Here is a 288,358-nt window from a genome sequence, read left to right as displayed (position 1 = left end):
TGTCAGTTCTAGTATAATCTGTTTGTCCAATGAATACCCGTTTATCATCTGCATTTCTTCTCGGTGTAGCAATTTTAATGGCCAGTAGTGTGTTAAGTTACATTTATCAGCACCGCTGTAGTTAATGAGTATGCCATGAACAGAAGACATAATGATCGATTGTACACTGATAGACGCGATTAAATTCTAAGATATACTAATATTGTCAGAAAACAACGATGCGTCATTGTATATTATTTCCCTCTGAATGATTTAAAGGAATTTAATACCTCTTTTTTCATGGAGTCACAATGTCTAAGAACTACATAAATCTCTGTCAACGAGATGTTTTCGTTTGATGGTGCACATTCGTGCACGGAATAGCAACAGCTTCCACAGTGCTGAGGCCGAAAAGCTGAAGGAGCTGAAGCGTCGAAGTGGCTCTCCCTGTCTCATCGGAGGACAGGATAGCATATTCCGAGGTAGGTACCGAGTAGGTGGCGGAATCCGTCGGGCGGGTCTTTCGGCCTGCAGGAGAACTCGGAGCAGTGCCTTGACGAGGCAGCAGATTGTTATTCATGACGGCGGCCCCGAGTACTTCGATCCGATAGGAAAGACAAACGAAGGCTGTGGAAGAGCCGATTGGCATTCAGGGACGGAGCTGTCGTCCGCCGGTCTGCAAACGGTGGCTCCCCGGCCCGGCGCGGCGCGGCCCGGCCCTCCGGGAGATTGGCCTGTGTTAGCTCGCCGAGCACCCAATCCCCGCACAGGGCGGCACGCGCGCCGGTTCCAGCCCATCGCCCGGCCTGCAGTCGCCGCCAAACGGAGATTTGCGTTTCGCACACACCGCTCTCTTGCCAGACGGTGAGGGAATATTTCTGCCTACATTGTACAGACGAAATACACTGCTGGCCATCAAAATTGTAACGCAACGGAGACCGCATGCAAGCTTGGGTATGCAAATGATTAACATTACAGTGCAACGGCACAAATAATTTAGGACTATTGCCGTCTACATTCTGTATACAAGTTGCATAAATAAGTGGAGCCTGGAAACGAGCGCTTGATGCCGAAAGCCTACATACAAGTGAACTAAGTTGTCTACCATTTAACCAAATCACCATCGCTACCTCCAACACACACATCTACTTAATCTTTGGTAGTATATGAAACTTCCATGACTTCGTACATTCCGCATGATATATCTCGACCTGTTAAATAAAGTACCATATGTCCTGCAGGTAACTCCTGAAGATGTTGGCAGACGGTCATAGAAGGCCTGTCACTACACACAAATCTGACAAGACAAGAAATCCGTGAAACACTTACCCACTTTCAGTGAATTACGAGGCGTGTTTTTTTAAGTAAGGACCGTTTTGAAATTAAAAAAGAAGACTTGCTAAGATATCTCAATAATTTTATTTTTACATGAAAGCCTGTACCTTAATCTACTTTCCTACGTAATTTCCATCAATATTGAGGCACTTGTCATAACGTTGTACCAGTTTTTGAATACCCTCCTCATAGAAGTCTGCCGCCTGACTTGTTAACCACTGCATCACCACTGTTTTGACTTCGTCATCGTCTAGAAGACGCTGACCGCCCAGGTGTTTCTTCAAGTGCAGGAACAGATGGTAGTCACTGGGCGCAATATCGGGGCTGTACGGAGGATGATCTAGAGTTTCCCACCGAAAAGATGTGATGAGATCTTTGGTCTGATTCGCCACACGCGGACGGACATCGTCTTGCAGCAAAACGATGCCCTTGCTCAACTTCCATGGACTGTTGCATTAATTCTGGTGTGACGTAGGCCACCCATGTTTCATCGCCAGTAACAGTTTGGCTTAAGAAATCATCGACGTCGTTGTGGTACCGCTCAAAGAAAGTCAATGCACTGTCCGAACGCTTGGTTTCGTGCACATCCGTCAACATTTTCGGTACCTAACGTGCGCACAATTTTCGGTAATTCAAGTTCTCGGTCACAATGCCATACAAAACACTACGAGAAACAGGAAAGTCATCCCGCAAGGAGGATGTCGTAAAGCGTCTGTTTTCTCTCACCTTATTGTCCACTTCCTGTCCCAAAATTTCATTCACGATCGAAGGACGCCCACTCCGTTCTTCATCATGCACATTTATGCGGCCATCTTTAAATGCTCTCACCCACTTTCTTAATATTCCATCACTCATAATGTTTTCTCCGTAAACTGCACAGATCTTACGATGAATATCGATCGCTTTTAGGCCTTTAGCACTAAGAAATCTTATAACAGCCCGTACTTCACAGTCGGCATGACTCACGATTATCGGAGGCATCTTAAACACTCATTACACAACGTAAACCTGGAAGAATCAGACTGTAATGGCGTCAGTGCGTAGATTAAGGTGCAGGCTTTCACGTAAACCCCCCCATGAACCATGGACCTTGCCGTTGGTGGGGAGGCTTGCGTGCCTCAGCGATACAGATAGCCGTACCGTAGGTACAACCACAACGGAGGGGTATCTGTTGAGAGGTCAGACAAACGTGTGGTTCCTGAAGAGGGGCAGCAGCCTTTTCAGTAGTTGCAAGGGCAACAGTCTGGATGATTGACTGATCTGGCCTTGTAACAATAACCAAAACGGCCTTGCTGTGCTGGTACTGCGAACGGCTGAAAGCAAGGGGAAACTACGGCCGTAATTTTTCCCGAGGGCATGCAGCTTTACTGATTAAATGATGCTGGCGTCCTTTTGGGTAAAATATTCCGGAGGTAAAATAGTCCCCCATTCGGATCTCCGGGCGGGGACTACTCAAGAGGATGTCGTTATCAGGAGAAAGAAAACTGGCGTTCTACGGATCGGAGCGTGGAATGTCAGATCCCTTAATCGGGCAGGTAGGTTAGAAAATTTAAAAAGGGAAATGGATAGGTTAAAGTTAGATATACTGGGAATTAGTGAAGTTCGGTGGCACAAGACTTCTGGTCAGGTGACTACAGGGTTATAAACACAAAGTCAAATAGGGGTAATGCAGGAGTAGGTTTAATAATGAATAGGAAAATAAGAATACGGGTAAGCTACTACAAACATCATAGTGAACGCATTATTGTGGCCAAGATAGATACGAAGCCCACACCTACTACAGTAGTACAAGTTTACATGCCAACTAGCTCTGCAGATGACGAAGAAATTGAAGAAATGTATGATGAAATAAAACAAATTATTCAGATAGTGAAGGGAGACGAAAATTTAATAGTCATGGGTGACTGGAATTCGAGTGTAGGAAAATGGAGAGAAGGAAACGTAGTAGGTGAATATTGATTGGGGCTAAGAAATGAAAGAGGAAGCCGCCTGGTAGAATTTTGCACAGAGCACAACTTAATCATAGCTAACAATTGGTTCAAGAATCATAGAAGAAGGCTGTATACATGGAAGAAGCCTGGAGATACTGACAGGTTTCAGATAGATTCTCTAATGGTAAGACAAAGATTTAGGAACCAGGTTTTAAATTGTAAGATATTTCCAGGGGCAGATGTGTACTCTGACCACAATCTATTGGTTATGAGCTGTAGATTAAAACTGAAGAAACTGCAAAAAGGTGGGAATTTAAGGAGATGGGACCTGGATAAACTGAAAGAACCAGAGGTTGTACAGAGTTTCAGGGAGAGCATAAGGGAACAATTGACAGGAATGGGGGAAAGAAATACAGGAGAAGAAGAATGGGTATCTTTGAGGGATGAAGTAGTGAAGGCAGCAGAGGATCAAATAGGTAAAAAGACGAGGGCTAGTAGAAATCCTTGGGTAACAGAAGAAATATTGAATTTAATTGATGAAAGGAGAAAATATAGAAATGCAGTAAATGAAGCAGGCAAAAAGGAATACAAACGTCTCAAAAAAGAGAACGACAGGAAGTGCAAAATGGCTAAGCGGGGATGGCTAGAGGACAAATGTAAGGATGTAGAGGCTTATCTCACTAGGGGTAAGATGGATACTGTCTACAGGAAAATTAAAGAGACCTTTGGAGATAAGAGAACCACTTGTATGAACATCAAGAGCTCAGATGGAAACCCAGTTCTAAGCAAAGAAGGGAAAGCAGAAAGGTGGAAGGAGTATATAGAGGGTCCATACAAGGGCGATGCACTTGAGGACAATATTATAGAAATGGAAGAGGATGTAGATGAAGATGAAATGGGAGATACGATACTGCGTGAAAAATTACCGAACAATCAGTTTAATAAGCCACAGCTGCAAAATACTAACACGAATTCTTTACAGACGAATGGAAAACCTAGTAGAAGCCGACCTCGGGGAAGATCAGTTTGGATTCCGTAGAAATACTGGAACACGTGAGGCAATACTGACCTTACGACTTATCTTGGAAAAAAGATTAAGGAAAGGCAAACCTACGTTTCTAGCATTTGTAGACTTAGAGAAAGCTTTTGACAATGTTGACTGGAATACTCTCTTTCAAATTCTAAAGGTGGCAGGGGTAAAATACAGGGAGCGAAAGGCTATTTACAATTTGTACAGAAACCAGATGGCAGTTATAAGAGTCGAGGGACATGAAAGGGAAGCAGTGGTTGGGAAGGGAGTAAGACAGGGTTGTAGCCTCTCCCCGATGTTATTCAATCTGTATATTGAGCAAGCAGTAAAGGAAACAAAAGAAAAATTCGGAGTAGGTATTAAAATCCATGGAGAAAAAATAAAAACGTTGAGGTTCGCCGCTGACATTGTAATTCTGTCAGAGACAGCAAAGGACTTGGAAGAGCAGATGAACGGAATGGATGGTGTCTTGAAGGGAGGATATAAGATGAACATCAACAAAAGCAAAACGAGGATAATGGAATGTAGTCGAATTAAGTCAGGTGATGCTGAGGGAATTAGGTTAGGAAATGAGACACTTAAAGTAGTAAATTAGTTTTGCTATTTGGGGAGCAAAATATCTGATGATGGTCGAAGTAGAGAGGATATAAAATGTAGACTGGCAATGGCAAGGAAAGCGTTTCTGAAGAAAAGAAATTTGTTAACATCGAGTATAGATTTAAGTGTCAGGAAGTCATTTCTGAAAGTATTTGTATGGAGTGTAGCCATGTATGGAAGTGAAACATGGACGGTAAATAGTTTGGACAAGAAGAGAGTAGAAGCTTTCGAAATGTGGTGCTACAGAAGAATGCTGAAGATTAGATGGGTAGATCACATAACTAATGAGGAAGTATTGAATAGGATTGGGGAGAAAAGAAGTTTGTGGCACAACTTGACCAGAAGAAGGGATCGGTTGGTAGGACATGTTCTGAGGCATCAAGGGATCACCAATTTAGTATTGGAGGGCAGCGTGGAGGGTAAAAATCGTAGGAGGAGACCAAGAGATGAATACACTAAGCAGATTCAGAAGGATGTAGGTTGCAGTAGGTACTGAAAGATGAAGAAGCTTGCACAGGATAAAGTAGCATGGAGAGCTGCATCAAACCAGTCTCAGGACTGAGGACCACAACAACAACAAACATCTTTCACGTAAAAATAAAATTATTGAGATATCTTAGCACGCATTTTTTAAAATTTCAAAACGGTACTTACTTAAAAAACACGCCTCGTATCATTCGCTACAGCTGTCATATATCTCGACAGAACCAGTAACTGTATGGAAATTTAAAATAATTCTGATTTAATTTTCAGCCTCATATGCACATTTTTCAATGCATGAGATGTTTCTGATCACTCTGGTTCGTCATTAGATCTAAGTAGTTCGTTCAGCAACCCGTCTTATCAATTAAGAACCTCATATCAAAGCTGATATGAGGTTCTGAATAGACAACACGGGTTTCTGGCGCAGCTTCTTCAGTCTAAGATGATCTGACCGAAACTTGTCATAGAATTAAAAATGTGTAAGTGAGACTGAGCAATAAATAAGAACTATTTTAGATTATCATTCAGATAAATACTAGGTGGGACAGCTAAGACTGGGAAATACACTCAAAATGAATAGATACATTGAGGTGCGGTTTTCGCACAGTATGACGAATTTCCTGACTTTCACAAGGTTTTTTATTGTTTATAGTCGCCGGGTTACGACAACGACTTTGTTTTCTCTAATTTTTCTGTGGTATTTGGAAGAAGCTTCGAAGAGAACTTCAACGGCGTAGCATTATGGGACATGATCAAACAAAGTATCAAGATAACAACGCTGCAAACCACTATCCCGCCGTCAGAAGTTCCACAAACGTCTGCCTTATTACACCAAATACAGACAAGCACGTCTCAGGTGCGCTTCGGGTTTTTATGATCAAGTTTGTCATACCAAGTGCTCAAAAACATCCCCTTGAGAATTGCTAAACGCTATAGTGTTACTCTGGAGAAACAATAGTACACTGTGAATTTCTTCTGGAGATAACAGCAGCACAGGCATTAGGAAGTCGCCACTGTTTCCTAACAGATCTTCTGTTTTAATTTTCGCCCCAGATAAAAGTACAGAAGTGTGTAGCTTGGGGGAGTGGCGGGGGAGACACTGCTGATCATTTTCCGTTTTCTGAACGATCGCCCCAACGCTCTCCAAATGTTCTTTTAAGAAGGTCTGTCAGTAGATGTGTGAGGAGCGGGAGGGACATCCGTCATGTCCAGTGGGATATCTGCCAGTAACTGCGGTAGCAGCATTTCTAGGAACTCGAGATATGTGAATGTATTTAGATACCTGTCACTAACACAGGCACCAACGATGCAGATTCTGAAAACGACGCAACAACGGTGATCGACCAAGAGTGTTGTTTTTGTCCACTTCTTTAAGCCAGCGTGGATTTTCAACTGACGATTAATGCATACTGCAAAGCTGGCTTGTCCTTGGTTTGTAACGATAGTTCTTCCTTAAACAAAATTCTTAATGGATATTCCGCATCACTTTGCACTTTTCGCAGATAACATTAGGAGAACTGTAACCAATTTTGGAAGTCCGAGCCAAGAAGCTGTACATGCAGCGAAATGTGAAGAGAATGAAATGCAATGGAATGTAGTGTTCGTAGAACACATGTTTGGATGATCCCTCTCGTACTTTCGAGCTGCCTTTTAGTGACATTTGCAATGTGTGTACTACTGCTAAAATGTTAGTTCCACATTTTTCAGGGGTTGTTCTTCTTTTTCCTTGGCATGTTTTACTCCCCAAACTTTCACTTTCTACAACTTCATTTTTGTAATATTTGAGAAGACACGTCGTGAGTGCATGGAAGGATATGAATAGCTTACTCTTCAGCACACTACCGCACCGATGCTCTAATTGTTTGGCGACATTCGCCATATACGATATTCACTTTTTCGAGTGTCGTATACATTGTGAATGTCTCTGTAGCTTTACGAGCAAGTTTTGTGGTTGCTACAACAGCAGATCACATAGTGATGGGCTTTAAGCGCGTAGGTAAATACAAGACATATACGTGATTTATGTGCGTGCTTCTATTTGGTATATTAGGGCAGACGTCTCTGAAGCCTCTCCTCCTTCTGTGGGACAGTTATTTGCGGCACTGTTATCTTGATACTGTTTGACCATTTCCTATACAAGTTATGTCGTTGAAGTTCTCTTAAAAGCTTATATCAAATGTCTCAGAAAAAAGTATATATTTCCGCTAGAAAAATCAAAGTGGGTATCGAAATTCGCCGACTTTAAACGATAAAAGTTACTTGCGAACGTCAGGAAATTCGCCATATATTCCGCTGTAATTTGGCGAAAACCGCAACTCTATATACAGGATGTCCTGAAATTCCCGTTACAAACTCGTAGGACTTGTTGAGGGGGAGGGGGGGGGAGATGCGTACATAATATTTCGAGTAGAAATGCATGTCCAGAAATGGAACAACTGTTTGAAAACAAGTTTGCTAGGTAGTTTGGAAAAGGGTAGCTTACGCTTGATTGGCTGATGACGTGTGACGTCTTTCCTACCTCTCTGACCTGGTTCGAGCCTCATTCAAGTGTTTGTGAGTGTTATAGGTGGTATGGAGCGCTCGAGGTGGAATGGATGTAGTTGTTTGTCATCCACAACATAACAGACGGTGCTGGGAGCAATATCTATTGCACGCGCAATGGCTCACGTACTCGTTTTCGGGATCTCTTCAATATGATGCAATACAACCTCTTCCAGTTCGGGTGTTCGGCGTCTCCTTGGTGCACCACAGTTACAACCGCTGACATTGAAGGTATGCCCTTCTCGAAGCCGGTGCGTAATTGTGACAAAAATGGTGTGTGATGGAGTCGGACGCTGTGTTAACCATCTTGGTAAAGGCGACGAGCAGTTCTTCCACTACCGTGAGCTCCGCAGGTTCTTATGTTCTGCAAAACTGTGCTCAGCCATGTTTCTTTAACACTTACAGACACGCAAATGAGGGTCGAACCAGGTAAGAGAGGTAGAATAGACGTCAAATGACATCAGGAAATCCGACTTTAAGCAACCCCCACTACGACTACCCTGTTGCATACCTACCTAGCAAACGACATGGGTCTCTTTCCAAAATATTATTGTTCGATGATTCGATGAGATTTCGGGATTGCAGCCGGATCATGTTGACTTCTTGCCACGATATTTCGGCTGGCAATCGTCCAGCCATCTTCAGGTGAGTGTCCGTCACTGGAGACTGCAAGTTCCCGGAGTCAACTTTATAGCAAAAAAATAAGTGGCCAAAAGACTAAGACCTCATAGTTCTGTGCCACCCACGTTATACGGTCTTCCGAAGATCCATAAAAAAGAGGTTGCGGTACGGCCGATCGTCAGTAATATTGACGCCCCCACGTATGATTTGGCGATACATCTCGCCTCTCTTCTGAGACCTTTTGTGGGGAAGTGCGTGCATCATGTTCGCAACTCGGCTGACTTTATCAATAGACTGAAGTCACTTCAACTCAGTGAAACTTACTTACTAGTCAGCTTTGTTGTCATCTCACTTTTCACTAAGGTTCCTCTTATGGATTCTTTGTCGCTCAGCAGCAATAAGTTCACGGCCGACATAACAGTGCTTTTCCATCACATCCTTTCCTCAACCTACTTTTTATTTAACAACGAATATTTTGAGCAGACTGACGGTGTTGCCATGGGCAGTCCTCTCTCGCCTTTGGTAGTAAACTTTTTTATGGAAGACTTTGAGGAAAGGGCACTAGACTCTGCAGAACTTAAACCGAAAGTTTTCTGGTGATATGTAGAAGACACTTTTGTAGTGTGGCCCATGGTGAAGAAGAACTGTCAAGGTTCTTGCATCATCTGAATGCAATCCACAAGCAGTTTACGATGGAAATAGAGAAGGATGGTTGCTTGCCGTTTTTGGACGTCTTGGTTACTAAGAGAGTGGATGGGTCATTAGGCCATTCTGTCTACCTTAAGCCAACACATACGGACCTTTACCTGCAAGCGTCGAGTTGTCATCATCCTGCGCAAATTACCGGCTTCCTTAGAACGTTGGTGAACCGGGCTCATGTTGTTTCTGATGGAGACAGCCTTACAAAGGAGCTGGAACATTTAGAGTCGGTGTTCAGAGGTAATGGTTACTCTCCACATCAGAGTAGAGCAGCGCTAAGAAGGAAGAAACGTGACCACCTACAAAATTAAGAAGATAAGGAGCTATTCAAGTCCAGGGCGTTCCTTCCATACGTCGGCAACGTTTTATCTAAAATAGGCAGGATTATAAGGAAACATCAAGTTAAAGTAATCTTCCGGCCACCGCCGAAGATTAGCGCCCTTCTCGGTTCAGTAAAGGACGATCTGGCTCTGTGGAAGGCCGGGATCTGTAAAATTCCTGGCCAGTGTGGCAAAGCTTACATCGGCCAGACGACACGCACAGTACATGAAACATGTGTTGAACGCCACACTCGCCTTCCGCAGCCCAGTAAGTCGGCCGTAGCTGAGCACTGTATTACCACAGGACACGCTATGTATTTTTCTGCCACGAACATCTTGGCCCCAGCGAAAACTTTCTGGGATTCAGTAATTAAAGAATCTGTGGAGATACGCCTAGCGCAAAATCTTATAAATCGTGATGGCGGTTTTCATCTATACAAGGCTTGGGACCCGGTGATCTCTCTCATTTGCTCTGAGAGAAGACATTTTATTCATAATGACACGTCTGGCGACATCTGACGTCTGTTTTTAGCGACGCGGGCGCGCATTCCGACAGAGGGCGGACATGTAATTTTCACCTTTACGCATGCGCCTGCGCGCCACAGATAGAACAGTAGCTCCAGAGGGCGCGGATTTCGATAGAGGACGCTCCTGTGACGGAGGCCCATGCGCATGCGTTTTCGCGCCAATTTTTTGCTGTAAAGTTGACTCCGGGAACTTGCAGTCTCCAGTGACAGACACTCACCTAAAGATGGCTGGACTATTGCCGGCCGAAATATCGTGACAAGAAGTCAACATGATCCGATTGCAATCCCGAAATCTCATCTAACATTCAATACGCCGGGAAAACTTCAAGAATCAAAATATTATTGTCAGTCCCCTATAAGAGTCCTAGAAGTTCGTAACGGCAATTTTCGAACTACCTGCCGCGCGATCTCAGGCGCCTTGTCACGGTCCATGCGGCTCCCCGCCGTCGAAGGTTCGAGTCCTCCCTCGTGCATGGTATGTGTGTTGTCCATAACGTAAGTTAGTTTAGGTTAGGATAAGTAGTGAGTAGGTTTAGGGACCGATGACCTCAGCAGTTTGGTCCCATAAGACCTTACCACAAATTTCCAAAATGTTTTTCGAGCAACCTATATTTATTCAAACTTGTTATATTTGGGGTGACTTGTATTAGCTGCCTATTCCTGTATGCTCTCTAATGAACAGAACTCTCGCAACATAATCGTATAGCGAAATGCGCAGCGCGGTAGCTCCGGGACAGGGAAGTGAACCAGACCCGGCGGCACAAATACGCGCGGCGACGTAACGACCGTGGCTGGTTCAAGGGCCGGCCCATATGTGGTTTTTGATTGATTTTTCACGCTCGTTTAGGCAAATTTTGGGCTCATCCCCATTTTCCGCCTCAGAAAACAAGACACTCAAACAGTTAAAATATGATTACACACAGATCAGTTCACATACAGGTAGCGCACACGACTTCCCTCCGTTGAGTGACTGAAGATTCATCAACAGGGGGACATCCGGCCATACATTTAAAAAACAAAGTAAATTGCTGACGCCTGAGTGCAGTGGAGCCCGTAAGACATACACTAACGCAGAGAAGACTTGTACAGAGTTGTTATGACCTAGAAAACCTTTGGCACTATACTTTGAACAACCTCTCGTAACCCATGTAACAGTAATAGATACTTGATAGCAAGCTTTAGGACTCATCAGTATTTATAGTAGTCCGTCTCAATATCTAAGTGATCAGTGTGTCTGTCTTTTACGTGAAAAAAATATGCAGGTGACCTTGTTTTAATTCCAACTACACCAGGAAATGGGGTACACACGGCCTCGTGATGCCAACTGAAGAGCTACTTGAATAAGAGGTTTGCGATAGTGAAACAACCAGTGGAGCAGTGGGATGACCCCGTGTCGTAACAAACGACTCCATTGGCAGAGGCTTTCACTGTGATCGGTCGGTGCTGAATGGCCCGTCAGAGCCAGTATACGGAGTCGCGAAAACGAAAGGATCTCTGAAAGTTAGCTACACATTATAATGGCAAGCTAAGTAACTATTATCAAATGCTGCACTGCACTTCAATGCGGCAAAATAAAAAACACTGTTTTTTTTTAGTTTAGTCACCAAGCCTCTGCAAACAACAGTCGGAACTTCCAACCACTCGTTCAGTTCCCCGGCGGTAGAAATGTGCTCCTTGATGACTGTACCATTCTACAAACGCTGTGTGAACGTCCCCATCGTTGGCAAGTCTCTTCCGTTTCAAATGGTTTTTTTTTCAGTTTGACAACAAGATGAAAATCGCATGACGCAAGAACTGAACTTCTCAGTCAGGACTGCCCTCATCTCTGCAGCCCTGGTCCCATTGTTTGACCATTTCTGTACGTTTCGACACGACATTGCATTTGGTCCACATACCGTCAGAATTTCACTGTGAATCTGTGTACAGTTAGTAAGTTTTACCCACAAGAATTGTACTGCCATGCATACTTCAGCTTCAGAGTACATTTCCTTTTGTCATTCAGTCTCACACTGTGATGCACCTATTACCTGTATCCCAGTAGAACTGCCCTGGCACGAAACAAGCTTTATGTACTCTCTTCTGACAATGTGCCATTCTTGTTCCGAAATGATATTAGCGTGGGACGACATGTGCAACTTACTGCTTGACGTCACTACGTATCTAATACAGTTACACTCTGTAATCAAAAGTATCAAGACACCTGACTGAATATCACTTAAAAGCAAGTGGCGCCCTCCATCGGTAATGCTGGAATTCAATATGGTGATGGCGCACCCTAAGCCTTGATTACAGCTTCCACTCTCGCAAGCATACGTTCAATCAGGTGCTGGAAGGTTTCTTGGGGAATGGAAGTATATTCTTCACACAATGCTGCAGTGAGGAGAGGTATCGATTGTCAGTCGGTGAGGCCTGGCACGAAGTCGGCGTTCCAAAACATCCCAAAGGTTTTCTATACGACTGAGGTCACGACCGTGCAGGCCAGTCCATTATAGGGATGTTATTGTCGTGTAATCAGTCCGCCATAGGCCGTGCATTATGAACAGGTGTTCGACCGTGTTGAAAGATATAGTCGCCATCCCCGAATTGTTCATCAGGAGTGGGAAGCGAGAAGGTGCCTAAAAAATCAATGTAGGCCTCTGCTGTGATAGGGGCACTCAAAACACAAGCCCCCTCCGTAAAAAAAACACAACCACATCATAACACCACCGCCTCCGAATTTTACTGTTGGCACGCTGGCAGATGACGTTCACCATGCATTCGGCATACCCACACCCTGCTATCGGATCGCCACATTGTGTACCGTGATTCGTCACTCCACACAACGTTTTTTCAATGTTCAGTCGTCCAATGTTTACGCTCCTTACACCAAGCGAGGCGTCGTTTGGCGTTTACCGGCGTGATGTGTGGCTTATGAGCAGCCGCTCGACCATGAAATCCAAGTTTTCTCACCTCCCGCCTAACTGTCGTAGTACTTGCAGTGGATCCTGATGCAGTTTGGAATTCCTATGTGATGGTCTAGATAGACGTCTGCCTGTTACTCATTACGACCCTTTGCAACTGTCGGCTGTCTCTGTCTGTCAACAGACGAAGTCGGCCTGTACGCCTTTGTGCTGTACGCGTCCCTTCACGTTTCCATTTCACAATCACATCGGAAACAGTGGACCTAGGGATGATAGAAGTGTGGAAATCTCGCGTACAGACGTATGACACAAGTTACACCCAATCACCTGACCACTTTCAAAGTCCGTGAGTTCCCCAGAACGCCCCATTCTGCTCTCTCACGATGTCTAATGACTACTGAGGTCGCTGATATAGAGTACCTGGACCTGTCAGTAGGTGGCAGCACAATGCACCTAATATGAAAAACGTATATTTCTGGAGGTGTCCGGATACTTTTGATCACATAGCGTGTATCGGATATTCTTTCCAATGGACATTGTTGACATTTATTACAATGTGTCACATCGGGACAAAGGAAGAGCCCTGTAAAAATGTATTTTCTTCAACATACAGTTTTAACTTGGAAAAAAACTTTCTTAGCTCCTTTATAGTTATCAGTTGTTGAGAGTATAAATAGCTGACTGTTTGTGCTGACTACGTACTAAATGACTGCTTATCTCCAAAAATGGTTCAAATGGCTCTGAGCACTATGGGACTTAACATCTCAGGTCATCAGTCCCCTAGAACTTAGAACTACTTAAACCTAACTAACCTAAGGACATCACACACATCCACGTCCGAGGCAGGATTCGAACCTGCGACCGTAGCGGTCGCGCAGTTCCAGACTGAAGCGCCTAGAACCACTCGGCCAAACGGCCAGCGCTTATCTCCATTTTGTTCTTTATTTTCTTTTTAATTCCGCTGTTTCTGTCCTTGGTCTTAAGGGTCCTTGTTTTCATTTCTCAAGTACTAGTGTTTCAGTGTAAAAGAGCGCCTTCATATCCATTAGTCAGAGGTAGAAATATCTTGCAGCGTAGCTTGTCTAGTGGCGGATCGGCCTTCCCGTTCTGTACTATCGTCAGCCGAATATCGGATGCTGCCCAAAACTCTGGGTAGCTGTTTTCGAAATGAAATTAAAAGTCGCCTGTTAATCAATAACACCATAGCAGTGCTGGCAAAGGTGTGTAACATATAATAATTCCCTTGATCATCTAATCTGTTGTAGCTGCTTTCATCTATTACATGACAGCAAATGTCTTTGGAAATGGCGACCGATTTACCTCTAATTCATTGAATCTGACCATCGTAGTTCAGGAGAGATCACACACGTCCAACAAACAAGCAGGGACGTGAACACTACGGTTCGTTACAAAAACACTTAGCAAGCACAGTTCTCCTAAAATTTGTCACAATGGTTTTCATATATTTTATAAGCAGAAGAATGTATTGAAGTACGTCATTAAAACTATTTGCTGTTAGGTTATGATTTTTTTCAACTGACTGAAATTCATATATCACTCATATACAGGACAGCTTAGTCTTTTGAAGCTGCAGTAATTGCACTACTCAACTATCTGCCGATCTTATCAGTTGCTAAAATTATAATAGATAAAAATTATCCTGATTTGTTTCGGAACAAACCCTTGGTGAAAATAATAATTATTGAAATATCGTTGTTAATATCGAATTAACTTCAAATTACATTCAGCTAATTACAGGACCTTTCTATAAGAGAAATCAAAGATCGCCTCTATCACCAATAGGTTTTCTATGGGACAACTCGTGGATAGCAATACGGCAACGATGCGTATCACATTCCTTTCACGGAACATGCTGGTATGACGTATGAAGTCCATTTTGGAGTTCATTTGGCGATAAATCGTTTTTAAGATACATTGAGAGGGCACAACAATGTGCAAATAAATTCATTTTGCTTGTGGAGTATGCTACGTCACGGATCGTAAATTTTATGTACGAATAAATGAATTTAATGCAACGCTGTTCGGTGCTAAAGACATAAAACGCTTCGGTTTTCATAAAGGGCAGTTGTTACAGGCTTAACGTCTCATAAAAACGAATAAACGATCGTCAGTAGTACAACGTAATTTACGATCAACATTCATTGTGATGGTCCATTATTTTTTTATAGCCGAAACCATTTATTTTCACGGAAGGGTGGAATTTAAATTTTGTAATCACTAAGTTCAGCTTCGAAGTGCAGAAAAAATATTTCTCGATAATGTCATAGCAACGTAGCTGCAAAAAATGAGCTCCAACCAGGCATTCCCTAGATGGCGGCGTCATAATTTCCTCATAAAAAGTACCTTTTGCGTTACGGCAGTAGTCCGGTCTACGTGAAATTCTTCATCTTACGTTTTCGAAATGGTTTCAGAACTTTGTTGGTATCTATAAATTGTAACTGGAAAGCTATACAAATAAATCTAATGATAACAACTGCAACAATAACACTTTCATTCATCGATGGATTTATCTTAATATCAATACGTTTCAAAAATGTTTCAAATGGCTCTAAGCACTAAGGGACTTAACATCTGAGGTCATCAGTCCCCTAGACTTAGAACTACTTAAATCTAACTAACCTAATGACATCACACACATCCATGCCCGAGGCTGATACCGTAGCAGCAGCGCAGTTCCGGACTGAAGCGCCTAGAACCGCTCGACCACAGCGCCCGGCCAATACGTTTCCTGCAGCAATTCCCCATAAATCTAGATTTTCGCTATTAGGTGGTCGTCATTTTATACTGAAATGTTACCATGATTCCTAGAGGGATTCAACCAGTGTAGAGTTTTCGAGGCGCTTCTTTCTGAAAGCATTTTCGTAGTTCTATGGGTTAGCCAAAGATGCAAAAATCTCTGGAAGTTGATGGAGTAGTACTAAACATGCGACTTAAATTTAACATTTGTTTCAATATACACTTATTATTAGTGAAAATGTCTGTTACTCCGTATTGCTTGTATTCGGTAATGCCAAACACGTTCATAACTTGCCTATATAGCAAGTACAGTTTCAGTGAGAGTCGCACTATATGATCAAAAGTCGATTAGTCGATATTAATACGTGGTGTGTCCACCTGCGGCTTCATGCCAGCTAGAACTCAGGTGAATACACTTTCAATGACGTGCCTGAATGTCTGTGGAGGAAAGGCATTCCATTCTTTCTCAAGATAAGAAATGAGAGTAGGTAGTGATGGACGCTGGGGTGTGGAGCGAATTGGACGTTCTAACTCACACAAACGCTTGTGCGGAGTGAATTGGACGTCCTAACTCACACAAACGCTTTCCACTGGGTTTAGATCGGGACTCGGGGCAGTTCGGTCCATTTCAAGAATGAAACTGTCCACCAACTATTACCTCACAGATGCTGCTTTATGAAAGAGATCATTGTCATACTGATGCAAATAATTATCATCTTAGAAATGTTCGTTTACTGTAGTTCTCTAAAATATGTTCATATCCTTCCGAATTAAGCGTTTTCTTAAGTGCAATAATGGAACCACACCCTAACCATGGAAAACACGTCCATACCGTCACACCGCCTTCTCCATACTCCACTGATAGCGTTGATATATGAGTCCAGGTAAAGTTCTCCACGCATTCGCCAAATCCGAAGTCTTCCACTGAATTCCCACAGGGTACAGCGTGGTTCATCACTTGCTCCCAGTCGCTCACTGGCCAGTGGCGTCGCTCTTTACGGCACTAGAAGCCTCGCTTAACGCTGACTGTAGAAATGTGTGTATACTGAGGAGCTGTTCGACCGTTGTACCTTATTCTTTTTATCTCCCTAAGCACAGTGATTGTGGTAACTCGACACTGATAGCAGTTTGGATTACACGATCGGTTCCTTCGTATGATTTTTGCGGTTTTTTGCAGCCATCCTCAGCAACACACTGTTTCTGTTCGTCAGTACATGAGCTGTGCGTGGTTTATCTGTTCCTGCTTCACAGTTACAGCGCCAAGAGTTGATCGGGGCAGCTTTAGAAAAGTTGAAGTGACCCTGATAGATTTGTTATTCAGGTGACTAGTCCACATTATAAGCTACTGAGTTCTCATTATCAAGCTGCTCTACTTTACTGCCGGCTGCTGTGGCGGAGCGCTTCTAGGCGCTTCAGTCCGGAACCGCGCGCCTGCTACCGTCGCAGGTTCGAATCCTGCCTGGGGCACGGATATGTGTGATGTCCTTAGGTTAGTTAGGTTTAAGTAGTCTAGGAAACTGATGACCTCAGATGTCAAGTCCCATAGTGCTTAGAGCCATTTGAACCATTTTGAACCATTTTTTCCTTTACAGCTTTTGAACTGAAATGAAATGTCGTGTGACGAGGGCCTCCCGTCGGGTAGACCGCTCGCCTGGTGCAAGTCTTTCGATCTGACGCCACTTCGGCGACTTGCGCGTCGATGGGGATGAAATGATGATGATTAGGACAACACAACACCCAGTCCCTGAGCCGAGAAAATCTCCGACCCAGCCAGGAATCGAACCCGGGCCCTTTGGATTGACAGTCCGTCGCGCTGACCACTCAGCTACCGGGGGCGGACAGCTTTTGAACTGACAACACAAGACTCCCCGCCTCCTTATAATGGCGGGTCCAGCTCTCTTGACATCTCGTCGACAAAGCCCCATTACATAAGGGCGACCGAATACTTTTGATCAGATAGTGTAGTTAGTCGATGAACTTGTTGTTGCTTGGATTGTCGGTGTAATATTTTTTTTTTCACCCTCTCGCAAATTAAAGTGAATTATCACTATCAGAATCGAATCAACTATTAGGTTGGCGCATATGTTCGTAGTGTTTTTTCCATAAGTTTAATTAACACAGCAGATACACCTACCAAAGATTTTAGTCAGCAGTGGCATAGTCTCCTTCACTGTTTTGCAACAGTTTTCCAACGCTGCGGTAACTTTTCGATTCCGCGGCTGTAGGAATGACGTGGTCTTGAGATGAAGAACTTGCCGAACCATGTTCGGAGCATATTTTCATCCGGAATGGGAGTTCTATGAAGGCTGTTCGATAGAGGGTGGAGAAGGTGAAAAATCTGAGGGCGAAAGATCAAGAGAATAAGGCGAGCACGGAATGACTTTCCAACACAACTTTTGTGTAGGTTTTTATTTTCAGTCTAGTACAATGTGGGTAGTCCTGCTGATCGTTGTTCTTGGACTGCGTCTGCAAGACGTCTCAGTTGTTGACAATAAATGTCAGCAGCTATGGTTACACGTCGGGGAATCAATTTGTAGTAAACCACACCATCGCTGTTCCACCAGATGCATGACATTACCTTCTGTCGATTCTTACTGGTCGGACGTGCCTCGTTTCAAATTGTATCGAGCAAATGGACGTGTACGGGTATGGAGACAACCTCATGGACCTATGAACCCTGCATGTCTGCAGGGGACTGATCAAGCTGGTGGAGGTATTGTAATGGTGTGGGGCGTGTGCAATTGGAGTGATACGGGACTTCTGAAACGTCTAGGTACGACTCTGACAGGTGTCACGTACATAAGCATCCTGTCTGATCACCTGCATCCATTCATGTCCATTGTGCATCCCGATGGACTTGGGCAATGCCAGCAGGACAGTGCGACACCCCACACACCCAGAATTCCTACAGAGTGGCTCCAGGAACACTCTTCTGAGTGGACACCAAAGTCTCCAGACATGACTTTACTGAGCATATATGGGATGCCTTGCAACCTGGTGTTCGGAAGAGACCTCCACCCCTCATGCTCTTACTGATTTATGGAGAGTCCTGCAGGATTCGTGGTGTCAATTCGCTCCAGCACTACTTCAAACATTAGTGGAGTCCATGGTATGTGTGTTGCGGCACTTCCGCGTGCTCGCGGGGGCCCTACACGATATTAGGCAGCTGTACCAGTTTGTTTGGCTCTTCAGTATAGATGCAGGAAGATAAATGGCTACAGACAACTTGCAAGGGAATGAAATGCAGTAGAAATCGAGGAAGACGAAAAGCAAGTCCTGTTAGTTATACTGCTGATTGTGACACTTGCTGAAAAATTTAGATCATTTTTCTTTTATTGCATTTAAGTCGTATTCAACAAAGTATAGTAGTGTCAACGACAGATAACTTAAGAAGTGTTACTGGAAGGAATTTCTCCACCCACTAGCTCTTTGCCTATTTCCTCGCAGGATAAGGAAGATGGTTTCTTCTGTTGTTGTCAACAAGTCAGATTTTCGCAGAAGTACTTTTGGTTTCGTTATGACAAAGCGGACTAACCACTTAAGAACTGTACTGTTCTCGCGTGACTTGCAAATTAGTCTGTCAGTGCGAGAGGAAGATAACACGGATATCACCTCTGTTGGCAGAGGTTGTCAGTTGTGACAGTTCATTTCGAAGCGTTATTTTAGCTGACAGTTTGGTGGCCTTCAGTGCAGAAGATACGTGGAACAGCGCAAAATGAAACGCGTCACGAATCCTTTTGATCTCTCGTTAACGCATGCAGACATGGGTCCGACGATGCCGTAATCTCTTTACAGATTGAAAATATTATTGCAACTACTCCATTAAGTAAAATCTGATACTTCTAGAGGACCGTAAGCTGCACTTCGCATTTTTAACAACTTAAAACTCGCCGCGCAGGATTAGCCGAGCGGTCTAAGGCGCTGCAGTCATGGACTGTGCAGCTGGTCCCAGCGGAGGTTCGAGTCCTCCCTCGGGCATGGGTGTGTGTGTTTGCCCTTAGGATAATTTAGGTTAAGTAGTGTGTAAGCTTAGGGACTGATGACCTTAGCAGTTAAGTCCCATAAGATTTCACACACATTCCCATCAACTTTCGTTGTTTGGATTCGAATTCTGGTCAGGAAACAGTTACCTTTATGTTCTATATGGCAAAAATAGAATGAATCTTCCGTGTACACAGCATAGAGCACACGGATGTATTCAGGCTGAACCATTGTGGAACTAAGACACCTCCACAATAGGGTAACTGTAGTCCACACAGAAAGAAATAAAAAAAAACTTTGTCTGTTAGAAAAAAATTTTGCTAAACAAAAAAACCAATTCTGGAAACATGTTGAATAAACAAACTGAATCGTCAGTCACAATTTCTCGGAAATTTTAAAAGTTTTTAGTCCTAAAGAAGACACAATTGAAAGGTTACAACTATTTTAAATCATACAGTCATATCTCAGATCTGCATAAATAATTACGTTTTGCAAATAGTATCGGGGTATAGATAAACACGTAACATCTTGATATCAGCCGGCCGCTGTGGACGAGCGATTCTAGGAGCTTCAGTCCTGAACCACGCGGCTGCTACGGTCGCACATTTGAATCCTGCCTCGGGCGTGGATGTGTGTGATGTCTTTAGGTTAGTTAGGTTTAAGTAGTTCTAAGTCTAGGGGACTGGTGACCTCAGATGTTAAGTCTCATAGTGCTTAGAGCCATTTGAACCAATTTGTCTTGCTATCATCTTCGAATAGTCTGGTCCCTTCAATCCCACGAACCAACCAACCATCTTCGAATTAGCAATATCTGTGTTTGTATAAAAACGTAGTATCTTTACTTCAGATACTCTTTGAATTGAAACTTCCTGGCAGATTAAGACTGTGTGCCGGACCGAGACTCGAACTCGGGACCTTTGCCTTTCGCGGGCAAGTGCTCTACTAACTGAGCTACCCAAGCACGACTCACGCCCCGTCCTCACAGCTGTACTTCCGCCAGTACCTCGTCTCCTACCTTCCAAACTTTACAGAAGCTCTCCAGCGAAACCTTTCACAGGAGAGCTTCTGTAAAGTTTGGAAGGTAGGAGACGAGGTACTGGCGGAAGTACAGCTGTGAGGACGGGGCATGAGTCGTGCTTGGGTAGCTCAGAAGGTAGAGCACTTTCCCGCGAGTCTCGGTCCAGCACACAGTTTTAATCTGCCAGATAGTTTCATATCAGCGCACACTCCGCTGCAGAGAATTGTCTAAATTTTGTACCATGAAACTAGGTGTGTTTTTATGCATGTACATATTTTTGCGTGTTTTCTATTAAAGATCATGTAACCCCTACTGGAAATATGAGCTAATTATCTTTTTTGTCCTAGTTTTCTGAAAAACTGCAGCGTTATTACAACGCTTTAGGCCTATATAACCTTTCAATATGCCTGTGTATATTTAACAGGAACAATGATAACCTGTTTCAAATTATGATGTAAAAGTAATGTTTAGTATCTTAAGATGAGACCCAAGCACCCGAAATGCGTTTTGCATTGTTGTAAAATCACGACTAGTGACTGAAGCCGATTTATTTCCTTACTATTGCAGCGAAAGAAATACATTGGTAGCGACAACTCTGTTAACAACCGATGAAATACAGCTTTTAAAAATTTTTCCCTTACGACCTTGTCAGCACGGAAAGTAAAATACGTATAATAATTAAGACATTTGTCATCATTATTCCTGCAGGTTGTAAGATGTTTGATTCAGCGCCGGGTTTATGACAAATTTAACAGATACCCAAAACGGTGAAAATGTTCTCTTAGTGTAATCATTTAGGATGAAAACTGAATTCCATAACACAGCATTACAAAACGATTCTACATCTGCTTCTGCCTGTACATGCAAGCATCGAAAGCCTATTTTACGGTGTGTGGCTGGCTGTCGCTTTCCCCTTTTCCTGTTCAAGTCGCGAATGGTTCCTGAGAAGAACGAATGCTGATAGCCGCAAGTGTGAGCTCGAATCTCTCTGATTTATATTTGTTATTACAGACTACTGTTGATTTTCTCCTTTACCCTAGCATAACTGGATACTTAAATCCACATAAGTAAACCTGGTGTCAACGTATCGTCAAACCATACTCTACCATCCTTTTCAAACTTCCTGGCAGATAAAAACTGTTCGCCAGTCCGAAACTCGAAACTGTGACATTTTCCTTTCTCGTGTATGTCCTCTCGCCTGCGCTGAGTTAGTAAACGTATTAATAAAGGATTATAGAGTCATTTTCTGGAAACTGCAGTAATTTGCTGCTTCTCTCTAATTGTGAGTGAAGCCAACAACTCAGAGATGACGTGTAATTTCACAGCCATACATTACAAGTGGCTCAGCAAAACACAGCAGTACAACCTTCATAGCTGCGGGTCCTTAAGAAAAACGTATCTCTTTAAATCGTCGATTACGAGCTATAGGTAATCTGTCATGATCGAAGGTGCTGGCACAAGTCATAGTTGTTGCAGTATTCCCGATCTTCTTTGACTCTTCTCCTTTATTTCTCTGTATACCTCTGCGGGCTTTCAAATAATAAATGAAATGATGTGATGTGGTTTGATGGGCCGCCAACTACATACCCTCCGACTCAGAGTTGAAATATTAAAATTTTTGGCTCGTTTCGTTGTCTTGGGGCTGAGATACGTAGTTGCCGCATTACAAGCCACATACTGTGAGTCTACAGGATATGAAAGATTGCAATTAAGTAAAATCTGCAGGTTCTGTCTTAACGACTTTAAATGATGAGTACAATAGTAAAAGTACTTTTGGGTTCCAAATGGCTCTGAGCGCTAAAGGACTTAACATCTGAGGTCATCAGTCCCCTAGAACTTAGAACTACTTAAACCTAACTAACCTAAGGACATCACGCAAATCCATGCCCGAGGCAGAATTCGAACCCGCGACCGTAGCGGTCGCGCGGTTCCAGACTGAAGCCCCTAGAACCGCTCGGCCACGCCCGCTGGCAGTACTTTTGGGAATGTGGTATATTTCTGCTAAACACTTACTGATGTCGATGGTCCAGCAAATAAATAAATTATAAGTTGAATAACAGAGAAACAATAGATTCCTACTGCACGTAATTAGTTATGAACGACAAAACAGCTCGCGAGATTTGAACTTCTAAACGCATACTAGATCTTCGATGCGGAAGCCACGGAAATCTCACAAGTTCAGAAGTCGGCACTACGAAATATTTTTATCTCCCACGCCGACGCGCAAACTGCTCCTCTGTCCAAGTCTTTCCGCGACTGTGCGTTCGTCGCACCGTACTGTCCAAGACTCTCCGTGTCCTGTCCCGTACTCTCCGCGTCCTGTGCCGTCCTGCTCCGAACTCTCAGCCCGCTTCCATCCAGTCTCCCATTCACGAGCGCTGTAATTGGCTAGAACGCTCGCGCCATGTCTTCAATCCAACGCATCCACACACACATAATGAAACACTTTCGAAATACTGGATTTATATTTAAATAACTTGAAATTAAATAAATATTCCTACGGCTGGACCATAAACACGCTCTAACACACGTTATTAGATACATAAACAAATTAAATAAGCATATGTCAAAGGAAAAGAACAATGTCTCTGTGCTTTTTAAAACACAGTAAATATTTAACCAATTACTTCATGAATGGTATATATCGGATATAAACAAAGATATAGATGAATAAATATATTTATAAGCATGCTGCTACCGTTTTTTCGTGTAACTGTGGAGTACATGTAGCCGGACGTGATCGATAGTAATCGGCCACTTTGACCTCCAATAACTCATGTACTATTCAAGTTACATGCTTGTAATTTATACCAATTTAGGTTTACACTAATAGCTTACTAAAGACACATCGATCGACGAAATCGGATGAATTTTGGAAATTCGTTGCTGGGTGATACTTGTATAATTTACCGTCAGGTACTAAACTTTAAACTATTAAAGGTATTGAAAATCTGATTCCACCATCAGAATCGTCGTGCAAATAATGGTAATGTACATGTTTCTTTTTGAGGTATCATGATTCATCTGGCTACCATTAATTTATAAACGAACCGTGAAATGTCTGCCATTAAGGGTTCACAAAGTCAGCCATCTTTGGCACTCCTAGCATGTCTCCTTCACTGACACAGCGTCACCATGGAATTCCCAGCCACACGGCTCAGGCTGGCCAACGTCCGACACGACGTGGTCGGCCTGCTGAACGGCCCGCGCCCGCCGAGCGTACCGTGCGGCCACCCCAACTCCGAAATTAGAATACACTACTGACCATTAAAATTGCTACACCACGAAGATGACGTGCTACAGATGCGAAATTTAACCGACAGGAAGAAGATGCTGTGATATGCAAATGATTAGCTTTTCAGAGCATTCACACAAGCTTGGCGCCGGTGGCGAAACCTACAACGTGCTGACATGAGGAATGTTTCCAACCGATTTCTCATACACAAACAGCAGTTGACCGGCGTTGCCCGGTGAAACGTTGTTATGATGCCTCGTGTAAGGAGGAGAAATGCTTTCCGTCACGTTTCCGACTTTGATAAAGGTCGGATTGTAGCCTTTGGTGGCGAAACCTACAACGTGCTGACATGAGGAATGTTTCCAACCGATTTCTCATACACAAACAGCAGTTGACCGGCGTTGCCCGGTGAAACGTTGTTATGATGCCTCGTGTAAGGAGGAGAAATGCTTTCCGTCACGTTTCCGACTTTGATAAAGGTCGGATTGTAGCCTATGCCGATTGCGGTTTATCGTATCGCAACATTGCTGCTCGCGTTGGTCGAGATCCAATGACTTAGCGGAATATGGAATCGGTGGGTTCGGGAGGGTAATACGGAACGCCGTGCTGGATCCCAACGACCTCGTATCACTAGCAGTCGACATGACAGGCATCTTATCCGCATGGCTGTAACGGATCGTGCAACAACGTCTCGATCCCTGAGTCAACAGATGGGGACCATCTGCATGAACAGTTCGATGACGTTTGCAGCAGCATGGACTATCAGCTCGGAGACCAAGGCTGCGGTTACCCTTGACGCTGCATCACAGACAGGAGCACCTGCAATGGTGTACTCAACGACGAACCTGGGTGCACGAATGGCAAAACGTCATTTTTTCGGATGAATCAGGGTTTTTTTTTACAGCATCATGATGGTAGCAACCGTGTTGTCGACATCGCAGCCAACGCACATTGGAAGCGTGTATTCGTCATCAGCATACTGGTGTATCACCCGGCATGATGGTATGGGGTGCCATTGGTTCCACGTCTCGGTCATCTCTTGTTCGCATTGACGGCACTTTGAACAGTGGACGTTACATTTCATTCGATCACTGCGAAACCCTACATTTCAGCAGAATAATGCACGACAGCATGTTGCAGGTCCTGTACGGGCCTTTCTGGATACAGATAATGTTCGACTGCTGCCCTATCCAGCACATTCTTCAGATCTCTCACCAATTGAAAAAGTCTGGTCAATGGTGGCCGAGCAACTGGCTCGTCGCCATACGCCACTCACTACTCTTGATGAACTGTGGTATCGTGTTGAAGCTGCATGGGCAGCTGTACCTGTACACGTCATTCAATCTTTGTTTGACTCAATGCCCAGGCGTATCAAGGCCGTTATTATGGCCAGAGATGGTTGTTCTGGGTACTGATTTCTCAGGATCTATGCACCCAAATTGCGTGAAAATTTAATCAAATGTCAGTTCTAGTATAATATATTTGTCCAGTGAATACCCGTTTATCTCTGCATTTCTTCTTGGTGTAGCAATTTTAATGGACAGTAGGGTATATTCAGGGCGCTACAATTCGTCTGTTATCTCACACCTCGTCCAGTTATAACCCCCCTACCCCCAAGAGCAGAATTGCGAGACCGCTACGGTCGCAGGTTCGAATCCTGACTCGGGCATGGATATGTGTGATGTCCTTAGGTTAGTTAGGTTTAACTAGTTCTAAGTTCTAGGGGACTAATGACCTCAGAAGTTGAGTACCATAGTGCTCAGAACCATTTGAACCCAAGAGCAGAAAGAAACACAAACTACCGTTTGTGAAAATTACAACTTTAAATGAAGTAACATCACACGTTACATAAGCACACTGGAGAAAAAAGAAGTACTCAGCCCCCCCAAAAAGCACACTGTGCTTAGATGGTACAAAACTGGTGTCAGAGCGGTATCTGACCCTCCACTGCTGACATATGTCATAGCAGTGAAAGGATGTGTATGTGCCAGTCGCATGTATAGAATCAGTGTAATAAGTTTGATCGACGTGTAAACGAGAAGAAATGATACATATGAATCGCAAAATGACCTCGACAAGAAAATCTGAAAAATTAGAGGGCGTGTATGGCGATTTTTCGACAGTCGTTCTCACCACGCACCGTTTGCTTATAGAACAGGGCAGGATGGGTGAAGATAGTGGCACCAGAAATAATCTTCGGGTAGCATGCCCTTGCAGAGTGTACCCATAGATGTAACCAAGAGTATGTAAAAAGTAAACATGCCCCTGATGTTCAGCAACTGTTATTTACTTTAATCACAAGCTGATTTTTTACTAATTAGGCCATCTTATGTGACAACAAGAAGATGGGGTGTTGTTGTTGTTGTGACCTACAGTCCGAAGATTGTTTTTCTGCAGCTTTCCCGCTAGTCTGTCCTGTGCAAACCTCTTCGTCTCAGCATAGCCACTGCAAGTTACTTCCACTTGAACCTGCTTACTGTATTCATTCCTTGGCCTCGCTCTAACATTTCTACCCACCACACTTCCCTCCAGTGCTAATCTGGTGATCCCTTGATGTCTTAGAACTTTCCAGTCAACCGACTCCTTGTTTTAGTCAAGTTATGCCACAAAATTCTTTTCACCCCAATTCTATTCAGTAACTCCTCGTTGATTACATGATCTACCCATCTAATCTTCAGAATTCTTCTGTAGCAACACTTTTCAAATGTTTCTCTTGTCTTGTCTGAACTGCATATTTCCACCTTACCCTTGCGTATGGGGCGACAATCCACACAAGTACTTTCAGAAAGGAATTTATAATATTTAAATTTATATTAGGTGTTTACAAATTCCTCTTTATGGGAAAAGTTTTCCTTGCTATAGTAGGTTTGCATTTTATATTCTCTCTACTTCGGCCATCACCAGCTATGTTGCTGCCAAGGTAGAGAAATCGACCTACTACTTCTAGTGTCTTATTTCCTAATCTGATTCCCTCCACATCTCTTGACTTAATATGGCTACATTCCATTACCCTTGTTTTATCATCTTACACTCTGTTTTCAAGACGCTATCCATTCTGTTCAGTGTCCGAAGAAATTGATAACATGTTTCCGATTAAATAAGTAATCTACCTCGTATTTCACTGCACGAACCATTACCACTCAACAGAAACGTGTAGGCGCGCTCAATGGCCGCGTGTTCTAGGGCGCCATGTCACGGACTGCGCGGCCCCTCCAGCGGGAGGTTCGAATTATCCCTCGGGTATGGATGTGTGTGTATTGTTCTTAGCAAAAGATAGTTTAAGTGGTGTATAAATCTATGGACCGATGACCTAATCAGTTTGGTCACTTAGGAATCCACACACATATGAACATTTGAAGAGAAACGTGTAAACAGAAGTTCCCCGAGAGACATTTGTTGCCATCGACAGGAACTTTCCCGTTGGCGAATAATGGAATCGGTCGAAAAATGGCCACTGTGGCGAACGGCGAACCATTTTTACGTTACAGCTAGATGATACGGTCTTGGATCGTACAGAAGAATCAACGTAATAATCACAAACCACTCGCCTCGTGTAGCAACCGCTTCGAATACAAGTGTACTACACGTATTAAGTAACTTTAAAGTATTCCGTTACGGGTGTAAACGTCATTTAAAAATTGTGCTGCATTTACACACTGCAGTCACGTTCTGTATCGCGTTCATGATTCCATTGGTCTTGAGTTATATGTTCACGACCTATGATTTGTTACCCCAAAGTATTCCTTTCAGTTCTGTTTTTCGATTGACACGTTTTGGTCACGCAGTTGAAGTACACATTTATCTTCACAGATAAGCCAACCATTGCCACCACAAAAAATCTATACGTTTTGTAAGATTGGTACCAATGTTCGTTTCTACCCAAGAATGTTTCTAAATACAGCAGGAACCGATTAGTACTAGTATGGGGATGTTTTCAGACTACAGTTTCTCCTACCGTGGCCACGAAGGGCGTGATAGTTCAGAGGAACAGTTTAGTGAGGGCGCTTGATGCTTTAGTGATCAAAACATGTATGTCAGTGGTGGAAATGAATACTTGCATCGAAAATAATGTATTATCGCCTGCTATCGCATTAGGCGCCGTGACCTCGTTGTTGAGAAGAAAAGTAATGTTTCAGTGAGAGAATAATTAGTTACAAACATCAAACAACAATATGCGGTTGGTTAATCAAAGTCTCTGTAATGCAGGATATTTCTAATGTTGCACAATTGGAAGTGCCTTTAACATGACATTATCTTCTTACAAATGACCACGCCTGTTTGTAGAGATAGACGTTTACCAGATTCGGTTCATCACACTTTGATTGCGTTTTGTATTCAGAATTGAGCTTTTATTTTGAATAGTCAATGTTCTACCCTCTAATTTGGATGAGAGACATCAAAACTCTTAAAGGTTTCATGTACTATCATGATTTCCTGTCCAACCTTTTAGGTAAGATATCTAATGTTTCTCAGGGTGATTGATTCAGACCTGATAGTAAAATTTGTGTATGCTTTGGGGGGAAACAAAGACGACACCGAAAACTTCTAACAACAATAATTGTAATTATTACAACAGCAGATTCATAAAATTAATAAAACTGAGTAAGTGATCTTAATGTTAGAGTAGGTAAGGCAGAGGAACAGTCATTGAGGGAAGATTATTACAGCATTCGAGGTAATGGCATTAAACAGATATCAGTTAAAATCAAGACATACGTTGAGCGTCATCCTAATGAAATGGTTCGCACGTAATACAAATGCAAAGGTAGTTGTCTTTAACCATGGTCACCAAGTTAAAGTCTCACAGAGCTCTAGAAAAAACCGAATCGATGTCTAGACACGAGAAATAACACCAGCAGCAAGAGCCAAAATAACACCAAGAATCGGTCCTCGTGGATATTAAATAAATCAGGTAAGTCTCCACATCACCTTATCGTAACAGTAGGTCATACACAGCTGAGGTCTGCTGCTCTTATTGTTGATCCTTTTTACGGCAGGAAGGATCATGGCATTTCTTCACTCATGATATGTGACACATTTATGGTACTGAGGTGGAAATGGAGGGCACGCATTCGCAAACTACAGCAGAAGATGAACGCAGCTGCCCTTAGAACTTATATATCATTCACAGTCACCACAGCCTCTGTGTGACATCACGCGGAACTGGTCAGTGTTGAAAAGGCGCTGTGCTGATAGTATTGAGGTGCACACATTGTAATCTTTCTCGAGCTATTTTAAAGAATCTATGCGGTAAAGAAAAAAGATTTCTACTGCTTAGAGGTTTTTATCTTAGCTTCATGGTGAAGTTTTCATAACTCGCATTTAAGTAAGACACTGCTCGAAATGTGGAAAGTTTTCAGTGAAAAAAAGGGATCGCTACGATTCTGCATTTGGTGTATATTACACAATATGTTGCACGTAAAAAATTTAGCTAACATACGAAATTTTGCTTTAGAATTAAGAAGACGTCTCCATCTGCATCCAGTCTCGAGAAAATGCATTTTATGTAGCGCGTTCGCTTCCTATCGCACGCGCACAAGAATGAAATGTCCATAACATCCCTCATATCTCATAAGCCATTCGAGATATCAAAGCGAGAGTTTGAAAGATGATAGCTCGCAAAGAGAAGAGTACTTTGTCAAATGGTTAATATATAGAAATTCATTATCTATGGCAATACAGCAGAAGATATACTTTTTATTTAATTTTTTCCAAACCATTACTGTAATTTCTTAAGAGTCATCGACAGTTACTAAAAAGAGAATCTCCTACCATAAAATACACGAAATTTCCTCTCTTATGTTACTGTAATCCGACACAATGAGGTTTTCTGTAAGTTATTGGCCTCTCTGGTTGTTAATTGTTTGTGTAATAAGATTTTCTGTCTCAGGACTCTATCAGAATAGCTCGCGCAATGTGAGACTGTGCAAATAGTACTGTGCTTTGCCAAAAGAATCAAAAATAAACATGTCAAAAACAGAGATGTAGTCATTACTCACAACTGATGATGCCTCTTCAAATGAGAAAAGTAAACATTTCAGACAAAAATAAATCGCTAGTTCTGTTGCAGTTCTGGTACAATCCCACAATCTACCGTACTTTTAATAATGAACAGCTGGGACTGAAACTTACCAAACTCTGTAGCTGTGAACACACTGTCGACTTGCAAAACCTAGCCACCTATTTGTTAAAGCTAGTATAAAGGATGAATTATGAGATATTTATATTAAGAAGATTCACTGCCTCACTCTATACAGGGATCAGAATGTAAAGATGTTATGCTATATGCTACAATTTTTCACATGTCAAACACAACTGAAGTGTAGAAAAAAATATCCTTTGGTGACTTCCCGTCCCAGCTGTCCACTATTAAAAACAGAATAGATTATGGTGTTCCTCCAAAACTGCAACAGAGTTTTAAATTTGTTTTTGTTTGAAATGTTAACCTTCTCTCATTTCAAGACGCATCAACAGTTACAAGTAATTAATACAATTTTGTTGTTGCAGGTTTAATTTTGATTCTTTTGCCAAATCATTGTATTGCTCCACAGGTAAGAAACTTTCATGTGTTAACCATATGTCAAGATACTCTTCTCTTTCTTGCAACCATTTATGAAAATCTCGTTTAGATATCTCGAACGGTTTACGAGATATGATGGATGTCATGAATATTTCATTACCTGTGGAAGTGAACGTGCTGCAAATAATCAATTATGCTGAGTTTATACACGCATTGAGAGCACCTCCCAAGTCTAAAGAATAACTCAGTATGTTACTTTAATTTTATATGCAGCAATGAACCAAACACAAAATCATAGCTACCCCTATTTTCCATTGCAAACTTTTCAAATTTTGTGCAGTGTATTACTTAAATGCGAATATCACAATAAGTATGACACTTAAGTTAGATGAGACCCACTTCAGCATGAAGCTAACTTATAAAAGTACAAGTAATGTAGAAATTAATTGTTTTTACCAAATAGATTTTGTAAAATCGTTTGAGAAAGACTGTAGGGCGTGCACCTCGATTCTGCCAGAACAGCACTCTGTGTGATGTGACACGAGTTTGCTTGGCCTTATCTTTATGTGGTGTTGACATAGCACCATTGAAAGGCTAAAATTTGTTTACTTTGCATACTTTCATTACTTGATGCTTTTTATAGTAATGTTGGTTCACTCAGACAATATTTTTAACTCGACAGTGATCCAGCACGACCATATATGGTGCTAACCACAAAGCTGATGTGGGTCAGTTCTTACAACGACATCATGGTACACATACTCGCTTATGAGATGCATGATTCACAGCAGATGGGCCATAGTAAGAACAACAAAGAAATATTCTCTTTACATGTTACATGTTGCGACAAGTACTAAGTTTTAATCTCTGTAATTTTCAATCCAACTTATAAGATAGTTCTCTTATACAAGGATAGGTTTACTAGCTCATACATTAAGTCGTGTTTTTGGTTGACACTAGTCTCACATTGAGATACAATCTTTGACATTATGATGAAACAAAATGAATCTTTAGGACAATCGTATTATCTCATGGTAGATACTGGAGATTCTCTGTACGTCACTCAGTACCTCCTGGCTAAATCAAGTTGTTATAATGCTATGTATGAGGTAACTGCACTTTAGACGACTCGAAATGAGATGAAGACACGAGCACAATGGAAGAGAATTTTACTGAAACTCTTACATACATCTTCTAATCAAAGCTGGTAACTCCTAAGTAATACGGAATTGATCGCTAGATGTCACGAGAGGTGGTTACGCCAGTATAGAGGGAGGCAGGCAGTATTTTGCTGTCAGCACAAAAGCTGTAACAGCAGAATGGGTCAGCCCAGAGAACTCACTGACTTCAAACGTGAACTTGTCATTTGATATCATCTGTGTAACCAATTCATCAGGAACATTTCAACTCTACCAAAGCTGTCCAAGTCGACTGTCGGTGACGTACTAGTGAAGTGGAAACACGAAGGAACAACCACAGTCAAACCAGGACCACGCAGTCCTCATTTACATATGCATAGAAACCATCGAGCATTCTGGAGGGTAGTTGTAAAAAAATCGATTTAAATCACCAGTCTGGATAGCAAAATGACTGTGCCTATGGGGGCAAAGAGAATGGGGTGCAACAACCGAGCAGCTCTTCATAAGTTTCACATTTCTGTAGTCAGTGCTAAATGATGCTTGGGGTATTGCAAAGAGTGGCACCTCTGAACAGTGGATGACTAGAAACGGGTGATTTGAAGTGAGGAATAGCTAAACTTTGTGCCAATCCGATGGAAGGGTTTGTATTTGGCGAATGCCTAGATAACGTTACCTGATGTCATGTATAGTACCAACAGTGAAGTACAGAAGAGGTGGTGTTATGGTACGGGAATTTTTCCGTGGTTAGACAGTGGTCTCCTTATTCCACTAAAGAGTGTGCTTCATGAGGAAGGATATTAAAACATTTTGCAGCTTTGTGTATTGCATACAATAGAGGAACAGTTTGGAGACGATGACTGTTGGTGTCAGCATGACAGTGCGCCATGTTATAAAGCAACACCACTAGGCAATAACTGTATACAATAACATTCTCCAATGGACGGGCCTGCCCAGTCCTGAAACCAATTTACCACCTTTGGGATGAAGTAGAACGTCCTTTATCACATAGTGTACTTCTTATTTGTTAGCTTATCTTATGGGTCTAAAAGGAAGCAATTTTTTCCTTGTGTATTCTGGGAGGAGCTTTTTATCAAGATTCAAATTCGTTGACATCTGAAAATTACTTTTTTTTAACACCCTACATATTCAGTGAATGGCCAGTGACCTTGCCGCAGTGGTAACACTGGTTCCTGTTAGATCCCCATCCGATCTGCTGAGTGCTGTTGGCAAATGGGATGCACTCAGTCCTTGTGAGGTAAACTGAGGAGCTGCTTGATTCAGAAGTAGCTGCTCTGGTTTCGTAAACTGACTTACGGCTGGGAGAGTGGTGTGCTGGCCACATGCCCCTCCATATCCGCATCCAGTGACGCCTGTGGTCTGAGGACGACACGGCGGCCGGTCGGTACCGTTGGGCCTTTCAAGGCCTGTTCGGACGGAGAGAGTTATTCAGCGAATACCATGCACGATGTTTTAAATTTCAGAACACAGATTTTAAATGCAAAATGTGAGAAAATTAATCTTTAACCACAATAAATACGCTATCTTTTACTCCATCAAACCACAACACAAACATGCGTTATTGAACCTTTGCATCATGGTGTTGTTATCTGTTTACTCAAGAGAACGAGCGAACAAATGCACTAGTTTCCTTTGTTTTCATTTAGGAGTTCCACTAAAATAGTCAGTACATATCTCTTGTGCCTGTCAGTGGTTTTCATCTAAAATAAAATACTCTGGATTATCAGGTACTACTGGTACGATTTGTGACGCTTTTTATCCACACATACTCAGAAATTATAATAAATTATATCATAAAAGAAATTCTACTGTTTGAAGTTGAAGATGGCAGTGCGGAAACAACAAACTGCTTTCTCTACACGTTGCAGTTCGTTTTCTTACTGTGTTTTATGCTTTCCACTTGCTGCTGAGCACTGCTTCGTTAGTTCTTCTCATCAGTTACGATCGAGGGGTTACAAATTCTACGCCCTACAACAGATCCGTCGTCCAGAATCTCATCAATACTAAACTAGTTTAAAATCATGTTAAATTCCTCTAGAACTCGTTTTGGACTCCTTATCTTAGATTTCGTAAAAGGAGATAAATTAGACAAACAGAAGAATACCACAAGTCGTGCAGTTTACAATCACCGCTGTGTATGACGTCTTTATCATCAAACTACTTCCACTCGTGAAATTATCACAACATCGGCAGCATGTAAAAAACCAACGTGGTAACCATTGTTACAACTGACGTAGTTAGAACTGAAGGAATCTGCTTCGCCATAAATTTTCGAAATTTGTTCTCATAAACAGTAGCAATGGATATGCTTTGTTGTTTCTTTTTAGTTATTTTATTGGTTTACTCACATTTTTTACTAGCGATTCATCATTTCTCTTTCGTAATTTTTTTGTTTATGACGCTGTGTTGATAATTTACTGCATAACCAAACGTTCCTTTCTTCTCTACACGTCACATGTTAAGACATTCCTGTAGAAGATGTTATGATATCTTTTCCACTGCTGTTGTATTAACTGCTGAAGTGTAAACAATAAGTTTTCCAAGTGAAATTATCTCTGGAAAACAGTGTTCTTAAATATCTATCATCTCTTTCTGGGAACGAACATGAGGTAGAAGAGGAGGAGGGTGATGAGGGGACAGCAGACGAGCTTTTAGCCTTATAAGTGACAAACGGGGCGTCCATTGAGATTGATGATTCCCGTAGTGATATAAGTACATGTAGCCTAAGAAACTAAAAAGTGAGCCTAACCTCAGCAGCATAAGAAGGCATTCAAAATGCTTGGAGGCTTGGTGTCATTTACACTGAGAATATAGTCAGAAAGAAGGGTACTATACTAGAAAGCAACTCGAGAGTAAGTGGGCGTTTTACAATACTTTACAAAATAATCTAAACTTAGCATGAAAGTCTGCAATGAAATATCGTTGATATTTTCTGCTCGTTAACGATTAGCATAAATATTAATTTTCTAGAAGAGAAAGTAAATTTTCAGAATGACTTTTCTGGAATACAGACCAGTTGAGTTTCAGTTAGACAAATTTTTCTCTCTCACTGTTTTCCAACAATTAAAATGCTGGGTAAGCTATTGAATACAAGTCTCCCAGGAATACTCTTCGGGCCAAAATACAGAGGAGTAGTTCTCAAAAACAGAGTAAACGAAGAATGCCGTGAAATAATTAAGGATGCCGTAGAAGAAGAAAACGTTACAGAAGTGCTGACTCTGAAGAACTGTGCAAAAAGGTGCAATAAAATCATAGTTGACCGTGTCTTGCGTTTATTTCGTGTTTTCTGTGCATGATAACCCATATGCAACCAGTCAAGCATCAAAAATATTTAAAGGCAGGTACCTAAAATTCAAAGGTCTAGTGATTGCTTAACTGTAGCCAAAGCAAGCTTGGCACTCACAAGTTTTCTCATCGTCATGCCAATTTGTCTCTTCTTGTTCTTCTGGCTTTCCTAAGAAATGAAGTTGTGTTTTTGATAAACACATCTCCTCAAGATAAATAGGTGGAACGCAGTACTTCAGCTTGGCCGACATTCGTGTCGTACCTCATGAGATGTACTTTCATTTGTTTGCCAGAGATACAACGTAAATATTAACAGTGCTCGTCTAAATGGTTACTATATCACGTTACTACATTGTTCATGACGCTGAGTTTCAGGATCCTCTTCACTGAGAATGTACATTTCATTGTACCCGTCTTGTACGAGACGGGTGCAGCAAGTTTACCAAATCCTGCTGTCAGTGTCGAGCAGGAAGGGATCGTGTGATCGTGAAGATAAATTCCAGTCGAGAGAAGTTGTCAAGTGGTTAAGACAGCGGACGTGTGCTAGAGAGAAGCAGAATGATACAACGTTTCACATTTCCTGATTACAGTTTTCTGTGGCTTAAGTAACTCGCGAAAAATGCCGTGCCGTTCTTCATTGCAGCGAGATAGCGGATTTCTTTCTACACCCCATTGCTTCTTATTCGTATGCTTAGTTCTTTGTCTCCTGTAAGCACGAAGTTATCGTCCACAAAAAGTAAAGGCAGGTCTGTGCCAGCTGTGACGCCAGGCGGCCTAACGTGCAGGCGCTGCGCTGCTGTAGTGTACACCAGTCGGCGCTCAGGCGCAGGCGCCGGTCACATTACGGCCAGCTCCGCCCAGACGCCGTAACACGCGCCGCTCTCTCACGAACTGACCGGCCCGGCCCCCCTGAATAATTCATGCCGGCAGGTACTCATTTTCTTTTACGCGCTGCTTTTGTTGCTGGCGTTCTGATGGCAGCGCTACTGAACGACTGCAACATGAACCAGTGAGAACTTTCGAACCGTTTCCCAATGATCGAGCAGTACTCCAAGAGGCGTGATTTTGTTAGTGGAGAGGTTGTTCTGTGTCAGTCACGCACTACATGAGTCACGAGATCACGTCTGGTGACCTAGTGAGTTGCTGCAGTCCTTAAGACATGAGTTACACGTTTAACCATTCTATTTCAGCTTTTTTCTCCGTTTCCCTAAACGGCATCACACCAATGCTGGATCGTATCTTTGAAAAAGTAGCGTTGAGATACTCGTATATTTGACAACCAAAAATAAGGGAAGTGGGTTGTAATCGAACATACAAGTAGAAAGCTAGATTACATTGACAATTTTCATTGGTAACTTTTCAAATTTATTTCAGTGAAAGACAAACAAGCCATGAACAACCTATATGAACTATGAGGACTTATTTTTGAGGTTTAAATTATACATGATATAACTCAGCACTCTGCAATACATGATTATACCCCACAGCCTAAAGTAAATTTAGGTACTCTGTGGGGCACAAAACGGGGAAGTATATATTTTCCGTCTCAGGCATTGGACACACCGAAACAGATGCAAGTCATCTTCAGTACACCCTGTAAAATCCTCATGAGACCACATCTCATACATCGCACACTTTACTTAACCGTCTGATTTCTTTGTTGACGAGTAGGTCTCTTTGCAAAGAAGATGAGGCGTTTCATTCTCATTTTTATAATATTTGCCTCCAATGTCTTCAAACTTTTCTGACTCTTTTTAATGTCTACACTCGGAGCCCTCTGACAATTTCTTTATACTGCCGGGAAGGTGCTTTTGTTGCATTGAATTGTATCTAGTGATGAAAATGTCTCTTCGCCAAATGAATTTGGATTAAGCGAAAAAGCACCCATGAACAACTGAGATATTTCGTCAAATCTTCCCAGTTGGCTATTAAGCCGTATCTTAATTTCCTGATCGTATAAAGGGCTTAATGGTCCCATCTCAAATGAAAAGATAACCTTTCAAAAAGGGATAATTAATCAGATTATTAGTGACATATATAGTGTAAAATTTGGCACTAAAGTATTGTAAATTCTGTAAGTAATTATTAAATATAATTACTAAAACGTGTACGCACAAATGGCGTACCGTTAAAAGCATATGCTTCTTAAGTCATACATATAACACACATTTAATGAAGCTATTGGGTAATATTAGGCAGTTTTACCCCATTTCTTCTTCCCTGTTTTACCCTAACTACAGCTTATCTGTAAAATTTCTTCCTCATAGGGAAGAAGGCAAAGAATCGCTTACGATGGAATACTTTCATAAAATCTGTTGAAAGTATTATTCATTGTATTAATACTTTCAGTTTGTAATACGATGGTACCAATTCCTTATTGAACACAAAATATCACACGGTAAGATACGAAACCACAAAAATATAGCAAATTATTTTCGTTCGACAACAACACATCTCACACTATCGAGCCATATGGCGGTACTAAAGTTGCTGGCTGTCTTCATGATCTAACGGCCAAAAAAAAAAAAAAGTTACCAACTCGTAAAGACAAATATGAAGGTTCCCTTTTTCACTCCAATACCCGATTGTACTCCAACTTCCCATGCTCTCTAACCTTGGTAACACCAAGTTCCTCGTTACGATATACATGTACGGTGGCAAAGTGTGTAGCACTCTGTAGTGTACTACCCTTGTAGAGAAGGAGCAGTAATGTAACATCCGATAAAACGTATGTGCTAGGCTCGTTAGTATCAATATCTGAGAAGTCATAATTATTAAATACGGAGGTGCATTTCATGTACCACTATCTTCGTATAATGTCATGCCTTAGCGATCAATGTTAACTCAATTACTCTTCAGTATATATGCAGCAGAACTCCATTATACATGTGACTATGTTCACAGAATAAAGAACGCCGATTGTTACGATATAAGTTACGTCAAAGAACGCTCGACATTGAACTTACCCTTAAGAATATATAGACATTTTGAAATGCTTTGAGTTTATAGATACACAATAAACAAAGGAATCAGGCACATAAAAGAGATGCTAGGAATGAAATAAAGGGTGTAAATATTCTCCTTACTGTGTCCGATTTTAAATGGGGAGTAGTCTGTGAAAACATTGATTATGACGTACTCGTACAAATAACTGGACAACACTATCCCTACGAGTGTGTTTATTACAACAGTCGTGAAAATCTTACTTCCGCAGGTTAATAAAGTAGCCTATACCGTGCTAAAAGTAAGTGATGAAGTCAAAGTCAGCTAAAGCACTACTGGTGATAGTGTTACACCGGTCATTGTATTTATTTCTTAAATCTGTCAGGTTGGGGCCCTGAGGCCCTCTCTTAGACTGGACTGTATGTCTTTTTAAGTAAATTATTGCTCATACATGACCACTTGACTAAAACATTCGACTGTTTCCATTGAGCAGTCATCTGTTAGTTGTCAAATTTGGTATTTCGTTAACGTTCGCAACATAATGTTTGGTCGAATTAGAGAACGGTATCCACATCCAACTTTCATGATTCAGGTATAACCGGTTTAACATCTTATGAAAAATAACAATGATTTCATCTGGGTCCATTCCTGATTAAATAGTTGCTGATTAATATTTATCACTTGCATGGTAAAGTTTTGATATCTTATGGTTTCCGCCACAGTGTCACCCCAATATTATGTAGGAAATGAGCTGTGGTAATAGGTGTAGGAATCCCACATTGTTGACCTCGGCAATCTGCAAGAGGTGGTAGTTACCATTGACTTCTCCCTACATGTTACAAATTTTCAATTATGTATCTGTATTATATGAATGACCTCGGAAATGTTGTATTGGTGTCTGTTTCTGTAGATGAAAGGAAGGTTTTTCATCTCGAACAGCACGCAGGGAGCCACTGAGGATAATATGCCTCACCATCTCACACATTCTCACTCCATGACGCTGGGTAAGTGGTTTGGAATGTAAGGTACTAATACACTTGCGTAAAAATTTGGTGATCAAGAGCTTTACACCACTTCCTCTCCTAGCCTATTCGGCCTAATACTAGCAATGAAATTTATTCTGCTACCAGCATTCGAATCGATTACTTCTGTGTCAAGCACCACTGCACTAGATTGCGGTAACTACCTCGCTGTGGAGGTAAGTTTTGTTCATATCGCTTACCAAACAATGGAATCATTCAACAGTCCTATAGAGATAACCAAATGAAAAACTTACAGCAACAGTAGTCTGTACTGATCAATCGTGTTTGACAGGTTGAGATAAAAACTCATTCTGAATCTGTAAGGTGGAGATGATTTGTAATTTTTTGCTTTTAATCATGTGACTTATGGGGCTCTGGTTGCCAGCTGTTGCATGCTATACAGCGGAAGCCAAATCACCAACTGTCTGAAAAGGAAACTAAATATATATAAGGAAATGTTAATGTTATCAGTACTCTCCATCAGAACAGGCGTCGGAAGGCCCAACAGTACCGACAGACCGCCGTGTCTTACTCAGCCAATAGGCGTCCCTGGATGCAGATATGGAGGGGCAAGTGGTCAGCACACTGATCTCCCGGTCGTTGTCAGTTTTCTTGAACAGAGCAGCCAAGTCTCAATCAAGTTGCTCCTGAATAGGCCTCTGAAGGATTGAGTGCATCCCGCTTGCCGACAGCGCTAGGTAGACCCGGACGTTGAGCCGTCCAAGAGCTAGCGAAGCCCGACAGTACTTCGGTGATCAAGGCCGTTAGCAGTGCAATCAATGCTTTCCTAAAATTCAGCTGCAAGTTTATTGAATGTATCATGTACAGATATTTCTAATAAACGGTGGCTGTAATGAGCGCTAATCCTCCCTCCTAGGTAGTCTATGTAGAAACATTAATACATCGTAGAATTTTAATTGATGCACAGATGAGTTTAACTGCCGGCCAGGGTGGCAGAGCGGTTCTAGGTGCTACAGTCTGGAACCGCGCGACCACTACGGTCTGAGGTTCGAATCCTGCCTCGGGCATATATGTGTGTGATGTCCTTAGGTTAGTTAGGTTTAAGTAGTTCCAAGTTCTAGGGGACTGATGACCTCAGAAGTTAAGTCCCATAGTGCTCAGAGCCATTTGAACCATTTTTGAGTTTAACTGTTTGTACTTGCAATTAATATGTAACAGCATTGCTTAGTTTTGTTAATAATGCAATTATTTTGGAATAAGGGCTTCCGATACAGCTACTCCTACTCTGATTACTCTGCTTCACCCAAGCGATAAAAGTCAAAAAAATTTTCTCCTTACTAGGGTCGCGACCATAGTTCGGCAACAGGCCTTGTCTCTGTTATGGTATTGTGCCAGATTAAATAACATAAAACTTTCAGGCTCATAATTAAAACATGGTTGAGGAACAGAAAGCGCATTCTCCACAATCAGCAAGCGCTTTCGAATTCCTGCCCGAGGTCACAAAGTTGTCGTCCACACAAAAATCTCTCAGCCCCTGGCCACAAATGGTCTGCAGCCCTCTTCACTTTCATTTCCTCCAGGATGCGGGGCCGCCCCACCTCTCGCTTTTCGCTGTGACGTATAACACTGACTTGGCGAAAGGTAAAACTGTAGTATTCATTTCGCGACTCCTTGTTAACATGAGCGCTCTCGACAACAACCAACAACACTGAAGGACGACTCTCAATGTCGTGAAATTACTCAAGTGGAACTGAGATAACAAAATATAGGAATCATTAACCATTTAATTTAGAAACTACTAATTATTCCAGGAAAAACTGGAAAACTGCAAATAGGACTCGCGCTTTGAAATATTCGTAAAAACTTAATTATTTGTATGGAAACTTCATCTACAAGTTCTGATGAGCGAGTCTGTGAATATCAAAAAACGCTCTAAGATAAAGAAAGGAATCATCCGAATTGGATGGATATTGGTGGACGTGGTATATTTGTACTGACAAACAAATGATTACAATTTCAGAAAAATCGGATAATTTATTCAAGAGGGAGAGCTTCAAAAATTGAGCAGGTCAGTAACACGTTGGTCCACCTCTGGCCCTTATGCAAACAATTTTCGGCTTGACATTGATCAACAGAACTGTTAGGTGTCCTCCTGAGGGACACAGTGCCGAATTCTGTCCAACTGGTGAGTTAGATCGTCAAAATACGGAGATGGTTGCAGGACCCTGCCAATAATGCTCCAAATCTTCGTAATTGGGGACAGATCTGGCGACCTCCTTGGCCAAGGTAGGGTTGACAAGCACGAAGACAAGCAATAGAAACTCTTGACATGTGTAGGCGACCATTATCCTGCTGAAATGTAAGCCCATGATGGTTTGCCCTGAAGAACAACAAAACAGGGAGTAAAATATGTCGATGTAGCGCTTGTTGTCACGGTGCCTCAGATGACAACCAAAGAGATCCTACTGTGAAAAGAAATGGCACACCAGATCATAACTCCTGATTTCGGGCCGTATGGCGTGGGAGAGTCAGATTGATACCCCAATACTGTCCAGGCATCTCCAGAGATTTCGTCGTTGGTCATTGGGGCTCAGTTCGAAACAGAACTCATCACTGAAGACAACCCTACGCCCAGAAATGAGATTCAGGTCGAAGACAGATCTCGAGACGCCCCAGCAATGGTGGGATACCAGCCTGACTGTCGCCTGATATACGGCCCGAAAACCGACGTGTGGGGTTCCATTTCTTTTCATAGTAGGACACCTAAGGTTGTCATCTGCGCCACCCTTACAACACAACGGTGCGCCGACGATATTCTACGGCCCGCTTTTTGCGCTCCATGGCAAGTCATTCTGAGCTTACTTTTCAGGAATATAATGCCCGCCCGCACATGACGAGGGTTTCTACTGCTTGTTTTCGTTCTTGCCAAACCCTGCCCTGGCCAGAAAGGTCACCCAATACCTCCGCAACTGAGAACGTTTGCAGCGTTATGGAGAGGGCCCTGCAACCACCTCAGCATTTTGACGATCTAACATACTAATTGGACAGAATTTCGCTCGACATCCCTCAGAAGGACACCCAACAACTCTTAGACCATTTCCAAGTGGAATAACTGCTTGCATAAGGGCTAGAGGTGGACCAGTGCATTATTGACTTGCTCACTTTGGGAAGCTCTATCTCTTGAATAAATAATTTGTTCCTCTGTACATGTACGTCACATCTACCGATATCCGTCCCATACAAATAATCCTTTCGTGGTGCGACGTTTTTTTCTGTGTATGTATGACATAAATTTTTCACATCACCAAGGGACCTTATGCCTTAGTGTTTGACATGAATTTCATCTTGAGACCTCTGCAACTTCCTGAGAAAAAGAGACTGTAACCTCCCCCTCACTTATCGACCTTAGTGAAAAATTAAACCGCATGTACCTAATGGAAATTTGGGAAAAGCAATCGTCACCGAAGTTAATCTGTCGGTAAAGAGGGAGGAAAGGGTTACATCTAAATGAAAGGAAAAATGCAAATGAAATTGGTGGAAATTAATTTTTGAGAAAAGGGTAAAATTAATAAAGAAAGTAAATGTGCGGCCGTTACGATAACAATTAATTGGCGATAATTAGATATTTGAGATTTGGGGAAAATTATGGTCGCCAGTCCTATGGACAACTACTATACTAACTGAAAATGAAAGATTAATGCACATATATTTAGCACTAAAAGCATGGCAACTGAAGGTTGACACGTGTTGTGTGAAAACTGAATGTTTGTCAGAAGTAATAAATTTCGCTACACTCTGACTTAATTTAGCAAAAGAATTAATAAAACCGGAAAATTGAATGTTAATTTAGTGACTGAAATTAATAGTGAACTTTGTTTCTGAAGCACTACGAAATTCAATAAAATGGGGTTAGTCTTGGGCTGCCTCAACAATCATCTAAAAGGCTACTTGAATCTACGAAATTTAGAAATAAGAGATTTAACTTTGAACCTGAATTAAATGATTCTGAACAATTAACAGTAGTAAAATATAGTACATATCAAGCTGCAAGCCACAGGTAAGCTAAAATATGGTAACAAAACTCGCACTCTTAATTTGTGCTTGTGTAATCTAAATATTGTAGCCAGCTATGAATACATTAACTGAACTTTGAAATTAAAGCAGTGAAATGGAATGATATTACTTTAACGCTGGCGTTTGAATTTCAACGACACTCCGGTTCATTCCGGAAAAGGAAGGGACCTTGCTTGGTAATGCAATTGGGACAATGAGCAACAAATGTTCATGCTAAGTTGCTGTAATTTTAGTTATGAAAATGGAACAGTTTGAAAAGCTGAGGTCTGCCATACAGTTCTAAAATCTTCCTTGTTGGTTGATTGAAGGTTTGAAGTCGTCGGTCGAGGAGGTGGCGACAGTCACTCATTGTCGACTGTCGCTGTTGCAGAAGCTGGATGTTGGCGCACCTTCTTCTCGACACTGTCACCAGGCCAAACGGGCTCTTGATGTGCGTCAGCTAATGCTTCCCGTCCGCAACACCGTGTCAGAAACTATCATGGCATGTCGAGCGCAATTACGTGCTGCCAAACCTCGAAAGCGCGGCAACTCGCGGGAGCGTCACACAACACATCTGCTCCACCGCCCTACTCCCGCCAGACTCCACTGCCCGCGCTCCATGTGGCAGAGTTAACACTACCAAAGATCCTAAACACTTTGGTTCTCCACACGACCTAGCAATGTAATCGTTCGATAGCATAGTTTTCCCTAAGCCAGACCCAGTGTAAAACACCAACAATATTTACAAAACAAACCAATTATACATCGACATAAATGCATATATATATATATATATATATATATATATATATATATATATATATATATACACTCCTGGAAATTGAAATAAGAACACCGTGAATTCATTGTCCCAGGAAGGGGAAACTTTATTGACACATTCCTGGGGTCAGATACATCACATGATCACACTGACAGAACCACAGGCACATAGACACAGGCAACAGAGCATGCACAATGTTGGCACTAGTACAGTGTATATCCACCTTTCGCAGCAATGCAGGCTGCTATTCTCCCATGGAGATGATCGTAGAGATGCTGGATGTAGTCCAGTGGAACGGCTTGCCACGCCATTTCCACCTAGCGCCTCAGTTGGACCAGCGTTCGTGCTGGACGTGCAGACCGCGTGAGACGACGCTTCATCCAGTCCCAAACATGCTCAATGGGGGACAGATCCGGAGATCTTGCTGGCCAGGGTAGTTGACTTACACCTTCTAGAGCACGTTGGGTGGCACGGGATACATGCGGACGTACATTGTCCTGTTGGAACAGCAAGTTCCCTTGCCGGTCTAGGAATGGTAGAACGATGGGTTCGATGACGGTTTGGATGTACCGTGCACTATTCAGTGTCCCCTCGACGATCACCAGTGGTGTACGGCCAGTGTAGGAGATCGCTCCCCACACCATGATGCCGGGTGTTGGCCCTTTGTGCCTCGGTCGTATGCAGTCCTGATTGTGGCGCTCACCTGCACGGCGCCAAACACGCATACGACCATCATTGGCACCAAGGCAGAAGCGACTCTCATCGCTGAAGACGACACGTCTCCATTCGTCCCTCCATTCACGCCTGTCGCGACACCACTGGAGGCAGGCTGCACGATGTTGGGGCGTGAGCGGAAGACGGCGTAACGGTGTGCGGGGCCGTAACCCAGCTTCATGGAGACGGTTGCGAATGGTCCTCGCCGATACCCCAGGAGCAACAGTGTCCCTAATTTGCTGGGAAGTGGCGGTGCGGTCCCCTACGGCACTGCGTAGGATCCTACGGTCTTGGCGTGCATCCGTGCGTCGCTGCGGTCCGGTCCCAGGTCGACGGGCACGTGCACCTTCCGCCGACCACTGGCGACAACATCGATGTACTGTGGAGACCTCACGCCCCACGTGTTGAGCAATTCGGCGGTACGTCCACCCGGCCTCCCGCATGCCCACTATACGCCCTCGCTCAAAGTCCGTCAACTGCACATACGGTTCACGTCCACGCTGTCGCGGCATGCTACCAGTGTTGAAGACTGCGATGGAGCTCCGTATGCCACGGCAAACTGGCTGACACTGACGGCGGCGGTGCACAAATGCTGCGCAGCTAGCGCCATTCGACGGCCAACACCGCGGTTCCTGGTGTGTCCGCTGTGCCGTGCGTGTGATCATTGCTTGTACAGCCTTCTCGCAGTGTCCGGAGCAAGTATGGTGGGTCTGACACACCGGTGTCAATGTGTTCTTTTTTCCATTTCCAGGAGTGTATATGCACAAATAGTAAAACAATTACAATATATAACGACACAGAAATATCATATTTTCAGGTAACATAATAAGGGAAAAAAACTAATAGTACAATAGATGGAAATAGTAGGATATGCATTTCCGGCGTTACAAGGCCTTGACTCACGTACAGGCAGACAGACTACAAAGTGGTCCTACAAGGATTCCGTTTCTACCGACCGAGGTACGGAACCCTGAAAAGTGATGCAAATTATTGCCGGTAATCCAGCAGTACTTTGTATGGTTAAAGTGGCAGTGTTAGTCAAGCAAAAAGTAAATAGGGAAGTCAGTACTGGAGCGTTCAGTTCTTTCTCAGTCTCTGCTGGTCAGAGTTCTGTATCAGTTTTCATATCCACTTATTCACCGACGTCTCCTTAGCGCAGTGTTCAGAGCCTCACTCCAGCAGCCTCCCTGCCTGCCGAGTAATTGCTCCGAGTCAAGCGTTCAGAAAGAAGTTCGTAAAGGAGCGGAATCTATGAAGTTTTCCACGTGGCACTTGGGAATATTCCCTTAATTAAACCTTCTACGTACTACATGACAGTTTATTTTATTCATCATTCATAAAGTGGAACGATGCTGCAAAGCCACGAATAGATAGAAAGATTCTCCTGGAATGCCTTCGAGTTTTTCTAGATGGCGTGGAACATCTCCTATACAAACTGTAGCAAATGCAGTTCTCTTCATCCGCGAGATTTATACTGGTTTAGTTAATTTTAACCCTAGGTGCTACACACTGGAATAATTCACTGTTTCTGTTGAAGTTTCGTAGACGGCTGCCTGAACTGCTATTGTCTGCCTACAATTCCCTCGGCTGCTCGGTTGTGGCCCACTCCTACTGAAGTAGCGTATTCGGTGTCCTGGCGATAGCTTCCTTACTTTTGCGCCTTGTTCACTCATTTTCACCACCTTATGCCTTGTGACAAACACTAATTAATCACACCTCTACACTCCCCCCAAGAATCTTACTGATTGGTGCCTTTTTACATTACCTTTTGCCTTTAATAAACTAATCAACTGTGTGGTTCGTGTTCTTAATAAATTTTGTGTTACTTGTGTACCAAAGTAATATAATAATGTAAGGCTTTCAGACAATAAGTAATGCAGGGTAGTTTAAATTTTCCTTCTCAGTTTTCCCACGAATGGCATGTTTCTGTATTGTTTGAGTGAAGCTCGCCCCACTATTCCTCCATGTGTTGTTCAATGGTTCAAATGGCTCTAAGCACTATCGGACTTAACATCTGAGCTCATCAGTCTCCTATAACTTAGAACTGCTTAAACCTAACTAACCTAAGAACATCACACACATCCATGCCCGAGCCAGGTTTCGATCCGACGACCGTAGCAGTCGCGCGGTTCCGGACTGAAGCGTCTAGAACCGCTCGGTCACATCGGCCGGCACCTCCGTGTGTTCTCAAACCCCCAACCACATCCATCTTGGTATCCCTTAGCAATGTTGTACAATACTGAGGAGCAAAGACTTTTTAAAATACATATTTTGTATCCCATCATATCACAACTATTAGACACACTTGATAAATTTCACTAAGAGCAAAAAATACTCATCTTCGTTTCAACAGTGAAACCATGATATTTATTAATAATATTATGGGCTGTTATCCCTTTGATGACAGAATACAAAACTACTGAATTTCATGTCGAAACTGATTAAACTACATCAAATACAAAATAAGGTATTGAAAATAAACTTTATTAATTTTTTGATACATTTGCAGACACGTTGGGGGTGGCTTCATTTGAAACCACTGTGGCAGATTTTAGTGACATGCACAACACACATAAAAGACACAAAATACCCTGAACAGACTCAAAATAATGGAAAGGAAGGAAACATTTCATCTCAAATGACAAGCATAAGCCCACATCACGTGTTATAACTTCAGCTGCAGGTGTGAGGGTTTGTTTTTCGTACTACAATATACACAAAGTTTTGTAGGGCCATGCTGTGGCACGTCTTTTGCTTCCATATTTCTCTTTTCCATGGACATCTATGGTATACTACACGATGGACCTGGTAAACCTGTCACATTTCTAGTACCTGCTAAACCAGTTACAATATTCCTTCTAAACTCTTTGGGTCGTAGAATTTTACCATTGTTGCACAGAGCGTACAAAATAAATGAGTTTATTACTGATATATCAACAAAGTACCACAACAATCTTAGCCATTATCTTTTTGCGTTTCTATCAATTGTATAAAATGATCGTAACATGTAAGCTTTGTGAAAGCATCCCACATTCGCATAATGTCTTAGAAACGTTAGGACAGCCTCCTTTCTGTTTACAGCGGAAACGTCATTTGGAGAACTGATAGTAGATACAAATATAACTGCGTTTGTCCTTGCATTTTATACAAGTTATTCCATCATTCCTTACTGACCAATCAGATTCCCCTCTACTGAGTTTTTTTATCATGCTCCCCTTGTGGCAGACCTTTGCGATCACACTGACACTATCATAACCAGACATCCCACGTTGTTTTAGCTTTTCTAATAATGGCAAACTTGTGAAGCATTTATCAAAAAATGAATGATGATCTTTCCCTTCTAGTCCCTCACACAAATCACGTACAATTCGTTGTCCCAAATTAACCTCAGCCGTATCTTTTTTCTCAGTGTACACTTGAAAATCATAAACAAACCCTAATTTATCAGATCGAAGCCATATCTTATATCCTCTTTTGATGGGTTTCTTGGACATGTGTTATTTACAACTAACACTATCTTTGAATTTCACCAAGCATTCATCAACTGCTTGATTTTTGGTGGGGGCATAATGCCCTTTGAAAGTTTTACTCAATATGCCAAGCACAGATCCTGTATTGTAAAGCTTGTCATAATTTGGAGAAGTCTTTCTTGGCATCATGTTGCTATCATTCGAATGAACGTATGATAGTAGCCACTCAGATCTATTTAGAGACACGAGTGAACTTACATAATTGTCCCTCAGCTCCTCATGGCAAGACCAATAGTCGTGGTAACTACGAGGTCGTTTCATTCCCATGTGAATATTTATTTCTAGAAAAACTAACACTTCACCTTTGTTTGCAGGTTTACATGGTTTCGCTTTCTGAGTAGCATATAAGTTAGTTTGAAACACTAAATGTTCAATCAAATCATCACACAAAATAACTAAAAAGGAATCTTGTTGTGTCATATTGTTACTTCCCTTTTCAATTTGCCCTTTACGCTAACATACTCATTGATGTCAGGACACTTGAGACTTCCACAATAAACTTTACTCCACCTATTAGTGGCAAGAGAAGATAAAGACACGTCGTCATCACAGCAAAAACTATCGTAATCATTATCGTAGTCACTTTCACTCTCTGAAATTTTCAGACCTCCCGGGATTTTGAGTGTTGGCTTCTCGATATCGCTTCCTTCAGCAATAACGTCCAGAAGAGGATCAGGACAGGCATCAAGGTCACTTTCATCACTTTCTGATTCGGGTTCAAATGTAACTTTGTCAAGAATTTATAATATTTCTTTTTGTGGCGGGGTTCGTAGCGACAAACAATTCGCGGTAGAAACGGCTTACGAAGTCACCGCCACACTTTTAATAGCGGGCCGACCGGTCCGCTGGAATAGTGAACAGAAAGATGAAAACCCAAACACTCTGATTAAATAAAAGTCGGTACTTATCTTTATTGACGAAGATACAGAAACACAATAGTGAACTCCGTGTCTACAGAAATCTGTCTAGTTCGAGTCGGAGCGGCTAGGTCAGCGTCGGCTGACGACGAACAACAACTCTGCTGCGATGAACACACAACTGACTAGCAAGTACACAATTCGGTGGCGAGTATACAACTGAGCGGCGAATACAGAACTGTCCTAGCGCTCGCGACTCCAGCGCTTAAGAAGCCAGAAGCCAGCGGTGGCGCGCGCAGACTTGCGGCGATTTGCTGTCTCGCTGGCGCTGCTTATGCGGACAGCGTCCGGACTTTGATGCTGCCAACCTTTTGGCAGCGGGCTCGGGTGGCATTACTGGATAGGATATAACACTCCTCCCCCCCAAATCGCCGCACCGTCGTTGAATAATGACGTGGCGAGCGTCGACGGCGGGGGAGGGGTCTGGCCGCAGGCGTAGCAGAAGAGACCGGGGCGGAGACTGTTGTCGGTGGCAGTCCCCGGTCCGCACCCCAGCATTGGCTGCGCGGGGCCTCGGGAAACACCGACTGAAAACCGAGGTCAGGGTGCACGCCTGTGACCACGGGCGCAGCTTCTGGTACTGGACGCGACGGGGCGTCGGGACCCACGAAGAGAGGCAGCGTCTCCTGACGCTGCGTCGACGGCTGCTGAGTGGGCGCCGGACAAGGGGGTGCCCAAGGAAAGCGGCTGCAGGACAGGCTGCACAGCCACCGCTTGGGGTCGACGTCCATCAGCTCCGAAGGCGGTGGCGACTGAAGAGGGACCGCAGGCGCCGGAGCGACCACCTGGGGCGCTCCCGGATGAAGCTGCGCGGGAGGCATCAACGGGACGGCCTGTCGGCGTGGTAGCGGCGACGGCTGCTGCTGCTGCCCTGGGGGCGGCAGCGAAGTCGGAAGGCGCGGCTGGAACCCGCCGCGGACCAAATCTGTGGACAAAGAACGAGCGGCAGAATCCGGGCGACCAGCGCGGCGCAACTGGTTCTGATGCCTCCTGTGCACCCCAGTAGCACCTTGAGCAGTATAAAGACCGCGACCCTGGACACTTATCACGGTACCACGATCCCAACGACGGCGACCGTGATAAACTCTGAAAAAAAACGGCGTCGTTGCGCTGAAAACGCGTGCGATGTTCATAAGCGGCGGGTCGATCCGGGGGGTGCAACAACCGTAGTAGGGTGCGATGACGACGGCCGTGGAGAAACTCCGCAGGCGAAGGGCCGTCGCGTGGCGTGGTCCGGTACGACGACAGGAACGTGATGAGGGCCTGCTGACGAGAGTGCGTAGCACGAAGGCGGTCCATATGATCCTTGAATGTGCGTACAAAACGTTCCGCTGCACCATTCGATTGAGGGTGGAACGGCGGAGTAAGAACATGGCGAATGCCATTGGCAGAACCAAAACTTTCAAATTCAGCAGAGGTAAATTGTGGACCATTGTCAGACACTAAAACTTCTGGAAGACCCTCAATACAAAAAATTTAAGTCAACGCCTGTATAGTTTGTGCAGACGTTGTAGACTGCATGGGCACAACAAACGGAAAATTACTAAATGCATCTATCACGATGAGCCAACGAGAATTCCAATATGGACCAGCGAAATCAATATGTACTCGCTGCCAGGGACCGGCAGGGCGTGCCCACTCAAAATAGCGTTGAGGCGGAGCAGCTTGGTGTTCGGCACACGTCGAACAATCTGTAGACATCTGCGTAATCTGCTTATCAATGCCGATCCATGTACAATGACGGCGGGCAAGCTGCTTGGTGCGGACCACTCCCCAATGACCTTGATGCAACAAGTCGAGGACCTTGGATTGGAGCACTTGGGGAACCACTACACGAAGCTGGTCATTCTCGGTGCGTAACAGCAAAACTCCGTGCGAAACAGACAACAGATGACGTTGCGGATAATAGCGACGAACCACAGGATCCGATATGTCCTTTGCCTTGGACGGCCACCCACGTTGACAAAACGTAATACTAAACTCACATGAGGATCCGCAGCTTTCTCACGTGCCACCTGACGATAATCAATCGGAAAATCCCGGAGGGATTGATGCTCATCGGCGTCAGTCTGATGGCAAGAGTCGTCAGAGGAATCGAAGACATCATCCGCAGCAATCGGCAATCTAGATAGCGCGTCAGCGTTTGCATGCTGAGCTGTAGGGCGATACAGTATCTCATACTGGTATTGTGATAACAAAAGAGCCCAACGTTGTAGTCTCTGAGCTGTCCGCTGAGGAACTGCTTTAGACGGATGAAACAGTGACGTCAGGGGCTTGTGATCTGTTACTAAATAGAATGGTCTACCATAGAGGTAGTGATGGAATTTTGTGACACCGAACACAATAGCCAACGCTTCCTTGTCCAATTGGCTATAATTACTCTGAGCTTTGTTTAGCAATTTAGATGCGAACGCAATAGGACGTTCGGTGTTACCGACTCGGTGAGACAACACAGCACCGAGGCCGAAAGAAGAGGCATCACAAGCTAACACCAGAGGCTTGTTAGGGTCGTAATGGACCAGACAACGATCATTCAATAAAGCCTCTTTAAGCTGCTGAAAGGCTGATTGGCAATCAGCTGACCACACAAACGGAACATTCTTACGGCGGAGACGATGCAACGGTGCAGCAATCTGTGATGCATTAGGTATAAACCTAATATAATACTTCAATTTGCCAAGAACTGCTTGCAATTCATGCAGATTGCGAGGGGCGGGCAAATCACGAATAGCTGCTAAATGTGACTGGGAGGGATGAATGCCTTGAGCATTAATAACATGTCCCAGATACTCCATCTCCGTAAGGAAAAATGAACATTTATCGATGTTGCAACGTATTCCTGCCTGAGACAACACTTTAAACAAACACTCCAAATTACGGAAATGTTCAGCAGGCGTCCGACCGGACACAACAATATCGTCTAAATAGTTGCAACACGATGGCACATTAGCCAGAAGTTGTGACAAAGAACGCTGAAAAACAGCTGAAGCTGACGCACAACCAAAAGGCAAACGCAGAAAACGGAACCCCAACGACGTGTTTATGACAAAATACTGTTGTGATTGCTCGTCGAGGGGCAATTGCAAATATGCTTCACGGAGATCAATTTTGGAAAAGAAACGAGCTTCCCCTAACTTATCCATCAGCTCGTCCGGTCGAGGCAAAGGAAAAGAATCAATGACAGTCTGAGGATTAACTGTCGACTTAAAATCAGCACACAAACGTAACTTGCCAGACGGTTTCTTTATAATAACTAAGGGAGAAGCCCACTGGCTCGCTGAAACGGGTTGAATAACACCGTTGTTTTGCCAACGACGAAGTTCATCTTCTACAGGTGCCCGGAGGGCGTGAGGCACTGGACGAGCACGACAAAATCGAGGCTGAGCATTATCTTTTAACGTAATATGAGCGGCAAAGTTCGCAGCACAACCTAGTTCGTCTTTAAATACAGGGTGTTTCAAAAATGACCGGTATATTTGAAACGGCAATAAAAACTAAACGAGCAGCGATAGAAATACACCGTTTGTTGCAATATGCTTGGGATAACAGTACATTTTCAGGCGGACAAACTTTCGAAATTACAGTAGTTACAATTTTCAACAACAGATGGCGCTGCGGTCTGGGAAACTCTATAGTACGATATTTTCCACATATCCACCATGCGTAGCAATAATATGGCGTAGTCTCTGAATGAAATTACCCGAAACCTTTGACAACGTGTCTGGCGGAATGGCTTCACATGCAGATGAGATGTACTGCTTCAGCTGTTCAATTGTTTCTGGATTCTGGCGGTACACCTGGTCTTTCAAGTGTCCCCACAGAAAGAAGTCACAGGGGTTCATGTCTGGCGAATATGGAGGCCAATCCACGCCGCCTCCTGTATGTTTCGGATAGCCCAAAGCAATCACACGATCATCGAAATATTCATTCGGGAAATTAAAGACGTCGGCCGTGCGATGTGGCCGGGCACCATCTTGCATAAACCACGAGGTGTTCGCAGTGTCGTCTAAGGCAGTTTGTACCGCCACAAATTCACGAAGAATGTCCAGTAGCGTGATGCAGTAATCGTTTCGGATCTGAAAAATGGGCCAATGATTCCTTTGGAAGAAATGGCGGCCCAGACCAGTACTTTTTGAGGATGCAGGGACGATGGGACTGCAACATGGGGCTTTTCGGTTCCGCATATGCGCCAGTTCTGTTTGTTGACGAAGCCGTCCAGGTAAAAATAAGCTTCGTCAGTAAACCAAATGCTGCCCACATGCATTACGCCGTCATCAATCCTGTGCACTATATCGTTAGCGAATGTCTCTCGTGCAGCAATGGTAGCGGCGCTGAGGGGTTGCCGCGTTTGAATTTTATATGGATAGAGGTGTAAACTCTGGCGCGTGAGACGATACGTGGACGTTGGCGTCATTTGGACCGCAGCTGCAACACGGCGAACGGAAACCCGAGGCCGCTGTCGGATCACCTGCTGCACTAGCTGCGCGTTGCCCTCTGTGGTTGCCGTACGCGGTCGCCCTACCTTTCCAGCACGTTCGTCCGTCACGTTCCCAGTCCGTTGAAATTTTTCAAACAGATCCTTTATTGTATCGATTTTCGGTCCTTTGGTTACATTAAACCTCCGTTGAAAACTTCGTCTTGTTGCAACAACACTGTGTTCTAGGCGGTGGAATTCCAACACCAGAAAAATCCTCTGTTCTAAGAAATAAACCATGTTGTCTGCAGCACACTTGCACGTTGTGAACAGCACACGCTTACAGCAGAAAGACGACGTACAGAATGGCGCACCCACAGACTGCATTGTCTTCTATATCTTTCACATCACTTGCAGCGCCATCTGTTGTTGAAAATTGTAACTACTGTAATTCCGAAAGTTTGTCCGCCTGAAAATGTACTGTTGTCCCAAGCATATTGCAACAAACGGTGTATTTCTATCGCTCCTCGTTTAGTTTTTATTGCCGTTTCAAATATTGATGACGGCAATATGCATGTGGGCAGCATTTGGTTTACTGACGAAGCTTATTTTTACCTGGACGGCTTCATCAATAAACAGAACTGGCGCATATGGGGAACCGAAAAGCCCCATGTTGCAGTCCCATCGTCCCTGCATCCTCAAAAAGTACTGGTCTGGGCCGTCATTTCTTCCAAAGGAATCATTGGACCATTTTTCAGATCCGAAACGATTACTGCATCACGCTATCTGGACATTCTTCGTGAATTTGTGGCGGTACAAACTGCCTTAGACGACACTGCGAACACCTCGTGGTTTATGCAAGATGGTGCCCGGCCACATCGCACGGCCGACGTCTTTAATTTCCTGAATGAATATTTCGATGATCGTGTGATTGCTTTGGGCTATCCGAAACATACAGGAGGCGGCGTGGATTGGCCTCCCTATTCGCCAGACATGAACCCCTGTGACTTCTTTCTGTGGGGACACTTGAAAGACCAGGTGTACCGCCAGAATCCAGAAACAATTGAACAGCTGAAGCAGTACATCTCATCTGCATGTGAAGCCATTCCGCCAGACACGTTGTCAAAGGTTTTGGGTAATTTCATTCAGAGACTACGCCATATTATTGCTACGCGTAGTGGATATGTGGAAAATATCGTACTATAGAGTTTCCCAGACCGCAGCGCCATCTGTTGTTGAAAATTGTAACTACTGTAATTTCGAAAGTTTGTCCGCCTGAAAATGTACTGTTGTCCCAAGCATATTGCAACAAACGGTGTATTTCTATCGCTGCTCGTTTAGTTTTTATTGCCGTTTCAAATATACCGGTCATTTTTGAAACACCCTGTATGTCACTGTATCGTTTACACAACTCGGTTATGCTGTCTTGAGGAACAACAACAGAATTAATTTGCAACACATTGTCTTGGATAGACAGGCCAAACAAGTCAAAACAGTCTAATCCGAAAATGTTTACACTGTCTGTAGCGCGGAACACTGTGAATGAAACTGTTTTTGTATTGCCACGGAATGTGGCTGGCACGGTACATACACCTAACACAGGAATTTGTTCTCCACTATAAGTAGCCGAAGAATGTTTTGCCGCTAAAAAGTTTAGGGCGGCCGATAGCCGCATACGTAGCACTATTTATGAGAGTCACAGACGCACCAGTGTCTAATTGAAAATTGAAGGTCTTATCCTGGATGCGTAGCTTCACAAATAGTTTATTACACTGTCTCTGGATCGGTACAGTGGAGGCGGAAGGCACAAAATCAGCGCGTTTAGCGCGCGTTCGCTGCTTACGACGACTCGTGGGTTGGGCGGGTGGAACAACAACTCCCGCTTCACTTGCAGTCTGTACATTACTTTTTACAGCGTTTGAAGTACGCTTGGGTCGCATAGCAGAGGGCTGGGTGGGTGGCTTATTGCGAACAAGTTTATTACCCACACGAACCGTGGAAGAGTCTTTAAACGCGACCTTCTGGGCGGGCTGGCTTTGAAGAACATGAATATCCATGGGCTGGGCAGCACTAGAATTGTTCGTGCGTTTACGCAAACAAACAGTCTGGATGTGTCCTTTCCTTTGACAAAAGTGACAAACCGCGTTTCTTAACGGGCAACGTTCACGAGGATGAGCAAGAACACACTTAGGGCAAGACTTAACTCTATCATTTTGCACACGCGGCTGACGAATGTGTTTAACATGACGCGGCCGGCTAGTGTTTACAGTCTGACTCTGCCGGTGGGGCCGCGGGCGTGACAGAACTTGCTTAGCACAGGCAATTTGAGAAATACATGGCTGATCTAACTCACACTCAGCATAGTCAAAAGTATCTTGGGCTTCAATGATGTTCATCACAGTCTCTAATGACGGGTCAGGCAACTTTAAGATAGCAGCACGAATACGAGAATCTGCAATGTTTTGAGTAATAGCGTCTCGTAACATGACATCACTGTAGGAAGCTCCAAGCACACAATTAAATCGGCCCTGACGGGTGAGGCCCCGTAAATCTGTTAACCACTGTTTATTAGATTGATGTGGCAGTTTCTTTAATCTGAAGAACTTGAATCTGGCTGCTGCCACATGAACTCGCGACTCGAAATACTCAGCAAGCTTGTTAACAACAACGTCATAGTCTAAAGCTTCTGGCTTGGATTCCGGGAACAACTTACAAAGTAGTCGATAGACTTCCACGCCTGCAGTGGAAATGAAATAAAGCTGCCGCTCAGCACCTGTGATTTTGTAGACTGTCATGTGCGCCTGCAACTGCGTGAAATATTCTCGCCATTCTTCTCTTGATGCATCAAAAGCACGGAAAGGTGGTGCTGCCTGTGCTTGTTCCTTTTGTGTTGGAGGATTAGCCGCTTGTTTGGTGATTGCTTCCACCAGACGTTGTATTTGCTGACTCTGTAACAAGATCAACTGTTGTAATTCGGCAGACATAGTGAACACAAATTAAACCAGCCCCCAAAATTTTATCGCTATAATTAGTATAACCAGAAACAAGTTGAACCAGCCCTGCACACGAGTTCGGAAGTCCTCGTCGCCAGTTTTGTGGCGGGGTTCGTAGCGACAAACAATTCGCGGTAGAAACGGCTTACGAAGTCACCGCCACACTTTTAATAGCGGGCCGACCGGTCCGCTGGAACAGTGAACAGAAAGATGAAAACCCAAACACTCTGATTAAATAAAAGTCGGTACTTATCTTTATTGACGAAGATACAGAAACACAATAGTGAACTCCGTGTCTACAGAAATCTGTCTAGTTCGAGTCGGAGCGGCTAGGTCAGCGTCGGCTGACGACAAACAACAACTCTGCTGCGATGAACACACAACTGACTAGCAAGTACACAATTCGGTGGCGAGTATACAACTGAGCGGCGAATACAGAACTGTCCTAGCGCTCGCGACTCCAGCGCTTAAGAAGCCAGAAGCCAGCGGTGGCGCGCGCAGACTTGCGGCGATTTGCTGTCTCGCTGGCGCTGCTTATGCGGACGGCGTCCGGACTTTGATGCTGCCAACCTTTTGGCAGCGGGCTCGGGTGGCATCACTGGCTAGGATATAACATTCCTAATATTTCTTTCTTGGACAGCGTTTTCCTAGACATAGTGTCATGGGGGGAAGAAAATATAGGTTGGGTTCGGACAGACGTGGTCAAGCACATTGGCCCCATATGAAGTGACCACATGCATATTGTGCTAACTATGTTAACTATAAATTTTGTTTCGTATATTAACATATTACACATTATATCTACAACATTTTCGAACATAAATACCTAGGAACATATCTTACATAAGCGCAAGAAATGTTTGTCTGAGTAAACTGAACTGGAGCCACCATAACTGAAGTGAACACCTGTATTAGAAACTTTCTTATGACAACGAAACAGACTCTGTATAAAAATTCACGCAGATTGCAGCGCCATGTAGGCCTGATAGCAGGTGGATTCAGTCAGCTGAGAAAAAAATAAAAGGCCATGTGGACTGAAACAGAGTCACTATGCCTCAAAGTGTTATTCCACGGTCGGATAAATCTCTTATTGAAACCTAACGTTTCGTTCCCATCTGCAGAGGACTTATTCAACGGGGGCTGTAGCTTTTCTGAAGGTCCGATTTCCTAACTGCTGTTACTAACTGGCGCAAAATTCCGTTTCCGCGGGCACCGCCGCAGTTGCTTGACGTCACGTGTTTTGAAAACTTGATTGCAATTGGTCATTGTCAAATGCTATTGTCCACTGTTGCTATCACCCAATGGGGGAAGACTGGTATACATATTCTTCAGTACCAGAATCCAGATACCATTCAGTTTCACACATTCCTTCTTCCGATTAAAATTATTGTGGTGTTTAGTGATCTCTATATCCTCTGCGTATAGCCTTCCGTAGTCGGCTTGTGGCTGGTAGTACCTGAGGCTTATCAAACCGGAACCGGTGGTGTCCAGGCTGCAAACCATGTGTCTCAACAATTGATCTACGTGATTCTCTCCTTCTGCAGCTGACCTTATGCACTTCTAGTCGTTTTTCGACCCTTCTGTTAGAAGAGCCCACATATATGTCTCTACAAATACAGAAAATCTCGTAAATTCCTGCAGTTTCTAGTGTTTTTGAGCATTCTTGGCCTACTTTAGGCATCTTGTAACTTTCGGGTAGGTTTATAGATTTTAGCAATACTCCGTTCGTCAAGATATTTGCTATGCTGTCAGTAATGTTTCTAATGAAATCCAGGAAAATCTTGGATTCAGCAGACACCCATACTTCACTACGATCTTTTCATGGCTGTCTTAATTCTGTTTTAATTTCAGCGGATGATTATCTGTTCTGCAGCAACACATTTGTGAGATATTCCACTTCCACGTCGAGTAGCTCTGGTTCACAATTTTCCTCACTTTATTTCCTAATGTTTTTAGCACACCTTGCTCTTGTCGTGGGTGGTGATTTCAGTCTTGGCGTAGGTAATGGTCGGTGTGTGAGGATTTTTGGTATGCCGTGTGGGCTACGCTACCATCATTTTTCTTCAAGTCTAGCACATACAGGATGTGTAACCTGTTTCTACCTCCTCCTCCACAGTGAACTGAATTTCGGAATAATCTCACTGAGATGTTCATGAAAACGACACAGTTCCTCTCTGACATGTGTGCACAACACAGAAGTATCATGCACGTAACTAACTATTCGGTTTTTTATTGGCTGTCCCTAATGACTGTTCTTCGAATTTTTCCATGAAGAAATCAGCTATCACCGGGCTTAAGGGGTTTCTAATAGCCTTGGTATCCATCTGATCATATTATTTAAAAAGTTCTGCAATATTGGTAGGAAAAATCCGATTCAGCTTCTGCATCACCCCATTAAGCGGATTCATGGTACACAGCAGTACCATATCAACAATGACTAACATGTGCCCAGGTGGTCAACCCAGCCATTTCATTTAGCGATAAAATTTCCTGAATTCTTGATGTAATAGCCTGATCGGCCAGCATGTAGTCGTGATACAGTTGTCAAGAACTTGGCAATCGAACTGTTGGGCAGACCAAAAGCATTTGCTATGTGTCTCTTTATGAATTTTTGGCAACCCATAAAATCGTGGTGGTGCAACTGAACTTGTCTTTCTGAACGATCTGATCGATTGACGAGTATTTTTACCAATCATGTAACAGTTCTAAGAAGATTGTCAGTTGGTTCCTTCCTCAGGTTACTATAAGTCTACAGATCTAATAAGTCTAATGTTACCGTTATAACTAGTCACAATCATAACTACTGCTGCATTGCCCTAGTCAGCAGGGAGGATAATAATATATTCCATAAAGAGAGAGTTGTGAAGGAAAGCATTTGTTGTGTTGATTCTCCCACAGATACTAGTCCCACAGCTTCGCTATAAAAGTTCTTTGGAACTCTGAAGGAATGGAAGGGAGTGAGTGGTACATTGAAATTGTTGGCTCGTGGATGAGGTGTGTTCGGTGAGATCAGTCGCTACACTTAGTGTACATAAAACAGTTGACCAATCAGAAATACCGCTTGTGATTTGGAACGCCGATCATAATCGGGTAAATCATTAAATTTACCGCCTGGTGAGACAGACGGATCCGCAGAAACTTGTCTCACAGCTCAAGGCATCTGCTTTTACTAGCATTTTGTCTGCAGGTGGTACCGGGGCCGCGGCGGGCAAAGCGTTGCCGTGGCGACGGACGAGCGCGTGATTCAGGTGGGCGGCAGCCTGTACCTGCGCAGCGCCCAGCTGGAGGACTCTGGCCGCTACACCTGCGTCGTCAACAACAGCGTGGGCAGCGAGCGCGCCTCCACCTCGCTGCTCGTCACCAGTGAGTACGCCGTGCGCGCAACGCACAACCACTGCCTCCCGCCACCACATTCGGTTTCCTGTTCTACGCATATAATCCCTTGTCCCTTTGAAAGTAAGCCATAAGCACAATTGACAAAAAAATAGTCATCAGAAGCCATCATGCTAATACCGATGAATACCGCCTTTACCCTTGGTAATGACCTCAGTTCGGGGAAGAAGGGTATCCACAATTTGATTCAGATATGCCGTATGCAGCTGCATACATTCATTGAAGATTAGATTCACTGTAGCTAAGTTTCACCCGCTGCTCAAATTTGTTTCTATGGATTAAGATCGGATACGGTGCAAAGGACGCCTTGAGTGTTTGTGAACACAGAAATGAAAGCGTACAGCTCTGTAAACACAGCATTTGTCGTCTTGGATAAAGAGAGTTTCGGCAGTATAGACCTACTCATTATCAAGACGCAGACATTATGATGAACATCCTGGTTCATGAGACTTCCTGGCAGATTAAAACTGTGTGCCGGACCGAGACTCGAACTCGGGACTTTTGCCTTTCGCGGGCAAGTGCTCTTCCAACTGAGCTACCCAAGCACGACACACGACCCGTCCTCACAACCTTATTTCTGCCAGTACCTCGTCTCCTACCTTCCAAACTTTTACAGAAGCTCTCCTGCGAAACTTGCAGAACTAGCACTTCTGAAAGTCTCGGTCCGGCACACGGTTTTACTCTGCCAGAAAGTTTCATATCAGCGCACACTCCGCTGCAGAGTGAAAATCTGATTCTGGAAACATCCCCCAGGCTGTGGCTAAGCCATGTCTCCACAATATCCTGTCTTTCAGGAGTGCTAGTTCTGCAAGTTTCGCAGGAGAGCTTCTGTAAAAGTTTGGAAGGTAGGAGACGAGGTACTGGCAGAAGTAAGGCTGTGAGGACGGGTCGTGAGTCGTGCTTGCGTAGCTCAGTTGGTAGAGCACTTGCCCGCGAAAGGCAAAGGTCCCGAGTTCGAGTCTCGGTCCGGCACACAGTTTTAATCTGTCAGGAAGTTTCATATCAGTGCACATTCCGCTGCAGAGAGAAAATCTCATTCTGGATCCTGGTTCATGTTCACGGTAGCTTGAATGAGCTGGATGAAGTCATGGTACGAAAACACAACAAAAACATCTCACAACCCCCTGTCGTCTGATCTAAACCCTCTACACATTGCTGGTTAAATGCTTCGTTGGCACCTTGGTGCACTCAGTGGCTACCACCATTTGAGAAGAGTCAAAATCGCGACTCATGGGGTGACACTAAAGCCCCTAGTCAGCTGTGTCCAGTTTCTATACGACTTTGCCTGGCCCGCTGAATACGAGCAACTTTATATGCCGCTGTGAACAGTCCCCGTTTTCGATGTACCCGAGTCCAAGTATCCATTGCCTGTAACGCAGTTCCCTTAACAGTGATCGATCAGAAGATGACTGTGGTGGACCTGCATTCACAGACAGAAGCAGTTCCTCTCGTGTATAAAAAAAAATTGTCACTGATAAGACGTGACACTCGTCTCCGATCCTTGTCGCTTGGGATGTCGTGCGACCATCGTTCTTGCGCCATGTTAGATGGCTGCGGGTTGTACACCATTCTTAGTAGACGCGACAGACAGCCCGCGTTAATATACTAACCAACCGTGGAACTCCATATGGTCATGTACTATACAAATCCCTCAACTATTTTATGTGGCCTGATGGTGATCGTTTCGAACGATACTAGGAGAAAGTAAAGAGCTGTCTAAACAGCTTCTGCAGGTGCTATATAAATATTTCCTTTAAATATTTGCGAGCTGTGGATATCCGCCAGAACAAAATGTATACTGGTGTGCAAACTTAAGAATATTTCCTTTAAATATTTACGAGTTGCGTAGATCCGCCAGAACAAAATGTATACTGGTGTGCAAACTTAAGCACGAAAGTAACTTTCGAAGAAAGTGTCACTGCCAAGTAACATACCTCGAGAAAACTTGGACGATACCTAGAAAGAAGTGTTACAGTACAGTACACCAAGTAACTGAAAAAAATACGCAATGAGATGAAAAGAAATGACACGTTTATTCCAAGACTTATACTTACGTCACCGCGTTTCATAGTGGTCCCCTGGACATTAAAAAAGGCTGGATATGGTTCTTAATTGGATGTATGATCACTGCAGACGGCATTGCATGCTGTGCAACGTGCCCCCATGCTGGCCACAAGGTTAGTAAGGTGTTACAGTAGTACGGCGTTCCTCTCTTCCACCAGTGTGGTTGATAAGTGCTGTATGGTCGTTGGTGCATGTGGACATGCTGCAGTATGTCTCCCGAACGCAACCTACACGTGCTCGATGGGGCTTATGACAGGGGGACGTGCAGGCCAGTCAATTCTCCGAATATTATCTTATTCCAAGAGCTCCTCCACCTTGCGCTGTTCGGTTCGGTCGGTCTTTTTCAGCCGCAGAAGTGAAGTTAATTGCAAAGCGGCCGTGAAAAGACGCACGTAGGGAAGGAGTACAGTGTCGCAATAACGTTGACCGGTAAGTGTATCGTATTCAAAGATTTAGAGTCAGTATGTCAAACAACATTAAAGTTACTTTCGTCCTTCGGTTTTGCATACAAGTCTACTTACCCCTTTTCTTGCCAACATCAGTCTCATCCTAATATTGACTTGACTACGGAGTGATCATGCGAATGACATGAAAGGTGATGTGTACACTCATGGGGCCTAAATGCCATGTATCATGTGGGTAAGGCTTTCAGTATCTGCCTCCAAGAAGAAAGCAAACAACATACAGAACTTTCATAAAGCTTGGCGAGGAATATCCCAAACACGAAATCAAGACTACTATTGTTATCAAAAGTTGGGCATACACCTTATTAATCATCATGTGGGAACAATCGCAATTATTTTCCTCTAATAATACTGCTCCGTGTGCAATTTCATGTTTTGTGTTGTGAGACATGGTGGGGAGTTCTGTCGTATCCCGTAAATAAATTCTGCTTCCTTTCTGGATGTTTTAGTGCCCTTACCTACTAGACTCCGAATTAACAAAAATTTCAGTGTAGTATATAATTCTTCCTAATCAGCTAGTCTAAAATTGCGGATTTTATGCATGCAGGAAGGCATCAGTTGTGAAATATGCAGTGTAACGTATCCATTAGCAACAAGATTTTCCTAATCATTTCCTTATTTTATAGCTACTTTAAATGATTACTCACATGTTCGTTCCTGTAATCATTGTATACTATTGGGATTTCTTGGATGCAGGAATCCGTAAACGTTGAATCTCATACAACACCAGCTAAAATCATTTAACACCGTTTGTTTATTACATATATTTATGAGCTTCCAACAGGAGCGACTTATTTACAGATACCTATGTAGTTACTAAATTAATTTTGTAATTTCTTGGGTGTTCAAGTGCTTACTAGGCAGAAGCTTTTATTTTAATAAAAGTGTAGGGTACCATACTGCCATTCCTATCGACCCTTGTAACAACCCTCATATTGTACAGGCTTTTGTTTGTTATGGTTAGTGTAGCTCAGTGTCGTTTAGACCGTTTGTGACAGGGCACTTCGAATTCCTGCTGCTAATAAGCCAAGTACACCATTCGTTTGTTACATATTTTTACGAGCTCAAACAGGAGCGACTGCAGTAATGGATAACAACTGTGATCGCTGTGTACAGATGCGAGCTGAGTTGCTCCAGGCAGCATTGGCTTCCGTCACACAGCTTGAGGCTGCTGCCAAGGCGCATCACTTTGGTGGCGGGGGGGGGGGGGGGGGGGGGGGGGGGGCTTCGGACGCGGGGAAGCAAACGACGTCGAGCATGTCCTCCAATCGGTCCACTGACCCTGGGAACTGCCTGCACTGAGGTTGACCCCTCACACATGGTCGAGTAGTAGGAGATAATTCCGAAATCTGGCAGGCAGGGAAAAACTTTCCAAGGGGCCTATCGTAGGGCCTCCCCGGTTCGGTTGGCGAACAGGTTTCGGGCGTTACCTGTGGCTGACAATGTCTCTAAGCCGGATGCAGTTGTCCACCATGTTACAGAGGAAGCTTCTCGGCCCGCAAGGTGTGGGAGTTCACAGAGAGTGGGTTTGCTGGTAGTTGGGAGCTCCAACGTTCGGCGTGTAATGGGGCCTCTTACGAACATGGCTGCCAAGGAGGGGAAGGAAACTATTGTGCACTCCGTGTGCATTCCGGTGGAAGTCATTCCAGATGTGGAAAGGGTGCTTCCAGACGCCATGAAGAGTGCAGTGTGTAATGGTACTTTTGACTTCCGCGCCTCCGCCAATACAAAGATATAGTTTACGATCGCGCACGCAGAAGAGCGCTGCGCCAGCGACCGATTTTTATAAATAATTTTGTTCGTCTTTTTACTTTTCCGTAGGTTTTTGTTTTTAACAACTAATTGATTACACTCTCTCTCTTGTCTTCATACGAAAGACGTGTATTTTTCGGCGATGTGTTGAATGTGCTTTTGGGTGGAAATTAAAATTACATTACAAAGCGAGGTTGTTTCAATAGCTAATGAGGAGAAGATAATAAAAGGAAACACTACAATTGGCGTCCTGGTGACAGGACTTGCAATCTTCGGATTTGATACAAGTGCAGTTTGGATTTGATACAAGTGCAGTATGGATTTGATACAAGTGCAGTTTGGATTTGATACAAGTGCAGTTATTATAAATTTTGAACATTTTATCTAATTTTAACTACTTAATAGCATCAGAAAATGAATTTGGACTCTCATTCATTTCAATTGTAATGTTACGTGCATGAAATTTACAACAATATTGTTTTCCCTGTTATTAATTCGTGTTAATTTTCATTTTCATGTTGAGGAAATTAATTTGGTAAAAAAAAGGGAAAAGGATAACGTTCCATAAAAATTTGCACGGACGCAAAAGAAAAATGTTGGATTGAAAACTGTATATTTGACGCTACATTTGCAACATAAGACTGAAAAAAAATGATGAGTACAGAAATTTACATTTTTTCCAGTTTCAAGCAGCCATCTGTACTTCCTTTGTTCCGATCCATTTATTTCGAAATTATTTTTTTAAATTGTAGTTAAAATTGATTTACTACTATTATTGCAAATGATAAGTGAAGAGCATATTCACAGTCATTTATTTGTGAGACCAGTTTAATAATTCAATTTCTAATTAGAAATCATATAGAAATATCCATTTCCATAAGAAAAATTTCAGATTGCAACATATCATATTTAAAAAAATTTTTTTGCCATTGGAAAATTTTATTTGCAATTACGAAAACCGCAAGATGGACGCTAGACGCATAGAAATTGTTTCTGCGGATGAGCTTAGTGAAAGTGACACATTGCAAATCATGTCCGACAGTCAAATGAATATTGAACTTAATAGTGAGGATGTTCAAGACATAATTTTACCAGATCGATTAAGACAACAACCCCTATATTTAAACAGATATACAGGCGAATGGAGAGTGAGTACTACGCGACAAAACGTGACATTGACAACGTCAACTTCAGAACCCAGAGGTCTACATCCACACAGACATTTGAAAAAATACATACAGTAAAATGTTAGCTAATGAGGGGAAGATAATTAATACGATATACAGTTATGACGTGCCTACATTTAAGTTATACAGATACTTACAATCTAATGGATGCAGGCAAGTCTAGAAAGCAATGTGAACCATCCAATAGCTAATAAGATATTTGGTTATAAGAGGAGTTGCTATTCAGGCATATACACATTAGAGGAGGCAGAGAACTGAACAGAATTACTTTCTTTAGGAGGCATGTGATAATAGCAATGTTGATATGAGTGATGTGAGTGACTGAATGAGATCAGTGAATGTAAGTTTAGTTTAATAAGAGGACAAATAGTAATACAGAGAGAGGTAAATGGAATATAAGATGAGAAAAGGGTATTATTATTATTATTATTATTATTATTATTGTTGAAGTAAAAAGTAAGTGGTGATGAATAAGAGGAATATATATAATGGATAGGTGAGAATGTTATGAGTAATTGAGAATATGTTGAGAGGAGAGAAATTAGATTTGAACGCTATATCACATGTACTCATGGAATACAGAATGAAAGTAGTGGAAAGAATATTATTTATCGAAAGATTGGTATGCCTGAGATAACAACTTATGTGGTGTCTTATATATTCTTATAACTAAAGGTGAAAGTATAGATTTATGTGGAAAGAATTATTTACAGCAGCCACTGTTGGAAATATACCAGAAGTTTTAAATCTATAACACTTTAACACTAATCTAATGGGAACTTGAAATGAAATTTTTGGAGTTATGTAGGCTTGACACTTCAGATTGGAAGAATTATTTAAGAGAACATATTTAGCAGTCACCTAATGACATAATTAAAGCTCATCTACTGAAATGAACTAATGCACCATTAAATAGAAAGGAGAATAAGGAGAAAACAAAACGTCAGTCCTCTGTTGCGGCTCATACTCTCATCCCTTTCTTAGAAAAATTTATACATGTTGATGAAATATTTGACATTATATAATTCGTGATTATCTGACAGTATGGAGAGACATAACCAAATATTTATTTATGAATAGAATTTTACAGGTACCACAAGGTAAATACAGAATGGATATACAGCATGGAATGCAGCAGCAATTATCTAGGAAGATTTATTTATTTATTAAGTAAAACATTTATTTATATTGCTTGATACTCATGAAAGGAAGGAGATGAACTATACAAACTTTATAGGAACATGATTGACTTGAACTATATATATATTTACCACACTGATGTACATACTTGTAGGATCCTAAGATATTTAGAGGGGCACCGCTCTTAGAAACGGTAATAGAGGGGTACCACTCTTAGAAACAGTAATAGTGGGGACACCACACTTAGAAACGGTATTAGGTATAGGAACTTTTACATTATATTAAGTTAACATGTATTTTATTTATCATATTTTATTTTGTGTAGTCCACTGTAGCGGATGACTTTACTAGTATTTATGAAGTAGTTAGCAACCATCCCATGAACCTATCCTCCTACAGAGGGCTGTCTTGAAGCTTGAAATATGTGTAAATTTTATTCCAGGAGGCAAGATGAATTTTAAGTTGAATATTCTAGCGAGTTGCCACAATTATCTTCAAATGTTGCAAGTGTAACAAAAGGGAAAGGAAAAAAAAAAAAAGAGCTAACAAATAAAATGTATATTTCAATCTGAATGTAATGTAATTCACATGTCAGCACAATGATATTGAATGTAACGTAAAAATTTACTATATTTTTTCATTTAATTCTGTATATGTGTGCTATATGACAACAATGTAACTATCTCATGTAATGACTAATTGTAAATATTTGCATATTTATGTGCTTACTATATCAAGAAATGTATTTTAAGTAGATGTTAATGAGCTGCAAAGGACTTGTGCATGTAGCACATGATTCTTATAAATGGAACTGAAAATGCAAAGAGGAAACCAACGTAATGCAACACTGGTAAGCAATATTTACGTAGTGTCTATATGCTTTGAAGTGTATGGTGTTGTGGAAGCCGGCAGGTCTTCAGGTTGGTGTAAAAGACAAGCTCATCACCTGTCGTAGGCAGTGAGGTGTTTCCTGTGCCCTCATTGACCATTTATACCCCGGTAGACGCCACCAAAATTCGACTGCTGGAGATCACAATTTCGTGTTGACACATTGAACAAACTTTGGATTTTCTTCAAGTCACATGCAAGAGATCCAGGCAGTACACACACACTCAGAATCCGATACTACGTTTGAAGACATTGGAGCAATATAATAGAAACATTTATTGTTCGAATTAGTTCCATTGTAAACAGGAATCATGTGAACTAAATTCAAACGCTGTGATAAGCAACGATAATACGCTGCAATTCAAAGATATTAATGTTACGACTCCTAAAGAAGATACACACCAAAAAGACTGTATACAAAGACTGATATGCAAAGAGCATTGTGCTCAGAAATATTTTTTATAATATGTAAATTTCTTATTTTCTCATATATATATATCTATGTAAATTTTCTATACTGCCACGCTCGCTTGCGGAGCGTGTCAGTAGAGAAGGCATTGTAATGGTACTTTTGACTTCCGCGCCTCCACCAACACTAAGATATAATTTACGATAGCGCACGCAGAGGAGCGCTGCGCCAGCGACCGATTTTTATAAATAATTTTGTTCGTCTTTTTACTTTTGCGTAGGTTTTTGTTTTTAACAACTAATTGATCACACTCTCTCTCTTGTCTTCATACGAAAGACGTGTATTTTTCGGTGATGTGTTGAATGTGCTTTTGGGTGGAAATTATAATTACATTACAAAGCGAGCTTGTTTCAATAGGTAATGAGGAGATGATAATAAAGGATAACACTACAAGTGTCCAGCCAACTGCAGGTAGTGGCTCATGTTGGTACCAATGACCAATGACATATGTCGCTTTGGATCAGAGGAGATTCTCTCTGGTTTCAGGCTGCTAGCGGAAATGCTTGCTTGCAAGATTAAGGCGGAGCTCACCATCTGCAGCATCGTCGATAGAACCGACTGCGGTCCTTTGGTGCAGAGCCGACTGGAGGGTCTGAATCAGAGGCTCAGGCGGTTCTGTGACCGTGTAGGCTGCAGATTCCTTGACTTGCGCCTCGGGTGGTGGTTTCTGGGTTCCGCTTAATAGGTCAGGAGTTCACTACACACAGGAAGCAGCTACACGGCTAGCGGGGGCTGTGTGAAGTGGCTGGGTGGTTTTTTAGGTTAGAGGGCCTCAGGGAACCACAGAAAGGGCGTCCATTGTAGCATCGATCGGTATTGTAGTTGTAAATTGTCGTAGCTGTGTTGGGAAAGAACCAGAACTCCAAACCATAATACACTCCTGGAAATGGAAAAAAGAACACATTGACACCGGTGTGTCAGACCCACCATACTTGCTCCGGACACTGCGAGAGGGCTGTACAAGCAATGATCACACGCACGGTACAGCGGACACACCAGAAACCGCGGTGTTGGCCGTCGAATGGCGCTAGCTGCGCAGCATTTGTGCACCGCCGCCGTCAGTGTCAGCCAGTTTGCCGTGGCATACGGAGCTCCATCGCAGTCTTTAACACTGGTAGCATGCCGCGACAGCGTGGACGTGAACCGTATGTGCAGTTGACGGACTTTGAGCGAGGGCGTATAGTGGGCATGCGGGAGGCCGGGTGGACGTACCGCCGAATTGCTCAACACGTGGGGCGTGAGGTCTCCACAGTACATCGATGTTGTCGCCAGTGGTCGGCGGAAGGTGCACGTGCCCGTCGACCTGGGACCGGACCGCAGCGACGCACGGATGCACGCCAAGACCGTAGGATCCTACGCAGTGCCGTAGGGGACCGCACCGCCACTTCCCAGCAAATTAGGGACACTGTTGCTCCTGGGGTATCGGCGAGGACCATTCGCAACCGTCTCCATGAAGCTGGGCTACGGTCCCGCACACCGTTAGGCCGTCTTCCGCTCACGCCCCAACATCGTGCAGCCCGCCTCCAGTGGTGTCGCGACAGGCGTGAATGGAGGGACGAATGGAGACGTGTCGTCTTCAGCGATGAGAGTCGCTTCTGCCTTGGTGCCAATGATGGTCGTATGCGTGTTTGGCGCCGTGCAGGTGAGCGCCACAATCAGGACTGCATACGACCGAGGCACACAGGGCCAACACCCGGCATCATGGTGTGGGGAGCGATCTCCTACACTGGCCGTACACCACTGGTGATCGTCGAGGGGACACTGAATAGTGCACGGTACATCCAAACCGTCATCGAACCCATCGTTCTACCATTCCTAGACCGGCAAGGGAACTTGCTGTTCCAACAGGACAATGCACGTCCGCATGTACCCCGTGCCACCCAACGTGCTCTAGAAGGTGTAAGTCAACTACCCTGGCCAGCAAGATCTCCGGATCTGTCCCCCATTGAGCATGTTTGGGACTGGATGAAGCGTCGTCTCACGCGGTCTGCACGTCCAGCACGAACGCTGGTCCAACTGAGGCGCCAGGTGGAAATGGCATGGCAAGCCGTTCCACAGGACTACATCCAGCATCTCTACGATCGTCTCCATGGGAGAATAGCAGCCTGCATTGCTGCGAATGGTGGATATACACTGTCCTAGTGCCGACATTGTACATGCTCTGTTGCCTGTGTCTATGTGCCTGTGGTTCTGTCATGTGATCATGTGATGTATCTGACCCCAGGAATGTGTCAATAAAGTTTCCCCTTCCTGGGACAATGAATTCACGTTGTTCTTATTTCAATTTCCTGGAGTGTATAAACTACTGAAGCCCAAATAGTTATAGGTACAGAAAGCTGGCTAAAGCCGGAAATAAGTTCAGCAGAAATTTTTTCAAACGGTGTTACAGTATTTAGAAAGGACAGAATCAATACAATTGTTGGTGAAGTATTTACTGCTGTCAGACGTAGTTTGCTTGTAATGAAATTGAAGTAGACAGTTCCTGCGAAATAGTATCGGTAGAAGTTGTACTTCACAATTGGACTGAACTATTAATTGGATCGTTTTAGCGACCCGCCGACTCAGAAGATATAGTTGCTGAACAGTTGAAAGAAAACCTGAGTCTCATTTCAAATAGGTACCACACTCATACAATTATAGTCGGTGGTGACTTTAATCTATCCTTGATGTGCTGGAAAAATTATACGTTTAAAGTCGGCGGCAGGCATAAAACGTCATCCGAAATTGTACTGAATGCTTTCTCAAAAAATTATTTTGAACAATTAGTGATGAGCCCACTCGAAGAGTAAATGGTTGCAAAAGCATACTTGACCTCTTAGCAACAAATAATCCTGGACAGATATTGAGTATCGTGACGAATACAGGGATTAGCAACCACAAGGCAGTAGTTGTTAGACTGAATAGCGTAACCCCAACAACCATCAAAAAGAAACGCAAAGTATATCTATTTTTAAAAAAGCTGATAAAAATGCTCTCAACACCGTTTTAAGAGACAGTCTGCACTCCTTCCGGTCTGATCATTTAAGAGACAGTCTGCACTCCTTCCGGTCTGATCATGTAAGCGCAGAAAAGTTGTGGAATGATTTCAAAGAGATAGTATCGACAGCAATTGAGAGATAGTATACCACATAAATTAATAAGTGATGGTACTGATCCCCCATGGTACACAAAACGAGTCAGATCGCTGTTGCAGAAGCAGCGAAAAAAGCATGACAAATTTAAAAGAACGCAAAATCCCCAAGACTGGCAAAGTTTTGCAAAAGTTCGAAATACAGCGCGTACTTCAGTGAGAGATGCTTTCAATAATTTCCATAACGAAACTCTGTCTCGAAATCTGACAGAAAACCCAAAGAGATTCTGGTCATACATAAAGCACACCAGCGGAAAGACGCAGTGAATACCTTCACTGCGCGATTACGACGGTGAAGTCACTGATGACAGTGCCACTAAACACGTTTTCCGAAACTCCTTCACCAAAGAAGACGAAGTAAATATTCCTGAATTCCAATCAATAACAACTGCCAATATGAGAAACATAGAAATAGATATCATCGGTGTCGCAAAGCAACTTAAATCACTTAATAAAGGCAAGGCTTCCGGGTCCAGATTGAACACCAGTCAGGTTCCTCTCAGAGTACGCTGATACAATAGCTGCACTTTTAGCAATTATATACAACCGCTCGCTCACAGAAAGATCCGTACCTAACGACTGGAAAATTGCTCAAGTCACACCAATACCCAAAAAGGGAAGTAGGAGTAATCCGTTGAATTACAGGCCCATATCACTAACTTCTATATGCAGTAGGATTTTGCAACATATACTGTATTAGAACATTATGAAGTACCTCAAAGAAAACGATTTATTGACACATAGTCAGCACGGATTCAGAAAATATCGTTCTTGTGAAACACAACTAGCTCTTTATACTCATGAAGTAATGAGTGTTATCTACAGTGGACGTCAAATTGATTCCATACTTTTAGATTTCCAGAAGGCTTTCGACACCGTTCCTCATAAGCGTTTTCTAACCAAACTGCGTAGCTATGGAATATCGCCTCAGTTGTGCGATTGGATTCGTGATTTCCTGTCAGGAAGGTCACAGTTCGTAGTAACAGACGGGAAGTCATCGAATAAAACAGAAGTAATATCCGGCGTTCCCAAGGAAGTGTTATAGGCCCTCTATTGTTCCTGATCTATACTAATGACATAGGAGAAGATCTCAGTAGCCGTCTTAGATTGTTTGCAGATGATGATGTCATTTACTATCTTGTAAAGTCATTCGATGACCAAAAAGAATTGCAAAATGATTTAGATACGATATCTGTATGGTACGAAAAGTGGCAATTGACTCTGAATAAAGAAAAGTCTGAAGTTATTCACATGAGTACTAAAAGAAATCCGCTAAATTTCAGTTACGCGATATGTCACATTAATCTGAAGGCTGTAAATTCAACTAAATACTTAGGGATTACAATTACAAGTACACTAAATTGGAACGATCACATATATAATGTTGTGGGTAGAACAAACCAAAGAGTGCAATTCACTGGCAGAACACTTAAAAGGTGCAACCGGTCTACTAAAGAGACTGCTTACACCACGACTGTCCGCCCTAATCTGGAGTATTGCTGTGCGCATCAGATGGGACTGACGGATGACATCGGAAAAGCACAAAGAAGGGCAACTCGTTTTGTATTATCGCGAAGTAGGGGGGATAGTGCCACAGACATGATACGTGAATTGGAGTGGCAAACATTAAAACAAAGGCGTTTTTCGTTGCGACGGGATCTTCTTACGAAATTTCAATCACCAGTTTTCTCCTCTGATTGCGAAAACATTCTGATGGCACCAACCTACATAGAGAGAAATGATCATCACGATAAAATAAGAGAAATCGGCGCTCGAGCAGAAAAATTTAAGTGCTCGTTTTTCCCGCGCGCCGTTCGAGAGTGGAACGGTAGAGAGACAGCTTGATGGTGGTTCATTGAAACCTCTGCCAGGCACTTTATTGTGAATAGCAGAGTATTCACGTAAATGTAGATGTAGATGTAAACAGTAATAAAACATGGACTTGCAGAAACCTTATCTTAAAAGAATACACCTCATGCGTATAACTAATCGGAAAGTGACCTTTGCGTTTTCCAGGCATTGCTTCCACTGAATGTGCTATCAAAGCAAAGCTGATGACCTGTCTCCACTGCTCCACTTCTAGCGGTATCTTCGTTCTACATTCCAAACTTCACACAAGTTTTCCTGCATATTACACTAAACATTTTTACGAATTCCTCAGTTCTATACAACATGATCCTACCGATGGTGGGGTATCAATAATATGTTTTATGGTTCCGATTTCACTAGCTGTGCGTTTCTGCATTGAAAAGGCAGCTACTCTCTCAAACTTCTCATATATGCTGCCTGAATCGAAGAGAGTTACACTGTGAACAACTTACGCAACGCAACCAAACTAATACCCCTGTGTTAAAGAGGGACGTTCGATAAGTAGCGCAAAACACTTTTTTCTCTGTCAATTTCGGTTGAAAAAATGAGCAATTTGTTGTGGGACATCGTGGAATATTCCCGCTTCAGCTCCTAGTTTCTCGCAGTTGCTCCTAGATATCTCTCTGAGCACTATGGGACTTAACTTTTGAGGTCATCAGTCCCCTAGAACTTAGAACTACTTAAACCTAACTAACCTAAGAACATCACACACACCCATGCCCGAGGCAGGATTCGAACCTGGGACGGTAGCGGTCTCGCGGTTCCATACTGTAGGGCCTAACGATAGGTGCTATACGTAGCCTTCAAAATGGCTCCAGTAATGGAACAGCGTTCCAAGAAGAGAGCTGTTACTGAGTTTCTTTCGGCGGAAAACCAGAGTATCCCAGATATTCACAGGCTCTTGCAGAATGTATATGGAGAAGCCACAAAACTGCAAACGAACTTCTCATTTTCCATGACAACGTAAGGATGCGCATCCGAGAGAATCTCACAAAAATTCATTGGGCAGTTACTCCTCTTCTACCTTACAGCACTGATCTCGCACCTTCCGACTTTCATCTGTTAGGCCCAATGAAGGATTCACTCCGCAGAGAGCGCTACATAGATGAGAAGGGGGGGTTATTGATTCAAGAAGACGTTGCCTCCGACATGGACTAGTAGAGTGGTACCATTCGAGCATACAGACCCTCTCAATAAGGTGGTGTAAGGCGTTCGCATTAAACGGGGATTACTTTGAAAAATAGCGTGCTGCAGCCAGAAGAGTGGGGAATAGTGTGGCGCATTGGACTCCTAAATAAAACCAAACAAATTTCAGAAAAAAATGTGTTGTATTACTAGCTGAAGGCCCCTCCTACATGCCTGTACAATATCTTGGTTAAAGAATCGTTCTAATCCGTGCTTATTTTCAGCATAGGAAGAAAAACCATTTCTGCACCTCAAGATTGGCGAAGAGCATATGTTGACTAATGGCTGTGTCTACCGTTACTGTAACTTTTCAGCTGGAGATCACAACATATTTTTCCCAGGCTACGTTCACGTACAGTTTATTGCCATTTTGAAAGCTTTGAGAAAGGTCGAATCATCGGCAAGAGAGGCATGGGAGAATCATACCGACAAATCCCACAAATAGTTGGGTATAGTACAACGACTGCATGATGAGAGGAGACGAAATGAACTCAAGAAAATACTGCGACAAGGAAAGTAAGCAATGGTCCTTGCTGAAGAACTACACAACGGGAATATCGTAGCCTTGTTTTATTGGCTCTGGCGAATAAACGGGCGACAACAATTGAAATCTAAGTGGGGCTACAGGCAGAGCGTCACCTCTCACAGTGGGGAAGAGATTACTGGAAGCTGGGTTAAGATCTCGAATATCAATACGTCATTTACTGGTGACACCATACCACGTACAACAGAAACTTCCATAGCGTGGAGCCAGATTCAAATGTGACCCTGAGTGCCATCCTGTGGTGTTCATTGTTGAGCCTCGCTTCTTTCGTGGCGGTCAGATCGACGCCAACGTTCACAGGAAGCAGCAATTTTTGGAATTGCTGGAAACATGATGGAGTGAAGTGATGGATATGGTAACTAGACTGATTTGGTAATTGACGAAGGGACGACGTATGCTTGCCAGTATACGGCAAGAACTGTGTACCCTTTTGCTATATCCTTCATGGTCAGGGTACCAAACAGCATACTCCAGTAGCATAATGCGAGGTTCCATATTGCAGTACATCATAAACGCCACAAATATTTACAGTCCTGCCCAGTCTCCTGATTGGTCACCCACAGATCATGTCTAGTATGCCATGAGGAAACATAAATTTTCATATTAGCCTTCAACATGCGTTAACTGACACGTCATGAATTTCAGGCCCAGCAGAAATTCCTCGAGATGACATTATAGTACAGGTTGCTTCCATACAACAATGCTTGCAAGGTAGTATACATGCACATGGGAGTCACACCCAACACTTGTTGATGGCGAACATCAGTTCCGGATGGAAATAAATTTTAATCATTCAATTCACATTACGCAGTAAACATCTCCACAAAGTTAACAAACATTGGACTGGGGCTTCATGTTGTAACATTTTCCATTTCAGGTAGTGATTTACTTGTGTGGTGCTGACAATAACAAAGTTCGCAATTCTAAAAGTACTCTATGACCTGTGTAGGAAATGTTGTAAGAACTCAGAGAGAAAAACGTTTTTGCTGATTAGTATTTTTCTTAAAGCTACACAATACACTGTCACGAAGCAGAGCTAACCATGAAGCGTGTGGTTCAGGATCTTGGTGTGCTTGTTGGCAGAGCAGCTGTCGGCCTACATGAGCCCGCAGGTGCAGGTGGTGGACGTGGGAAAGACGGCGCTGTTCAACTGCACGACGGACGGCCACCCCAAGCAGTCGGTTGTCTGGCTCAAGGACGCACAGCTGCTCACCCCCTCCAGCAGGGTGCGCCTGCTAGCCTCAGAGGTAGGCAGCCTAATTATCCGTCAAAAACAGAAATGGTCTCTCCACACAGCTACAGATCAGGCTGACGGCTTCTATAAATGAATCTCAGTGCTTGTATTACCAACATTTCCACGACTGCAAATCATACGTATTCATACGTCCCACTTCAGGAATTAGTGCTCCTATAATTAAGTTTGCCATGAAACACATGTACTGAGCCATATTAATCCTACTTAATTTTCTCTAATATTGTAATAGTAAATTTTCTTTCATTTTAACAGTTTTGATGTGGCAATAGCGTCATCGAAAAACAGTGAAAATGGTATATTGTTTGTTCGTTTGTTTGTTTATGACCCACATCCTATAGCGAATTTTGGCTTCATAAATTGTAAACTTAGCCCTCTACTCTACATAGCTCTCTGCTCAACAAGAGTGGTACTTTTTTTTTTTGTTTCTAATGTGAGTTACTGGTCACTGGCATTATGGAGTAATACACATCCATTTCCAAGTACAGCACCACATAAATGAAATATTGTTAAAAGCACTCAACAGCCTAAATCGCATAAAATATTTCTTTATTTAAGACAACCGCTTTCGACAGACTTTGCTCTCAAAACCGGTTGTCTTGAATAAAGAAATATTTTATACGATCTAGGCTGTTGAGTGTTTTTACTTTGTAAATCAGATTGCTCCGTCAGTATTCTCAAAATGAGACAATTCAACTAACCGAAATATGTTTGTGCTGCAGAAATTTCTGAACAATAATTTTTTTGACTGGTTGCAGACACTGAAGATAGCGCACGTAGAAAGATCAGATAGGGGAATGTACCAATGTGTGGTGTCCAATGCAGAAGAAACGGCACAAGGAACAGCTCAATTGAAGCTTGGCGGTAAGTACAGTTTTAACTAAGTCACTAATTTCTCTCTCTACAACCTGTTAACGTTTTCTCACCAAGCGTAGATAAAAATAAAAATTAAAATTAAAATGACTGGCTTTGTTACAAAAGACTTCCAACTAATCAAGACAGGGCAGTGATAAATCGGTGGACTTATTTTGAGGGGAATAGTATCTTTAACTTTGTTAATATAACACATACGTTATGTAGCTACTACGCAGACATCACACATTTGTTACATTGCCGAAATAGTCGTAAGCCACAGTGACTTGGATCAATGAGGAACTAGTTTCACACAACAGTCCGTTCATTCTGATTTAGGTTTCCCGTGTATTCCACACACAGGGAAGGAGGTTTACAGGATAATTTCTTCAACAAATTTATAGACACGTCCTTCCACGGTCCTCAAGCAGCTAAACTACTAGACTGTCCCTTCTGCTCAAAGTATCAGCGGCATAAAAAAAATGTGTGGTGTAAGATATTCTAAATGATCGTCATCTAACTTATCCTCAATATTGTTTTCCATTCTTCTGTATATCATCCTTGTAATCAACTTGGGTGCATGAGGCGTTAAGTTGATTGTGCGATAATTCTCGCACTTGTCAGCTCTTCAAGTCTTTGCGATTGTATGGGTGACTTTTTTCGAATGTCAGATTGTATGTCGCCAGATTCGTACATTCTATACACCAACGTGAATAGTCGTTTTGTTGCCACTTCTTTCAACGATTTTAGAAATCCAGGTGGAATTTTGTCTATCCCTTCTGCATTATTCTATCTTAAGTCCTCCATAGCTCTCTTAAATTCTGATTCTACCTCTTCTAAATCGACTCCTGTTCTTCTATCACATCAGACAAATCTTCCCCCTCATAGAGGCCTTCAGTGTACTCTTTCCATCCATCCGCTCTCTCCTCTGCATTTAATAGTGGAATTCCCACTGAACTCTTAATGTTACCACCCTTGCTTTTAATTTCACCAAAGGTTGTTTTGACTTTATTATATGCTTAGTCAGTTCTTCCGACAATCATTTCCTTTTCGATTTCTTCACATTTTTCATGCAGTCATTTCGTCTTACCTTCCCTGCGCTTCCTGTTGATTTCATTCCTCAGCGAGTTGTATTACTGTATTCCTGAATTTCCCTGAACATTTTTGTAGTGGCTTCTTTCATCGACCAACTGAAGTATTTCTTCTTTTACCCATGGTTTCTTCACAGATACCTTCATTGTTACCTTTTCCTTTGCAACTTCTGTGATTGCCCTTTTTAGAAATATCCATTCCTCTTCAATTGAACTGCCAACTGAACTATTCCTTATCGCAGTATCTGTAGACTTAGTGAACTTCAAGCGTATCTCTTCATTCCTTAGTATTTACGTACCCCAGTTCTTTGCGTATTGATTCTTTCTGACTAATTTCTTAAACTTCAACCTACTTGTCATCGCTACTACAGGGTTATCTGAGTCTATATCTGCTCCTGGGCACGCCTTACAATCAGAATCTAATTTCGGAATATCTGTCTGACCATGATGTAATCTAACTAAAACCTTCCCTTATCACCCCGCGTTTTCCAAGTGTACCTCCTCCTCTTGTGATTCTTGAACAGGGTATTCGCAATTACTAGCTGAAATTTATTACAGAACTCAATTAGTCTTTCTCCTCTCTCATTTCTGGTCGCAACCCTAATTCTCCTTTAACGTTTTCTTCTACAACTTCATTCTAAACCCCCCAGCCCCCCATGACTATTAGATTACGTGCTGCATTACCCTTTCAATATCCTCATGTACTTTCTCTGTATCTTCAGCTTTGGCTTGCGACGTCGGCATGTATATCTGTAGTTGTCAATGTTGGTTTGCTGTAGATTCTGATAAGAACGACCCTATCACTGAACTAGTCACAGTAATATACTCTCTGCTCTACCTTCCTATTCATAATGAATACTACCCCCTTTATACCATTTTGTGCTGCTGTTTATATTACCCGGTACTCATCTGACCAGAAGTCCTTGTCTTCTTTCCATTTCACTTCACTGACCCCTACTATATCTAGATTGAGTCTCTGTATTTCCCTTTTCCGACTTTCTAGCATGTTCAAGCTTCTGACATTCTACATCCCGACGCGTTGGTTGTGGAATATATTTCTCATGGTCACATCCCCCTTGGCAGTCCCATCCCGGAGATGCGAATATGGGACTATTCTGGAATCTTTTGCCAATGAAGAGATCATCATGAGACTTTTTCAATTACACGCCACATGTCATGCGGATACACATTATGTCTTTAATGCAAATGTTTCCATTGCTTTCTGCGTCCTCATTCAGATTTTTCCGCCTTTAGGGCCAGTTTTCCATCCCAAGGACGAGAGAGTGACCTACACCTCTGTTCACTTCCCCGCCCTCTTCGACAAGGCCGTTGACAAAATTAGAATGACTTCTTATGCCGGATGTTTTTGGCCGCCAATGCTGAAAATTAATGAAAATGTAAATTGTCACTGGTTTCGAACTTGGGACCGAGGACGTTTCGGTTAGTACCCGTAGATCACGGGTACTTGTTTATTGAAAGTAGTAATGCCCAAAAAGTATTGAGAACAGAAAGGTGGTTGAAACTGGAAGTGATAACAATTAAATTCAAAAATGAGATTGAAATACTTTTCTTAAGGATAGGTTAGACGCCAAAGGCGGTGGAGTATTGACTGCAGTAAGAAATTCGATAATATTTAGGTAATTTATTACAGATTCCAAATACCAAATAGTGTACTTGAAGTTAACAATCACAAGTGAGTCAAAAATGGCAATCAGATACTTTTATATTTCGTCTTCGTTAGGATCTTTAGCGGTAGAGCGCTTCAGAGAGAATTTGCAGAGTTCCGTGAATAAGTCTCCTGATCACAGTATTATAATAGGGGAAGGCTTCAACTTCCCAAGTATAGAATGGAAGATCCATGCGATCAAAGGTGGTGCCAAAGACAGGGAATCGTATGACATTATTCTGAATGTCTTGTCAGAAAATTACCTCGAGATCATAGTTAGAGGACCAACTGGTGATGTTAACGTCTTAGACCTCCTCGCAAGACACAGACCATTAACTTTTCGGATTAGGTAATGTAGATGAAAGAGTCAGTGATCACTAGGCTGTGATAGCATTAATAACTGTGGAAGCTATAAGGACTTTTACGAAAGCTAAGAAAATCTTTTTGCTTAGAAAGAATGAGGAATACTAAATTCTCAGTATTTGAGTAGTCAATATCAAATACTCAAAGTTGAGGACGAACACATGGAGCACATACAGATATAATTCAAATTTTTCATACAATAACCCTTAGACAAGTATGTTCCGACCAGTGTATTAAGGGATGGGAAAGAGTCGCCGTGGTTTAACAGCCGTGTTATAAAATTGCTAGGTAAACTAAGAGAGTTTCATCACAGATTTAAGAGAAGTCAAAATCTAGCTGACAAACAAAAGCTGAAAGAAGCAAAAGTGAGGGGAGCAAGGAGAGAAGCAAGTAAATTTTGCTGTCTCAACACCATCAACATTTGTCTTCAAATAACAGCCACGGTATCCAACCTTGTCATCATATGACAAAATTGCATGATAAAAATCTTTGCCAACCGAACTGCCTAACAAACCCTAGAAGCTACTGATTTACGTAAAATCAGTGAGCTGTTCGAAATCATCATTTCGGTCGCTCAGTGACCATACTGGCACCAAAACGGAAGACGAAAGAGAGAAAGCCCAATTACGGAATTCGTTCTTTCGAAACAGTTTAACGATGGAAGATCGAATATGGTCCCTCCTTTCAATCATCGCATGACCGACGAAATGGCAAATATTGAGACAACTGATCACGGAATAGAAACGCAGCGACAAGCGCTTAGTAGTGGAAAGGCGTCTGGACCAGATGAGGTACCTGTAAGATTCTGCATTGGCTACGCGAAAGAACTTGGTCCCCTTCTAGAAGCAGTTTACTGTAGGTCTTTGGAATACCTAGCGGCTGGAGAAAAGCGCAGGTCAGTCCCGTTTCCAGGGAGGTTCGTGGGACAGTGCACATAATTATAGGCCTATATCGGTGACATCAATCTGCTGTAGAATCATGGGACGTGTTTATGTTCACGTATTATGACCTTCTCCATACACTCAACATGGATTCCGCAGACAGAGACCTTGCGAAACTCAGCTCGCTCTGTTTTTCCGTGAGAACCACAGTTCAGTAGATATTGGCGCCCAGGCTGATGATCTAGTCAAAAGCGTCGGAAGCTCTTTAAGCTCGTTCGCAGATGATGTGATTGTCTGTAAGAAAGTAGCAACGCCAGGAGACAATACGGATTTGCAAAATGACCTACGAAGTATTATACATGGTGTAGTATCTGGCAGGTTACAATGGACGTAAATGTATCTAAAAGATCTCACATACATAGAAGGAGAAATCCACTAACGTGCAATTATGCTATTGATGACACATTGCTGGAAACGTTAACTAATGTAGAATATCTAGTATTAACCATCCGGAGTGACCTTAAGTGGAATGCCCACAATGGTAGGAAAATGACCACAATGGTAGAGAAAGCAGCTGTCAGACAGATTCACAGGAAGAATCTTAAGGATCCGTAATTCATCCACTGAAATAGTGGCTTACAAGTCGCTTTTTCGACCGATTCTTGAGTGTTGTTCATCAATCAGGGACCGTACCAGATAGGACTGAAAGAAGAGATAGAGAAGATCCAACGGAGAGCGGCGCATTTCGTCACGGGATCGTTTAGTCGTTGCAAGAGCGTTACTTAGATAGTCAACAAACTACAATCGCAGCCGTTATAAGAGAGGCGTTGTGCATCACGGAAAGATTTGCTATTGAAATTCCGAGAGAACACTTTCTGCGAAGAGTCGGACAACGCACTAGTTCCTCCCTCGTTTGTCTCGCGAAATGAACATAACGAGAAAATTCGAGAAATTAAAACTAATACGAAGGACCACCGACAATCATTCTTCTTACTTGTTATTCCCGGGTGGAAGAGGGGATCAGATAGTGGGACCAGAAGCAACTTCCACCACGTGCTGGCAGGTGGCTTGTGGAGTACAGAGGTAGATATACCGCTATCAGGGCAGAGCAACACCCTGTTTCCTTCTTATTCCTGACATGTTTCCTTACTTATTACGAACTTTTGCATAAGACAGCAATCTGTTTGATATTTCAGACATGTAAACCTTAAGTTACTATATCTTAACCTATGCAAAGCTATTTAGCAGATTTCTAATGTTGGGACGCAGTTGAATTCGTCTCTTTGAGCTCTATGATACCAGAGCTACAGCTATCACTATAGTTCCATTTAACCCTGTGGCGCATAGCGTCCACCACAGTGGACAGCTGTTAATGGTCGCTTCTTTGACATTTCCAATCAGTCCTGAGGCTGCAAATGCACACAGTTCACTGCAGTGGGTACTCCCTACTGGTGTTGTGTCCTGCATGCATTTGCAGCCTCATGACTGATTGAAAACGCCAGGGAATTCACCATTAACAGTTGTCCACTGCAGTGAAATTCATGCACCACAGGGTTAAAAAGCGAAGTTGATTTCGATATCACTGTAATTAATATGAGAAGAGGGTATTGTAGTTTCGCGAAGACTTTTAGGTTAAATGAACGTAGAAACAGAATTGCAAAGACTTATGCGATTTTGGAAACATTTGACATTAGCAGCTTAGTTTTTTCATCCTGTTTATCCTCTCAATATAATTACAGCGATGAATGATAATTATTTTATTGTGAAAAGAGCATTCAGACATGTACAGTTAGCAGAAACTGCTTAACCTTTAACTGTCCTCCAGTAAGTAGTAACAGACCTCTAAGAGAACTTATATTGCGTTATTTTGTTCCCAACCGCTTAACAGACGCCAGAAACGTGAATGAGTCGCATTCTCTGCAGTGAAAAATGATGAATTCTTCGACAGACTATTTAGAAACAGGAGCCCATCGCTATAGTTTACACTGGAGTCGTTGTACATATAGTCAATAAAGAAATCCTGGTCCCAATCATTGGTGGACTAGGTCAGGGTCACAACCTCCTAGAACCAAAGCAGATTAGTTAGGAGTATAATTTACTGATTAAGGAAACAAACTACATGGGGCGCTTCAAGAACTGAAAGAAGAAACTGGACATTTGTTAGTGAGTAAACTGCAAGTCCTCCCCTTATTTACAGCTGTCACTTTGCCCAGAGGACAGCATAAAGCAGTAAGTATGACATCATTTCGCCCTCCATATTATCTCATTCTCTCAATAGTAAAATATTGAAATTTGACTGAATCACATAACATTTGTGATAAGATTACAAGGCACGTGACATGTTTCGAGAATAGGCTCTCATGCAAAGGTAATAGATACAAGAATCTTTAAAAGATGGTCTTCATTTTTCTTAAAGATTCTTGTGTATGTTACAGGAAGATGAGAGCCTGTTCTCGAACGTGTCGTGTAACATGTGATCTTATCACTAAGTTTACATGGTTGAGCCAAATTTTAATACATTATTAATATTTCACAAGGACGACCGTACCTCCAACTCAAATATAAAATTCTGTTTTCAAATTACCTAATTTCTGGATGACGACAAAAGTCATTTTTAAATATCGAACAGTCTCTAGACATAAACTCTAATCTGCTGGATCAGCCCATGAGATTTGAGGTGTGACTCATGTTACGACCAGGCGAAACAAAAATCCTTCAATCACAACTGTTGGTTCTTTGATTGCTCTGGGAGATGGTTCATGGTAGCTACAACCTGAGCAATATTAGTTCACTTTACTACATGAATGAATAAAAATACTTATTAACTTGATACAATTCTCTCCCACAGGAGTGCTTGGTAATTTACAACTATCACTGACTATTAAAGCATCGCCGGCCACGGTGGTCTAGCGGTTCTAGGCGCTCAGTCCGGAACCGCGCGACTGCTACGGTCGCAGGTTCGAATCCTGCCTCGGGCATGGATGTTTGTGATGTCCTTAGGTTAGTTAGGTTTAAGTAGAAGTAGTTCTAAGTTCTAGGGGACTGATGACCTTAGAAGTTAAGTCCCATAGTGCTCAGAGCCCCCCCCCCCCCCTTATTAAAGCATCAAAAACAGTTCAAATGGCTCTGAGCATTATGCGACTTAACTTCTGAGGTCATCAGTCGCCTAGAACTTAGAACTAATTAAACCTAACTAACCTAAGGACATCACACACATCCATGCCCGAGGCACGATTCGAGCCTGCGACCGTAGCGGTCGCTCGGTTCCAAACGGTAGCGCCTAGGACCACACGGCCACTCCAGCCGGCATTAAAGCATCACTTGATAGATATAATCACAATTCTTCTCTTGAACTACAATGTTCAACATTTACAAAAATACATTTACATCCGGGATTTGAATAACTCTTCAGCACTACTGCGTGACGTTGACTGATGCAGCTGACATCACGAACTGCGGCAGAGCACTTCCCTACTCGGATCTATATTCATTTCCGTGCTGACACAGAGAGTGCATCTTCTTTAGCCTGTCCTATTTCTCGTTACGGATTACAGGAAAACATCGCTAATGTCTGTGATAACGATGCACATTGCTGACTGCGGCGTGGCGCTGCCATCTTTGGACGATGCCATAATTGCCAAAATTAATCAGTTCCTTTCATAGTATGCTGATACAGCAGCTCCATACTTAAAAATCACATAGAACCATTCGCACGACGAAGGATCCGTACTCAAAAACTGGAAAGTTGCACAGGTCACAACAATATTCAAGAAAGTAGTAAGAGTAATCCACTGAATTGCAGGTCCATATCATTGACGTCGATATGCAGCAGGATTGTGAAACATATATTGTGTTCGAACGGTATGAATTGCCTCGAAGAGAACGATCTATTGACACAGAGTCAACACGGATTTAGAAAATATCGTTCTTGTGAAACGCAACTAGCTCTTTACTCGCACGAAGTAGTGAGTCATATCGACAAGAGATTTCAAATTGATTCCGTGTTTCTAGATTTCCAGAAGGCTTTTGATACTGTATCACACATGTGGGCTGTAGCGAAATTGCATTCTTATAGAATACCATCTCAGTTATGTGACTGGATTCGTGATTTCCTGTCACAGAGATCACAGTTCGTCGTAACAGACGGCAAGTTTTCGAGTAAAGCAGAAGTGATTTCTGGGGTTCTCCAAGATAGTGTTGTAGACCCTTTGCTGTTCTTTGTCTGTATAAACGATTTCGGAGACAATCTGAGCAGCCGTCTTAGGTTGTTTGCAGATGACGCTGTCGTTTATCGACTAGTGACGTCATCAGAAGATCAAAACAAATTGCAAAACGATTTAGAAAAGATATCTGTATGGTGCGAAAATTGGCAGTTGACCCTAAATAGCGAAAAGTGTGAGGTCACACACATGAGTGCTAAAAGGAATCCGTTAAACTTCGGTTACACGATCAATCAGTCAAATCTAAAGGCCGTAAATTCAAGTAAATACCTAGTGATTACGATTAAAAACAACTTTAATTGGAAGGAACGCATAGAAAATGTTGTGGGAAAGGCTAACCAAAGACCGTTTTATTGTCAGTACACTTAGAAAATGTAACAGATCTACTAAAGAGACTGCCTATACTACACTTGTCCATCCTCTTTCAGAATACTGCTGCGCGGTGTGGGATCCTTGCCAGACAGGATTGACGGAGTACTTTGAGAAAGTTCAAAGAAGGGCAGCACGTTTTGTATTATCGCCGAATAGGGGAGAGAGTGCCACTGACGTGGTACAGTATTCGGGGTGGACGTCATTAAAACAATGGCGTTTTTCGTTACGGCGGAATCTTCTCACGAATTTTCAGTCACCTACTTTCTCCTCAGAATGCGAAAATATTTTGTTGACGCCAAACTACTTATGGAGAAACGATCACCATAGTAAAATAAGGGAATTCAGAGCTTGTGCCGAAAGATATAGGTGTTCGTTTTTTTTTTTTTCGAGCGATGTACGAGATTGGAACAATAGAGAATTATTGTGTAGGCGGTTCGATGAACTCTCTGCCAGGAACTTAAATGTGATTAGCAGAGTATCTATGTAGATGTATGTTGTAACTGCGACGCGGGGCAGCAATGACGGAAGCGCGGCGGGACCCGCGGAGAGGCCCACGAACAACAACACAACGGGAGAGGACGGACACCATCAACGAAGGACAGAACGAATACAACAAGATCGAACAACGGAGTCACAAGGAAACAAACACGTCCACTTGTACACAGAATAAGGAAGTAGCTGTCTAGCGCGAAGCGAGGTGTAAACCGACGTATGCGGGATTAGACTCGCTGGTTGAGCGCGAGCCGGCGCTTAAGTGCGCTATCGGAGGCGCCGCTATTGGCCGCTGGGACCACGTGTTCCACTGTGGCTCCCCCACACTAAAAGCGGGCCAGGAGGCGCGCGTCGCCACAGCTCACGGCGCAATGGTGCAGAGTCCTCTATGGGTCTTCCACGTCCATGACGTCTGGCGTGGATTCAAATTCCGCGGCGCGCGGTACCAGAATGTAGATGTAGATGATGACAGAAAGGTGTGTTCGCCAATTGTCCCTTTGTAGAGAACCATAGCCTTTTCCCAGATGCTACCTGCCATTCCTTGTGAATTATATGATGTACGTAACCAGCAATAGCGTAAGCTTTAGCCCAGCTGCTGATGTGCTTCTCAAACTCGGCTCCGGCGGTCGCAGACGCAACGCCGGTGCTGCTGCGCACGTTCCCGAACGCGACGCTGGCGCCCGGCTCTGCGTGGTCGGCGCAGTGCGAGGCGTCGGGCTCCCCGGCGCCCGCCGTCTCCTGGGCGCTGGACGGCGCGCCGCTCGAGTCGTCGCCGGGCGGGGAGCGCGTCGCCGTCAGCAACCGCGTCACCGCCGACGGCGTCCTCAGCTACCTCAACGTGTCCGCCCTGGCGCCAGAGCACGGCGGCCGCTACGCCTGCTCCGCCACCAACGCCGTCGGCTCCGTCACGCACCAGGTACGATGGTCCCACAAAAGCTAATCACTAAAAGTTTGAGAAAGTATATTAACGGCTTAAGGTGACCTACGACAAACATCAGACTGGCATGAGGGTATTACTTAAGAGGACCACTCCAAAAGAAATGCACACTATTTTTTTAAAATGCATCTTTTATTCTACATGTTTGAAAGTTTTACAGTGTGTAGATACATCCTTTAGGAACAATATTTTCGTTTCTCCACATAATTTCCATCCCTGTCAACTGCCTTACGCCATCTTGGAACCAGCGCCAGTATACTCGGGGCCAACCTGTTGGAGCCACTGTTTGGCAGCGTCCACAAGGGAGTCATCATCTTCAAACCTTCTTCCACGAAGAGAGTCTTTCAGTTTCCGAAAGAGATGATAGTCACATGGAGCCAGGTCAGGACTGTAAGGCGGGTGTTTCAGTGTTGTCCATCCGAGTCTTGTGATCGCTTCCATGGTTTTTTGACTGACATGTGGCCGTGCATTGTCGTGCAACAGCAAAACATCCTGATTTTGCCCATGTGGTCGAACAAGACTCAGTCGAGTTTGAAGTTTCTTCAGTGTCGTCATATATGCATCAGAATTTATGGTGGTTCGACTTGGCATGATGTCCACAAGCAAGAGTCCTTCGGAATCGAAAAACACCGTAGCCAAAACTTTTCCAGCAGAAGATGTGGTTTTGAATTTTTTTTTTCTTGGGTGAATTTGCATGATGCCACTCCATTGATGGCCTCTTCGTCTCTGGTCAAAAATGATGGAGCCATGTTTCATCACCTGTCACAATTCTTCCAAGAAATTCATCTCCATCATTCTTATACTGTTCCAAAAGTTCGCTGCATACCGTTTTTCTTGTTTGTTTGTGAGCCACTGTCAGCATCCTGGGAACCCACCTGGCACAAACCTTTTTTAACGCCAACACTTTCAGTATTCTGCAAACACTTCCTTTCCCTATCCCACCGTAGCGTGACAATTTGTTCACTGTAATGCGTCTGTCAGCAGTCACCAATTCGTTAACTCTCTGCACATTGTCTAGAGTGTGCGCAGTACGAGGCTTCCCGCTGCGAGGACAATCCTCAAATTGCAGTGCCCGCTTTCATCACGAACCTGCTTGCCCACCGACTAACTGTACTGCGATCGACAGCAGCATCTCCATACATCTTTTTCAACATATTGTGGATGTTTCCCACTGTCTCGTTTTCACAGCACAGGAATTCTACGACAGCACTTTGCTTCTGACGAACGTCAAGTGTAGCAGCCACCTTGAAGACATGCTGTGATGACGCCACTCACGGGAACAGGTTGAACTAAGTTTGAAAACAAGCGAGAAGGATGTATCTACACACTGTAAAACTTTCACACATGCAGAATGAAAACGGTATTTTTACAAAATTTGTGTGCATTTATTTTGGAGTGACTCTCATACTTCTGTGTGTATGTGGTTATTTCAGCACACCCACACGAAGTAGTTGGGATTAACGCCTTCTATATCCTGAATATGAGACAAAATTATGTAGTAGGTTTCTCATTCAGAAATAGCAACTGAATCATCGTGTTATGCCACATATGGACTCTATGTCGACAGTAGACTGACGTGGGGAAGCCATGTAGAAGATTTGAATACCAAGGTTGGCCTGTCACTGAATGTCTTACTAGCGTTATCCCGCGTATAGTGGGGAACCGATGTTCCAGTCCTACTCACTCTGTACAGTAGCATGTTTTGTTCTATATTGGATAATGGCTGAACTTTATAAGGATATGCTCTACATTTCTACTACGCAAGAGCGCTACTCTGCAGTACCGTCCTATACGAATCTGCCTTGGGGCAATGAATTTCACGCCTGCTAATGAGCTTTTGGTGAAGGCCCTAGAATTGAGGAGGAATTTCTTGACTCAGAGACTCATTCTTACCAGAGCAGCACATACAGTTAACCCTCTCCTTCGTAAACTGAACTGCTTCATTTAGGGCATTGGGTACGACGATAACATTCGAGGGAGGATGGCGTCTCCACTAGTTCAAGTTAACAGGCAGACTGCATACCTTCGTACTGAAAGACTCTCAGTTTCCTGTATTTGACTTGACTTACGAAGTACTGAACTACCAGCCTCAAATCTTCTACCAACCCGGGGGGTTGGATTCATCATTCACTTTTCCAATTGGTAACTTCCATCTGATTGCACCAGTGTGGCCGTCATCGGTCACAGTATTCACAGACGGCTCCAAAACAGGAGAGGACACCCTTTTTACTTACTGCTGCAGCGGTCCCCTATCTTAAGCTGTGTTTAATTTTCAACAGAAGCCAGCATCTTCAGTGGCGAAGTTCTTGCAATTAAGGAGGCCCTTGGATATGGGCAAATCAATTCGACGACATACATCTTGTCACGGATTCCAGGAGTTCTCTGGAAAACCTAGAAAAACAGCAATAGAATTATAACACTAACCGCCGTGTGTTTGATGTAATTAAGTTAACCTACCAGTTTGGAAGCCAACATAAATGAATTCACTTATTATAGGTCAAGGGCCAGTCTGGTATCTCATGTAAGACTTGTTGGACCATCTGGCGAAACAAAATGTGATTGGTGGCCATCCTTACAACGTTTGTCTTCCACATCCGGTTTTCGTTGCCAGTATAAATAAGCAAATCTTTCGAGAATGGTCACAGATGTAGCAGGTCTCACAGCAGTCCAAAGGAGAACATTAAGCTGCAACACCGCCGAGCATTCCGCAAAACACCTGGTCCCGCAAGTAAAGATAATTAGACGCCATATCAGTAATAAAACGTGCATCCCCTGGGTCACAGCTGTTATCCCTCACATCTTTATAGGACGAAACCTTAGCTATCTCTGTGCTATGAAGTACATCCAGCTGAGATTCCAGACCTCAGCCATATGATACTTTGGTGTCCGCGTTACGACAGAAAAAGATGCAATTTTCTCAGGGCCTTGATCAGAGTAGAAATTCCCCAACCGCTTGAAACAAGGTGAAAGGGTACAGTATTGCTGCCTTTGGATAGGATTGTTAAGGGGGGTAGGACGTCAAACGGGCCGACTTGGAGCAGGAGAGGCACCACAGGACATTTTAATTTCCACTGTCTATACTTTTACAAATAAATTCATAACACTTTAACAGCATGACCAGGAATGATTCGGGATTCATACTCATAGCATTGGAACCTCAAAAACGTAACAAAACACATTTTTTTTACATTTGAAATTTCATCATTTTTTCACTTACTACTGGCTGAATTTGTTGCTATAGGTACACTTTTCTTCCTAAGTGAGAGAGATTCTTCGATGACTTTTGCACAGCATACAAACCATAGTTACAGGTGTATGAAACTTTATAAGCTATTTAATTTATGAAAAAATGAATGAACTGTTACATTTTAAACTTCATGTTTAGAAAAAAACTCAAGTTTTATAGTTAACTATCTCAATTTTTTCCACAGTTATTTGATAGATTTGGAAAATTCTAGAGTTTCATACACCTGTAACTACTGTTTGTATGCTATGAAAAATTCATCGAAGAATCTCTCTTACTTAGGAAGAAAGTGTACCTATAGCAACAAATGCAGTCAGTAATAAGTGAAAAAATTATGAAATTTCAAATGTAAGAACAGGTATTTTGCTACGTTTTTGAACTTCCACTGCGATGAGTGTGAGTCCTCAATCCTTCCTGGTCATGATGACAAAGTTTTATGAATTTATTTCTAGAAGTATAGACAGTAGAAATTAAAATGTCCTGTGGTGACTCTCCTGCTCCAAGTCGGTCCGTTTGACGTCCTACCCCCCTTAAATGATATTCACAGCTCCCTGTCCTCAGATGAAGCATACTCTGAGGTATACTTTGTCGTAGTTGATTCCATTTGAATTGAGTTGGGCCTCGCAGTGGATTCATGTAAACGTAGTCAGATTGCGTTGCAAAAGGGATTAGTTCAGGGGAGTATTTGTACAGCATCCACCCCAATGTAAGCTTTGCCAATCAAACACCATTCCCTTTCTGATTTGTCTTTGTTATATTTGTGTAAGATTTATCAGCTAGTTAATGAAACTTGTCATTACTTTGCAAACTTAAATCCACCGCTATTCTCAACACACTCCCTCAACAATTCATTGTTTATATTTTATTGTGGTGGCACATGGGTGCACCAGAAATGTGAGGTTCAACCTTATTAAATTGTTGTTGTTAGTTGTTTTGGGGAAGGAGACCAGACAGCGAGGTCATCGGTCTCATCGTATTGGGGAAGGACGGGGAAGGAAGTCGGCCGTACCCTTTGAAAGGAACAATCCCGGCATTTGCCTGGAGTGATTTAGGGAAATCACGGAAAACCTAAATCAGGATGTCCGGACGCGGGATTGAACCGTCGTCCTCCCGAATGCGAGTCCAGTGTCTAAATTATTAAATTAAATAATATGATTATTAATTTGAGTTCTGAAACTTACAATAGGCAACAAAAGTGCCATGAGTAGGTTATTGAGAAGACAATACTTTTCTTTATGTACAAATAATAACATTTAGCGTCACACAGACACATATTTATGATTCAAGCAAGCGACAGCCTCCATTGTTCTCACTGACATAGATCTGTTCCAGTACGAGAGAACATGGTCTAAGATCAAACATAGTGAGCTATCTTAAACGGAAAACCTCCACCATACCAATCAGAATTGATTCCGAAAACATATTTTTGCGAAACCCAACTCGCTCATTTTCCAAATGGCATTATGAAAGTTATAAATCAAGGCAGTCAGGTATATGCAGCATTCCTTGACTTACGAAAACTATTTGGCACAGTACCACATCAACACCTACTAACTTAAGTATTGTTGTATGGGGTATCAATTCAGATTTGTGACTAGCCTAAAGATTTAGTAAGAAGGATGTAGCATTTTATCTTGGATGGAGAGTGGTTGACAGACGTAGAAGTTACTTCAATTGTAGCACAGGCAAGTTTGCTCTGACGCTTTCTATCAGTGACATGGCAGACAACATTAATAGGACCATCAGACTATCCGTAGATGATGCTGTTATCTATAATGAACGCTGTTTTAAAAATACTTTCAGCCATTTCTTGATAGGAGTTCAAAGTCTCGCAAAGATTAGCAACTTGCTCTAAATCGTCACAATTTCAAAATAGTGCACTTCACAAAACACAGAAAAGTAGGGTTCTGTGACTCCAGATGAATGAGACAAATGTAATAACTCAGTTCATACAAATACCTGGATGTAACAATTGATGGGAGTACGAAATGGAATGGGCACATAGGTTCAATCGTAGGTACAGCAGCTGTCAGACATCCATTCATTGGCAGGATACTGGGAAAATAGGGGACCCTCACTAAATAGGACTAACTGTGGGTACAAATAACGATATCGCGATTGGTCACAGTTGTGGTCCGTAGGAGAGTGTTGCTGACATGCTGAAAGAACCTGAACTTAAAGGTAGACGCCAGTTATCCCACGAAAGACTACCTTAGAATTGCCAAGAAACAGTATTAGGTAAGGAACATGGAATATCCAAAATATACAGGAAGCGAAGGCAAAATGAGATTAATCCCAGCGCTGTGAGGCAATCATAATCATTTTTCCTGCGAACCATACGCGAATGGAACAAGAAAAGCCTAATTGCGTGATATGATGGACAATGACCTCTTCCACATACATCATGTTTTATTTTCGAGACAATCATTCTTTTCATATCTGAAGGTTTCGAAATAGGACAAAATATTTATAAATTATAAAATTTGTAAATTTTTCTGATGTATAGAAAAATGGACAGCATTTAATGTATATAGGTAATAGGGTCACTATAATACTAGCCGAAAATACTGAAATACAAAACTAACAGGTGCGCTAGTGAAACGGGCGATTTTGAAACCTCCACCAGCGATACAAATTTATTCACAGCAACAAATACAACACAAATTTACAATGCTTGCTGTTTAAGATACCCATCACTTGCAAATAATATCACATAGATGGCCGCCATTTTCCTTAACAAACATTTCAAGTCTTTTACGTATGTTAGACATCACATCTTGCAGGTCTGGCACTGGAATTCGATTAACTTCTTCTCGAATTTGTTTTATCAGTTAGTTGATTGTGTCTGGTGGTTCACAAAGGAAGATCTGAGTTTTCAAATGACTCCACGGGAAGAAATCACACTCTGAAAGCTCAAGGGACCTTTGAGGTCAAGAAATGTCCCCTTTCTTGGAGATGAGATGACCAGGAAAGATATTTTGTTGCGCTTTAATGGAATGCAGCCACGTATGGTATGTGGTCCCGTCTTGTCGGAAGAATGTCTACAGCTACAGGAAGATTGGCGAAATGTCGCACTAGGAAATGACAACACGCGAACCTAATGTTCTGTGATTACAGCAACAGCTTTAACGCGGTCGTCTTCAAAATAATAAGGACCTATGATTCCAAACGATGATACGCCGCACCACATTACCACTTTCTGACTGTGAAGTGGCGTTTCATGAAGCATTTCTGAATTTTCACGTGACCAGTGTCTACAGTTTTGTTTATTAACAAAGCCCGACACATAAAATCTGACCTCATCGCTCATGACCAGCCTGTCGCACAGGCCTGGGTTATCGTTCATGAGTTCCATTCCCGGGAAAAGCGTAGTCTCTTTGGGAAGTCGTCCGCATTCAGTTTTAGCACTACCTAAAAAATGTATAAGTAGTACTGCAGTTCCTTGTGCAATATTAGCCGTAAACTGCGAACTGATATGTTAAGTTGCAGCGCATGCTTGATAACGCCTGGGACTTCGATGGAAGGCTCCTACCACTCTTGCAACTTTCTCTGGTGGCGCACATGTTTTGCACTTCTAACCCTCTTTCGCACAGTATCACCCGTTTCTTCCAAGTTCTGTACCCACTCTCTGATGGCACGTGCCGTCGGGACTGGGAGATGACGTGCAAGATTGTAATGAGCACGATATATACGCAACACGGCCCCGTAGTTGCAGCTGTTTTTGTGAAACGCCTTCACGGCAACAGTGCGTCATTCACCGGTCCACGACGACATTTCGACTGAAATGATAAAGGTTCGTTGGCCAGATGGCATCACACCCGTTTTTTCATTCCCAACGTAAAGTGCTGTTTCCAGTGCTGCCAAATAAGTCGTTTGACTGAAGCGTCTGTTTTTTATATATACTGAGAAAATGTTAATGAATAAAGCTAGTATAACAACATTTTTGATGCACTTAACACTTATTTTCTGTTATCATCACTACTAATTGCTATGGATTAAAATTAATCTTTTCGTATGTATATGAAGAAATATTTTTTCATTATATGTCTTTGATTCTTACGAAATAGGCGTACCTGCATGTGCTTGGCCCACCGTATATCAAACCAATGCAGGACAAGAGAGTGGTTGCCGGAACGACTGTCACCTTCAACTGCTATGTCACGGGTTACCCCATCAGCAGCATTTACTGGGAGAAAGATGGTGAGTTGTTGCGACTGAACGGTTGTTGATTGTCGTATTATCACCATAGAGCCTAGCAATATATTACTGTGCACCGTGTGCGATGCACTTTTCTCGACTCTTCGGCGGCTCTAGGCTGCTGCTAGGAATGTTTGCGTTTGTGCTGTGACACATGAAGATATTGCGTATCGGTATACATTAAAGGAGGTTTTGTTTGCCTGACTGGGATACTGGACACAGAGAGAGCTCAGAATCTGCTGACCACAGAGGTAAGCACTTAGGGTTTGTCACTGCCGGACCGCCCTTCAGCGCTTGCAGCTGGGAATGGGCGATCACGAAAGCTACGGGGGCACTTCCCCAAGTGGACGTCTGAGATTTGTTGAACCTTCAAAGAAAGGCATTCAAATCAAAGATAAGGTCATCTGAAACTCTCTGGTGGAGATTGAGTGTAAGGGGTAGTCATCGGTTTTGTTCCTGGTATAACAAAAAATTTTGTGTTTTGAAATTGATCCCAATGGCTTAGAAAACTTGCAACTAGGGTATTAGAGCACATGGGTCGAGAGCCAGGATTATGACTGTTTCTAGGCATGACTGTTATGACCTGATGAAATTACAATCATGTGGTCATAACATAGATCTTTGACTGGGAGATGGTTGATAGGAACTACAACGTATGAAATATTAGTTCACTTTATTACATGGATGATAAAAAGGTTTACTTAACTTTATTCAGTCATTGCCACATTATATGAAATAATTTGAATGTACGGTCAAACAGATGCTAATCGTCGATGTGGCGGACGTCGTAAGTGATAAAGACTTACCCGATTTGGTCATGGATTATTGAGATATGTGATAAATTTACAACATATGAATGTAGTGGTGTATTTTCGGACACCAGTAAGTATTGAGCTTCGTAGACGGTACCTGTGCGGTGCAGATCATTCGTTCAGCGCCAGCATCAACCACCATATTCTGCTTATCGAGTTTATTAGTTGCAGAAGAAAGTGGAAAAGCTCTTATGTGTCCCAAAACGTAAAGTAGTGATTCCAATTGAACCAAATTATTACAAGATTCGGCAATACCAGACAATTTCTTCTAATAGGACAACATAGTACGTTCAGTAAGGAAGGGTTACTTATAATGTTAAATTTAATTTGTCGCACCAAATACCCAGTTTATCACAGCTCAAACATTTAAGTTTATCGGCTCAGACATTTAATTTTAGCACTACTATTTTTTAATATTTCATTAATTGCCTTGCTCCTTATGGGGAAGAGTTGGCTCGTAAAGATACAGCGCGCCGCTCTTTACCCACAGATTTTAAATTAGTACAAATAGTCTTTCATCAACACTGACCTTCAGATAGCTAAATAATGTACACGTATCTGTCACAAACATCATTTTGTCAAGGAAAAATTTCTTCCTATAACTGTAGTCATCTCCTATTACATATATACTATGCCTCTCTCGGAAGTCAGTTGTTTTCTCATTTAAAGTATTTGTTTCAGGAAGACCTCTTATTGATACTCACCGCCAAACGGTGTTTTCAAATGGAACGCTTCTGATCAGAGACATCCGTAAAGTGGACGATGAGGGCGGGTATGTCTGCGTGGCCAGCAACCCAGATGGAGACACCGCCAGAAGGAAGATGAATGTTCAAGTTATGGGTAAGCTGACTACATGGTATATCAAACATGACGGCACCAAATTAGCGTGTATGCAAATATGATTGACCAACTTTGTGTAACTGAATCTCACGCTGTACAACACGAATCTGTAATATAGATGTAATCGTAACGACCATTCTCTTTCAGAGGCGCCGGAGATAGATCCCATATTGGTCAAGTCTAACCTTCAGCGAGGAATGAGAATCCATCTGACATGTATTATCAGTAAAGGAGATTTCCCAGTGTCCATTCGTTGGCTGAAAGATGGAAAGGCAATTCCTCATGGGCAAGGAATCACAGAAAAGACAATAGACGATTACTCGAGCACACTGAGCTTCAACGGCCTCGCTGTGAATCATTCTGGAAATTATACTTGTCAGGCGTCGAATGCGGCAGCCATCACGAACTACACGGTACCGATCATAGTAAACGGTAAGCACATCACTGTAAAGAGTATTTTAACTTATAACTGATTAATGCCCTCCAGCACAATATTAGCCTTGTACTTGAGATAGTATACGGATAAGATATTTCACATTTGACGCAATAATCAGTCTACTTCCAGAGGATACTTCGTTTGAAGTTTTGTTCCTAAGATAAATACTTAGAATTCTAGGAAGAATTGTAAGTATTTATCTTCGGTACAAAATTATTTGTTCAATTTACTTCATGATTATGAAAAGCAAGAAAAGTGGAGAAGTGGTTAATGTCCCTTGAAAGTTGATTGTACTTACCAGACCAACTAACTGAACAGCAAAGTTTATTTCCCCACCAACTCCTCGTCAAGATTTAGACTATCCGTGCCTTCCGTAAGCCACATCAGGCGAATAGGTTAATAAGGTGACGATCGATTTACTCGCCTCACTTTGTCGAACCGATCTGGCGCCAACACCAGTTGCTTTTGTATCTGCGGGACGTTAAAACCTAACTTACATGCCTTTGTTTGTAACAAATGGCATACACTATCTTAAACAGTCGCTATTGCGAAATATTTTCCATAAAAATTATATCAATAGTTGGCAGTCTGTTGATATCGCTAGAATACTCCTAGGAAGAATGTTCATCAACTGCACTGTACATAGCAATGAAGAAACCATTCCAAAATTTATTTTTCACGGTTTTACTATGTTTGTACCCGCAGCCAGATTTTTCAGCTAACCCAGTAAGCGTACCTTTTTCTTAGGTTGAAATTTAAGAGACATTAAAATTTTTCACTTTTAATCCCTCTCTATCATGAAAGACTGTTTCAATGGATTACATGAATTCATCTTATTTTCATACAAATTGAGCGTAAATACATTAACTTGGCAATATCTTAAAGATATTAGTTTGAAATTTTTATACCAGCCTCTGACGGACATGGTGAGACCCCATGTATAATACTAAAGACTTTTTCTGTCATAATATTTATTTAGCATTCAGAATTTTCACATACATAACGGGAAACAACGGAAAACACACTCATTTTATAAATACAGTATTATGAAAAAGATAGGTTGCTACTCACCATACAGCAGAGATGTTAGTCGCAGATAGGCAGAACAAAAAGACAGTCAAACAAGTAAGATAAGTGAAACGTAGGAAAGAAGGATGAACATTGGGTAACTTGTTTGACAGTCTTTTTGTTGCGCCTATCTGCGACACAGCATCTCCGCTGTATGGTGATTAGCAATCTATTCTTTTCATATTATCATTATTCCAGCCTGGATATTCACGTGTTTCATTTTATAAATAATTATACACTCTATAACACATTCATATTTAGTCTTCAATACAGAAATCAGTAAGATATTGTCCACTGAGTTATTTCTTAGGTGTGCTTTTGTATGATTCACGTTTCAGTTCATTTTTGGCAGTAGTAATAATAATTCTGTAAACGAGTAAATCAGTTTTACAAGGATGCTGGAACTGTCTTGGAAACGCAATTTAAGAACAACAAAAAAAACGTCATTCATACATACAGGCATTTACATACCAAAAGTCTAGTTTGACAAGGATGGAAAAGGTAGTCTGTGGTCTTATAGTGCGAACCATCCTAGCATTTGCCTCAAGTAATTTATGAAATTTAAGAAAACTTAAATCAGGATAGTCAAACGGAGACTGGAGCCTCCACTCTCGCAAATACAAGATCACTCTGTTCAAAACCGTGCTCCCTCATTCGATTTTTCCCCAGTGTACAATACTGTTTCACAAAGGCGTTATGTAATATTGTAAAAATCTAGTGCAACACTGTTCATACACTGCTCACTTCCAGTCACTGCACAAACTACATACACAATGCATACATTATTTCATAATGCAACACTACATAAAATACCAATTGACGTCACCGCCATAGTGACTAAGTGCAGTTAGCCTTGGTGTGTGCCGCAACATCCCATTTTCTGGTTTTGAAAACTCAGTGGCGCTGTAGCCAGGATCAGTATGGAGATGAAATCTAAATCCATCATCAGTTTTCATGGTCACAGCTTGACACTTTTACAGGTGATATTTAAAACATTGACTAACTCTCGCATGTAATAGTGATTATCCTCGGTAGATATCTTAATGCTCTCTGGAAATCCAGCCATTGAAATATTCTCCTGACCTTCTTTCTTCAACTGTTTGAAAGTTAACTGAAAAAACCAATCTAACGCAAAGTGAAATGTTGTGAAAAGTCTGAGTAATTAAATTCTTAGGGCTGAAAATAGCAGCTAATCAGTGGGGGAGTGACATTTTCTTCAGTTACAGCACACGTGAAAAAAAGTTATTGTGTTCTTTCGTGTATTTCTGTTCCTCGAAATGACAATAGCAATTATATAACGAGCAATCAAAAAGTTTCCGTTTGAGGGTGTTACTGCCGGCCATTTGCAACGTAACATGACTCCGATGCGGGTATATAAGCAGCGATATGTACGTAAGTGTTTGGTGGGGCATTCGTGTCTTTCCAACGTGCGTGTTGTAAATTCTGAAACGTGAACTATGATGACGCTATTATAAATGCGTCTAAACAGTACCAACTTGTTGCTATTCTTTTCTCGGCTGCCGAAGGACAAACGCCGGCAGACATCCATCGGAGAATGAAGAGTGTCTTTGGGGCAACATGCCTGTAGTAAACCACCGTTGTGGAAATGTGCACCAAATTCCGTCCTGCTACTTCATGATAACGCTCGATCTCAAGCCGTATATGTTGTAACGCAGAAGTTACGTCAACTCAAGTGCGAGATACTCGAGCGCCCACCCCATAATCCTGATCTTTCGCCATGCGATTGTTACGCTTCGATACCTTAAGAACAGCCTTGAAGTTCGACGATTCCTGTCGGAAGAGGATATGCAGTAGGTAGCTACGGATTTCTTCATGCAGCGGGACACAGTTTTTCACCGAGCGGGCATCTTCAACGTGGTGCTTCGGCGGAAAGATTGCCTCTATTCTCAGGGCGGTTTTGCATGATTAGCATACCGATTCTGGACTGTACGACCTTCGAACGGACACTTTTCAATCGCCCCTTATACTTCAAGCTTTCTCGAATTACTAAAGAAGTCTCGCAGTATTTTCGGCGTTCTTTTCGCAATTGCGATCAGAAATTGGAAACTCTCCAAATGCGTTAATCGCTATTTAAAGGCCGCCCACATTCCGTTCGTGTGCTACTGCAGCATATTCGATGGAAAGTGGTTGGCAGTCGTCTTATTGTCGTAGGTAAAGAAAATTTCGTAAAGATAAAAATATTTTCCAAAAGAATTATAACCGTGAGTGCAGGTTCCAACTATACATCCATTCTTCATCGATTCTCACGCTCTATGAATCACCGAAGTATCTAAGAATTATAAGGCTTTGGCTTACGCGATCAGAGCGCCAGCTTATCTTTTGAATAGTGAACAAATTATATTCCTGAATAAGCAGTAACTTTTCCCTATGCGTTCGATGAAATTTCTCTGATAATTAACTCACAGCTGTTAGACCAAGTCACCATGCAATGAAAATTCCTTAATGGCGACTGTTGGCAATGCTTAGACTACGCAAATGAATCTAGTCGTAACCAAAGAGGTATGTAATCAACACGGAGAAGCTGTTTATGCGTTACTGCGCTCTGGGCGCCAGCAGCAAGCAACATTGGCCGCCATGTTTTTAAGCGTCACGCCTACCGAACGTTTCTACTGGACAGATGCAACAGATGCTGGATAATCATATCTTTCTGGGATCTAAATATAAATTAAAAGTATTTTATTGCTACTAAAACATGGTCAGTGCAAGTGCAGTGTACAGTTGTATTAATCGTAGTAATGATACAGTCGGAATTTCGGACTTTAGCTAGGCACCAGAATGTTTTCACATACATTTCATATATGTAACTGTCAGGTCTGACAAATTTCTACATCGTAGTTTCTGGATCTTCGTCGTCATTTGCAGTGTGAAGCAGCTGATTTTAATAAGATACTCTTCCTTACTGCATTTAGTGAGTCATAGTGTATCGACAATACAATCCGTCTGTTTGTCCAGAGTAAAATTAGGTGTTAAACAATAACTACAATTGGCATATAGCATATGCAGGTATATAAACTCTAAACTAGTACTTACTTCTTGTACAGAATTACTTTGAAAAACAACGATCTAACACACCAATGGATAACCAACATAGGGTGGCAACAAGTGGCGGTCTAATCAGCGTAGTTATATACGCTCTCCTCATCCTAGGGCTTCTGGTAAATGCTCTTTTCTGAGAAACAAAAATCCTAACGTAATGTTTGTTTTTGTGTGTGTGTGTGTGTGTGTGTGTGTGTGTGTGTGTGTGTGTGTGTGTATTTGAGAGAGAAAGAGAGAGAGAGAGAGAGAGAGAGAGGAAACATGACAGACCTATATTCCATTAGAACTACTGAAAGTTCCTCAAAAAACATGACGCCAGAACAAAAATATCTGACCCACATACATGGAGTTTCCACAACAGCAGCAATAATTAATAAGCGATAAGTACCAACGAGGTATATAAATATATATCTTTCATAAACGGTAAGGCAGAACTTCCTAGAGCGAAACACACTAATCGTCATTCAAGTCAGAAGTGTAATAACTGTAAGTAACAGTTGTACAGAAATTCGCCAGTGTCTGTAGAGTAAGATACATCATTAATTACAGATATGCGCATGTTTATATTAAAGTCAGCAGAATAATGCAGCAGCTCGCACATCGCAAGCATAACGCTTGAGATGATAGTACACGAAAAATGCACTTTATATTTGGGAATGATTTTCCAAAAAGCGTAGTGGGGCCTATAAAAAATCGGTACTGGCACTAACAAATGTAATTGTATGACAAACAAAACCATATGATTATGTGGTAGCAGACTAGTATATCACTTAACGTGACGTTTCAAAATATGACGGCTAAGTTGTACTCGTACCGGATACAGATGTATTCCAATTACAGTTTCATCTTGGTAAATTTCCACCTCAATGAGTAAACGCCCCAAGGCAAAGAGCGCTGAGCTCTCATAAATGCGAATTGACAATGTTTATTTTCTATGTTATGTGCATAATTATCGTGACATAATAATATTACGATCAGTTTGGATTCCGTAGAAACACTGGAACACGGGAGGCAATACTGACCTTACGGCTTATCTTAGAAGAAAGATTAAGGAAAGGCAAACCTACGTTTCTAGCATTTGTAGACTTAGAGAAAGCTTTTGACAATGTTGACTGGAATACTCTCTTTCAAATTCTAAAGGTGGCAGGGGTAAAATACAGGGAGCGAAAGGCTATTTACAATCTGTACAGAAACCAGATGGCAGTTATAAGAGTCGAGGGACATGAAAGGGAAGCAGTGGTTGGGAAAGGAGTAAGACAGGGTTGTAGCCTCTCCCCGATGTTGTTCAATCTGTATATTGAGCAAGCAGTAAAGGAAACAAAAGAAAAATTCGGAGTAGGTATTAAAATTCATGGAGAAGAAATAAAAACTTTGAGGTTCGCCGATGACATTGTAATTCTGTCAGAGACAGCAAAGGACTTGGAAGAGCAGTTGAATGGAATGGACAGTGTCTTGAAAGGAGGATATAAGATGAACATCAACAAAAGCAAAACAAGGATAATGGAATGTAGTCTAATTAAGTCGGGTGATGCTGAGGGAATTAGATTAGGAAATGAGGCACTTAAAGTAGTAAAGGAGTTTTGCTATTTGGGGAGCAAAATAACTGATGATGGTCGAAGTAGAGAGGATATAAAATGTAGGCTGGCAATGGCAAGGAAAGCGTTTCTGAAGAAGAGGCATTTGTTAACATCCAGTATTGATTTAAATGTCAGGAAGTCATTTCTGAAAGTATTCGTATGGAGTGTAGCCATGTATGGAAGTGAAACATGGACGATAAATAGTTTGGACAAGAAGAGAATAGAAGCTTTCGAAATGTGGTGCTACAGAAGAATGCTAAAGATTAGATGGGTAGACCACATAACTAATGAGGAAGTATTGAATAGGATTGGGGAGAAGAGAAGCTTGTGGCACAACTTGACCAGAAGAAGGGATCGGTTGGTAGGACATGTTCTGAGGCATCAAGGAATCACCAATTTAGTATTGGAGGGCAACGTGGAGGGTAAAAATTGTAGAGGGAGACCAAGAGATGAATACACTAAGCAGATTCAGAAGGATGTAGGTTGCAGTAGGTACTGGGAGATGAAACAGCTTGCACAGGATAGAGTAGCATGGAGAGCTGCATCAAACCAGTCTCAGGACTGAAGACCACAACAACAACAACAACAATAATATTACTGTTAAAGATCCCCGCATGGGGCTAAATAACACGTAATACATAAAAATCGATCATAATACATGATACATTACACCACTTTACCTAATCAGTAGGTAACATTTTGAGTGCGAACTATTGTTTGTAAGGGATCCGCAGAGGAATACCTTCATTAGCACCTTCTTCCTGATTTGGGTTGGTAAATACAACAATTGGCTACTCTCTGCATTGATATCTGCATGTTCCCTAACGAACACTGTCGGCTGTATCACGACTAGCATCTGATTTCGCAGCATTTCCTTGTCCTTAATAATAGATGCATTCCCTGTCGCGAATTTGTCTGTACCACTTTCAGAGAGAGTCAAAGTCCACGTCGAGCCACCAACACTGGCTCCTCGCACGTGTTAAAGCTTTCATGAACTACGATCGGTGAAAGTTAATACCTACATCCAAACTTCGAATTTATTTTCATAACATGATGGTAAGCATATGGATATCTTCTCAATGGTCGTGAAAATACAACTTTGTTAAATCTTCCAGTGAATTGTAATTATGTTATTTATTTAACTAATTCCCATTTAACTACCGAGTGCAGTCAACAAATCTGCGTACATTTCTCCTGTATTCTCGAAAGATATTTCGTCATTAATGTGTCGAAGGTGGAGGAACTTAAGGGCGCTCAACGCCGGGGTTGTCAGATCATTAATGTGTCTCGTTCTTCCTTTATCATACTAACAGCTATCGGGCGTGTTGTCACCTAGATGTTATACTAACAATGCAGTTCTACTTTTGATTTTAGTCAGTACCTTGAAAAATGCATAATTCAAAGTAAAAAAAATTCACACTCTGTTCGAAACTACCAAAATCTCTTACTGCAAGCAGTGTCGTAGGAAAGAGTGTCAGAGCATTATTTTTCACCAACAATATGTAAATATTGTCTGCTACCTGTAGTAAGTACACCGTTCTTTTCTAAACCACTCTGCGTCACTTTCACAGTACCTCCGTCGTGGCAAACAGAGCCCAACGACACAGAGGTAGTGCTTGGTAGCAGTCTTATGGTGGACTGCGCAGCTGATGGTTCTCCCACGCCACGCATTCAGTGGAAAAAGGAATCACCAATTCCTGTGTCTCCGTTCCAAGATATACACAGAACAGAAAATTTCAAGTAAGTGAAAAAAATAAACAAGCAAAGAAATGTTTTTTTTCTAGTTGAATACAAGTATATAGTAGTAGCTTTGTCAGTATTATGTTTCTCGTTAACCATAGTTCGTCTAATCACAGATAAGGATATAAAAGGCTTCCAACAAACATGTGGCTCATAGTACTGCAGTAGTATAGCATTCACTTCTTGTATATTTGAATATTTTGGAATAACTGTGAATCATAAGAAAGATTATAGCAAAAATAATATTATAATGCTTGAGAGGGAGGTCTAAGATCTTTTTGCATCCTTATGAGTCAGCATTTATCTAATATAATCGGCTTAAGATGCTAAAGTCGTTTATTTGAAGACAAAACGTGAAAGTAAATACATAAAACTGAAACCAGTCACTTTTTTGAATAGTTATTTATTATTCCATAAACCGGTTTTCTAACCTTTTTCTGGTTCATCTTCTGATGGTTTTCCGGAAGTAATACTGGATAACTCTCGAAATGAGAATATGCGATGGGAGAACTACTGTGAGTGAGTAGGAAGGAAACCAGTTAAAATAAGATCACAGTGTGCCATAATGGCAAACCGTGTAACGAATAAAATCGCCGATAACAGGGTCCAGTCCAGAAAGTGAGAATAAATTTTACGAAATGTCCACCAGCGCAGAAGACAGAAGCATTTAAATGTCGAATGCTCTGGAGAACTTACTCTGGTTTCGAACTACAACTATGCCAGTTGAAAGGCCTGAAAATGTCAAAGAGCAATAAGGTGCGTCTCATATCATACTCATGTGTAAAACGAAGCATGGGGACAATATTAACACCAAACGCAGATGTTTCGCGGATGATTCAGTTATTTATAATGAAGTACTGAGTCGCACAAATGTCTGAACTTACATTGATAATGTTTCACCGTGGTGCAAAAGATTGACAGTTTGCTTCAAATGTACAAAAATGTAAAAATGTGCATTTCACAAAGCACAGAAAATTACTATGCTGCGGCTACAGCATCAGTAAGTCACAAATTAAATCAGTCAACAAGTACAAGGAATAGGAGTAACAATTTGTGGGGACATAAGGTGGTAAGTGCATTCATTGGTAGCATATTTGGAAAATGCTAGCAGCCTGCAAGGAAGATAGCTTATTAAACACATGTGCGACCCTCCTAGAATTTTGCTCAAGTGTGTGAAACCAGTATCAAATAAATCAGAGGACACTGAAAGCATTCGAAGAAATCCAGTATGAATGGTGAGAGATTTATTTGATCCAAGCGAAAGTGTCACGAAAATGTTGTAAATCCTAAACTGGCAGACACCTGAAGACAGACCCAAATTATCTTGCAAATGCAAGCTTACCAACTTGTAAGAAACAGTATTAAGTGAAAAACCTAGGATCAAAAGTCATCCTCCTACTATCACTTCCTGGTCTTGCTGCCCTTGCACTGGTAGGCCTACAAGGAAATCAGTTTATACACTTTGAAGGTATTTCTGATCTACCTAATTTTGTTGTGAGGCATTGCCATAACAGAATAACAGGCACTTAAAAGACACGTTGGTCATGGGTATCCCAACTGCAGCTTCAATAAACTTTGCGGAAATTTCTTCTGAGAAACTGACAAGATTTTCACGCGCATTAAGACAAGATAGGTTTCTTGTAGAGTAACAAAACTTTAAAATACGAACTTTGCCGTCAACGTCTTTGGTTTTGAGGAATGTCATTTTCAAATACACACAGAATTTATTGACAATATTTAGTAATTAGTAACACGTTCTATACACATAACAACAAAGTCTTACAGTTACTCTAGACTTGTATTTTGCAACTAATGTACAGTATATCATTTTCTTCATCTGCTGCTGTTATAGAGTTCTTGAGAATGGCAGTCTGTGGATACAAGACGTGCTTCTAGAAGATAAAGGCTATTACGTCTGCGAAGCCAATAGCGGTATCGGAGTTACTCTCAATAAGGGAATCTACATCACCGTACATGGTCAGTACTTACATGTGTAAGTTTCTTAATTTTTCGCCGTTGACATTTAATCATTGTAACTTGAACACACATCATCGAGATCAGACACTGTGATTCTCAAATTTAAAAAAAAAAATCTGTTTCCGTTTCAGTGCCAGCAAGGTTTTCCACAGCATTTCACAATGTTACTGCGAGAAAAGGCAGCACTGCAATACTGGACTGCGTAGCTGACGGAGATAAACCACTAGAAATAAAATGGCACCATGCAAACCGCTTGCTTAAACCGGATCACGTAAAAATGGACGTGAAGGAAGAAAAGCTGGATTTTGGGCTTCGCTCAAAACTGACGATAAAGCATGTTCATCGAGACGATTCGGCTTTATTCGGATGCTTAGCCAGCAATAAATATGGCAGTGACCGCATGGAATTCCATCTGATTGTTCAAGAAAACCCAGAACCACCATTTAACGTTCGTTTGATTAATTTTTCGAGCAGAACAGCCAATATTAGCTGGGAGATGCCTTATGATGGAAACAGCCCGATACACACTTTCATTATACAGATCAAAAATGTTTCAGGTATGAAACAAGTCATGTTATTTATGTATGTTGTCAGTAATAGTTTATTATTACAGTATTATGTCATTGGTTATGACTGCCTTATTGGCAAAATATGTTTTGTGCATAGATTATTATTATAGCATTTTGTCTGCCTTATTGGCAAAATATTATGTTTATGTATCTTTCTTCGTTCACTTATTTAGGTGACATCAACGTATCTTCAAAAATCTATCAGCTACTGTAGTACTCTTGCAAGACTGTTTCTAAAGACCTACTTTAAATGAGAGCACCTATTATTATTCATATTTCTAATGGGACGCTTTTGTTTCATGTAATATTTACATTTTCAAAGACTTTCTTGCAGTGAAAAACGATTTTGCATTTGCAAAGCCTATTCTCTTGGTGACATAGAATGCCTGTCGTTAAAATTGTAAAAGCAGCTATTCATGAGTTCAGTATGGGCCTGAGTCTTAAAATATTTTACTGTATATTATATTATATTACATTACATTATATGACGTCTGTTTTCACAGGCAAGGTGGTAATGGGACCTGTACTCACCAAAGTAATAAGAGCTGATATGGCTAATAATTCCGCAGACATCATAAAAATTATTTAAAACGCTAAGGGGGACATATTTAATTGTTGTAGAGGACTATAATTCGAGAGGAGGAAGGGAAGAGAAGGAAAATAGTAAGAAAATTCACTCTGGGGCAAAGAAATAAAAGAAAAACCACCCTGGTTGAATTTTGTACATACGACAGTTTAATGACTACTAACGCTTGAGCTAAAACCCACAAAAGGAATTTGCATAAATGGAAGAGATCCATAGCCACTGGAATATTTCAGATGGATTTTATAATGGCAAAACAGTGATTTCAATTCCAGATAACTGTATATCATCTCTAGGGGTAAATGTGGACTCTGATCATACTTTATTGCTTATGAACTGCACATTAAAACTGAAGAAATTGCAGGAAGACAAGAAGTTAAAAAGATGCAACCTGAAAAAGTTGAACGGACCAGAGGCTGTTGAGAGTTTCAAAGAAAGTATTAGGCAACCCTTTCTGAAACAGGGGAAATGTAAACCACCATGTTATTCAGTTTGTACACTGAGCGAGATGTGAAGAAAACCAAGGGGAAATCCGGAAAAGAAACTGAAGTGCAGGGAGAGGAAATAAGAACTGATGACATTGTAATTCTACTTGGGACCTCCAAGAACTTGTAAAACTTACTGAACATAATTGATAGTGTATTAAAAGAAGATATGAAATGAATATCAACAAAACTAAAACGATAGTAATGGAATGTGTATTCATTAAATTAGGCGATGCTGGGAGAATTAGAATAGGAATTAGAATAGAAAACGTAAAGCAGAAGTAATAGCAAGTAGGTTAAATAAAGCTGGGGATTCTGAGAGTACAAAAATAGTAAGTGAGATACTCAGAATGGTAGATGAGTCTTACTATTCGGGAAGCACGATAACTGACGATGACGGAAGTAGTGAGGGTATAAAATGTGGGCGGACAGTAGCAAGGAAAAAGTTTATGAAAAAAATGTTTAGCATCTGAAAGATGAACATAAATTTAAGTGTCAGAGAGTCTTTTCGGGAGATATTTGTCTGGACTGTACTCTGGTGCGCAGGTAAAACGTAAACGATGTAAAGTTCAGACAAGAAAAGAATAGAAACTTTTGAAGTGTGGTGCTAGAATAGAATGCTGAAGATTAGATGGCTAGATCAGGTAACTAATGAGAGGATAATGAATCGAACCAGGGAAAAAAGAAATAATTTAAGAAAAACCTTCTCTAAAAGAAGGAATCTGTTGATAGCATACATCCCGAGGCATGAAGGAATCGTGAACTTTATAATGGAAGGAAGTATGCGGGGCAAAATTTATTGAGGCAGAACAAGATTTGACTTCAGTAAGCAGTGTGAAATGAATGAAGGTTGCTGTAGTTATGTCGATATGAAGAGGCTCACATAGGACATACTAGCGTAGAGAACCGCATCGAACCAGTATTTAGACTGAAAGTCAACTACTGCCCTGTATCGTATCATATCACTGTGTTCAGGCATCTCATTTGGCGTTAATCATTTTTAAAAAATGTAGCACATACCGATACATATTCATTGTTATTAAATACTGCCGCTTGCTTTGACTCTAGCTTAGAGGTGTAATAGGTATACGAAGAGGAGTCCGTCGTAGATTAAAAGTCTACCCATTACTAACCCTGATTCTCCTTCATAAAAAATTTGTTATATGTTGGTATGCACTTTCTGTCATATGCCATAGACTTTGTGAACCTACTGTGCTTCTTGTTAAGAGTAAACAATGCTTCTCTGTATCCCAATTCCATTGTGTACAATGGCCTGTGAGGTTGTTAAAAGAATTGACTTATTTTTGACCCAATAAATTCTTCGAAAAACGTAATATAAACTAATACTGCTTCTTCAGCACGACGGTCCAGAGAATTATTTTCATTTGCTATTCATTTCTCAAGGAGCGGTATTTCTATTAGTGATCACAGAAGATAGATGGAAATAGTGAAATGTGCATGGTGGGTGCGGGATGGGGGACAAAAATACCATGACATAATCATCTATTATAAGCTTTCTTTCACCTACCTTCTCATCGTAAACCAAAAACAGAACAAACTTACTGATTTGATTCTATAAGGGGCGGGGGGGGGGGGGGGGGATGATTTTTAATAAACGTTCTACCGTCAGCAAGGTATCTTTAAGTAGAGACGATAGGAGCTGGATGCTCTTCGGAATGGAATAAACTCAGACACTTGCTAAATTCAAACATTTATACTAACAAAAAGCTGCGGGAGGAGGGTATATATGGTTCTCATACAAGGTAGCAATGTCATTACTCACGTGTCAGAAGAAACCCAGCAACAAGGTTTACAATGATGGCCAGATTTCCAATAACTCAACAAATTCCTGGTTATCAATAGCCTCCCTGGCTCATCATGATCAGGAAATTGAGTAGAGTACAATTATACGGTCCTGTTATGGGTAGACGACAGCTTCAAGGCCATTCCCCCAAAATAATAGTAATATCGATTAAAATCTGCTTACGCAAGTCCACATATAGATCCTGGTATTCGTCTGACACTGTGAAAATAGCATTAATTTGGTATTAGGATGATACTCGCCGTCTGCAAGCAAGAAACAAAAGATGTAACAAAGAAAGTGTTGGGACTCTAACAAACATATTTTGCACCACAATACCGTGAGGAATCATTTTAAGGTCCCTCACTGAACCGGTCACATTCGTTTATCTGCAAACCTCTGTAGTCGCCAATTAGAGGCCGCTGTATAATCCTGTCGCTACGCCAGTCGAGACCAAGAGGGAAGGTGCAGTGTGAATTTGAAGTGGTATTTTGTGGAGTTATTTGTGTAGTGCAGAGTCAGATGGATCGGCGATTGATAATCAACTTTTCTATTGTATTGCGACTGGCTAAGATGAAGTTACAATAAAGTCTTCTTCGTGAGTATGGTATTGTTTTAGAAGATGAAATTCATCTTAACGCAAAAATATTATCACCAGATTTGAAACGGATGATGTTGTAACACTAATTCATAGTTATGATGTTGATAATGACGAACATCTCACTGTGAAAAGGATAGAGATAGGCACGTTCGAGAAGAGGCAGTGAAAGTGAATTCCAACCGTCTGCTAATAAGAAGTTTAAAGTTGAAAGTATGATCACGGTGTTCGATGGCAACACACTAGAGAACTTCTTTCTTCAGAGGTTTCAGCAAATATGACAAGCTCCTGAAAATATACCTTAAACTGAAGATTAAAAGCAATATTAAAAACGTACTGGGCGGTGTAACAAAGAAAAGAGAAGGAACTACAGTTTGCAAAGAAAATCGTACGCTGCAATTCAGTGTCATCAAGTACCGTGTAATGTCGAAGTTTGATGAAGTGTGAGAATGCTGTTCTTCCGTTCATTATTGAAATTTACAACGTTGGGCATTGGATGTAGTCAGAAATCTCGGGCGTATAAACTTTACAGCGTCACTGGCATTTATTACTAGTTTTAAAAAGGAGTTTAGGATAATAGCACGCCGTATAACTATGCTCCAAGCACGAAAACATAAAGACGACGAAGAACAGCTGATAAAAATTGCTGATTCAAATGGTTCTGAGCACTATGGAACTTAACATCAGTCCCTAGAACTTAGAACTACTTAAACCTAACTAACCTAAGGACATCACACACACCCATGCCCGAGGCAGGATTCGAACCTGCGATCGTAGCGGTCGTGCGGCTCCAGACTGAAGCGCCTAGAACCGCAAGCATTTGCTGCTGAAGTCAATAAGCACATCACGACAGAAAACACGCAAATGGGTTCAAATGGTTCAAATGGCTCTGAGCACTATGGGTCTTAACATCTGTGGTCATCAATCCCCTAGAACTTAGAACTACTTAAACCTAATTAACCTACGGACATCACACACATCCATGCCCGAGGCAGGATTCGAACCTGCGACTGTAGCGGTCACGCGGTTCCAGACTGAAGCGCCTAGAATCGCACGGCCACACCGGCCGGCCAAATGGGTTCTGTATGGGACTGTGATCAGAGTCAGTTCAAATATGAACTTTCTTTCGAAAGAACGCTGCCCATTGAAGCAGAGAGAAACACAGTGTTGGCGTAGCATTCAGTTAGCAGGGCAACCTACACCCACACAATTGATATTGCTTTATCAATGGACAGACGACGGGCATATGAACACCATGTATGCTTCCAAGAACGAAACAGAAAGCTTGGACTCCGTATGTTAAGAGAAATAGAAAATCGGTGCCCTCCAAATGTCTTCGTAGATGCAAGTGTGAACGGGAAGATGACGAAAGAACGTCAGAAAACGATTTTCTCTGTCAGTTTTGAATCCACATTTGTCGACAAAGCTACTCGTACTTTGTCACTCCTGGTCCGGATGTAAGGATGGACAAATTGTACTGCAAGCTTCTGGAGGCAAGGATGTAGTTTTAAAAACTATTGTACCTCAAACCACAAAATGTGCACAACATCTGGACCTGTATTTCTTCAAGCAATATACAACGTATACCAAGAGAATAACAAGTTTTCTTAAACTACGTTCCACGAGCATGCAGCCAAAACTGCAGGCCGGCCGGAGTGGCCGAGCGGTTCAGGCGCTACAGTCTGGAACCGCGCGACCGCTACGGTCGCAAGTTCGAATCCTGCCTCGGGCATGGATGTGTGTGATGTCCTTAGGTTAGTTAGGTTTAAGTAGTTCTAAGTTCTAGGGGACTGATGACCTCAGAAGTTAAGTCCTATAGTGCTCAGAGCCATTTGAACCATTTGAACCGAAACTGCATGACAGATTTTTTATTACGAGAATGCATTCTGTCATTTACAATCAATTATTTGCGGGAGTATACAGGCCAATGCTTCGTTACGCGTGGCAGAACGCTGGCTATGAGTCTGGTGAACCTGTGGACAACTTTAAAAGTATCATTGATGTGGCGTTCAATACTGATATTATAGTACGTAGTACGTATGGTTACTACCTGTTCAACATCCTTTTCGTCATTATGCGTTTTGTAGTCATTCATACTGTCTTGAACATTTTATTGAAAGTCTTCACACGCATCTATAGTTATGACATATGCATTGCATTTGGTTGGCTTCTACAATGACATCTGCAGTGACAAGGCAACGTCGGTCAACTGCTGTTTGGGTATGAGAAATCGGTTGGAAACTTTCCTCATGTCAGCACTCTAGAGCAGGTTTGCAGAGCCTTGCAGAGAAACGACACTCATCAGCACAATGAGAGGTACGTAATGATCCTGTAACCAAAATTTCATGCAGTTATGTTCGTTGGAATGCAAATAGTTTCCTTGTAAGTAAATATTCATGTCACACGATGCCGAAGAGCAGTTAATCCTGTTGATTGTTGTATTTAAGTTACTTAACGATCACTTACATTGAAAAATGAAATGACTAACGGATTCCATTCAAAAATGAACTTGTACTAGGCACACTCGTATGAGTAAGTCTCACCCACCACTCTCCTGAGGAGAATTTTAGAAGCCCTCCCTAGACACCGTTGTCCGGTGCGGCATTTCAGGCCGCGGACAGTGGACGCCCAGTCGCCAAGAAATGCCAGCGAGGCGCCACGCGCTAAGACGAACAGTTAGATGATAAAGACCTGGGAAATCGTCGTTCTCGACTCACGCCAATTTACCGGACAAGTTTTTGAGCAGAGTTGCACGTCGGTTTGCTTGACCAATCGTAAGGCGTACATTTAAAAAGAGAGAGACATCTGTTGTCCCCGACCCCGCCAGACGACAAACCAAGTTAAAAACACGGGTTAATGGAAAGTTCCCGGTCTCGTATACTGACATACGATAGGGAGAGCGGTGTGCTGACCATATGCCCCTCCATCTCCGCATCCAATGACGCTTATGGGCTAAGGATGACACGGCGGCCGGTCAGTACCATTGCGCCTTCATGGCCTGTTTAGACGGAGTTTAGTTTTTGACTGAAAGTTCCTAAGCCCCTACAAGGATAAATAAGAACAATTCCCTGACATCTACTTGATCATGTGCACATCCAATTACGTACACATCCATACATTGCAAAGTTTATTCATTGTGGGGCTTATAGAAAAGGGATAACGCATGTTGCTGATTGGAGACACAGAAATAAAAATCAATAAATCCTACTCCCAGATATTAAATATATAAAACAAATAGCAGTAGAGCCACATGTTAGACTAACTGAAAATAAGATAAGTATCAAATGTGATGATCACATGCCCGCATCTCGTGGTCGTGCGGTAGCGTTCTCGCTTCCCACGCCCGGGTTCCCGGGTTCGATTCCCGGCGGGGTCAGGGATTTTCTCTGCCTCGTGATGGCTGGGTGTTGTGTGCTGTCCTTAGGTTAGTTAGGTTCAAGTAGTTCTAAGTTCTAGGGGACTGATGACCATCGATGTTAAGTCCCATAGTGCTCAGAGCCATTTGAACCATTTTTTTGATGATCACATGAAAGGGGATTGAAACAGGCTTCTTTCAGTACAAAAGAATCGACAGCGTCCATAAAAGATTCGTGATGATGTCACAGGTCCTTCGCGTGTCAAAATCTTGTATAGTGACGATCGGGTGAATAGAAAGTGATTTAGTTTAGCTTCTATCCCCTTGACGAGTAATAAACACGCTATTTGTAAAGTTCGGTTGCAGGAGGAACAAGACTTTTTGTCAGGTGAATACAGGGTTACAAATACAAAATCAAATAGGGGTAATGCAGGAGTAGGTTTAATAATGAATAAAAAAAATAGGAGTTCGGGTAAGCTACCACAAACAGCATAGTGAACGCATTATTGCGGCCAAGATAGACACGAAGCCGATGCCTTCTACAGTAGTATAAGTTTATATGCCAACTAGCTCTGCAGATGACGAAGAAATTGATGAAATGTATGATAAAATAAAAGAAATTATTCAGGTAGTGAAGGGAGACGAAAATTTAATAGTCATGGGTGGCTGGAATTCGATAGTAGGAAAAGGAAGAGAAGGAAACGTAGTAGGTGAATATGGATTGGGGCTACGAAATGAAAGAGGAAGCCGCCTGGTGGAATTTTTCACAGAGCACAACTTAATCATAGCTAACACTTCGTTCAAGAATAATAAAAGAAGGTTGTATACATGGAAGAAGCCTGGAGATACTGACAGGTTGCAAGTAGATTATATAGCGGTAAGACAGAGATTTAGGAACCAGGTTTTAAATTGTAAGACATTTCCAGGGGAAGATGTGGACTCTGACCACAATCTATTGGTTATGAACTGTAGATTAAAACTGAAGAAACTGCAAAAGGTGGGAATTGAAGGAGGTGGAACTCGGATAAACTGACTAAACCAGAGGTTGTGCAGAGTTTCAGGGAGAGCATAAGGGAACAATTGACAGGAAGAGGAAGAATGAGTAGCTCTGAGGGATGAAGTAGTGAAGGCAGCAGAGGATCAAGTAGGTAAAAAGACGAGGCCTAGTAGAAATCCTTGGGTAACAGAAGAAATATTGAATTTAATTGGTGAAAGGAGAAAATATAAAAATGCAGTAAATGAAGCAGGCAAAAAAGAATACAAATGTTTCAAAAATGAGATCGACAGGAAGTGCAAAGTGACTAAGCAGAGATGGCTAGAGGACAAATGTAAGGATGTAGAGGCTTATCTCACTAGGGGTAAGATAGATACTGCCTACAGGAAAATTAAAGAGACCTTTGGAAAAAAGAAAGCCACTTGTATGAATATCAAGAGCTCAGATGGAATCGCAGTTCTAAGTAAAGAAGGGAAAGCAGAAAGATGGAAGGAGTATATAGAGGGTCTATACAAGGGCGATGTACTTGAGAACAATATTATGGAAATGGAAGAGGATGAAGATGAAATGGGAGATACGATACTGCATGAAGAGTTTGACAGAGCACTGAAAGACCTGAGTCGAAACAAGGCCCCGGGAGTAGACAACATTCCATTAGAACTATTGCATTGGGAGAGCCAGTCCTGACAAAACTCTACCATCTGGTGAGCAATATGTATGAGACAGGCGAAATACCCTAAGACTTCAAGAAGAATATAATAATTCCAATCCCCAAGAAAGCAGGTGTTGACAGATGTAAAATTACCGAACTATCAGTTTAATAAGTCACAGCTGCAAAATACTAACGCGAATTCTTTACAGACGAATGGAAAAACTGGTAGAAGCCGACCTCGGGGAAGATCAGTTTGGATTCCGTAGACATGTTGGAACACGTGAGGCAATACTGACCTTACGACTTATCTTAGAAGAAAGATTGAGGAAAGGCAAACCTACGTTTCTAGCATTTGTAGACTTAGAGAAAGCTTTTGACAATGTGGACTGTAATACTCTCTTTCAAATTCTAAAGGTGCCAGGGGTAAAATACAGGGAGCGAAATGCTATTTACAATTTGTGCAGAAACCAGATGGCAGTTATAAGAGTCGAGGGGCACGAAAAGGAAGCGGTGGGTGGGAAGGGAGTGAGACAGGGTTGTAGTCTCTCCCCGATGTTATTCAATCTGTATATTGAGCAAGCCGTAAAGGAAACAAAAGAAAAATTAGGAGTAGGTATCAAAATTCATGGAGAAGAAATAAAAACTTTGAGGTTCGCCGATGACATTGTGGTTCTGTCAGAGACAGCAAAGGACTTGGAAGAGCAGTTGAACGGAATGGACAGTGTCTTGAAAGGAGGATATAAAATGAACATCAACAAAAGCAAAACCAGGATAATGGAATGTAGTCGAATTAAATCGGGTGATGCTGACGGAATTATGTTAGGAAATGAGACACTTAAAGTAGTAAAGGAGTTTTGCTATTTGGGGAGCAAAGTAACTGATGATGGTCGAAGTAGAGAGGATATAAAATGTAGACTGACAATGACAAGAAAAGCGTTTCTGAAGAAGAGAAATTTGTTAACGTCGGGTATAGATTTAAGTGTCAGGAAGTCGTTTCTGAAAGTATTTGTATGGAGTGTAGCCATGTATGGAAGTGAAACATGGACGATAAATAGTTTGGACAAGAAGAGAATAGAAGCTTTCGAAATATGGTGCTACAGAAGAATGCTGAAGATTAGATGGGTAGATGAGGAGGTACTGAACAGAATTGGGGAGAAGAGGAGTTTGTGGTACAACTTGACAAGAAGAAGGGATCGGTTGGTAGGACATATTCTGAGGCATCAAGGGATCACAAATTTAGCATTGGAGGACAACGTGGAGGGTAAAAATTGTAGAGGGAGACCAAGAGATGAATACACTAAGCAGATTCAGGAGGATGTAGGTTGCAGTAAGTACTGGGAGATGAAGAAGCATGGCGAGCTGCATCAAACCAGTCTCAGGACTGAAGACCACAACAACATCTTTTATGGAAACTAACATAAACACAAATATTCTTCGAATAAGGCATCAACTTCTAAGTGCTCGTCGCCTGGCAATGGAAATTTAAATACTGATAAGATTAACAAGAAATGCTCAGATTAATCTGGTGCTTACCAGCTGAGTGATCTGATGCCCACCTTATACAGCCAACAGTTTAAAACTTGGTCTGTATCTAAACCACCGTTAAATTCTTGAGCTAATGAATTTTGACTGTTTGTCCACTTTTAAAAAAATCGTTTTCAGTTACAGATGGTACAATACCAGTGATCCCAACCAATAATGGATGTCGACCATTAGGTGTCATAGTATGCCTGACACAGATCGGTGTATATCGTTTCTTGCCTAACTGCGGCATGGGGGCCACCAGGCGCCACTACAACACAAAACAAAACACCTGCTAGTTCTATGCCCACATGAATCTACTGCATCCCGTGTTTTAGATTTCTGTTCTGCCCTATTATTTCAAAACTGTGATGTGATCCAGAAATTGACAGGCTGAACGTAACATTTATTCTGTTTTATTTTCACTACTGCTTTACTCATTCATTCCAATATCATGCAAGACAGTGCTTTTAAATGCTGTTGAAATCGATAAATTATTTACCATATTATCCAAATCTTGAAGTATAGGTACTTCGTAGAGTCAAGTGAGGCCCCTAGTACAAAATTGACAACGTTTACTCAGACATGCCACTACTGATGATAAAAATTACAAATGAGCTACGCAGATACCCATTAAGTATAAAATGAATTCCTTGTACTTAGTGAATTCAATTACTCTTTAATTATAAACTGAAAGTGAATTGCCTACCAGCATGCGCGTTGTCACTCGTGGTCATATAGACGAGCGTAGGAAATATGACAATGTATTCCTCTCTCCGGCACATTAAATATCGAGTTTTCGGGACTATTATCCGTACTTTTGAAATGCTGCAAGACTGCCGTCTAGTTATTTTCTTCAATAGATGCTTGTATAAGGTGACCGATAACGTATTTCGAAATATTGTTGTAAATGTTTACAATTTTACTGCAGGATGTGCGTAGTACAGAAATTAATGTCTTGAAATATTTCTGGAGCACTTAATATTCTGTTACCATTTTCAGGAACAAAACCACAAGAGAGGTTGCTTTTACAGAGTGATCCCTCCTTAACTCAACCGCGCCGGCCGCGGTGGCCTAGCGGTTCTAGGCGCTCAGTCCGGAACCGCGCGACTGCTACGGTCGCAGGTTCGAATCCTGCCTCGGGCATGGATGTGTGTGATGTCCTTAGGTTAGTTAGGTTTAAGTAGTTCTAAGTTCTAGGGGGCTGATGACCACAGATGTTAAGTCCCATAGTGCTCAGAGCCATTTTTTAACCCAACCGCATGGTGGGTATGTTTTTTTGCCCGCTGGCGGTGCTCCCGGGAAGTAATTTCCCTTCCGCTGCGAGGCCTTTGTATAGCGTTGTGTAGGTACCACGTGTTTTTTAGGCGGCGCAATAGTGTATTGAGTGGACGTGTTTCAAGTGAAATGGCGAACTACAGCACGTGTCGTAAGGAGATTTTTTCGAAAGGAATTTCCTGAAGTCCAGATTTTTAATCAGAGTACAATACATCGACTGATAAACAAACTTCGTGAAACGGGGAGTGTTCTTGACTGGAAATATAAACGCCATGTACAGTACTCCAGAAGAATCTCCCGATAACAATGGGCATGCTCTGGAAAGGTCTCCTAGAAAATCAGTTCGACGTCTTTCTTAGCAAATAGAAATTTGCTATGGCTCTGTTCAAATGGCTACAAAGTTACAGAAGTTACAGCACTATAAAATAAATGCAGTGCCAGAACTTAAACCAAATGACCCTGAAAAAAGGTTGCGATTTTGTGAATGGATTTTGAATAGGGTACATAATGGAAAAATTGACCCTCAGCTAAATTTCCTTTCGGATGAATCAAGGTTCCATCTGATTGGATACGTTAATTCACAAAATAACCATTGCTGGAGTTCTGAATAGCCTAACATAATACACGAGGCACCCCTGCATGATAGCAAAAACATGAATGTTGTGCGCTATTAGTGCTGAGAGAATAATAGACCCCATTTTTTAAGGAAAACTTTAACAGCCGTAGATAAGTAAGAAAAATGTTTTGGCGAGTTAACTGAGAGAGAACATGCTTTCACGGCCTTTCTGCAGGACTCTGCGATGGCACATACAGTCAGCTTCCCATTACAGGAAATTCACGTCGTGTTTCGAGGTACAGTTATCACTAACAACATTGGGCCTCCTCGTTCCTCCCCGATTTAGGCCCCTGCAATTTTTATCTCTGGAGTGTGGAGCATTTAAAGATGAAGCGTACAAATGAAATCTACACACTTTAGATTAACTTAAAAGTAACATTCGTCAATAAATTGCTGCCATTGTCAGAGGGAATTGCTGAGTGTCATGATCAATTTCGTAAGCAGGTGTTAGAAATGCTTGACAACGAAATGAGGCTGTTCCAGCATCCCCCTGATTAATAAAAGTGAGTAATATTCTTTTCTTCTTAAGTGTTTATGTTTTGTATGGCAGAAATAACTTATGCGACAAACCATGTTATACTCTCTGCGGACCTCCTTGTAAGCAGGTGATGTATCTTAGGTGTTGTCTCAAGCCCAGGGTGGTAAACAGGCATTCCACATAGCTATAAATTTTGGCCTTGACTCAAAATTAATTAAAATGCCACTGTGACATTACAAGAATACTCAAATTAATATAAATGACAAGTTTGGGATTTATCCTAAAATGATAACACAACCTCTCCCTTTCTCATTCTACATTTTTATTTATCAAAGCTTTCAAGGTTCAAGTCATAAACAACAAGCGGGTTTAATTACTTTCAACTCTCAACAAATTAATTAACATTTAGACGATGAATAGATAATTATTAAAACTTCATCTCTATGTATGAAAGAATTATGACAAATGAAACAATTAAACCTTTATCATTGATGTTTACGTCTACGTTCTCGTAGCTGAGCAATGGGCTAATTTGGGGAGAATGAACTTTATCTTTTGAACTAATCAAAACTCTCATGTATTCAATGGAGGGTATGTTAGTAATTAACTCTTGAATTTCTATATTCAAAGCGTACGCAAGTTGGAGTGAACAAATCTCCACTCAACATTTAATCTCGCCTAATGCGCGTTGGTATATTACCAATCGGGAACTGCTGTGGCGTTGTCTCTGTGCTGTATCTAAAACGCTAATTCCCTACTCTGGCCTTGACTGAATTCATTAAGTCTTAACTTTCCTGCGTTCCGTAGAACGTTAAATTTTCCCTGGTCGAAATTAATGGCAAATGTCTACTCGCTATTGGATGGAGCGACGTGCACAAATCTCATCCCACAAAAATTCCCGCAGAAAGATGAACTACCGCTTTACGTTTGTCGCCATGATATGTGAAGTGTACCGTCCTGACTTCGCAAACATAAAGTTTGAGACTCAACGTCTTCGCTAATTTTACCACGTGCATGTGTGGCCCACAGCGAGACAAGAGTTCTCTGTGAATTTATTTCTCAAAATGCTTTTATATGACGTTACCCTCCCCACTGCGATTCTACTACGTCACACAGTACGACTTCAACCAACTGCTGCTTCATTATAGGTGAATTATTATTTTTCTTGCCCGGGTCGCTGTTAGCCTCGTTAATGTAGTATCGCAATTTACCCATGGTTTCTGCTGTGTTTATTCTAAAAGGTAATATATTGTATTCGCCTTATTTCTTTCTGTGCTGCAGCTGGGCTTTCTTTTGTTAATGTTAATTGGGGTTTCTCAATGCCATTAGCCACGTGCGATGGTCTCCAAGCTGTGTTCACTTTATCTCATTTACGCATTGCCCTGTCGCTATAACGATAGATATTGTTTTCTTATTCGGTACATGAGATTGCCGTAATTACTTCCTGTTGACAATATAGAGTTATTTTCTGGGGATTTTGTTCTGTATCATACGTATGAAGCTTATGTAAGGTCCGAAAAATGCGGGAACCTTACATCCTGTCACACATGCCACAGGCACAGCAGCCGGCCTCGCCCGCAGGCCGCATGCCGCTCAAGTGGTAGCATTAGGGATTGATCACTCTGTATGAAGTAGGGAGTTATTGTGGTTGTGTTGGTGCCGCCTAATAAAGTATTGCAATTTGTGCCGGGCTGACAGTTTCTTGTTTCAGACACTACCACAGTAGATGACGTAAGGCGTATAACCAGGAATAAGTAAGGAATCATCAATCACATACAGATCAATAGAAACCTTTTGCATAACCAAAACATGGCGGACAGCAACAATCTGCAGATACACTTAAGTTCTGTGCTCAGAGGACAGGGTACGTCATCCACATAGCACAGATCACTGGTCGTGGCGTAACGGCTTAACTCAATCACGCTTCAAAGAAAGTATATTGTTTATATGACATAACGAGCGAACTTTCTTCTCTTGCCTATCTGTTTCTCACATTTCTGACGTTAATACAAATATTTCCGTAATTTCAATAGAAACCTAGGTAAAGCTATCGTCAGTCCGAAGGTCGATTTGAATGCCACATTCTTTACTACATATGGTCCTATTTGAGGAGCTATTCGCTTGCGTCCCCACGACCTTTCAAGTGACTCGCCCAGTCAACAGTTAAAGGGTGACCTACAGTTTGAGGTGTGATCGAGCCACGAAGAGTCTCAGCACTTTACACACCAAAAAATTTCCGAAGGTGAATGACATGACAAGTTACAGATAAAAATACCGGGTCTGAGCGTGGATTGAACCCCAGACCGTTGCTGTCCTAAGCTGGCACGTACCCACTTTTTTTTCTACTTGCGCTCTCCGTTTACGCTTTCACACGCCAACTCTTCCGCTATATGTTCTGTAGGAAGGTCCCACTCTGTGCTGTCACTACTTTTCCCTTTCAGTCATCCGTTTTCCTTTAAGAACGGTATTATTAATTAAATGGAATACTTCTTCGTGAAGTAAATCAAGTGCGACACGCCTTGATAACATTAAAATAGTACAAGTAATTTTAAAACTTAAAACTTTGTCTTAAAATGCAATACTTTTTCCTTTCTCCAGAGCTAATATATTAAAATGTTATTCTTTTCCATTAAAACAAATAACATCTTCTTAAGCAGAAACTTTAGCTGGAAGGAAAACCTAAGGTAAATGTCCTTTTGGCGAGTCGGCTTTCGTAATTGCATATTTGTTAGAAAATTCAGTTTAGAAATCTGATGAAAGAAGGTTTCCTTAGTATGTTAGGATAACCACTGATGTTGTTCTTGGTTCTGTATGACTGGGTATATGTATGGTTTGTATTTTCTTCCTGTTTCGTATTTGTTAATATTTTCCACCTTTCCTTCATTAGATGGTCCTGGAAACCTTATTACATACGATATGTAAATTTAAAATTAACCACGTTAATGTTCTCCCTTGCGTGCACGAAAAAGCTTCTTGTTGAAGAGCACATGTAGCATATTTGCGCAGTGGTACTTTGCCAATTTCCAAACGTAAATGGTGTTCGACCACTCAGTAATTCTGTGTATAGCGATCGTTCATGTGGAAGCATGCGCTCTGTTACATGTGGATTCTGTACGGTGCTCTGGGGTAGGTAAAACATTGTTAAACAGGATGCATGCGTCAGAACTTACGTCCGAAGTTTGCTATCGCGTCCAGCGAGCATTCTAGACGCTCAATGACATTGGAGACTGGAGAAGGTCTGTCCAGTCAGCTAACGTGGAGAAGGCTAATTGGTAATCTGAGAGAATTATGAAACCCGCTTGGGAAATAATCGAATAAAGCAAGACTTAAATAACTAAAATCTTTAACTGCTGGTACGAGCAAGAATTGGATAATGGCTTGAATGAAAGCAAACTACGGGTGATTGCAAATTCACATGGAGGGAGGTATGCAGCTAAGTAAGGGCGCGAGCAGAGCCAGAGCGTATACAAGTCCAGGCCCTCGGCCTGACCCACACCGACGTCCCTCCTCGTCAGGTGTCTGTTCCGGAGTCTCTCACAGGCTACGCCGCCTCCGCCTTTATACTGTGCGGCAGGCCATGCCGCCCCTTGCACGTTGACGCTTCCGGACACCGCCCTGTGAGGCCTCGAGTACGGCCACATACGATCACCGCCAACGCACTGCCGCACCTCGCGGCTCGACACGTGAGCGCACGTCATTCCTCGCGAGTCTACGTAACATTTCCGGCCAACGCCCGAAGCAACGCCCTTCCTGTGGCGTGTCTCCTTTGCACTCTGAGTACTTTCTAGAAAAATTATTCGTTATGGCTGCTGTTCTGTTGCATTTGAGACGTTGAATTTCTTAAATATGTGACAACTACCCGCTGTCCTCAGCGACCACAAATTTTATACAAGTTTTTCAAATTTTTATTCCTTTAATCGGAAAACATACACATTTGCTTTACAGTTATTTTCAAAAGACACACATGATGGCCTTACAACTGCCCACGACAGAAATAATTATAAATCAGTTTTGCATCTCACACTTAATATCATTGTTACATATTCTAATACCTGGAATAGGATACTTTTTTTTTACATTATGAGACATTTCATATTATCCTAGCAATTCACTTTTCTGGTAGGCTGGATATATAAACTATTTCACAATCGACTTTATAATGAATTACACTCGATACATTGCTGTACATTGCATAGCATAATTACCATTTCAATAAGTGAAAGAGAAAACACTTCACACTAGTTTCTTTTCACACTTTCTATCAGTTTTATCATTCTTCAGCGTTTGTCCGTTCTTGTCTTAACACTTTGATAAACATCAATTCTAACTTCACTTTTAACGTGTCTAGCAGACACTAGAGATCCGTCAAAAATTGTCGCTCAACTACCTCTAGATGTGCCACTCTCTGGTCATTGATTTATGATAGAGTTTGTAATGCATATTTTTCTACAACAATCGTTACCCATTCTTTTGCACACAAAGTTAAAATAGTCTAGACAACATGTACAACATCTGCCTAAACAGTATAACACTACTATAATTACTACACCAGAGCCCATGAAACCACAGAAAGAGATATGACTGACTTAACGAGAAGTTGTCTCTCATGCTAGTCAATCTCATTTTGTAGGTCATCCAACTTACATTCTGCAGCTGTTAGGTCATGTAACTGTCTAATTGTAGGTTGTACTCGCAGTTCCAGCTTAAGTGCACTTATATTCTTCTTCTCATTATTCACAATGCAGCAGTCTATTTCCATGCTTGAGTTAGGCACGACAGCACTACAGGGAACACTTGTTCGTATTCTATGTTCAGACTGTGTCACTGTCTGAACTATATACCTACGACATTTACCTAAAAACTTTATCTTCCCTGTGCCTCGGAGTATGACCAGTGGAATTTCCACATGACAAATGGCGGTAATGTCTTCGTCTACCGAGGCAAGAAACAGTCATTCATTATTACTTAATGGTGCCCACAGACTTTTTTTAAGACTGCTTCTGCACGCAATCCTTCGAAACTTCTCGTACTGCTTGCAGCATCTTAGCCTCACACTTCTTGTGATGATACGTGAACAAAAGTATAAATACCTGCTTGCGTATTCTCAGTCTTACACTCTAACTGCTCGTTATTTAACTTCACATATTGGAATTTCGAGTCATCACTTAGCAGTAGCCACTTGTCTGGGACAATAAACGTAAATAAATATCTCGCTATGTCCACTTCTGACGGTTGTAGAGATTACACACGTTTTTGTCTGCTATCGGGACATTTAACATACAAAATTTTCCAAACAATGAAAACATACAGATCAACGATTCTGATTAATTGGTATCCTCTGTCCACTATAAGGATGACAGGGAACCGCTTGTCTTTGATTTCGTCTTTTCACAGTTCTAGATACTTTATGATCTGAATTGGAGTGATCAGGTGCGGCTCCAGAATACCTTTCTGAGCATTGACAATCGCTGATATTAACGCACCGTATTCCCGTTCTAGTTCACTGAAAATACCCGTCAATAGTATCAGCTGTTCGTTAACGGTGATCAGAATTACAGCTCGCTGTAACCGTTTGTCAGTGTTGATCTCAAATTCTACTAGATGCCGGCTTAGTTGCTTCATTCCATACGTGATAATTTCTTCATTTTCGCTATGGAGCTTACCGTTTGATTAAAATTAGTCAAGGTTGCTTTAAATATTGTCATTGCTCCTTCGAAAGTGTGAGTAGCTGTTTCTGTTCTCCTTCTATGACATCTGTCTTCACCTTGAAGTACGTGGCATCATCTTCGTCTAGGGTTCTGAACAGAATCTTACTGACCTTTCCCACGAAGTTTAAGATTCCTCATTTCTTTATGCGGGATTTATGCCATACAAATTACCCGATCAGACCCAGTTTCTTTTCTGTTTTTCGTATGTGCCATTTTAACGCCAAGTTCTACACTGTTACACTGTGTTGCACTGGTATTCAATAACGCAAATCCGTCTTTACAATATCCGATTGCTCGCCACACAAGAACCTCAGTGCACTCAAATCTCTCTCTCAGTTCCATTAAATTAAAATAACTCACAATTTCCACGTTACACTAAATTTTTACTCGACCCATACTGTCATACTACTCTTCAGGTGAAGACTGGAACTTCGTCACGTGCGTGTACGGTTCTTGTCTGGTGTGCTCATCCCGAATGAGCACCAGGAGAACACCGCAAAGCAGTATGACGTCGACATCTGGAATTAGAGAAATTCCTTCTGTCTGTTTGCATGAACCGTGAGACATTTACTTCGTTTCAGACAGATGACAACAGGTCCCTTGGTTCGTACCTACGTGTACGGACCTCGCCACTGTGTATCTAACTTACGTAATCTGCCTCGTCGTACGCTCTCATCAAACAACGTAACCTTATCCCCATAACGGAATTCCTTTGGATTATGAGTCCTTTCATAATATTCCTTATTTTTTATCCAACATTGCACACTCTGTGTTCTTGCACATTGGCGTATTTCTTCCATGCGCTCTTTTAGCTCTGCCGCACAATCATCAGAACTATACTCCACATTATACCTCACTCCAGCAGGATCTTTCTGTAGTGTTCTTCGAATACTACATGTTCTTCCAAAGAACAATTCATGTGGCGTATAACCTGTCACACTATGCGGTGTTTTATTATACACAAAAACCGCGAATGGAACCCAGCTGTCCCAATTTGTCTGTGCTCTATTTACATAGTGTCGTAACATCACCGTTAATGTTCGATGCGACCTCTCTAACGCCTCATTTGTTTGAGGGTGATAACTTGTTGTCTGTATCTCCTCGATACGCAGTAATTTACATACTCTTTTCATAGTCTCACTCATAAAATTACTTCCCATATCACTTAACAATACTGACGGTATTCTATACCTCAGTATAATGTTCTCATCTAGCATCCTCACTACCGTGTCGGCATCTTGCCTTTCAGTGGTTCAGCTACCATAAACTTCACCAGCGCATCCTGAAATGTAAGGATGTAATTAATCTGTCTGTCTGTCTGGTTTAATGGGCCTACTGCGTCAATGTCACACCTTTCGAAAACGTGCTCAGGCGTCTTCGCGATCTTTAGAGGCATCTTTATGTGTTTCCTAGTGATCTTACTCTTTTGCTAACTTTCAGGTTACTGAATATATTTTTCTATATCTTTCTTTATACCGGTTCATACTCAGAACTTCCTTATTCGCTTATAGTTTCTTGCTATGCCCTGGTGTCCTCGAGTGGGAGAAGTCGTGAAACTGTTTTAATACTGTGGCTTTTTCAGTCGCACTTATTCCTTCCGTCTTTCCCGACTTAGCTGTCTCTTATTTTCGGACATACTTTTCCATATCCTTGATGCAGTTTCCGCATTCCTGAATAATATTTTTCACTGTTGACAGATCACCTGTTTTGTGTCCTGTTTCCTTGTCGGCCATGCCTGCCACCTTCTCGCGTGCGCCAACAGCCCTGCTGTCGTCACCTGACGATTTGTCCTTAAACCGGGCCATGCTTTCCGTTTCTGCCGTGACTTGACCGAGGCTACTGTCACCTTTCGGTCGTGCGCCAGCTGCCCTAACCTCTCTCAATCGCGAGAGTGCGTCGACGACTTGATTTCGTTTACCACTCTTGTATAGGATCTATAAGTCATATTCCTCCAGCTTTAACCTAAATTTTACCAATCTGGATGACAGATCTGATATACTACCTACCCTTGTTAGGTGTTTATGGTCAGTACATACCAGGAACTTTCTTCCAAATACATACGATCTGAAATATTTCACTACCCTATAAATGGTCAACATCTCCCTCTTAATTGTACTGTACCGTCTTTCTGCCTTGTCCAAGTACTCGAGGTGTATGTGAAAGGTAAGTCATTTCCAATTTCTCCCTGACTAAAGCCGCTCCAATATGACTAGATAGCGTCTGTCGTAATTATGAAGTCCTTTTCAAAGTCCAGATACTGTAGTATAGATGGACTGATCAGCTTCTTTTTTAAATTCTGAAAAGCGTGTTTACTTATTCGTCACCCCAGATGTAAGGCACTTCTTTCTTTAATAATTCATGTAGTGGCTTCGCGATTGTGCTGAAGTTGTTTATAAAACGCCGGTAGTATCCCACGAGGTCTAAATTGCTTCATTGTTTCGAGCTGTGGATAATCCTTCATCAGCTTGACCCCCTGTGGATCTGGCCTCTAGCCCCGGGCCGATACAATATGACTCAAATGGCATACTTCCTTTTTCAAAAACTTGCACTTGTCCACTTGTAGTTTTAAATTGTGGAGTCTAAGACTTTGTAACACCTCTGTCAGCTGCACATTATGTTCCTCTAAGGAGGAGCCAAATATTACCAAGTCATCCAAATAGGTGAACAATTTGTCACCTTGTAGCCCTGTCAAAACGTACTGCAATGTAGTAGGAGCTGTATTAAGACCTGTGAGCATTCGTTTGCACTCGTAATGCCCATAAGGCGTACTGAAAGCCGTCTTTTCTCGATCCTGTTCGTCGAATAAGACTGGACAAAAGCCCTTCGCTAAGTCGAGCGTTGACACGTACTTTGCGTTTCCTAAACTGTCAAAGATTTCGTCTGTTCTAGGCAGTGGGTTCACTGACTTTGGGGATCTCTCATTAAGTCACCTATAGTCCGTTACTATTCTTCACTATTTCTTTCCATTGGTCTCAATCTTTTTCAGGATTAAAATCAAGGAAAAATTCCAATCACTTTTCCTCAGTGCTATAATGTCATCCTCTAACATCTTTCAAATTTGCTGCCAGAGGTTCTCCTTTAGTGCTTCCAGTATTCTGTAGTGTCGCAAACATATCACCCTACCTTCTGCTTCCAGTAGCAGTATAATTTAGAGCCTAATACTACCCGTGTAAAGTAATACATCTCCCGGCAAATGGAAAACTTCTCTGTACAAGGTGCATAACTCTATGATTGCTACCTTCTCTTCCGCATTCATATAACTAGTGCGGATGTTCTCCTTTAGCGCACTTATTCTTGATTTCAGCTGTGGCTGGGTTTTACTGACTCGATTCACACTGAACGTCCGCTCCAGAACTGCTTCTGTTACCACCCATGGGCATAGTACTGACACACTCGCATCTTTAGTGTTCAGCACACTCGTTAGGAATTCTCCTGCTCCTATTTTTAATGACGCCTCAAGTAAATACACACTCTGGGTGATTTCCTGTTTCGGGGTGATAGCCTCTCTCATTCTATTCGCCTCTGTGTTAATTAGACACACCCGTTCCGCCGCCGGCCGCAGTGGCCGAGCGGATCTAGGTACTTGAGTTCGGAACCGCGTGATTGCTACGGTCGCAGGTTCGAATCCTGCCTCTGGCATGGATGTGTGTGATGTTCTTAGGTTAGTTAGGTTTAAGTAGTTCTAAGTTCTAGGGGACTGATGACCTCCGATGTTAAGACCCATCGTGCTCAGAGCCATTTGAGCCATTTTTGAACCCGTTCCTCCTGGGATTCTATTATTAATACTGAAACAATTTGTTTGCGCTCTTTTTGCTTCTCTCCGGCATTACCTGTTGCCTGCCTCAGCTGCGTTCCGACAGTTAATGAGTTTCTGTCACTATTCGCACCCGCCTTTCCCAGTGTTTCCCGCTTTGCGCCAAAGTGTCTCTCACAAGACCATTTTACTTTCTTTGAATGTGCTACGCAGAACTCACCCTGTGACTCCGTCTTCCTTACGCTTTTCGCTCCACGTCAGAGGCTTCTCTGAAAAAGCCTTCCATTTCTTGTACCTGCACAAGCGTATTAGCAAGTTTCCGACTCCTAATACCAATCTGCACCGGATGGCGCTCACACTCTTGCTCCGTCTTCATTCTGATTCATTCCCAGCGGATCCACAGGCATTCAGTGACATAACCGATTACGACTCCATGTTCTCTGGAAAAGTCTCGGCCCAACAGCCCATCATACGGTAGGTCCACATCTTTTCCAATTACTTGGAAATGATGCCTCACTTGCATTTCGTTTCACAGTCGCTCCTTGCAACCATAATAGCGATTCCCCAAATCGTAAAAAGTTCGGCTGGATTATACTCTCCGCCGTTTCTCAAACTACTTCTCGTAACTAGGCTTATCTGCTCATCTCTGTCTATGAGAAATCTCAGTTAGTTAGTAATACCATCCTGACACTCCAGTTGTATAAATTCATTTTTACTTTCGCAGGCGACTGTTAATAACTTACCAGGTAAGGCGTAAGACGACTGCTTTCTTACGCTTTTACTTAGTTTCCCTTGCTTTTTCTTTTGCTGTGTGTATTCTGTGCATGGCAAACGCTTTCTGCACAGTCTCTTGCAAAATGACCGTTTCGTTAGAATATGAAACACGTTAAAAATCTTAGATGCACACATGGACTTGGCAAATTACATTGTGAGCACCTCATTAGTAGTGACTGGACCGTTTCCTTGCCTTTTCTTGCTACAACCAGCCCCACCTTTCTTACTGTTTTATCTGCACGACACTCTACATTTACATCTACATCTACACTCCTGGAAATTGAAATAAGAACACCGTGAATTCATTGTCCCAGGAAGGGGAAACTTTATTGACACATTCCTGGGGTCAGATACATCACATGATCACACTGACAGAACCACAAGCACATAGACACAGGCAACAGAGCATGCACAATGTCGGCACTAGTACAGTGTATATCCACCGTTCGCAGCAATGCAGGCTGCTATTCTCCCATGGAGACGATCGTAGAGATGCTGGATGTAGTCCTGTGGAACGGCTTGCCATGCCATTTCCACCTGGCGCCTCAGTTGGACCAGCGTTCGTGCTGGACGTGCAGACCGCGTGAGACGACGCTTCATCCAGTCCCAAACATGCTCAATGGGGGACAGATCCGGAGATCTTGTTGGCCAGGGTAGTTGACTTACACCTTCTAGAGCACGTTGGGTGGCACGGGATACATGCGGACGTGCATTGTCCTGTTGGAACAGCAAGTTCCCTTGCCGGTCTAGGAATGGTAGAACGATGGGTTCGATGACGGTTTGGATGTACCGTGCACTATTCAGTGTCCCCTCGACAATCACCAGTGGTGTACGGCCAGTGTAGGAGATCGCTCCCCACACCATGATGCCGGGTGTTGGCCCTGTGTGCCTCGGTCGTATGCAGTCCTGATTGTGGCGCTCACCTGCACGGCGCCAAACACGCATACGACCATCATTGGCACCAAGGCAGAAGCGACTCTCATCGCTGAAGACGACACGTCTCCATTCGTCCCTCCATTCACGCCTGTCGCGACACCACTGGAGGCAGGCTGCACGATGTTGGGGCGTGAGCGGAAGACGGCGTAACGGTGTGCGGGGCCGTAACCCAGCTTCATGGAGACGGTTGCGAATGGTCCTCGCCGATACCCCAGGAGCAACAGTGTCCCTAATTTGCTGGGAAGTGGCGGTGCGGTCCCCTACGGCACTGCGTAGGATCCTACGGTCTTGGCGTGCATCCGTGCGTCGCTGCAGTCCGGTCCCTGGTCGACGGGCACGTGCACCTTCCGCCGACCACTGGCGACAACATCGATGTACTGTGGAGACCTCACGCCCCACGTGTTGAGCAATTCGGCGGTACGTCCACCCGGCCTCCCGCATGCCCACTATACGCCCTCGCTCAAAGTCCGTCAATTGCACATACGGTTCACGTCCACGCTGTCGCGGCATGCTACCAGTGTTAAAGACTGCGATGGAGCTCCGTATGCCACGGCAAACTGGCTGACACTGACGGCGGCGGTGCACAAATGCTGCGCAGCTAGCGCCATTCGACGGCCAACACCGCGGTTCCTGGTGTGTCCGCTGTGCCGTGCGTGTGACCATTGCTTGTACAGCCTCTCGCAGTGTCCGGAGCAAGTATGGTGGGTCTGACACACCGGTGTCAATGTGTTCTTTTTTACATTTCCAGGAGTGTACATACATATTCCGCAATCCACCATACGGTGAGTGGCGGAGGGTACCTCGTACCACAACTAGCATCTTCTCTCCCTGTTCCATTCCCAGACAGAACGAGGGAAAAATGGCTGCCTATATGCCTCTGAACGAGCCCTAATCTCTCTTATCTTATATTTGTGGTCTTTCCGCGAAATGTTGGTTGGCGGCAGTAAAATTGTACTGCAGTCAGCCTCAAATGCTGGTTCTCTAAATTTCCTCAGTAGCGATTCACGAAAAGAACTCTCGCGTCTTATGGCCTAGTTTCCCATACGTGAAACACTTTGTGGTTTTCTTCTCGGTCCGTGGCACCGCACCGCCACCTCGGGAAATCATCTTTTCTCGGGCTCAGGCTACCACGCTCTCCTCTGTCAAAGCTATCTCTACTGTCTCTTCTAAGATTAACTGCTCACCTCACTCACACACTGTTGTCTTTATCCTGTCATCGTAAATTCCTTGGATAAACACTGCTCCGCTTAATTTCCAAATGAGAGCAAGGCCGCCTTCTGGCTACGATTCTCGCATGGTATCTCCGACTGCTTCCTCGAAATGGTGCTGCGTGGTACCCCACTTCCGGTCCCTTTGAGATATACGTTGCCCATGTTCTTGCCGACTTGCAAACATCTGGCATGCAAAGAAGTCGTGTGTCCTTTTACTACCATAATTTTCTACTAATGTGGCAATGCACATCTCGCCAACTGGCGCTTAATCTCTGACTAATACCCTGCTATGTGCTGAGCCCGCCATTTTAGTTTTAACAAATTTCGTAAGTGTATCACGCTACTCTGTGCCTATAAGTTTAGACGCAAGATCACAATTAGAGTGGTCTTAGCGCCGTCAAACGATTGTGGTATTAATTTTTGCATAGCTGAAAAACTAACAAATTGTCTATTTTGGGACTGAGGTACATCAGAGCCCGCGCCGGAAACATTATCTCCGTCTCGTGACATGGCTGCTAGCCTAAAAGACTGGAATTACTTCTGGAATTACTGCTGCCGTTGCTTTCGTGTGCCGTCTGCTGCGAAGCGTTGCCCTTGCGCCACTATCCGCCGCCGCCGCCGCTGCTGCTACTGCCTGCCTTCCGCTGTCTCACGCCGCCATCTGCAGGCTCGGGCGTCTGTCTGCGCTGCGGCCGCTGTTTGTCGTCGCCGATATTGATGTACCGCCTCTCGTCGTCTGCAAGCGCGTGCTGCCCGCAGAGACTGCCGCTACTGCTGGCTGCCTCTCGCCCCGTGGTCTGGGACCTCGCGCTGCTGTCCTCTACACCTGTGCTGATGCACCGCCTCTGCGCGCCGTCTGCGACCCCGCTCTGGCTACCGTGGCCGCAGGCTCCTCGCGCCGTCGACGCCCGTCGCCGCTTACCGAGATGTCCTCCTAAACTTCAGGCGCCGTGTGACTGCTGCTACCGAGGCTGCATCGTCCCTGGACGCCTTCCGCGATGTCTTCCTTGTCCCCAGGCGCCGTCTCTTGCGTGTTCTGCTTCTCAAGAACTGTTTCACTCTGCTGGCTCCTGGCTCTGCCGCTGGCCTGCATACGGTTATTCAAGTAACGCAAAAGGGGTTCTCAAAGCCGTTCCGTCGTTTTGCCTGAAGTCGGGCTGAACAGGTTCGATATTCCAAAGAGAGTTGACCTATTCCTATAACTCGCGGCGTGAAAACTCCTCGCTAATCCACTACCAACACCATATATCTGGCACCAGAATATAGAGTCCCTACGTCGCTTCCAGCAAGCAGTCTAGGCAGTCAGTGACATTGGAGACTGGAGAAGATCCGTCCAGTAGCTGACATGGAAATGCCTAATTGGAAGTTTGAAAGAATTATGGAGCTCGATCGGAAAATAACCGAACAAAGGCAAGGCTTGAATAACTAAAATCTTTAACTGCTCGTACGAGCAAAAATTGTATAATGGCTTGAATGAAAGCATACTACTCGTGATTTGCAAAATCACTTGGAGGGAGATATGTCGATAAGTAAGGGCGCGAGCAGAGCCAGAGCGAATAATACAAGTCCTGGCCCTGGACCTGACCTACACCGACGTCCCTCCTCGGCAAGTGTCTGTTCCGAAGTCTCTCACAGGCTACGCCGCCTCCGCCTCTACACTGTGCGACAGGCCATGCCGCCCCTTGCACGTTGACGCTTCCGGACACCGCCCTATGGGACCTCGAGTACGGCCACATATGATCACCGCCAACGCACTGCCGCACCTCGCGGTTCGACACGTGAGCGCACGTGATTCCTCGCGAGTCTACGTAACATTTCCGGCCAACACCCAAAGCAACGCCCTTCCTGTGGCGTGTCTCCTTTGTACTCAAAAAAAAGTCTGCGACCAGACACCAGTTAGTGAGATTTTCCTACGTAGTTTTCCAGCACACAAGCAATATTTTAAACTGAGTAAGAGCTGTCACTCGTTTATCTGATGATAAAATTCCTGTGATTCCTTTCTGTTTATATTTTCTCTACAACCTGCTGAACGTACGTAACAGAGGACAAAATATTTTTTTGGTTTTGGCCGGTGTGATTCACTTTTTCCATGGATGTCGCATGCTTCCTTGAAGAGTTTTTCTCTATCCACAGTGAGTGCATAAAGTATACTTTTTCACAGGGAGTGCTCTTGATTTGTATTCGAAGTTTAACGGTCTAGTACCCCTCTCCCCTTTCTTAAAAAAAATTGTTCAAATGGCTCTGAGCACTATGGGACTCAACTTCTGAGGTAATCAGTCCCCTAGAACTTAGAACTACATAAACCTAACTAACCTAAGGACATCACACACACCCATGCCCGAGGCAGGATTCGAACCTGCGACCGTAGCGGTCGCGTGGTTTCAGACTAGCGCCTAGAACCGCTCGGTCACTCCGGTCAGCCCCCTTTCTTCGTTTGGAGCGTTAACTGTTCTCTAGCCAGGCGGAAGAGCATCCCTCTGTTTATGAACCAACCTAAACAGTTTACATAACGACAATAATTTCAATTTTCAGGGAATTATCTGTGATATGTGCCCTGCCTTGGACAGTGCGCAAGTGTTATCGCATTCGACACATAAGCGTATCAAAGTTCCTGCTATCTTCTGCACAACTCTCTTGCGTTCTCATCCAAGAACTTATTGAATCATTTCGAAACAGAATGCCTCATATTTTTATTTCGTCACATTCGTCGAAGGGATCAGTGGCTGGGAAAGTATGATTGCCAGTAGTAATACATTTTCTTCATTCCAACCAGTAAGTTTCCAAAATTTGGTTCGTTTGTATCACTACAGCGTTATTTTTCACTATTTAGGTTAAGTCATCTGCGTATGCAATGACTGTAAAGTTGATGTTCCTAATCTTTTTACCTTCAATGGGGCCATGAAGTGTACTTATTAATTGTTTTAAGGATATTACAAATAAAACCATAGAAAATGGACAGCTTTGTATAATACGTCTTTACACTGGAGGTCCTTGTGTTAGGTAATCGTCACTTGGATCCTCGAAATTATTTCTGCATTTACCGGTTAGTTGTGTTATTGATTCGGTGAAACTGAAGTCACAAATCCTTCTCTCAATAGTTCGCGGCTCACTGTCAAACGCACTGTCCTTTAAAACAATTCTGTAGAGACCGAAGCCTTTTTGTTGATTTCCGTCGGCGATTACACCGCAATCTCGAAGTGCCCTAATCCATTTAAGATTTATTTGCTACAACGGAACAGTACCTTTGTATTCTCAGTGCGAGAATTTTTTCTGTTATCATTATTATTTCTTTTTTACTATTATCTTGTATTCGAAGTGTAAAGTAACGTTATAATAATCGTTTATTGTGCTCGCTGATGGGTGTTTCGTCTGCAGATCCTGTATAGCTTCCTGTTTTTGATCTTATGTTTCGTGGTTTCGGAAAAATCATCACCTCTATGCTAAGATTAATGAGTGAACCGGTCAATGCCTGAACTTCTATTCCTTGGCAAGTTTTGACCATGGATTCCAATGCATCTTCTTTCACAGATTCTGTGAACGAATTTCTGCTTTCGTTGATTAATTTGTTTACAACTGTTTAAGAATGCATTTATTTTCGTATTTTATACTTGTCAGTGACTGCAGAGGTCCTTGAAATAGATTATTACCGGGAAGTCTGGCGTGTTGCCTGTTGTTGCATGATTGCTGATTGTTATGTTCCAACAATTATTATCTTCATCATTTTTTGTTCTCTCTCTAAAAGACTGAGATTTCACTTTTTGAAAATCTTACAATACGTGGTTTATCTACCTTCTTCGTCCATTAAATGAGATTTCTATAAAATCGTTTCTTTCTTTTCTAGTTAGAGAATTCAATTCTAAAGTTCTCTTCAACACGTTCGTCGTCGAGGCCGCTGGTATTTAATTTCCAGTAGCTCTTCCCTTACGGGATTTGTCTTCAGAATCCTTCGACTATAATTAGAGCTGCAGTATAACGGTATATTGCGTAGTGTCATTTCATAGTCGTCTAGGTCCATATTTTTCGAAACATAAAATCTGTCCAGTCTTGACGCTGCGTATGAGCTTATGTAGGCGTTATGATTCATCTGAATGTTAAGCTACTGGACTACGTCTTGTACACTGACAGCAGTTGTTACATCTCTCAGGGGCTACAGGTTGGAGTGTTACCCTTGGTATTCATGGCTCACAGCACACATTTAAAGCCACACGCGCGTAACAGTACTTTGTGTTAGTTCCTTAAATAATGGGTGAGATTTTTCTGAAAGAAAGTTTGTCTAACCACTTTCTTGTTCAATCCGGCTGGGGCATATTCGTTTACGAGAGTAACTTCATTTACTACTCCTTTCGTCACCCGGCCGTCTGATCGAAATTAAAGTTGACTTATTTCCAGACCTCTCTTTGTTAGGATTACACAACCGCGTCCGTTTTCTCCTGCATTCTTGTAAATGTTACATACGATTGTAAGGAAAATGTCTTGACGTTCTACTTCCAACAGCAACGCTACGTGGACATCGTTAGTTTTTAATAATGTATCTAAAACTTACAATTTAAACGATGTGATAGCACTCGAGATACTGAGTTAGTATCGTGGAAACTCTTATCGACGTACATATAAGAAGTGATTGCTGAGTTAGGGTCTAAATTTGAAGTTCCAGTGGCCGTTTATATCAAGAACACTCCAGGGCTTCTTTCTGTTACTTGTTTTTCTACGTCGTTTGTATTATTCTGTGTCAGATCATTATTAATTAAACATTAGGTGCGGCCGATGAATCATCTGCCCAGGATACAATTTTTAGCTTCCAGCTGTTTTTTGCAGATCATGGAATTCTCTGTCTTGCAATACAGAGACTAGCATTATTTCATGGTATTTCTTTTCCATATCATATTTTTTACATCCGGGACAGGAACTGATGTTTCGCTGTTGTTTCGTTTCTCAGCTTCTTCGCTGTTTGCCTTGCCTGTTTCCAACAAGGTACTCTTGTTGTCCTGTGCTTGCACAACTAAGATTTTGAAGACTGTAGCTTGGTAGAAGAGGTTTTGCTATTGCGCCAGTTTTCCTCTGGTTTTCCCAGCATGGTGCCTTTGTCAGTTCGAAATCTGTCATCGTATTTGATTGCTACATTTTTAGAATAGTTATTTTCATCGCTTCGCATTTGTGTTTTACTTTCACAAACGCTGGCGGCCATCTCTACATCCTCTTCTACTTTCATAGGCGCATCCTGATGTTTCTCAACCTGTGTCTTGCTAGCCACACCGAGAACATCCTCATCGACTGATTTACTTTTATTGCCTATCTTATCGCTCTGCATTCCGTTCCCTTGCTGTTCGGTAATAGTTTCACTAACGCTAGCTGCAATCTCGACTTGCTCTTCCACTTCCATAGGCGCATTACGATGTTCCTCGTCATGTGTGTTATTAGAGACGCTGACTGCATGCTCGTCGATTTATATACGTTAATTATCAGCTTTCCCGCTCGCCATGCCACTCCCTTTCTCTTCGGTGATAGCAGAACATTTGCATATGTCATTATCCCTGTCTGAATTTTTTCCAATAGACAATTGTACGGGATGTCTACAGACGCGATTTTCCCTCAACTTTTCAGCTGAACTGGGGTTTCGTTTTCATACACAATGTACGTACTATGACCGCATATAGGCACTTAAGATGGTATTTGCTCTTGTAATTCTACTTCAGCTATATGACTACCACTGAACTCGCCACGCCAAAAGTTTTCAGACCACATTTCTTTTCTGATACCGTAAACTGTCCTATACAGACTAAAAGATCTCTGTTCTTTTCGAGTGGAACTTTGAACGGTAAATTAGACTCTAAAAGATCGCAATCCAATACTGCTGACAAATCAGTCATTGTTTGAGTTTTATGGTACGGTTAGTGATCTTGACTATTTTTCACAAACGTCGTTATCTGCACACTTAACATAAACACAGTTTATCTGAATGCGTATCACTCCCTAGACAATCAACTTCAAATTCTTAATCAGCCATTTCCGAACAGCGGAAGCGTTGTCTTTTCGATATTCCTTTCAGAACTAAACTTCAAGGTTTCTCTCCTAGCAGAAGACATGTTACTTACAGTTCAGTTGACACTTCATTTGAGGACAAACGACATTCCACAGTAAACGAACGCTCCGTTGCAGACAGCCGCAGCGTACTTCCGCACGCCATAGCTTCCAAACACATACTACTGAGCCATATAGCCACAAAATGAAATACAAGCTCAAAAACAGGTATGAATATTAAGGCTCACAACAGCATGAGAATGAATACAGCAAATGTCTGAGAATTACCGTGTACTAAAGATATCAATATTGTTGTTACACACCGCAAGCATTCGGAACAAAAGGGTGCAAAATTCTTTAGGAAACAAGAAAGATGTGTCATCCAAGCTGATAAGTAATAATATAACCCTTTTTATTCAAACAAAGCCATAATTACACATAGCACTGCCAGTAACACCATTCGAAATAAAATTTATAGTATGCTGGCCTTGTGCTATGAGCGAAGACAAAATTCATATTGCAAGTATCGATTGTCTAGCTACCGCAAAGCGATCTCTCTTAAAGATAAAGATAGTTTCCACACTATTATTCGTTCAATAGAACTTAAGTAACAAGAATGTTGGCTGTACTTTACATCTGTCCACTTAAGACGATATTTGCATAACAGATTACTGTAACATTGAGTTAGTACTGATCTTCCTGATTGGCTACAAGTCAGTTAACATTTGCTTTGGACCTCATAATCAGTGGAAGAGTGGCTGACATGTCAGATAGCCATGTGTGGTTGAGAACCGTAAAAAACATTTGCTTCGGTTTAAATGCTGAGGGATGATAAGTTTTTGAAGTAAAAGAGGTGTTATTTGACTGAATCAACCACGACAACAGCTTAAACCTTAAAACGCAGTGACGTTATTAGTCTCTATCAGCAAATAATTTTGATACAACTCACGTTGCATATCGATCAATGTTAGCCTTTAACAGCGCGATGCTTGTTTGTGATGCAACAAAAAGTTATTTATATTCGGTATCGCCTATTAGCAGTCGGTACTGATTTCCGTCGCTTCCGGTCTTGAAAATACTGTCTTCATCAGTGTGTATCTTAATTCTTAAGATCTCTATCTCTCGTCAGGTTCTTGGGAGAATAGTCGACGTGCAGCAGTGAGCGGCACTCAGAAGAAAGCTTCCGTCATTGGGCTTCATCCTGCTCATAGCTACCAGCTGCGTGTACTTGCAGAAAATTCTGTTGGTGTATCTAACGCAAGTGACGTCGTGTCTGTTACGACAACAGAAGAAGTACCCGGTGGGCCACCTCGTGATATACAAATCAAAGTGAGAAATTCGGAGGCCCTGCTTATCACTTGGAAGGTATGCTCATATTTTCACACTGAATTTCTGTTGCTGTAAACTTTATCATAAAAATCATGAGGTTGACTTTGGCTGAGACATCCACATTAGATAGCATTTCACGACTAGCGTAAACCAAAAAGAAAAATAACAAAACTGTTACTCCCATCGTCGCAATTTGCCTCACCAACGCAATGAAAGTGCAGTTCGTCACTATTTGTTCTGTCATCACTATTAACTTGTTTACCTACTCTAGAACAATTACGGTGCTAATACAAATACTACACATATTCTCGTTTCTGCGACTGAACAATCGTGTTCATTAGAATGGTTTATTTACGATTTGATGAAAAAACAAAAATAACCATGTGGACATGACATTTTTCGTATCAGAAATCTCTGTTAACGAACTCAGAGTACTATGTGCATAAATTTTCAAACCTGTTACCACAAAATTACTAAGAAAGAAGGAATCGCTCTTTTACTATTATTATTATTATTATTATTATTATTATTACAAGCAACTACAAAAGACCCGGCACGCATTGCTGGGCTGAGATAGGTACAATGTTCTTTTAGTGAAGCGGCGACGCTACAGGTGGAATCATTTAGCGCTCTGTTGTGAAACCATCAAACTATAAGACATGTCTGAAAGGTCTTTAAATTGCTACACGTACTTACAAACACAGATACACGCGACAGGTCTTCATATTTTTATATGGAACAGCGCCGTGATGGGCTGAGTGATGAGGTGCTGAAAATAGTGGATATTGTTTATTGGTTTCCTGTGCACAGCGAGACCTAATATGTCATCTTTCTTCCTGCATGCTCAGTTGTAGAGGAATGGAAATCTCCTGTCCTTCTACATCTATATTTCCATGTTCCGCAAGTCACCGTACTGCACATAGTGGAAAGTACCTTGTTCCACTATTAGTCATTCCTTTTCCTGTTCCACTTACAAATGTCTCCATACAAGCCCAGATAGTCTTGCCTTTGCGGTTCTCTAATGAGTAGAATCGTTCTGCAGTCAGCTGCGGATGCCAGCTCTCTAAACTTCCTAGACAAATAAAAGTGTATTAATTTGATAAAAAGTTTCCGATCAACGGATAACTCTATTGCATAACTCATTCTGAACTTCTCATTTTTCTACCCCATTGAACATAAATTATTCCTAACATAGATAATGAACCCTTCAAAATGATAGATCATTGCGGAGACTCAGGAATTAATAAACAATGACGATTAGTTTGTGATTTTAACGGGCTTGCGCATCGTGAATCCGGACACGCAACAGACTGAAATGCCACCCCAATATGTGAATCTCCGGCCTGATTGCAAGCCACCGGAACTGAAAAAGAGCTGTCAAAGGCAGTTCTGTCGACTGGCGTACAAAATACCATAATTTATTAACACCGAACAGAAATTTTTTGTGATAGCGAAGAAATCGATAGCATATAATGATACTATTTCATGCTTTTTCAAAAGATGTCTGAAATCTTCCCTAAGAGTTGAATCTGGCTGCTGTGAACATGGAGAGTTGCTAGCTTGCTTCAGAATAATTGCTTCAATTTACTATCACCAATCTGTTTAAAACTTATACTCAGTTACAAGTATTCTGTTTCAACTTTTACTTATTTCTAGAAGCATTTGCTATTGATTAATGAAAATGTAACTAGGTATGAAAACACAAGAACGGATGACATTTGGACGCCTGTTTTTAAGGTACACTGCGCAACAGAATTAAAGGATCACTTTTTCGAAAACCCGTAATCGTCTCCCATTGCGACACAGAAGTTTGAAATTTTGCTCAAAGGTGCCTGCAACTTTCCTCTGTAATGGTGCAAATGCATGGCGCTCTGCGACGTCACCCTCGGGCACGAGGACGCGTCGTCGGTGCTTCAGACAGCTGTGTGTCGACACATGCGAAAAAAAGGCCGCAGCTCAGAAGCTTATGTGACGCGTAAGTTGGGTTAATTGGCACCAAATTTCACCACAATTCCACCCAACGCCACCGTGGAGATATCATTCGATGAGAAGGTCGTCACAGGCCCTCTTAACCCCCATTTAACGCCTGTTTTTGACTTCTGTGTGTTGGAGTTCAGAACTGCACACCCAGCGTTGAAATCACGCGGTTGTCTCACAGGTGGCCGATGAAAACATTTCACGAACTCCACCCTTCAGTATCGACACGAAAAGGCCTCAAGAGGTGACATAAATAGCGTCAATGAAGCCACTCCTGTCCTTGGGGTGTAGATTCGCTCACATTTCCCTATTGAAAGCGATATTTTTGCAATGTGATGAGCAACAGGACGACATTTCTGGAAACTTTTGACTCTGGTGACCCCCCCCCCCCCCTTCGGACGTTTCAACCTTTCTGTTACGACACTGTGGGCTTGCGTCCCCATCAAGGGTAATCGCATACCTTTGGGGCGCAGCGGGACTGCAATTTTTGTCCTTGTGTACAGGACCGATAAAAACCATTTGAGGCAATTTTAACGCGATCGGAAGCAGCAAAGGGTGTTTATGCTTTTCGGCCCTCCTATTTCGTGTCTTCCAGTAGCGTGATCACGGGGGAGAGACCGTGGGGGGCATGCGGCATTGACACATGCGCTGTAAGACTCCCCACCTCTCCCCCTTTGTCCGGCAAAACCACATGTGGCAACCACCCAACTTCATTGAGAATGTTAAAAATGAACCTGTACAGAGAGAACCGGTGAACTTGTCCTAGGCGTCTACAGGTAGACAACTGGAATGGTAGGCATGTCAAGGGGTTGTGTACTGCTTCAGGCAAAAAAAAAAAAAAAAAAAATGGCTCTGAGCACTATGGGACTTAACATCTGAGACCATCAGTCCCCTAGAATTTAGAACTACTTAAACCTAACTTAACCTAAGGACATCACACACATCCATGTCCGAGGCAGGATTCGAATCTGCGACCGTAGCGGTCGCGCGGTTCCACACTGAAGCACCTAGAACCGCTCGGCCACTTCGGCCGACCTGCTGCAGGCACCTAGGTTGTCTCCGTATAAGTTCATTTTTGAAATTTTCAATAATGGTGGAGGTTTTGCCGAACAAGGGTGTTTTATATTAGAAGGTTCTTTCCCATTTCATCAATGTTGCTCACCCCTCCCCCCACCCTCCCCACCTTGAACATGCCACATGAAGACGCGAAACAGGAGAGCCGAAAAAACATAAACACCCTTTGCTGCTTCCGATCAGGTTCAGATTTCCTCAAATGGTTTTTAACGGTCCCTAATGTTTCTATCCTGTTCACGACAGCAAAAATTGCGGTCGCGCTGCACTCCAAAAGCGAACGATTACGTGCAGTGGGTACACAGCAGCACAATGTCGTTACAGAATGGTTGAAACGTCCGGGGTCAAAGGTTTTCATGAACGTCAACCTATTTCTCATCGCACTACGAACTGTCGTTTTCGATCGCGAGATGTGAGGGAATCAACGTCCCAAGGAAACTGGTAGTTTCATTGACTCACTTTACACCACCCCGTGAGGCCTTTCCGTGTCGATTCTGAGCAGCGGTGTGTCTAAAATGTTTTCGTCTGCCAGTCGTAAGAAAAGAGTTTGATTTCAATTCTGGGCGCCGCAGTTCTGACCTCCATCGCAGAGCCATCAAAAGAAAGTGTGAAATCTGAGTAAGACGATCTTTCCATTGTGTGACAGGTCCACGGTGGCGGTGGGTAGCACTGTGGTGAAATTTGGCGCCAATCTGGCATTATTAACCCAACCTTTCACGTCACATGATCGTAGGAGCTCTCGCCTTTTATCACAAGTGTCTACATTTTCTGCCTGAAGCGCAGAGCTCCACGCCTTTGTACCATTACAGAGGAAAGTTGCAGACACCTTTGAGCAAAATTTCAAACTTAAGCGTCGCAACGGGAGACGATTACGGGCTTTCGAAAAAGTGAGCCTTCAATTCCGTTGCGCAGTGTATATGTTCTGTTAAGCGTACATAATAACTATAGTCTAAATTAAATGTACAGAAAATGTTGCAAAATTAGATGTCTTCATGTGAATTCAAGCTTATTATTTCAGCCGCCAGAAATTCATCTGCAACATGGTGAAATCACGGGGTACCATGTCGGTTATCGAGTGAGAAATTCAACAGGCCCTTTCCATTTTAAGACCTACGAAGTAATTCCAGGTACAGATCTGCAAATAACCTTGTCAAATTTGCGCAAGTTCACCGAATACAATATCGTCGTGCAAGCTTATAACAGGGCTGGTGCAGGACCACGGAGTGAGGAATACATTGCTTCAACTGACGAGGACGGTAAGTAGACAATATGTTCTAGTATTCGTTAATTTAATGAGAAGTTTTATTACTATCTGTAATGGTAATTAAAGACACCTACGCAGTTTTATTAAAATAGTACCGTACATTGTGTGGCTAAAAGTAGTGGTTGTAACAAATCTCTCATCACAAAATCAAAAAGTTATTATTAAATCTTGCATGAAGGCAACTGTTCCGAAGTTCTTAGGACATCTAAATGGTGGAGCGATATTACCAACATTCTTTACGTTTTTGATTCCCATCTCGTGAGTACAAGGCGTGCTGCTGTAGAAGTTATTTCTTTTCAGATAAATGTCTCAGCAGGCTGCGAGTGCGGCTCACAGAATCCCAATTGGGAATTTTTGGGAGCAGATTGTCATTTCTGGCATTCACCTAATGACCAACGGAAACTTATCGAAAAACTTTGTCGGACTGGGTAACTGGAAATGTTCTAGTTTATTTCTGAGACAATGTTATCCGTTATCCTGGAAAAAAATTAAAATTTTGTATATATATATATATATATATATATATATATATATATATATATATATATATTTGTGTGTGTGTGTGTGTGTGTGTGTGTGTTGAGTGTTGCGTTTGTGTGAATAACTGATGACTCTCCTACTGACGCCTCGAGTGACAGATTATTGAAACACGCCAGCGAGTTCTAGTCTGAAAATAGACCATCGGTTTTTGTTAAAGGGGCTACTGAAACCTGCTCTGCCACTTCTCACCTTTGCAAAGTCGTTAGGCACATTGATTGCCCCTTACAACGTGGATAGCCGGCCGAGGTGACCGAGCGGTTCTAGGCGCTACAGTCTGGAATCGCGCGACCGCTACGGTCGCAGGTTCGAATCGTGCCTCGGGCATGGATGTTTGTGATGTCCTTAGGTTAGTTAGGTTTAAGTAGTTCTAAGTTCTATGGGACTGATTACCTCATAAGTTAAGTCCCATAGTGCTCAGAGCCATTTGAACCATTTTTGAACAACGTGGATATTTGAACAAACGCCTCTTATTCCCCCACAGCTCCTAAAGAAAAACTATTTTGTTAAAACCGTGCTCACTATCTAAACGTCTTTTCAGAAGATCCGCTTGCACAGGATGATTAACTACATGTACTTTAATATTGCTAAGGAAAGAGCATAGTAACACAGCTATTAGTTTAATGAATTTTGTTGTGTGATGGGTTTGTCAAGCTGCAAACTACAGTGGGGAACAACTATTCACTTTTCACGTTCTCTTCAATCGCTTGACTACTAATGAAGAACAACAGGTACAAGTCATTTACTTTTTTAAAATATTTTCATTTCCTTCCTCTAAAGATAGAACGTGCTGTTCGAGTAATGACCTATTAAAGTGTCAAGGGCTTTTCAGCCAAATACTATGTGAAATGGTAGTGGGATAGAGGGACTCAAAATCGGCAACATTTTGCAGGGGAATTCGTTCCAGCATTCATTCACCATACAACCGAGGGCTACCTCCCGAAAACCTTGGTCAAAACCGGGAAGATGGGAATTATTTTTAATTTGATTCTGTAACGATATGTCCCAGAAAAAAGTTTGTGCTTGTCAATTCGTTCATGTGTAGGCTTGCCAGATGTCCGGAGTTTTACGATCGCGTGCAGCCTATATGCAAGCCCCCTTCGTCCCGCTTTTGTCAGACTTGTTAGTGATTGGGTAGAGAACGCACAACTAAGGCGCGTTCCAAGCTAATGACGTATGCACGAGACATTAGTGTAAGAAGGAGTAAGGAGATATACTCAGGGTATAAAGGTATACAACCCAATGCTGTTTCTTACATCTGTGTCCTGTATCTTTGGTCGTAGGCAGAACGAGCCTAACGCACAATGCCACAACAACGCTACGCGCAGAGAGAGCGAGACAAGGTAGAATGTGCCCATTAGCAAATTCCAACCCGTTCCCACCCCAGCACACTCGCACATGTCTTCTAACAGCGTTGAGACAAAAAAAATTGTTCAAATGGCTCTGAGCACTATGGGACTTAACTTCTGAGGTCATCAGTCCCCTAGAACTTAAAACTACTTAAACCTAACTAACCTAAGGACATCACACACATCCATGGCCGAGGCAGGATTCGAACATGCCCAGTCAAGCCTTTTTAAGGGTAATATGTCTGTTGGTGATGCCATGCAGTGCCAAGAATGTTGACTGAGATGCCTGAACATCCTGTGTTTTTCCGTCTCTATTAATAAGCACCTTATGGTTTAATCTATTCCTTTCTATAAATGGTTTTTCTGCACTGAATGTTACTATCAGGAATAGTAACTTTTCTTGGCTCGGAAATCACGTCAAATTTACATTTTCCACGTAGCACTACTTGACACTGAATATTCCCACGTGCACCCAATCGTTAACACGCAAGCTTTCAACATAATTTTTTGAGTGCATCTATTTGAATCTAAACTGAAACTGCAAACCTGTACAAAAGTTCTAGCAACAAATTTAATTAATCATGCCGATTAATCTTCTTACAATGATATTGATTTCGATAATTAAAGTGAAATTACAATATCAGTCCACCATAAATTTGAAACAACAAGCATTAAGCTACCTTTGAACACTACAACAGACTAAATAAGCAGCTCACTGAAACTGTACGTTCACTACCTTTTGAAGTTATTATAAATTGAACTGCAGGTTTAAAGTTTCACATATTTATACATACTGCCCCTTTTTCTGATATGGATAGCCAATCTGTTGGCATGAAGGCTTAGGTAACGTAATCTAACTAATGTAGTGTTTTAGCATCCCCCCCCCCCCCAAGATGTAATTAATTGTGGGTACCATCGTATTTTGTACAGTCTACGATAAGGTGACACACAGTTGTTGCGTCAGCGTGGCAGAAAATATTGTTCCGTTAAAAGACAGAACTGGCAAATGTTGACGTATTTCCTGGACTGAGGCTTCTCGACAGTCCCAACACCGTCATACCACCATTTTGCCTCGCTCAAAGACAACTGTAGTCCGACGCAGCAGGCTGCTCCGCGGAATATTGGACCGCAGTGTACAACAAACAGTTGCGAAGCTTTATAGGCCAAAAAAGTGCGACATTTTGACAGCTGCATTGATGCTAGCACACTAAGTGGCTGCAGTTTAGCAACAGAAGATATCAACTGAGAAATTATTATTTTTAATGCTTTTACTTACATATTTTTCAGTCACCAAACGAAGCAGTGATTCTTCCAGTTCGAAGAGGAAAATATCATTAATTAATATCCCGACTTCTATTAATGTTAACAGATAATAGTAAAATCTGAGTGGAATATAAAGTATAATAATAATATATCTGTTCGCAATAGTCGAGTCTTAATCGTACCACCAAAAATCCTTTAATACTAGACTGAATAGCACCTGACATGTTTAAGTTGAAAAGCAAGTGAGTATATACGCGAGCTTGCCGCTTACTTTCTGAGGTTTATCGTCGCTTGTAGTTAGATTCATGAGTTTCTTTATGGCTTTCAGGCTCATACATTAAAAGTAGGCACGAGTTTTACATTCTTGGATATAAGCAGCTGTTTATTTTTATTGTTTCTGGCGTAGTCCTTGCTTCTATGCCTTGCGTGTACGTGTTTATCCAGGCATTTAAATATATAGAGAGTGTTTTAAAAACACTTTTACAAACTTTGCGGTCGGGTTCCTTACACCGAGGCAAGACAAAAAGTTCATACAGACATATGTCAGGAAATCCTGTTTTCGAGTTAGAGCCCTGGTAGAGCCCAGCAACCTCATTTATAGATGCGCCCATTTGATTCATTGTATCCTAGATGGTATGGGAGCCTTTATATTTTATGAAGTAACAGCTTTTTCATGAGATGAGAAAACATTTTATTTTCCAAGCACAGATCAAAACCCAACAAGAATAAACAACTCGTAACCAAGCCGACTACGGCAAAGATAAATATCTATCAGCTGCAGCTTTCACTCGCTGTTTTTGGAGCAGTGGATAAATGACGTCGCCACATCAGCCCCCCTCCTTTTGAAACCGGGTGCACCAGGTATGTGGGGAAACTTGCACTTGATTTTTCTACCAGCTCTCGGAAAACATCTGGTGCAGGCAATGGCTGCTCCTGTTCTGCACTTGCTGCTTCGTTGTCCTCTTCTGAAACCGAGGGCTCGGCGAGACTATCTGCTGTTTCTTTGGCCTCCACGTTTGAGGGTGATTTTGCAGACCGAGAAAGGAGTGTACCCTCTTCGGTGTAAGCAGGTTTAAGCCGCTCAATTGAGCCTGTCTCTTCTTTACCATCCTTATCGATTTTGAAGCTGTGGCTTCCTCTTGTGATTACCCTGTATGGTCCAGAATAAGGCGAAACAAGCGGCGGGCGCACCGTATCATCCCTAAGCCACACGTGGGACGTTGCTTGCAGGTCTTTATGCACAAACACTCTCCGGTCTCCATGTCTGACAGGGTTAGTGGGTTTGATGTTTCTCATTCTGACGCTGAGTTGTCTCGCGAATTGCGTGCATAGCCCAGGAGCGAACGGCTGTGTAGATGCTGGAACGATAAATTCTCCAGGAACCCTCAGTTGCTCGCCATAAACCAATTCTGCGGAAGAGCATTGTAAGTCCTCCTTCACGGCCGTTCTCAATCCGAGTAGGACCAACGGTAGTGCTTCAGGCCATGAAGTGGAACTACACCTTAATGCAGCTTTGAGCGTGCGGTGTAGTCGTTCCACCATTCCATTACTAGATGGATGATAGCTTGTGGTGCGTAGGTGGTTGCACCCGCACAGTAGTAAAAGTTCATTGAAAAGTTGACTTTCAAACTGCCTTCCGCGATCTGTTGTTATGTTTTGCGGAACGCCAAACCTGGAGAACCATGAATGCAACAGTGCTTTTGCAACCGACTCCGCAGAAATGTCTTGTATTACAACTACTTCTGGCCACCTGGTAAAACGATCAATGATTGTGAGCAAATTGCGTTGTTCTGAAGAGCATGATAGCGGGCCCACAATGTCCACATGTATATGTGAAAATCTTGCAGATGGCATCGGGAAGTCAGCAATAGGTTCAAAGACATGTCTGCTGATTTTATTACGCTGGCATGTTGGGCATGCACGCGCCCATGCACGACAATCTTTTTGTATTCCAGGCCACACTACTTTGGAGGAAACTAACTTGGCTGTAGCTCGTGCTCCTGGATGTGATAGGTTATGTAGTGCACTACAAATCTCGCGACGATATTGTTCTGGTATGTAAGGTCGCTCCTTTCCTTTTTCTACATCACACCAAATTCCGTCTGGAACATTTGGGACAGACACACGTCTGAGCTGCAGCGCAGTTCTCTGTTCCTCTATTAGACGGCGCAAGAAAGGATCTTCTCGTTGTTTAGACGCTAACTCGGTCCAACGAATTGAATTTAAACTGGCACAATTCCTAGACAGGCAATCTGCGACCAGGTGGTCTTTTCCTGAAATGTGACGCACGTCAGTTGTGAACTGTGCAATGTACTCGACTTGCCTGCACTGACGTGGTGAATTGAGCTCTGTGTCTCGCTGAAATATAGCTACTAACGGCTTGTGATCGGTAAAAATTTCAAAGTGCCTCCCTTCGACAGACGTGCGAAAATGCTTTATGGCTAAGTAAATAGCAAGCAACTCAGTTGCGGGTACGAAATCGTGTCACAATATCCCGACGCGGATGACGCGGTAGAGGAGCCGGAAATCTTCGTGCGGAAAGACACGGGCACATCGCACTGCACTTGAACCGACGCGGAAGACGCAGTAGGCAATATCCCTTCTGTGGGAACTGTCACCAAACGACGGTTAACTAGGTCGGGCATAAGTCGGTAGTTCCGTAAAAAGTCCGCTCCAATTACAGGACTCGACACGTCAGCAACCACAAAAGTCCATTTTGGATGGAAGTTGGAATTCAGATGTAATGCCAACTGTTTCTCACCATAGGTAGATATTCTGGAATTGTTTGCCGCAGTCAGCACATGTTGCATTGTTGTCGTGAGTATATCACCTCTCTGACTTCTGAAACTTCAATCAATCAGAAACTTCTCACCTGAAGAGAGGACCAACACGAACAATCGGTGTGATTGGTTGACTGCAGATACCGTGGCGTTTTCACCTCTTTGAATCACGCTATGACTCGGGCGCCTATGTTTTTGTTGACGAACGTTAGCGCTCTTTAACGCGCGCCTTTTAAGTCTGGGTAGCTGCAGGGTTGAATACATTGACGGGCAGTGTTACCGAAGCGTCTGTGGTACCAGCACCATTGATCTGTCAAATCCTGTTGGATAGCATTTCTTCGTCTTTTCCAACTGCGACTTCGTAGCTGCTGGTGGTGTAAAGTTACTTGCACGATGAGTTTTGCCACTTGGGCTGCCAGTTGCTGTATGGTGGGTTCGGTCGATGAGCACAGCTGTTGGGAAGTATTATTGCATGTTCCTGGCTCACTGACGTCAGATTCCATCACACTACATGTTCTTGGGCCTCTATCCTGGCTGTAGTTGAATTCGGAACACGCAGAAACTTCGGTTAAGGTGTTTGCGATGGTGTCTGCCTTTTTTGCTAAGACTTGCAATGGTAAGTCTGTTTCTGCTGCAATGACGCACGGATGTTGGCAGGAAGTTTACGAAGCCATATTAGACGTAAAGACTCTTCAGGTTGGAGTTCCGGGCCAGCTAATGTACGTAAGGCTTCGAGTACTTGTGACGGAGTCTTGTCGCCCAAATCTTGGTATGCGAAAATTTTTTGTAGTCGCAAATCTGGTGACAACGTATAATGCTGCATGAGAGCTTCCTTTAGCACAAAGTAATTTTGTTGCGACAAGGTTTCTTCTACCTGCTCTATCACTTCTAAATTTAGATGTGAAACCACTATATTAAATTTGTCAATGTTGTTAGACACCCCACGCTGCCTAAATATGCATTCAGCCTGCGTAAACCAAAGCTGGAGGCACGTCGGCCAGAACGCGGAAAACTTAACATTTCCGTGTCGCGCGTAGGTACTCCCATCTTTTGCGTTAACATCTGTCGTTCCGTTTTGTGGCGAATCAAAGGGCGTGGACCGCGATCCTTGGTCGAACAGACTGTAGTCTTCAATCTTGATTCCACTGCCCCATGCTTTTGTCTCTGAATTCATTATTCTCCTCGGTATATATATTTTCTTTATGCTTCTGCTACGATCACGTCGGGATCACCACTATGGGAGCCTTTATATTTTATGAAGTAACAGCTTTTTCATTTTATTTTCCAAGCACAGATCAAAAACTAACAAGAATAAACAACTCGTAACCAAGCCGACTACGGCAAAGATAAATATCTATCAGCTGCAGCTTTCACCCGCTGTTTTTGGAGCAGTGGAAAAATGACGTCGCCACAATGGCTTTATGTTGCCAGGGAGACTTGTTTACAGTCTTCATTTGTCTGTCGTTAAGGTTTTAATTATGTTCATTTACTGCAAACTGTCTGGTAAGGCCATACGTTCTCCCTGCACATCTTACAGATATTGTCTACATGAACTTGATTCACAAAACGCTCGAAGACCTACTAATAGATGTGCCCCTGGAAATAAGAAGAAACATGTCGTTTATGCATGATAGAGCTCCTCTACGTTTGAGTCTCGTGTTCGAGATGCGCTGGCTGGAACCCACCATGACTAATTTGTAAGAGGAGAACCAGTTCCATGGCCTGCACGTTCTCCCGACGTCAGACCGTTGGATTGTAATCTCTGGAGGTACCTTCAATAACTAGTGTATGAGCAATCCACTCGGATGCAGAAACTCTTCATCGACCTGTCACGGAAGGCTGCGAAACCATTCGAAACTATCAGGAAGTATTTGAAAGAATGTGACAGTCTATAATTTGACGAGCGTGTGCGCGTTTAAAACAAAGAAGAGAACATTCCCGATCATTTTTTATGAGATTGTATTGATGAGCTCCAGGCACCTAAATTGTAAACTTCCATTAACAACTCGAAAAGGAAGCGTATGTTTATATAATTTTCTTCTTGTTTTGTTGTAAAGAACGTATCACCAGGTTTGTATATCCCTTCTAGATTCTCTTTACCAGCTGCTCATTTAGTTCTCCAGCATATCCTCCTGTAAAGTTTTCTTCTTATCGATGCGCATATCTTAACCTACAGGTAGCACATGTTCCATAGCACTTACGTTAGCACTAAACATAATTCGGGTTTACCTTCTGCTAACACTGCTGCATCATAAGTGAATTTCCTGTTTTTGGAAAAAAAATCCTTTAAATCCCCCATTCTCTCTTCGGTGAACAAATAAATACCAGAGGTGACACTTTTCCTGGTTTTGACTTCCTATACAAATCTCTCAGCACAGATTATTCTAATTGACTTTGAAGAAAGACAGTCTGCGTTTCTAGCTCTCTCTGTTATCGATACCACACTGCCCAAAAAAGGAAAAAACATTTTATTTCATCTCTCCTTATAAAACGCCTTTCTATAACCCGCGCACTAATTTGCAGGAATATGTATGGAATGAGCATTCAGACGCGCAGAACAGAACATCGCTGCAATCGGTCGGTCGCCTCGACCCTCTTCACACACGAACGATTTGCCAAGCAATTTCAACCAGTATTACGAACGCCATGTGTCGAGAAGTTGTGCTATGGAAAATAAACTGATACGTTTAGCAGCAGTCGCTGTTGATCTCCGTATTCCCAAGAACATTTTCAAATAACAAATTAAAAAATGTGAAAATTGTAATTTATTAAACTTGCTTCAAAACGATCTTTTTTCTTCCTTGAGAACTGTAGAGTACTTTACAAAATTTATCATATTTTTCACTGGCGCCAAATGGGTTGTGTACGTCTTTCCACTGTGCTAATACAATTCGTTTTTCGTTTATTAGTCTTCAATTCCTTTTTCATTCCTTAGTCTTGTAGTTTGACTTCCAGTATTTATACAATCTGTTTTGCTATCTCGATGTTTCTATAGAAATTTCAATGGCAGCACTGCTGATTACATAACTCTTCTTATAAATTGTATGAGGGAGTGTGAGATGATACGGAATGACAATGGGCTAGAGTTTAGTTATATTATATATTTGCGCTGGACATTTAAATTAAGATGTCCATTTAATTTAACATTGCGATACGTCGTTCCGTTTGGAAGTTAAAACTTTAATAATGCATGTAACTGGTTCATAAATAACTCAAAATCGTCAGATGGAGCCCAGTGTATAGAGGCTATTACTGTTAACATCTTAAAAATTCCATTTCTATACCACAAGCTCCAAAATGCAAATCATTACAAAATCAGTGGGTTTATTTGCAACTTCAGACTCCACTACTCATAGTAGATTGTGGTCCCTGAATAACTACACAGTCCGTTCACATTAATGTAACCACCGCCCACGTTCGACATCAGCGTTTAAAAACCATTCATAGATGACAGATGGCAGTGCTAGCAATGGAGGGTATATAAAGCGTGTAAGGGAGACGCTGAAAAACAATGCAGTTGTTGTAACGTGGGAACGGAGAGAGTTCTCTGACGTCAAAAACGACATAATCATTGGCGTTAGCACAAAAGTATGGATATAAAATCAAGCTAGCACTGAAGCTGCATAACGCCATTAAAATATGCAAACATAAAATAGCATAAAAAAGAACAGTCCAGATGTACTAACACACAACTGTAACACACAATGCAGTTTGACACCATAAATGTCATCCCACAACACAAACACAAAGTGGCACACCATAATACACCACAATCAGCTCACACACAAAATTAATAGCATCTTCAAAAAATAACGAAGACATATTGCACAGTACAAAAGAAGTTGTGCTTTTTGTTGAATTTCAAATTGTTTCTAGTCCTACGAAGTTGTAAAGGAGTCTTATTGTACGTCTGTGATGGAAATGCTTGATAGGCAGTAATGATATTGTGAATATTTGCGGTTATTCTTCCTCAGTTGCTAATTCGATTAAGAGTACCGGTACACAGGAGCAATGGTTATTCACCCAAGCGGAAATACCATCAGCTAGGTCCCAAAAACCTGAACTAATAAAAAGCCATATCAGCCAGTCAATAGTGTCAGTTATATTTTGTTAGTGTAGAACGTGATACATTACCATCTCCCCCCCCCCCCCAACCCCCCCCCCCCCACCCTAAAATGGTGTTTGGTGAGTCATTATTGAAATAAAATCAGATGTGACAGTTTCTTTATTGCACCCGCGGTTCTCTGAACACTATTTGCAAACTACAGATTATGCCTCCAAATCACATACAACACTAGCATTAGAATTGAGCTCATTTTACTTGGAATTTAGTCACTTAATAGCGTAACACTGTTGGAGGGGGCTATATAGTAAGTAAACAATTGTTTTACATTTTACTCACAAATACGTACGTCTCACTTTCAAATACAGAAAAATATAGTAACTTATTGATTTTTCTGTGCCAATAGCTGGACCTTCAAATCCTTCTTTCCCCAGACTGTTAAAATACGAAACAAAACCGTCGCCTATGAGATTAACACTCATATTTTTAGGTGCATACTGTTCACAAAATCTACATCAAAAACAGAAAATCTAGCATAATAAGCCTGTAACTGCTCGTAGTATAGTATTTCTCCTTTTTATGTCCTCATAATCGAAACACACAAAAGGTGAATAACAACTCGACAGTTACAATTATTCTACTGTAGGACATTATGCATTATTATCGTCTCCCCTAAAATTATGGTTGTTGAAGTGAAACGTCACTTAAAGACTTCTAAAAACGGCAATTAATGAGAGCTCGTTTTTGTACCACCACTGGAACAAGATCCCAACTATGCTTAAAATCTAAACTAATAAAATGATATGTTAGTCAGCCAATAACGTTAGCTATATTTTGCTAATGTAAAACATTAGGCACTATAATCTTCTCCCCTAAAGTCAAAGTGGTGTTTTGTTATGTGAATCATTTCTGAAATAACCGAATAATATACTTTAAGACTAGTCATAGCGTAATATTTCACTTGTTTTTAGCCTCCTAGCGTACAGAAAGCGAACTAACATTGGCGGTGGCACGAGTATTTTCGATGCTATGCACACATTATACAATTGTCAACACTACAGGAGGAGGATGGTGCTATGTCACGCCAAATCTTGCTCTAGGAAGCCTTCTGATTGACCTGCTTCGAAGAAAAAGACGTAGATTAGAAGGACAGGAGAAATGTATTGGGTGAGCTGATATGGCAATAAAATATTGAACTGTGACTGGGCTAAATATGTGAGCTAGCTTAGATGTTCTCTGACTGACCTATTTCCAAGAAAGGTGCAGGAATTTAAAAAGGAGTTGATAAATGTGACTGAACGATAACATGCTGAGCTGTTACTCGATGAGCACGAAATACCACAGAGGGCTTAGAAGAGCTCTAATTAAACTGTTTCTGAGAAATGGGGCAGGGATTTAAGGAGAAGTTGAGAAATGTGATTGGACAGTAAAATACTGAGCTATTATTGGATGACCAGCATATGTGTGTTAGCTTGTAAGCCCTCTGGTAGCACTATTTCTTTTTTAAAAAAAAGAAAAGAGGGACATGGCTTCAGAATGTGATAGGGAGGGAAAGGCGCTGGGCTTAGTAAGGGGAGAGGAGAGGAAGTGGAATGATGGGGGGAGGGGAGAGAAAGAAGGGAAGAAGGGAGTGGAAGTGGAGGTGATGGCTGTGGCTTAGGAAAGGAGAGGGGGGTCATAACGCCATCATGTGTTTGCCCCTCCCCCTGCATGTATGCAACCCAATGGTCAAAGTTAAGATTTGGTCCAAAGAATATTTTGATCTCCTACTTTCGCTCTTTAACCTCTCAAGTGAATTATTCCATGAATAGATTCCACTTCTTCTTATGGGGGCTCTCCAGCTTGCTGCTATTTTTGCTGCTAATTATGGTGATAATAATAGTTCATGTTTTAAGACTTATCAGATCTTATTATTCGGAAATTTCAGATAACGTGCATTTACACTGTCAGAAGTTTCATATTACTTGTGGTACGTTTTCCTTTAAAATTATTTTCCGTCTTTAACATCATACCATACTTCCCCTACCTCCATCATTTTCTTCTGTGGTCCTTAAGTATACTATTTAGTTTCTATGCCACAGTGAGACTAATGTTCCTCCCCAAATCCTCCTATTGCTAAATAATTATTCTTTTAAATGATAGTCAATTCTGTAGATGTTGCTGTTTTAGTATTATTTCACGCACATAGGTAATGTTTATAAATTTCATGTTAGTAGACGTATTCTTACTGCATACTCATTTGGTGAAATTTACCACACAGAAATTTGAACACTGTAGGTTTATTTCAGTTCCCGGAGCTCCTCCAACTGATGTACAGTGCACAGCTTTATCAGCATATAGCATTCTGGTTCTGTGGTCACCACCTCCTGCCAAGGAAATAAATGGCATCCTAGTGGGCTACAGAGTTGTATACCATGCACTTTCCAACTGGGATGGTAAGTTAAATGTTATTCTGCTTTTATCAACTACAGATTTATTCTTAATTTTGATTAGTTTGTTGTTATGTGACAACTATATTGTAAATTCAATAAATATATACTCCTATCCTGATCCATTTTCTTTTTCATAAAAATTTAAATTGTTAAGTAACCAAAAGGATGGCTACTAAAATAAAACTCTAGAAGTGCAGAGCACTTAATGCTACCCAAGAAACAGTATTTCTTTTTTGAAACACTACATTTAAGAAATTAAAACAAGCAATGGCAATATTACAACTTGGTATTCTAGCTCAGTCACAATGTATACAAAGAACATATTTGAAATATTTAGTAACAAAGACAGATGCTTTACATTTCATGTAAGTAAAGCTTAAAGTAATAAGTTAAACATATTTATTATCCAAGACATGTATATCATTCTACAAAGCAAATTCTTTACAATAAATCATCCTAGCAGGAACATTTTCTAACAAAGAAGCAAATTACTGATACTATATTTGTGGAACTACTAGTATTTCAAAAAACAAAAAACTGTATCCTGATATTGATGTCTATGCAAATCGTGAGACACATGTTAAGGAAAAATTTTCACATTTGTTTCTGTCTTTTCAGTGTTAATGCATATACACATCTATTGATTGATGTACAAGTGCACACATTTTCTTTCCCATTTTTTTTCCACAACACTAATTTCATTATGTATGTTAATCACATTCTAAGCTTTTCCACAAACACTAATTTGTATATCAGTTATTTTGGAAAGTATTGTACTTTTATGGACAATGTCTACATTTTTCTTAGTCACTTGTTTGAACAGAAGATATTATCCTGTCCAATGAATAATACTCCATCTTTCATTTTTTATTCGTCATATTACTGGTCTTTCATATAACACTAAAAATATTTTTCTGTGCATTTTCTTTATAAATTACTGTCTTTCATAGAACTTTTTAAAGTGTCTTTTGCTTAACATAAATGGAGATTTTTTACCATTTTCTTCCAAATTGCTTGGTGTTCCCTTACTCATACGTTTTGTACATTATCCATGCAAGTTTTGAAATTTACACAAATGTAAATAAAAATTCAATATTTATATAAGTTTGTTATGACTATTAATTTGTACATTAATACTAATCTAATATTTACAGTGTATTATTTTCCTTAGGATTTGTGAATGAATATTGTCAGGTATGAAGTCATAGAAATACTTACCAACAATTTTTTGTTTACTCCTGTTAAACTTCAAAAAACAATTGGTTTGTCACATATTGTTGTTGTAGTATGTTTAAGTAATGTTTCCACTGAAAGCAACAATGAAAGTCTCTACTTCCTGCATTTAATATGGTTGTTACATTGTACAAATCTTTTTGTGTCATTTGTTCTTAATTCAATATTGCTCAAACATTGGCAAATACTCAACAACGCTGTACAGTGTGTGTGATAAGTTTCCATGCTCCCATGTCAAAGCATCATATTGTACGTAAGAGTACTTACATATGAAGACTATGTATCCAGTGGACCTGTGTATGTGCCATCACACCTCGTGCACAGAGGTCTATGTGTCTCCTTGTTGAGCATGACTTGAGGGGAATCTCAGGAGTTTTGCATCCAAATGCCTTGTCAAACCTTTTACAAAATTCTTTTTAAGTCTTGCACCAAATTTGAGTTGCATCGAAAATGGTTATTTCCCATTATTAATTGTCAGTTGTGGTGAGTTTTGGACTTCATGGTGTCCACTTCATTTGCCCTTGGAGATGTTACTAAACATGTTGGATGTAGCAGCCTCGAACTTGTATGTCAAAGAGCTTATGCAGATGAACAGCAATGTATGCTGAATCTCCACCCTTCTGTAACCACACGTGCTTCCACGTAAAAATTTCCTGGCTGTTTGCATAAAATAATAGCTTGGAAGTTTTAAGTGATGTCAGTACCAGCCATGAAAGCTTACATTGTATGATCACATGAGGTCCGTGATACCCTTGTTTTCACGCTGAGGTGTGAACCACGTTTGCTAAAACTGCAAATAAGAATTTCCATTCGTGTACACTTAAAAAACCATCTGAACAGGCATTGTGATGACATCCCGTAGGAGGAGAAGGAGATTGGTATTTAACATCGCATCGACAATGAGGTCATTAGAGACAGAGTGGAAGCTGGGATTAGGGAAGGATGGGAAGGAAATCTGCCGTGCCGTTTTCAAAGGAACCATCCTGGCATTTGCTGAAGCGATTTTGGGAAATCACAGAAAACCTAAATCAAGATGGCCGAACGCGGGTTTCAACCATCGTTCTCTTGAATGCGAGTCCAGTGTGCAAATCACTGCGCCACCTTGCTCGCTGATGACATCCTGATGATGATGATTATGTTTGTTTTGGGAGGCGCTCAACTGCTCGGTCATCAGCGCCCGCACAAATTCCTAATTTTTAAATAGTCCAATTATATTCTTTTTACACAGTCCAATCCAGCCACAGTCACAAATGATGATGAGGAGTAGGAGGACATGATAAGGACAACACAGACACCCAGTCTCCGGGCAGAGAAAAATCCCCAATACGCACGGGAATCGAACCCGGGACCCCGTGATCCAGATGTAGCAACGCTAGCCACTAGACCACGAGCTGCGGACGGTGACATCCTGCACCATACTGTAACGTGACATGGGCTCTTTTCCATATTTGCACATAGTGGATACTTTTCTTACACCAGAGAACCGCATTCTTCCTGCGTGAATTGCAGTATATTGCACATTCATCAGGAAACAACACTCCTGACTGAGACACGGTATTTGGCAATTGTGATAACAACCCATGTCAGGTTGAAGCACGCTGCTTCATGTAGTTGTTATATAAGTCATTCACAAACGTTAAGTCTAAATCCTTTCGTTTTCATATTCTCAATTGACTGTGGTACTTGAAATTCTATGGGTCTATTTGGAGATCGCACAGTTGACTCAGTGACAAGTGGCACACATTTCCTCTCGCTTTCTTTCGCATCGACTATGAAGTTTTTCTTTGACACTAACTGAAATTAAAGCACATTTCTCTCAAATGATTTAAGAGATGGGGCTTTACCAAAGTCATCTCCAAACACACTTATCTATGGAGGTTAGTGCAACCACACACACGCCACTAATCGCTCCTCAATAGTGTAACTGAGTCCGACCACATCAGTCACGACTTCACAACCGCAATAATGCACTACTGAAACAAAATAACACAATACTGACGACAATGCTTGTTGTCAGTTTCTGTGGAGGATACTGGCAAAACAACTACTCATGTCCCCAAATGCATAAAATCAAAAGGAGTGCAGGAATTTCCCAGACGTGTTTAAGCAGTGTCCTAGCTATATGAGTAACGCAATCACACATTCCTACCTGCTGAACATAACGTTTCTTAAAATGAGACTGATAGATGCCAAAATCATTTTTAATATTCCTTTGCTATAGACAGATGCGTTTTATACACAGTCGTCATCAGAGTCTGTGCTAGAATTAAAATTACCTCAATTTACTTATGATGAATTTTACTATTTCTGATGTCATGATCGAATCCCCCCCCCCCTCCTCTCCTCTCTGCTAAAAGATACAACTAAATTTTTGTTAATATTTTTCATGACAATAAATTTCAGAAGTAAAGAGCTATTACATGCATACAGTAGAGCTCTTTTGCTGCTGCATCCGTAACATGAAAATACGTAGTGTCACCACTAAACAAGTTTCCTTTATTAGAAGGAAATACTTGAGGCATTTATAATATTAACACAAGGCAGGTGTAAAATTGTACTTGTTTCTATAGAAATATCATCTGATATTTATTTAAACTATTTTCAGATATGATTACCATGGATGAACATACAACAATAGAGAACAAGTTAGAACTTTTGGATCTCGTTCCTTTCTGTAATTATAGCATAGAAGTGAAAGCCTTCACACGAAAGGGGGATGGAGTGCCTAGTCGACCTATCTTCTGCCGAACACAGGAAGATGGTAAGTTTGAGAGATCTTTGTGTGATTTTTTTACGCTGTGTACAAACTCTAGGGATTGATTGATGAGAGGATACGGAACAAAAAAGGTCTAATGAAATTACGTCCGGAAATGCATGGTTTCCATGCTAGAGACCAGTTATTCAATCACGATTTGTTACAGAGACTGTAATCTAATAAGCTCTGTACCATGCAGCCACAGTTACAGTATGGATAGTTTCCTATTAGAAGGTTATTATTTCTCATACGCCCTCACCTGCCATAGTAATTCGTAATGTTGTGTCCGATTCACTTCTCTTGCTGACCCATCTTGTAGTGCATGTGATATAGCGTTATACACAGTGGTTCCGTATTCCAGTCGAGAGCTTGCCTACATGGTGTTTTCTTACGGAAAGGCAAATGGCAATGGGCGGCGGGCAAGGTTGTATCAGGAGACCTATACCCTCCGACAACAATCACAGCATTCAATGCTCGCAACAGTGTTCAAAAAAATGGCTCTGAACACTGTGGGACTCAACATCTGAGGTCATCAGTCCCCTAGAACTTAGAACTACTCAAACCTAACTAACCTAAGGACATCAAACACATCCATGCCCGAGGCAGGATTCGAACTGCGACCGTAGTGGACACGCGGTTCCAAACTGAAGCGCCTAGAACCGCACGGCCACACCGGCCGGCAACAGTGTTCCGCCGTTTGTCTGAGGCAGTGTCGTTCCAGGAAGCAGGTAACATCAAGGACATTCCCAAAATGTTCGGACACTACACTTGCAGGAAAATGTGACTAACACTGTGGAAGGCGACTGCCGTGTCAATACCAGACAATTGACCTACTACTTACAGGGCAAACCAGACGACCGCGTGGAACATTCTCCATGACAATTGTTCCTTCCATTATCACTTACAGCGTGTGCAGGGCTTACTAGCGACAGAGACTTTCCATATCGGGAGCATTTTTGTCACCGGTTTCTTCACCAGGCAACCACGATACAAGAATTTGTGTCATCCATCGTACTCACACATGAGTCCACCTTCACGCGGAGTGGTATCTTCAAAAAATGTTCAAATGTGTGTGAAATCTTATGAGACTTAACTGCTAAGGTCATCAGTCCCTAAGCTTACACACTACTTAACCTAAATTATCCTGAGGACAAACACACACACCCATGCCCGAGGGAGGACTCGATCCTTCACCTGGACCAGCCGCACAGTCCATGACTGCAGCGTCTGAAACCGCTCGGCTAATCCCGCGCGGCGTGATATCTTCAGTTTCCATAACAGTGATCTGTCCGATAGTATGCAGAACCCCCACGATATGGTACAGCGAATCATCAGTATCGGTGTAACCGGAATCCGTGGGCCGGGAAAACTGGCGACAGGGTTCCTTCCACGTCGCCTAACAGACTGGAACTGTCGGCGTTTCTTGCGGCTGATTTTGCCTCACCTGCTGGAAGAAGTGCCATTGACGATTCGAAAGGTTATGTGGCTGCTACATCATGATGCTGCAGCCAACTTCGCCGTAAACGTCCGGACGCATCTCAGTCGTGTCTTTCCTGGTCAATGGATAGAATGAGGGCTCCAGTCGCATTGGGGGGCATCTCAAAAATATCGTGTACCCAGACCGCATTCTAGATGTGGAGGCACTGGAGCAGTGTATTCATCCTGCCTTTGACACTGTTCGGACTCAGCCTGGCCGATGTGAACGTGTGAGACAGATCATGTTATGGCGCGTATATGCATTCGTTAAGGCACATGGAAACCATTTTCAACACATACTGGATCTGTAATTGCTTGGTACAGCGTGTATTAGACTGCAGCCTCTATAACAATGTATGACTGAATAAATGGTTTCTAGCATGGAAACCATCCATTTCCAGACATACGTTCATTAGATCTTCTTCGTTCCGTTTCCTTTCATCAATCAATCCCTAGAATTCGTCTACGGTGGAAAAAGTCACCTTACATATACTCATTTTTAATAAAACAGTATTGCTTTGCTTTATGGTAGACCTGTATAATAATACTCTCTCTCTCTCTCTCTCTCTCTCTCTCTCTGTGTGTGTGTGTGTGTGTGTGTGTGTGTGTGTGTGTGTGTGTGTGATAGAGTGAGAGAGAGAGAGAGAGAGAGAGAGAGAGAGAGCATGTGCACATGTGTGTGTAAAGGGGGGGGGGGGGGTACTAGCATGTAGTAACAAATATCGTATTAGGTATTAAAATCTTTTGAGTATCTATTGCCTGTGTTAGCTTAATGATGTCATCAAAACAATGTAACACATTGAGAAATAGCACATAATTGTTTAATTAAGGATTTTCAGAGTTCATATTTTATGTAACACCCATTTTCTTTGATTTTACGAATATATATACAAATAGTTCTACTAAGAAATTCGTCACTGGAGTAGAAGGATCTGGTCACCAATAAATATGTATGCTCCTCTTCATCTGAACCTTATTAGTAGATAAACTTTTTTGCTGTTGGCAAATTCTTGAAAATATGTGTACAAGAATAATAGACATTCAGGAATACAATTTTCGCTCTGTAGCGGAATGTGCGCTGATCTGAAACTTCCTGCGAGATTAAAAGTTCGTGTCAAACTACAACTCGAACCTAGGACGTTTTGTCTTTCACGTTGAAACGCTCTACCGACTGAGCTACCCAAGCACGACTTGCAGACCCACTCTCATTGCTTCATTTCCGCCAGTAACTCTCTCCTAGCTTCCAAACTTCACAGTAGGTCTGCTGCATATCTTGCGGGACTAACACTGTGAAAGAAAGGAGTTCTAAGCCTACAAGGTAAGCAAGAGAACTTCTGTGAAATTTGGAAGACAGATGAGAGGTACAGTCAGTAGAACACTGACCCGCGAAAGGCAGATGTCACAATTTCGAGTCCCAGTCCAGAACACAGTTTAATCTCCCATGTAGTTTCAATGGATGCCTTTCTGGACGGAAGTAAGTGATTCTTATTTGTAGAACTCGTTGAACTTAAACTGAGCTCTTGGTTTGAAAAGTATATTATTTACGATCAAGCCAAGCCTGGCCTGGCTTGGCTTGGCTTGGCTCGATGAGCTGTCCCAAAATACGATTCTGTCTGACATTATGAACGAAAGCAAGCGATTTCGGCAAGATTTTTTATTTTTATATCACCCATGGCTGACTACATCCTTATTGCAAAAGATAATTTGCTAGGTATTTCATCAGTTTTCTGTTACGCTCCTCCCAGTTGAATTTATTGTGGGTTTTAATCCCAAGAATTTAACACCGTCAACCCCTTGTATCTGACTGTCATCATATTTTAGACACATATCAGAAGAATTGCTGCAGACTGAACGCTGAAAGGCATAATCAGTCTTAAATGATGATGATGACCATCATCATCATCATCATAAGGTCAGGACGAGGGAGTGAGCAACCGATAAGAGCAGCTTCAAATGATAATAAGTGAACTGAATAGGCAAAAAGCATAGTTTTTTTTTCAATATACGAGGTACAACGGGGTGTCAAGCGAAGGCGAACATGCCACCTGCTGCTTGGAGAAGCCATCACGAGGCGAGTACATCAACCACTATTCCGTGCAACCGGTCTATTTAACATTCCTTTCTCAAAGATGAAGAGTATCACGCGAAATTCCGATTTTTTTATTGATTTTTTTTCGATTACTCGCAAACGAAGGCTCACCAAGGTAAATGACTACATTGTGTGAAACTTGGGAGGTATAGATAATTTCAAAAAGTCTATCCCCCTGCTGGGGACCTCTCCCTATGAGAGGGGCGCCAGAGGCACCCAACAGTGATTTCTATACAGGACGTATCTCAACCAGTAGCGGCTGCTTGGGGCACTACTAGAGTTCTATACTGTGCATATCACAGTTAGTAGTGAAAATTGACAGGGAATGGAAAGGGGGGGGGGGGGGAGGGGAGAGGTAGATGGAGCCCCAAATGACAAGTCGCTTGTATGGAAAAATCTTTTCGAACCGATCCTGCTAAGTGTATAACTTCTTTACTTTCAATTCACGCTATGCAGTGTTCATATTGAGACACGTCAAATGTTTCACGGGTTTCACATTTTTGTGCTGCCTTTACTTGCGCCATATGAGTATTATTAAAGAAAATGAAGATTTTACTGTACAGTTGACTCCTGGATATAACAGATTAAAATTGTGTGCCCGATCGGGAATCGAGCTTGGACTTCTGCCTTCCGCGGAAACACTCTTACCGTAAATTATTAAATGGGTGTCTTCAAACTTATGATTTGAGGTGACCCTGAGACATGCTTTAACAGCTCAGCTGGTAAGAACGTCCCCAGTAACATTCAAAGTTCTCTGTTAAGTTCCCAGCACCGTACAGTTTTAATTTATATCGATGTTTAAATAATTATGAAGTTTATAGGTGACTCAAATCAAAACTACAACGAAAAGAGTATTCATTTTTGTCATATACTTCAGTTCCAGGAGAACCTGAAGACATTAAGGCACTGGTTATGGATTCAAGAACGATACTATTGTCCTGGAGAGCTCCTAAATATCCGAACGGAAGAATTAAGAAATACAAAGTATACATGCGGTCCATAGATGGGGTTGGATTGGTATGTATCATAGAAGAAAGTTAGACGCCTTCAATAATCACTGCTTTTATGTGTCTGTTCCTTCTTAGACTATGATCGGCCTTTGAAGTTACTTTTTCTGCAGTATAAGCTATTAATATGAAGGACACAATGATGTTAAATATAACCTACTGTAGTATCGGTCTCTTATTAACAGACATATTTCTGATGTGTATTGATATCAATATGATTACCAGGACAGGGATCAGTACGATTTGCCTTCAGAGCAGACCTACTACAGTATATCACATTTGGAAACTCATCACAGATACGAATTTTGGGTAACTGCCTTCACTATCGTCGGAGAAGGCAATCCATCGAGACGAGTGGTACAGGCACCAACCAACCACGTTCCAGCCAGAATTGCTTCATTCAGTGAATCGATGACGGTGGCATGGAAGGAAGAGCTTAGACTGCCATGCTTAACAGTGGGACAACCCGCTCCACTTTTACATTGGACTAAAAAGTAAGTAGATTCCAGTTTCTGACAATAGTCTCTGTGCGACTTTCTTCTTAAGAACGTTTAAATTATTGTAAATATTTTGTCATGAAGCTCTTAGTACAGTAATACATTAAGTGAATTCATTAAATTAATACAAAGTTATTACTTCCCTTCAGTGGAAAAACTGTCCAAGCAAACAGACATGTACAGATCAATTCTGAGGGTACAGTTTATATCAGCTCCGTGCAGAGCACGGATGCAGGAAACTATTCTTGTTCAGCAGAAAACGTTTTCGGGAAGGAAGAAATTGTATATTCCGTATCTGTCCAAGGTAGAGCATCTTAAGAACGTCTTTGTCAAAAGTAAAGTAAAATAGTTTGTGGTAATATCTTACAGTCTATAAAATCATCTTCAAATACATCATTTCATTGAATATAAGTATTTTATGTATGTACACGGTTAATTCCTATTAATTGTTCTTCTCTTTTTTTCTGCAACCTACGAAGAGAGCAGAAGCAAAGGCAGTAAGTAAATTATTCATTTGCAAATTCGCTGTTGTGAAATTGAGAATCCATGTGTACCTATTGTAATGATTTGACCTTGTATACACTGAGGCGACAAAAGCCATGGGATAGCTATATACACATATACAGATGGGGGGGGGGGGGGTAGTATTGTGTATACAAGATACAAAAGGGCAGTGTGTTGGCGGAGCTGTCATTTGTGCTCAGGTGATTCATAACAAAAAGTGCCCGAAGTGATTATGGCCCGCACGATGGGATTTACCAAACTTTGCACGTGGAATGGTAGTTGGAGCTAGACGCATGGGACATTCCATTTCGGAAATCCTTACGTAATCCAATATCCCGATATCCGCAGTGTCAAGAGTGTGCCGAGAATACAAAATTTCAGGCATTACCTCTCACCACGGACAACGAAGTGGCCGATGGCTTACACTTAACAACTGAGAGCAACGGTATTTGCGTAGAGTTATCAGTGCTAACAGGGCAACACTGCGTGAAATACCCGCAGTTATCAGTGGGAGTCGTACGATGACGTTAATGGGCTATGGCAGTAGACGACCAACGCGAGTGCCTTTGCTAACTGTCAAAATCGCCTTCGTCGCCTACGGAGCCTCTCCTGGGCTCGTTACCATATCAGTTGGACTCTAGACGACTGGAAAACAATGGCATGGTCAAATGAGTCCCGATTTCTGTTGGTAAGAGATAATGATCGGGTTCGAGCGTGGCGCAGTCCACACGAAGCCATGAGCCCAAGTTGTCAACAAGGCACTGTGCAAGCTGGTGTTGGCTCCATAATGGTATGGGTTGTGTTTATGTGGAATGGGCTCGGTCCTCTGGTTCAACTGAACTGATCATTGACTGTAAATGGTTATGCTCGGCTGTTTGCAGACCATTTGTTCCCAAGCAATGATGGAATTTTCATGGCTGACAATGCGCCGCGTCACCGGGACTCAACTATTCGCGATTGGTTTAAAGAACGTTCTGGACAGTTCGAAAGAATGATTTGGCAACCCTGATCGTCCAACATTTATGGGACGTAACAGAGAGGTCAGTTCATGCACAAAATCGTGGAGCGGCAACACTTTCGCAATTATGAGCGGCTGTAGAGGCAACATGGCTCAATATTTCTGCAGGGGACTGTCAACGACTTGTGCAGTCCATGCCACGCTGCATTACACAGTGGCAAAAGGAGGTCCAACACAATATCAGGAGGTATCCCACGACTTTTGTCACCTCAGTGTATTAACTGCGTCAGAAGTATCAGACTGCGGTCGGTCCAGCGTATTAACCGATGACAACGTTCTAAAGCACTACTAAATCTATTTTTCGTATTCTAGTCTTTTCCTCTCTATTTAAGTATTCCTAAGTGCCATAGCTATTTCATAACGGCTGTAGTCGCCTGTTCCCTCGGGCTTGCATGCATGCATGTCCGAAGGCCATTGCATCGTTCTTTTTAACAACACAAGTTCTACAATATCATATACACACTCATAGTCATTGATGCTATCACAGTCTTAAGATCATTAGTGCCTCCTCTACATTAACTGACTCGAAAAATTCATGTCTGTCAATACTAGTAAACCGCTAACCCGGTTCATAGTTCACGGCGCACTAACCCAGATGCAGGTTGTCTACCTAAAGCGTTCCAGGGGTAATAAAAATGTTAGTGTCAGTATTTCATATTATAATTGGAGGATTAAAAATTTCAAAATGCTTTCATAATCTACTCATTAAGAGGCACAGTATTATGTTAAAACTTTAACACAGTAAGAGAAGTACTCGTATTACAGTTAGAAACCGCGCATGTATCTTGAAGCAGCGTAACTCAGGGCGCGCAAGTTACACAGACTGTATTCATCTAGTATTTGAGAATGACAGCACTCTGATTACTTCCAACAAACTTTGAAACGTAATTTCAAACATTTTCTAAACTTTTCCTCACTTACGTACTTGACGTCAAATATTTAACACATTAATGCATCTGACGTCTGAAGCTGATTTATTCATGGGAGTTCGATTCTTTAAAGAATCGGGTGTTTACTGGATCATTGCTAGAAGTGTCTAAGACGAAATCTTCACAAGCTCAAAGTAGTTTTCGGATAGACATTGAAAATAATGTCATAGCTATCCCTATTCCTGGCACCAGTTTGATAATATGACTCCCCCATTTTAAAGCTAGCAAGTGGAAATCTCCTCTGATAATCAGGAAACTTACGATATTTTGCAAATTCTCTCTAAAGCGAACTGCCAATCCGTCTCCTGACGCAGGTGGTCCATAAAAGAATTCTATTTCCATGTTTGATCCATCTGTGATGCTGAACTTCACCAAGATTATTGAAAATATGACACGGAAAGGATGTAACAACTATTCAGTGACCTAAATATAAATCTGAAGAATGAAAACCCATTATGAAGAAATACACAAGACTACAGGAAAAGTAAAAATAGTAACATGTTCAGTTAAAAATAAAAAGTCAAATGAAATACAATACGCAAAAGTAATATAGGCCTAAGGGAGGAAGTTCGTCCAAAATAACTATGTTAATTGATTATTTGTAATTGAATTAACAAATTTGTGCCGGCCGGGGTGGCCGAGCGGTTCTAAGCGCTACAGTCTGGAGCCGCGTGGCCGCTACGCTCGTAGGTTCGAATCCTGCCTCGGACATGGATGTGTTTGATGTCCTTAGGTTAGTTAGGTTTAAGTAGTTCTAAGTTCTAGGGGACTCATGACATCAGAAGTTAAGTCCCATTGTGCTCAGAGCCATTTGAACCATTTTGAACAAATTTGTTGTTTCGGTTTCATATTCAGACATTATAGGAAAACTAATTTGGTCATTATTCATCAAGTTTGTACCGCTTCTATATTTGCACACTTAATTTCAGTCTTCTTAGAACTGAAGTGAATTATAAAAGAAACTATCTTTCGTTTTTTGTGGACCGTGGATTCCAGATTCCGAAGTAAAGATCCTGTTCATGATCAGACCAGCATTGAGTGTACTTTTTCCGCTTTCGAATAGGTATTAAATCGGGCTTCATTGTCATGACTATCGACTTAACCGAATACTCTGTCCACAAGCCCCGGAGGACCCCATCGTACCGACCAACCACCGTGTCCTTCTCCGCCAGTGACGTCATTTGATGCGCTATGGAGGGGCGTGGGGTCAACACACTGCTCTTGTGGCCGTTATCAGTTTTCGTGACTTGTAGCCGCTACTGTTCGGTCAAGTATCTCCTTAATTGGCATCACGAGGCTGACAGCATCCCGTTCCAGTCGTCCAACCAAGAGTCGAGCCTGGGTCCTCTTTACAGCAACCAGCAGCGCCGACCACTCACCAACGGAGGCCGACTCAAGACCATCGACAGGAACCGCTTTTTGTAGCAATCAGACTATTATGCTGAAGCAAAAATGGATACGTCCTGTTTACTGAGAACAAGGATTAGAAATCTGCAACATAGCAACTGGCAAGTACATTGTTTCTTCTGAAAATAAAACTCATAAATAGCTTTAAATTCTTTATCCTGGAGCTAAACATATCACTCAAAAAGTAATTATGTAGAATTTCATTACATTTCACGTTGTACGATGGTTAGTCGTAAAGTCTGGATTGTCATTTCGAAAAAGAAGGCTATTTATTTAATTTTTAATTTTTCCCAATGGCATGTAGCTGTACTGTTTGGTTAATTAGTGATGCTGAGGGCGACCACTTGGGTAAAATGTCCCAGAGGTAAAATAGTCCACCATTCGGATCTCCGGGCGGGGACTACCCAGGAAGATGTCATTATCAGGAGAAGGAAAACTGCCATTCTACGGATCGGAGCGTGAAATATCAGATCCCATAATCGAGCACGTAGGTTCGAAAATTTTAAAAGGGAATGGATAGGTTAAAGTTGGATATAGTGGAAAATAGTGAAGTTACAAGATTTCTGGCCGGGAGAATACAGGTTATAAATACAAAATCAAATATGGGTAACGCAGGAATAGGTTTAATATTGAATAAGAAAATAGGAACGCGGATAAGCTACTACAAACAACATAGTGAACCCATTATTGCAGCCAAGATAGGCACGAAGTTCACACTCACCAGAATAGTATAGGTTCATATGGCAACTAGCTCCGCGTATGATGAAGAGATTGGAGAATTGTATGATCAGATAAAAGAAATTATTCAGATAGTTAGAAGAGACCAAAATTTAATAATCAAGAGGACTGGAATTCGACGGTATGAAAATGGAGAGAAGGAAAAATGGTAGGTGAATATTGACTTGGGGAAAGGAACGAAAGAGGAAGCAGCCTGGTAGCACTATTCACCCCAGTACGTGGTTTAAGAATCATGAAAGACGGATGTATACGTGGAAAAGGCCTGGAGACATCGGAAGATTATATAATGGTTAGATAGACCTTTCGGAAACAGATTTTAAATTGTAAGTCATTTCCAGGGGCAGATGTGGACTCTCACCACAATTAATTGGTAATAAATTGTAGATTAAAACCGAAGAGATTTCAAAAAGATAGGAAATTAAGGAGATGGGACGCGGATAAACTGAAAGAACCAGAGGTTTTTGAGACTTTCAGAGGGAGCATTAGGGAAAGGTTAACAAGAACGGGGGAAAGGAATACAGTAGAACACGAATGGATAGCTTCGAGAGATGAAGAAGTAAAGGCAGCACAAGATCAAGTAGACGAGAGCTCGTAGAAATCCTTGGATAACACAAAAAATATTAAATGTAGTTGATAAATTTAGAAAATACAAAAACGCAGTAAATGAAGCAGGCGAAATGGAATAAAATCGTCTAAAAAATGAAATTGATAGGAAGTGCAAAACGGCTAAGCAGGATGGCTAAAGGACAAATGTAGGGACTTAGCAGCAGATATCACTAGAGGGCAGAGAGATACAGCCTACAGGCAAATTAAAGAGACCTTAGGACAAAAGAGAACCATATGTATGAATATCAAGAGCTCAAATGGAAAACCTGTCCTAAGCAAAGAAGGCAAAGCTGGGAAGTAGAGGGTCTGCACCTAGGAGATGTACTTGAGGGTAATACTATAGAAATGGAAGAGAACGTAGATGAAGGTGAGATGGGAGATATGATACTGCGTGATTAATTTGAGCGAGCGCTGAAAGACCTAAGTCGAAACAAGGCCCTGGGAGTAAAATGGTTCAAATGGCTCTGAGCACTATGGGACATAACTTCTGAGGTCATCAGTCCCCTAGAACTTAGAACTACTTAAACCTAACTAACCTAAGGACATCACACACATCCATGCCCGAGGCAGGATTCGAACCTGCGGCCGTAGCGGTCGCGCGGTTCCGGACTGTAGCGCCTAGAACCGCTCGGTCACTCCAGCCGACCGTCTGAACAGTCCTTTCGCCATTGGGGTGAGGCGTGGAACAATATCCTTCAAAATACACATGGCTCGTTCTCCACACTAATGTGAAGCGTGAGACAGTGAATTCCTTACTTCGGTCTCCATTTTGTCGCCAATGCCATATTGTGCAATCGTATAAACTCTCACACGCAGACCGTAGCTTCCCGTCGACTTTCTGATTGTGTCGTCAGCTTGGCTTCCTTCCCCAAACAATTGTAGTGACGTTGTTTGTGTGTCTTCTTTGTTTCATTTGTTTACAATGAGTTTGGCTTAATGCTAATGCTTACAAGTTTTGTTATCTAATTTACAATGAAATTTACAATTGAATATTTACATGAATAATACAAAATGAACGTTTAAAAAGGATTTTCCAGTACTTTACAGAAGAGTTACATCATTTACACATTAAGTTACTTCATTTTACAACGATTCCTTTACTTCTTGAATGAGCATGGATTGATGATGTGTAGTTCAGTTAATTAGTACATCATACAACTACTTTTCTTTTATTATTATTTGTTCTGACCTACTTTCATGATTTAAATGATTAGTATTATTGTACCTATATTTGAATATTTACATGTTTGTAGCTCGTCCTGTCTGCCTCTTGAGATCTGCTGCTACCTGAAACATATCTACATTCCTTCGCTGTATCATCTGTGATCCATTAATTTTTTAACTTCCATGGTTCGTCCTACCCAATGAGTCAGTGGAACAGCATGTCATTCTTCAGCAAATAATGCTTATAATGTCAACAGAGTTCTTGCCTTTCCGCTTATGTTTGACCCTTAACATCCCTGCACCTTTGTTCTGTTCGAATAAGTCATTGTCACTATTGCAACGACTGAATAACGGCTCTGATATCGCAATTAACTCACTCCCACTATCTACTATTGCGTTAACGCCAATAGTCTTGACTGTTACACAAGACATCGGACTTATCTCTCATGTAGTACTCTCGTCTTCGATTTCCTCCATTAGTATGACCTCAATTACTTCGTAGTCTAACCAATGTGTGTGTGTTTGTTCCGTCAGAACTGGATGTTTATGGACATCCATAGTTGCATCATTTTCCTTCAACATTTGATGGTCTTCATCGAGAGTTTGAGGAGAAGTACTCCCCTTTTTTTAAATTGTCCAACTTTAGTTTCGTTGCTGCTAGATTTTAAATCCTCATTTTCACACCTTACTACTTCCCTTAAGTTTTCTCCTCGTCACACATCAGTGTAATCGTGTTTAATTTGGATTTTAGAGCCTGGCAACTATTCTTTAAATGTGACAGTATTTCACACTTAGATTCTGGGGAGTCGTCAGATTCTATGTTAAGTGTGTCTGTACTCACACCCTGAGTCAGCTCGTTATCATATTTGTTATCTGCCACTGAGAGTTGCAGAGTCAAATTTTCAGCCGTGTCGTCATTTATTACGACGCTGTTTTCTGTGTCTGCTGTGATGATTACATAGTCTCGGTAATACTGCCTCACTATGTCCTCCTATGCACCAAAATTGTATACATTTGAATCTGATTTATCAGATGTTAACATACTTTATTATCTGGTTCGTTTTCCGATCCAAATGGCATATTTTCCCTGTCATTTTCCTCTCCCTTATCGACTCGTTCTTCTCGATTTTGTTCGATTCTCGCTATCCACAATGCCTTAGATTCTTTCTGCTTTTCTTCCAAAGTTTTGTGGAAGGATTTTAGTAGGTCTTGTAGCGCATCGAACTTTTGATCATGTGTACTTATCCGTACTTCCTTCCTTTTTCTGTGACCTATATTAGCCGAATTTTGTCGGTTAATACTACCGTCTTGATCAATCGTAGCGTCACAGGTTACAGTAGGATATGTATTATCCCGCTGAAAATCATTTTTTCGTCTGTGCAGAATCAAACATCTGCACCATGTACATTCGTCATAATCAAATGGTTCATTATTAGGTAATGCTGGGAGTTCTTCCTGATCGTCAGTGTCAATCCAACCTATTCGTCCCAACAGCCTATTTTTAATATATGTGCGGATACCTTTGATCTTTCTGTCGTTCCTGTTCCAAATTCCGACTCTTGTACGTCACACCTTACCTATTTATTGCTGCGGGCGCCTTGTCATCCGTTTCTGCAGAAAGTGTGTAATCAGCTTGAACTCCTACAATACCTAAAGTCATTCAGTCCTCACGCTTCCCAGGATTTGGTGGTCGTAATTCAACCTCCATCTGTCGATCGTTTCTCCGGTAATTACCCGAAGTATTTGCCTGTGGCTGCGTTCTCGCACCACCTCCTCATCTGCTTTCTCTCCATGGACCTGGAGATCGCTGATTAAAATCAGTCTGTCGGTTATCCCGAGTTCTCCAGTTTCCATTCCTGTTTTCGTCTATATTCCGCCTGTTCCAAGCACTATTAAAACACAATCCATTGCGTTGTGGTCTACTGTTTCCATTACTACCATTTCCATAATTATTCCCATTTCCTCCAGAATTCAATGCCAACAGTGGCCTTCTGTCGCTACCATTATTGCTATTCTCCTTACTATTATGTGTTTTTTCAAAATTATTCTGTCCTGAATCGCGACGTCTTTGAGCGTCGTTTTCATACATGAATTCTACTCCTCTCAAAACACCTTTGATAGTTTCTACATTATTGTCCCCACGTCCTATCAAGTCTTGTTGACACTTCGTTGGCAGTTTCGTTTAGTATATTTGAATCAATTCTCCGTCACTATATGGATTATCTCAGTATTGGTTCCTTTTAGGCATATTCTCAAAGAATTTGAATGCTGTTTTCTCACGCGAATTTCCGAATGAGACATTTTTTAATAATCCATATTTTACTCTCGTCTAAGCCTCAGGAGACCAATATCTTGCTATAAAGGCAGCTATAAATGAATCATACGAATGCAAATTTCTGCTATCTTCTGCATAGTTTCAGCAACATTTCCCTCCATATGTGTGCAAATGAAATCTATCTTATGTTTCAAAGGCCAATGTGTCGGTATTGCTACTTTAAATTAGTCAATAAATTTGCAGGGATGGAGAATATTTGCATCTTCCTTATAGTGCTGGTATTTCCGCACTCTAAGAAAGTGGTTATCACCAAAATCTTTCGCCTCTCTCTGTAATGTACCTTCTTGGTTTCGAAGACTGGAATTCTGTCCTTGGTTTGGCTTGGTTCAAATGACTCTGAGCACTATGGGACTTAACATCTGTGGTCATCAGTCCTCTAGAACTTAGAACTACTTAAAGCTAACTAACCTAAGGACATCACACACATCCATGCCCGAGGCAGGATTCGAACCTGCGACCGTAGCAGTCGCGCGGTTCTCCTTGGTTTGCGTCAAATCTACGCAAACATGTGTAATTTCGGTCCTTCTGTGACATTTGTGCTGTAGAATCACTTGCAGGTCTCATTCTGCAATATGCGTGCATAACGCCCGCTACCGGTTCTGTATCTTGACATGTAAGCAATTCTCGCTCGTTAGACGCCGTACTGTAACCCGTCGGTATTCGTCCTACAGGTTGTGGCGCTGCGTAACGCGTCTCTACGGTTTGATCAGCGTATGTCACGCTTTGTGCTTGACGTGCTGAGTCTTACTGTAAATCACACTCTTGTACTTCCGATTGACCTGTTTTTCTTTCTTGAACAGGTGGTCGCAATCCAAACTGTTACCTACGGTTACCGTAATGTTCTGGCGTACGCTGGTTTGGACTAATTTCCCATTCGCGGTTTGCGGTTTCGGACTGGCATCCACATGTGCTTTTCCGTCATAGGTCACACGTAATTTCGTGTACCCTTTCTGTCGTATTATCGGCAACTGTTGATTTTGCAGACTTCGCAGTGGTATCTACCGACACTAAAGTGGATTCTGTCGTCGTCTGCGACTCTTCATTAACGCTTTCTACGTCACCACGACTTCCTATCGAACGTAAAACTTCCGATCTCAGCCATTGAAATTGTTGTTCGTATTTCTCTTCCATTTTTAAAATATGAGCATCGAATTTCTTTAATGCTGCATTTGTCGTTCTTTTGTGAGACTTCGTCTCAGGAATATCATGTTTCGCCTTCATAGTCACTTTGATGGCAATAGCTTCTACCTGTTGTTTAACCTTTTTGGCACTATGTTGTGTAATTGCAAGCAACGTAATCATGTCTGTTAGGACAGTGTCAGTGTCTGTTCTCAATTGTTTGTGCCCTGTAACGAGCATTTGAAGCGTAATTTGCGCTTCCTTAGCTTCAGTTCACATTTGATCTAATCGGACATGAATATTATCACGCATTTTTTGTATTTCCTTGTTAGTTTCTTTCAGTCCCAATGTTAATTCTTTTTGTCCTTGTGTTATGTGAACTTTAACGCTTTTCCGATTCCTGAGATCGTTGTAATAAACGCTGCGATTCCTGAGATTGCTGTAATAAACGCTGCAACATTCCGAATACGTTGGCGTTTTCATCTACACCATTTTCGCCAGTTGCCATCTGATGCAACCGTTCTCTATCTAGTTTTTCGTGAACTGTTGCATTCACTTCCGAACATAGTGTGGGAGCACTAACATTCGTTTTTTCATGCAATTGCAAGCCTGCCTGATTCAATATGATTACGGTTGGTTCTATATGCTGTAAATCACTATCTACAGACTCAGTGTCTGATTAATTAACAACGCCGTTCTCATGTCTATTCTTTGTACCATATTGAACACCATGTGTTGCATTTTCGGTCTTATTCGGTATTTCCACGTGTTCTGTCTCGTGTTGGTAACGCTGATATACCTGTTGCATGTCCAACTCGATCCTATCAATATCTTCCACGACTTCTCTTTGTCATAATCGATTATTTTCTGTCATTTTTGAGCGGTCCAGTAAGCGTTGCGGTTTGCGGATTTACCGAACCTTACTACGCGTTAACAACAGATCATAAGACTTGATTCTACCCCAAAATATCATCTGCGGTCCTGTATTCAATATTTGAACCCGTTTCCTCGTCTTTTAAATAGCCTTTTGGTTACTGGAGCTGGGTCAGAACTCAACACAACCCAGTTCAACGATGTGTTGCGCCAGCACATAAGAAATACATGAATACAATTCTATCTACACTTACTACACAGTAGAGTCACATTTACATTTACATTTTTTTTTCTCCAGTTTGCGTCAGCTTATTGTTTGGGAGGATTGCGTGTTTTGTACCAATCAAAAGCAAATCATCAATCTATCAGAATACTGTAATTTAGCACCCTAGTAGGGTAGCCATTTTGTCACTGTCCGTACTTCTGTATCTGCACAGTGAGTGTATTAATATGTGCAGACTTAGCTTACCACTTAGTGCGCAAATGGACAAAACATCTGAACTGTCTTCTCAAACCCAGGGTGTTAAACAGACATTCTAAATAAATATGAACTTGGCCCTGTAAGGCAGCTAATATCAGGCGTGGATAGCAACAAAAATCATTAGAAATGCTGCTGTCTCGCAACTAGAATGCATGAATTAAGAAAGGTGAAAGTTTGGGGTCTATTCTAGAAGGACAAACCAGCTACTTCCTTTTTTATTCTACATATACTTTATCAACTGTGCTTTCAGGGGTCAAGTGATACACAACAATCATGTTCAATTACTTTTGACACTCAGTATCAAGATATTTGACTTTTGGACATATTGAACTGACGATTATTAAAATCGTTATCTCTACAAATAAAAATTTTTCATCACAGGAAAGAATGATTAAAAATCTTCATCGCCTCATTTAAATCTACATTGTCGTAGCTGGTCAGTGCACTGAGTTGGAGAATAAATTCTACTTTTTGGACCAATGAAAAAACTCTCATGTACTCAATGAGAGGATAGGTTAGTATCCATGCTTTTGATATTCAGTGATCAAAGCATACACAAGTTGAAGTGAGCAAAATCTAGACTCAATATTTACTGAGGCCTAATGCGCTATGGTACTTCACCAAGCAGCATCTGCAACGTTGTTCTCTCCGTGCTGGACCTGAAATGCTAATTCCCTGCTCTGGCCTTGACTGAATTCACTCAGTCTCAACTTTCCTGTGTTCCGTAGAACGTTAATCTTTCCCTAGTCGAAATAATGGCAATTGCGCACTCGCAAAGGGTTGGAGCAACGTCCACAATTTCTTTGCCCACATAAATTCCCGCAGGAATAATTATCTACCTCTTTGCTATCTGTCGCCACGATACGTGAAGAATATCATCCTCACTTCGTTGAAAGCAAAGCTCTCAACACCCTGACTTATTTCCACACACTTGTGCGGTCTGCTGCAAGACGAGAGAGATATCTATCCATTTTAGTTCGCAAAATGCTTTTTATATAATGGGGAGCTCCCCACCGTGTCGTGTCTGCGTCACCTAGTATGGTTTCAGCCAATCACCGTCTCGCTAGAGGTGAACTGTATTTTTCTTGATGGGTCGCAGCCTCGCCCTGTTAATGTCATGCAGCCACTTACCCTCAGTCCCGGCCGTATTTATGTTAAACTGAATGATGTATTTTTCTAGCCGTATCCCTTTCTGCACTGAAGCTCGCCGTTCTCTTGTTAAATGGTGTTTTCCAATACCATTAACCACCTGCTCGGTTCATTTCCAAAATGCGTTTCACTTTAACCCTGTGGCGCATAGCGTCCACTGGACAGTGGACAGCTGTTAATGGTCGCTTCTTTGGCATTTCCAATCAGTCCTGAGACTGAAAATGAACACAGTTCACTGCAGTGGGCACTCCCTACTGGTGTTGTGTCCCGCATGCATTTGCAGCCTCATGACTGATTGAAAACGACAGAGAATTGACCATTAACAGTTGTCCACTGCAGTGAAATTCATGCACCACAGGGTTAACTTGTTTATTCATACCCCTGTCCATATTTTGGTAGATATTGTTTTGTTAGTTCTCGGTACATGAGATTAACTGCATTGCCTTTTGTTGATATAATGTAATTATTATTTTCTGAGGGTCTCATACTGTATCTTACTGCTTTTGTGGACGCCTTACAAGTCATCATTTAAAGTCGGTTCTTGAAACTTTCTATATAGGCTTTCTCGGGATAGTTTACACCTGTCTTCAAGAGTCTGCTAGTTCGGCTTCAAAATGCTTCAAATGGCTCTGAGCACTATGGGACTTAACTTCTGAGGTCATCAGTCCCCTAGAACTTAGAACTACTTAAACCTAACTAACCTAAGGACATCACACATTCATGCCCGAGGCAGGATTCGAACCTGCGACTGTAGCGGTCGCGCGGTTCCAGACTGTAGCACCTAGAACCGCTCGGCCACTCCGGCAGGTAGTTCGGTTTCTTCAGCATTTCTATGACGTTATCTAATGAGTGAAACAAACCTGTGGCCATTTGTGCTGCCCTTCTCTGTATACATTGAACGTCCCCTGTTAATACTATTTGGTACAGGTCCCTCACACTTGAACAATATTCCAGAGTGTGTGGTACAGGTGATTTGTAAGCAATCTCCTTTGTAGACTTCTCTATCAAATGTCGTATTTAGTATAAATCTGTGCTTTACAATGAAATCCCAATATAATTGAGCTCAAATTACTATTAACTCCACATGTTTCGTGCTAATACTGAATTCATCCCTGCAGTACATACCTAATTCTTTGAGATACTACCAGATCATCTCTTAAACCCGACAAGACTGCACAGTTGCCGTTCCAGTTCTTCAACTGTATCAGTGGGAGTTTTGTAGGTACAATTCACTTTTTATGAGAACCCATGAGACAAAAATCCACGTGATTGTCAGGTGACTTTAGAGGGTAATGGACAGGCTGTACTCGAGCAGTCCATATTGGGCCATACAGAAGCGTCGAAAGTCGTCTTACATTAGCAGCAAAATGTGCCTTTAACTGTGACCCAATACAAAACCCCAACATTAAGTAGGCCATGGGTGAAATTTCAGCAGGATTAGATGGGGACTTAATCGAAAAGTTTACATTTCAAATACACGTGTAGTAACTAAGACAATATTTCGTACTGAAATTAGTAGTGGCTCGTAAACACATTGTGGAGAGCGGGTACCGGCTGTGTGATGACAGAATTGTGATACAGCATAGGGATATGATTTCCACACAATTTATTATTGAACACATACACATAAAATGACTAAGCATTAAGAGTGTCATAAAATACTAACTCCTGTTGCCTCGTGGGGCAGCGATTTTCCACTTACCGAGTCAGATATGTTACGCCACCACGGAGCCCCACCCCATAGTGTGGAGCATGAGACAAGAACCAGTGGCAGGGTGCCGTAAATAATGTAGGCAGCTGTGTGATGGCTGATGCGATGGAAGATGCGTTATAGTTAGCAGCGTGCACAGGGGACCGCAGATCACACCCAAAGCGCCACATCGGCAGTGCGTCTAATGGGTTGCCGCAGGCAGTGTTAGCAGATAAGGAAGTAGTCTCCTCGGCATCTTTAATCATTGCTGGCTCGGTGGTAGTGTTTGAAGAGGCAGGCATTTTGGCGGAGTTGCGTACACAGGTGGCATTTCAGGGCCAGCGCCAGTGTAAGATGGAATGATGACAGTGAGTGTACCGTCTGCTGAAAAACGGGAGGTGAGCCCTGCCGTGTCAATTTCTGATGCGACAGGAGTGGTGTGCATGTGTGGAGTGTGACAATGCTTGCACCCAACCACCTGTCCGTGTTGGTAGCGGTAATGCCAAGGTCAGTATCGTGTAATGTGACAGATATGCCATCAGACAGAAAATCGTGAAGATTCACACGCACTTGAAAATCGACTAACAGGTGTATAGGAAGCAGTGAGGTGGGGAGTGTCTGTTGTGATAGACCCGCTTATGTCCACGCCGGCTTAAGCCCATTCACAGACATTGTTGTTTGTTTTCCAGCAATTTCGATATCAAAAGTGTTTGTATAGTGGTTCAACACTCGGTATGGTCCTGTCAGTGGCGGTTGTACAGTGGGTTTCACAGTGTTTGTAGATATTGTCACGTGAGAAAATGAGGTATTTATGAATAAAACTTCGTTGTGTCATGAGATGCAAAGGGGAGTGGCACACTGATGTTTTGTATATCTGTGCACACGCTCACGTATAAGTCTGGTAAGGCCTGTTCCGTGGGTACCGTTTCATGCGCTACAAATTCAGTTGGTAGAGTGAGGGGCTCGCCGTGTAGTATTTTGGAGAGCAAAGTGTAAAGATTACCTTTATGTGCCGTGCGAATGCCCAGAAGAACTCTTGGAAGGGCCTCCACCCACAATTCTGAGTGGCACCTGAGAGCAGCTTTCACCGTCCGATGCCACCCTTCCACAAGGACATTGTAGTAGGGGTGGTAGGCGGTTGTGTGGGACCAGTGGTATCCACATAGGTGGCATAAGTCATTGAACAGTTGGAATTCAAACAGCCGACCTTGGTCTGGTGTTAAGGAGGGCGGACAGCCGAATCTGGCAATCCGACTGTTTCCAGAATGAGATTTTCACTCTGCAGTGCAGTGTGCGCTGATATGAAACTTCCTGGCAGATTAAAACTGTGTGCCAGACCGAGACTTGAACTCAGGACCTTTGCCTGTCACGAGCAAGTGCTCTTGCAGGAGAGCTTCTGTAAAGTTTGGAAGGTAGGAGCCGAGGTACTGACAGAAGTAAAGCTGTGAGGACGGGGCGTGAGTCGTGCTTGTGTAGCTCAGTTGGTAGAGCACTTGCCCGCGATAGGCAAAGGTCCTGAGTTCGAGTCTCGGTCCGGCAGGAAGTTTCAATCCGACTGTTGATGAACGTTTTTGCTACTGTTTCCGCTGACATGTTGGAAATTGGAGTGGTCTCCAACCATTATGTCATGCGATCTATCATTGACAGAATGAAATGGTAACCATGTGATTAAGGGAGTGGCCTATGATGTCAGTGTGGACTTGCTGGAGCCGCCCTGTTGGAATCGGGAATTTACCAAAGAGGGGGCTGTGCTTGGAGGCCACTTTTTTCCTGCTGGCATGGAATGGTCCACGTGGCACAAACCTTTTTAATCTTAGGCCAGACAAACCTTGTGTGATGAGGCATAAGAACGGGTGCATGCCCGAACGTGGAAGGTTGTGGAGAAGGTCAAAAATTGTTCTGTGATATGGCTTCGGGACCACTGGTCAGACCCGTTCATTCGAATCGTCGTACCAACCCTGTTTGGTCGCGATGGGTAGCGTTTGTTATTGTAATTGGAGTCCGGTGTTCAGTTTTTTAACCAAGCTGTGGAGATCAGCATCTGTTGCTTGTGCATCTGTGCTACACTTACTCCAACAGGCAGATATATGAGGGCGGCTGACGTTATCACGTACTGTAGCTTATTTACTTACCATCACTCATCATAGTGAAACTTCTAATATGCAAGCTAAGCCATGGCGAATAAGTAATAGGTACACAAAATAACAAATACTGCGTGGATTGGTGCAATTATTTTCCTCTGCTCCTATTTCTGTGAGGATGTGTCACTTTAAATTTGTACTGGTATCAATAGCAAAGTCAAGTTCTTCATGTGAAAAGCTTGAGTACTACTATTCAGCTATGGACGGTATTACTATGTTTATGCCTTGATTAAAAGCCCAAGAAATGGCAACTAATGTCTAAGGGAGGGAGGCAGGAGAGGAGGAGATGGACGCCAAATGATGTGCTGCTTGTGAGGGAAAATGTTCTTGAATTCTTGAACTGGCCCTGATCACACTCATTGTATGGATGAATTAGCCACCAGTGTTGAGAAAACTTGATAAGGGAAAGTCTCAGAGTTGACATTTTATTGCCAGACACTCATCAAGAGCTGTGATGCAAGAGATATTACATGTTAACAATTTTTGTATAGGTAATTAATAAAAATGTCAATGTTATGGAAGAACTGGGTGCTATAGCCCCTTGTAATGGCATGACAAAACCAAACTTAAGCAGGCTTGCCAGCAGTAACATCTTACAGAACTCCTTCATTTGCAGTCTATACCATTTGACATTCAGTTGTGATCATTTGGCAAATAAGGTTCAAAATGGTTCAAATGGCTCTGAGCACTATGGGACTCAACATCTTACGTCATAAGTCCCCTAGAACTTAGAACTACTTAAACCTAACTAACCTAAGGACATCACACACACCCGTGCCCGAGGCAGGATTCGAACCTGCGACCGTAGCAGTCCCGCGGTTCCGGACTGCAGAGCCAGAACCGCACGGCCACCGCGGCCGGCGCAAATAAGGTTAGACACCTGCACTTTAGGGCATATGTTGAACTATCACGAATATTTCGATAGAGAAGGGTGATGCTAAAATGAAATGAAAAACAAAAGCATCCTGACAGTCAGCAGCGAGACAATATTGCACTATAAAGAGCCATACCAAATGCTTTTGTCACAGTAGCATTTCTACAGTATCATTTCATTGAAATACACTCCTGGAAATTGAAATAAGAACACCGTGAATTCATTGTCCCAGGAAGGGGAAACTTTATTGACACATTCCTGGGGTCAGATACATCACATGATCACACTGACAGAACCACAGGCACATAGACACAGGCAACAGAGCATGCACAATGTCGGCACTAGTACAGTGTATATCCACCTTTCACAGCAATGCAGGCTGCTATTCTCCCATGGAGACGATCGTAGAGATGCTGGATGTAGCCCTGTGGAACGGCTTGCCATGCCATTTCCACCTGGCGCCTCAGTTGGACCAGCATTCGTGCTGGACGTGCAGACCTCGTGAGACGACGCTTCATCCAGTCCCAAACATGCTCAACGGGGGACAGATCCGGAGATCTTGCTGGCCAGGGTAGTTGACTTACACCTTCTAGAGCACGTTGGGTGGCACGGGATACATGCGGACGTGCATTGTCCTGTTGGAACAGCAAGTTCCCTTGCCGGTCTAGGAATGGTAGAACGATGGGTTCGATGACGGTTTGGATGTACCGTGCACTATTCAGTGTCCCCTCGACGATCACCAGTGGTGTACGGCCAGTGTAGGAGATCGCTCCCCACACCATGATGCCTGGTGTTGGCCCTGTGTGCCTCGGTCGTATGCAGTCCTGATTGTGGCGCCCACCTGCACGGCGCCAAACACGCATACGACCATCATTGGCACCAAGGCAGAAGCGACTCTCATCGCTGAAGACGACACGTCTCCATTCGTCCCTCCATTCACGCCTGTCGCGACACCACTGGAGGCGGGCTGCACGATGTTGGGGCGTGAGCGGAAGACGGCCTAACGGTGTGCGGGACCGTAGCCCAGCTTCATGGAGACGGTTGCGAATGGTCCTCGCCGATACCCCAGGAGCAACAGTGTCCCTAATTTGCTGGGAAGTGGCGGTGCGGTCCCCTACGGCACTGCGTAGGATCCTACGGTCTTGGCGTGCATCCGTGCGTCGCTGCGGTCCGGTCCCAGGTCGACGGGCACGTGCACCTTCCGCCGACCACTGGCGACAACATCGATGTACTGTGGAGACCACACGCCCCACGTGTTGAGCAATTCGGCGGTACGTCCACCCGGCCTCCCGCATGCCCACTATACGCCCTCGCTCAAAGTCCGTCAACTGCACATACGGTTCACGTCCACGCTGTCGCGGCATGCTACCAGTGTTAAAGACTGCGATGGAGCTCCGTATGCCACGGCAAACTGGCTGACACTGACGGCGGCGGTGCACAAATGCTGCACAGCTAGCGCCATTCGACGGCCAACACCGCGGTTCCTGGTGTGTCCGCTGTGCCGTGCGTGTGATCATTGCTTGTACAGCCGTCTCGCAGTGTCCGGAGCAAGTATGGTGGGTCTGACACACCGGTGTCACTGTGTTCTTTTTTCCATTTCCAGGAGTGTAGCTTCACAAAGAAATGACTATCACGGAAGAGATGTCTACTGCTAATGTGGTTTTTGTTGCAGCAGTGTGTGTAGTTCACACAACTCATACCTACAGAGTTCCCTTGTGTTCAACAATGGAGTTGATGCTACTTCACTCCAGCATTGCTGTATCTCAAAGGCTGGTGAATGAATGCTGAAGCAAATGTGCTATTTTACCAAAGGCTTCCAGTTTTTCCCGTCTGAAGGCTATTATGAATTTCTGAGGAAGAAGTAAAATATGTTCTTATTATATGACGTACTAAAACAAATGTACAGTGGCTACTATAAACAAGAAAATTTGCATCTTGGAGGACACAGCTGGGATGATACAATGGACAAACTGTACACTGTACAGAAAAAAATGCAAGAGGCTCATAGAGTAGGTGTATGGTCAATAAGGCCCATGCCACATGTTAAGTAAAAAGTAAAAGTATAGTTCATTTAATTAATATTTTTCAGTAATGCTTCATTTTTATTAAACCGATTTATGAAATCATAAAACTTAATAAATGTGCAAAAAAAATTCCAAAAAGGTACTTCAGAGGGCAGCTTAGGCAGTTCTGCTAGGAATGCAGGATGATCCCATTGGAGGTCTCACCATACACATACCAGTATAGTGTTGATTTGTTTGATGTGTGTGTGAATGGTTCCAAATTGTTAACAAGAGATTGTGAGTTAGTAGTAGCTAATCCATAGTTACCATGTGCCAAGGTATTTAGAAAGCAAGTGAGAGTGTTCTTTGTGTGAAAGAAGAAAAGTAGGTTGAAGATAAGCATCTCATTGACAACAATTTCCTATGGACATTAGAGCACTTGGGAAAGGAAGCAATCATGAACTGTTCAAGGAGCCACCCCTCCTACACTGAAGCAGAAAAGAAACTTATATAGGTATGTGTATTCAAATACAGAGATATGTAAACAGGGAGAACATGGTGCTGCATTTGGCAATGCAGCAAGTTTCTGGTGCAATTGTTAGATCAGTTACAGCTGCCACAATGGCAGATTATGAAGATTTCAGTGAGTTTGAATGTGGTGTTATAGTCAGCAAATGAGCAATGGGACACAGCATCTCTGAGGTAGCAATGCATTTTCCCATATGACCATTTCATGCATGTACTGTGAATATCAGGAATCCAGTAAAATATCAAATCTCCAACATCACTGTGGCTGGAGAAAGATCCTGAAAGACTGGGACCAATGACAACTGAAGAAAAATGTTCAAGGTGACAGAAATGCAACACATACAAATTGCTGCATATTTCAGAGCTGGGCCATCAACAAGTGTCAGTATGCAAACCATTCAATGAAACATTATCAATATGGGCTTTCAGAGCCAAAAGCTCACTCGTGTACCCTTGATGACTGCATAACACAAAGCTTTATGCCTCATCTGGGCCTGTCAACACTGACATTGGACTGCTGATGACTGGAAACATGTTGCCTGGTTGGACAACTCTTGTTTCAAAATGTATAGATGCATAGACATGTCAGGTATGGAGACAACCTCATGAATCCATGGACCCTGCATGTCAGCAGTGGACTGCTCAAGGTGATGGATGCTTTGTAATGGTGTAGGGTGTGGGCAGTTGGAGTGATATAGGACCACTGATATGTCTAGATATGACTCTGATGGGTGACACATATGTAAACATCCTGTCTAATCACCTGCAACCATTCATGTCCATTGTGCATTCCGGCGGAGTTCAACAGTTCCAGCAGGACAATGTGACACCCCAAACGTCCAGAATTGCTACAGAGTGGCTCCATGAACACTCTTGTGAGCTTAAACACTTCTGCTGGCCACCAGCCTGTGCTGATGCCAGAGAGAAGCCATTTAACACAAGGTGATAACACCTCATGATGCAAAAAAGTAAGGAATAGGCCTACTATTCATCCCACTGTCTCCCACATGCCTTAGGTCCTACTGACAGTTGAGTGACTTTTTATTAGTTGTCTGCAACCAATGATTCCATTGGTGCATGACGATGATGGTCATTAAAAGATGGGTATGGCTCAAATAAAAGCTTTATCATAGCTTCATTTCTTAAGAGTGCCTATATTATTCTAAAAGCTGACAAAATTACAAAAATGCACTTACCTTCAACGTCTTTATTTCATAATTATACAGAGAAGTACCACAGTTTTATTGTAGACACTGGTAGACAAGATTTCCATAGACTGCTTGTTTTCTCCAAGATTTGTCTTTCTAGAGAATTAAACAATACTTGGAGCAAAGCTGCATATTATCCAAAAAGTAAAGAAGCAGATGAGACATCAACACAATAATTTCTTTAGTGCCTTGTTAACAATACATCAAATGTGGTCAACAGAGAAAATTATACACTCTTTTAGTTCTATAACAAGGTAACCTGGAATATATGTTTCATACTGTGTTAGGATGTGGGGAAACAAACAAGCTGCTGTAACAGCTGAAGACACCTGAAGATAACACAAGGAGGCTTTCTCATGTAGGCTTTCCTCTTGCTCTTTAAATAAAGAATCACACAGTTGTGGATGGAATAGTAGCTGGTGGTGAGGGACAATAAGCTACAACTCATGGTGTCAAGTGTCCAACTATGAAGTACCTCATATCAGTCAATTCATTGTCTGGCAGAATTAGCTGATCAGTCAGTAATTGAGAATCTGTGAAATGTGATGAACCAAGACAGAGGGTGCAATTCTAAACATACTCTGGATAGCAGGGCTCAAATCTAACTAGCCTAACATGAGTTAGGATTTCTGTTACTTCATAAAATATTTTCAGGAGATGTGGAATACATCCAGACCGTCTTTATCAAAACAAACTGAATTTTTATCCACCAAAACTGGTACTCAGAATCCTCTCATACTGATGATAAAACAAACTTCCATTTACTAGGAATGGGCTACTTAAGTGCATGCAGCATTGATTACGATTTGTAACAATTACTGGAATCTGCACAAAGTTATTGTGCCATCTGCTTGTGTCTCCTCTTTTATCACTTTGAACATATACCCGCAACAAATTGACAGACACTTTTGATGTAGTGATATTTCAATCGGTTCTTTCTTTTTTCTACATCAAGTTATAGTCATACAGAGGTTCTCCTATAAAATTTCAATCCTATTGTACAAAACTTCTCATGGATTACTGACAAATATTAGATTTTGCATAGCTGTATGTGATTTTATGTAGTAATGACTTGCATTGTTTTCTATGTGATATTTTTTGAATAATCCTTATATTCATTTTTTGTCTCTTAATTGTCACCACTGTTAATTGGCTATGAAATTGTACAATAAAAATAAACAAATTCAGTTCAGCATATCACAGTCATATAATTTGGCCAAGCTATGATCATCAAATTTTTGTTCAGTGACCTCAGTTAACCCCTCATATGTGAACTCTACATCCATTACATATCTCTCATGTTATCTTCTGCATTTGTATACAAATTTAAAAGTTTTTGCCTCAAAAAACATGAACCTTATTTTTAATTGTTTCAGTTCCATCTGCTCCAACAGACTTTCAAGCAGCTTCTCAGTCTACATCCACCATCAGTCTGTCATGGCTGCCACCTCCATCAAGAGGGAGTACTGTAAAAGGTATGGCGAATGCTATTAATTGTAATGAATAAATGTCCTCAAAAAAGAATCTGACCTGGATGTGGAGGGATATGTTGATTTTATTACAAACTAAGTGACTAGGAGAAATGTTTTATAGATCCATTGTCTTATTAAACAAAAGTGTATTCGTCACAAAAGAAAGTACAGCCTCTTAGGGGCTCAAACCATTGTCCTAAAAGTCTATTCTAGTTTCAACATTCTCCCACCTCTTTTCATGCAATAAATAAAGTTATTTGTTTGTATTTGTGCTTTTAATTGCTGATGGTGTAATTCCAGGTTATTATCTACATTTCAAAAGAGAATTTGGTGAGTGGGAGAAGATAAAGATCCCTGCTCATGAATCACATTTCACTTTAAAAAATCTCCAGTGTGGTACCAGACATCAGTTCTATCTTCAAGCATTTAATCAGCTAGGTCAGAGTTCTCCAACCCCTACAATATCACAGCGGACTCAAGGTTCTGGTATGTACTATGAAATTTCAAAGATTATCTCTGTGGTAGTAGTATAGCCACTATCAGGGCAACACATTGAACTCAAAGGCTGCTGTGCAGTGCCTGCTTCATCTGAGAGGTTAACTTATTTATTGTCCATGAGCTTTTGTAGTTGAATAGTCCCCAAATTACCATTTTCTGTGACAATGTAGTGCTTTTATTTATTTCATTCTTATCAAGAAACCTAGCACTGCCCAGGTATTTAGAGCTTTGCATCCACACCCCTACTATGCAGCATCTGGCTCATGCACAACGTTCATGACACTATCTCTCCTGAAATATATGTCATACAGTGGTATAATTTTGTAAGTACATTCAGTGGGATATCTGGACCCTGTCTACAAAATGTGTTGTGAATGGAATTAGTGGCGACAAAGCAGTAAATTTAATGTCATGCACAATGCAGTAGTATTTCATGCATCTCACTGTTTATGACTTCAGATCTCATGAACGATGTGTCATACAATGATAGACCATTGCAGGTAAATTCATATGTGGATACTGTCTGCAAAATTTATTGTGAATAGAGTTAGTAGCAAAGAAGTAATAAATTAAAAACATCATGCATAATGAGACAGTTTTTCATGCATTTCACTGTTAATGATATCATATCTCCTGAACCATGTGTCATGCAATGATATAATTTTGCACTTATATTGAGTGGTATATGTGTTTACTGTCTGTAAAATGTCATGAATACAGTTAGTGGCAAGGGATTAATAAATTATAATGCTATGCCTCATGTGGTACTTTTATTGCATGAACAGCAGAAAAGTAATAAGCAATAAACATTTTTCCTTCAGGCATGGGTGTATGTGTTGTCCTTAGCGTAAGTTAGTTTAATTAGTATGTAAGCCTAGGGGCTGATGACCTCAGCAGCTTGGTTCAATAGCCCTTACCACAAATGTACAATTTTCCTTTCATCATTTTGAAGGAGTTGTCAGCAGGAAGGAATTTTGTAATGGTTTGAAATTTAAAGTCACTAAGTGCTCTCATCCACAAATACTGAGTGGATAAAATCTGGGAAGTCATGCATTGTGGGATAGCTAGTTTTTTCCCCCACCTTCACCCCTGTGATAGGTAGATGAGTCTTACCCCCATAGCAATTGTCAGCTGACAGTAAGGTATATGTGTACCAAGTTTGGTTGAAATCTGTCCAGTGGTTTAGGAGGGGATATGGAAAACATGCTCAGATACCATCTACCTATAAAAGGGGTAGGGATGGGGCTGAAAAAGTATCTAACTTACAATGCATGACTTCTCAGACTTCATCCATCCAGTATTTGTGATTGAGAGCAATTAGCAACTTGCAACAAACTTTACATGTAATTTCAAACCTTTACAAAATTTCTTCTTGCTGACAAGTCTCACATATATATAACATGTTAAGTAGAAGACAGACACATTGAAAAGACACACTGGTGCTGGAGTTGGCGGTCATTTGGTCATATGTGTGTGAGGTGTGCTTGCTCAGTGAATGAATGGTGTGAGTTTCTCTTTCTTGTTCTGATGAAGGCTGCAGCCAAAAGCATATGTGTAACTGTCTTTTAAATGTGCCTGTGTGCAACTTAACATGCCATCTTTATGGTAAATGCCAATCTATCTTTTCCTATTTTAAACATTATAAATTATTAAACACATGTTCAGAGCTTAGCAGTGTGGTTCACCATGTCAGCGGCGTGACCTTCTCCTACTTCTACATACATACATGGAAACACATTTAGCAACAAGAACATACCCAGAATCTGAACTGGATGAAGTGGAGGGGCAAGGTCAGAAGGGAGTAGGAGGAGGGCAGCCCATATTCATTTCCTTGTGAATGATTACACAAGGAAACAATTCTGATATTTCTTAATGAAACAGCTCTAGATCCACCTTTTACTAGACAGTGTCTATTACATGTTCTGGCTTTGTTCATACTGATACAGAATTATTACATATGTCTTTCTGATAGAGGTTGGAAGAGGGAAGGAAGGCAGGAGAGTGTAAGCTACTCTGCCTTGCCTCTTACTGGGTACATCTTTGGGTAGGACCATTAACAACATTTATGGCACATTGTCAGGAAAATCAATGGGACTTTCCATTCAGTTCAGTTTCACTCTACTTCCACTGTTTTATCAGTTTAATTTAATCATTTTATGTATTTTAATAATTCCATACTCTTCAAAAATTGTGTTTAGTAATGACAGATTGCTCAGTTCCGTGCTGGTTGTTTGCAGCTAGAGATGGAAAGCCATTTTTGACAGACAGAAGACATATTGATGGTATCAATAGGTTTCATGTTACTGCTCTGACATGTGACAGCAGATTGACAACTGGGATGATGGCCATGACGTATAGGCTACCTCCAATCTTATGTGTAGTAGCTGATACTGCTGCATCATACACTCTATCTGGATGTGAATGTTGGGCTATATTATAACAGATCACAACATTAACTGAATGTCTGGGAAAGGGAGTATCATCAGAGTGTTGGCAAAATAGTGACACAGCATAGAGATATGATTTCCACACTATTTATTGGTAAGCACAATATACATAATTCATGTAATCATTATGAGAATATGGAAAGTACTGACTACTACTGCCTCACTGGGCGGTGATCCTCCATTTACAGAGTCAGAGGTGTTATGCCACTACAGAGCCCAACCCTTATGGAGCAGAGCATGTGAGAATAGGCTGCAGTGGGGCATTGTCTGTCATAAGTGACGTAGGCAGCTTTGTAATGGTTGATGCGATGGAAGACACATTGTAGTCAGCAAGGTGCACAGGGGGCTGCAGGGCATGCACAAAGTGTGATGTCAGCAGTACAACTAACAGGTTGCCACTGGTGGCATTGGCAGATATGGAAGTAGTCTCTGGGGCATCTTTAATTGTTGCTGACTCAGGAGTGGCAATTGGAGAGGGAGGCATGTTGGTGGAGTTTCCTTGCACTGTTTCATCCACAGGAGATGTTGCAGGGCTGGTAGTATTGTAAGCCAAGGTGGTGATGGGAGTGTACTGTCTGCTGAAAATGGGAGGTGAGTCCCATCACATCAATTTCTGAAGAGCAGTGGATTGTGTGTGACAGCACTTGCAACTGACCACCTGTCCATTAGGTAGCTATAACCACAAGGTTGGTATCATGTAATGTGGCAGATATGTCATCAGACAGAAAATCATGGAGATTTACACACACTTAGAAATTGACTAAGAGGTGCATAGGAGATGGTGGGGGTGGAGAGTGTCTGTTGTGACAGATCTGCTTATGTCCACACTGCTTGTTTTTTTTCAGTAATTTTGATATCAAAAGTGTTTTTATCGCAGTTCAGCTCTTAGTATGGTCCTGTAAATGGCGGTTGCAGGGCGGGATTCATTGTGTCTGTACATTTCATCACATGAGAACAAGTGGCCAGGTCTTTATGAATAAAAATTCATTGTGCCATGAGATGAGGGGTTGGCACACTGATGTTTTGGATGTGTGTGCACACTCGCACCACTACGTCTGATAAGTGGACCATAGCATGCACTATGGATTCAGTGGGTAGAGAGAGGGGCCCACCATATAGTTGTTAAATCCTACCTAGTCATCAAATAGGTGGTGTCTAGGAAACCTGCTTTCTTGGATCACTAGACAACAATTCAAGCGAATTTTATTACAAAAAAATAAAAGACTATACTTAACTTTGAGAATTACATAGATGTGTCACAAGCAAAGGGCAACAGGCAAAATAAACAAGCTTTCTCAGTGTGCACAATTCCTAACACAAGCGAAGTAGTACAGTTCATGCTTCTATTCAGGTTGCTAATCCTGAAGCTTCTCTTTTACTGGGCCTCAACCAATCAGGTACAGTACTTATGTCCTCTTCACATAGAGGCCACTGCCGTTGCATTGTCATCCTAGAGAGTGGTTGGTTAGTGTGCAATTGACTGACATTTTCTCAGAGCCCTCTCTGTTCGATCATTCCCAACTGATATGCCAGTGTTTGACTTTACATCATAACAATATTATTTCAGTGAGTGACACATCAAGGTCATCTTTATGTGTTGTGTGAATGATTACAAGAACCCTTGGAAGGGCCTAGACCAACAATTCTGAGTGGCACATGAGAGCAGCTTTTATCACCTGAACCACCCTTCCATGAGGCCAGTGGACTGGAGGTACTAGGTGGTTGTGTGGAACTGGTGGCATCTGCATAGGTGGCATAAGTCATTGAATAGTTGGCATTCAAAAGTCTGACCCTGCTCCAACATTAAGGAGGCTGTGCAGCCAAATCTGGCAATCTAGCTGTTGATGAAAGTTTTTCATACTGTCTCTATTGATATGTTGGAAATAGGCGTGGCCTCCTCCCATGATGTAACAAGATCTATGATTGACAGAATGTAATGGGAACTATGCGTTTCAGGGAGTGCTCCTGAGATGTCTATGTTGATGAGATGGAACTGCCCTTTTGCAGTCAGCAATTTACCAAAAGGGGACTGTGTGTGAACGTCAGTCCTTGCCTGCTGGCACACATACAAGTCCTGGTCCATGTGGTACAACCCATTTTAATGTTAGGCCAGATGTGGCCTGATGTGGCGTGTGGTAGGGCTCAGATAAGCAAAGTTGTGGAGAAGGTCAAAAATTGTTCTGCAACATTGACCCCATGGGAGGCCAGCTTATCAAGGAGGATAAAAAGGTGTTCATCATGGTCTTGCTCATTCTGCAAAATAATCATAACATCATCCAGATAGGTGTAACAAAAAGGCAAATTGAACAGTAAGCTACCAATAAATCTTGGCATCTCTGTGCCACATTTTTAGTCCATACAGCATAGAGGAACACAAAGAGACTGAATGGCATGATTATCACAGTTTTTGGTACCTCTTCGTCTGCCATCAGAATCTGCAGGTATGCTGTTTTGCAGTCAACGAACGCTGAAATTTTTTGCAAGTTCATAATGGGGTAGCTGTCAGTGATTGTATGGGTGTTAAAGCAGTGGTAGTTGCCACATGAGTGCCAAGTAACATTCTTTTTATGAGCTAGTTTTATTGGAGAGACCCATGCACTGTTTGATGGGTTGGCATAGTCAGCCCATGCTAGTTCGTGAAAGTTCGTCCACCGCAGCTTTAGCCACTTCAAGTTTGTGAGGAGCTAGATGATGGACACAGCAATGGACAGGGAGTCTGGTGTGGTTGTAGTGAAATGGACTGTACCGTCCCCCACAATACATATTGCATGTTGTCTAATGGGGGAGCATGGAGTGTGTCCAGGAGGCAGGGTGTGATGTGATTCACCATAACTGTTAATGTCAGATGACGTTGTCTCAGGAATCCTCTCAAGTGGGAGTTGTTATGCTTCGCTAACTTGAGAAGTGGCTGTAATAGCAGCACTGTGGTAGTGATCAGTGTCAGGATGATGGTCATCAAGCTTCTGTTGAGCTGCATGTAGTGACACGGCGGTGTCACTATTTGTCTCCGTAGTTGTTTGTTGGTGAGGTACATGACCTTATTGTTGTCAGGATGTAATGAACAGTCTCAGCTGTCTTTAAGCTTAGCTGGTTGAAAAGTGTTTCGCTTTGTAGCTTCAGGTTGAGTGATGTATCGAGTGGCAGCAGCGTGATTGAGGGTGCTGCAATGCTGGCAAGTGGTGTATCATTTACCATACCACAGATCAGTTGCTCGTCATTCTGTCATAATAGGAGGATGTGATTTAAATCTGGCATTAGTTGGTAGTGCTGGAGGAAGTTGGCTCCTAGGACTGTTCAACTGTCTCTGCCACTACCAACATCCAAGGTATTTTGCGTATCTGTACCAAGGTTGAGCATGATGTGTGCAGTTCCAGCAACTGTGATCACAGGGTCATTGGCCAGATACAGTTACAGTGGCGACAGCAACAGTGTGGCAGGTGTGAGAGCAGGTAGTAGAGCACTCACATCAGCCCCAGTATCAACAAGGAAATATATGTGCAAGTGCCAGTCATGGATGAACAGATGGGGACAATCTGCCCACCTGGTTTGTTGTGATGTGAAGAGGCATCTTGTTTATGAAGAGCAGTCTGGTGCACGTATGTCACATCTACATACTAGTTTGGGTAGATGCAGGGTTATCTGCAGCACTGTGCATCTTGCCAAATCTGGTGTGAAGCCAGCAGTAGGGTTGTAGTGTGTTGGGCACGGAGCCATGTGATTCGTTTGGTTGGTGCAGCTTTTGTTTATACATCAAGTGGCCAACTGGGAGGTGGGGAGTGACAACCTCGGCCATCATATAAGCAATTGTGGATCACCAGAGCCATGAAAGGTGCTTGGGGTGGTAGAGGCCAGGGACACAGCCCAGTCTGGCTCAGTGTGTTCATCATCAGGCAGTCCACAGCTGCACAGAATGTCAGGGTAACTCAGCCGGGATCGTGCAAAATCAGTTTTGGTGCATGTGTACTGGGCATTGACAGTAGCATAGCACTTTTGGTTGTGTGCTAGCATGGATGTTCTCTGGCAGTTTTAGGAGCCAAACTGCCAATAGCATGTGGTCAGGCAGGAGCGTTTGGTCAATTGGAGCTCACGAGCAGTGCCAGAGTGAAGACAGCATGCAGTTTTTCAAAGTAGTCTCATTGACGATGAGGTTTAGCTGCCGCCCAGATGTGTTTATTAGTCATTGTAGCAACAATGTCGTAGCAGTTCTGTATTTGTGAGATGCTGGAACATCCAGAAGCAAATTGCTAATAAGGTCCAAACTGTATCTGAGGTGGTTAAGAAGAATGGCGAACTTCTCATGATCCCCAGTGTTGCCATTGGCTGACATCAAACATTCACTGAGGGCAAACCACCTCATGGGAGAATCTGTGCAGAACAATCATAGTTTCAGATGATGGTGGATGGTATGATAGCTGTCAGTGGTTTTATTGTGAGGCAACATTGTGAGGTGAGCATGACGATGCAGGAGATGCTGGAGTATCATTGCACGAGATGGTCAGCATCACATCACAATGCGCATAGGACTTGGCTGGGTGTTTGAAGAACAGCTGCACATGTGAGTGAAGTTCCAGGGCCATCACAGTACATACTGCTTTCCCAGTGTCAGAAGTCTGAGGCAGCAGAAATTGTATGTGAGAGTGCGCATGAGGTCCTGGTAATGTAAAGAAGGAAGACATAGTCCATGTATTATCCAATGATACACTCCACATCTCAGGGAATTGTATGGATGTGCAGTCATTTGTGACATGACTGACACAGGTGTGACATCATTTGAACTGGGAGACAGCTATATCTGACCTTGCCAAGGTGTGCTCATGAAGTACCTAGTTGGTTTTGGTGTTGTGTGCAGGTGATTGCAAATGGAAAGCATGATGCTGGACTGGAAGCAAGTCAGTTGTGTTGCCTGGCACAGCAGGGATGTGATTTATGTCATAGTCTGTCTCTCAGAACTCGTATGTAGTCACAACAGTCAGAACAGGATCTGGAAAATCAGAATGCACAGGTACTGAAAGGTGATGTAAACCTTGATCCCACAGTCCATTGTCAGATGGATGATGAAACAGAATGATGGAGTGGTATGGTGTAGGCATTGTTGTTTATCTGTAATGGCAGTGTGGAAGGCATCTGTATGATTCAGGTCATTAATGTGAGTGTCATAAGGCTCATAACACTAGCATTGGATCAGGCAATGTTTTTTCCTTTGTGAAAGTCAAAGGACTTAGATTAATGTTTGTTACAAAGAGGGACAGACACTGTTTATTGTGTTTCTTTACTGCATTTTTGTCTGAAGTACCAGGAATAGATTCACTCAGTGTCAAATCTGGAATGTTTATCTTGAAGTCACTCAGTATATACAATGCTCCTCATGGCACAGTTTGCTGCTTTGCATAGGCAGTGTTGCAAGTTTGGTCGAAAGATGCAGTGAACAATGATGGCATTGTCATTATATCATTCAGCAGTGTAGTGTCATCCAAGCCTTGGTGGATGTTTATTGATTTTGCACATGGAATGTGTGGGAAATTCACAAGCACTTGTCGAGAGATGTTGTCAACATTGCTGAAGAAACAGTGAAGTTGTAGTGGCAGCATTCTCAATGGCATAACTGAGGCAGCAGATTTTTTACTTCACAGCTAAATTGTGGTTCGATGCAGTAATTTGGAGTCACCACTGTGAGAAACTGGGTACCAACAGAATTGTGGTTCGATGCAGAAATTTGGAGTCAACACTGTGGGAAACTGGGTACCAGCAGAATAGTGACACAGCATAGAGATACAATTTCCACACTATTTATTGGTAAGAGTTTTATACATTAACTTATGTAATCATTACAAGCGTACAGAGTATATTAACGCTTACTGCCTCAAGATGCATTGATCCTCCATTTAACAAGTCAGAGATGGTACGCAGACACAAACATAACTAATTTCTGTAACAACTGCATAAATGGTTAGTTAGTCCTCACTCCAAACAGTAAAATTTCTCAGTGAATTATTCATCTGAGCCCCAGATAGAAATTATTCTGAGATCATTTGAGATTAAAGGAAGCAAACTTAGCCAGATAACATGTATTTTGTTATCAAAATTCCATATACACAATAGATGCTGGAAACCACAAGTTGCTAATTCATGCCACTAAACACACACTAAACAGTTGTGATGCATAGTTCACTTGTAGAAGTGAGTCAGATAACAACACACTGAGGCAGAGGTGACACAGTACACCTCAGTGACTCTATGGTTGAGGTCCAGACTACAAACTTACAGGTCCAGTATTCAATCCCACATTGGTCTTAGGATATTTTCCTGTCACTTATTGCTTGCATCACTTCTTACACTGAAAAAGCAGCAAAGTCAAGCTGTACTGTGTTTCGGAGTCCATGTTAAACTATAGGTTCCCCTGCAAATGCCTCATAAGTTGGTTCGGAGTTTTAAGAGGAAGGCAAAGGCACACCACCTCCAATAAACCAATGCAATACAAGTGTTCAAACCGACCTTCAGGTTGAGAAAAGCTTTGCAGCATAACAAATGTAGCTTAAGAATGCCTACTGGGGAAATGGCACTAGAAGTTACACTACCAACACAGCACAATTCAACTGACTCTGTCCTAGCCATTACTTCCTCCCCTTTCTCTCCCTAGCAGCATGCAGAAGTTTTCAGATCAGTGGCTGTTGGCCATACAAGGTGCAGCAAGTTTCAGAATTGTTATTTGTGTCAACAGGAAATATTCTGAGTTGTTAGGTCATATCATATTCCTCTTCAAAACTCTTCACTACTCAAAATTTCAGTCCCCCTGCTGGGATCTCCTTCAGGATTCCCCTTGTGTCCCAGGATGAAAATTCTGTCTGATGTAGAGAGTACCACTAGCTTCAATAACATATTAGAAGCATAGCTCACAATGTGTAGTATTGTTTTCCAGAATCTATAGCTGTTCTCTGGATTGTGGTTTTGAGACTCTTGTAGGTTGTTACATAAACACTTCCATTGGTGTACTACAGGAGGCCTTTATGGATGTACTACAGGTATGGTGTACACATGTGAGTTTTCTGGATTAGAGAAACCCTTCCACATATATGAGGAGCACTTACACATAGAATTATCAGTACAAATTATTCTGAATTAAAAATAACACTTTTCTTAGACAGATTAGCTATATGCCACTGGATGCAAATTATTTACTGTCATTTAAAAAACAGTCAGTCATTTAAAAAATCAGTCATTAAAAATGAAATAAATCTGGATTAAGGATGAAACAACATGTCTGAATCAAAAATAATAATTAGTCAATTACACTACCTGCTGACATAAATATAAAAGTGGCAAAACCTTGCAAAGAAATCATGGGTAATACAATGCAAAAAATTCATTTATCATACAGTAGTAAAGTTCCCCATGAGCCATGTCACTTGCCACAGTGAGGCATCATTGATGAATACAACTGTATCATAGGTGGAACCATGTCAGATGGGTGCCTTTCAGGAGGACATACAAACATATAGTTTCTGAAGATGGGCAGCAGGCTTTTTGATAGTTGCAGGGGCTGCAGTCTGGATCATTGCCTAATCTGGCCTTGTAACATAAGTCAACTTGGCCTCACTGTATTGGTTCTGCAAATAGCTGAAAGCAAGCTACAGTTGTCATATTTTCTGAGGATATGCAGCTGTACTATAGGCTTCCACATGCTAGAACAGCATGGAGAGCTGTGTCAATCCGGCCTTTGGATTGCAGGCCACAACAACTACTATAGTAATGGAGAGAGATTTCAGATTTGTTGTAATAATCTGGAAGACTTCATGTGTATGGCAGAGACAAAAATTTCTATGATATTGCACTAAATATCATTTCCAAAAACTATCTTGAATAGTTGGGCAAGCCATTTGTAATTATAGTGTAGCCAAACAAATTAAAATAAGTAAATGACCACAAAGATAAAACAGAATTCATTGAATCTGAAAAAAGAGCTTTACTTGCTGAATCAGATGACCACTGTGGCTGAGCAGTTCTAGATGTTCAGCCTGGAACCGCGCTGCTGCTGTGGTCGCAGGTTTGAATTCTGCCTCGGGCATGGATGTGTGTGTTGTCCTTAGGTTAGTTACGTTTAAGTAGTTCTAAGTCCCATAGTGCTTAGAGCCATTTGAACCATTTGAACTTATTGAATCACTGATGCAGCTTAAACTGGAAGGGCACACTATTAGAAAACTATTAAAAGATGGAGGGAGACTTAAACATGACAATTCTTTGTATTGAGGTTCTGATTGTTCTTCATCATAAAAGTGTAATGTATGTAAGCGGGAATCAGTCACAACCATCAAATGTCTATGAGTATCCTGTCACAGGAAATTAAGTTATATGATCATCTAGCTGATGGAAAGGAAGACAGCAGATTGAGATTTAATGCAAGAAACATTAAGGATGTAATTCACTTCAAGGCAGCTCCTACACAAAACTCATATCCAGTCTTATTCTTCCTCCCTTAAGGAAACCTACAAAGTTGGGTTAACTGAAAAGATAGCAATGATTCATTTTTGAGGATATTACAAAAAAACTTGTTCTTGAAATTCAAGGAATGCACTTGCAAAGTATGATGTTAGGAATATTACTTCATCCAACGTACATCTTGTGTAATGATGATGACAGTAAAATCAGAGAAATCTGGGCTTATACTCTGACACACTGACAATGTTTCTTCCAAGAGATTACCAGTGAATGTCATAGAAAATAGACTGGTATTTGTGCTGTTGTACTCTGCTTCTTCATCAACACAAATTTTATTAAGCTCATATCATTTACAAATAAATCACAGAAAGTAATTATACCTGACTCTTCTGGAAATACACAAACCAAAAAGCTTCCAGAGGCGGATGCCTCTTGGCCAATACAGTACTCCAGATCTTTTCAGTAACTCACACTTTAGTGAAGGTGAATGCTGATTGTAGTTTCGAATGGGAAGCACTCTAATACAAACCACACTTTCACTACACCCATATGCTGCTAGTTTGCTCACTGAAAGCACAACTGTTGCTGGAATGGTGAATGAAGACAGTGCCACATTAGGCAGATAAGCAAGCTCCATCTGTGACTGAAATGTCAACAGCAGGCAACAGAAAGTCCAACTCACAGTCCAGGAAAAAACCACACAATGCAGGATCATTATCAATAGGTACACCAGAGAACTGGCTGAAAACATCAGCTGGTTGTGATGATTCTATTGCATCCCTTAAATCTGCCAGGGGTGTTTTGCCACATGACCTGGTGCCTGCACATGTATCCTTCTGCATCACAACACGTGTAGTGACCTCACTGAAAATATTCATACTAATATCAATTGCTCGATTGATGTAGCCACCAGGACTGAATTGGCCCATAGGGCCCAGATCCCAATGGCCTGTGTGGAGGAGGAAATCTGTGAGTAGCTTGCTGCAAAGGCTGGGGTGTGGCTTCGGATGCTACTGGTGATGGGGGAGCTGCTTCAAAGTCCAGCATCAGAGAGGCAGGAAGTGATGATGGTTCAGACTCACAGCTTGCTGCTGACTCTGGAGAAGGTATCTGACCTAGCACAGATTTCTTTTTTTTGGGGGGGGGGGGGGGGGGCAGGGGGGGGGGCAGTTGCCAACATATCATCTAGGTCCATATGTCCATATCCAAAGGGGTGATGGATGATGGCCGGAGGACCAAGAATGCCAGGCACCCACAACTTGGGATGTCATCCTGGATGTGAACCCCACATCTACTGTTGATCCTTGCGGCCAGGTGCTCCCACCATTGTGGCAGATCAGACAGCAGAGTTTGCCTCCAAGACCATCTGGTGGACTTGCTGTGAGGCATCACATCCAGCCAGGCATGTGTCCAAATGCGTACATACAGATGGGAATGACAACATTCTTCTACTGATAAAGGCTGCAACAGATCTAACAGGGAACTAAGCAGACATCCATGCAAGAGTTCCCTTGGGCTTCAATCATTGATCAGTATCACCTGATAAAAGGATAAAAAGGAAGAGGTGTAGAATTAATAGGCACAGATGTTAATAGTTCTTGATTTGCATTTTAAATGTTCGTACTAAATTCTTGGTCATGACATTAGAGACAGGTTGAAAGAGAGGTGTGGTAACAAGCGTGATTCAATTCCAGGTGCAAAACAATTGAAAACCAGCTGGTGAAAAGTGTGGTTCATTATCACTGATGAGAAATCATGGAGCTCCTTCACTATAAAATTGTAGCCAGGGCCATAGTAGTGTTTTCCATTGTGGTCTATCACATTTTGATGATGTATGGGCAATGAGAATATGCATCTATCAAAATCAACCAAATGGTCCCTTGGAAAGGACCCACAAAACCCACATGCACCCAGTCTCATGGATGAGTATATGTGGGCCACAGTTGGTAGACTTAGGGCAGTGCTGGTTGCTGCAGCTGGCAAGCTTCACAGTGATGATACACAGGTGCAATGTGCTCATCAAGTCATAGCCAATACACATGTTGATGGCCAGATTCTTCATTCTGGAAGTTCCCCAGTGGAACTAATGCACAAGTAGCAATATATGGGAGTGCAGAACCTCCAAAATCATCACTTGGCACTGACAATTATGTTGATTCATTAATAGCACACCTTAGAAAAGATGAAGGGCATGACTTCATGAAAAGAAACAATGAAGTTGCATAGAGGGTGCCAAAGGAAAGGCCAGCCAATTTGTGCAAACTGGTGAACTGTTTCAAGAGCAAGTCCTTATGTTTGTCTGCTGTGATATCTCTAAAAGTGATGGGAAACTCTACCGGCAACTGTACCAATTGTGACTCAATCTGAAAACAAGCAGTCTCTCATTGACCAAATTTTTCACTAGGATCCATAGAGAACCTGAATAATGCATGTGTGTTCACATGCTGTGCCAACACATTATAATGAATGGAACAGTGGTGATTTAATAAGGAATGAACTCGGCACTGGAAACTCTAAGATGTCTGTTCAGACAACTTTGACTGAGGTTCAAATATGGATGACAATGGCATATGACCTGTGACCAGATGACATTACCATGCAGAAAATTGCAGAACTTTTGGATATCAAAGATAATTTGCCAGTGCCGCCTTTTCTATCTGGGAATACTTTTCGAGTGTTGCGGTGATGATCTTAAAAGCATATGTGATGGGCTGTTCTGAACAATTTGGGTGCTTATGCAACAGAATGGCCCCAACAGTGTGTATGGTGACACAAAAACATGAGAGATAAATGAGGATGATAAAAGGGCAGGCAAGGAGTAATTTGGAAACATTGTTTCCACTGTAGAAATGCTTGGTGGCATTCCACGCACCAATTAACAGTGATCCTTTTTCTCCACAATAGATTAAACAGATGGGCTATCATCACAATTTATGGAACAAATATTGTACAATATGTAATCTTTCCAATAAAAACCTGTAGGTCCTTTATGTACTTTTGGTGTAGGAATATGGGAAATGGTTATTACATTCTCTGCCATTAGTTTAAGGCTATCCCCATTAAGAATACATCCTACATATTTAGTGGAAGACCAAAATAAGGAGTGCACTGACAAATAACACTTTAATGCAACTTGCAAAAGTATGGAAAATACTCCTCAGAGATTTGACATGTGCTCCTCTTGAGTCCATCCAGTGATCAGTATATCATCTAGTAAATTGATAAATTGTGGAACATTGGAAATAACTTGCTAAAAATTATAAAAGTTTGCTGGTGCACTAGCAATGCAAAAGGTAACTTCTTACATCAAAAGAAGCAAAATGAGTATTTAATATCAGAATGGCTTTGGAATCCTCTTCCAAAGGAGTTGAAAATATACTTCCAAAAGACTGTTGTTAGAGAAATACTATCACTTATGAATTTTGAAAGTAACTCATCAGGACACAGTAGGGGTACAAGTTTACAGTTGATTGGCATTTACTGTATTTCTGTAATCCCCACAAAGGTGTAATACCCCACCTGCTTTGCAATTGCTGACTAAGGTAATGCCCTTCTGCTTTAAGCAAACAGATACAGCACTTTTAACTTCTCTAAGCAATTCATTTGTTCTTTAACCTCATTCCACAAGGCTAATAGTATTAGACACTGAAAAATTTGGACTATTGACTTTTTTTAAAGTGATGTGGGCATACAAATTAGAAGCCATTACCAGGACTGAAGATACAAAGGAGCATATTGAAGACACAAAGAATTGGCTTCTACATGTGGAATGGTGTTGGCTGTTCTTAATTGCCTGGATCAAGTGTTGGATGGAAAACACAAAGGCTGTATGTGCATACAGGTCAAAAATATTTTCCACTGAAGGTTCTGCAACTGCAAAATAAGAAAGAAAGAACACATTCCTTGCTTATACATTAATTGCTGAACTACCTGACCTAGTATCACAATTTCATGATGAGTGTAAGTCCACAGCTTAGTTGCTACTGGTGTTAAGGGTGGAAGACCACAATCAGAGATATGTAGGCTGATTAATAAGTTGAGACTAATGCCTCAGTATCAAAAAGAAATAAAATGGAAATACCATAATCTATTGGTGACATCATAAGGTGATGTGGTGCTACCCTTGATTCTGTGATTTTGTTTATTTGTATCAGTGTGCTGAACTCCCAATAGCTTGACTGGCTCTGACAAAAATCTAACAGTATTATGAAAAGGATAGACTGCTACTCACCATATAGCACAAATGTTGAGTTGCAGAAAGGCATGAACAAAAGGACTGCTAAAGAAGCAAGCTTTCAGCTAAAAAGCCTTCATCTGAAATAGATAACACAAACACATAGGCTACATTCATGCAACAGAACTCTTAAAATAGTCTCCTCTGACTGAGGCACCAGGCCCAGGGATGCATGTTGGGTCCCCTGCTTTTAATTATTTTTGTAAATGGTCTTGCAATTTTAACAAACCGAAAATACTGAAAGATCATTTACAAAAATAATTAAAAGCAGGGGATCCAACATGCATCCCTGCACCTGATACCCCAGTCAGAAGAGGTTGGTTTTCTTCCTTCAGTATTTAGATTGATTTTTTTATACAAGTTGAACCAAATCTCTGCTTTTTTCCTCTAAAGCAACAATGCTCTACGTCCTTGTGCACTGTTTTGTTGTTCACACAGTCAAATACTTTACAGAGGTCAGAGAACATTTTCACTGCATACACTTTATTGCTAATCAACTGTAACACTTGATCTGCAAATGGTAATACAGACTGTCCATTTGCAATGCTTCTTCAGAATTAAAATTGACTTTTGTTGAGGATATTGTGGTATTTAAGATGTTCTTCAATTCACCATGAGCTTGTCAAGTAGTCTTGAAAGATTTGTCACTAGTGAAACTACATGGTATAGGTCACACAGGATATGGTGGCCAATGTGCAGTGACTGGTTTTCATGCAAAGAGCTGGGTGATTCATTCATTTGTTCAAAAGAGGAGGACAAGAAGCATTTGATGCTTTTTGGCCAGTTGACGGTTACAGAATTGATGTGCATGCTCTGCAATCTTTCCCAAATGATTTTACAGAAACTACAAGTTAAAAAAATTTCATTTTTGCTGTACTTGTAGCTTTATATGTCAGGTTCATTATGATATGCCTATCATTTCATTAATGGTCATAGTTATTGGATATTTATGTGGAATTAAGACACTGCATGAAATTCAAAAAAGTTTGCAATGAAAAACAGGGGTTGCTATGATTGTGTGTATGGTGGATATTAAATAATATGTCACTGCATATGAATTTTTCTTTACACTTGGCTGGAGGTTTCTATCTGTCACCAATCTTAAGAAAATTAATCTGGCATAATGCACTCATTTACAATTGCACCACACCAGCAATAAAGCCAGAGTGAAATATCCACAACATTCCTCATATTTCATAAACAGTGTGAGATATTGAAATGAGATTTTGACAAAAGATAGCACACAAAGGGGAGAGTATTTTGCTGTATGCTTGTTATGCAAAACTTGACTATATACCTTGTTATTCCACTACCACAGACTTTTCTGATGAAAGAATGTAATTTTTAAGGGTCTTCGATAGCTGGTGAAACAAGAAATGCTATGGGTTTTGGAACAACATGAGTGAAGGTATTACATATTTATTTTGTACCAAGGATGTGCTTTTTCATAAGATGCTGACCTTTCTTTTCCTCAGTTCCTCACTTTATAAACTTAATAAACCACTGTTTGAGAATTCTCTTACAATTACGTCTGCACAAGATGTTGGTGAGGTGAGACTGTGTAAACTCCACTGAGTTTTGGCAAAATAAGCAAATTTTAATGTGGCAACAAGAGAAATGTGTAGGTTTTATTCAAAATTCCCCACTTGTGACTCTTCTCTGAAAGTTAAAAATGGTTAACAAACCAGGTAAAAACAAATCACTCCATTTTCAGTGGGATTCCTTTCAGATACTAACCAAAGAAGAGATGCCAGATCTTTTTGAGTGGTCACCATGCAAGTGTGGGCGTGGAGGAGCCCTGCTTAATATTTACCAAAAATGTGAGTGTAGGATTCAGTTTAGAATAGCACTTCCCCCCTAGCACTCATCATTTTCCCTACAGTGCTGTAAGTGACTCCCCACCACCGCTGCTGTCCCCATGCTCTTCCAGCTGACAGCGTATCTGAAGGTCACAGCAATTTGCATTCACTATAATTGAAGGCCTCTGTCTTGTAATCTTGAAGCTTAGAAGTTATATATTTGAGTCAGATAGCACCTTGAATCAGTGATAAATTACATATGTAACTATGTGTATAACTTATAAATTTTACAGCAGTGTGCAGATATCTGGAAAATATTTTTTTTTTTTTTTTTACTCTAATTACTTTCCCCAAATTATTTGCTGTGATTGAGGGTGTAATGTGGTTGATTGTGTTCAATATGGTTCCTTCCAAAAGATTCATGGCCTCAGCTTCATAACTGTTGCAAAAAATCTGATAAACTGGTGCAAGCATATCATTGTGTAAAATATTAGCAACTGTTACCCCTCCATCTACAATATCTTCTCTGTGGCCTCTGATTTTACAGTTTTAGAGATTAAAATTGCAACACTTATAAAATAGCAAATACCAAGATTTTACTTATTGCACATATGCACTATGAAGAATATATTATTAACTTTTTAGGTAGTTTGAGGGGGTAAATGGTGTAAAATGTACCAATGGGAGCTGCTACATTCAGTAGTACAATGACCCTAATCTCATTGAGCATGGAGTTGAACTAAGATAGAATGACTGCTATTTGTATGTTCCATGCACCATAACTGTGACCTCCTGATGTACAGCAATGTTCTAACATTTACATTATTTCTTGAGATGTCTTCCCCTCTTTTTCCCCATATTTCTCTGCCGCAAATACTTTTTTCCTCAGTGACAAATTAACTCAGAATATGATACTGTAAGGCTTTATTAATAAAAACAGGAAAAGTATGTCAATCTTTTGACATTTTCATCTCCAAAATCTGATATTATCTTTAACACAAAAGTTGCAGAACTTAGATGTTTAACCTCTTAACATACAACTACATATGAGACTTGTCATAAGGTATTCAGGTCAAATGTGACTATCACAAGCCTGGCCCATGGTACATCAGTTGAGTGAAAAGTAAATTTCATGTGCCTGACACACATACATCAGCTGGGCTTAATGTGAACTGCATGGGCCAGGCCTATGGTACATCAGTTGGGTAAAATTTGCATGAAAAATAAAAAAAAGTGTTGTGAAATGACACAGGACTGCAAGAGATGCAAAGTTACATTACACATACCCATCAACATTACTGATTTGTGTTGTTGCTTTCTGTAAGAGTGCCAATTATGTTTATTGTGAGTGAATGCAGGAACTGGAGACAAATGCTATTAGTTTATATTATACTGCATTGATTGATAATACATCTTTTGTGGTATTTCTAAAATAATTAATACATGAGCTTATAATTCCTCATCAAATATTTCACCAAATTAAACCCACTGGATCTTATACATGTACTTACATATCATAAGTCATGCAAAATTGGTACGATGGTGGACTGATTTACCAAACCATGGAATGGCTTGAATATCAGGCAATCATGTTTTCATTTTGGGCCCAGACCATTGAAACTTAAATCATGACTGAAGAGGTTTAGAAGATCACAGCATATTTATAGTCAATAGAGTAGATAATTATGGATGTTAATTATATTAAACTAAAACTATTTTAACAGACATTGTATGTTGTGTTGAGGTGAAAAATAATTTAGAAAAAATACAATGAAGTTTCACTATAAAAGTCATGTAAGTGTTATATTTCCTTTACAGCTCCAGTAGCACCTAACATTTTTGACCTCATACATGTCAATTCAACCTCAATTTCTCTAAATGTTTCATCATGGGGTGATGGTGGCTGCCCCATTACATCATTTGTTGTGGAATATAAATTGAAACATGGAGTGGACTGGACATTGGTGTCAAATAACGTCAAGTTCGACCAAACAGAATTTTTGGTGCTTGACTTGAATCCAGAGACATGGTATACACTTCGAATGACTGCACATAATAGTGCTGGATCAACTATCTACAAATATGATTTTGTAACTCTTACTCATTCAGGAGGTAAGCAAAGCTGTTTTTATAGCTCTGTGTTATTGCTGACACCATTATAATAAAGGTCAATATAAGCAAATATTTTGGCTAAATATTGTGTAAAAGTTAAATAATCATGGAACAACAAATTTGAAGTGAAAGTGTGTAAATTGCATGATTCTGAGTTATTTATGTTCATTTCAGTATAAAATGATACAAAGTCATCTCTTCATAAGTATTTAGCTATAGTTTTTTTTAAGTAATCTACATTTTTGTATAAATAACTCACTAACTAAATAGGCATTCATATTCCAAGATTCAGCATAACAAATTTTAAGTGAATAATTACTTGAATTATGTTATGTGTTATGCATTGATAAATTTCAGTGCCATTCTGGAAGTACAAAAGTAAAATATTAAGAAAAAATGAAGACAATACTACATGAATGAAAATATTTTGTAAGTCTACTTTGTACCAGAACTATGTAAAGCACAAAAGAAGACATATATTTAACTGGTCACAACTGAATATAAAGGATTACAAATGTTAAATGTCCTTATGCACAGTATATACAATTTCATATTTTGTTCAGAGATAAATTCAGAAGATGATCATTTTCGTTTGGCTTGACGCTTATACACACTCGGGAACATTCCTTACGAGAGTATAGCAGTAGTCTACTAAAAGAGTAGGGCTCCACTTTCCAGCACATCTCTTCTCAAATGTGTCAATATCTTGATGAAATTGCTCCCATGTCCATCACTTACTGCACCACAATCTTTGAGGAAGAAGTCAAGATGACTATGTAAGAAATGCATTTTCAGTGACATGCTGAACCAAGTTTGTCATAAGATGACAACATGTTATCTACAGTCTCCTTGTAATTTATTGCTTGTTTGTTCCCTATGAACTGTAAACAGACTGTCTTAAAACATTCCCATGCATGCTTCTCATCACCTTGTATGATTCCATCAAAAGTATGGTCTCCAAAAAGCTCTCAAATGTGTGGGCCTACAAAGATGCCCTCCTTTACTTTGGCATCACTTAAGTGAAGAAATTTTTGCCTTAAGTACTTAAATGCATCACCATCTTTGTTCATTCCCTTAACAAAGTCTTTCATGAGACCCAACTTGATGTGCAAGGGTGGGAGCAGAATCTTTTTAGGGTCTACTAGAGGTTCACTCTTAATGTTCTTTATACCTGGTTGAAGAGATTTTCTGGTGGACCATTTATGTTTACTGTAATGATATGCAAGAGCTCTGCTATTCTATTCATGGAGAAAGCAGAAATATTTAGTATACCCTAACTACATACCTAATAGCAGTGCAACCACTTTCAAGTCAACACAAATCTGCCACTGAGAGTCATTATAATTTATGGTTTCTAGTAAAATTTTCATGTTTTGGTATGACTCTTTCATATGCACACTATGCCCAACTGGAATGGAAGGAAGCTCATTACCAATATGTAAAAGCACTGCTTTTAAGCTCACCTTTGACGAATCAATAAAGAGTCTCCATTCATCAGGGTTGTAATTAATTCTGAGAGCCATCATTAGACCATTTATGTCTACACATGGCACAAGACTATCTTGCTTGTTAAAAAAAGGAGTGAATGGTTGCTCTCTTCTGTGGCAGAATGAACCATTTACATTGCTTTCCAGAAAATTGCACTGCTGCAATCTTGATGCTAAAATCTCAGCCTTAGCTTTAGAGAGCTCCAAATCTCTAATGAGATCACTTGAAACAATTTTTGGGCATCATCAGTTGATGATGTATTTCGAAGAAACTCTGGATCTTGTGATGTACATTCTTCAGGACATTCAGAATCCCCATCAGAAGTAATTGTGTACTCTTACCCTTGGAAACCTTTCAGTTCAGTGAATTTATTTCAGCTGTTTGTAACTAAAACCTTCATGAAGTCTGGGGTAGTTTCAAGCACAAATACATGTAATTGATCAATTTCAGTAAAACACTTTAATAACAGCTACTTAACTTTGGAAAACATCTGTGTCCATATGAGGGATGGTGCACTCTCAGAACACAATGACTAACGACATTAATTTGCTGCTGGGATCTGAAATACAATGAGGCTGATATCAGAGTCAGCTATCAGAATTGACAAGCAATGCTGTGCTCTAACTTAAGTAGACTTCCAGCAACAGCAGCATGTGGAATCTCTTGAGGGCATGTCTTCATCAATATCTCTCGTTTGTGGCTGTGTCTGGCAGTGACTGTCTTTAGCTTGTAGTTCTGTTGTGAGGTACTAACTTTGCCATAAGACCTCTCTCTATGGATGACACTATGTTCTTCCCCTACAAATCTCCGCACCATCATCATGCAGTGCTGAATTGCTTGATGATGGTGGGGGATGGGGAGGGGCAGCCTGAAATTGGATATAGATGAGGAATACAGGTGCTGTGGTCAAAAGGACATAACGCAGAACTCCAGGAGTGTCATGGTGGTTGTCTGGAAGTGGCACCTGAAGGTACGTCAAGTCTGGTTGCAGGACCATTAATGGCAGTGCGATATCAATCTCCTTCTGCACCATTTTGTGTGGTGCTGACTGCAATAGCCAGAGAGTTGGAGATGGTGACTGTTGTAGTCCCCAATGCATTCTGTTCTGTGGGGAAGCATTCTGAAGCAGAATCACTGAAACTAGACTGCTGCACATTATCCTGATTATGCCAATGCAGCCAGAGGAACCTATAACGCTGTAAGACAAATGACCCCATACTTGTATGATCAAACCATGCTCTCAGTGCTGTTTCTTGTCAAAACCTTTCAAGACAACTTTGTCCTGCAGCTTGTCTGGCAGAGTGAACTGTTTCTACAGTGGCCACATAGGGTGTAACAGGGTACAGTGACAATGGCTGTGTAATACTTCTGCTGGAAACTTCCCACAATGTAGCAAAGAGTGGAAGGAGGAAAGAAAAATCTTTTAGGCTTGCTCTCATGTGTGGAGGAATGGAGTTTCTCCATATGACTCTTGTACATTCAAATGAAGCAATTCAGCTTTACTGTTTGACTGAGTGTTAAAAAGAGCAGTAGTTACATGATGCATGCCATGACTCAGCACTGTTGGAAATTGGGCTGATACAGTAGCAGCAGTAGTGGTGGACGTTACAGAGATGACAGATGGAAATTTACTGTTTGTGTCTACCACCATCAACACTTGTGTATTCCAGAATGGATCTGCAAAATCAATGTGCAAGCATTGCAGCAGTCTGTACAGACGTGGCCACTGGAAAAACTGTTGTGGCAGCACAGACTGATGCTCTGCACAAGCTGTGTAACAAGAAGTCTTTTGCTGAATTTGGACATCCATGTCCTGCTATGCCTTGTACATTCAAATGAAGCAATTCAGCTTTACTGTTTGACTGAGTGTTAAAAAGAGCAGTAGTTACATGATGCATGCCATGACTCAGCACTGTTGGAAATTGGGCTGATACAGTAGCAGCAGTAGTGGTGGACGTTACAGAGATGACAGATGGAAATTTACTGTTTGTGTCTACCACCATCAACACTTGTGTATTCCAGAATGGATCTGCAAAATCAATGTGCAAGCATTGCAGCAGTCTGTACAGACGTGGCCACTGGAAAAACTGTTGTGGCAGCACAGACTGATGCTCTGCACAAGCTGTGTAACAAGAAGTCTTTTGCTGAATTTGGACATCCATGTCCTGCTATGCCTTGAGGTTGGTACTTTCCCAGACTTCTTAAAACTGGCAAAGACAGTACCAGAGAATAAAAAAGGTGATTCTAACAGTCCATCCAGCTTCAGAAGAATATGTGTAACAACTATACTAGCAAAAGTAATTGAAACTGTAATGAAGAACCAACTCTTACGTGTTTTCAAGGACAACAGAGAATGAATTTAGAAAAGGGAAATCTACATTTACTGCAAAGCTTGATGTAATAACAGAAATAATGGAATTGTTTGAAGAAAAGCAACTGCATGGCATTAATCCTTGGTGATCTAAGCAAGGCGTTTGATTGCATCTCTCATAAGATATTGCTGGAGAAATTAAAATGTTATGTTATGAAAGGTGTCATTTTTGAGATTCAGTCATCTTACCTTAGAAATTGGCAGCAGAGTGTTTGTGTCCAGGGAGTGATGTCTCGTGAAATGGCACTTGAACAAGGTGTACTGCAGGGCTCTGTACTTGACCCTCTGCTATTCTGAATATTAGTCAATAACTTAGGTTGTGATGGTCATGCTGTGCTCTTTGTAGATGATACAGTGTTAATGATTAAGGGTATAAGTTCAGCTGAGGTACTAAAGGATGCTGAAATTTTGTTTGGAGTAGCTAAAAAGTGGTTCATAGCAAAAAAATGAAATTCCAGAACATATTATGCAGCTTTGGTGACTGTGGGCCCATATAAAATGTTAACTGTGTCAAACTCCTGGGAATTACAACTGACAGTAAGTTGACAAGGACTGAATACACTGCACGTGTGTGTTCTAAGCTCTCAAGTGTAATTTATCTCCTCAGAAAGCTCAAATGTCTGCTAACAGATCACCACTTAATCACAATATAATATGCACTGTTCCACAGCCATATCATGCATGGATTTTTGCTGTGGGGACACTTTACTGGAAGCAAAAATGTATTGCTCCTACAATGGAAGGTGTAAGAATAATATCTTCCAGTAAGAAATATAACCACAGAAGATCCACTTTCAAGCAGTTGGTTAAGTGACAATATTCAGCCAGTATGTTTTCAACTCTTTTGTTTGTATAAAAGAAAGTCAAGGATCCTTCTGCAAGAGACAAAAGATTCACAACTACAACACATGAAATAAGGGCTATTGCCTAAGTCAGACACTGGAAAGTTTTCCCACAGCAGCCCTGAAGATGTTCAACCACCTTCCAATGGAAGTCTAAACAGCACCACAGAGGATGTTTAGAGCTAGACTGATACATGTGCTCAACCAACAGCCTCTATATTCTGTAAATGAATTTTTCTCTACAAATAGGAATGTAGACTGATCAATAAGGTATGATCACACATGAGGCCACAAACTGGAAACATTTAAGAGCTTAAAGTGTTGTTTATAACATCAGTGTTGTGCTGTGCTTCTTGTCTGTTATCTTAGCAGTTTTAATATTTGATTGCTAAGATGTGATGCAGTCTGTCCAGCCATGACTGGTAAATGATGTTGACATTGATACAGTAATTGGAAATAGCAAGTACAGTGGTGCCAGTGAGTTGCTTCATGTGCATTATACCCAGTGACCTTCTTGCAATGAAGACAAAATTTCCTGCTGTAAAGAGTGAGGAATCACAACCTATGCATCATCATTCTCTGTATGTAGCATCAGAACACCTGACCATGCAGATCATGCATTGCAATGGAAAAAGTAGCGATGTGCCATTGGGTGAAGAATTTCTTTCAAACTACATGACCATCCATGGCACACTTATTGCAAAACTACACAAGGAGCTGAGTCCTAAGCTGGTGCTCCAGCAATATGCTGAAAGTTAAGAGAAAATCTTTAAAGAATATCTAAATGATAAAATGATTCCTCAGATGAATCAGACATTGTGTTGGTATTGATTAGTAACTAAAACAACAAGTCAGTGTTCAAATGTTTTACAGTGAGCCTGTACAACAACTCATTTGAAAATTAGACAGTAACAGAGCCAGCATTGCAATTCCTGTGCTGTTTATGGGGCAAGCTTGGAAGGATTTAACAAAGCCACTAAAGGACAATGATCGGTAATCAAATAGAACTTTTGACCATACAAATATTGGTGGAACTTGTTAACATCATAAACAATCATGACCACCTCTTTTCCAAGTTGACTATAATTGCACTGAATACTGTTCAGAGCTTTCAAGGCAAAAGTAGTGGGCCTATCAGACATACTAGTTCTATGGGAAAGCACTGTTCCAGTCCCATAAGAAGATGCATTCACAGCTAACACAGCAGGCCTAGCTGGATGAAAATGATTGAGACAACAATGACATAACAAAGTGTCCTTTAACTTATGAAATGTATACTGACATTCTGAGGGTCACATAAAGGGAACAACTTTCTGGCACAACTGATTCAGCAGAACAACAACATGTGCAGTGTGAGCAATAAACTTAATGTAATGAATTAATTTCCCCATAAGAGCTTCTAGCTCCTTGACATTATGGGGCACCAGCAAATCTTTAATCACAGCCAAGTGTGGATGAGCAGGACAAATACCCTTTGTATTTATGACATATTCTAAATATTCAAGTCCTTCATGGAAGAAGGAGCACTTTTCTTTGTTACACTTCAAGCTAGCCTTGGCAAGAACTTGAAATGAACACTCTACATTTGCCAAACGTTCAGCAGGCATGTGACCTGTAACAATATCACCCAGATAGTTCATACATGAAGGAACTTTAGCTGTTAATTGTTCCAGGAAATGTTGAAGAATAGTAAGAAGAAGCACTTGTGAGAAGTAGTCTTTGAAACTGAAACAATCCCATATGAGCACTGATCACAAAATATTACCTGGACTGCTTTCCATTGGTAACTGTAAATATGTTGCGTATAAATCAGTCTTTGAAAATAATCTGCCCTGTCCTACTCTGTCTATTAATTCCTCCAGTTGCAAAATGGCTCTGAGCACTATGGGACTTAACATCTGAGGTCATCAGTCCCCTAGAACTTAGAACTATTTAAACCTAACTAACCTAAGGACATCACACACATCCATACCCGAGGCAGGATTCGAACCTGCAACCATAGCAGTCGCGCGGTTCCGGACTGACGTGCCTAGAACCACTCGGCCACCGCGGCCAGCTCCTCCAGTTGCAGGAGAAGAAAAGAACCCATGATAGTTTCTGGGTTTACTGTTTCTTTGAAAGCAATGCAAAGATGTAAACCTCCTGTTTGCTGTCCATCTGCTTAACTGAGTGGTAACATGCTTGCCTCCGATGCAGTGGAGCTGGGTTTGATTCCCAGCTGGGTTGGAGATTTTCTCCACTCATGGACTAGGTGTTGTGTTGTCTTCATCATAATTTCATCCTCATCACTGTCACGCAAGTCACCCAATGTAATGTTGACTGAAATAAGACATGCACTCGGCAGCTGAACTTCCCTAGATGGGGCCTCCAGTCAACAATGCCACACAATTATTTCATTTTTTTTTCCCTTATTGCTTTTTAATAATTGCCAGGGGGCACCCACTAGATTACAGAAACAGATTATATCAACCCATCACTGTAGTTCCTATGCAGCCTGCTGACACAGAGCATGGGGGACAGGCCTAGCACAATAAAATTTGGCTTGTGCATTATCTTTAACAGTAATGTGCACCTTGAATTCCTTAGCCCTTCCTAATCCTGCTTCAAAAAGTTCACTATACTTATTGTAAAAGTCAGAAACAAGGATATGAGGCACTGAAACACTGATTTGTAACATGTAATCTTGTATGCACAGGCTGAACAAACCAAACAAGTCCAAGCCACAGTTTCTAGAAAAAAGTATATGGAATGAATCATACTTTGTAAGTCACAAAAATTGCTGGAAAACTGCACACACCTACATTGGTATTTCATGTCCATTATAAGCAGACAAATTAGAAGTAGCTTTTGTGATCATACACTAGGTGTCTTTATTGATTAGGAAAACAGATGCATCTGTGTCTAATTGAAACTAAACTGCTAGCCACTCTTATTTGACAAAAAGTTTGTTCCATTGTCTGTGGACTACAGGAGAAGATTTTTGTGAAGCAGAAAAATGAGACTTCATTTGTACCTGCTGTAGTGGCTCAGTCATGATGACATTAACCTGCTGATAGCCAGATGATGGCTGTGCAGTAGACAGATACTTGAGCTGGTGGTGCTTTAAACAGATGGTCTGGTTATGACTTTGCTTACCACATGTGAAACACTTTGCTTCAAGAGAAGGACATGCTTTCCTATCATGAGTAGAAAATCACTGTGGACAAAACTGCCACAATTTATTCTAAAGCACACATCATGTACAACATGACTGAAATGTTTTACCTTTATCTTTGCCTTTACCTACACTCTGAGCCCTGTTTTTATTCACTGTAACATTAACTGAGGATGGAGCACCTTGTGACTACATACAAGAGAAATAGACAGATCCTAAAAACCAACTTCAGTTATGTTCACAAAAGTTTGAGATACTACAGTTGGCAAAACTGTTTTTAAATCTGGATTTGGCATGTTTTGCACATTTGCATCATATAGTATGACATCACTATAATTTTGTCCACAAGAACTCTTGAACCTGCACTGTCTTGTTAGCCATTTAAATTCACCAGTCCGCTGTTTTAATGACTGTTCAGGCGGCTTGTTAAGACAAAAAATATAAATCTCAACTCTTAATGCTCATCAAGTTTTCTAATGTATCCTTCATAATCAAAATCTTGTGGACAAGAGGTGGAAAACAATTTGAGACACAGACAATAGACACTGGCACCTATAGGACAAAAAGAATGCAATGTACTCTGTACCTCTAATGCTGTAGGCTGAGAAATGTGCTACCAGTTGTGAGCAATATTCTGACCAATCCTCTTCCTTGCAGTTAAATTGGTGAAACCTGGGTGCAACAAATGGCTGTGGTGCTTCTTGTTGTGACAGAGAGATTGTCATCTGTTAAACACTGACCAGCAGTCATTCAATCTGCTGTGCCTGAAACTGAACAAGTTCATTTAACGATAGTTCATTTGGGGGCTCACACTTGGTTAAACACTTCAGATTAGATACAATGACACAGAAAAATAATTGCCACCATGACTGGATGTACACCAAGCACATCCACACAGGCAGGTGAAGGTGGAGTTCTATTTAAAAATTACTCATCACCATTTATATGTCATAGCAAGCCTGGACAACAGTTCTAAGATTTTAACTTCTGGAGGAGATCAAGTAGCTGCTACAACATACAGTTAACATTATATCAGTTTCAGTAATATACTTCAATAATAGGTATTTAACTTTGGAAGATATTCATGTCAATATGAGAGATGACTTTTATTACACAATGCTAATTGTCTTTAAACTGAATAATAATTTTAGAGTGTTGCAACTATTTTAGTTCTTATAGTGAATGATATTTCTATCCAGAAATGTGCTCAGCCTAATATGACAATCAAATATCACTTTACATTTAATTCCGGACTTTGCTACACTATTCTGATCAATGACACTGGCTCTTTACTCGAATCTACAGTGTGGCTGTGATCAAAGTTGGCTGTCAGAATTGGTGAGTGGCACTGTGCTCTGATGTAAATACACGTCAAGCAGTGGAGGCATACAGATCCTCTTGAAATTCCTGCAGTGTATATGTCATCTTTAGCAAACAGGAAACAAAAGGATATTCCATACAAACTCGAAGTTAGTTCTTGAAATGAGAATCTCTATTTCTCTGTCCCTTTGAGTATTCATCCTGAGTCTGAGATTTTGTTATTGGATAGACAAAAAAATCTACTCACCAAGTGGTGGCAGGAGAAAACACATGTAAAAAGTTATGCAAATGCGTAAGCTTTTGGAGCCAGAAGCTTCCTTCTGGCAGAAGGGTTGAAGGGAAAGGAACAGGGATGAAGTAAAAGCACTAGCAAAGTACATTAAATGGGGACAATTACAGAAAACTCATCCAGAGCCCTGGATCAGGGGAGACTTACAGATGGGATGAGAAAGGACTGCATTGGATGAGATTTGACAACCAAAGAGCTTAAATGTGGAAGATAGTGTAATAAGCAAGATAGAGATTACTGAACAGTCTTCATGCAGGAGTTAACAAGAGCAAAAAGCTAAGGACATTATATGTGGTAGAAAGGGGGAGGTAGGAGTAGACAGATCAGAAAAGACATGTCTCTTCCCTCCCCCCTTCCCCATCAGTCTACCATGAATACACATAGCTCTCCACTTTTATTTAGTCTTGCATGATGTTTGATCAGTAATCTGTCTTGCTTATTACACTATCCTACATCTTTAAGCTCTCATGTTTTCAAATCTCATCCAGTACAGTCCCCAACAATTAGTCTTTCCTTGCCATCCTATCTGGTAAGCCTCCCCTGATCTGGGTGTACATGCAACATTTCCAAAACTCCCTCATGTGAGATGACTGCCCCTATTTAAGCCTTTGGCTTACATGAGTCATATGCACATACTTCAGACGTCTGCAACATACTTAAAAACTATAAACTTGATGTTATATACATGTATCATACACCAGATTGCATGTAAATTTCCTCACCTTCCTATTGCTATTATTAGTTTTTCTCTAACTTAATTAGTTTGTTCACAAATAATTATTTTAGCATGTAAACACTACTTCAAGTTGTTATGTTACTAACAAATAAACAAAATTACAACCTTTGTACTTCCCTAACTGTGTCTGCCTTATAATGATGCTGCTACGTTTAGTGATTCATTCATTAGTTATGTAAAAATTAATGTTTTCGTGCATGGTATGTACAGCCCAGCCAGTAATTCGAAAAAGGTAATTTGTGCAGCCTTTCGAACAACTTGTCTCTCTCTGTCATCTGTGGTTCATAATATATCATCGAACAGTTACACAAAATACACATAGTTAATGTATCCAAAATTCTTGAATCTAATACAAGGTGTACAACTTTGCTTCCACTGTTTTTTCCCCAACATTTGAGACTTCAATGAAACAAATTGGTTACACATGTATCATTCAAAGTATTTTCCATTGCTGGCCACTTACTTTCTCCCATCTTTTGGGCAGTGTATGAATCCTGAGTTGAAAAAATTGTTCATCTTTTGAAGCGATCCATGAATTGATCCAATTTGTGACTTCTTCATGAGATCGGAAGTGTTGGTCAGCCAGGCCATGCGCCATTGATCTAAACAGGTGATAGTCAGAGGGAGCAATGTCTGGAGAATATGGCAGGTGGGGTAGGACTTCCCATTTTAACATTTCCAGGTACATATTGACCTTTTTTGCGATGTGGGGTCGAGCGTTGTCATACTGCAAAATCACTTTATCGTGCCTCTTGCTGTATTGCAGCCACTTGTCTTTTAATGCCCTGCTCAGACACTTCAATTGTGTTCGATAATGAGCATCTGTGATTGTTTCACTTGGTTTTAACACCTCATAGTACACAACGCCAAGCTGGTCCCACCAAATGCAGAGCATGATCTTGGAGCGGTGAATACACATTTTGGCCATCGATGTGGAAGCATGGCAAGGATATCCCCATGATTTTTTGCATTTAGTGTTATCGTATTGAACCCATGTTTCATCCCCAGTCACAATGTGATGCAGAAATCCCTTCCGTTTTCGCCTCTGAAGCAACTGCTCACAAACACACAAATGCTGTTCAGCCTCTCTTGGTTTCAGCTCACACGGGACCCAAGATCATTCTTTCTGAATCATGCCCATAGCCTTGAGACATTTTAAAACGGCTTGCTGTGTAACTCCCACTAATCATGCCAGTTCTTCTTGAGTTTGACTCGAGCCTTCACTCAGCAATGTCTCCAATTGGCTGGCTGGCTGGCTCTGAGCACTATGCGACTTAACTTCTGAGGTCATCAGTCGCCTAGAACTTAGAACTAATTAAACCTAACTAACCTAAGGACATCACACACATCCATACCCGAGGCAGGATTCGAACCTGCGACCGTAGCGGTCACGTGGTTCCAGACTGAACCGCATTTAACCGCATGGCCACACCGGCCGGCTTGTCTCCAATTCTGCATCTTCGAAAACATACTCTCTTCCACCACTATGCCAGTCTATGATGTTAAAATCACCATTCTAGAAGTGTTGAAACCACTTTTACAACTATTTCCCTTATTTTTAAATAATATGAGTCAGTATTTTGCAACCATCACTTATTAAACTGATGACCTTGTAAAAATTCACACTGCCAGAAGCTGCCTTCTTTGGAATTATAATTATTACATTCTTCCTAAGACTTGACAGTGTTTTACCTCTCTCATTTATCTTCCATAAGAAGTAGGGTATTTGTGTCAGGGTATGTACTCCAAAGGATCTCAACAGTTCTGAGAGAAAATTGTCTGTTCAGGTGTCTTATTTCTACTTAGGTTTCTCAGTGCTCCATCAGAATGAAGCTCATTTGGAGGCTTACCACTATCATTCTTCCAGTGGAGCATTTGCAACTGGAGCATGAAAGGAAAGAAGTAATAGTGGTATGCAAATCACCCTTCACCTCATACCATAAGACAGAATGGAGAGTATAGATGTGAATGTAGATTACAGGGTGCACATTGAAATTCAAGCAATCATTCTTCCCATGCTCCAAGTATGACTGACTCAAGAAGAAGCCCCAATCAGTGGTACAATGAGAAGTTCCCTCTGCCATACACTTCACAATGATTAGAAGACTGCAGATATAGATGCAGATGTAGATACAATTTGCAGCTTTTTTACTTATTTTATTTGTTCTTATGTGATGTCTCATATCTTAAATCAGAAGCAATATTGTACTTGTAAATGGAAACACCAGTCATGAATTAGGCCCTAGGCCTGTTCTGACTGGCTGGCTGCTGCTCACAAGGCAATGTGAGGAGCAATCTATGATCATGGGACATGCCAACAGATAAATCCTGATGGTGCCACTGCTTCTTTATTCAATCAATTCCTTATTTGGCCTCAAAAGGCTGAGTGAAACCATTACAGACCCCCCCCCCCTTACCATAGAAAAACTCTGAGAGGATACTGGCAATCAAACCCAAATCCTCCTGCACTGAAGACAGTGATGCTAGCTGTTGAGCTACAGAAGTCATCCTGAAACAATGGCTTAAAATTTATTTTAGTTTCCTGTAAACTAATTTCTCTTTACATAACATCTTTCTAAATTTTGTCTCCTTGTTTCAGCTATTGTTGCTCCAGAGCTAATTGTTCACTCTGGTTATGGGCAAGGTAGTTTACTGAATGATTTAGGAATAATAATACCAACAGTGTCTGCCTTAGTAATCATAGTTGTTTCTGGTGCTGGATTTTTCTTGTACATGAGGAAAAAACAGGAAATGTTTCAAGCGAATAAATATGGAGGTAAGAAATAGTTTAATTGTCATCAGAGACAAGTTCCTTAAAGCCCTGCATCAAGAGAGACACAATACGTAGGAACTGGTTAAAAACTAAATAATACAAGGAAAATATTTTATGGAATGACTGGCTTTCAAATCATTTCTTATGTCTTGTGTGTCTTCTGATCCAGTAACTTTTCCTTCTTTCATTGTCTCATTATGTGTCTATTCTGTTCCACATGTTTATTGTAATGAAAGAACTTCAGAAAATTGTGAGAGCTGCAAATTTAAAACTATTAACAATAGTTTTAAATTTGTTTATATTTCAGCCCTGTTACCAATGTTCTTGTTTCAGTCATTGTTACATGCAGATAAATGTAATATAATTTCTTTCATTTGATCACCTAGAAGCACAAGCCACTACAGGAAAGGCGACCATGATTTTGAGAAAGTAAGAAGAGTGGGATTGAGATTTTTAAGTTTTTATCATGTGGTTCATAGAATATATAGTTCCAGGATTTCTGCTTGATCATTCCAGCTTTCTATTCAAGTTGTCTTTGTTAGCCACTGTGAATGATGAGTTAGATGGTCTTGCTCTTTAGATTCAAACTAGGCATCATACCATAACAGAGACAATTTTGCCAGTTGATACAACATCGTGGAAGAGAATGGAATCATCACACCTTCTGAGAACACCAATAAATGTGATTGTATTCATGAATGACCTCTTTGCTTCTTATTTATTTAGAAGTTGTTGATTCCACTTTATGTTGTAATTAACAGTTCCCTAAAGACAGGCTGTTTCCCAGAAATTCTGAAAATTGCTGAGGTTTTTTCTGTGTTCAAAAGAGGAGATGTAAAAGACATCAACAATTATCCACCAGTCTTCTTTCTTTCTAGCATATAGAATATTATAGGAAAAGTAATGTATTGCCACATGATTTCATTACTTGATAAATATTGCATGCTCAAAAAATTTGTATCATTTTCGATGTACAAAAGTGGACTCATATGTGAAAGAAAGTAATGATTTTATAACATGCTGGAACTGTAGTCAGTGCTGCATTAAGAACTCAGATAACTACCATAAAGCAAAAATTTGTGACTGTAGGTGTGAATTATCTGGACTAGTTGGCGATATGGTAAGTGAAATCCAGAGCCTAAAGGCTGAAGTTACTCTCTTAAGTAAGAAGGTGTGTGAATTTGAACAACAGTGCCTGATGAACAACTGCCTAAACTAAAAACCAAGGAAAGCTTTCCTGCCATCATTACTCAAAACAGGTTTCAAATTCTTGATGAAATAGTGAAACAAGAACAAGTTCAGACCGTGCAAACTAGAAGTAATCCTTCAAGCAACAAAAAAAAAAAAAAAAACTGTCAGTGATAAGTTCAGAAAACACCAAGTCCCAAACTCATGTGTAAAACATGAAACTGAACATAAACAAACCGTCCAAGGAAATGGAATATGTAAAAGTACATGCAAGAAATTGTCCCTAGAGAAAAACAGGAGAAACAATGACAATCAGAAACACAAGGAGGGCTGGGTTCTGTTATATGGAGACAGCCATGGATGTGAAACAGTGCAAAATGTTGCAAATACACAAGACAACTTTGCAGCTGTAGACCACATCCAGCCTGGAGTCCCTCTTTCTGCTGTGTTGAAGCTGTGCATGCAGGATTGTGACTCCGTCTCATCTAATGACTGTGTTGTTATTATGGGAGGTTCATATGTTGTAGCAATAAATCAAGCAAACAATGCAATTAGACATATGAAAATGGTACTGGGTAAGTTAAATGACACTAAAACAATTGTTGTCAACATTCCACAGAGGCATGGTCTTATGAAATGGTCTATTGTGAACTGGGAAGTTCATAAAACAAATGATAGGATTAAAGCTCTTTGTAGAAAATTTCAGAACATGTCTCTAGTAAATGTCAGCTATCTAGAAAGGGAGCTGCACACATCTCATGGTCTGCACATGAACAAAAGAGGCAAAAAGATTGTTAGTAGCAAAATTATTGAGGAAGTCAGGTGACATTGTTCACGAAGTGATGAACAGAAGTACACTGCCATGGGGTGGGACAACCTACTTCAGCAAAATCTGCCACAACACCAGCCACTGCTGGCAAGCCAGGGAAACTTGTAAAGGCTGCTGGCCTCATTGCTAGTCCAAAATTATCCTTTAAGGTCCAGCAGGTAAAACTCAGCCTTAAAATCATACACCAGAATCTGGGTAGTCTTACAAATAAGCATAATGATCTAGATGTAATTTCACAGATTGCCAAACCCGATATATTAGTTGTAACTGAACAGTGGTACAATGAAGCTCTGATTAGCATTAGTCAACCACCGTGTATGAAATTCTGCATGGCCTTCAGTAGAAAAGACAAGACTGGGGGAGGTGTAGCAATTTTCACTGTAAATTAGAGTAATTTTAATGTTATTGATGTGAGTGCCTTCTGCTTGGAAGGAGTCCCAGAATTTGCTGAAATAAACCTAAAATGGGGTAGAAATAACATAACAGTTATCGGTGTTTACAGGCCTCCTGCAGCAAATGCAGATACCTTTTTTGTAAATCTTTCTGATTTGCTTGTATATATAGACACAACATTTTCTGGGCCAAATGGTCATGTAAATATTATAGTTACAGGGTATATAGATATAGATTTATTAACAAATGATGTCAGCACCAAAAAGTTACATCACCTGTATGATGAATTTAACCTGACCCCACTCATTCGGGAACCCACTAGAGAAATTGGCAATAGTAAAACATGTCTTGACAACATAATAACAAACATGACCCACCTATCCCACAGTGCATCTGTTTTAAAACTAGCCATCTCAGATCACCATGCAGTACAGCTTAAATTGGAGCTCCATGAGGTCCCCACTGTCACCACAAAGCAACAGTTTGTAACCAAAAGAACGATGTATAATGACAACATAAATAGACTAAACTGCATGCTAGCACATATAAAATGGTTTGAAAATAATAGCTTTTCAAACTATAGCTTTGCTGCTGACTTCTATTAATGCTTTGATACCATATGCCCAGTTGTAATCACAAAAATGAAACAAACAAAAATATAAACAAAAATATTTGGGTAAATAGTAATGTCACTGAAGCTAGGGAAAAATTAAAACTACTCCACTGTGCAATGCTGAATAATAGAGAGATTCCTGAGCTAAAGGAAGCCTTCAAAATATATGAAGCACACTATAAGGACTTACCCACACAAACCTGGAGCAACTATGTTGCAAATAAGCTTCAAAACTCACACAACATAGCTGCTGGTATCTGGGCAGTCATAAACAGTTTTCGAACCTGCAATGACAAATCCTGTATGGACTTTACTATTAACCACAATGGCATGCTCATAAAAGACCAACTAGAAATTGTAAATATTTTTAATGAATATTTTTCTTCCGTAGGGGAAGCCATAAATGACAAACATAGAAACATGCTCTACAGTTTTAAAGGTAATGCATGTGACCATATTATATATCTAGTCCCCACAAACTGTGCAGAAATAATGGGCATCATTAGCTCTCTAAAACCCTATAATGAAAGTAGGCAAAGTATGCAAGCTTTTTCATTTTTATGTCGCCTATGTCTGCTAACACTCGAATTGCAAATACAGATTTGTTAAGGCGTTTCTGCAGTTCTGTGGTGTGCTCCTCCCAATAGAATTTATTATCACATTGTAATCCCAGGAATTTAAGACTGTCAACCTCTTCTATCTGCTCTTCTTCATACTTTATGCATATGCTGGGTGGAAACCTCTTACATGTTCTGAATTGCATATAGTGTGTCTTTTTGAAGTTTAATGTCAGTGAGTTCGCTTTAAACCATTTATTAATATCCATGAAAATATCATTAGCAGATCTTTCTAGAACTACACTCCACATACTATTTATTGCAATACTTGTGTCATCTGAAAACAAAACAAACTCTGCTTCTGGCAGTGTAACTGATGAGAGATCGTTAATGAACACAAGAAAAAGCAATGGCCTTAAGATGGATCCTTGTGGGACACCACATGTAATTTCTTCCCATTCTGATGATGACTGATGACTTAATTCACTAGTCCCTTGCACTGACACCCTTTGTTTCCTGTTAGCGAGGAATGACTTGAACCATTTTGCAGCACTGCCCGTGACACCATAGAATTCTAATTTATTTAAAAGGATGTTGTGGTTCACACAATCGAATGCCTTTGACAAATCACAGAAAATAGCTGGTGCTTGTAACTTGTTATTTAAAGAAATAAGTACATTTTCACTGTAGGTGTAAATAGCCTCCTTGATATCAGAACCCTTCAGAAATCCAAACTGTGTTCTTGATAATATGTTATTTGTGGTCAGATGGTTGAGAAGCTGCCTGTACATTACTTTTTCTAAAATTTTTGAGAATGCTGGCAAAAGTGAAGTCAGTTTGTAATTTGATGGCATCTCTTTATCCCCTTTCTTGAATAGAGGCTTAATATCCGCATATTTTAGCCAGTCAGGAAATGTCCCAGTTGTAACTGACTAGTTACACAAGTAACTTAGAATTGTACTAAACTCACAAGAACATGCCTTAATTAACTTTGTTGATATTTCATCGTAACCACTAGAATGCTTTGTTTGTAAAGATTTTATTATGGAAGTTATTTCTTTTGGTGAATTGAGTGACATATTCACGTACCTGAAGCTATTTGTAAAGGCTGGTTTCAGATATTCAAGGGCATTATTTACTGATCCTGACAATCCCATTCTATCAGTAACGGATATAAAGTACTTGTTAAATAGATTTGCCACACTATGCCCATTGGTTTCTAATGTGTCATCTACCCTTAGTGCTATTTACTCCTGTTCCTTTCTGGTTCTACCAGTCTCCTCTTTCACTATATCCCATATTGTTTTTATTTTGTTCCCTGACATTGTTATCTTCTTCTCGTAGTGCATTTGTTTAGATATCTGAGTTTTTTTTTAATATTTTACAGTATTCCTTGTATTTACCTAAATCATCAACATTGGAGCTATTCTTGGTCGACAGATATATTTTCCTTTTTGTTTTACAGGAAATCTTTATTCCTTGTGTAATCCATGGTTTTATTATAGACTTCTGTTTAATTTGAGTAACTTTTAGAGGAAAACAGTTTCCAAACATGGTACTGCCATTGTTCATGAATGTGTTGTATTGTATTGTATTGTATTTTTATTGATCCAGGCAATCATAGTATTGTACAGCTGTACATATGATATTGGATAGGTCAAGAGAGCTATTTACAGTAATTTTTACAAATTGATGTTTACATTATTTTGTAGCAAGGAAATTATCTTTCTTCAACAAAACAGTTAATACAAATCAAAGAGATGTAAGGTTTTACATACGATATTGGATAGGGCAAGGGAACATATTTGCAGGTAATATTTAATAAATTGTTTTTACATTATTTTGCAATGAGGAAGTTAGCTATCTTTAACAAAACAGTAAATGCAAATGTTTTATGGTAAAATACAAACAGCCAATACAAATGTAATAGTAAAGTAGTCCAGTGTATTTCATAGACATGCACAATATACAATTTTCAGACCTAATTGAACATTTATCATATTTTTTATATTTTTAACCCCTTTCAAAAAAATGATCAACTGCATAAAAGCAATGGTCCAAGAGATATTTTTTTAACTTATGTGTGAAGGCTCTTGGGTTCTTTGTTGCTTTGATTTCATTGGGTAAATTATTATACATTTTTATCCCAACATTTAAAACACTTTTTTGGTAGCAGGTAGTTCTGGACTGAATTATATGTAGGTCAGATTGCTGCCTTGTTGCATAGTTATGAATATCTCCATTGAATTTTTCATTCATGTCATGAGCACTATAAACATCTTTCCAGTTCATATCTTTGAGCAGTTTTCTAAAACGTTCAATTTTTGGTTGATTGACTACTCTCCTGTACTCAGATTTAGCAGTCTTGATAATCTGCTTAGAATTTACATCTAAAACAAGGAGCTGTGTGAATGTTGACATCCTATTAGACAGGCTATGGAACATGGGCATTGGAGGCGCTGCTTATGACCTAATAAATTGTTATATGAGCAATAGAAAACAGTTTGTTCTGCTTAAAATGGAAAGTGTTCTCTACAAATCAGAGATCACTTGCATAAAATATGGCGTGCCCCAGGGCTCAGTGTTGGGCCCCCTTCTGTTCTTGACCCATGTAATTATATTAAATACTGTACCATAAATTCCAAAATTGTTCTGTATGCTGATGACATGTCCATTGTGGGTAAAAAGGAATCATGTAATGAATTGGAGGCCAAATGTAATAATGTGACAAAATAAATTGTTCAGTTTTTTAATGAAAGCCACTTAAATGCAAGCACCAGTAAGACATGTTTGATGGAGTTTAACAAAAGTAGTTTGAATAATGAAATTAAATTATACATTGGCAACGAATTGGTAAAGAAAGAGTCTATTGTATAATTCCTTGGCATAAGAATCCAAAGCAACCTGAAATGGGACACACATATTGACTCCCTAGCAACTAAGTTGTCAAAAAATATATTTGCAATTACAGTATTAGCAAGTTCTGTAAAGACACTGTAGACCTAAAGACTGTGTATCATGCTCTTTTCTCCTCTCACTTGAACTACAGTATTGAAATTTTGGGGTCAACAACCAAAGCTAATCTAGATAAGCTACTCATTCTTCAAAAAAGGGGTATGAGAATAATCTGTGGAGCAAAATATAGGGAATCTTGTCACAACTTGTTTCCAAAAACAGAGGTGTTAACTGTTATAAACACATACATTCTAAAAGCCATATTGCTTGTGAAAAGACTGCACCCAAACACTTATTCAGATTTCCACCAGTACAATATTAGAAATAAAGAAAGATTTTACATTGGCAGCCACAGAACAGCACTTTACAAAAAGGGGCCTCAGTACTCACATATAAAATTAGCTAATGCACTGCCTAGTGCAGTCATGGTTCTTCCCACAATTAAACTGAAACATCAGCTTAAGAAATTTTTAGTGAAACACCCTTTCTACACATTAGAAGAGTACCATACTTATATGAAGAACAACAAATGCTTTGTGAAATTATGTGAATAGAAATCAGTAAACATCTTATTGTAATTATGTTGTAAATTAATGACGTATTCAGAAGAATGTATCTTGTGTATTGTACATATAACTTTAATCATTACTGTTTCTTTGTACATGTGCAGTGTACCATTTGATGTTGAATAAAGCTATTATTATTATTATTATTATTATTAAATATCAGTTTGGTTATTACAACACAGATCTGTAAAGTAGTCTTTATATTCTTCTGCTGCTTGAGTTCTGAGTGGTTTTAATGATAAACATTCTGTCTCTGGTCTTTTTGTGGAGCTGACTGAAGCCTTTGACTTAGCCCTTTACTCTCTGCTACTTGAGAAATGAGTTTTTTGGCATTAGAGACAATTGCAATGTGTGGTTTCAGTCATATCTCACTAACAGGAGGCAGGTGGTGAATTCTCAAATAAATACAGTATTAAAGTTCTGTTCAGTGAACTATGTTAATTTATGGTGTCCCTCAAGATTCAGTTCTAGGGCCCTTACTTTCCTCTTATTTGTCAATTACCTGCCTCTGAATCTCCCTAACACCTTACTAGTATTGTCTGCACGTGACACAAATCTCCTATTCCAAACTCCATCTCTTTAGGTTTTTAAGGATATAATAACATCAGATTCTATCAACAGGTGAATTTTCTGGATACACAAAAACAGTTACTAAAGAAAAGCAAAACTGCCCGTATGTTTTTCAGTGTGTCCGTAAATCAACATACCTATATGGTGGCCATACAGATTGATGATGGAACAAGAGGTCAATGAGATTAAATTTCTTGGGATATGGTTAGAAAATAACTTACAATGGAATATTCACAGAGAAAATATGCTAAAGAAATTGAGCAGTCTGAGCTATGGTTTTTGACTTTCTAGTCAGTCCTGTGATGTCTCAACCCTTTTTCTTTAGTATACTCAATTCTCTCTTATGGGCTCCCATTTTGGTCTTCAGTGTCCAGTCAAATTTTTGTGAAGCAGAAAAGGCTCTTAAAGATAGTGAAGCAGGAGTCTTTGCATATATCCACTAAGCCTATATTCAGAGATTTGAAAATATTCCCAGTTCCCTGCATTTATTGTTAGAAACAGTGACTTTTGTTAGAAGGAATTTGCATTTTTTTGAGACCAGCAAATCTGTTCATGATGTAATCCTTGCTCTAGTGCAGACGTTTGCCTTAATAGCCAAAGATAAACCAAAAGTGTGCTTAGTGTTCGAGGTATGGGCAGTGTGCATTACAATAAATTCATCATTTATCAGTTAAGGAAAATAGAAATACATTTAAAAATAAAGGAAAAAATATCTTACTTACATACTGTTTTTATTCTGTTAATGATTACCTAAAATCCAATTTGTTCTAACAGTTCTTGTGTTTTTAGTGTACAGTGTGACTGTACTGTAGTATGTCTAAATATACAAGTTTAATGGAATATTGTTTAATTGGTTTGAGTTGTGCTATTATGATTTTGTGTTCTGTTTTTAAATTTTAGTGTTTCCAATTAGCAGTTAATTAAGTTTTTAGCTGTAAATCTAGAGTGATGAATTGGGCAGTAACAGTTATTAGCATATTATCTTACATAAGGTCATCAGTTTAGCAGTTATGTATAATTTATAGTTTAACTTTGTATCACATATTGTAAACTGAATTTTGTTCTAAGAATTTAACTATGGCCAATATCCTTGTATATCTTGTATATGTAGGATTTGATGGACCAAATAAAAAAAAAAAAAAAAAAACCAGAATGAAAGATGTGTCTACCATAGCACAAAAAGGCAAAAATGACTTGGGCAGAGTTTGGGATGTAAAAGAGGAGAACTAGCTTTTTGACTTACCTGCCAGCTTCAAATAATTTTAAATCGAAACCTCTTCACATATTCACACTTTTTTACATGTTAATATTAGTACCCATGTCATGTATCATGATGCATCATGTGAAGTAAAGTCACACGATACATGATGTCATGCCATATAACATGACACATGCCATCCAATATGGCATTTGTCATGCCATGCAGTATGACACTATGTGTCATTAAAGTTTAAGATTCATGCATGCCCACTCTGGGATACTTCCTATTATAGATGTATCCTCACTCTCAAATACCTCCTATTGTAGATGCATCTTACTCTCTATAAGCACATAAATTTGTGTCCATTTGTTCCCCCCGTCACCACCACCACACCACCATAAACAGTGTGTTCGTGGAAGAAATGGTCCCCTTGAGGAAAAAATCAACCCTCCCCCCATATCTCCAAAAATTGTTTTACTGCCCCCCCCCCCCCCCTTAGGAACAAATCCCAAATCCATCTCCAGAAATTTCATTCCACCCCTCCCCCTCTAGAAACAGTTCTTTAGCTATTACAAGTACACTCTTGAGTCCTATGAGTCCTATGACATTATATATTGTTTACTGTGTCTGGTGAATCTTCTGTATTTTGGGCACAGGATCAATGACTTTAGCCTGATTGCACGATACAGGTGTGCCAACACCGTGCAGCTAAGAGAGCACACTGCCACTGAGGAAGTAGGGTTAACTCATGAAAAAGCACGAATATGTAAGTTATTCTGATTTAAATGTCTCTGAAGCTGCCAGATAAGTTGAAAAGCTAGTTCCTTTCTTTTACACCCCTAACTCTGCCCTGTAAATTTTTGCCTTTTTGTGCTATGATGGGAGCATTTCATTCTGGTTCCCAATGTTTACTGTACCATAATTTTGACATTAGACTCCTATAGCTTGGTAGCCAATGTAGATTTTTGTTGACTCAGTGAATGACTGATCCTGTATAGTGTGTCCTCAGAACACACATGCCTCATCACCATGTCAAGGTCGCTGCCCATGGGTGGATTTTTGTTTTATTTTTAAAAATTTTTTCTTATATTTTTATTTTGTATTTCCATCCTTGGTCCCAGGTTCAAACCCTGCCACTGTTTAAATTTTGAATAAAAATCACAAGCAATGGCGGGCAAAGACTTCTAGCATAAGAAGTCACCCTGAGTTTACCAACAGTCTTCTCAAAGTGGGCAAAGGGGTGGACAGAGGCCCAGAACTCTCTCTTGCTCTTCTGGTGGGAAACTGTCCCTGAAAGGTGGAATAATGAGCAATTATCATCAGCATGAGGAAGCAGAAGGCAATGGAAGCCACTGCATTAAAGACACATGTGTATCCATTGCCCAAATGGCGTCTGTAATTGAAAAAGTGTCATGATAGGCAAAAGATTCCAGGCTAGGTCCCCATTCAGATCTCCAGGAGGGGACTGCCAAGGGAGAGGTGACCATGAGAAAAAGACTGAACAACCAACAAAAGAATAGCATTCCACAAGTTGGGGTGTGAAATGTCCAAAGTTTCACCATGTTAGGGAAGCTGGAAAATATGAAAAGGGAAATGCACAGGCTCAATCTAGATATAGTGGGGGTCAGTAAAGTGAAATGGAAAAAAAGGAGAATATGAAAGTGAAATGGAAAAAAAGGAGAATATGGACTTGGTAGTAGCAATGGGAGATGAATAAAAATTCTGATGTTCACCTGCTTCATTGTTCTTCATTGATATTCCTTGATGTTGAAGTACTGTATTTTTATACTTGCTGAAAAATGGGGGGGGGGGGGGGGGGGGGGGGGGTTGGAAGTTCAACACTGACTACTGTAAATGATGTAGCTGACAGCTGCGCAGTTGCGTTTCACAGTTCTTTGCTCTCACTGTCCACAACCCCCCTAATATTACAGATATATGGCCAGTTCACTATTGGTAAATTTAGATAAGCCTCACTAATAGCTCGCAGGCAAGCATCAGCATACTGCTACAATAGTTTGCTTTTGAACATCTATGAGCAGTAAAAAACCTAACCACACAGTTCAAGCTTTTTCAGAATAATACAGACACTGTCATAGTTTTAACACATGGCTTATTGGTGTTACACTAGTTCCACAGTTCAGTTGATGCATTGTTGTTGCTCTAAAACTGATACAGACTTCCCGTCTGAAAATCAGCCATGAACTGACTGTCTCAGGACCAAAAATCAGGCCTTTATATATCCTCACAATAATAGGCACTGAAACTATACATTGTTCGATGTTTAATTTACAGGAATTACAATTAAAACATAACTCATTCAATTAACTGAATATATAGAAGAATTCTCTCTTTTTAAGAGTTCCTTCTACCACACAGGCTAGGCTGAATTATTTGTTTAAATAATGAAATTAACAGAGATAGTTAGGCAAACACTGCTTTTGACAAACCTGGTACTTATTTTGGAATTAGTTAAGGGCTAGCTTTGCTAACATGTTTTCAAATGGAGCCAAATAAATATATAAAGAATTCTAGTAATTCTTCTTCCAAATGTTTATAATTAGTGCAGAATTTATATCTGTTTAAAAGTCAACAATAGCATTTAAGTCATGAAACAATTACTGATTTCACCCTATAACAAAAGTATTAACTATGAATGGTCAAAATAAATTACGAAATTAATTACCCACACAAAACTAAGCACATAATTAGACCTGGTGCTATATTTCTTAAGACTGATGGCCAACCTTTCTCTTTTATGAAAATGTAGATTTTTACTCAGGCATTTTAATGGTAATTAGGGAAAAATGAAAATAAAATGAATTTAAGGAGGCAATGGCAAAACAAGAGAGGAAGTAAAGAGATACCAGCTTGCTTCATCACAAGTTCTGCAATAAATTTCAGTCAGTAATATGAAATACTCTGTTCAAGAATCACGAAAAGAGGAGGTATACTTGGAAAAGGCCAGGAGATATGGGGAGATTTCAGTTAGATTACATCGTGGTCAGACAGAGATTCCAAAATATGATATTGAATAAGGCATACCCAGGAGCAGATATGGACTTTGCAGTGACTTCCAGAGTATACATGGAGATGTAAATATAGGTCAATATAAATATCATAGACGGTTTTCTATTCTATGACACATGACTACAATAGCTTAAGAATGATCATATGCACATCAGTGTATTGTACATCTATATTACCTCTTAAGTTAAAATATTTTCAGTATTTTGATTTATTTTACATCAGTGAGGGCTATTTCACTGAGGATCTGTTGAAGGGGCATTAACATATCATTGGTATCCATTTTCTTTTGTAATGGAATTCTTAAATGGGCCACAAGCATCTATACATATGCTGCCACAAGTTTTGGAAATCTCTGTAGTGGACATACAGGGTGTTTCAAAAATGACCAGTATATTTGAAACGGCAATAAAAACTAAACGAGCAGCGATAGAAATACACCGTTTGTTGCAATATGCTTGGGAGAACAGTACATTTTCAGGCAGACAAACTTTCGAAATTACAGTAGTTACAATTTTCAACAACAGATGGTGCTGCAGTCTGGGAAACTCTATAGTACGATATTTTCCACATATCCACCATGCGTAGCAATAATATGGTGTAGTCTCTGAATGAAATTACCTGAAATCTTTGACAACGTGTCTGGCGGAATGGCTTCACATGCAGATGAGATGTACTGCTTCAGCTGTTCAATTGTTTCTGGATTCTGGCGGTACACCTGGTCTTTCAAGTGTCCCCACAGAAAGAAGTCACAGGGGTTCATGTCTGGCGAATATGGAGGCCAATCCACGCCGCCTCCTGTATGTTTCAGATAGCCCAAAGCAATCACACGATCATCGAAATATTCATTCAGGAAGTAAAGATGTCGGCCGTGCGATGTGGCCGGGCACCATCTTGCATAAACCATGAGGTGTTCGCAGTGTCGTCTAAGGCAGTTTGTACCGCCACAAATTCACGAAGAATGTCCAGATAGCGTGATGCAGTAATCGTTTCGGATCTGAAAAATGGGCCAATGATTCCTTTGGAAGAAATGGCGGCCCAGACCAGTACTTTTTGAGGATGCAGGGTCGATGGGACTGCAACATGGGGTTATTCGGTTCCCCATATGCGCCAGTTCTGTTTATTGACAAAGCCGTCCAGGTAAAAATAAGCTTCATCAGTAAACCAAATGCTGCCCACATGCATATCGCCGTCATCAATCCTGTGCACTATATCGTTAGCGAATGTCTCTCGTGCAGCAATGGTAGCGGCACTGAGGGGTTGCCGTGTTTGAATTTTCTATGGATAGAGGTGTAAACTCTGGCGCATGAGACGATACGTGGACGTTGGCGTCATTTGGACCGCAGCTGCAACACGGTGAACGGAAACCCGAGGCTGCTGTTGGATCACCTGCTGCACTAGCTGCGCGTTGCCCTCTGTGGTTGCCGTACGTGGTCGCCCTACCTTTCCAGCACGTTCTTCCGTCACATTCCCAGTCCGTTGAAATTTTTCAAACAGATCCTTTATTGTATCGCTTTTCGGTCCTTTGGTTACATTAAACCTCCATTGAAAACTTCGTCTTGTTGCAACAACACTGTGTTCTAGGCGGTGGAATTCCAACACCAGAAAAATCCTCTGTTCTAAGGAATAAACCATGTTGTCTACAGCACACTTGCACGTTGTGAACAGCACACGCTTACAGCAGAAAGACGACGTACAGAATGGCGCACCCACAGACTGCGTTGTCTTCTATATCTTTCACATCACTTGCAGCGCCATCTGTTGTTGAAAATTGTAACTACTGTAATTTCGAAAGTTTGTCCGCCTGAAAATGTACTGTTGTCCCAAACATATTGCAACAAACGGTGTATTTCTATCGCTGCTCGTTTAGTTTTTATTGCCGTTTCAAATATACCGGTCATTTTTGAAACACCCTGTACAACAATTCATTGGTACCAACATAATGGGTCACCCACCCATACCACACTGATAATCACAGTCTACTTAAGAAAACATTTAGATATGAACGTATTAGTCATTCATAAAACAAAAAAATTGTTCTCATGCTCACCAGAATTAGCGCCTCTAGGATTTTACCAATGGGGAAAATTAAAATGTGAGGTCTATACGGAATCTCCTGAAGATGCGAATTTCCATATAACACAGGCCTGTGCTGGAATAAGTCCAGATTAAATTCAACATTCAGTAGTGCCTGGAATCACTATATAGCATGTATCACTGTTCAAGGGCAATATTTTCAAAAATAGAAATGACAGTTGTTACAATAAACATGCAAACTTCACCTGAGTCACATTTTGGCTTACTTTTAGTACATTGGACCAGATGTTTGTGGGACCTATTCTCAAGACACTAGAACAATGATTTGTGGCACTATTCTCTTGTTACTACTTGATCAAGTCCCACACTTAATATGTAACTGAACTCCTTTCAAAGGCTCCTTCCAATGTCATAAAAAAGTATATAATCCAGTTTAAAGAAAACAAAGACAGTGTCATAATTGTGCAGCTATAAACATTAAAAATTACTTGCATTTTTCAGAAAATTTGCCACATTTTTCACTGTAACTTTGTGTAAATGGGATCTCAATATACCTACCCATTCTGTCTGTTTTGTATGGCCTGTCTTATTTGCCTCACCTTGCATGGTACAATATATCTAACACAGTACATACTGGTACATTAAGTGACCATTACTATTACTGATCAAACTTCAATTTCTTTACCAAACAATAAATTACATATTCATTATATGCACATGCACACATACAGCAAAAATGAAACAACATTGGCACTTACAGATGATTTTTACGATGCCTTTTCAATTCTCTAAATCCATAGGAGTGGCGTGTGTGGCTGGCTGTATCAAATCCCTTGCTGAGATCCACAAGCATAGCGTTAACAAATACTCTCATTTCAAATGAGAATTTCACTTTTAACAAACTGGACCTGAAACTATACTCTAAGTACTAAGAACGTTATTTATAGAGAGATTATCACAGACCTCGAATGCATGTAGTACTCTACTGTTTTAAAGGATGGGCTCTAGTTACTAGGATGTGACTTTCCAGCTTTCTTGTGCAGAGATAACATTTTTAAGGATAGAGGGAAACAACTACTACTTTCATTTTGAACCATTTTTAAGAATTGTATGTATGAATTTCTTTGCAGTGTGTCAATACAATCAAATCTTCACAGGTTTCTTGCCACATAATATCACAGAGTGGGCATGATGTTTTGAAAAGGCTGCATAAAACAGATGGCAAAGCCACTGTTCAGCTATCATGGAATGACAACTGTGAGATTTAAATGCTGCAGCCAATATCTACATGAGCAGACAGACTGTGACACATCAGCACTTTGCCAGAAGATGGAAAGAGAGAGTAGCATTTTCAAAACTTTGTACTCACATTGTAATATTATGAGGCAAGAAAACAGTAAAGATTTGATTATATATTTAAGAATTGTTAACTAATTATTTATTACAACTTACACTGTTCTTACAATGTCGCTTCATTTTTAGGGTATCTTTGTGAGTCATTCAACATGTTTGTATGAGATAACTAATCATTTATTACAAGTTAGACAGTTCTTACAATGAATCTTCATTTTGACAGTGTCTTTGTGAGTTATTCAATGTTTTAGTATGAGATAATTATAGACAAACATAGAACTATAATCTCGTGATTTGGTCATCAGCAGAACACACGTTTCTAAATCATGAAAGTGTGACCAGACACTTTTGGACCTGAATTAACAAGCAAGTACCTGATACTGTTGTGGAAAACCTGAATGTTTTAACTCAAGGATGGAGTAAATGTAATATTAGGTGAAATATAAGAAATCTTTTTCATCTGATTTCATTTATAAACATCTTTTTATATGAGTGCCAAATCTTTATGGCACTTTTGTGGTAAATGTAAAAAAGGTAGACCTGTTGCTTCAGTTAGAAACTATTGAGCCTCAAGCACAGGCACAACAAACTTTCATTAGAATATTGAGCAAGAATGTAGGGAAGTCATCAAGGAGAAAGTAAGTTTTTTGTTAGGTAGCCTTGATGCCAGAGGTACAGGCCAACTTCTGCAGGATGAATTAGGATCAGAATACCAGGTCACCATTTTCTTTTTAAACTTAGCACTTGTCTGGATCAGGTGACAGAGGACTTAGCTTCACTCTGTAAAGACTTTACCAAGGAAGACACCATAGTTATTGTAGGTAGGCCAGCCAACAGTATTGACAGATATCCTTGATACAATGTAGAGTGTGATCTGGTAAAGATTGCATCAGCATCAAGACATATCAATGGGGAGTTTGTGTTTGTTCTGATATGCCATGACTGACCTCATTTGAACTCTTCTGTCAGGAGAGTTAATTTGGAGTTGGAACAGCTGTTTGGGGCAGGTGCAGGGTCACATATTAGCGTGGTTCCTGTCGATTCTCTCAGTAGGTGGGATTATACTAGAGTTGGGCTGCATCTCATCAGGAAAGGGCTGGTCTAATATCAGGAAATGCGTGGGGGGGGGGGGGGGGGGGGGACTGCAATGAGTGCTAAAATACTAGTGGCATTGAAGCGGCATGATTTTTAGGATAGTAGGATAGATAAGACAGAAAGAAGTCAAGTTTTAAGTGAGGTCAGGATTGAAATCGACCTTCACTTTGAGAAAGAAACTAAACAGCATAATTCTGGCACATGTGTCAGCAAACACAGTTGTTGGTTCAAAAGTTTCATCAATCAGCAGAAATTTTATTTTCACCCAGTTTTATCTCAGTTAGTGGGAAATGCCTACTGTCTTTAGTGCATTAACATATTCAAGGGCTAAGAAGTAAAATCAATGAAATACTTATCTGCATTGATGAATTGGACTCATCCAAGCCAGTTGACGTAACCTGCCTCTCTAAACACTGGTTCAGATGTATTAAGATAAGTGTTGCAGGATTTAGATTAGCTTCTCACTTTTGTATGGAACAAATGGAGGATGGATGAGTTGCCACATTCACTAGGAATTGCCACAGATATAATAACATAGACATTCATTAGTTTGCCTAGAGCAGCATATAGAAGCATGTGCAACCAAATTAGAATTCCATAATAAACTATTCTTGATAGTAAGTGTATACCAACTAATAATTTTAATCTGTTCATAAATCACTTTGAAACTGTACTGGCCTATCTAGAAACAAAAAATAAGGAATTAGTGGTTGCTGGTGATTTTGATGTAGATTTTCTTGAAACCTCTTCCAGTAAGAACTTACTGCAGTCAGTAGCATTGTCATTCAACTTGATAAGTTAACTTTCCAACTAGATTAGCTAAAGGCTCAAAGACAGCCATTAATAATATATTTACAGAAATGTCTAATGCAAAAGACCATGACATGCAGTTCCTTTTGATAAATGTTAATTTTGATCGGGATGTAAAACCCACTGCATCTGAGTTCAAGAGGGTAGTCAGTAAGCCAAAAATTGATTGTTTCAGGAAACTTCTCAGAGGCGTGAAGTGTACAATGCTCACAGCATGAATTTGTCCTTAACTTATTTGAAACTGTTTTCCCCCAAAACTAGCCCACATTAGACCAAAGTCTATGAAAAAAACCATGAATTACTCAAGGAATAAAGGTATCCTGTAAGACAAAAAGGAAATTATATCCATCAGTCAGGAAAAAACCTAATGTAAATTCTGTAGATCATTACAAAACATACTGCAAAATATTGAAGATAGTAATACGTACATCAAAGCAAATAAATTATCAGAAAAAGACAGTCACATCAGATAGCAAAATAAAGACAATATGGGATATAGTGAAAGAAAAGACTGGCAGAACCGGAGATGACAAGGAGCACAGAGATTTGAAAGTAAATGATATGTGGGTAACGGATGTGTGCAGTGTTGCTGAATTTTTCAATAAGCACCTCATAGCTGTTACTGAAAAGATGGGGTTGTCAGGTTCAGTAGATGCTGCCATGGAATATCTCAGGCCAATCGCTACAAATAACTACAATAATAAGAGTATGACCCTTACAACACCAGTAGAAGTAATGCCCACCATAAATTCGTTAAAATCAAAAAATTCTAGTTGCTGTGAACGAAACTGATTAAACAGTATGCCTCTGACTGTAGTGTCATTTAAGTTATTTATGTAACAAGTCTTTTTATTAGTGGAACACTTCCTGAATGGTTGAAATATACAGAAGTTAAGCTACTGTTTAGGAAAGGAAATAAAGAAATAACATCAAACCTCTGTCTAATTTTGCTTTTGCCTACATTCTCAAAAATTTTAGAAAATATAATATACAGTCATCTTCTTGACCATCTGACCATAGATAAAATATCATCCAAGTCACAATTCAGATTACTAAAGGGTTCCAATATTGAGAAGGCTCTCTACACATACTGTGTGAATGTACTTAATTCATTAGCCAATAAATTACAGGCTACTGGTATATTTTGTGATCTGTCAAAGGTATTTGACTGTGTAAATCGCAATATCCTTTTAAGTAAATTAGAATACTATGGTGTAACAGGAAATGTTGCAAAATAGTTCAAGTCCTATATCTCTGACAGAAGACAAAGGGTGTCAATAGGAAAGAGACTTGTATTAAGCTATCAGGCACCATTCAGCTGGGAACAAATAACATGTGGTGTCCCCTTAGGTTCCCTCTTAGGACTCATATATTTTTGTGTGTATCAATGACCTTTCATCAGTAACATTACAAGATGTTAAGTTTGTTTTCTCTACAGTTGATATAAACATTTCAATAAATATTAACTCAAGTACAGTCTCAGAAAGGTCAGTTAATGAAATTTTCATGGACATTAATAAATGTTTCTCTATCACTAAACCTTGAAAAAACAAGTGTATACCAAAAATGTAATGACAAGCAGATAGAAGAAGTTGACAGTGTTTAACTCTTGGGATTACAGCTTGACAATAAATTTAACTGGGAGAAGTATACCACAGAACAGCTGAAGCACCTAAGCAAATCTCTATTTGCGATGCAAATGTTGTCAGACATAGGTGATGTAAAAAATAAAGGAACTAGCATGCTATGCTTACTTTCATTTCATAATGTCATGCGTGTTTATTTTCTGGGGTAACCCAAGCCAAGATAAAGTCTTCTGGGGCCATAAACAAGCAATATGAATTATTTGTGGTTCAAACTCAAGCACATGCTGCAGAGGGCTGTTTAAGGAACTGGGGATACTAAAATACTGCTTCACAATATATTTATTCTTTAATGAAAGTTGCCATTACAAGTATATATTTTTTTCAAACCAACAGCTCAGTTCACAGAATCAATACTAGAAATAAGAATAGCTTTCACAATGATTTATAATCTCTTACTGTGGTTCGGAAAGGTGTCCACTGGACAGCAACACACTTTTTCAATAACATGCCAGCAGCCATGAAGAGTTTATCTAATAATGAAGTTCAGTTTGAGGAGATGGTTCAAATGGCTCTGAGCACTATGGGACTTAACATCTATGGTCATCAGTCCCCTAGAACTTAGAACTACTTAAACCTAACCAACCTAAGGACAGCACACAACAGTTTGAGAAGAGGTTAAAGGATTTATTGGTGGCCATCTCCTTCTACTCCATTAATGAATTTCTTAGCAGAACCAGCTGAAGTGTGTATGTTATCAATAATATCGCGTAATGTGAATATTTTGTACAATCTGTAAAAAAATTTTGCAGTGATGCAGTCATATATTATTTAATGATGCATGGCTACAATAGCCTAAGTATTGTCATGTGCACCTAAGTGTATTGAAAGTTCAATATTTGGTGATAAGTTTCATATCCTTTTAAATGTAAATATGCTTAAGTCTTTTATCTGATCTTATTTTGTGTGTATTTATTGTGTAGTCTTTTTTTCTGGCACATTCCACATCCCAGAGGATATCCTCACTATGAATCATCTGGATGAAAAGTACATCTCCAAACAAAAAATATTGTGTCACCTATTCTGTAGTTTTTCCTTCGCAGTGTCTTTAAGATTCTGTGCCAAGATGAAGTTTACAGCTTTTTGCACAGAGCTCTACGAAACCCAGAAGCAGTGGAATGATTGAGATATGATTGGCAGAAGATTTGAATCATTTTCTCTAATTCCATAAATGGACTTCAGAAGATGTACGTAGCAGATAAAATGCTAAAACATATTTGTCTCATTCACATCCTTGAAGGCTCATAATTATGGGGTTCAGTGAACACAATTCATAAGCAAATGGAAGAATAAAATACCCTCTTCACATTTTATAATAGCAAGAAAAGTAAGTGTCATTCTACTGATTAGTAATCAACCACAATCTCATGTATGGTGTTTCAGCAAAGCAGCAATTTGAAGACTGGTTTTTTGGTAGAATACTGGGAAAGCACAACCTATCTACAAAGGAGATTGCTTGTAAATCACTCATGTGGCCAGTTCTAGAATATTGCTGAAGTGTACCAAAAGAAATTAACACAGGATATTGAACGTATACATAGAAGGGCAGCATGAATGGTCACAGGTTTGTCTGATCTGGGGGAGAGTGTCACAAAGATGCCAAACAAAGATAACTGGAAGACATTTGAAGATAGATGCAAATTATCCCGAGAAAGTCTATTAATAAAGTTTCAAGAACTGGTTTTAAATGATGACTCTAAGAATATTCTATAGAACCCTACACACTGCTCACAAAGTGATCGTGAAGATAAGATTAGAATAATTACTTCTCACACAGAGGCATTCAAACAATCATTCTTCACATGCTCCATATATGAATGGAACAGGAAGAAACCCTAATAACTGGTACAATGAGACTACCCTCTGTCACGCACCTCATGGTGGTATTCAGAATATAGAAGTAGATTTAGGTGTAGATTGTCCCCAGAGCTGCTCATTGTCCTTTGGTTCTGAGTTGACTTGAAGGACTGAACCAGAGACTTTGAAGGTTCTGTGACAAGTTAAGCTTGACTTCCTCATCTTGCACCTTGGGGTTGAGAACTGTAGGGTCCCCCCTAAATGGGTCAGGTGTACACTACATATCAGAGGCTGCTACTCAGGTAACTGACTGTGTGTGGGGTGCACACAAGGGTTTTTTAGATTTGGTGACTCTCTGTCCAGTCTGGATAATGAAAGCTGTAGGAAACCCAGAAGTATCAGTGTAAGACTGATAGAAATCACTCCTACAGGAAAGAGTATTAAAATTCTAATGGTAAACTACTAAAGCCTTTGCAACAAAGTGCCAAGGTTTGAAGTGCTCATGAAAAGCAGTGAAGCTCACATAATATGAGGTACAGAAAGCTGGCTGAAACCTGAAATTGATACCAGTGAGATTTTTGGGAAAAATTTAAGTGTATATTGAAAGAATAGGCAAAAGGGAAATGAAGGTGGTTGATTTGCCACAGTAGACAAGAAACTCAAATCCACTGAGATAGAAATTGAAGCTGCATATGAGATTGTTTGGACAAGGTAGGCATAAATTGATAATTGGATCCTTCCATCAGCCACCAGACACATCTTCTGATGTGACCAAAAAAACTTTAGAGAAAACCTCATTTCACTTATATGTAACTTCCCCAGTCATACTGTAACCATTAGTGGAGACTTAAATCATCCAACAATTAACTGGGAAAATTACAGTTTTGTTATTGGTAGGTGTGAGAAGGCATCCTGTGAAATACTGCTAAATGTCTACATAGAACAATAGTTAGGAACCCCACTCACGATGGAAATATATTGGATCTAATGGCAACAAAAATAGACCTGACCTCTTTGAGAATGTCCACACTGAAACTGGTAGCAGTGACCATGACACAGTTGATTACTAAAGTGCAAAGGACAACTAAAATTAGCAGAAATATGCATACATTCAGTAAACTAGATAAAAATATCAATAGTCCCATATCTCAGTGAGGAACTCGAACCTTACAGCACAGGGCTGGAGAATGTAGAGTAACTGTGGCTCAGGTCTCAAAGAATAGTTGACCATGCACTGGACAGACATAATGGGAGGGACCTCCATGATATACAGTCACTGTAAAGAAGCTTCTCAAGAAACAGAGATTACTGCATAACAGGTGTGAAACAAAGTGTAGGGTTATAGAGAGAGAGATGCTGAATGAAACACATTTTGCTGTCAAGAGACTAATGCATGATTCCTTCAATGACTACCATAGCAGAATACTGTGAAATGATATTTCACCGAAGCAAAGGTAGTGCCCACATCCTAGCGAATGAGGCAGAACTCAAATTGAGGGTAGCAAAGCAAAAGCTCAAATGCTTAACTTCATTTTCAAATGTTCCTTTACAAAGGAAAACCCAGGATAATTCCCATAACTTAATCCCTGTATGACCAAAATATGAATGAAATAAGTTTTAGTGATAGCAGTGTTGAGAAACAGCTGAAATTGTTAAAATTGAACAAAGCTCCAGGGCTCAATGGGATCCCTGTCAGATTCTACACTGAATTTGTGGCCGAGTTAGCCTCTCTTCTAACTAAAATCTATCATAGATCCCTTGAATAAAAAACCATGTCCAGTTCTTGGAAAAAAAGCACAGGTCACATCTGTCTACAAGAAGGATGGTAGAAGTGATCCACAAAACTACTGTCCAGTATCCTTGACTTCTATTCATTATAAAATCTTAGAAAATATTCTGAGCTCAAACATAATGATGTATCTTGAACAGAATGACCTCCTCAATGCCAACCAGTATGGGTTTGAAAAACATTGGTCATGTGAAATCCTATTTGCACTTTTATCACAAGACACACTGAAAGCTTTGGATCATGATTGTCAGATAGGTGCAGTATTTCTTGATTTCTGAAAAGCATTTGACTCAGTACCACACCTACACTTGTTGCCAAAAGTGTAATTGTATGAGGTACCAAGTGAAATTTGTGACTGGATTCAGAGCTTTATGGTAAGGAGGATGCAGGATGAGGTTTTCACTCTGCAGTGGAGTGTGCGCTGATATGAAACTTCCTGGCAGATTAAAACTGTGTGCTGGACCGAGACTCGAACTTGGGACCTTTGCCTTTTGCGGGAAATTGCTCTACCACTGAGCTACCCAAGCATGACTCACACTTCATCCTCACCACCTTACTTCTGCCAGTATCTCGTCTCCTACCTTCCAAACTTTACAGAAACTCTCCAGTGAAACTCGCAGAACTAGCACTCCTGAAAGAAAGGATATTGTGGAGACATGGCTTAGCCACAGCCTGGGGGATGTTTTCAGAATGAGATTTTCACTCTGCAGTGGAGTGTGCACTGATATGAAATTTCCTGGCAGATTAAAACTGTATGCCAGACCTAGACCCGAACTCGGGACCTTTGCCTTTCACGGGCAAGTGGTAGAGCACTTGCCCATGAAAGGCAAAGGTTCTGATTTTGAGTCTCAGTCCAGCACACAGTTTTAATCTACCAAGAACTTTCAGAATGCAGGATGTTATCTTGGATGGAGAATCGTCGTCAGATGTAGAAGTAACTTAAGCTGTGCTGCAGGGTAGCGAGTTTGGTCCCTAGCTGTTTATGTTGTATATTAATGGCCTTGCACACAATATTAATAGCAACCTCAGACTTTTTGTGGACAATGCAGTTATCTATAATGAACTACTATCTGAAAGAAGCTGCACACATATTCAGTCAGATATTGATAAGATTTCAAAGTTAAGCCAAGATTGACAATTTGCTTTAAATGTTCAGGATTGTAAACACACTTCACAAACTGAAAAAATGCAGAATCCTGTGATAATGATATCAATGGGTGACTGTTGTAATTAGCCAAATCATAGAAGTACCTGGGTGTAACACTTTGTAGGGATATGAAATGGAATGATCACATACGCTCACTCCTGGGTAAAGCAGATGGTTGACTTCGATTTATTAATAGAATCCTGGAGAAGTGCAATCCCTCTACAAAGGAGATCGCTTACAAATCACTTGTATGACTGGTTCTAGAGTATTGCTCTAGTGTGTGGGACCCATACCAAAAGGACTAACAGGAGTTATTGAATGTATACAGAGAAGGGCAGCACAAATGGTCACAGCTTTGTTTCATCTGTGGGAGAGGAACTGAACTGGTAGAGTCTTCAAGATAGACATAAACTGTCTCAAGAAAGTCTATCAACAAAGTTTCAAGAACCAGCATTAAATGATGACTCTAGGAATATACTACAATTCTGTAAATGTTGCTCACATAGGAATCATGAGGATAAGATTAGGATAATTACTGCACAACAGAGGCATTCAATCAATCATTCTTCCCATGCTACATAGGTGAGTGGAATAGGAAGAAACCCTAATAACTAGTACAGTGGGATGTACCCTCTGCCATGCACCTCACAGTGGTTTACAGAATAGAGACATAGATGTAGATGTTTGTATACAGGGCAATGAGTTGGCTGACATGGCAGTGAGGAGTGCCTATACTGACAACGGTTTACTCCTATGAACTGCCCCCTTGGTTTCTATTACTTCATTTTTAACACAAAAGTTACATATGATTGGGAGAGCTGGATGCATAAAGCAACAAACAGTTTAAGCCAACAGTTCTGTCAGGGTCACGCAGATGGGAATAAGTGGCTTTGATGTGATTGAGCATTGGACACTGCACTTTGTTACAAGGTCAATTTTTGTGTGGTAAGAAAAACCTACAGTGTGCTGTACTTGTGGTCTATGAGTGAAGATGTGCCACATTTTGATTGAATGAGTTTAGTAGTAAGAAATAGGGAAATGTTTGAAGGTTTTGTATACTGTCAAGAGCTCAATTTAAGTGTTGGATATTTTAATATTTTACAGTGGGTGGGCCATTCTTTTATTGCAGGTGATTTTCATCCCTCCCATAAGAGATAATAACTTATCTCTGTACTTGTCATTTTCTGCAAATAAAACATTTGTATACAAATGATTTTCTATCTGTGAGCAACATGGTCAGACTGTGTTGTGCATCTAATTAGATAATTAACATGTTACATTTTCTGAATGTAACTTTCTGATAATCCAGTTTGATGTTCACTTTCAGTTTTTCATAAATGGGGTTGTTTTACAGAGAAACCATCAGAGATAGGACTTGTACCTGATGTTGGGAAGGTTGGAGGATGTGAATCTGATACAACTGCAGGAGGCAGTAATGGCTGTAGTGGAATGATGAGCTCAAGTCCACATGAATCAGTCTGCTTGCCCACACCAATGCGCGTGTCATTGGGACGCAGGCAAGATATTAGTCCATATGCAACTTTCCAGGTCCCCAATTCCATGGGGAGTGAAGGTGCAGTGGAAGGTGTCCCACTCACTATGGACCATTGCTCTCAGGGTCAGCCTCTGGAAGGAGTCAATGTTGACATATACAAGGTAATAAACAATATCTTTGGAGTGATGTGTGCTATGATAAAACAAATTTGGTTGCCAAATTCAGATGAATTATGCAATGAGTATAGCTTTTCCTTTGTTAGTGTAAATTCATTCTATTCTTGTACTTACTTATACTTTTTTTAACTCTGTTTTGTTATGTAGCAGTGGGTAACTAACTTGACCTAAAAGGAAATTTCAGTACCATATTTCATCATTGAAGAAACAGTGCCATGTGACTGACTTCTCCAATTTTCCTGATTTTGGTCAGATGATGTAATTGACTCATTGCACCTGCTGTTACTGTGGAAACTGCCAATTTTCAACTCGTTGCAGTGAATATGAAGCTCAAAGAAAACCATGTATGTGCAAAAGTATGAAATACTCTGTAACAGAAATGTCATACACTCTGTGATGTTATTTGTCGAAGATGCTGTTGCCTGTAGGGAGGTTGTAACATCAGAAGACTATAGCATAATCCAAGAAGACTGACAAAGGATTGGCAATAGATGCAGTGCTTGGCATCTGTCAGTCATTCTCAAAAACATATCCCCCTTTCATACACCAATTCCAAGAGACCAACGATTTCTTTCTTATTGAAAAGATTGTCTTGTGGAACCATTTCCATCAGCTGAGACACGAGAATTGCTTTCAGGTATGGAGAGATAAATAACAGGGGATAAAAATGTGCTATGGCTGTGTGCCCTTTTGCATTTTCATGGCAAATCAACACAGAGTCAGTTATACAGTACTGTTTCTTCAATGATGATTTGTAGTTTGTGAATACACATTATTTGTACAATGTTTTTGTTCATCTCTAAATATCTGAAATATAATGCTTTAATATTTGTTTTTATTTTATTTGAATATAATGGCTTTCCACTTTACCTATTCCAGTAATATACTGTTTAATGATATCACTAAGTGATGTTACAACATCAAAAATTAATCTTTCAAATTGCATTTTTATTTTCATTATTTGAATTTGGAAGTACAATTCACTTTTAACCATAAATAAATGCTACATTAAGTTTTTTTACTGAAGTGCTGGATGTGAATGTGCCTGCTTTTACTTGAAAGTGAAATTTCTCAGGAAGAGGAAAGCCATTTTTTAAGTTATTCCAGGACAATAATGATTGAATGCAGCCTTTTACATTACTTTCTTCCTCGAATAAATAATTTTGCACAACCACTGACCAGAAACAGGAACATAGACTTATTATTAAGTGCCTAAAACGAACCTCATTCTAAAGTTATGCTTTCTGACTGGCATTTCCTCTTAAGAATGCTGACAAGAAAGTGCTGCAGAGAAAAAAAAAAAAAAACAAGATTTAAGCAAATAACTCTTACCTAATATTTGGACACCAGCTTCCTTGAAAGAAACTAACCTTGGAACCTCTTCCGTTCACCTGAAGACTTCTTCAGTCTGCAATTGATCTGTGGAAGCCCAATTGGCAGAACATTGAAAGTGGACACCATCATGACAATTTATTCTCTGTAAGAACAACCAGATATGGCTGCTATTGTAGTTAGTGTTTACTCTGGGGATTGAAAGACAATATGAGAAATGGGACTTCTGTATAAAGTCAATGGTTATGTGACTGGAGAAAAGACACTATCTCACATACATCAGTATATTTCATCCTGTATCCAGAGTGGATCAGTGATTTAGAAAAATAATACATTACGGTAAATTTTAACCTATGGCTATTTGTCATTTCTCTTTATTTTGTTTCTGGATTTTTGTAGTTTATTCCAGTAATGTTTATTATTTTTTACAACCTGTCCTGTAATGTTTACATTTGGTATTTTTGAAAAATTCTCTCATTTTTAATAAATTCAATTCTGCTATTAACCTTTTTATATTCACAAATCAGCCTTTACCATCATCCTGTTATCAACTGACCTAATATGGTTCTACAATAACTGTAATTGTGTGTGCTACAGGTAAATAACGTGAATGCTCAGAATCAATTTGATGATGGCTTACAAGTTTCCACAGTGAAGTCTCAAGAGCCCCTGGATTGAAATAACATGTTTTCACACTTTGCTTCACTCTGAGTGTATTCATTATGACTGTAGTTTGAGGGATGTAGCACTGTTGTCATCAAGATAATCATTATCACAACTGATGGGGGTATGCAGTAACATCTCTTACAAAAGGCAGACTGTCAAATCACAATAAATAGTCTGTATGCCAACAACTAAATCATCTCAACAAAAAATGAGCATTAATATATACTGGAGATTCTGAAAACTTAATTTGTGTCTAACAGAAAATATCTATATAGCTTATTCTGCAGAGTTGTCAGGAAGAAAAACAAAACCAACCGCTACAATTTGCTAGAACTTTTTTCATATCATCATCATCTTCTTCTTCTCCTTCTTCTGTTGCACTACTCCAATCCATTGTGAATCACCACCTCTTACACAGTTTTCTGCCAAGTAATCTGATTTTCTGCTAATTCTTTTAAATACAACATATGCAGGTCTTTTTCAGCACCATCAACCCACATTGTTTTTGGGTGATTTTACTCTCACCAACTTCTGAAATGTTCAGTTAAGCTCTTCTTTGCCACCTCTTTACCATCTATTCATGGGCTCCTATCTGTTTTAATGAGTTTGCTATTTTTCTGACTGGTGAATTTTTACAGGTAGCATAAAGTCCATTTTTACACCATTCTCCAATTTCCACCTTCATAATGTGAACCTATTATTCTGCTGAGCACCTTCCTCTCAAAGCCATCCAGTATGTAGGTGTTTTCCTTACTGTTAGTGGCCAAGTTTCTGAGGTGTATGTGGACACTGATCCTACAAGTGTTTTATATGCTATTTAGTCTTGTGAGATAAAACTCTTCAAGAAAGTACTTTCATTGTACCAAAATGGGTTCCATTGGCTATAACTATAGTTGAATAGGCATAAGTTGATCCATGACAGTTGCAGTGAGATGGGACAGCAGTTTTGTGAGCCTACCTAAAATAATAACGTGAAGTGATTTTACAAATATCTCTATGGCAGTGCACAGAGCTGTCACAACTCTGCAAACAGCTACTGTTTTCACCTGCAGCTAATAGGCATTCCACAGTTGACAGACAGCAACAGCTCTGTGAGCTGTCAGGGATCTTCTAATGCTGTCTCGACTATAGTCATTTATAATTTTGTAAAAGGTATTGTTTTCAGTTATGGTCTATCCCAGGTGTTTTAAACTGCTCAATCCTCTTAAATTCACAGTTACATGTAGTTTTTGATATCAGCATGTTTCCCATATGTACTCTTCTACAAGCCTCTGATTCACTGATAGTCAATCCCCTGTCTTAGTACAAAGAACTTCTCTATTCCCCTCTGAGATCTTGTAACAGGACCTCATGATGTAAGCTAACACTGCAGTGATTCATAGGTTATCTGACTACATGTCCTCTCATCACATTTTCCAGTGTTACAAAGGGAAGAAGACAGTCTAGTTCATCCCCATACAGGACATCACTGTAAATATTCAGTGGTTTGGACATTATTCCTAAAACCACTACTTTGCTTCACATGATGTTGATTGTCATCTTCACCAACCTTGTCAGCACATCAAGTGTTACCATTTTTCTTAAGGCAGAGCATAATGTCCCTCCTACAGTTCACACTATTGTATGTAGTTTAAAAACAATCATTAGGTAGTAAATGATGTATTCCTTTTTTTCTGAATAATTATGAGGAGAGGGTAAAAGGAAGATATCCTATATATTTTACATCAAGTTTAAGAAGAAGGGGACCAGATAGTTTGTACAGATTGTCAAAGAATATGATTCCTTTTTTTCCACTGTTTTGGATTTAACTATCTTCTCAGGTCAACATCACCATTTTTATGAAATGTTGTTCCCACTTTCCACTAATCTGTTTTAGTGAATATACTGGGAATTTTTTTATTCTGGCACTCTTGTTCATTGGTTGTTTCAGAGCGGCATCATTTGTTAATTCCTTTCTCCACTCTCATGACTTATCTTCATTCCAGCACCTTTCACTAACAGACTGCCTTTTTTTACTTCTGATAGACTATAAATAAAAGACAAGTTCATAGAAAACAGTTATTTTATTACCAAAAGTTTTGTACACTTATAGTTACTTTTCAACATAATCATAGAAAAGATTGAGACATTTATTGTAGATGTGGACAAGATTTGCAATACCCTCTTCAAAAGATGTTGCCGCCAATGATTTCAAATGAGCATTGATGTTGGTTTAAAGATCTTCATTGGTTTGAAAATGCTGCCCTCCTAGCCACATCTTCAGTTCATGAAAAAAGTGAAAGTCACTGGGTGCCAGGGTTCCTGAAGTCAGCAATTCTCTTCATTTGTTTTGAATGGCTCTCCGCAAACATTGTAAAGTTTCACTATAAGCAGCTTCATTGATAGTGGTTCCAGGCTGCATAAACTCTAAAAGCAACACCCCTTTTTCGTCTGAAAACTCGTTCAACAAGATCGGCTATAACAACAGACTTGTGTCCTTGGCCCCATTCATCATGCACATCATTTTGGCCATCTTTAAACTTTCGGCACCATTCATGCACAACACCATAAGTCATGAAGTTATCACCATACATTCGGCTCATTCTCTGATGAATTTCTGCTGCACTATTCCCTTCTGCTTCCACTCGGTGGGAGCAACAATGGTGGCAGCCATGTTTACATGGCTGTAGTGCAATGCAGACTGATGCCTTGAGGTCGGCAATGGCAGAGTGTGTAGTGCAAGAGTTGTGCAGTAGCCTACAGTGCCTGTCCACTTTCTGCCATTTGCATAGCTTCTATACTAAGTGATCAGAGGTTGAAAAAAAAAAAGTCCTTGTGTATCATATACTTCACTCATATTCATAAATACACCACTAAATATTATTTTTGTCTTCTTTTTCAGTATGGCAGCAGTGCAGATTCTGTCTACACAAAAATTTGTAAAACATCACAGTATGATGATGATGCTGTGGACTGGATCCCACTTCACAGTTTGTACAAATCCCACAGGTACTGACATTAAACTGTTTTGTGGCAAGCAGGCCTCTGTCTTCCAAACCATTTCCTCCAATTTGTGACATTTGCGTACAAACAAATGAGGAGGAGTTTATGGATTTAATGGTCTACAATACATTCAAGTGCCTTTTTCTAAAATTTTGTGAGTACAGTTTTCAAGTTGCCAGTCAAAAGAAAATATTTCCTCAGCTACACCTTAAGTGCCCACTGTGTACAAGTGCTTGAGGCTTCTGCACCCTCAATGTTATGCAGTACACTGAAGCACAATAACTGGAAGAATAATGTGAGAAACATATACATACAAAGGCTTAAAAATATGTGTCAATTTCTCAGTGTTCCCTTCCATTTGTATGGCATACATTTCACAATAAATGCATGTGGAATAGCTGGAAAATCCCTTTGCAATATTTGTTGCATCATTGTTGTGACTATATAATACTACTCATTATTGTATAAATTTTTATAATTGATTGTAGCAGTATTTGTGTCACTGAGTTTTTCAAGAAGTCCTGTGCAGATGTATACAATACAATATACCAAAATAATGCAATCCACAAGTATTTATTTTGGACATATTAAATAAATACTTCAGTAAGTGTACTTCAATGGGGTAAATAATCACACATCATTAGTGTTTTAAGTTTTGAATGCAACAGTGTTAACCATGTTGTCATGAATGAAGTCATGCTCACAGGAAGTTAACAGGTATGCTGACATTTAGAACAGGCCATAATGTCGCAGTGATTAAAAATGATAAGTAAAATATGTGAATTGAAGATGGCATCTATGGTATTGTTTGTCAAGTATTTGACATAAGAAATGCTCTTCTGTTTTGTAAACTTGTTACATGATGTATGTCTGTTTATCTCACCAGATAATACTTTGAAGCTTCTTGTACTTCTTGAAAATTCAAACAACAACAGATGGAAGTAACTTTTAACCAGATTATTGCAGTCTTATAAAATTTTGTTGGAAATACAAGCTATAAAATGTTTGCATCTTGATATATTTATTGTCAATGAAAGAGAAAGAAATTAAATTATTTTGAACAGAATTAACCTCTACAAAAAGTTATTTATCATACAATCGTGATGTACTTGTTGTAACCAGAAAAATAAAATGATTGTTGTATACTGTTTTGAGTATATCTAATGTGTATAAAAGTGAATGAAACTTGATATTTTTAAGGAATGAGAACAGAACCTCAGAATCATATTACATCCTCTAGGGTACCTTGAGTGTTCTTAAACAAATTTCTCAGCTACACTGTTACTGTAGAAATGGTTTTTGGATGAGATGTTGGATGTAATTGTGCAATCCCTTTGACATTCCATCAGCACAACTGGCTGACATCTTCAAGTGTGATGAACACATTGCTGAGCTGTCACTGAAGCTTCCTACTTTTATTTTATTTTATTTTTTTGAGTCATCAGTCTTCTGACTGGTTTGATGCAGCCTGTGATGAATTCCTCTCCTGTGTCAACCTCTTCATCTCAGAGTAGCACTTGCAACCTACAACTACTACTTAAGCCAGTTTGAACAGCAAATGTGCAGGTCTGAAGGGGCCAAATTCAGTGGCCAGTTACAAAGACTTCCTCATTGATACTGGGAAGAATAGCCGTGCCACCTACCAGATTATGCATCAAGAATTTCAGCACACATGCAAAGGCTGTCATTCCTAGCATGCTGCCATTAGCTGCCCCAGCATCCTCCTTCAGAAGCTGCAAGCTGAAATTCATGTCCACTATTGTCATCCAAATACTTAAGTCACTACCAAAGCCTCACCCTTTGTCTGACCAGTGTATCTCTTTTGTGGTCCACATGACTTCAAACTATCAGTAATGGATTCAGTATTGTGTTACATTGGAACCCTCTCTCTCTCTCTCTCTCTCTCTCTTTCTCTCTGTTTACAAGGTTTATTCAGCTGCAAATTTTCCCCTCTTCATTAATTATGCTGACCTACTATAAAAATGTTGATAAGAGTCCTTTGATATTATTGTAGCCCATATTGTGCCCCATGCTGAGAAAATGTGGGCCACTGCAGACTTCCATGGGTAGTCCAGATGCGTGTCATCGATGTCTGTTGCATCTGTGTTCCACTGTGCAACAGATTTGTCCAGTGTATGGATTGCAACATGTAGGTAGAATCTTATAAATATCAGACCTTATAAAACTTAGATTGTCCTTCACTTAGCCTAGAAGAACTAAGAATTGGCAGATGAAACATGCATTTAACTTTGTTTCTTTAAAATATTTTCCTATTTTTGAAGAAACATTGCTGTCAAATGGCAAGATGACTATTACACCATGTCATTCATTTTGTTCAAGTGCCTCACATCATCTTACATATGCTGGTTATAAGGCATAATGGATCTCCTGTTTGGAATAATCTTTTTGTAGGAGTTTGGTATGGAGATGGTGTAACTCATCAGTTAAGCTGTCTGAAACAGATCATCTCTGTGGACCAATGTCCTAGTATGCCGCTTTGCTGTAAAGGACCGTGACAGCTGGTGGTCTAAAAACATAAGTTTGTGAGTACGGGTTTACAGTATGCAGTGCAACTCAATTTTTTTCTCCATCTCCACTATAAACTTGATGTTAGAATGAAGATAATTCAGAAATTGTAAAAATACATCCAGTAATGCAAGCCAGAAAGCCAGATTACAAAGATGTCATCCATATAACACCAAAAGCAAGTATGTTTTAACTCCAATGACAGGCATGCTCTCTCCTCAAGATCCTCCTTAAAATGTTAGCCACAATGGGTGGCAAGGGACTACTCATATGACACTATCAGTGTGTTCAAAGTAATGGTACCACAGGTGATGTGAAAAAGGCTGTTCCTTAGTGATGTATTATGTAGAGAAAAAATATATTCAGTTCACAAGCAGTACTCAAAATATTAGATCACGATGTTCCATTCAAAACCTGACATGTTATGGTGTGAGAATTTGCACACAGCTGGGAACTGTCAAATGTCATTTAAAATCACATGAGAACAAAAGGATAATAGGCAGAGAGCGGTTACAGGCTGCTAAAAGACTGAAGAAATTTATGAGAAGGAGGTAGTTCTCATGGCAGTGAGCCACGTCTCCATAGGAGGGAAGGTGCCTGAGATGGGAGAGAGGAAGCATGTGTCCTGGCTCTTCACACAGCAGGCAAAATCCGTGTTTGCACAGAACAACCTTGAGAAACTGTGAGTATGTGGCAACAAGTGCCAGCTGCATGGCCCAGTCCATGCTTGAGGCAGTGTGATACAATGCCCATCCTGTAGCTGTTGATGGCCAACTTCTGTGTGTGAATACCAGCAACAGTATTTTCTGATATCAATTTTGCATAAGAATTGACAAATCTTTGCTGGGTCTTAGTGAGTTTCTGTTTGAAGCTACAGCAAAAACAAAATTCAAAAGATTCTGGCCACCATCTTTGAAACTCTTCATCTGCACTGAAAGCTCAAAGATGTTATAACTTCAATTTCAGATGAAGTTATACCAACTGGAGAAGTGGGCATGATGTAAACATTACAAAACAATGCAAAAGGGAAATAGTCTGTCCCAAAACCATATAGAAGGCAAAAACTAAAAATATGTGCCATATTTTCTATTTTTGTACGAAACACTTTGAAAAAATGAGTGTAACTAGATGTTTAAAACCAGTAGACAAACTTAATATAGTTACAGAGCAATAAAACATGACTACAGAGATATCATTGAGAATTTCAGGCATAATTTCCCACGTGAAATATTGAAAATGTAGTTAAACAGATTAAATCCTGCAAACCTTGAAAAATTCTTTTCAGTGACAAAGAAAGCATAATACATAAATATAAAAAATCTGAAGAGTGTTCTTAATAATCAAAAATTATATAGTAAAACTTGCTCAAAACAGAATTGCATGGATGCTAAAATATAATTTCCCAAATTGGACAGGTTTCCAGAATACACAAAGCTAACTAGGCTACATAAAATTCATTAGGAACTTACTGCATCCAGGACAGAAACTGAATGTGCAAGAGCAAATGCACTTTCAGCTTCTTCAACACTAAGAATAAGAGACTGTATCAATAATCACTTATAATGGGAATTGCATATGTAAATAACTCCCTGCTCCACGGGTTTTGTGAGGCTGGCTGAACATGATAGGAACCAAGCCAATTTCATGTTTTATAACTTGACTTTCAAGTGGCAGGTTGCATTGTCTAGGAAAAAGAGAACTTGACTTTTTTTTATTTTATTTATTTATTTTTTTTCCCCCCGTATTGGCATTGAAAGAGCCCAGCCATTCTTCCATAAGATCACTTTCCATCCATTCCCTTTTTATTACTTCACCATGTGACTGGAAGCTTACTGTCATCTATGTTCTTGAAAGAACATGGTTATGCTACACCTTTCCAATCACCAGTGGCTTCTCCATTTCAACTAACACGTATCCACGCAGCAGTATAGTGAGTCTTTCCTCGGACACTTTTCCACTGTTGCACTGTTCACCTCGAATTGTTAGAGATTTTGAAAGCACTGAATGATAAAAAAGTCCCATTTCATCAGCAATGAGCACGTTTTTGGGTCATAATTAGCAATTAGATTGTACAGTATTGCCTTCCATTCTGTTGTTACACTTTCCTGCACATCCTTAGCTTCCCCACACACTTTATTCCTCATGACATTGTGGCTTACTTTGAAATTGTCCAGCAATCCTGTGGATGCCTTAAATTTCATATTTCCAAGCTCCTTAGTGACTTTCAGTGCCTCACTCTGCAACATCAGTCCAGGCAGAGGTAAGTTTTTAGCTCATGCATGTATGAACTATTCCCACACTATCTCATTAATTACTTCATTTCCCATCTTCTTCATCTTTATTTTCATTTTCCCATCCCCTTTCACCCATTGATCCCATACCTCATCCTTGTTTCTTAAACTATCATAAACTTGTGTTTTACCACATTTAAAATGCAACATTACTTCACATATAGAGTTTGTCCTCACTCACCTCGATTATCTTAAACATTTCATTGAGTGTTAGTGACACATACTGTTTGTTTGACATCAGATTATCACTTAAAATGCTGTTAGTCAAATGAAACTGGCAGAAAATATACTGAGGTGACAAAAGTAAGGATACCTCCTTAAATCATGTCAGACCTCCTTTTTCCCAATGTAGTGTAGCAACTTGAAATTGCATGGAACCGAAAAGTCTTTAGAAGTCTCCTGCAGAAATATTGAGCAATGCTGCCTCTGTAGCCATCCATAATTGCAAAAGTGTTGCTAGTGCAGGATATTGTTCATGAGCAGACGTCTCAATTATCTCCCATAATGTTCGATGGCATTCATGTCAGGTGATCTGGATGGCCAAATCATTTGCTTGAATTGTCCAGAATGTTCTTCAGACCAATTGTGAACAATAATTGTGGTCCAGTGACATGGCACATTGTCATCCACAAGAATTCCATCATTGTTTAGCTGCAATAGTCTTGAATCAGCCAAACACAACCATTTCCAGCCAATGATCAATTCAGTTGAAACGACCAAGTCCATTCCATGTAAATGCAGCCTACACTATTATGTAGCCACCATCAGCTTGCGCAGCACCTTGATGACAATCTGTGTGCATCGATTTATGGGGTCTGCACCACACAACCCTATTATCAGTTCTTACCAGCTGAAATCAGAACTCATCCGACCAGGTCACTGTTTTCCATTCACCTAGGGTCCAACCAATATCGTCATGAGCCCAGAAGAGCCACTGCAGGCAATGTCATGCTGTTAGCAAAGGCACTCATGTCAGTCATCTGCTGCCATAGTCCATTAGCGCCAAAACTTGCAACATCACCCTAATGAATATGTTTGTCATACATCCCACATTGGTTTCTGTGGCTATTTCAGGCACTACTGCTTGTCTGTTAACACAACTCTACACAAACACCACCGCTCTTGGTTGTTAAGTGACGGCCATCAGCCAATGTGTTGTCCACAGTGAGAAGTAATGCCTAAAATTTGGTGTTCTCAGTACACACTTGACATTGTGCATCTCAGAACATTGAATTCCCTAATGATTTTCAAAATGGAATTCCAATGCATCTAACACCAAATACCATTCCATGTTCAAAGTATGTTGATTCCTGTCATGCAGCTATAATCATGACAGAAAACTTTTCACCTGAGCCACCTGAGTACAAATGTCAGCTCCACCAATCCATTGCCCTTTTATATACCTTGTGTTCACAGTACTATTGCCATCTGTATATGTGCATAACACTATCTCATGACTTTTGTCACCTCAGTGTAGTGCAGGTAGTGTGTTTCTTTGGAATGCTTAACCCTGCCAGTTAAGACCACTGTTAACAGAACAACACCTACCTCCTTCAAGGTGCAGATCGCAGCAGAGTATTTGTAGGTGCACAACAATGTGCCATCATGGACCCTCACACATCAGTAACAATTGTAAATAAGACATTTTTGTTAAAGACAGTGTCCTTATAGAGTCATGACTAACCAAAGTGTACAGTACTAGTGTGTAAGTTCTTTTTCACATTGCACAATGAATTAAGTCTTAAAATTTGCATTCCATTTCTGTGTTCAGCATATTGTGCTTTATACAAAAAATTAGTACTTAAAAATGTACTTAACACATTGGGACTGAAATATTTGTACAGTTTTAGCAAAGTTCTAAATTATGCATGGTCTGCTTTGATCAAGTTCCACTGTACAAACTAAAATTCTGATGCCATAGGGACTTCTGGCACCATACATGGACATGGAAGGGGGAGATGGGCATTGGATTCGGCTTGCAACAATAACATACAGGAGGTTGAGTGATCAGGACTTGTAAGTGGGCATCCAGGGCTGCCGTTAAGTGATTTAACAGGAAATTGGATAAAATGAAGAGAATATATTTCAATGTATGGTATACAAGGGCCGCACCTAGGGTCAGAAGTTACCAGGTGTAGGCCAGTCTAGGAGGTTGAACAACTAATTGAAGTGGGCAATGGAAGGGGAGGCGGTTAATGTTAATTGATGTCAGTAGCCAGTCATTGAACACAGAGCCAGAGGCTCTGTCTCCCAAGAAAGACACCTGTTCTGTTCGAGGTCTGGATCACAAGATAGAGAGGCAACTGTGTTCTGTATTGCAGACTATTCCTGCATCCATACACGTGACCTGTATCTCATGCACACTATTGGCTAAAACAGATGGCATGATTCACTAGCAATTTCAGCGCAGGGCTTGAGGCAACTCTTGTCAGCAGCTTTAACTGGACAGAACTGCCTTGGTTCTGACAGACAGGTAACTTGTGTCACAGAAGCACAGCGTAAGTTGCTCTGGGAGAAAACTTGTAAAAATTTGTCTGGGTCTTTGAAATAATTTTTTTTAAACCAATTCCCTAAAATATTCCTTGGCTGGCTGCCACCCTGTACAGCACCAAATAGTGTATAATATATTTCACAAAAGTCTTGTCAAAAGAACAACAATGGAAAAATACAAAAAGAAGAACACCTGAGGTCTAAATTATTTTAAACGTAACATGAGAGTAAAATCCTTATTAAGAAACACAGTTTAATACAGTGCAATAATAACATTCAGTAACCAGACAATTAATGATTATTACAAGACTTGTCATAAAATTGTTATGGTACAGAATAGTGTAGGGGTAGAAATTAGAAAAAAAAATTATTAAAACACATTCACATTGCCACAGGCAAATTGAAGTCATGCCAGAACAAAGGCAAAAGCAGGAAGCTAGCCAGTATGCCACAAGTGGGTCAGGTCATCCACAAATTGTGACACTGCTGCATGAAGATATGGATTCAGCAGAGAGGGGACTGCAACAGAAAACCAAACGAAGGGAGGCAAGCATATTCATTAGCTCATAAGACATAATGCAAGGAACTCCATCTCTTTCACAAGAGCACATAGTGAGGAACTGACACAGCAGTTAACATCCTCTAAAAGGGAATATAGCAGATTAAGAAGGACACCTGTGGTCATTACTATTCAAGCCTTGCATCATAGCCTCATGCTAGTTCCTTTTAAATACTCCAGCTCTCGTCATGACTTGATCATTGCAATTGATGACATTCACAGTAATAATACTGGATTCCATGATTATGTAGTATCCTAGATGCACCAGCACAGTCTATGAACTAGCCAAAGATGTACTCAAGATGATGATCTTCACCTCATGAATTTCATACTGCTTGCCGTCCACCACCTATCAATGGGGAAATTGACTGCCTTCTGACAACATCACATTGCAGGGTGCTGCCAGTACAGGGCTTCAACATGGAAGTCATCTACAGGGCTTCTTGGGGTCCATGTTCTTGTTCAACACTCAGGCACCTTCAGGTGCTAACACCTACCAAGGGTATGGAGATCAACCTACCACACGACTACTGACACTAGATACATCAAGAATGGGTCATCAAGCTTCATTGTAGAATTTGGAGAGGGACCAAGTGCACTCCAGCAGTCACTAAGAGAACAACTTCACACTGGTCAATGGCCACACCTGTTTGCTGGCGGCCCACTGTGACACCAGGGTCACTGACATCTTCTCCTGGGCATCCAAATACTGAGCTGACTTGACGGATGTCAGCTAGAATCCAACATGCAGTTGAATGAGCAACAGCCAAGACTGGCAAGAAAGAATGATGATTTGTAAATATTCTGAATAAATGACTGTACTCTAATAATGTTTTACTAGTATCATTGATGCTTCACAGGTCCCACACCTATCTTGACTTCACAAAGAGGTTTCTCCACTCAACGCTCTGTAAAATACTTCATTAAAAGCAAGCTAAATAAATAAATAATTTATGTGCGGTGGCTCACCTATTTTAGTTATTACTTCCTTTTTTATTCTTTTTTATTTTTATTTTTATTTATTTTTTATTTATTTATTTATATATTTATTTATTTATTTGGCAGAAACTCAGTCTAAATTTTGTCTTCACTGACCTGCGGGAGGTGCTACCAGAAGATTTCATAGATACCTTTGTAATTATGATCAAGATCATCCCTACCATTATTAAAACTATTATTTTCCTCAGTATACAACATACAGATCATCATAAAACTCTTAAAAACCACAAAAATTTTAAAAGCCATACATAAAACTCTTAAGAAACCATAGAAATATATTTCAGTTTCATAAAAGCCATGTTTACCACAGCACCAGTGTTGCAGTTCCATATTTTCGCACTCACCTCTCTGATTCATTGACTTTTCACTGATGCCATTACAGTTGGACTGTGTTGTGTTCAAATTTGTTAGTGATTGTTCAAAATGTTTAAGACACCCACTGACATGGTAGCATTGGGAATAATAGTTTGTCAGCAAAAGGCAGACCTCCTGGAAAGAGAGAGCCACAGGATCGGACAACGGTGCCAACTTGCGGAGAAGAAAGAACGTGTCTGGGGAGGCCCAAGACAAAAACAATGACCACTGCAAGGAGTCATCCATGACTTGAAAAGCCGTGAAATGTGGTTTCAGCTGATGTAAGTTTCCCAGTCCTCATTAGTGTCATTAAAGAGTGGAAATTACGGCAGATGTGGGAAAGCATCGGACACTCAGGTACTCTGAAGCTGTTGTGGTAACGCGTCCCGGGCATCGATTTTGTCCGTAAGCAACTGCAGCGACTTTTGTAAGATGTCTAACTGGAGCTGCAGCTGTGGCATGAGCTGCTGCTGTTGCTCCAGCAGACAGACCAACTTTGCCTCCATACCAACAATGACCACCGTTTACCTCATCGCCAAAATGTTGTAACGGCAACCGGAATGGTCGCAGGGTTGAAGTGACGGAAAGCGCGTCAGGACCCACGGAGCAGCCTGCGAACAACAACACAATGGGAGAGGAATGACACGACCAACAAAGGACAAAACGAACAACAACAAGATTGAAACAACGGAGTCACAAGAAAACCTAACAACCACGTCCACTTGTACACGGAACAAGGAAGTAAATAAACTGTCTAAAGCAAGGCGATGTGTCCAGAGACGTACGCAAGGTTAGACTGGCTGGCTGAGCGAGAGGCAGGTGCTTAAATACTGTATTTGGGGGCGCTGCTATTGGTCGCTTGAACCACGTGTTCCATTGTGGCGCCCTCACACTAAATGTGGGCCAGGAGGCACAAGCTGCCACAGCTTACGGCACAATAGTGCAGAGACCTCTGGGGATCTTCAACGTCCATGACATCTGGCGGGGATTCAAATTCCGCGGTGCACAGTACCAGAACCTAAAAGTCACTGACAAGTACATTTTTTTAAAGCCAGAGTAGCAATAGACAAAAGCTTTACTCATTAACTAAGCATCTCAACTGCTGACTGGAACTCATCTCATTGATGATGCAAGATAACAATATGTTCAATGCAAACAAATGCCAAGAGCAGTCTTTGTTATGAGTGCTTGTTGGGAAAGCTTCATCTTTCCAGAACTCTGCCCTTCCACAATCTATGACTGCTTGCGATGCTTGCACAAAGTCCCATCCACATATAACATTACGACTACATTCTGTTAAAATGACAAAGTTCAAACTGTGTTCTGTCATTGATAGCTATCCTTGCCCACATTTTCCTGCCAGCTGGACATATTTCCTGTTTGCATATCATGGAACATTGTCTACTTTAGCTGATGACATTAAGCATCTGACATTATAGGAAAGGGAGCCCCTGAGTCAACTAGTGCCTGGGTAGGTTGACTACTGATGACTTCAGTTAGATTTCCTGGCAACTTGGTAACAGTTGTCCATGGAGAATTTGCATCTGTGGCAGCCTCACTTCCATAGAGGAGGAGCATCTTGCTCAGTTCTTCAGAAGTTGGTGAGTGGTGGCAGGTACCTCTCTAGTATGATGGGGAATGCTATGGCATGCTGGGGAGCAACTTTGTCCAGGGTACAGTGATTGACCTCATCCTTCACGTCTACTATAATCATCTGCAAGTGACTGCCATGAATAACATTGTTGTCATGATTGATGTCTGGTGGCATAGAAGTCATCAAAATTCACCTGTTTCCTCTTTAGTAGTATACAATGTGTCCAAGGCTTTCTTAGTGGAAACACACTGGTACGCAAATGTCTATCCTTCTGCAGAGTGTTCTGCTTGATGTAGGAGTTGACTGTGTCTGTCTTGGTCAGGTGCTCGATTTTGTAATGTATCTTCTTCCTTTATACTAGTGGGCTATTTTTTAGTTTTAAATATGAAGATAAAATGTTGATGAAGTGACAACAGTAAGAAAATGACAAAGGCGTGCAGTTATATGATTTGGAAATGATGCACTGAGTGAGTGAGTGAGTGAGTGAGTGAGTGAGTTTGTTTGTTTCTTTCTTTCTTTCCTTCTATCTTTCACTTTTTTTATTTTTTACTCACATGAAATACCTTTTCTTATGATGCAGCTAGTAACTGCATCAGAGCCAGAAGTTTTCATTGGTAATTGGCAAGCTTGGTGACACACAACTGTGTGATTGTTAAATTTCAATGTAAAGAAACGATTTTCATAATAATAATGATGATGATGATAATGATCAGACTTTATTAAGAACTTGACTTTTGAATATTGAAACATGAAAGTGACAGTGTGAACATGGTGCACTATCATTGTGTCACCAAGCCAACCACATTCAATGATTCAAAAAACTGAAAAATATAAAAAAGACTTCATCAGTAGTGGAGAAGAGGAACAAACAGAGTACTACTAAATAAAGACACAAGTAAGTTAAATATGTTATTATTTTACAGTATCATTTACAGAACTGAAAATTTACACTCTTTCAGTAGCAAAGCTTGAGGAAGAAGAAGAAAAAATATGACTATACTCTTTTCATAGTTTTTAACAGAACAGCATTGAAATTAAAACTGACAATAATTATGACACTGAAGTAGAGTTCATATTCTGAGATGTAAAATTATCACTGATATCACTGAAACACAAGAATTTTCTTCAGTTGTTTTGTGACAGCTGTGGCATTAGTCTCAGTTGGCCAAATCCATTCTTCCTAGCATGTTTGGGTGGTGGCAGAGATTAGTGCTAAGGACACATTCTGTATTACCTACTAATGTACCGGGTCAACATTCAAGATTGCTACCTCTTGTGTACTCAGTTGGACATTTTTGGCTGCCAAACCCATCTCTTACTATAAGGTACATGAGAGAGGCAAGCTCATGGTGCTCTTCAACAACTATCGTAAGAACCACATTCGGCAGTTTGTCATACCTCATTTCCTGGATCGCTGGCACCACTGAATAAATTCCTCTGTTATTGGGAAATCTTTTACCAGAAGAGCTTGCTAGATATCTTCTGTGACTCCTCTCAACAACTAATATCAACAATGTTAGAAAAGACAGATTGCTATTTACCATAAAGAAGACATGTTAAGTTGCAGACAGGCATGCTAAAAAGACACTTACATAGAGCTTTTGACCACAGCCTTTATCATTAAAGACACACACACACATGACTGCCAACTCCATCAATGTGAGATATTATTGGCTTCTATCATAATCATGCGGGATTTAGTCAGAACATTCTGAATTTATGACTATGTCATTTCCCCATTTCTTTGTTCTTCAATTGTTCTTCCACCCAAGCAGACTTGTTGCTGAACATTTTATTCAGTTTAGTTTGGAATTTGTCACAGCTATTGAGCTTCTCTTTATTCTTCTTGAAGCACTGCTGGGCTATGCTGTCCAAACAAAAGTACACATTTGCTAAACTCATCATGTCATCCCATCTGTTGTATCTGGCAACTCAGTCAAATCCTTTCAGCCATTTTGTTGGGTACTGACTAGCATCTCTGGAAAATATTGATGGATGCCTGATTTACAGCTGATACACTACTGTCTTGAATTCATCTGTCCCTGAATGCATGCATCTTAGGAAGGATGTACTGCATGTACTCCAGTTCCTGTCTGTGTAGGTGATGGCTTTTACATTGCCTAACTATAGCAACAATGATGTAGATATTTTTAAGTACCCAGTGTCTCCACAGAACACTGTAATTCACAATCACAATCATATCCAAATCTGATGGCGGGGTGATCAATGAAGTACAACACTTAGATCTGAAAGCACATTTATTACTGCAACTATGATACAGCCAGAAAAGAAGTGACAGTGAATATCCCAACATGCAGTTATTTATCCAAACATAGAAGATTCCAGGCTACACAAATACAACATATTTCAAGAATCTTCCATAATGACAAATTCTAAATAAATAATTGCTGATGGTTGGGTTTGAACTGGTGACCTGCAGCACACCATTCAGCAACGTCAACCATCTATTCTGGAATAGCTCTCCTGCTGCATAGAGAATTTGCATAACCAAAAGGAAGCTATAAGAATAATTGCTGGGAAGTTATAAGAGATTCATGTGCACTTTTGTTTAGAAAACTAAACATATCACCAATTACCTTTACATACATCTGCGAAATATTTTTGTTTGTCATGAAATATGACATTAATAAGGAAAAATGTGAAAAGAAAGTCAGATATTCAGAATTAGTGCATGTACCATTTCATCTATTCAGTAAGATAAAATTTGGAAATTTGTGGTAAGTTCCTATGGCACCAAACTGTGAGGTCATTAGTCCCTAGACTTACGCATTACTTAACTTAAACTAACTTACGCTAAGGACAACACACACACTCATGCCCGAGGCAGGACTTGAACCTCAATGGGGGGTGGGGGGGAGGGGGGGGGTGGAGCCACAGTGAACCATGGCTGGTGCTTCAGACCGCGCAGCTACCCTATGTGGTTCCAGTAAAAGGATTTTTTGATAATATATAATAGTAACTTTGTCTGAATTCACATTTTGTAAATTAAATATGAAATTCTAGTATGTTGAACAACTGTATTCACAGATTTCTTTAAACCTATGAAACAAAATGGAAAATGTAAATACACACAGTATAACCTTGTGGCAACCACAAATACTGAACATATAAGGATCAGTTGTAAAAAGAACTACTGTGACAGATTTCATGATTATCATTGACTCAGTCTGGTTTCAACTGCCATTGCTGTGTTAGGCCTCTTGTTGTATTGTGCTGACTTCAATGAAAGTGGTTTCTCTGTATGTTCACTTTTGTGTAGTGATCTCCTTTCTTCATCAGCTCACCATTGGAACAGTAACTGCCATATTGGTCACCTCTGATGTCTTCCACTTGACTGTATTCATGACAAAACATGCACAATGAACTGGCAACATTTTAGTGAGTTGGACACTCCCCCACTCCCTGAGGGTGTACAGAGTGTGTTTTTTAATAGTGACACTTCTGCCATTCAGCCTGTACAAATTCCATACTTGTGTGTGCTACCAGTTAACATCCAACCATGAATATAAAATCTTACCTCCCCAGGTTCCAACCATATTAGCAGGAACCACACACAGGGCAACATGTGTGCTTTCACAGTGTGCCACAATACCCTGACTTCGTACCCTACTAAACTAGACAAGATACGTCTTCACCTTTCTGAGTGCTGCTGCATCAGACATATGTACATAACGACCCACTACATATGGGCATGTACTTTCATGCAAGCCTCATACCAACAATGTCGCATTTTGCCCATTTATGAACACGGTTGCATCATCTGTGACAACCGTGTGCTTCTCTGCACCAAATGTGCCATTTGCCTCATGCAGACAGTGTATACCTACCCTACACCATGCAGACCCCAAGCAAAGCACTACTTCCTGGGTCTGCAGCACCACTACTGCTGCCACACTGCCATTCACCTCTTCCTGTGATGCCGCAACAGGTGTCTGTCAGACATTTTCCTTAGCTACCCGGCCTGCAGAAAGAGAATCCCAAAACATGGTTCACCTTGGTCAATACCATGTTGGATGTCCATGGAATTCTGAGTAACAAAGCACATTTCATATGCTTGGTTAGCTGCTTAGAGATGAGCCAGACCTTGTTAGTGACCTGGTGCTGAATCCATCCTCACAACATAAATAAGCAACAGCTTGATCCTGCATTATCAAGTGCCTGTCATGCCTTCCTGCTAAACCAATCCACTACATTTTACATGACACACAACTGCAGGATTGGACTCTGTCTCAATTGTGGCACCAACTCTGAGTCCAAGTCTTGCCTGAAGAGGTACCTGATGTCTATAGACCATTTGGCTGATTAAATTTCCATCCAATCTTCAACTACATCTGTTGTCTCACAAGTCTGCTATTTTGGAAGAGATGCTCTATCTTGCTGACCAGGCCTACAATGTTATTTGGCATCACCAGCTCCTTCTCTCTGGCAGCTCTCATGCTGATTTGAAGATTGGCAACACATCTCCTGCCCCAGGCCATGTGCCTCCTTGCCTGGCAGGTATAGGATGTGCACACTTCTGGCATACCTCCTGTGCCAACTGGTAGTCAACCTCCAGCATTACATTCACTGCCAGTGCCTGCTCCCCTCCCTTCTTCCATGGCTGAGCAAGACTGCAGCACATACTGTAGCTTGGGTAATGCACAACAGACACTACATCCCACATACCCATTATGCTGATACCATGTAACCTTCAGTGATTCCATATGGTCGGCCACCAGTGCCTCTAGGCACCATGAATCATGACGGCACTACAGACTTCATTCCTCTACTCAGTCATCTGATACACTGGCTCCATTCACTAGCAGGCTTTATGTTTTGGATCCTGCCAGCACACTCAGCTTCCTCATCAACACCAGGGACAATGCCAGCATCATCCCACTGTCATGTGCCCCTCCAACCCTTCTCCCGGCATCACTGTTACTTCAGTCAACCAACAATTCCAGCATACCTGTCCATGGCTTGGCTGACGATCTCCAGCTCACTCTGGACCTACTCATCCCTTGGATCTTACCAGTCATTGACATCAACAGCCCCATCCTTGGAATCAATTTTTTCAAACATTTTAGCCTCTCAGCAGACCTCCAATTGGCCAAACAGCTTCACTGTGTGTTGGGCTCCCACATTCCTGGTACATTTTCCCCCTCCTCCTCCTCCTCTCCTGCTCAGTGCAACATGCATGTCCACACTACCTCTGAGTGCTCATGTCTAATGGTGGATCGCATCAATTCTGTGGCCCAGCTTATGACTCGATGTCACAAGACCACTGATTTTCACTCTGACAGCAACAAACTGCATCATCAGCTGGTTGCTGATGCATCATCCAGACTGGCATGTGCTCTCTGCATGACCACTGACCTCACCACATCATGGCCACATGACATCCCCAATGCTCCTCCTTTTCCTGACCTGCCCCCACCTTCACTGTAACCTCCGCAGGTTAGTGACAGTAAAACTACTAACGTTTCATGTGTTTCAACTTTGCTGTTCAGTGTTGTTATACATGTGCCCTCTTCAGTTAAACACACTATTATTAACAGCACCTGCCACACACTAGTTACTACTGAGAGGCCACCAGTCCAGTACATCCCCTATACACCTTGTACCTAAGAAAGATGGTTCTTTCTGCTTGTGGGGGGAGACTGTCATAAACTCTATGCTTCGATAGTCTTTGACAATCTAATAATGCACATCCAGGATTTTGTGCAACAACTACACAGTCTGCAGATTTTCAGGGGTATTGACTGTTAAAAGACTTATAATTGAATCCCCATGCACAATAATGAAAAGCATAAAGCAGCCATTATCACAGTGTTCAGCTTATCTGAATACTGCTACATGCCACATGGTCTCAAAAATGCTGCACAGACATGGTAACATTTTAATGACTCTGTTTTGTTCTCACTCCATTTTCACTACTATGCATACCTTGATATGTTCTCATCTGCTCCTCTTCTGCTGAAGAGCAAGAGCTCCAGTTATCTCCAAGTTCTCAACGCACTCGCTGACAACAGTGTCAAGATAAACCATGATAAATCTCGATTACATGCCACCAGTGACACCTTCCTGGGCCATACCATCTCCGCTGATGGTATTTGCCCTATGTTCAACTGTGTTGCATTCATCCACGGTTCGCCATCACCTGAGACATTTTGCAGCCTCTGTCATTTCCTTGGAACTATTAATCTTTCCCAGTGTCATATTCCTCATGCTGTATCCCTGCTAGCCCCTCTGAAAGATGCCTTGGTAGGCAAGAACATTTCCAGTGCCCCCAGAGTGCTATGGTCTGACAACACGCTTGGTGCTTTCAACGCACTTAAAACCACACTGGTCAATGCTGTCACACTCACTCATCTTATCACTGATGCATGCATTTCTATCACTGCCATGTGAACAAGTCTGATTGGTGCTATCCTTCATCAGCACTTGAGCAACTTGATGCAGCACCTTCGTTTATTCTCCAAGAAACTCTCTGCCCCACAATGTAACTGGTCCGCCTTTAATAGGGAACTGTTTTCAATATACGAGGCAGTCCACCACTTTTGTGAGGACATAGAACGCCAGTCTGTAACTATCTGCAAAAATCACAAACCACTCATGGCTGCCATCTAAAACCCTGCTAATGACTTGCTGCCCCAGTGCTTTCGTCACACAGACCTTGTCTGCCAGTACATGAGTGACGTTCACTATAACAAAAAGAGTTAATAATGTCATCACTGACTGTGTGTCATGTGTGTACACCATCTCCTTACTTTTGGACTGAATGAACTGGTGCGTCTTCTGACTGTCACCACCCTCTTGTAGCCCAAAGTTGATTTTTTAATTTTGAAGCAATTTAATAATTTTGGTGGCTGGTAACATTTTCACGACACATGGCATGCTGAGAGAGAAGAGAGAGATAGCAATTGTAGAATCTGTTTGTTGTAAGTTGTAAGTTGTAGGCCCATAGTCCATTCTGAAGTGCAACTTTTTTGTACTGGTTGAGAGGATGCTTTGAATAATAATATGAACACTGGTGGACTTTCTGTTGTCGAATGGATATGTTTTCAGTCATTCCACTTCACAATACAAATTAACATCAACCACCATACTAACACAACACAACACACATAACTTGTACTCCATCCTCCCACTTAAAACTCATACCATGAACTGCCCAAAGACAAGGAAAATACTATCATATATAAATCTATTTGTGCAAAATCATCTTTGAAACATACATTTCAAAAATAAAGCACAAATAATTGTTTATCATTAGCTTACCTTTTTAAGAAATCTATAGCCATCATTGTAATATATGTTGACATTTATACATTTTCGTATGGCTATATGGAAGTGGATTTCTGGCTTTTGAGTCTTCAATTTGGGAATCGCTCATTTCATATGACCAAAGATTAGCAGATTTATCTCACCATAACCAGTTTTATTACAATTACCCCCAACCCAAAAAATTTTGAAAGCATAAAATGTGAGAAAATATTTTGACACAAAACAATAAAACTAGCTATCCAACAAGATTTGGAGTATAACAAATCAATATTCATAGGTTCTTCATTACATGATGCTTGATGATGACCTCCCTCCCATGGATACTTTGGCATCTCTACCAGCTGACAAGTTTTCTCCTCCCTCCATGGAATGCTCACTATCTGCCCTCTGCAGTGCCACTGAAGCATGTGATCCATGTACTTAACGTGTTCCGAGTGTTCTGGGTACCACATATGACTTCCCACCCTCTGATGCTCCCTCCGCAGGCACTCATCTCAAGCTTCCCACATCTCACTCTTCCTTCAATGTCATGCTCTTTAACATCAACATCTCCTCTTTCCTGGTCTATAGCGACCATCAACATTGAACATGTAAAGATTGATTGTAATAAGAACTAATGTGATGGACTTCAAGATTATCTTTAACTCAGTCTGATATCAACCACCTACATATGTGCTGTTGGTAAGTTCCTGGGACCAAACTGCTAAGCTCATTGGTCCCTAGGCTTACACACTACTTACACTAACGACAACACACACACCCATGCCCGAGGGAGGACTCAAACCTCCGACGGGAGGAGCGGTGCGAACTGTGACAAGGCACCTCAGAATGTGTGGCTATACTGAGTGGCTCTACATATGTCTTATGCCCCTTGTTGTGTTGTGCTAACTTCAATTAAAGTACTTTCTCCGTACATTTACTTTTGTGTTGTTTATCTCCTTTCTTCGCCGGTTCACCATGGGAATAGGAATTGCCACACCGTTTAGTTTCATTTGTTTGATATCACAAAGTGCACTGTCTATACATGGTTCAAAGTACAGAAAATAAATATAGTAAAATAAAATGAGGTGATTCTTACAGCTGGAGTATATTTTCACAAAGGATATGCCACATATCTTGCAACATTGTCTTGCATCAACTTACTTCCAGTGAGACATCAAAACACAGGAAGAATCTGATGGCATATCTATGAGAAACCCACTCAGTGCAGTTTTAGTGAATTTCTGTAAGGAAGAATTAGAGAAAGCTGCCCGTCAGACAGCCAACAGAGAAGCTGTTGTGTGTTGGATTCTTCAAAAACACAGATTTCATTAAGTTCAACTCATTTACAATTAAATCACAGAAAATATTAGTTCCTGACCCTTCAGGAAATAAAACAAAAGACTTTTTGGGGTGGATACCATGGTTAATACAGTACTCTGCATGTTTGTTGAATAACTCACACATAGTGCTGAAGAACACTGTCTGTAGGTTCAACAGAGATACACTAAGAGTCACTACTTGACACGGATATTCATCTTGATTGAATAACTGTAAACATCTGGAAAGATGAAGGAAATGGTATTGTGAAAAGAAATAATGAAGTTCTGTGAAGGCATCTGAAGGGAGGGTCTGTGGCCAGCCCATTTGTACAAAATGGCAGACCTTTCTCAAGAGTGAATGTTTGTGTGTGGCCATTGCAACATTCCTGAACATGATGGGAAATTCTTCCTCTGTCTGTTCCAATAGTGAATCAATGAAAGCAAACAGTGTCTTGTTTATCAAATTCCTCATTGGATTGCAAAGGCAACCAGGACAGTGTGTCTGCATTCAAGTGGTGGGTTAATGTGTGATGAAGAATAGAGTAGTGTTAATTTCAAAAGAGCCCATCATTGTAACCTCTGAGATGTTCAGGCAACTTTGACTTAGGGTCAAACATGGACAAAAGAAGCTTATGATCTGTGACAAGATTATAACTGCTGGCAAACAGGAAAGCAAGGAACATAATTGCCAATGCTTCCTTTTTTCTCTGTGAATACTTTTCTTTAGTCATGGTGAGCATCTTAGAGGCAAATGTGAGTGGCTGTTCTGAACCATTTTGAAGCTTATGCAATAGGGAGGCCCCAACACCATTTGGTGATTCATCTGTGGCCAGCAACAGAGGTAAGAGAGGCAGCAAGGAGCAAATACAAAACATTCTTCACCTAATGAAATGCTTGGTGACAATCTGCTGACCATCATTAAGGGATCCCTTTTCTCTGCAGTTGGTCATTGGTTGGGCTATCACTGCAATATGGGGAATAAATCAGGAATAATATGTAATCTTGCCCACAAAAACCTGTGGCTCCTGTACATTCTTTAGTACTAGAATATGAAACTAGCTGCCACATTCACTGATGTCAGTTAACTCTCTGTCAAACATTCGCAACATTTTGTTCTAGACATTTCTGAAAGATTGCTGGTGTACCAACAATGCCAGAAGGTAACCTGTAATAATGATAGAGACCATAAGGAGGATTTAATACCAGAATAGCTTTGAAAGTCTCACCTGAAGACTGCTGAAAATAATCTTCCAAAAAATTGATTTTGTGTTAGAGATATAGCAACACCTTGCCAGTTGTGAACATAATTCATCAGGACATGGAAGGGGATATCAGTCCACAGTAAACTGAGAACTGACCATATTTTTGAAGTCCCATGAGGGTGTAATGCATCATCCGATTTGTGAACAGTGACTAAAGATTATGTGCATCTGCTATTAGGAATCAGGACAACACTTCCAGCTCCGCCACATGATTCAGCTCTACTTTAACCTCATCCCACAAGGTTAAATGTATCAGGTGGACTTTGAAAAATTATGGTACTGCTGTCTCTTTTAATGTAATGTAAGTGAAAAAATTAAAAACAATTCCTAGGTCTGAAGAAAAAAAGGGAGCATATTGAAGACACAAAGAATGTTCTTCTGCACACATAACAGTACTTTGCATTGTTTGGAGCAAATATTGTTTAGAAAACTCAAAGGTTGTACACTCATCCAGACCCAAAAATACATTCTAAGAATGAAAAATGCACCACAAAGGAATTATCCAAATAGGATGGAAACCGGAGATGTAATGTACATGTATAGGCAAAAAAACGATCATAACTTTAGAAAACTTAAATGATTTATTCAAGAGAATAAGCTTCACAAATTGAGCAAGTCACTAACACATTGGCCCACCTTCGGCCCTTATGCGAGCAATTATTCAGCTTGGCACTGATTGACAGTGCTGTTGGATGTCCTCCTGAGGGATATTGTGCCAAATTCTGTCCAATTGGCACAATAGATTGTCAAAATCCCGAGCTTGCTGGAAGACCCTGCCCATAACGCTCAAAATATTCTCAATTGGAGAAAGATGTAGTGACCTTACTGGCACAAAGACAAGCATTAAAAACTCTCTTCATGTGCAAGTGGGCATTATCTTGCTGAAATGTAAACCAGGAGGAATTGTCATGAAGGGCAACAAAAAGGGCCATGGAATACCACTGAAGTACCACTGTGCTGGAAGGGTGCCATGGATGATAACCCAAGGAGTTCTGCTATGAAAAGAAACAATTCCCCAGACTATCACTATTGACTGTTGGGCTGTATGGTGGGTGACAGTCAGGTTGGCATCCCCTCACCAGTGATGACATTTTTATTCCATCCAGAGAGATTCCAGGGTCGCCAGGTCTGTTCCCAATTGAGAACATTTGGAGTATTATGGGCAGGGGCCTCCAACCAGCTCAGGATTTTGGCGATCTAACAAGCCAGTTGCTCATAATTTAGCACAATATCTGTCAAGAGGGCATCCAACAACTCTATTAATCAGTGCCAAGCTGAATAACTGCTTAGATAAGGGCCAGAGGTGGACCAACATGTTATTGACTTTCTCAATTTGTGAAGCTCTTTCTCTTGAATCAATCATCGAATTTTTCTGAAATTATAATAATTTGTATGTCTGTACATGTACATCACATCTACTGATTTCCATTCCATTTGGCTAATTCCTTCGTGGTGCATCTTTTTTTTTTTCTTATGAGGATATTTTCCATTGCAGATTCTGCTATTACAAAGAAAGGAAGTGTTCTGGTTATTTGCTTATACATTAACTTCAGAACTACTTAACATAGTATTGGAATTTCATGAGCAGCTTAATTCTGTGCCTTACCTGCTACTGATCTTAAGGCTGGAGTATCTAATCTGAGAAACACAGGCTTATTAATAAGTGAGACCAAGGACCTGTATCAAAAAGAAATAAAATGGGAATACCATAAACTGTTGCTGACAGGGTAAGGTGACATGGTGCTACCATTAACTCTGTGATGTCACTTATTTGCATCCACACACTGAATTGCTGATGGTGCAGAAGACTCTGATAAACATCTGTTACATGATTCTGGAAAAAAAAGTGTTCACAGATATATCTTACTGTGGGCAACTACGTCTTGCATGTAGAGATAAACAGTCAGGACAAAGAGGCAGTCTGTGACGATTTAGTTGAGATTGGGTGGAAAAATTGTTATGATGCTGGGTTTGATTCTGTCTGGTTGACTGGGAGCACTTCACTGCCACCTGGACTGCATGACATTTTTGCAGTTTTATCATCAGAAAGGTTTGCTGTTGATCACTTATTGTCACCAGTCTGGGAATGAAGTGATAAGTACTCTTGAGCTTTATTGAATGGCCAAAAACGTGGGACTGCCAAAATAATTATAGATGTGCTGGATCTGTCAGCTTCTGTACAAGTTCATGCTGCTGCTTGATCTGTTATTTCCAAAGCTTGAGAAACTGCTAGTCTGCTCCGCTGTGGTTGAAACATCCAGCAAAATGGTCTGATAAGTCCTATTCTAACATGAGGTGGGTTGCAGTTCCAAAAGATCCTCATCTCCACTGTTATACGCTGCTTCCTCAACAACACAGATTTTATTAAGTACTACTTATTTACAATTAAACAAAAGACTTCTGGAGCTGGTAGTTAACTGTGCTCAATACATTACTCTGAATGTTTGTAGGGTAACTGACACATCAGTTCTGAAGAAAACTGTAGGTTCAACTGGAGTACACTCGGATACAAAACTTGTACCCATATGTCAATTGTTAGTACACTGACGATGAAGCACTGATTATATAGACAGTACAGAGGACGTCACTGTCCATCACATTGCATCAGCTATGAGACTGTCTCTGGTAATGCCAATATTCTCAACTGAAAGTAATCGATCATCACACTTGAGGTACAATGCTGACATCCAAATTTTATCCAGTTTAACACGTTCACCTTTCCTGTTAAAATTATTGCAGTGTTTATCAATCTCAATAGCCTCTCTATACATGTGCACATAATAATGCGAGGTTTTAGATATGAGGCTCATCTCTGAATTTTATTTCATGTCCACCTTCCTGGTAAACATGTTCTGCTATGGCTGATTTATCCATGTGACCCAGGAGGCAATTCATCTTGTGTTCAACAAGATGGGTGTTCACACTTCTCTTTGTGGTACCGATATAAACCTGTCCACAAATACAAGGACTTTTATACACCCCCCAGTGTAGTCAAACACAGTCGTGCATCTTTTGATACATTTGAACAGCATTAATCCCAAAATCCAATTTACTATGGAGATGGAAAGTAATGGGCTATTGAATTTCTTGGATGTGACTGTGATTAAATGATTGGATGGAATGTTGGGCCATAAGGTGTGTAGAAAGGATTTTTAAAAGGTGGAAATATCTTTAAGTATAATTGTGATTACCACTCTCATGATACTAAGCAGAAGCATTATTTGCATGTCAAAACAGTAAGTACAAACATTTGTAATGGAGGAGTGTATCATACCGGCATAATGCTGTGCAATCACATGCCATCCTATTTGAAACAGATGTAAAATTTACAAAAGTTTAAAGTGAAACTGAAAGAGTACTTGTTTGACCACTGCTTCTATTCTGTATCCAAGTTTTTAGAGTACCAGAAAAGTATAGTGTAACTGTTGAAATATTCTTAACCAATCTATCATTTTATTTCATTATATTAATTTTGTCATCAATATTTAACATGTACTGAATAATTTTTAACTATTTATCTTTTCAAAATAACAATGTGTATGATGTTGCATATACTGTACCAGCCTGACATGTCCTACATTGTTTGTGCAAAATATGTACCTAAACATGATTTACAGGACCAATAATGAAATATAAATACAAAGTCCACACATACTGATTGTTATCTGCATTAAGACTCAAACCACCACCCTAGACAATAAAGAGGTGTAATGAAAACCTTGGTAGACAGGGCGTACAAACGTTGGGAACCTGTTTATTTAAAAGATGAGACTGAACATCTACAGTCAACTTTCGTGAAAATTGCCTATACTAGCAAGGATATAGATTGAGCACTTTGCTCTAGCCAGAGAATCAGGAGCAACGATGAACAACAGTCACCCAACAGCAAGGTTTTTCTTCCGTCCATTAGTAAGGTCACAGATTGCATTGGGAAAGTGTTAAGCAAGTATGGTGTGGAAACTATTTTCAAACCACCAGGAAAATAAAACAATATTTAAGATTGGCAAAAGATGCACAGCACCCTCTGGCTACACTGGGACTATATAAAATTATTTGTAGTTGTGGACAGGTTTATATCGCTACCACAAAGTTATGTGTCAACACCCATCTTGTTGAACAGAAGACGAATTGCAGCCTGGGTCACACAGATAATTCAGCCATAGCAGAACATGTTTACCAGTAAGGTGATCATGAAATAAAATTCAGCGAGACGAGCACCATATCTAAAACCCCTCATTATTATTGCATACTTATAGAGAGGCTATTGAGATTGATAAACACTGCAATAATTTTAACATGAAAGATGAAGGTGTTAAACTGGATAAAATTTGGATGTCAGTGTTACACCACAAGTGTGACAATCGATTACTTTCAGTTGAGAATGTTGGAATTACCGGAGACAGTCTCATAGCCGATGCCACGCGATGGACAGTGGTGCCCTCGGTACCACATATATAATCAGTGCTTCCTCAAGTTCTCTTTGCAGTTCACTACTTTACCTCAAAGGATGGCTCCTGCAGTTGGAGACAAAACGTCATGGGAAAGTTTTATACATCGACCACGGCCTATCGGTCCAGAAGTTTTAAGTGAAGACAATGCCAATCGTGAAAGCCAACACTGTGTGATCAAATACAGGGAGGATATATCAGCATCAGTTCGATGATTTGAAGGAATGCACAAGAAGAAGGTGAAGAGGATGTTTTGCTTGGCTCAGGCACATTGTATTTATAACTGTATGGAATCTGCAATGCTATGAGAGAGGATTCACAAGACGCGGCAAGCACTGGCAGAAACCAGCAGTAAAATTTTTCATCTCCACTTGGTTATTAGAAATGGTATGCACTGTGGTGACTGGAATAAGATAGACAGTCTAACATTCAAAACTATGGAAGTTAGTGCAGAAATATAAGTAAATAGACAGAAGAAGAAGTTTGCTAACTTACAGAAGAATATTTCAGGAGGTGCAGTTGAGGACAAGTCTCAAACTGTTATTAACCTGTCTGATAAAGATTTGTCATAAGTTGAAATTTCTGTACTAGCCTAGGGAGGCAATTTTGCTGTGACACCTCAAAATGTATCCACAAAGGATATTGTAGCAAATATTGAGGCAGGTATCCGTCAGCATAAAGACTCAAACCACCATCCTAGACAAAGAAGAGGTGTAATGAAAACCTCGGTAGACAGGGTGTACAGAATCTGGGAACCTATTTATTTAAAAGTTGAGACTGAACATCTACGATCAACTTTAATTAAGAGTGGCTATTCTAGCAAGGATATAGATCAAGCACTTTGCTCTAGGCAGAGAATCAGGAGCAACGATGAACAACAGTCGCCCAATGGCAAAGTTTTTCTTCCAGTCATTAGTAAGGTCACAGATCACAGTGAGAATGTGTTAAGCAAGTATGGGGTGGAAACTATTTTCGGACCCACCAGGAAAATAAAAGAATATTTAAGATCAGCAAAAGATGCACGACACCCTTTGGCTACACCGGGGGTATATAAAATTCCTTGTAGTTATGGACAGGTTTATATCGGTATCACAAAGAGAAGTGCGAACACTCATCTTGTTGAACAGAAGACGAATTGCAGCCTGGGTCACACAGATAATTCAGCCATAGCAGAACATGTTTACCAGTAAGGTGATCATGAAATAAAATTCAGCGAGACGAGCATCATATCTAAAACCTCGCATTATTATTGCATATTTATAGAGAGGCTATTGAGACTGATAAACACTGCAATAATTTTAACAGGAAAGATGAAGGTGTTAAACTGGATAAAATTTGGATGTCAGTGTGCACCACAAGTATGACGATGGATTACTTTCAGTTGAGAATGTTAGCATTACCGGAGACAGTCTCATAGCCATTGCCACGTGATGGACAGTGGCACCCTCTGTACTGCCTATATAATCAGTGCTTCCTTGAGTTTTCTTTGCAGTTTGTGCTCTACCTCGAAGGATGTCTCACGGAGTCGGAGACGAAACGTCAGTGGAGAGTTTTACACATCGACCATGGCCTATCAGTCCGGAAGTTTTAAGTGAAGACAATACCGGTCATGAAAGCCTACATTGTATGATCAAAAGCTCATTGTTTGTTCAACCATGCCATGTTTACAACTAAAAGTGGTACCAATGTAACTTTGACTGCCATTGTGACCTTAGAGCTCATCCCCACTCTTCCACTGCCGTCTCTTTCTTTGTAATACCAACTTACAACTAGGAATAGTCCATGTCTGATCCTGTATTATCTTCTTACTATGCCTTTTTCAGACTCATCTGAAATATGCAGTAAAAGTATGGGGCAACTCTTCTGGTGCTCAAACAGTGTTCCTGTGACAGAAGGAAGCTATAAGAGCAATCATAGGAATTACAAGCCAAGAATCATGTCAGAAGCATTTTAAAGACCTAAACAAACAACTTGACTGTATTTTCCCTTTATGTTAAAACATACCTTCTATCCCCCCAACACACACACAAAAAAAAGAAACTAACTTTATCTTGCAGAACAGTTATCCATACCATGAAACTATAAATGGAAATAAATGAGACACAGAATTTATAAGGCTGTGCAAGATCCAATGTGGTTTTAACCACACAGGAATGGATCTATATCACAACCTAACACTATCAATGAGAAATTTACCTAATGATACTTTCAAGAAGCATCTTCATAAATTGTTAGTTCGTAAGTGTCTTTCTAGTGTTAAGGTATTTGAATGTACACTGTAAATCTCCTCATCCCCCTGTGTTGTTAAGATCTATCAATTACTGTAATAATTAAGCTAAGAAGGAAATAAGAATTCAATATTTTGCATTTCTCAAACTGTTAAAGTGAATGCAAAAAACTTCAGAGTTTTATAACATAGTGTGTATATAGTATTTCTTATCAGTTTCAAGTGCATCACATCAATATGACAGTACCAAGCAAATTTCTAGCAGTTAGATGGTAAAATATTAAACATGACATAAAATTTAGATTTTACTACTATGGTGAGGAGGATGCAAGCATGAGGTGACAGCATGTTGTTATATGTGATGTGAGGCAAGTTTCAAAGTTGCATTGCCATCACTAATGCCAAGGGATAGTGTCACATCAGCTGCTGTAAGAATTTGCCAATGCTGAAGCTACCCTCAGTATAATAAAGTGTGATGGAGCACAGAAGAGTCTAGCAGCTTCTCTGTAGGTCTTGCTGCAGTTAGCTCAACAATATCCATCTCAATTACACTATTGTTTCCCTAAAGCACTCACTTGGGCTTCTATCAAGTGCTCTGTAATGACATCCTCTGTCCACAAACCAGAAGGCTCTACTTATGTACAGTCTCTGTTCAGTGATGAAAAACTACGATTTTGGCTAGATCATTTTCTGTAAGTACATAGCAAGCTTAATAAAGTTAATTCAGGCATCCTTCCCCCAGATTGTTCTCTCCAAATCAAAGAAGAATGCTTGTAAGTTTTGCACTACTTTCTGTCTTTCCCAAATTCTGGTAAATGTATTGTCTATCTTGCAGAGAACAGCTGCCTGAATGGAAACTGCGTCGTAACCTAAGAAAACAGTGTGCCAACATGCCTGGGAGCTTCCCAGTGCTGAAACTGGTAATAATTCACCATACAGATGGCGATATTGGCTGTCAATGCTTTTCTGTATATACACATTCTGTATATACACTCCTGGAAATTGAAATAAGAACACCGTGAATTCATTGTCCCAGGAAGGGGAAACTTTATTGACACATTCCTGGGGTCAGATACATCACATGATCACACTGACAGAACCACAGGCACATAGACACAGGCAACAGAGCATGCACAATGTCGGCACTAGTACAGTGTATATCCACCTTTCGCAGCAATGCAGGCTGCTATTCTCCCATGGAGACGATCGTAGAGATGCTGGATGTAGTCCTGTGGAACGGCTTGCCATGCCATTTCCACCTGGCGCCTCAGTTGAACCAGCGTTCGTGCTGGACGTGCAGACCGCGTGAGACGACGCTTCATCCAGTCCCAAACATGCTCAATGGGGGACAGATCCGGAGATCTTGCTGGCCAGGGTAGTTGACTTACACCTTCTAGAGCACGTTGGGTGGCACGGGATACATGCGGACGTGCATTGTCCTGTTGGAACAGCAAGTTCCCTTGCCGGTCTAGGAATGGTAGAACGATGGGTTCGATGACGGTTTGGATGTACCGTGCACTATTCAGTGTCCCCTCGATGATCACCAGTGGTGTACGGCCAGTGTAGGAGATCACTCCCCACACCATGATGCCGGGTGTTGGCCCTGTGTGCCTCGGTCGTATGCAGTCCTGATTGTGGCGCTCACCTGCACGGCGCCAAACACGCATACGACCATCATTGGCACCAAGGCAGAAGCGACTCTCATCGCTGAAGACGACACGTCTCCATTCGTCCCTCCATTCACGCCTGTCGCGACACCACTGGAGGCGGGCTGCACGATGTTGGGGCGTGAGCGGAAGACGGCCTAACGGTGTGCGGGACCGTAGCCCAGCTTCATGGAGACGGTTGCGAATGGTCCTCGCCGATACCCCAGGAGCAACAGTGTCCCTAATTTGCTGGGAAGTGGCGGTGCGGTCCCCTACGGCACTGCGTAGGATCCTACGGTCTTGGCGTGCATCCGTGCGTCACTGCGGTCCGGTCCCAGGTCGACGGGCACGTGCACCTTCCGCCGACCACTGGCGACAACATCGATGTACTGTGGAGACCTCACGCCCCACGTGTTGAGCAATTCGGCGGTACGTCCACCCGGCCTCCCGCATGCCCACTATACGCCCTCGCTCAAAGTCCGTCAACTGCACATACGGTTCACGTCCACGCTGTCGCGGCATGCTACCAGTGTTAAAGACTGCGATGGAGCTCCGTATGCCACGGCAAACTGGCTGACACTGACGGCGGCGGTGCACAAATGCTGCGCAGCTAGCGCCATTCGACGGCCAACACCGCGGTTCCTGATGTGTCCGCTGTGCCGTGCGTGTGATCATTGCTTGTACAGCCCTCTCGCAGTGTCCGGAGCAAGTATGGTAGGTCTGACACACCGGTGTCAATGTGTTCTTTTTTCCATTTCCAGGAGTGTACATACCTCTGGTGCATAATTTAAGCTCACATAAGCTTATGAAACCAATTACACACACACACAAAATATTCAGTGAATGTTTCCTACCACATAGTCATCTTTTAATTAATAACTCAATAATTATTACTGTAGTGGAATGAGCCGAAATGGAGCATGAACCCCCTCTCAGTGCCTCACTAAAAGATGTACAGTATTATAGACCTATATCAATCTGTTGTAGAATTATGGAACTTGTTTTATGCTCACATATTATGTCTCCTTTATAAAACATCAACATGAATTTTGCAAACAGAGGTCTTGTGAAACTCAGTTGTCTCTGTTCATCCTTGAGATCCAGAGTACTGCAGACATCAATGCTCAGATTGGTACTGTATTCAATACAAGCTTACTGAGCATCACATCAAATTTGTGACTGGTTTAAGATTTAATTGCAGATTGAATTTAGTATGTGACTCTTAACAAAACAAGATTGATAGATGTAAAGTAATTCCAGGAATGACCCAGGGAAGTGTAACAGGAGTACTACCATTTACTATACAGAGTGGAGAAAAATTATGTCACGAAACTTTGACCCTGTATAGCTGATGCCAGTAGGAACTAAAATTACTGATGTTATATAGGTTGACAACGCACAATTTTTAAACTACAGAAACTTGGCAACATGCGCTCCAATTGGCCATGGGATTGTCCTGTCGCCAGATGCTCTGTACAATGCAAGACTGTGAATGCTTTGCCTGCCAGAGATTGCGTTGTATCCAAGGTGGCCTGCACACTCAGTGGTAGCATGACAGCCTTCCAATCTGCAGGCAAACACGCCAGGGTCCCGACACATCCATTGTAGTTTCATGATACAACATACCGGGAACAAACCCATCAACAGCTGTTAGTTCACATACAGGAAGCCTTTTACAAACTGTGTCGGCCCTGAAAAGGGTCTTTTTTGTAGCTAGGACACTGTTTACTTAAAGCAGATGATCAAACTGGTCTCTCTCTGACGTGACACAAGTTTGGTAACATCGAATGGTGTTTTGCCTAAGTCTTTCAAAGATTCCTGGCATTGTCCTGATGTGTTTGGCGGCATGTTGAATGTGATCCATTAATTCCTCTTCGTGAACCGACAACCATAGTGCTACCTGTCAACTGATGAATGGCAACAGGGCAATCCCATGGCCTACTGGAGCATGGTTTAAAAATGGTGTGTTGTTGACCTACACAACATCAGTAATTTTGGTTCCTACTGGCATCAGCTATCCAGGGCTAAAATTTCGTGACACAATTTTTCTCCACCCTTGCTGTGCTGGTACTGCGAACGGCTGAAAGCAATGGGAAACTACAGCTGTAATTTTTCCCGAGGGCATGCAGCTTTACTGTATGATTACATGATGATGGCGTCCTCTTGGGTAAAATATTCCGGAGGTAAAACAGTCCCCCATTCAGATCTCCGGGCGGGAACTACTCAAGAGGATGTCGTTATCAGGAGAAAGAAAACTGGTGTTGTACGGATCGGAGCGTGGAATGTCAGATCCCTTAATCGGGCAGGTAGGTTAGAAAATTTAAAAAGGGAAATGGATAGGTTGAAGTTAGATATAGTGGGAATTAGTGAAGTTAGGTGGCAGGAGGAACAAGACTTCTGGTCAGGTGACTACAGGGTTATAAACACAAAATCAAATAGGGGTAATGCAGGAATAGGTTTAATAATGAATAGGAAAATAGGAATGCGGGTAAGCTACTACAAACAGCATAGTGAACGCATTATTGTAGCCAAGATAAATACGAAGCCCACACCTACTACAGTAGTACAAGTTTATATGCCAACTAGCTCTGCAGATGACGAAGAAATTGAAGAAATGTATGATGAAATAAAAGAAATTATTCAGATTGTGAAGGGAGACGAAAATTTAATAGTCATGGGTGACTGGAATTCGAGTGTAGGAAAAGGGAGAGAAGGAAACATAGTAGGTGAATATGGATTGGGACTAAGAAATGAAAGAGGAAGCCGCCTGGTAGAATTTTGCACAGAGCACAACATAATCATAGATAACACTTGGTTTAAGAATCATGAAAGAAGGTTGCATACATGGAAGAACCCTGGAGATACTAAGAGGTATCAGATAGATTATATAATGGTAAGACAGAGATTTAGGAACCAGGTTTTAAATTGTAAGACATTTCCAGGGGCAGATGTGGACTCTGACCACAATCTATTGGTTATGACCTGTAGATTAAAACTGAAGAAACTGCAAAAAGGTGGGAATTTAAGGAGATGGGACCTGGATAAACTGAAAGAACCAGAGGTTGTACAGAGTCTCAGGGAGAGCATAAGGGAGCAATTGACAGGAATGGGGGAAAGAAATACAGTAGAAGAAGAATGGGTAGCTTTGAGGGATGAAGTAGCGAAGGCAGCAGAGGATCAAGTAGGTAAAAAGACGAGGGCTAGTAGAAATCCTTGGGTAACAGAAGAAATATTGAATTTAATTGATGAAAGGAGAAAATACAAAAACGCAGTAAATGAAGCAGGCGAAAAGGAATACAATCGACTCGAAAATGAGATCGACAAGAAGTGCAAATTGGCTAAGCAGGGATGGCTAGAGGACAAATGCAAGGATGTAGAGGCTTATCTCACTAGGGGTAAGATAGATACAGCATACAGGAAAATTAAAGACACCTTCAGAGAAAAGAGAACCACTTGTATGAATATCAAGAGCTCAGATGGAAGCCCAGTTCTAAGCAAAGAAGGGAAAGCAGAAAGGTGGAAGGAGTATATAGAGGGTCTATACAAGGGCGATGTAGTTGAGGACAATACTATGGAAATGGAAGAGGATGTAGATGTAGATGAAATGGGAGATACGATACTGCATGAAGAGTTTGACAGAGCACTGAAAGACCTGAGTCGAAACAAGGCCCCGGGAGTAGACAACATTCCATTAGCACTACTGACGCCCTTGGGAGAGCCAGTCCTGACAAAACTATACCATCTGGCGAGCAAGATGTACGAGACAGGCGAAATACCCACAGACTTCAAGAAGAATATAATAATTCCAATCCCAAAGAAAGCAGGTGTTGACAGATGTAAAAATTACTGAACTATCAGTTTAATAAGTCACAGCTGCAAAATACTAACACGAATTCTTTACAGACGAATGGAAAAACTAGTAGAAGCCAACCTCGGGAAAGATCAGTTTGGATTCCGTAGAAACATTGGAACACGTGAGGCAATACTGACCTTACGACTTATCTTAGAAGAAAGATTAAGGAAAGGCAAACCTACGTTTCTAGCATTTGTAGACTTAGAGAAATCTTTTGACAATGTTGACTGGAATACTCTCTTTCAAATTCTAAAGGTGGCAGGGGTAAAATACAGGGATCGAAAGGCTATTTACAATTTGTACAGAAACCAGGTGGCAGTTATAAGAGTTGAGGGACATGAAAGGGAAGCAGTGGTTGGGAAGGGAGTAAGATAAGGTTGTAGCCTCTCCCCGATGTTGTTCAATCTGTATATTGAGCAAGCAGTAAAGGAAACAAAAGAAAAATTCGGAGTAGGTATTAAAATCCATGGAGAAGAAATAAAAGCTTTGAGGTTCGCCGATGACATTGTAATTCTGTCAGAGACAGCAAAGGACTTGGAAGAGCAGTTGAACGGAATGGACAGTGTCTTGAAAGGAGGATATAAGATGAACATCAACAAAAGCAAAACAAGGATAATGGAATGTAGTCTAATTAAGTCGGGTGATGCTGAGGGAATTAGATTAGGAAAAGAGACACTTAAAGTAGTAAAGGAGTTTTGCTATTTGGGGAGCAAAATAACTGATGATGGTCGAAGTAGATAGGATATAAAATGTAGACTGGCAATGGCAAGGAAAGCGTTTCTGAAGAAGAGAAATTTGTTAACATCGAATATAGATTTAAGTGTCAGGAAGTTATTTCTGAAAGTATTTGTATGGAGTGTAGCCATGTATGGAAGTGGAACATGGACGATAAATAGTTTAGACAAGAAGAGAACAGAAGCTTTCGAAATGTGGTGCTACAGAAGAATGCTGAAGATTAGATGGGTAGATCACATAACTAATGAGGAAGTATTGAATAGGATTGGGGAGAAGTTTGTGGCACAACTTGACCAGAAGAAGGGATCGGTTGGTAGGACATGTTCTGAGGCATCAAGGGATCACCAATTTAGTATTGGAGGGCAGAGTGGAGGGTAAAAATCATAGAGGGAGACCAAGAGATGAATACACTAAGCAGATTCAGAAGGATGTAGGTTGCAGTAGGTACTGGGAGATGAAAAAGCTTGCACAGGATAGAGTAGCATGGAGAGCTGCATCAAACCAGTCTCAGGACTGAAGACCACAACAACAACAACAACTGTATATAGAAGATGTCCCTCCTCAGAGTCATTAGCCACTTTTTCACTGATATTTTGGCAGATATTTGTAATTTTGTTTTTCCATTATGTAGCTTGTGGTGTATAATCAAACCTGATACACATTCCGAAACCTTTCATACCAATTAATATAAGTAATTTCAGGAAAGTTTGTATAAATCTAGGTTCACAGAAATTCTTTATTTCATGCATAACTATGACAGATATCTGGAAAGTAAGGTTATAAGATTTTTTACATAAACAAAAATGCATATATTTCAGTGAAACATACAGTAACATAGTATAACATAATTTAGTTTTATTTTCAATTGGCAGCTCAGGGATGCAAATAGATGCTAAACGTTATCAGTCTGATAAATGAAGATTTGGAAGTACAAAAAAGTTGAAAGTGTAAACATCTTATTTCATTCTCTAGTTAGTGATTCATACGAACATTCACAACCCTGAATCAGTATACAGGGTGTCCCAGGAGGACTGGTCACTATTCGGGGACATGACAGGAATGGTCATTTGAAGCAAAAAACTTCATAAGATATATACCCTATTCTGAATGTTTTCTGAGGTAGAACACATTTAATGTAAATTGTTATTTATTTTCTGTGTTATTTAATACATTGTCAGGTTTACATATGCACACCAACAAGTAAACATTACAACATACATTTTAGAATGTATCAATTGAAAAATTGTTTCATGCAGTATGCTGTAAACTCTGGTAAACATTTACAATCAGGAATTTGCCATGTCAGAAAGTGCCGACAGTACTCCTTGACAACAGCAGGTGCCCTACCACTGCAAAATCCTTAAGCATACACCACATCTATATATTCCTCATTAGCATAGATGTGTGCCATTTTAGCCAGTATGTGTACAAGCACAATTAACAGTTATATGGTAATTGTGTAATGGAGTTTAGTCATGACTGATCCACTGTCAGTCCCTCGCACTACCTCACTCACAACAAACTATAGAAAACAGCACATTCAGTGGGCTAGTTTGGTGGCAGAAAGACATCCTGAGCAAAGAGGCAGAAAGCAATGAGGTAGGTTGGAATAGAATAAAACATCAATGAAGTTGGGTGGGTAAGACACATATGTGCACACCACTACCCCAAAACTAAGTGTGCATTAAATGTGATCTACCTCAGAAACTGTTTTGAAGAGGGCACATGTCCACATGAAGTATTTTGCTTCAATGAGCCATATGGCAGGCGACAGTCAGGTTGGTAACCCACTGCTGTCTGGGGCGTCTCCAGACACATCTTCAGCCTGGAATTTCATTGAATGGAGTAGAATTGTCTTTAGTGATGCAATTTGCTTCAAACTGAGCCCTGATGACAAGTGAAGACAAGTCTGGAGATTCCCTGGATAGTGACGGTATACAAAGCTGACTGTCGCCCACTATATGGCCTGGCAACTGGGAGTGATGATCTGGGGTCCATTTCTTTTCATAGCAAGACCCCTTTGATTGTTATCCACAACATGCTTCCAGCACAGCAATACATCAAAATGTTCTATACATGTCATCTTGCATGGCAAGCCATCCCAGTATTACATCTCAGGACGATACTGCCAGCCCACACAGATTGAGAGTTTCTAATGCTTGTCTTCAGGCTGGCCAAACCCTACGTTTGCCAGAAAGGTCACCATACATCTCCCCAATTGAGAATGTTTGAAGCATTGTGGGCAGAGCTCTCCAATCACCTCAAGAGTTTGATGATATAATGCATCAATTGGACAGAATTTGGTATGATACCCCTCAGGAGGATATCCAACAATTCTATCAATCAATTCCAAGCCGAATAACTGCATGCATAAGGACTAGAGGTGAAGCAACATGTTACTAACTTGCTCAATTTGTGAAGCTGTTTCTCTTGATTAAATTGACCATTTTTTTTAAATTGTATTTTCTCGAATAAAACATCAATTTTTTCTGAAATTGTAATCATTTGTTTGTCTGTACACGTAAGTCACACCTACTGATTTCTGTCCCTGGCGGACAGCTCCTTCATGCTCCGTCGACTTATTTGTGTGTCAGAGTGTATGTGGAATCCAAAAGGGCAGTGAATGAATCATGCATCTCTAGCTTGCAACGATCTCAGGATTATTTCTTGTCAAACATGTATTGCTACTGTACTAATATTTTCATGAAAGATGTTTGTATTGGTCATTTCATTGATCTTATTTAAACACTAAAAGGTGTTAGGAGACAAAAGAAACTGGATGTCCAACAACAAATACATGAATAATGAATTTTTTGTTTAAAAATACTGTGATGAGAATGACTCTTTTTGAAGTAAATCTGTTTTACTCCGTTCCCGATTCTGACAGTACTAGGCACAATGGTGCTTAGTGTTGCCATCTATGGGAACCTGTGTTTACTCAGTGTCTAACTGTTGCAGTTGTGTTGAAAGGAATGTTAGAATTATTATGTTCAAGTTCGCCCACACGGAATGGCTAATTCCTCAAGTTTATTTCTTTCTGAGGAAGAGATTTTACAACTTTTACAAGAATCTCTAAGTGACAACAGTAGTGACCATGATTTTGATGATGAGAGTGGTTAATTTATAAACAATTCTGGTGAACATGATGATGAAACCCATGAAAATGTGCATTTTCCCAGTGATTCAGCAGAAGATTTTTAGCGAATGTGGAGTGAAATTGACTCTTTAACTTTACAGTGGTTTTATCACTGAAATTGGTAATGTTCCATCATCATCAGGTGGTTTCTTCAGTTAATTTTTACAGACAATCCATTTCAACAAATAGCAGACCAAATGAACAGGTGACAGGTACGCTACAGCAAAATAATGTAGAGTAACATCACTTCTGCAATGTTCTGTGTGATGTGACAAGAGAAATGTTATCAAGTAAGAAATGAAACGCTTCCATGGTGTGCTACTGAATACAGCATTACAAAACTTGCAGAACCTTCCCCCCCCCCCCCCCCCCGCCTCCTCCCTTCAAGAGAATTGTTACAATCATCTGACTTCTTTTCAGGTTGTTTTACTCACAAACAATTTATGCAAGTTTCCTGGGCACTTCATATTTCTAATTAAGAGAGTACAACACACATCAACACTCAGTTTCAGTCCTGTCTGAATAAAGTTAAGAATGTGTTGCATTACTTGTCTCGCACGTTTCTCAAAATTTATTGGCGGTATAGGTATTTAGCTGCTGATGAATCTACAGTATCATTCAAGGGCCGTGCTTTATTCAAAATGTACAATCCCCAAAAACCAACAAAATGAGGACTCAGAGTCTATGTGATTTTGGATTCATCAAATGGTTATATTTGTAGTTTGATACCCTATTTTGGCACTGTAACAACAGACTCATTAATTCATCCAGACTTGAATTTTTCTGAGAGAACAGTTCTTCAATTACTGGCTAATATCAGAAATGCTACAGGATAATCAGATGTCATTTGTACACTAACTGTTTTTACACAAGTGTAGCTTTAGATGATGAACTGTTGAAACAGAATATGCATCTCACAGAATGATCCAGCCCAGTCACAAAAATCTTCTAGCTGCAATCAAGAAAGGAATTCTGCATCTGAAGAAGCATGAAATAAAATACCTCTACACTAACAAAATGCTGATTTTGGCACGGCAAGATAAAACAAACTCTTCTCATGCTTTCTACAAAAGCAAATAACTCAGTGTCACTTATAAAAAGGAGAAACAGAAAGGAAAAGGTAGAAATAATGAAACCAAATGTGATTACTGATCATACTGTGAAGGTGGGCAGAGTTGATCAATCTTACTATTTTATTTCCAGTTATGGTTATCTAATGAAAAGTCTGAAGTAGTGGTGAAAACTAAACTTCTGGTTGTTGGAGGTAGGACTTGCAAACAGCTATTTGCTATACATGAATCACTGTGAGAAAAACAGCTTGAAAACGGTCTCACATTAAGTATTCCATAAAAGTGTTATCAGAGCCTTAGTTGGTGAAGAAAGAAATTCAGGGCAAAAATGAGGATGTCGTTCAGCCTCTTATGACGAGGAATGCTTGAATGGACAGTTGCACATTATCAACAAGCTTTTACTGGGAACAAGCATAAGGACTGTGCAGTGTGTTCGGATAGAAAAAAGAAAGGTGGCAGGGATAAAACTGTGTTTTACTGCAAAACATGCACACGAAACCCAGTTCTCCACCTGATGAGAGTTTCAAAAAATATCATACATTGAAAAGTTTTGTACCGTAATGTTTTGAAAATACATCTGAATGAAAGTGCACTTTTTGCTTTAATGTATGCCCTACTGGTTGATCAGCAGCCTCATTGTTTCCACAAAGAGACTGTGTAATTCTCTGTGGCGCACTCACCATCCAGGTGGAGGCGATTCAAATAAGAGAGTGAAGAACTGCCCTGTGTTTACCTTATGGCGTGCAAATGGTTAAAGATGAATTTAATTCTTTTTAAGACCTAAACTCTCACTTATTAAGATGACAAAAATTAAATCTCACAAAGACAGTGTATTCTAGAGAGTTTGTCTTTTACATTGTACACTGATGAGTCAAAAAATTATGATCACCTGCTTAATACCTTGTTTGTCCATCTTTGGAATGAAATACATCATGGATTCTATGTATCAGGGATCCGACAGTTTGTTGGTACGTTTCTGGAGGTATGTATGTCTATGAACAGGTCACGTAATACACGCAAATAATGGGATTTGTGTTCACGGTGATTGTGCCCAATAGTGACCCAGAAGGGTTCCATAGGATTTACTTCAGGCAAATTTAGTCACCAAGACATCAACATGAGTTCACCACAATGCTCCCCAAACCACTGTAGCACAGCTCTGCATCCACCAGCCTGCAAATGCGGCATGCTGCACGTTTTGAGCCACTGTTTGCCTTGGTGATGGCATTTGTTGAGATGACCAGTGACCTAGTGTAGCAAAAATGTGATTCACCCGAAGAGCTGACACATTTCCACCAATCAAATGTTGAATCACAATGGTCCTGTGCCCACTGCAATCATAACTGATGATGCCCTTGGGTTAACATGTGAACATGTAGGTGTGGTCTACTGTGGAGCTCTATGTTCAACAATGCACAACAAACGATGTGTTCTAAACACTTGTGCATGCATCAGCACTGTGCTATTTTGGCAGAGATGCCACAGATCACCATCTACCCTTCTTTAGAGCAGATAAGCCTCCGAACCCCACATTCTGTGAAGAGTTGTGGACATTCAACCATTTAGCACCTACTGGTAGTTTCACTGACCTTCTAGCTCTTTCCATAGATGCTCATGATGGCAGTATATGAATGTTCAGGCAACTTTTTTATTTTTGAGATACTTGTGCACAGGTCCTGTGTAATAATAATCTGCCCATTTTCAAAATAGCATATCCCAATGGATTTTCCCACTTGCAGCCCATTTTTCGCTAAGGTGATCTCCTGTCTGT

General features: G+C 41.0%; 1 protein-coding gene across 1 annotated transcript; it reads left to right on the top strand.

The window, feature by feature from the left end:
• Positions 1–105,282: 105,282 nt before the first annotated feature.
• On the top strand, positions 105,283–249,766 carry LOC124775446 (Down syndrome cell adhesion molecule homolog). The gene is made up of 16 exons (XM_047250279.1): positions 105,283–105,419; positions 105,535–105,960; positions 137,864–138,099; positions 142,130–142,367; positions 154,656–154,802; positions 158,638–158,793; positions 163,230–163,369; positions 163,585–163,853; positions 164,006–164,160; positions 164,336–164,353; positions 186,000–186,098; positions 186,396–186,581; positions 205,325–205,618; positions 218,418–218,594; positions 243,513–243,814; positions 248,709–249,766. The coding sequence occupies exons 1-16, from the start codon at positions 105,401–105,403 to the stop codon at positions 248,820–248,822; spliced, it is 2,976 nt and encodes a 991-aa protein (XP_047106235.1). The 5' UTR covers positions 105,283–105,400; the 3' UTR covers positions 248,823–249,766.
• Positions 249,767–288,358: the final 38,592 nt, after the last annotated feature.

Source organism: Schistocerca piceifrons, chromosome 2 (assembly GCF_021461385.2).
Source record: "Schistocerca piceifrons isolate TAMUIC-IGC-003096 chromosome 2, iqSchPice1.1, whole genome shotgun sequence".
In the NCBI taxonomy this organism is placed as follows: domain Eukaryota; kingdom Metazoa; phylum Arthropoda; class Insecta; order Orthoptera; family Acrididae; genus Schistocerca; species Schistocerca piceifrons.
Note: the sequence above shows the minus strand (reverse complement) of the source record. Positions and strands in the feature narration are given on the sequence as shown.

Coding starts and splice junctions, on each gene's coding strand:
- LOC124775446 (XM_047250279.1), top strand. Junction 154,803..158,637: donor TGCACTTTCCAACTGGGATG/GTAAGTTAAATG, acceptor AACTATTTTCAG/ATATGATTACCATGGATGAA. Junction 163,854..164,005: donor CTTTTACATTGGACTAAAAA/GTAAGTAGATTC, acceptor ACTTCCCTTCAG/TGGAAAAACTGTCCAAGCAA.